At 45.7% G+C, this 243993-nt stretch overlaps 7 protein-coding genes, 3 long non-coding RNA genes and 1 pseudogene across 16 annotated transcripts; 6 read left to right on the forward strand and 5 right to left on the reverse strand.

Annotated features, from left to right (window-relative positions):
• Positions 1–13246: 13246 nt before the first annotated feature.
• On the reverse strand, positions 13247–13644 carry LOC135393397 (uncharacterized). Its single transcript, XR_010422613.1, has 3 exons — positions 13594–13644; positions 13398–13457; positions 13247–13280 (listed from the first exon to the last, which is right to left on the reverse strand). It is a non-coding gene; the product is annotated as an uncharacterized LOC135393397 (long non-coding RNA).
• Positions 13645–14541: 897 nt separating this feature from the next.
• LOC135392546 (THAP domain-containing protein 1-like) lies at positions 14542–16248 on the reverse strand. Its single transcript, XM_064623253.1, has 5 exons — positions 15767–16248; positions 15499–15691; positions 15062–15274; positions 14964–15002; positions 14542–14595 (listed from the first exon to the last, which is right to left on the reverse strand). The coding sequence occupies exons 1-5, from the start codon at positions 15841–15843 to the stop codon at positions 14542–14544; spliced, it is 576 nt and encodes a 191-aa protein (XP_064479323.1). The 5' UTR covers positions 15844–16248.
• Positions 16249–29783: 13535 nt separating this feature from the next.
• On the forward strand, positions 29784–73496 carry LOC135391795 (uncharacterized). 2 transcript variants are annotated; one of them, XM_064622258.1, is made up of 15 exons: positions 29784–29890; positions 50926–50999; positions 56813–56880; positions 59113–59318; positions 59736–59908; positions 60321–60532; positions 60603–60631; positions 60716–60774; positions 60859–60924; positions 61116–61210; positions 62321–62427; positions 64062–64322; positions 67408–67562; positions 68315–68534; positions 72520–73496. In XM_064622258.1, exons 1-15 carry the CDS (start codon positions 29845–29847, stop codon positions 72696–72698), a joined length of 1950 nt encoding a protein of 649 aa, XP_064478328.1. In that variant the 5' UTR covers positions 29784–29844; the 3' UTR covers positions 72699–73496. The 2 variants fall into 2 exon arrangements, with proteins under 2 accessions (XP_064478328.1, XP_064478329.1); XM_064622259.1 differs by lacking the exon at positions 29784–29890 and adding an exon at positions 32797–33025.
• LOC135393398 (uncharacterized) lies at positions 36559–41494 on the forward strand. The gene is made up of 10 exons (XM_064623845.1): positions 36559–37292; positions 37355–37456; positions 37563–37637; positions 37701–37775; positions 37900–37968; positions 38030–38128; positions 38232–38330; positions 38441–38539; positions 38647–38745; positions 40052–41494. Exons 1-10 carry the CDS (start codon positions 37091–37093, stop codon positions 41050–41052), a joined length of 1920 nt encoding a protein of 639 aa, XP_064479915.1. The 5' UTR covers positions 36559–37090; the 3' UTR covers positions 41053–41494.
• Positions 46125–47850, reverse strand: LOC135393399 (uncharacterized). Its single transcript, XR_010422614.1, has 3 exons — positions 47762–47850; positions 47458–47596; positions 46125–46777 (listed from the first exon to the last, which is right to left on the reverse strand). It is a non-coding gene; the product is annotated as an uncharacterized LOC135393399 (long non-coding RNA).
• On the forward strand, positions 52116–124101 carry LOC135391792 (death-associated inhibitor of apoptosis 1-like). 4 transcript variants are annotated; one of them, XM_064622252.1, is made up of 17 exons: positions 52116–53068; positions 99078–99148; positions 102853–102926; positions 105772–105839; positions 108102–108307; positions 109117–109289; positions 110029–110240; positions 110318–110346; positions 110431–110477; positions 110818–110900; positions 112261–112367; positions 113477–113602; positions 114625–114690; positions 120460–120729; positions 121513–121691; positions 122343–122586; positions 123804–124101. In XM_064622252.1, exons 1-17 carry the CDS (start codon positions 53046–53048, stop codon positions 123974–123976), a joined length of 2151 nt encoding a protein of 716 aa, XP_064478322.1. In that variant the 5' UTR covers positions 52116–53045; the 3' UTR covers positions 123977–124101. The 4 variants fall into 4 exon arrangements, with proteins under 4 accessions (XP_064478322.1, XP_064478321.1, XP_064478320.1 ...); XM_064622251.1 differs by having other exon boundaries at positions 52118–53068; positions 105769–105839; XM_064622250.1 differs by lacking the exons at positions 52116–53068; positions 99078–99148 and adding an exon at positions 100494–100821.
• A 14333-nt stretch (positions 124102–138434) lies between these two features.
• LOC135392547 (uncharacterized) lies at positions 138435–139739 on the forward strand (annotated as a pseudogene).
• A 14693-nt stretch (positions 139740–154432) lies between these two features.
• On the forward strand, positions 154433–172655 carry LOC135393400 (proclotting enzyme-like). 2 transcript variants are annotated; one of them, XM_064623847.1, is made up of 8 exons: positions 154433–154480; positions 162460–162534; positions 166930–167259; positions 167895–167971; positions 168081–168199; positions 169464–169744; positions 171666–171811; positions 171994–172655. In XM_064623847.1, exons 2-8 carry the CDS (start codon positions 162465–162467, stop codon positions 172147–172149), a joined length of 1179 nt encoding a protein of 392 aa, XP_064479917.1. In that variant the 5' UTR covers positions 154433–154480; positions 162460–162464; the 3' UTR covers positions 172150–172655. The 2 variants fall into 2 exon arrangements, with proteins under 2 accessions (XP_064479917.1, XP_064479916.1); XM_064623846.1 differs by lacking the exon at positions 154433–154480 and adding an exon at positions 158482–158580.
• Positions 172656–176934: 4279 nt separating this feature from the next.
• On the reverse strand, positions 176935–181777 carry LOC135393401 (uncharacterized). Its single transcript, XM_064623848.1, has 5 exons — positions 181361–181777; positions 180483–180643; positions 180328–180419; positions 179660–179755; positions 176935–177433 (listed from the first exon to the last, which is right to left on the reverse strand). Exons 1-5 carry the CDS (start codon positions 181487–181489, stop codon positions 177204–177206), a joined length of 708 nt encoding a protein of 235 aa, XP_064479918.1. The 5' UTR covers positions 181490–181777; the 3' UTR covers positions 176935–177203.
• A 3065-nt stretch (positions 181778–184842) lies between these two features.
• Positions 184843–224363, reverse strand: LOC135391798 (uncharacterized). Of its 2 annotated transcripts, XM_064622264.1 has the most exons (11): positions 224173–224362; positions 209165–209260; positions 209027–209095; positions 201771–201940; positions 200521–200573; positions 200147–200255; positions 199732–199827; positions 198732–198861; positions 197898–198005; positions 194969–195019; positions 194203–194843 (listed from the first exon to the last, which is right to left on the reverse strand). In XM_064622264.1, the coding sequence occupies exons 1-11, from the start codon at positions 224242–224244 to the stop codon at positions 194751–194753; spliced, it is 1047 nt and encodes a 348-aa protein (XP_064478334.1). In that variant the 5' UTR covers positions 224245–224362; the 3' UTR covers positions 194203–194750. The 2 variants fall into 2 exon arrangements, with proteins under 2 accessions (XP_064478335.1, XP_064478334.1); XM_064622265.1 differs by lacking the exons at positions 194203–194843; positions 194969–195019 and adding an exon at positions 184843–185205 and having other exon boundaries at positions 224173–224363.
• Positions 185117–191461, forward strand: LOC135391799 (uncharacterized). The gene is made up of 3 exons (XR_010422114.1): positions 185117–185227; positions 187957–188052; positions 191125–191461. It is a non-coding gene; the product is annotated as an uncharacterized LOC135391799 (long non-coding RNA).
• Positions 224364–243993: the final 19630 nt, after the last annotated feature.

Here is a 243993-nt window from a genome sequence, read left to right on the forward strand (position 1 = left end):
CCGACAACAGGGAATTGTCTAGACCTTGGGGTTACGACAGTCGTAACGACGGGGCGTTGCCTTACCTCAAGAATGGACAGAATAGTTGTCAAGAACTTTTTTGATGCTGTTTGGTAACTACATAACAATTTCTATTGGTATATAATATGTACCTTTATCACACCATTTTCTCAAAAAGCCCTTGAGTCGTGTGAGGCGCGGTAGGTTGTCCAGAATTCGGAGAAATTTCTTTTGGAGAGCAAACAGAATGTTCAATCTTGACTTTACAGAAGCACCCCACACCAAAAAGCAGTAGCTGTATTGTGAGTAAATTAATGCATAGTAGAGTAATAGAACAACAGACTTCGTCATGTGCGCTCAATATCTGTACAGAAAACAAAATATCTGCCAAGCATTTCAGTGAATGTGGCTGATATGTAGTGCCCAGGAAAGATTTGCGTAATAGAGTTTTCACAGTGTCAGCGAAATCCACAACCGTGTTATTAATAGAGCCTGAAGTTTTAGGGTCAAAACCCGTTTCTTCCCCGAATTTGCACCCCGAATCGTAGGTAGCCTTTTTAGGGTGAAACAGTATTTTTACCCAGCAAATTGTCCTTACCGAAACATCTGTAGGAATGCACACTAGCTTTTTTTGCAGCAAACGCAATTACATCACCATTTGTACCAAACCGGTACAGTTCGTATGAGTAATAGAGCCACATTTCTCCCCGATTTTAGCGTACTGGAAGTTTTTCCACCCGAATTTGCATGAATTTAGAGCACATGTTGATATCCTGATTTTTACGCCCCGAATTGTGAAAAAAATATTCCCCGAAAACCTCAGGCTTTAGTTATTAATTACAAGTGGCACTGTTGCTTCTACGACCTTATTTTTAGCAAAAAATAATAATAACAGCCTTAGTTTCGTTGGCATTTATTCTCAACTGGTTAGCGTCAGCCAAGGATGTTACTTCCTGGAGTACGTGATTTGCATTGTGTACTAGAGTGTCAGGATCATTGTCAGTAAAAAATAGACTGGTGTCATCTGCATAGATTATGAAGTCGACCTCATTTGTTATTAGTCCATTGTCACTTAGACAGATGGAAAAAAGGAGTGGGACCAATAGGCTTCCTTGTGGTACTCCAGACTGTATCTTACGCAGAGTAGATGAGTACCCATTAATGACCACCTTCTGATAACGCACCCCCCCCCCCCCCCCGATTGACCAGATAACGGGGACCATTGAAATCACTGCAGCGTTGGAAACGCATGTACCATCTGTCACAGGTGGGTCGAGTTACGTTGTGAAAAAAAAAATGCATTTGTTAAACGCATGTGTCTCGCACAAAGCCCGTAAACATAGGCGTAGTTCACTGACTTTGCGCAAGACGCGCATCGTGGCCATGTCACGCCCACAAACCGCTAGCAGACAGCTCAGCACAACACATTGCACGACAAGTCAAACTAACCGAAAAAGCTCGCAGCGAACTGTCCGCGTACAGGAAATGCATTCATCTCATGCTCTCGGGATTCACAGGTATAGGGACGGCACGGTTGACCGAAACGACGAACAGAACAAAGCAACGTTCACATTTCACCATATCTTCATCAGGTCCATGAGCACTTGTACCATCGCCGCAATTACAACTTGGGGTGCTCGGCATTCGATATCAATTACGACGAGGAGAGACAGCGAAGGAAAGCTAAAAGCGGATTCACCACCGACGTCTTCGATGCGGGTTTTGCTAAACTTTGTAAACTGCGTCCACGACTGTGTCGTTGCTCATTGCAAGTGATTGCAAGGGCCATACCGACACCTGCGCAATCGCTCTGGTCACCGTTGTCAGCACAACATCCACGCATGACTGCTTGAAGCACAGATAGCGGACAGACCAGACGACGCAAAGCCAGCAGAACATTCAATTTACAACCCCAATACAGCGACGCAGTGCAACAAGTGCAACCCGTAATGAACGCTGTCAGCAGCAGCTTCCATCTTCCGAAAAATATGTCAACTTGACATGCTGTTCGGACACAAAATAACATTCAGAAACGGCTGTGAAAAAATATGAGTTGAGAGAAAATAAAATACACATTCATCGAGATCATCTATCGTTGCTTCAGCCACGACATCTTGCAGTCATTCACAACCGTTGTACCGCTCGCACTCACTTGTACCTGTTACAAGCAAACCGCACTTGGGGTCTGACGCAGTGGAGAGAAGATGCGAGGGAAGCGCCCAGTTATACTGATGGCGGAGGAACTGCGCATGGGAGGTAGAAACGCTGCCGTTGTACCCGCAAGGGTTCAAAATTCTACTTCTTTTTCTTAGACTGTACTCCCCTGATTCGCTACGCTTAATTAGCATCCCTGCACTCTCTCGTTCGCTTAGGTCATACCCCATTTTTCAGTTCGACTGTATATACAAACTAAGTTTGGTTTAGACGTCTGCTAACACGTTGTAATACAGGTCCCCCAAACTCACCTCCGAAAAGCGTGCAACGAAGTAGGCCGCCACTAGATACCCCACTGTTGCCGTTCCGGATCACTTCAGCGCGCTAAGTTTAGCGGCAAAATGTTTTTGTTGTTTCTGCGAATGAATCTAGTCTTTATATGTCCAAATAAAACGCGTATAACAACTTTCTGTGTCGTGTTTCACTTTTTGGTCCCGTTTTTAAACGTGTTGAGCGATCGGAAGGATCTAGTGCACGGCTGCGTGCATCACATAGCGTACCTGTCGTACCAGGCGCCGCAGGCGCAGGCGTCCATTTCTCCTTCGGTGACTTGGCCTAGCTTGGATTGTGCTTCAACTGGATCTTTAGCGCGCTACAATCAAACGCAAGCCAACGTCTGGTAACAATGGGGTATCTAAGGGCGGCCTCCGGCATTGCACGCATCGGGATAGGAACAAATACATGGGAAAATGGCGACCTTGGGGGACCTGTTGTAATATCGACTGTACTAGAAACATGTTGACAGGCTGTTGACATTTGGCTGAGTCCTCTAGTGTTAATAATGCTACTATCATACTATGCTCACAACCCATGATTAGGATGTTTATAAGTTATGTTTTTGACTGTTACTGTGTTTGGTTATGTTGTATGTTGATCATCTTTGATGTTTCGATATTATGATTTGAACTACCCATTTATCTTATCCTATACATTTTATGCGCGTAGGATCCGGCGTATGCGTTCATCGGGAGTGGAAATCTCCATGACGGCAGCTTCCGCGCGATGGTCGCAGTCTATATCGCAGTCGCATAGTCGCATCCTGTGGTTTTGGTCGACATGCAGAGGCGATGTTGGATAGTTGGTTGCCCTAATTTACGTCAATATTCGCCTGGTATCCAATGTCTCATGATTTCCAGTGACGAGACGGACAGCTTTTGATGCCACGAAGCAATCGGACAACCGGAGTGGAAAGACGATGTGGTGCCATCTACTGATTGTGTTTGTAGCGGACATTTGCATGATCGAATTTACGAAGGGTACGGTGAATCTCTTCAACGTGCTGGATAACGAGCTCAGTGTCGTCTGAATCAAGGTGTAGCACCATCACAATACCTGCCCACACGGGGAAAGAATGATCCGCAAAGGTGTGAGTATTTTTCGTGATTGGGGCCAACAAAGGTCTCTCAGTCCGTGTGGTTCAAACGCTATCATAGATTTCAGGATTGCATGAATGGGTTAATTCTCATCTGCGTGACTCTGAACCTTGTCGCCGCTTACCGCACAGAGAGAGTAAAAAAAAAGAAAATAGAAGTTACCGAATCTAGTCTCTAAACTCATGTGGTGCACTGTTGATAAAAGTACACTTCGTTTAGCATGATCTTAGAAACCATATTTCAACAGAATATTTATGTAATATGTTGAACATACGTATCCGTTGCTTTTTCTTTTCTCTTCACTCATCTGCTTTAATGTTTACAGGTGACTTCCTCAGCGGAGCCTGAAACCCCTTAGGTGAGACAGCATGATCATTGTAACCCATTATTCAGAGCAGACAAATGCTGTGCACCCTCTTTCCGGATTCCTCTTTAATGCAGTGTCTTGCCTACCATTCGGGCTCTGTATATTGTTCAAAAGTTTTTTTTTTCTTTTTTGTTATTTGGTTTACAGCGTGCTTTATCATGTGCACAAATATGATATTGAGGGGGACATTTTCTTGTTCACAATTATTATCTTATAATCATTGCTCAGTTAGAATACATCATTTGCATTCACCAGAACTGGAGTTGTGTAGCGTGTTATTTTCTTCTCTCAAATCCGGGCAGCCCATGTGTATGGCAGCTGATGTCTTTCACCGGGGTAACATACCAGGACAACTCCAGCAAGTGCTCTGCAGGTCATCTCTAAATTAAAGGAACCTACCTTTGATGCACTATGTTCTCATGAGATTTTCTTCCTGCTACAACTCTGCGCTTTGTTTCACATTACCAAAAAATAACCCTACCAACCATTATCATACCAGTGGTGTACTGCTGTGTTCAACCAGTGCAACTTGCTCTCGGCATCCTGCAAGGCCGTGCAGCTACTTCAGCCTTTATTTGCTGATAACACTGGTGCCAATACAGTTGTTAGATGACCTGTGTGGACTAGTAAATGGACTGGGAAGTAGTGGACTGTGTAAACTAGAACATATCCTGTGTTCTATTAAAAATAAAAATTATGCATGTATAGCATAATGTGTATATGTAGATGTTAGGTCTTAGCTAAATTACTATTTTAGGCAAATGTCGACATTTCAGCTGTTTGAGCCTGATGCCCTCGTCCTTGACGGACATAAAAGTGTGCCTACACCCTCGGAGGAGACTGCATAGCGAGGGCTCTGTCCCTGTGGCAAATGGAACAGTTCTTTCACAAAGAAAGCAGATTTCCGCCAGAAGACCAACAAGCACTTTACTTGAAATAGTACCAATTACATATCGTTTTTCTAATTGCAAAATATTGGGCATGCTACGTCAGTACTGGGGGTTTTTACTTCTTTCCAGTTACCTCAACTGGTGACTTCAAGCTTACGTAACACAATAATATAACAGTGCAATGAAGCAGGCGAACTGGTGTCGTGAGATTGTGTCCCCCAGTCTTAGGATTGTGGAGGTATTACACAGTATTGGAAACCTGGTTGAACAATAAATTTGTTAAACGACGAACACTTATCAGAAATAAATACGATGAGCAGAATACTCTTACACAATACGCCACACTGAGTTTTTGTAGGCATGGTGGTTGGCAATGCTAAATGTTCAGATTTACGACGTGCTCAACATTGAATACAGAATACGTGACGTCCTCATCAATAAATTCTTGCATGAAACATAATCGTAGGCAAACAAGAAGACCTTCGACGGAAGGAAATACAGCCATCTGTAGAGCAATAAATGCAGAGTAAATAAAAATCACCTGAGGGCACGAAGCTGCTTTGAATAATAACAGTAATGATGACGAAGAACACGAGTTGAAACAAAGTAAAACAAAACATTGACCATTAGACCACCCAGTCAGGGAAATGAACGTGTAGTATATTTCTATTGTTGGGAAAAACTCACGTGACCTTTGACGTCGGGCAAATCGTTGGGCCTCGGTAGAGTATATTTTTGCTTTGTTTTATTTTGTCTCCCTGGGTGACGGGTGACGTAAAGCGACGCTGCCGAGCGTTCTTTTTCCCTTTCCCCTCTGTTCTCTCCCCCCCTTTGGCGGTTCTGGATTTTCGTTCGCATCCAGTGAAATAAATAAAACGCGGAAGCGTTGGCTTTTTCTGTTGCACAAGGTGCTTTTTTTTCGGGATTGGTATTTCCAAATCACACATATGCAGTCTTCTGTATCTGCGCCAGACACAAACTTCACATGAACATTGTTTCTGAAGTTCGAGTAATATGCCGAAGCAACTTCGCATTCACTGTTAACTGATATGTCTCACGTGGAAGATTTCACAGTAGATCAGTAAATTCACTGCACAGGCACACACATTCACAAATCCAGCATGACAGAAAACATGTCCATATCCCTTTGCTGCTTGTGTAGTGTCGCATGTCAAGGCTGACCTGTCACAAAGGAACCTGTGCAGCTGCTAAGTCAAAAGATGATGTTCCAACCACTCAAAGTGGCATATCCATTCTATTGCGTCCATGCAGATGCTTTTCTGAAGCAGATATGAGTTGAGCAGTACCTAGTTGATACCTGAGCACGAAAGACCAGAACAGGGATCAGAAAACGTGAAAACTAAAAATTCTACCGGCCGAAATATTGCGTATATGCCACAGGTGCGGTGCTATGCTATGCTACGCTAAGTGGCAGAATGAAATAGGAACCGACTTACCTGCCATCGAGTGGAAAAACACAGTATTGATCCTTCTTGAATCGTTGTCGCGCCAAGCAAGCGAAGCAGACCTGCCTTCCACATATCTATCACTGAATTTACTTGCAGAAGTATCCAAGAGGATTCAAGTTTTGCACAGTCGGTATCGACGGGCACTAAAAATCATCCAAAGCGGTACCGGCAAAGATGCTTACCGTGCGTCCCTGCTCCCCGCTGCATATTTCGAAACTTTACGGCGAGCTGTTCCGGCACCCCAGACACGGCGGTGCCGGCTTTCCCGCGCAACGAAAAGGTTATAATTTCAAACCGACCAATGAGCGCTCGCATAACAGGGGAGCGGCCGCATGAGCCAATGGGATGCTCTCGGTAAAGAACTCGCGCTTCGACGTAAAAATTTTGACGTTTCATGACGTTTGATGACGCGAAAGGCTCGCAGCGCCTCACTTTAGTCCGCAAAGGAACTCGCGAGTTTCATCCCCTTGACCCAGTCTTTTACGATAATTCGTGCAAACAAATCGAGCAACAAAGGGGACATCTTCCAAATACCACAGTCGCACTTCACAACGCACTTCCTCTGTTGTCAGATTGCCAACACGTAAACATAACTGCAACTGACGTAAATATAACTGCAATGCCAAGCAACCACCAGACACTTTCCATTGGTGACGGCGATACAAACAATACACGTTGCGGTGAATCGCTAGAGGCCCACGTAACTCGTCAGCAAAACTCTCAAAGCCACAGAGGTACTTGAGTTCCTTGTTGTGAACGGCCGCAGAGCAGAGGACGAATACATTCGATGAAAAAGTACAGCTCACATGTCGTACTTGCCAGCTAAACTGTAGCAAACGATTCACACGCAAAAAGCTGTTCATTATAGCTTTGTTTTCCCAAATGCCTCCAACCAAGAAAACGTAATGCTTCAACTTCAACCCTCAGACGCGTCCAGAGACCTTGTGACCTTCTATGTGCGACTGGACTGCGACACTCGGCAGCGGGCTCGCAGCATTACCAGGCTCCAACAGCTCTCCATAGAGCCCATAGTTTGAGATAATTCACACAACGGTGGGCACACGAGCAATGAGATTGCGACGTAGTATAAATTGTGCAATGCCAGTCGGCCAATCAGGAGCCTTAACGTTGGCTGACCTTTCGACCGGTTCTGGCTACCATCGACTTCTATCGGATTGCACGCCTACCGCCGTTACCCGATATTCAAAATAACTGAAGCCTCTTTTGGCTAAAAGAAATATTTATTTAACACAAAGCACTGATTCAAAGATTTGATACATGGGTGCACTGTGAATACAAAGTCCACCGCTTGGGTGACGCACTGTAACTAAATTCGAGCTTGAAGCAAAACGAACACAGCTCTCGAAATCCGACGGGGCCAGCGCTTGTTCTTCACTCTCCAACCGCTCCAACTCACGAAGCATTCCAATTCCGGAGTTGATAGGCTGTTCGTGGGATAATAGTCGTGTCTAGGAACAGCACAACACACGTTGAATCACATCGACGCATGAATAAACCAGCGAACACTTCTACAAACAACACGGAACACAAGAAGACGCCTTGCCGGCCGATTTTATGATGATCATCTTCTTTCGTTGTTTGCAGATCGGAAAAGACGCTTGTGTGGCACGTAGTCGTAATCCTGTCTTGTCAGGCTTCAAAATCCGACGGCAACTCCAACCGCACCAGCCCACGAAGCATTCTAGTTCCGTAGTTGATAGACTGTCCGTGGGATAATAGTCGTGTCCAGGAACAGCACAACACGCGTAGAATCACAAACTGTTCTGCCGATTGACATCATTGACATCACCGAAACACGGAACATAAGAGGACGGACGCCGCGCCGACCGATGCGAGCTATTTCGAAACTGCGGCCGTCGGGACGCTGCACACACATGCGCGCGTACAAATTGCGATTTCAAAACGTTGTCGACTGTTGCACAGCGTGATCTGTAGATGGCACACATGTACCGCCTGTACCTCACAGGGCGGCCCTTCATGCAATCGCCCATACACGAGAGCGTGCCAGTAGGCGCCATCTTGTCGTGTTCACACGTGACTATAAACATGGCGGCGCCCACGAACCGCGACCTGGGTCGATGTAAACATTGTAACGCCGTTCGTTTGTTTTTGTCCGTTTCATTTTATAAGATCATCCAGCCTTGGTTATTACTGTCGCGTGGTAGTAGAAAAATAGGTCTCCAAGTGTAATACAATTAGAAGACAGTGGGATGTCTGAAAAACGAAATAATGCTGTAGGAGAGCTTGTTACTTGTGCCACTTTACTTGTTGGGTAAAACTGTAATTCCTCCATGAAGATCCAAAACGCAGCGCGAGAAGACACGACGGAAGAAGAGAGGACAGGACAGGCGCTAACTCCAACGAACAGTTTAATAACATAAAAACCAGTACGCAGGCGCACAGCCGCCAACCCAGTCACTCCATCTTGGTCCAAAAGCGCAGACGCTCAGACAGACACAATCACTACCGCCTCGACAACATCCTCCTCTCCCCCGATAACAAAGACACAGAAGTTTGGCTCACACACCTACCGCCTCTATCCCCGATAAAAAACGCTTCAGATAACTCCCGCGCACCCTTATCTCTGCTCCTAGATAGCACGACAATCTGACTAAATAGCGGAGTACACTTACATTTGGTAACATGCATAGGCAAATGACGCGTGTCCGCACTAGACAAAGACCTTTCATGCTCTCGCATAGCTTCCGTCGTGTCTTCTCGCGCTGCGTTTTGGATCTTCATGTATAGTCACCAACGTGCCCAACAGCGAGTCCTCTTGTAATTCCTCCATTCACCTCACATTATTTATAAGGCACAATCACTGATAATACATTTGAAGAATTACCGTAGTACCTGAAATGCAGCCTGCGCGCATTGTTTCACGCTAGGTCCGCTGATTTCTGTCACCTCATACTGTGCCTGTAAAGCTGATTTCTCAACAGACTGCTTTGTTTTGCTTGCAAAAGCCGGGCTGAGTATACAACCAAAGGAAGGAGGCAGTGTGACTTCTGCATTTTTGAAACTGACAAAACGTTCTAAGCAATAAATTGCATTCTCACTGTGCTCGAAAATTTTTACCTCCAAATCACCCCGAAAGCAACAAAGCTTGTAGCAGTTTTCAGCATCAGGCACCGAAATCTCACTTTCATGCGCACACACAATCATTCCTCAAGCAGCCTGCCAGCGTTTGTTCCAGTCTATCAGCTGCAGTACTTGCGTTTCTCCTGTAATTATAGCTGTAGGGCTGCTCTCTCCTGTCGTGCTAAGAAATCCTTTTTGCTGACACTGCTTCAGGACTGGGGCAACGTCTGGGTATATTATTGGAATATGAATGCAGATGACAGTATTATGGCCCAATTAGTACACATTTATCATAGGGAACAACAACTTATTAGGGCAAATATAATAACAAATCACAGTGGCATGTACTTTGGCTCCTAAGGCAACTATTGTCCTTTGAACTGGGTAAGCTTAGTGTACATTTGCCGGCATCTAATCTTGTGCAACTCTTCTGTACGTAGTCTGCAAGCGTGATGAATGCGTATGCTTAAGTATTTGTGAGCAATAGATCGTATTAGATGAAAGTAGTGATTTTCAAGTGACGTCTGTTCGAGCATGTGGTCATTACGTATGGAGCTGAACACACCCCTGTCCATCATAGACTCCAGCACTTGTAAGATTAACCTTTGCAGAAGTGTTGCCGATGATATGATGATATGCCCTCCTGGAAAAGAGCTGCACGCAGCAGCTTCTCAGATTTCCTGCAAATGGTGATCACATCATCAGATGGATAGGGAAGTCTGTGAAAGTAATCCTTTTGTTGTATTAGTGAATGGTAGAGGGAAGGTGTACGGACTGTCAGGTGGGAGATGCAGATGTCACATTTCAGATACTCGCATAGGTAGCACACTATACGTCCTGCAATGTACACTATCACTCTTTCACCAAACGTTGATGGCTCCGTTGGGTCTGAGAAGTAGTTATGCTCACGTAGATCCTCCTGTAGAGTCACTTCTTCTGCAGGTATGCTTCTTCCTCTTGATGTCCAGTTAATTATGTCTTCCGATAGGGGCTGTCTAGCGCTGCTGACGTGCAGTATGGAGACATTTTCGAGTGGTAAACAATTTCCTTTTTGAGAGGCTTCCACTTCGGTGTTAATGATCAATCTTTTGTATGCTGCTGCAAACTGCCTTGCAGTAGGATTATTGTTGTATCCTCCGTGCGAACGTACTAAACCAAAGAACAGTTCCAGATGATCTTGACTGACGCGATGTGTTGGGAAGTATGTCACAAGGTTCTTAGAGTGGAGAAAGTCATAGAGCTCGATGGCACTCTTGCAGCATGTGATGAAACCAAGAAACCCAGTTTTCCGGTTAGTCTGCACAAGAAGTGGCCCAGAGTTGCTCCTCCGTAGACTGCAAATCTATGTTGTGGCTATTTGAAACATTGTGCGTGCCCTTTCGATGTTTTCCGGACAGAGCGGCCTCTTCCATGACTTCTGGTGCATATTGACGGAGTTCAACACATCGAACCATTATTGATAACTCTCAGGAACCTCTCAGTTGCCTCCGAGTCCTCAAACCCTGATACACCTAGATCACGACACTCATGTATGGCATCTGCGATGCTCATGCTTAACAGCTCTGCAGCAAGACTGACTTTCATGGGCTGCCGCTGCCACTGAACATGCGCCCTCCTTAGTTTATTTGCGGCATGGAGCCCCTCTTTCTGTTGAAGTGAGTGGAGTGCCTCTATGTAGTCCCATGATATTTCCTTGCCATCTTCATCAATGAAGGACTTGAAGTGAGAAAATGCATTTCGTATTAACTTCAGCATGTGGCAAGCGTCAAGAAATACGCTTATGGGCTCGGCTGTGTCAGGATGGGGAAAGCTGGTCCTTAGATTTTCAAACTGCAGCGAGCATCCTAAGTTATGCAACATTGACAAGTTTGCTGCAGCACCGTCGCAGGTAACAGATACAACCTTCACTCCAACATTGTGCACAAGAGACAAGCCTTGAAGGACAAGGTTACTTCTTTGCTCGCCAGTTATTCCATCTACAAGGAAGTATCCTATCGGCAGCTTCCACTGCTCATGTAACGAAACAAGTAGGATGACAAATGCCTCCTTTGCTACAGCACAAGAATCCTCCGAGGTTGGCCCAACGGTTGCGAAGCCATAAGTCCTTTTCCCATCCCACTCGACATGCCTCCTAATCGCCATCTCATCAACCATAAGACTGCATACAGTTGACAGTGCTTTCTGGTTGTTGTCCGTAACACGCATCTGCAGGGCTAACAGCGCTTCTTTTGAGTACCCTGGCTCACCTTCGACTGACTGGTACCACTTCCGTATCGTACGTGGGTGGGGTAGACACGTGTCAAAGACCTGCCTTACCTAGTTATATGCACGTGTCGAATAGAAATGTAAGGTAAGTGCAAACGCTCGTAACTCTGGGCTGTACTTATGAGGCAAGCTTGTCCCCTCACTTTTTGCTGACTGCCTCATCAGCAAGTCCTTGTTTGCACCGGCAATGTTTTCGAGGCAGCTTGCGTGTTCTTGAAGTAAAATGTTCTGAGATGTGAGATGGCATATCACATGCTGTAGCTTTGCAACTTTCTGCTTGATGCGTCTTTGTGCCTGCTGCAAGGCCTTGATTCGTTTTTTGCTGAGGGTATGCAGGTTGCCTATACGTTTGACTTCCTTTTTGAGGAAGGCCTTTACTGGCGTGTCTTCAGAGGATGTCGCCTGAGACAACAGGTACCAATAACCTCATTAATACTCAGCTGTGAACAATTTAGATAGTACGTGGCAGCCACATGCAAGGCCATGCAGTCATGCACAGGTTGTGCTTCTGGTCAGATACATGTAGGAGCTGCTTGCTCAGAGTTCCTTTACAACACAGCATGATTGCCTGTCTGGTACGGGACCTACTCATATGGTGGCTATTCGAAGAAAGTATGAAGGTCTACAGTTACTGTCCTAACATTATGTTTACTAAAATTAAAAAAAAAACATCTGATGCAGCAGTTAGCCTGCCTATAGTGAGCTGCCAGCTCTCAGCGTATCACTCGTACAGATAAACAGACCTTGGATGTCTCGAATTTAACTGTTTACTATGAGCACTCTTGACGTATTTACCTAGCACTGAATGGAAGCAATCGCACCCTTATATCTTTGTGAATTAGGACCTAGTATCACGAGACACAGTAGCACAACACTGCTCCTTTTTTGACACACTGTGCATATACTCACTAGAGGAGAGATCCACATTGCAGTGGTCACAGTAGATGACAAAAAGTCAGCCATGCAGATCACAGAAGTTTCTCCACGCCATTGCGCTTGATCAAATCCATCTTTATTGATTCAAACAGTACGATTCATTGTGACAAGTATTGGCGTTAGTAATAATCAGCAGCATGCATACCAAGCTGGGAATTCCCTCCATGATATAGAGCACTCTCTGAGCTTTGTAACTATAACTATTAGGCTACTAGTGTTGCCAGCATCGCTGCAGCAGAGACAGATCAGTTTTGTCAGAAAGACTGTCCCTCTTAGTTCACTCAGACTACCCTCATACCCATTGCTAACACCAATAAGTGCTGGCAATAGATAATTTGAGAAATGTTTCCTCGGGCCAGTAACTATACAACAGGCTGCAACTAACGGCACTGCACTGTACTGAAATGTAGACGTGAAAGAGGCAATAATATGTTTAAACTGTATGCTCAAGTCGAATTGGTTTTCCCTTATGCACCTGTACTGTATGAAATAAGGTATTTGAAAGCCTGCTCCTGGAGCATATACTTGAATGGTGCAGTCAGCACCTACAGTGGAATCTTAACGTATTAGTTATGAACATGCAATTCTTTTCCACGTCGAGTATAATTCTTACCAAAGGTTCAGATCTGCTGGTGCTTGGAGTTGAGCCACTGGGGGTTGTGTCCTGGAAAGACGTGGAAATAGCAGTACAAATGTAATACACATGATGTTCAGTATGATCATAACCCCTGTGCGTTAGTTATGTACATCCTAGTCTTTCCACTGAGAGCACAATCCTTACCATGGGGTCAGGCCTGCTAGTGTTCGGAGTCAAGCTTGTGAACAGACAAACGGAAGAGCCCTGAAAAGAAATTAAATTAAGCACACAACCGCGGTGTAAAGTCCCAGTGCTCAGAGGCAAAGAGGAAGGCTACATTTGATTTGCAGTGGAGAGAGAATGAGAGAAGCCCCTAGTGTCAATACTTCCGAAGGCTTACCGTGCGCGACTGTTCAAATCGCCCTGGTGTGTCGGAACTGATACTGCTGGAAGCCTTGGCTGGTGTGGAGCTGGACTGGAAGGAGAGTGCACGCAAGAACCATTATCATTAAAACACTGTTTCATTCAGGGCCCCTTGATAATCAGAACAAGACGAAAACTTCCAAATAAAGATTCAAAAGTCCTGCAGCACTTGTAGATGGAGTTTGGTGCTGTATCGTGGAAAGCATGGGCGGATCCAGGATTATTCGCGGCTGGAATCCCGTATGGACAAATGCCAGGCGCATGCTGGGATTGGTCCATTGAACACCATGTTAAAGCCAAGATATGAGGGGGTAGCGGACAACCTCGGTTTACACCGTGCGGGAGTAGTCTTCGAAGCAGTGACCCAGTGTGCGAAATTTTAATGGAAAATGCGATTGATGGGCATTAAAGTGAACAGTGTTTTTTTTTCATGCGTAGGGCATGTTTAAATCTGTACAAGATCTGTTTGGGGTACCTGTGAGGAAGTGGGTTTTATGTGGTTTTATGGTCGTTGGAAATGCTTTTCAAATATAGTTGCCCGAACTAAATCCTACTGTGTTCTCATGATTTTTGCTCTTCTGTGTGATCGTCATGCCATAGATATATTGCAGGGTGCTGGTATACAGGGTGCATCATTAAGAACTGATCAGAGTGCATCACAGTGAGACTGATAAACGGAAACCGGAGGCTACCTTTGTGGTACTTGGGTTACAAACAGGTGTCACATCAAAAGTAGCACCTGGTTGTAACTCATGTGCAACATAGATACTCTCTGGTTTAGGATTATTCCTCTCTTCATGAAGAGCTCTGATCAGTTTTTAACGTCGCACACTATATACATGTGACATGCAAGCCAGGCACCGAATGTGTAAGTGCATGACAGGCACAATGCATCTGTGGTTCATTTGTTTGTGCTGCTGAGGATTCACATTGAAGTTGTGGTAGGTGGCTTAGTAGTGAAGCCTGAGCTGTTGATTCCCTACACACGATTATGAGTAAGAGCATAACACCTTGGGTCTAACTTCTGTACAGCCTGAAAAACCGAACCATGACACACTTGGAGAAGAGAAAGAGAGGCCAGTGTTTGGGCAACCACTGCCACAGAGCAAGTGGCTCAATTCTGAGTAAGACCTAATGGTCAACTGGGGATGACAATGAATAGGAAGCTTGCTAACCAACTCAAGGACTAGCATGCGATACAGTTCATCTTTCACTCCACTAAGTGTAAGCAAGACTGAGAAATTGATGTATCGTATAAAACAAATAAAAACATGAAGGCAGCACAAACCCATAAAGATTTACTCGTGAAACAAACTGTGCGGTTAATGCTAAAAAAATGATACCTACCACAGCAGACACAAGAGGTGTGCTTGTAGTTCTGTCTACCTGTAACGGCATACTATTGTTCGGCATCACATTTGAAAGGCTTTCAAATATATGCTCACATGGATTCGCTCTGGTGTCTTTGGTTCGAGCAGGCCCACATCCATTGGCTCTTGAGTGTCAGATCCAGACGCCATGCTCACTTCAATCTCCTCCTGTGTGTCAGGCTCAGGCAGGCTCACGTTAATTTGCTCTTGTGTGCCGGGTTCAGGCGTGCACACGCCTATTGGTTCTTGCCCGCTAGGTTCCCGTCTGGCTGGCAAGTCATGCTCCTCCTGAGGTGACAACGAACGAGTTGTATTTACCAGACTTTTAAACACCAAAGACACAAAAGAACTGGTGAACGTATTTTGTGGTCAAAGGGCCTGACCTCGAGCAAATACTTGGCAAATTTGACCGCTAACATGTCCCTTGCATTAATTCCCTTTGTACCCAAGCTCTGGGCCCATAGTGTGGCTATATGCAATTGATTATCGACCATAATTATGGCGAAACGTACCTGGTGAACTTGAACCGACGGATGTGCGACAGGAACGGAACCCTCCCGCAGGCGCACGCGTGTTAGCGACGTTCTGTCGAAGTCCTCGTTCCTGAAGTGTTTTGAGCACACTCGGCTGTACTTCGTTGGCACCCAATCCGGTCTCCCGATCGCATTCACCCATTGCAATCGTAAGGACTCGTCTCGGGGAAAGCTAAAACCGCCGAGAACAAACAAAGGCAACATAATGAGACGAATCGAAACCGAGAGCACAGGGGTATATACTTACTGGTGGTACGTTATGCCAGATTCTTTACTTGCAAACTCTGAACGATTAGCGCAACCGGAATAACAACACACTACCATGGCCTGTCACAGAAGTGGCATGTGTGGCAAGCAAACAGCAATTCAATAGCCAAACACGCGAAGTCAAAGCGGACGTCGAAAGCGGCGAAGCAGATGACACGGATCAGCTGAGACGGAGAAACAAAACATAATAAAGAAAACAAGCCAAGCCGAGATGTGATTGGGCGATAGTTCCGTGACGTTGAACACGACAAGATGGCGATTTTGCGGAAAGCGACCGCTTGGGGGTAGTTACAAAAATGGCGGCTTTCTGGCCCCCCTGTGCTGTACCTAGAGGTGTGCGCCGCCGCGCCGAAGCGCCGCCGCCGGAGGTCGGGGCCTCGCCGTCGCCGCCGTACCAAAACTGTCGGCGCGCCGCCGCCGCCGATGTTGAAAAATCGCCGCGGCTGTGTAATGTGCCCATTTTGATCCACTTTCTAGAAACGAATGTCTCCCATACCTAATATTTTGTTTGTTTTTCTTTCATCTTAGGTTCCAGGCTTCATTTGTGGTGTCTTTAGCAGTGACAAGTTCATCTCCTGATATGCTGTTTATGCTTTAGCGTTTCGTTTCATAGTCGACCCTAGAGGCACACAACTCCAGGAAAACTTGTCATTCAATTCTTGCAAGTTGTTTGCCGGTCATCCACCAACACCATAGCACTGGTCATTATCCATATACAGGGTGTTTTGATTTTATTCGTCACAGAATTTTTGTTTAAAAAATAGCGGGACGAAATATGCCGCTTTTGAGTTGGTCATGCGAATATTATCTCGAAGAAAGTATGTAACTATAAGCTCATAAATTACCTCAAATTCATTAATTCTTTAATTAAGGAATTTCGCGTGAAAACGGGATAGCAGAACGGAAGATACTCATCGTTGAAAACCATTCCATGTTTAAAAAATTCTTAAACGCGCACGTGTGTTGAAATATCCGACGCTGAATGTCGCTATGCAAATGAGCCGAAACAAGAAGTACGCCATTTCCGAGCGCAGAAATGACGTGACTTTCGCGTTATCTGGGTTGGAAAGCGGTCTATCTGACCAACAGATTAGCACCTACACCAATCAACTCGATCGCTCCAAAGCACTTGGTCCTCTCACGTGGATTGCCCGTCGCTCTTTCTGCGCTCGAAAAGTGCGTAGCAAATAGTGCATTTTGTGTGTGCCGGCGAAAAGCACACTGTCAGAGAGGGTGTTTTCAATCGCGGAATTGCGGGGCTTATAATGCGCGCGAAACATGGCAGACTCAGCCCACTCGTTCTGGACAAGTTATACTGTAAAACCCTTTAATTTCGCGAGACCTTAATTTTCGCGAATTTTGCGAATCAAGAAAATTCGACGAACTCGTGGAGTGCGCGAAATTTAGTTGTTGCATGCGAACATATCCCTAATTGATTCGCGAAAATCTAGGGCTGCGAAATTAAATGATTTTACAGTATTTATTCATGATAACTACAGCCTCTGCAAAAATACTGTTCAATGACGTGGTGGGTGCGCCTCATGTCATATCGTTTGCTAACGTTCGCATATTTATATGGTTTCCCAATAAAGAGCCACTGGATCAGTGGACAGAGCTTTCACGCGTCGCCGTCCTGTGAACATTCGATCAGCACTCGCTATAACTGTTACGTGTAGTTGCCATGAAAGGGATGGCTCGTCGTTCTGATTATCTAGCTATGTTGTTTTCTCCAGCGCTTAACGCGCACTTAACGCGCCCAGTCGAAGTTCTTGGGCGACGACCTTCTTGAAGTGCTTTACTTCTCTTCTCCTAATGTTCCTTTGTGTTCGGTTTTCTTTCATAATACTATCCAGTGCTGACGCACTTGTTTGGTGCAAGGTACAGTAAATACTGCCACCGTCGCGTTGACTATGATGGAGAAAATACCCCCGCTCTGAGGTGTTCGTGCGTCCTCGTTGGAGAAGAGAACATATTGACAGCCCACGGGGCGCACGCCGATATGACAGCATCGGCGTGACGCCGCTGACGCCGCCGCCGCCGGGCCTTCAACGTGCTTTACGCCGCCGCTGAAAAAAATGCCCACGGCGCACACCTCTACCTGTACCAAGGGCCCGAAACTCGCCAGTTCGTTTGCGGGATAAAGTGAGGCGCTTCAAGCATTTCACGTCATCGGAAGTCAGAAAACGTCATAAATTGAACGTCATGGACACATCCGGTGGCTAGTGATTACTGATTGGTTCGCATGAGGATGAATTCGTTTTCTGAGCTATGATTGGCCGTTTTCAAATTTGTTCGCGAGCGCTCAAACAGGCGACAGCGCGATGGCTGTGACGGTTGGAACCGGCGTCCACGGAGTCGTCGGCGTCCGTTTCAGACGGCTCGTATTGTGTAGCGGTTGGGTTGGACTACGAGTTCTGATTTTTCTTGTTTAAAAGCGCAAGCTGTATCATGTGAGTGCCCTCGAACAGTCGCAGCTGCCAAAGAAAATGCGTGCGCAACATTTCTGCTCTGCTTCTTGGTGTAGGAACTATTCGAGCGTCCGAACGCCTCGTACCTGATACCCGGTCAACGACTTCCAACAGGTAAGTGATTTGTCATTGCTTGTTGCCTTACAACACCTCGTTCACTTCGTGTATTTTGAATAAGTTGCTTAACAGTTACCGTAAATCGGGACCGGAATACGCTGTGACCGAGACAGTCAGTGTAGCTTTGAAGATACGATGGTAGAATATAATTTCTTTTCGTGAAAAAAATATCATCAAAATGTTATGATTAAATACCCGCTCACGTCGTACTGTATAAAGGTATGATGCTACTTGGTGATTACGCTCGACAAGTTTCGTTCGACGTTGACTGTTCTGTACGTAGCGCTAAAGCCAAGTTTGTCAGGCTATTCGGCCTGAATATATCATTGTGAAGTAGAGCAATAAAAGGTATTTTTTTTATACTAGTCGCTCATCATACCCTATGGCTGCGAGTTTCTCACAGCCCTTCCACCGTTCTTTTTCGCGTTCAATAGCACCTTTATTATTTCTATTTACATTGCAACTTTCACGTGCATAGCTGTCTATCTGATACTAATTTTCATCTTGCAGCCACTGAGCTCCAGTCCCCAGTAACAGACCTTGCCAGAGGCAGTCCGACATTATCACGCTTCTACAAGCAAATTCCGAAGCAATATTAATATCATGTTGTTTTCGTTACCGCAGTCATGTTGTGTACGTCTCGCTTGCATAACCGTATGTCGCACAATAAAATACTTCATGTGAAAAACCATCCAAGGCTTCGTCGTATTTCTGTAACTCACACTGCATTCCGACAAACGCGAACCAGAAAAACAGTGAATTGAAGAGAAAAAAAAAGGGACAAAAGAAAATATAAAAAAAAGGGTGGCTAGTCCTCAGTCATTGGACCAGCTTCGGAGGTCACGTGAGTTTTCAGCTACAATAGATTTCTACTACAGCTTCGCGCCCCTGCCTGTACGCCACAGTCATGTGACGTGGTCTCCCTCTCATGGACTCTCTCCGACAGCAGCAGCGAACTGCGCACCTCTCTGGTGACCGTGTTCCTTGAACCATGTAGACGCACTCTCAGTTATTAAACGTTTCTCACAGTTAGCCGTACACTGAGTGGTTGTGGATTTGTACAACAAGCCATCAATATGGTGTCAGAAGACTGGGTTTTCGCCAAGTGAACAACTGTAAAGAAGAGAACGAACATGGAGACGCTACACTCTAAATCGTTTCACACCTTTAAAGGTGTAAAATAGGTGTATTAACAAAGATCACACCCCTTTCACACCCTAAAGCTCTGTTTTGGAAATTCCTGAGGGTGTAACAATGGTGTACTACACCCTCAGGTGAAATATGGTGATAAGTGTGTCACCTGGGTGTAGGAAGGGAGTATGTTTATTTTCGTTCGCATGAACAAAAGTAAATATATACAACAACAGGGAACGGGAAGTTACATTACAAAAGTGCATGGCGTGTATTTACAACGCGTCTACCACCTAGTAATGAATGCAGATTTGGAAGATCTGTTGAGATAGTGCTTCAATTTCTTAAAACACGTTGCTCCTCATTGCAAGACGACAAATACACGATAGTGCTCATCATTCTCAACTATAGTTAATGTTTGTATGAGAAAAATGGTATCAGAGTTAATAACATATATGCCTGTAATCTCAACGAACACGGGTAAGTCCTCCTCGGAAGATTCTCTGGCAACAACACCGCCAACAGCAAATATGTTATCATTATCAACTACACTTTTCACGTAGACTATACATTCTGCGTGAATATGACGGTCATGAATGTAACTCTGAATTGCTTCTGGGGCATGTTGAAGCAGCATCTGCTTGGAACCATCAGTAGATGTTGCATTTCCGATGAAGGGCTGCGACCACACATACATTTGATAAAATTGATATATTCTTGCTAATGAAAGGGTTATGTTCTTAAAATGTCGAGTTTTTCTAGCAACATCTTTAAAATGCTGGTGTTTCCCTTCAAAACGCATACACCATACAGCTAGGAGAGGACCAAGCATCCTGATGAGTCGCGGATAATGAACAATGTAATGCATTTTACAGGGGTTAGATATTTGTGGGAACAACACTGCAAAGCCTTGAAGAAACGAATAAAAGCAACATTCTAAGTAATGAACATGCATATGGTTGAGGTGCCTGCTCATGAGAAGGTCTACAATTTCACGAAAAGCTATACACAGCTGCCATGCTTCATTGCCATGTACAGCTGCCACGCCATACATGATTTTCTGTATGTCGGCTGTGCATGTTTACACACATATTTAACCGCCTTGATGTACATACATATATGGACCTCTATGTGATTATATGCAATATGCTGGTAATTGTGAATACACAGTTACCAGCATATTGCCACGAACCCAGCAGTTCTATTCGGCGTTACAACCTTTACACCCCAACTGCCACGAGGGAATTAAAATACACCTTAAAAGATGTGCGCCATGAAATTTTCATTTACACCCTTTAAGGTGTAAAACGATTTAGAGTGTACAGCCACCGCCGAAATTCGATCCGACTGGAGACGGTGTGACGTATTGGCGTGCATTCCGGCAAGCCTTTACCCTGTACATGAAAGCAACCGGAGCAGACACAAAAGTCCAAACAGCAAAAGGTAACTATCCTTCTCACAGTTGGCGGACAAGCTCTATTAGATGTGTACAATACCATCCATTTTGGAGCACCCACCGAAGCACTTCCCAAACCACAAGAAGACTATGATGCGGTGATAGGGGAACTAGAAAAGCACTTTGCACCTGCTGAAAACGAAGTTTATGCCCGCTATGTATTCCGATGCAGAATGCAGAAGCAATGTGAACCATTTGAAAGCTTCATCACAGACCTGAAATTGAAGGCACGAGATTGCAACTTCGGTGTCGACCGAAATAAAATGATCAGAGATCAAATTGTGTTTGGCCCATACGAAGAAAAGATCCGGGCTGACATTCTCCGCATGGAAGATCCCACACTTCAGAAGGTGATCAGAACATGTCTTTCCCAAGAAGCTACTATGACACAGCTCAAAGCATTCCGGGAAGGCACTACAGAGACGCTTGAAGATACGGTTCATGGCGTGTGCTACATAAGCAAAAAGGATGGTGACACAAATCAAAAGCAAGAAAGAAAGTGTCAACGACGCGGAACATCACAAGAAAAGAAGGCCTGCCCAGCCTGGAAACAGACATGTAACAAGTGTCATCGCAAAAATCATTTTGCATCACAGTGTCGAAGCAAGAATATTGCAGGGGTTGAGATGGAATCCAGCTCCAGTGAAGAGATTCTGCCTACAAAACGACTCTCCGTGTTGTGTACTTCTGCCTACGCTGTACGCTGGGGTAGGTTTGATGATGATTCGTGGCGTAATAGTCGCCTGACGACTAAGACCATGAACGGCACTCAATGAGCGGTGACTGCCAGAGCGCAGGCTTTATCCCACATAGTTTTTCCTCCTTCCTCTTTTCTTCTTGTTCCTTCGAGAAGGTTAGGTCTGTAGATTAGTTTCTCCAATTGGAGCGTTTCGTTGACGTTACACTTAAATCTGTGGGCAACGTAGTTAAAGAGACTATGGGATATGCCGAACACACATGTAAAATGCTCACTGAAAGCGGTTCTTCCCGGTGGGAGACTATTCCGCTCGAAACGTGAAATTTCCCCTTCGCACCTCTTCTCCCCTTTACTCCCCTCGCTTCTTTACTACTAAGGCGTTCGAGGGTTTGAACTGTTTCTGTAGCCGCCGTAAAACACAGCACAGCACACAAGCACAGAAACACTCAACTAGAATGCTGTTTGGACCTGCCAGCAGCAAGAGTTAATTGCGTTCTCCCACCGTCGACACAGCCGTTTGTACTTCGGAAATAAGAAAAATGTGACACTACACCCAAGCGCGACGGAGTACAGTCATAAATACAGCAGGGCCATTCCAGCCGAAACAAGCCAGGGGTGTAGCTGGACCCTATTAGATTTCGCTGAAAACAATTGCACGCATTCCCTTATGGGTGTGTATGCAGGATATAAACTTTTTTTCTCGGGATCTTGCTTTCTTGAGCAAAGGGGGCCCCTCGAACTTGGCCCAAATATGAAAAAGTGTTGTCCGTTCCGCGCGTCCTTCTGACACATACAGACGACATTTCTGCGCTTTCTTTGTCTGGTGCTAGAGGGGAAGGGTCCATTTAGTTTCCCAAAGAGCACATGGAACGAGAATAAATCCGGTGACGTCGTAAGAGCTCAAGAACGGAGGGCGTTTTGGGCCACGTTTACTATACATTTTTGGCAATATACCATTTTCTCAGGAGCCCGAGATTATTTATACTCATAAACTACTGTATAAACATTATCTTCACATAAAAATTTGAAGCTGACCTGTGTTCATTGCTTAACTATGCAATCGAGAATATCGACCATTCGTAAAAAATGTCACTTTTCAGATAATATTTTCACATACCTTAGGTCGTCTAGGAAGTGAAACAATCGTGCCCTTTGTAGAACAAGTCGTATCCTGTAACATATTGAGAATCTACAGGTGTATTTTTCCTTAAACGAGAAAAAAGATTTTTTTCCCTCAGCATACTCCGCTGCAGCTCATTCGCTAGTTGAGGTCTTCCAGGAGGTAAAATAAATGTGCCTTTGTGGAATATACCCTCTCTCATAACATTTTGAAAGTCTGCATGTGTATTTTTTCATAAGCGAGAAAAAAAAATGTCGTCAGCGCATTCATATACCATCTGTAAGCTACCATTATCACCCTTTGAAGGAAATTCGCCCCCTGTTACCGTGTATTCACACGAGCGACATCCTCACGGAATATTCTAGTGGAAGAAAAAGCGAAAACATTGCTCACAGAGCCGAAGTTCCGTCCCGTGTTATGGTGAGCATTGCACGATGCGGAATATCGCGAGTGGAGTACTGCGCATTTAGCAGACGACACTTAGCAGACGACACCGTCAGCGTGTTTTCCTGTCGTCTGCTACGAAATATCTTGTGGCTGTGTAGCAGGATATTCCCCACGGTTAGCAGTGTACGTGAGGACACGACGTTGAGCGTTCGTGCTCACGTGACAGCTGAAAGCTATGACGCTTTTCGCATCTTCCGCTTCTGGGGGAATGTCGCTCGTGTGAACACACGGTTAGTTCTACCGCGAGTACTCACAGCCGCCTCTTCGTAGCATCTTCGTGGTCGTTTCTGGTTGTCTGACTCATGATTCATGACAATGATACGGTACACACCATTCGCCACTTGTTTATTAAACAATGTCCGAGAAATGTACTACTTCCCTGATGGCACGTCGCAATAGAAAAAGCGAAATTACAATTGCTGCTGTTCCTGCACACCTGCTCAGGTGTTCCTCTGGGTGAAAAAGAGCTTAAGGAGGGAGCATGCGTTGTGGCTCACCGCCGAGACCGTACGGCTGGAGAAGAAATTGCTGAACGTGGAGCACAATGAGGCATGCTCCATCCAGGGCACCAGGGGGTCTGTTACTTTGAGCCTATATCTCCTGTTCAGGTATATGCAGCAGAAACGTCTAATTCCAATGAAACAAAGGCAGTGCGCGTACAGTTTTTTTTTCCTTTTTTTTCCCTTTCTGCTGTGAGAGAAGTGCCCGCGAGACCATAGCAAATGGTTTCCAAAGACTGTTACGTCGCGTTCTGACGTGCTGTTTGTCAATAGCTATGGCAGGCTGGCGCAGTAAGATCCACAGCAAAGACTGGAAGTAAAATGATGATAATGGTACCTCACAGAGCGGATGCAAATGCGTTTACGAAGTTTTTTTCCCATTTAAGAATAAATACGCCAGGAAAATTTTAATATGTTATGGAAATGGTCTGTTCTTGAAATGGTGTGATTTTTTCACTTCCCAGACGACTTCAGGTATGTGAAAACAATCATAAATGAGGACGAATCTGTTACGAAGCAGCGACTGTGAGTGTTAAGTTGGTTGAGCTTGGCAGAACAGCAGAAGGCGAAATTCGTCCGAAAGGTGATAATGGTACTTTACAGACGTGATGCAAGTGCGGTGACGAATCTTTTTTGCTCGCGTAAGAACAAATGCGTCTCTAGGTTTTCAAAATGGGAAACGAGAGGGTCTCTTTTCACAAAAGAGGGTCACAAAGTTATCACTTTTTTACTTCCTAGACGACCTCAACTAACGAATAAGCTGCACCGGAGTGTGGGGAGGGAAAAAATTCTGTTTTCTCGTTTAATGAAGAATACAGCTGCAGATTTTGAATATGTTACAGGAGACGATTTGTTCTACAAGTGGCACGATTTGTTTCACTTCCTAGGCGACGTCATGTATTTGAAAATAGCATCTGAAAAGTGTAATTTTTTGCGAATTGTGGATATTCACGGTCGCAATGAATATAGACCAGCGTCATATTTTTCCGTGAAGCTAATCTCCATACACTATTTTACGAGCATAAATAATCTCGGGATCCTGCGAGAATGGTAACTTGCCGAAAATTAATCGTAAACTTGTGCCAAAACGCGCTTCGTTCTTAAACTCTCACCACGTCACCAGATTCGTTCTCGTTCCATATGCACTTCGGGAAAGTAGATCGACCCTTCTGCTCTAACACCAGGCAAAGAAAGCGCAGAAATGTCGTCTGTATGTGTCAGAGGGACGCGTGGAACGGACAACACTTTTTCATGGTTGGGCTGAGTTCGAGGCGCGCCCAATGCTCAAGAAAACAAAATCTTGAGAAAAAAAAGTTTATATCCTACATACACACCCCGAAAGGAATACACACAATTTTTTTTCAGCAAAATCTAAGCGGGTCGAGCTACACCTCTGGCTGGTTTGGCTGGAATGGCCCAGCAGGGATTTAACACGGTATCGCTTAACACAACGGAAAACATACGAAACGTGCGGCGCATTCCCCGCTGTTTACCACTGTTACTGAGACGCGGGACGTGCGGCGTTGCAAAAAGAAAGAAAGAGGCGTTTTTCTCAGTATTGGTGAGGCACACGACGTTGCAGACTGGCAGCCGAGAGAGCAGGTTTTCTGAAGCCCCTCTTGCGCTCCAGGATTACGAGCAACACCCGCACTTTTTGCGCAAATGTGTGTCCCATAACTTGTAATCCTAATTTCTAGCTCTCCCGCCATCTTTGTTCTCAGGTCTTTCGGTACTCCTTTAATTGGAATGCGGCCTAACTCAAGGAAATAGGGACCGAAAATAGGGAAATGGCACGAGCGCGTGTCATTTTCCTGAAAATGTCGGTAGCGTGCCATTCTCTCCGTTCCACACATGCCACAATTCGTTGTCAGGAAAGCTGGAATTTATTATCGCGAATTCCCGGAATTTTGGCTCAGTGGAATTGCGAGATTTTGGGACATTGAAATATGCCTGGTTCCCGGGATTTCGTTAGTGGAGATGCGAACCCTGGGTGCTACCGTAGCTTGTTACTTGGAGAATATAGGTGCTCCAGCGCGTCTATAATAAATCCGTCGTGAGAGGAAGAACTCCTTCAAACGTCGCAACCTTGCCGTATAGTACAACTGACCGTGGTCCAAAACAGGGCATGTCCGTATAACGAAATTACGGCAGAGATCGTGCGCAGAACGGTGCGAAAACGGTGGTGACGGAACATTTCCCCGATAAGCTCATAAATGGTATCGCACTGCGAGTCTTCTTTTTTTCTCCCGTAATTTTATTTTGTCCGTTTCTGCACCAAACCAAACCCCGAAAAAAAGCCTCTTAGATTTCTGCTTCACAATCTCTATTTCTTTCTTCGTCTTTTGATTCCGTATTAGCGAGTTCAGATTAGCATGGTTAGTGTTATCGTACGAGCGGAGTAGAGACTTGGACAGAGGACAGCAGGATCGGGTGGGGCACAGGGGAGGTGGTTATGCGCCCTTGGCCGGCTTGAAGAAAAACTGTGCCGATACTCGCCTGGATAGTCTGCCAGAAAACCCAGGGAAAGCCTGGGACAGCAAAGCCGGTGCTAGGATTCGAACCCACCACCTCCCAAGTCTTATGCAAAACCTTGGCCACCACCAGTGAGCAGACGCTTTCGCGCGCTCGGCCATGCCACTGGTGTGTCACAATCTTCAACAATGTTCAATCAATATCCCAAGCAGCACAATGTATACTGGAAGTCGAGTGCAATAGGGGTGGACGGTATGCGTCTTATCAATGGTCTTTAGTTTTACGAGTCTGTTCAAGGCCTTCCAGCTACCCGTCCACCACTATACTGCACTCACTTTCAGTACATTGTGCTGCTTGGGATACGGGTATACATAACGCCCCCTGCCACTCTGCCCTCGCAATAGATAACGAAATAACGTTGACATCGCACTGATTGTAAGCCATTTCACATTCCTGTGTTACTGAGATTATCTGACTGATTAGTAGACTGTGTTACTGAAATTATCACTCTGAGACATCAGTTTGCTAGTCATGCTGATGTCATGCTGCTGTCATGCTCTTTGGAGCACAGCCAACAAGGTGACTCCTTTGCCAAGTTTCAGTGCCCGGTACATGAAGACACCGGAGGGCATTAGATGATCGTTGATGACGTCATCGTGAAGTCAATGCACTTTCCAGAACCGATGACAGCGTACATGAGCAAGAATCTTACCTGTTGATTGGGTGTGGGTAGATAAAGTGCTTTCAAAGACACGTTTTAAACGGTCTACTATCACACTCTACTGGTGTTGTACATGGAAATATCCTGAACTTTCTCGCTTTTACAGGATTTGCTGAAAAGTACAAGGATTATATTCTCTTCTTTCGATGACAACACGGCATGCACACTGCAATATCAAAGTACATAACAACACACTGTCATTTCAAATGTCTTGCACAAATATCAATGGAGTTGCCTCAGGACAGGAGCCGCCGATATTTCGAACAGAGACTGTTCTTCTTCTGGTCTCTGTTCGAAATATCGGCGGCTCCTGTCTTAAGGCAACTCCCTTAGTACTTCTCTATCGGTTCGCTGGATTTCTACCCATCTACTTACACAAATACGGATATTTATCATGAAGTTGACGGCTCCATTTTATCTTCTTCTGCCAATCAATCAATCATGTTGACGGCTATAAATAAAACTATATGTACTCCACCTACTCTTTAGGTACCTTTCCCGGTCTCACATGATTGCGGCCACTGTCGAATGTATCACGCCTTACATGACGTCCGATGACATTATCCGACGCCATACACCAAATTCCGAATCAGTGCACGGGGACAAGAATACAAAACATATGTTTATCATTTGTTTTGTGTGTTTATCAAATACTTCTTCGTGTTTCGGGCTACACTCTAAATATCACAACTAATAAGTACCGTGCTGGTACAGCCTACCATTTTTGAACATATTCTCCAGCTTGATATGGAAGAAATACGGTACGTTTGCAAATGTCTAAACGTCAAAAGTCACGATGGCTTTCCTGCAAACTTACAAGAAGGAGGCAGCTGCAGGGCACACTGTTGCGTAGCAGTGGATCCCCGGGAATGTCGGCATCAGCGGTAATGAAGAAAGCATACTGAGCTGCTTTGAGCGCCCATCAGTGCGCAGCTCTTTCCCGTATAGTACTGTCTCCGGGCAACCGTAGATACCTCCGTTCAACCCTCACCGGCTACAGGCTCAATGGTAACACGACGTAGCCTACTGCCTCCTATCTGTTGTAGACCCCACGCGTTCTTTTGAACTTCTTCCGCGACTACCGTGCACTTTCACTGCTCTCCTCCATCGCATGAGGCTGAACGCTGCGTTTACACCTGCCTTTAATCATCCTCTCGGCTCCACCTCGTTGTCCTTAAACCCCTCCTGTGGAGTGCACGGCGACTTCTGCACGTCATCATGGCTCGTGGGCAACATGACCAACAGCGTGCACGCATGCCTATTGGTATGCAACGGATTGACTAAGGGCTGTTCAACGTGGCTAAGATTATCGTGCTGGGTTCGAATGCTGCCCACTAGATCCAAGGCCTTCGTGCTTTTGCGGAGTTCTTGCGCTCCAACGGTCTGGCGACGGGTATATAAAAATGCTCCACCCATCATTACCCCTCATCCGTTCCTAAAAAGCGATGGGGCAGTACCGAGATAACGGCGGTGAATCGCCCACCTCATCATCATCTAACGTATGTGTGTTGCGTAAAAACGCAATCTAAGTCCGGCGAGCTTTCACAACCACCTCGAGACCCCCCAAATGTCTTAGTCACTCAAAACAATACAGCGCAGCAACCAGGACAAGAAGGATCAGACCAGTGCTGGTCTGATGTGTGCCTTTGGGGGGGGGGGAGGTTCTTTGTCGAAGCGCATACTGCGGGAGGGGGACAGGGAAACGCAATGTAAAGTAGCGTTGCTTTTTTTGGAAAGGGGGGGGGGGGCAACCGCCTCCATGGATCGGCCAACACAAAACATCAGACTATCCTGATGCCTGTTTTCGATCGGGTGTGCGTCGCTGATGTCACACCCGAATGGTTTCGCGACACCAGAGTGAGAATAAGACTTTTATGGTGCTACATCGACGTACTCAGACGGCATGAGGTGGTACATCAGGCTTTGTCATGTTACATCAGGTATCCGGATGTTTACATCATACTGCATTGCATACTGCATCATGCATTGGTGAGTACTTTGCTGTTACGATTACAAAGTGCACATTGTTCAGTAAACAGAAACTTCCGGCAGATACGGTGTATGAGTACATACGGTATGACGTACACATCCTTGCACCTTCAGGAGCTGCACTGATAACTAAAGTGACCGTATTGGGACCCCACGACATGATGGGGGAAGGGGGTGCTGTTAGTCAATGAATCTCGCTAATTTTTTAAAATTTATTTTGCTTATACCTTGTGCCGTGCTTATTTTCACGTTTATTACGATAAGGTCTGGTCGTCACCCCTATACGCTGCATTACTGTATCTTTACTGGATAACACGAAAAGCGCAGACGTCCAAAAGTGCAAACAAAAACAAAATAGAATGGATCGCAGTACCAAACGAAACATACCGGCCTCGTTGAATCACTTCATTACGTGTCCACTAACTGCTCCTAATGTTGCACGTATAAACCCAGCCGGGAATGGCCGTGATTGGCGGCATGGTACAAATAACGCAGATGCGTCCCTTCTTTGCTAGAGGTTTTAAACATCCTTCTGTCGTATGCCGAAATTTCGGCGTTGGCTGAAGATTCCTCAGATGGAGAAACATTTATCCACAGAGCCGCCCGCATCGGTAGCACAGTCGACTCGATGAGCTCCACATGGCGGATTCTATCCCGGTCAAGGACGACTGCAATGTAGAGAAGATAAACATTGCTTCCAGCAGCGTGTGTAGGAAATTTCCAGAGCACGTCGAAAGACCCAGGCTGCGGAAATTATCCGCAGTCCCATACCGGAAGTTGCAGCATGTCGCCACACATACAGACTGACTCCGTGCTTTATCGTAGATTAACTCCTGCACTGCCGCGAAAGCCATAGATAACGGCACATCCACGCGATAGAGACTTCCGTTATATATATGCCACGAGTGTGTCGCGGCAAGTAAGAGACGAGGACGACGCTATGAGTGTTGAAGTGTACAAGAGCCGTGCCATTTCGCCTGCATACGGTAAGTACCAAATTAATCGTGTTAGTCTATTGGATCTGTCCAGAGATAAGGAAATACGAGACGGGGACGCAAACTGTGAACAGTAGAGGTGGACATCATATAAACTGAGCTACGTAAAATTCGGGATTTTTAACATTTGCTGAATTCCAAGCTGAATGCACTATGTTCACTTCCCCTGTGATGTTCCTCAACGTTTGCCACATATATTTACCTAAAGGTAAAATTTTGGAAGGCGAACAAATATCCTTCAGCTGCGGGTATATGAGCGGCGAAATTCGGGAAGATTTCCCCCCGACATCTTCATGCGCTCAAACGCAAATTTTAGCCCAGTTGAAGCTGGCCGAAGACTGGCGGTTCCCTCACGTAACATGTCGCTCGGGAATAGAATGCGACAACCAATCAACATGTGGATGTTGGTCATGGAGATTAATAGACTCGAGACCGGAAGGAAACAATTAACTTTTTTTCTTTCTTTCAATCAATCAATCAATCAACTTTTTTTTTTTACCTTTGGATGGTTTTTACGCGTGGACTGCCATTAGAGTTGGGGAATTTCAGTATTAATCACATGATTCCTGTGTAGCCGTGGTTTACCTATAACCCCCCCACTCCCCCGCGCGGAGCGATATGACTGTGTTTCTGCGTATGAAAGACGGTAAAGCGTACAGAACCCAACAAGAACAACTTTATTTGATGATTAAAGGGCCGCTTCGTCGCCAGGGGCGATACCTTACCCCATTACCGGTAGTAATATGAGTGAAGCATCAGTGTCTTCTTCGAAGGCCAGTGGTCTTCGTAGGAAGCTGTTCGCCATTCTTGAGTACATGCATATCTTTGTTCAATAACGTACAGTCGGCAGATATCAGGTGGGTATTCGTATTCCCTGGGCGTCCTCCCATTCTGCATTCCTCAACTTCATCGTGGCCACCAGTGGTCGATGTCCTGTGCTGAACAGCAGAGGCAGCAGCAGTACATTCAGTCATTGTATCAGACACGCGTCGTTCCCCATATGCACACTAGCCTTTACAATCGTTCGAATCCTGTTACCATCTGTGCTGTCTGAGGTATTTCCTATGTTTTCCGAAGACTTTCCAGACGAATGTCGTTCCCAGGTCGAAAACAGTTCCCCTGAAGTCAGCCCAGGACGCTTACTAAGCACCCTGTCCACCACTCCTCTCTCAATCTGTTCACGTCTGTCCCCCGACATCTTCATGTGCTCAAACGCAAATTTTAGCCCAGTTGTAGTTGGCCGAAGACGGGCGGTTCCCTCAGGTAACATGTCGCTCGGGAATAGAATGCGACAACCAATCAAGATGTGGTTGTTGGTCATGGAGATTAATAGACACGAGACCGGAAGGAAATAATTAACTTTTTTTTTTACCTTTGGATGGTTTTTACGCGTGGACTGCCATTAGAGTTGGGGAGTTTCAGTATTAATCACATGATCTCTGTGTGGCCGTCGTTTACCTATCGCCCCCCACTCCCCCGCGCGGAGCACACTTCCTATCAATCTTTTTCGATCTCATGAAGGCCATGCTCGTGTCTGACCAGAGATCGGCAAATACATGCAGAGAATCTTCGTTTAGTAACAAGCAGCAGTGCCAAATGATACCCCTCATGTTTTAACATCCGATGAGATTTCAACAACCAAACAACATCGTTTTCCTGTCTTCATATTGCTTTCCATTGCTTACAAATACCACAGTGAGTGATGGTTTCATTATCAAAAAATTGGGAGGATTTCACAAAGACTGAGGCTATATGTACGACATCGTGCGGTGCAGTTGGAAGTGGCAGTACGCCCGATCAGAGCCCTTTTATAGGCCCTATAAACGGCCCTTCGCACAATGCGACTATCTTGCCATCCCTCGGTAGAAAGGGAAATCGCTTTCCGCGACTTATAGCCATGCGCGTGGCAAAATAAACGCACGAGGAATCGGGTTTTATGCTAGTAACAATGTACCATCTAGCCAGGCAATGGTGCTGCAACAATATCGAAACATGTTGAAACATGTGAAAACATGTGAAACATGTGAAAACATCGTTGAAATACTCAGTTATCGATGTCTCAAGGAGAACACAAACAATGATTGATTGACATTTGAATGCTTAGTTTAGCTTAATGTGTCCCCTCCCCCCCCCCCGTGAAATTGAGAGAGAGAGAGAGGTGGGGAGGAAGCGTAATTACAGTCTCTGGTATGTGCTTACGCGCTTCGTCAAGTGGTGACTTTGCCCAGTTGGAACAATAGCCAGGTAGGAGACAGAGCAGCGCTAGCGTCACTCCTCCAAACTTGAGCCGAACGGGCCTATAAGCTGAAACCACGTAATTCTCTAACGTGAACTCTGCACTGAAGCGATATGACTGTGTTTCTGCTTATGAAAGACGGTAAAGCGTACGGAACCGAACAAGAACAACTTTATTTGATGATGAAAGGGCAGCTTCGTCGCCAGGAGCGATACCCTATACCCCATTGCCGGTAGTAATATGGGTGAAGCATGAAGATCCAAACCACAGCGCGAGAAGACACGACGGAAGAAGAGAGGACAGGACAGGCGCTGACTCCAACGAACAGTTTAATAACACAAAAACCAGTACGCAGGCGCACAGCCGCCAACCCAGTCACCCCACCTTGGTCCAAAAGCGCAGACGCTCAGACAGACACAATCACTATCGACAGGCCCCGGGAGCATGAAAGGTCTTTGTCTAGGTGCACCTACCGCCTCTATCCCCGATAAAAAAACGCTTCAGATAACTCCCGCGCACCCTTATCTCTGCTCCTAGATAGAACGACAATCTGACTAAGTAGCGGAGTACACTTACATTTGGTAACATGCATAGGCAAATGACGCGTGTCCGCACTAGACAAAGACCTTTCATGCTCCCGGGGCCTGTCGATAGTGATTGTGTCTGTCTGAGCGTCTGCGCTTTTGGACCAAGGTGGGGTGACTGGGTTGGCGGCTGTGCGCCTGCGTACTGGTTTTTGTGTTATTAAACTGTTCGTTGGAGTCAGCGCCTGTCCTGTCCTCTCTTCTTCCGTCGTGTCTTCTCGCGCTGTGGTTTAGATCTTCATGTATAGTCACCAACGTGCCCAACAGCGAGTCCTCTTGGGTGAAGCATGAGTGTCTTTTTCGAAGGTCAGTGGTCTTCGTAGCAAGCTGTTGGCCACTCTTGAGTACATGCACATATTTGTTCAATTACGTACAGTCGGCAGATATCAGGTGGGTATGCGTCTTCCCTGGGCGTCCTCCCAATCTGCATTCCTCAACTTCATCATGGCCACCAGTGGTCGATGTCCTGTGCTGAACAGCAGAGGCAGCAGCAGTACATTCAGTCATTCTATTAGTCACGCGTCCTTCCCCATATGCACACTAGCCTTTACAATCGTTCGAATCCTGTCACCGTCTGTGCTGTCTGAGGTTTTCCCTGTGTTTTCCGAAGACTTTCCAGACGAATGTCGTTCCCAGGTCGAAGACACTGTCGAAGACAGTTCCCCCTGAAGTCAGCCCAGGACGCGTACTAAACCCCCTGTCCACCACTCCTCTCTCAATCCTTCCACGTCTGTACGCCGCTCATAGCCACAGTTGCTTCGCGGCGCTAACACGGAATTTAAAAAAAAATAAAAGACAATAAAGACTAGAGACAAATTGGGAAGGTACGCAGCAATTGAAGGCAGTGAACTCATTATGAGAACGCGTTTTCTCCTTTTTTTTATTTATTTCAACTAACTGCGGCTAAGTAGTCTGAGGTAGCTAGTCTGACTTTGTCGTGACTTCAATCCACATTGTTTTCTTCTTCTTCCATGTCACATCACATCGCGCGTTTCCTCTATTTTCTTTCAAGGCTTATCTAACGTTGCTCAATGAACCATTTCCATGTTCGTCTCGCCCCTATAGCGGCGGAATGTCGAATGTCGTAATTTACCCACAAATAAACATGGCAACGTCTTTTAAGACGCGCACCATGCTCGCACGTCGTGTGTGAAAGTAGTAAGGGGGGGGGGGGGATATGTTTATTATACAAAAAAATTAAGAGGCAAAGGTTAGCCACCGCTATGGCGGCTTGCTATTCCCAGGAAAGGGGGGGATATGTTTATTAAGAAAAAGAAAGGAAAGGTCAGCCAGACGAAGGTCGGCTTGCTATTCCAAACAAAAAAGGGAAGGGGAAGGAAAGAAAAGGGAACGAAAAGAAAAATAAGAAAAGGAAAGGGGATATTGCAAGAAGTATGCGGAAGAGTGAAAGCACATTCTAGTGATTACGAATGCAAAGCGTCTTGAAGTCTGGACCTCAAACGTCCACGTAGCCTTTAAAAAGGCTTATGTCCCCCTCCCCCCTCAAAAAAAAAAAAAAAACTAACATGACAACCGTCTGCAGTCGCATACTGGGGAAAAGGTCCATTCCACACAATTTTCTTTTCCAAGCGCCTTACGTTTTTTACGCGAATGAACACAAGTCTCGCACGACGCAAATCATGCACACTGGTGGTGCTGGTAATGGAACTGCTTGCCGTTAGCGGCGACGTTCAGGTGGGCGCCGTGTCGACTATCGCAATAGGGGATCGTGTGTCCAGGACCGACGTCGCAGGGAACTGTGCCGGCAAGTGCACACTGGAACAACCGTTGCAACATACAGTGGACGAATATCGGCACTCTAGAAAAACCCTCCGTCCGTCGATCACGTGAAGGGAACGTTTTCTTTCAAGGCGACGAGAGACGGACGCTAGAGATAAGCTACGCCGATTTCCCGATGTGTTGAAACGGTTGTGATATTCAGAACGAGCACATCCAACTGCCCCCGAAACGCACCTTCGTTTCTCAATTTTGTCTTCCTATTACGAAAATTAATTGATCAAAGAAACCAAAACAAGCCATGGGCGCAGCCATTTTTGTGACGTAGATGGGATAGACCTGCTCCATCTACGTAGATAGAGAATCGTGCGTCTGATTGGATGAAAGCTGAGGCTTTCTCTGACTTCCCTGGCGTCTTCTCCCGTTTGCGAGGAAATCCAGTTATGGCCGCCGGCTACGATGATCGTTTCATCCGAGGTAATCCCGAGAACTATTGAACGATGGAAACAACAACCGCGAACTCACCTCAACATCATTTTCGGCGTGAAATTGTGATTATGTGCTCGAGAACTTCGCAGTTCAACCGTTCAGCTGCCATTCACGTCAACCCGTTTGCTGCTTTTACTACAAGTGCAAGAATGGGAGCGATTGAGCAACAACGTGAGAATTGGTGATCGTTTGAGCATATACCTGCAGGGGACTGGTCTTCAAAGAAAGAAGGCCGTATTTCTGCCCATGCACATCGTGCGATTGCCAGGCTTGTTACACTACATATATTGTGTAGCATCATAGCGCGACTGCAATGAACGACGTAGGAATGTATCGTGACCACTCGAACTGCATTCGTTGAACCATTCCTCGGTTATATGAAAGTGCTTATTAGAGTTGCCCCGCACAAAAAGTGTTGGATGTAGTTTTGTAGTGTGTTGTTTATCTCGTAGAGCGCATCGCGGCATGTAGATCGAGAGCCCTTATACGTATTTTTTGCATGTTTACTTGAGTGTGGGCATTGTTTTATACCACACAGGCCATATTTCATTCATAATAGTTTCGCAAATAAACACGTACGGGTCGATCTCATATTGCTTTTGAGTTAGGCATAGTGCCTTCAGATCAGGGTATGTGTATCCTGTTTGCTGGGCCCAACAGATGTTATTAAGGGTAGTGCAACATTTCCCACTTCTTGAACCATGCTAACATTGCCAGAATAAGGAACATCACACTGTGCTGTGTATTCCACACTCAGTTGTCTCACGACGTAAACACCCAATTATTATATTGGGTACTCCACATGTTCAACCAGTCAGCACTTCCCATTTCCTATTATTTTTAAACATGTGCTTAAAATTGCACAACTGCCACTCAAGTAACTTTGCCACCAAATTAGTCGGTGACAAAAGGTATATGTACTTTATCACAAATTTAATCACCTTGGTGGAAATGGTTGATGGTGTCCTCTGCCTTGTACGGCGCACTTCATAGCAAAATACACAATAGTCCAAATGTTTTCCTTGTCCACAAATGCCCTGTCGAAGCTGAAAGACTCTTATCAAAATGGGGAAGCGGGCTTGCTTGTCCAGAGAAACAAATATGAAACTGCAGTGCTCAACGTAAATAACTGCATGCTCAGCAACTAAGGCTGGTGATGCCGAAGACCTAATATTTCTAGGTTAAAAGGAACAAAGGAGAAAAGACCACTGCAGCGTATTAATGCTGTTTCAAAAGTATAACACCACAAAATTTGTGAGAGTCAGTTGGTGTATTTAGTTATGTTGGTCACCTCCTGCACCAATTTTTAATAAGATTCAAATGTGTTGCTACCAACCAGGACCTAAGCCTGACCTATGAGCTAATAATAATAATAGTATCTATCTATGACCTATATGGACCTTCAACACTAGTTTGGTCTAGGTTTCACACGTGGCTTCTAGTGAAATTCGAAGCTGCTCTGTAGACCTGACAGGAGACTTGCAGAGTAGATAATTTTTTATTTATATTTTCCAAAGAACATGTAAAAAACAATGTGCTGTACCAACTGTATTCAAAGAAATACAAATATACTTTGTTTTAGCTATGTGCATACGAGCAGATTACAGGTGACCGATGACACACAATGGGCATCAAGGCTGAGAACACAAGAATACTACCACTGCAGGCATTGTCCTGAAATTCTAAGTCACCATTTGTCAGAAAGCAATGACCACGCACAGCCTAAGTATCATATTGAGCTCCTTCCATTATTCTTTTTATTGACAGCATGTTGGCTGCCATCCAGTCCATGACAGTGACCCTTATCGTTGAAAGAACGGTTCAACAGCAAGCGAGCTGGTGATAGTGTCCATGATGGCGAGACCTGAAGAGGAGATACAAGAAGGGACATAAACACGCTATGTTGAGACATTGTGTATGTCCCTCCCTATCCCTCGTCTCAGGGTGTTCCGCTATGGACCTGATGATGATGTTTCCTTCGGCAAACTTTACATATTTTTATGTAGAATGGACCATTTCCGACAACGCGAATGCGCATGCTCAGCCTTACGTCCGCCATCTTTGCGTGGAAAACATCGGTATTGTTTACTGCCGGCGCTTGCGTGGTTCTTGATGGCATATGAAATATCTGGCGTGTGACACACGATGCCTGAGAAGTGTTGTGTCATCCGGTGCCGAAACATGAAAGGAATAAGTGTTGGTGTACGATTTTTTCGCTTCCCCCTCGAAAAGCTTCACCGAAAGAAGCGCGATCTGTGGATTGCCGCTATTGGGCGCACGAAGAAGGACGGCACGGTCTGGGAACCGGCAAAAAGCACTCGCGTGTGCGGAGAACACTTTCAGAAAGGTAGGCATATGCGTAAAGGTGAGCCATGTGCTGACTTTAAAAGCTGCTTCGACATGCTTCAGGCGAACCATCGGCTGTACCGTCCGACCCTGACTACGTGCCAAATGTGTTCGGAGTTCCCCAAACATCGTCCTGCGACTTGGAAAATCGTGCCGAAAATGACGGTGAGGCCTTCGGAAGACATTTTTGAGTTACAGTCGTCAACCACACTTGTTTTCAGTTCTGCACAACGGCCGTTTAATGTTTTGTCGTTTGTGCTTCTAAAAACAGGCACGGGAGGAGCTCTGGCGAGAAACGCCCCTGCAAAGCACATGGAAGGGCGCGAAAGACAGCCGTTCGGCCATGGTGAGAGCCCCCCCCCCCCCAAAAAAAAAGTTAGTGTTTCACATGAATATCATTGCATTTCAGTAACAAACCTAGAAGTCAGAGACAGTAGAGAGAACAGAGGCCAGGTGCAGGGCTTTTATCACCATCCTTATGCAAGTATGTATTGATCACCTGATAGCTTTGTCGACATGAAACAACTACCCACAGCATCTGGATTTCCTTGCTGATGGTGGTAGATACTCGTGGTATGTCATTGTGCACAAGTAGCAAACTATTGCAGGGGCGCCTTATAACAGACTCACAATAACACAGCAAACACCACGTCAAAAGGAAAACCTCCGCCAAAATGGTACGTTTTTTGTATTAAATATTACAAACATATTTCTGTTCACTGCATACCTATATTCCAGCCATGGTCACGTCTACTCCACGTGCTCCGCTTGGGCTGCTTTCTGAGTGTGACACACTCTCATCATTTACGTTGTCGCAACAGGACGTATGTGATCAAGGTGAAGTACATACTGAATGCCAATTTTTTTCCACAGTTCATGTAGTCTTGTTAAATATTTCTGTTGCAAACCTATTCTTGTTCACTGCATACACATATTCCAGGCGTGGTCACATCTACTCCACATACCTCATCTGGGCTGCTTTCCAAGTGTTCCATTTTTGAGTCTTCAGCGTTGTCGAAGGAAGACGTATGCGATCGAGGTAAAGTGTGCCATACATATCGATTTCCCATTTTTTCCCCACAGTTCATGTCTTCTAATAAATGTTTCTGATGAATACATGTTCTTGTTCACTGCATACACATATTCCAGATATGGTCACATCCACTCCACATACCTCACCTGGGGTGCTTTCCAAGCGTTCCATGTTTGAGTCTTCAGCGTTGTCGAAGGAAGACGTATGCGATCGAGGTAAAGTGTGCCGTACATATCGATTTCCCATTTTTTCCCCACCGTTCATGTCTTCTAATAAATGTTTCTGATGAATACATGTTCTTCACTTTATACACATATTCCAGATATGGTCACATCCACTCCACATACCTCATCTGGGGTGCTTTCCAAGCGTTCCATTTTTGCGTCATTGACATTGTCGCAGGAGGATGTATGTGATCAAGGTAAAGTGATACATAACTAAATGCCAAAGTTCTTTACTTTGTACCTTTCATTGTGCACCTCTAGCCATAATATGTGTAATTCAAACTTTTCGGCACATTGGTATGACATTTTGGACGGATCAAGTGTGAAGACAAGGCAAGGACACAGCAGATGGTCACACGGCACTCACTACTAACATTCAGTGCAAATACCATGGTCACTCAGTACTCTTTCTGTTTAGAAAACTCCACTCCAACCGAATAGACAAGGTCACTGACGGACAATCTTCTTAGTAGAAAAGCCTGAGCATCTGTCAAATACTGAAGGCGACAGGACAAGACCATATCGGAGCTTGTCTGCATGTATGGTGTTTTATCGATCGCTAAGGGACCATACTTCCCACTCGATGACAATCGTGTCATTTGGGGAGGACACCCCTGTGGAACAGATGATGTTTTTGTAGCACTGCCTGTATTGAGCGAACGCTGAAGCAGTTATTTTATCCTGTTGCAGGCTGCTCATTATTTTTTTAGGTGCGTTTTGGTTCAGCCTCAGAGCAGAAATAGTTAGCACTTGAACCAGTTCAAGATAGTTGTGGTGGTGGTGAAAGGCTCACCGTTGGTGACCTCACTGAGTCACCTAGGATCCATGATGTTTTTTGGGCATCTGGGACATGCTACAGCCATTAAAAGGAGGGGTGTGGACTGTAGCAGAGTCATGATCTGACTTAGTACGACCCCGTTCAGTGAACCTAATTTTTGGTCCATTGACTGAGCATAGATTGCAACTTACGTTGCCATCTTTTTGTCACCTAAGCAACATAGTTAGTTACATTTATACTGACACTTAACTTTACAGTTACAGTTAGCACAGGATTGGCTGTTTCAAGCAAGCATTCCGCCTGAAATCTTTTGCGAATTGGCAGCTGCATATCATCTTGTCTGATAAATAGACAAACATTTGTTCAATTCCAGTTGTTCTTGAACAACAACAAAAATGTAATTCGATCTTCCTCGTACAAAAGAGTTGGAACTACTGAAGGATGTCGTCAGGTGATAACCTCTGTGGGACCGGTTCTGCAGGCGCACCTTGGGGGACTGTGGGGGGATTTTTTGTATTAGTGAGCTGGTTTCATTTCCAGATAAAATGTTGGTAGTGACTGCCGTACGTGTATCCTCCTGCCACGTCCTTGTCTTGTCTTCGCACTTGATACATCCAGGTTAAGTGAGTATTTCGTTCTGTGAGTGCTCATTTCGAAGCATTAAAAGACGACGTATTGCGCCTTGTATAAACATGCTGTGCAGCTAAATTTCCTGCTTCTTGCAGGGGTATCCAGTCATAGCACTGATGACCAACTGTCAAACCCCAAGGAGAAGCCGTCTGCAGCGAAAGAACTAGAGGTGGAGCTCAGGAAGCAGATCGAATACTGGAAATCTGAGTGCGTCAGACTGAGGAGTTGTTTGTTGCGCCTGGATACTGTAGGCGGACATGATTTTCAGCATTACACTGGGCTGCCCTCCCGCGCAGTCTTTGACTGTTTAATGCGACATATTGAAAGTCAGATGAACAAAACATGCAAGGGCCGTTTCTCGGCCATGTCGCATGAAGAGTCATTTTTTATGGTTCTTGTACGACTACGCACTGGAATGCCAGTGAAAGAAATGTCTAGGAATTTTGGAATTTCCATTTCGTCATGCAGCCGTATTTTTTCAAAATGGATTGTTTTTCTGCATAGTGTCCTCAAGGACATAACTAAATTTCCTACCCTCCGGCAGATCCAAAGGCAAATGCCTCATCATTTCATACACTTTCCAAACACCCGTGTTGTTATTGACGCAACTGAGATTCGCATGCAGAGGCCGTCATCACATGATGCACAGAGACAGACATTTTCAAGCTATAAACATGGCAACACTCTCAAAGTTTTGGTATGTGCCACGCCAGACTGTTATGTAACCCATATTTCAGCATCTTGGGGTGGAGCAGCAAGTGATAGACAGATGTTGGCCGAGAGCGGAATATTGGAGCAGCTCGTACCGGGTGACGCAGTCATGGTCGATAAAGGGTTTAAAATAGACGATATTATTCCAGCAGGTGTTACAGTCCACATTCCTCCTTTTAAGGGTGCTAACATGTGCCAGATGTCCAAAAAGAATATCGAAAATACTAGAAAAATAGCAAGTGCGAGGGTGAACATTGAGCGGGTAATTCGCCGTATTAAGGAGTTTCATATATTGGACAATGGATACAAAGTAAATATGGCTGATGTGGCAGACTCTGTCGTAGAAACATGTGGTTACCTCAGCAACTTCAGGCACCCACTGTGATTATACGGTCCACGTGTGGGCATTTGTGAACTATGTTATGCATCAGGTGGTGTACTTTAGTTTTGTTACCGCCTCTATAACATTCCTGAGTTCGGGTTTTACGTTTTTTATAAACCAGGGAAGTAAAAACAGTGAAATCTGACAATCTTGTGTGAAAAAAAAATAGTGCACTTATCACATTTTATGCGAATGTAAGATGCGGAATGTAGCATGCTCTATTTCCGATATCCATGGCTGAATTCGCACTTGTATGAATTTGCACTCATGTATAGTATTTAATCTTTGACAACCCTGTAGATTTTGCGCACATACATTATGATTTTCATCTGCAATAACCTTGATCTTGTGATTATTCTTCGTGCTTTTACTACAACTCAGACATTTTCTATGGTTTTGCACCACTGATGTGAAATGTTTATTAAACCATGGGCCACACCTTCATTGCACTGTATTTGTCTCTGTTTGCAGTGACTTGAGGACTACAGTGTGATGGTCAAATTTCTCTCCGTGTCTTACAAAAAAAGTGTCTGCACAACTAACGAAATTAGTGCCACACTAATGAACATTTAATATTATATGCAATATTCGTGTGACTAGCGGCATGACCAAACGATTTAACCGCTTGTTGGTGGTAGCCAAGGTGATGCTGAAGACTGGGAGATTGGGGGGGGGGGGGGTTCGAATCCTACTACCGGCTGTGCTGTCTAAGGTTTTCCGTGGGTTTACCAAAGACTTTCCAGACGAATGTCGGCATAGTTCCCCCATGAAGTCATCCCAGGATGCATACTAACCCCCCTGTCCCTCTCTTCTTCCTGCTGTCCTCTCTCCATCTGTACACTGCTCATAGCTGCAGTTGCTTCAGAGCCAACACAAACATACTAACTACTAAAACATACTAACGTAAGTTGCTAACACAGAACATACAAACAAAAAGATTGTTCTTAGAATACACTGTACATAGTGGTGAAATGCATAATTCGTGCATTATATGCATAGGTCGGCGCAATCATGACCGCAATGCCTATACTGCCCTATACTGTAAATAGGGTATGTAGCCTGGGCTACAGTCGTAGAGTGGGCTACCACTGCGAACTCTTCGAGTGAGAATCTCTGGCACCACGGCAGTCTTGTAGAAGTACAGAAGTCCTGGGAGCACATACTCGTTCCAAAATGTAGCATTGAAATAAATCCTTTCAATAGCTACACTGCGCGCAGGATCACCATTGTTCGTGAACACCACAAAATCGCACCACGCTGCACCTGTTACAGCAAGCAGTCCCTGTACTTGGTAGTAGTACTCATGCGTTTTCTTCAAAGTCACTTCAGCACCTTCAATTGTGCAGCAAAATTTCTTGTCTGTGCAAGCTTCCTTTGCGGTCATTCCCTTTTTTGATGCAGGACACTTTATTTCAATAATTCCAGTCTCATCCCCATCTACCACAATTCCATCAGGAGACCCTGCGATGAAGGGGTACGTTGTATGGACGTGCAGGCCAGTGCTCGCAACTTTGATGTCTCTGTCATACAGGGCCATCAGTTCAACATACTGTGACAGAGCAATACGCTCCATGACATGGCCGTAAATTCTTGGGTCATTCCCTTTCATGTGCCTTGCCTCCACACCATACAAGGTGCTTCGCACGTAACCATCAGGTTTTCGGCAATGGACTATTGCCTTGAACCTGGAAGCTGTGAGGCGCCCAGCTCTTGCCTTAAACCACTCCTTGTTCTCGGCCTGGCCAATTGTACGCAGTCTTATCTCCTCTCTGGCCTCAGGACTAAGGGGCTTTAATGAGGACATGTAGTCACTGCACTGCTTGAGAAAGTCTGAGTCCCGTAAGCCTTTGCAAGTACTAGCAGGTTCAGCACTTGTTTGTTTATGACCCTCCTCGTCGTCACTGGTGTACCGTAGCCATACTAAGTCTGGGTCTGCCTCCTGCAGTGCTGTCCGAAAATTCTCGACTTCCTCAGTTGTTGGTGGGCCATTGTACATTGCTGTAGTCTTTCGTTTCTTGGGCGATGAAGGGACATTTCTTCCGTTCTGCACCTTCCAGAAGTGAATCTCACTGAGGGGTTTGGCTGGAGCCCTCTGACGTCCTGTAAATTGAACAGTCATGTCAATGACCCATTTTACTATCCTTTCGGAAACATCATTGCTTCTGCAACTTCACTGGCAGTGGTTGTGTGGGACAGCTCTGTTGACTGTACTAAAGCTTATAACTTACCTTGGTATGGCACCACCCATTTGCAGGGAGTGTCAGTACAGGATGGCTTTGACAAGTCCACCATGGCATGTAAAAGTGCAGCAACATGCTGACAGGTTTCACTCAGGCTTTAAATAGAAAGGGTTAACAGTGAGTAGTCTTACTTAGTGGCCATGTTGTTGCTGAACATACATATTAAAGACAAGTATTTGTGACGAGATGTCTGAATGAAATAACACGACTTGATATTCTATTAGGTGCGTCCCATTATTCATTTTATCCTTTCCTTTTTTGATGTAGCTACCCCAGTTAAAAATGTGTGCAATCTCAAGTGGTTTATGAAAGGGTTGCCACTTGAAATCACTTTGTATGTAAGTGGTTTCAAGTAGATATCCGTTCATAAACCACTTGGGATTGCAGACATTTTTCACCTGGGACAGGTTTTCCGGCTACGTTCATGTCTCGTTTTAAGTGTTTCCTACCTCATACATCTATTTTTCTGGCCTAAATCAACCTAGTTTGAAGAGGTGGGCAATCACTCTAATTTGCACGTTGAGTTTTTATGGCACTTCGATTCACATGGTGACAGGACCTGTGGTTTAGACAATGTTTCTCAGTTGGAAAAGGTCTGCGATCCCATGTGGTTTATGAAGCCATTTCCAGTTGATACCACTTTGAACCACTTTGTACCTAAGTGGCTTAAACTGGAAATGGTTTCATAAACCACCTGGGATTGCAGATTTTTCCACCAGGGATGGTGCAACTGAAAACAGTAGCAAAGGTGAATGCTTACAATGATATGCTGACAGACTTAGTTTACACAACTCACCCTGCTGTGCATTCACAATATGCGTGCAGAATCTCCTTGTTGGCCGTGTCCAACATCACGAGCTGCCTGTATATTCCGCTTTTCATTGACGGAACACAGCTGCTTCTCAGGAAACATGTAGCTTCTGCAGCTTTCAGGTATTCCACTTGCCTCACGTATTTTTCCTCTTTAAAGTTCCAGCCCCGTGCCAGCTGTCTATCAAAAATCTGGGCCGTTTCGAAGTATTCCGAAACCATTGCAGCATCAAATATAGCAACACCACGCAAGTCTTTCGACCATCCTTTGGACTTTAAAATATCCCTAAACTCGCCGCAGCTTGCAGACATCCGACGAAACGAACGTAGATTGCCACACGCGATAAAAACTGTAAAAAAGGAAGCTTTTCTTCAGAACTCCCAACGACGCACGAGGAAAATCGCAACAAACGCACGTGGAATGCCCGGAGAAAAACAGGAAAGGAGGAGACTCTCCTCCGCCAACTTTCGAACATCGCGCATGCGCTTTCGGTCTGCCCGCGTGCCTGCTTGTTCTCCTTCACCACACGGCATGAACGTCGCCATTTTTGAATGGAAAACACGGGTACTTTGGCTTTCCGCCGCTAGGGGCGACGCGAATATGGAAATGGTCCATTGTGAAGGTACAGCCAGGTGCTGTTAGCAAATCACACAGTACTTTTCTTGAATCAAGAATCCATAGAAGGTACACAGTCATCTTCAGCATTGCACACATCTATGGGACATGTTAATCACTTTGGAATGTCACAGACATGTCATGGAGGCCGGCACATGATTAGTGGTGCTGAACAGACAACTATTTGTCATAGTTTAGGCATAAAAGCATTTTTGTCACCTGCATGTTGAGACAGATGTATCTCTACATACTTTGCCATGACACAAATATATGAAGCAACAAATGTACCCTCTACTTTATTATGGTTATTAGTCAACACTGCCAAGAATGTGGGAACACGGTCTTGTACCACATACACTCTTCAAAATGACCTTCACACACGACACATTGTAGGTCAACGAGACTCCAGAATGATGTCCTCTCCCTCCCCATTAGCTCAAAACATTTTTCTACAACCTTGCATAAGGGGAAGTTAGTACAAGAAATGCACACATTGCTTTTTTGAGCAAATCAGTATTCAGAGCGTTACCATACTGTGGTAGGCCTGCAGTGCATTACGTGGTACAGCACACACTGTAAAAAATTTCACCGTAGAACATGTCCCCCATTCTAATGACAGTCTTCTCCATTTTTTCAAACTGCCATCTCCCATAGTGCTTTATGGTATGACACAGTATTTCTAAATCTTTACTGTAGTTTACTGGTTGTAGCAGAAAAAAGGAACCACTGTTTCCGATCACAGGACGCGAGCCATAAGTGCAATACGGAAACAGTACATGCTGCTCTCTAGCAGTTGTTCGTGTTTGGAAATGGTATGGTGCATGGAGGGTAAATTCCATGGTTAAAGTATCCAAACGTGAACAACTGTTAGATTACATGATGTAGAATGCTGTATAGTACAGTAAAACCTCCAAAGTCAGACACCTCCCTATCTTGGAAGTAGGATAGGGTTTTCCCTGCAAAGTCGGACAAAACCCTGGCCAAATTACCTCAATATCGGCCCATCTTTGCACCAAAAAGACCCAAAATGAGCCAGTGGCCTTGACTTTTGCCCCTTTTTTCCCCTATACTGGTCTCAGCATTTTGTTGCTTTAGTTTTTAGAGCCCAAAAACAAGTGCTGTCAGTCTACATTGTAATTCTTTATGTGAGCACTTGTCTTCAGTTTGTCTAGAGCCTTTGAACGAGCACTGCACCAAAGCTATGAGAAGTGGGCTGACGCTTCAGAGACAAGTCCTTGCTGCTCGAAAAGCTCCAGAGGTAATGCCATTGAGTAGAATCTAAACGGAATTGAATATACTAAAATCAGTAATAATTATCAGTGAAGAGTGGGTAGAGGTATCACTACCAGGCACCACCACCAGGTACCACTAAGGGCCTTAAATTGAAGAAGGGGGGCATTTCTCACAGCTGTGATCTCTTCCATTTTTTGTTGCTGTCATATTCTGTAACTCGGACACCTCTATAAGTAGGAGACGCTTCGGCTGCACCGCGGGTGTCCAACATAGGAAGGTTTCACTGTAGGTCCATTCTTTTCGCTTCCACCGCTTGCACCAGATCTGAACTGGGTTATTTGCGTGCTGCACTTTCCTGTTGAAAAGAAAGACATTACTAATAAAGTTCCTTTCAGCTGGAAAGTGCAGCTCCGGAAAACCCGTCTTGCGTGGAGTTCAAGGTAGTGCAGTCCAGTGCAAGTGAAAAGAATGCGCTTTGTATTTACGTTCCGTGTCATGTGACCACAAACAATATATGCTTTTGCTCATGCTGCACAGCACAGGCGAATTGAGCTGCATGTGAGGATAATAACATGAAACCCGAGGCGCGGAGGAAAAGGCATGACTTTACGGTCTCTGTGTCAGTTGTTTCATGTTGTAATTGCGTACCACCTGGCCTGTACCTGAGAATAGGTTTGATGCATTGTACACGCACCATAGACATGCAGTAGGTGGTGTGTTGTGATAGTAATGCCACTGCCAATTCAAGAATAATGCTCCAGGTGGATTGTTTCGGTACAATCTTGAACTATGCATACCAAGGGGTAGGGCATCTGCGTGACAGGTTTACCTGGAAGTAAGAATGTATATGTTAGCTGAAGTCATTGAATAATTAACATTATCAATATACTGCTGCAGATGATACAAACAATAGCACACAAGATGCTCCGATATGTTCTGCAGGAATGTCTCTGTACTCACAATATTAGTACAGCAGCTACAGAAAGGCATAAAACAAGTTTTTGTATACATGATACCACTTGAATGCAACAAAAGCTTCTGCTGCACTGCCAGAACACCACGGCAGACAGATTTACCTTACTTCACCTGAGAAAAAGTATGTACTGTTGCACACATGATGCTGTTTGAATGTCTCGAAAAACATAATTTATGACCAAAAGACATCAACTGGGAGATTTCGATTTACCTTACTCAAAACTGAGAAAAAGTATGTGCTGTTGCACACATGAAACTGCTTGAACTGCCCTTGAGCGCTCTGGAAGAACACCTTATTTGTGACCAAAATACAACAGCTGAGCCAACATTGAATTTATACCTTACTCAAAATACACAAGATGTGCTGCCGTGCATATGATACGATGATAGTGCTTAAATGTACTCTGAAAGCGCTGGCACCTCAGGCATGGTTGCTCTAAGTTGGCGAGCAACAGCAAGGGTATACGAACACAAGAAGTCGAGCACAAGTGATGAAATGCACTTGATTAATCAGAAAATGAAATGTCTCAGTACCAGGTGTCACTGTTCCGTCAACAAAAACATATGAACTTTGAAGGGGCGTCTGGTTGGCACTGTTGACAGCCTTCAGCTTGAAACCCAGACGGTGATAGTTGAGACGTGGAGTGCAAGCTTTTCGGTGGTGCCAGAATGCCTGCGAAATCATTTAACAAATAAGGCAATTCCAAATCTGTACTGAGAATACACCCACTGGGGCGTAATCTCTAAAGGATGAAGCAGTAACTGACAGCGTATTTTTCTCTTCTACGTGATGCAATTTGCACCGCATGACTGACTTGTCTAACATTACGCGTCTTACCTTTATCTGCTGCCTAGTCCTGCCCCTGCAATCTCCTGCTGCAGATAAGGTTGGCACAGCATCCCGGACGAGACATCTTCGGCTTCTTGTGAAACAAGTTACGAATTGCTTCCGTAACATTCGTATGAGCCAGATGAACAGATCAAATCGCTGCTTTCGAAGGTGGCACCCAGTCGGAGTTGTAACCGATTGTTGCAGTCAACAGATTTCTCTTTCGCCTTTCGGAAAATTGTGGTTTGAAACATTGGAATTGCATGCTGAAGTGTTCTTGCAGACGGGAGCAAAACGCTCACGCATTCTCGGCACGCAGCACAGAACACGAATCACACCAGGAAAGACTGGGCACTGGCCTAGAAAATGCTTTGCAGTCGCAGGAAGCAAAACTCACGTTCCTCGTGGGTTTAGTGAAGTCCAGAAATATACTGTCTCCCTAATAGCGAACTGTTTATCACTTCCCCAATGTGAATCTGCGCAGCCATGCTCGGCAGAAGAAACTGGCCGGCTTGGCGGAAGAAACCAAGCCAAAAGTCATGCCAAGGCGGAGCGCGGGCAGACCACGAATGTGTCGTCGACACAGGGTTTGCGGGCCACAAGACGGGATGTCAGTGAAACTAAAAATTCACTTTTTCGGAAAACCGCGAGGAGTTTGGGATAACTATTTTGCATACATAATCAGTGTTCCCTTATGAACACATCGTGTGAGTACCATTCCATTCTGTAACACTCGAAAATCGGCGTAGCTGAGCTTTAAGCTTTGAAGAGAACTTCTGAAAGTGGGCCAGCCCAGACATCTCATTCTCTTGTTATTTTGATTGCATCACTGATTATCCTGTCCGATACTTCAGCCACACAATCAGCGTGCGAGCAGCGTGCACAATGTAGAGTGCAATAGGGGTGAACGGGTAGGCGTAAGGCCTTGCAGAGACACGCAATCATAACGTTCTTACCTCCGGATGTCGAAATCTATCCCAGGGTTCAACGGTGACAAACGTTTATCTTTGGCCTCTCGTAGACAACGTGTGCGCCTGAGATAACCCAAGCAGCACAACGTACTGGAAGTCGAGTGCATTAGGGGTGGACGGTATGTGTCTTATCAATGTTCTGTAGTTTCATGAATCTGTTCAAGGCCTTTCGTCTACCCGTCCACCCCTATTGCACTCGACTTTCAGTGCATTTTGCTGCTTGGGAATGTGGCGTCTGCAAATGGGTTCAGATTAAGGTACGCTTGGGGTTGAGCAATTGTCAGGAAGATCGCAGAACATTCACGAACGAACAAGCTCGAATGACTCGAATCTCATTGATATCCCTATGAATTATGCCTTCAAATTATGTGAGATTCGAGCCTGAATCTCACTCGTTAATTTCCCACTCGACAAATAGAAGTCGGGTTCTTCTCTCGAAGGAGAAGAGAAGGTCAAGATAATGACAATTTTCAGGCACGGTGCCCTCAGGCCGTTTCTTTCGGGGTGGGTGGCGGATATTTTTATTATAACAAAGAAAAAAAGGAGGAGAGGTCAGCCAAACGGTATCTCGGGTTGCTATTCCGCTATAAATAAAGAAAAGAAAGTAATTAGGAAATAAAGGATAAACTAATAAGAGGTGAAAGAAGGAGGAGATAGGTTAAAGAAAAACAAGATATAAAAAAAAACCTGGTGGATCCATTGGTGGATCAGAGTTGAAAAGCCTTTTGGAACTCCCCTTCAAAACGGTACACAACCCTTCAACGACCCACACAACACTAACACATTGTCCTTTTGGCCCTTTGGTCCAAGAAGATCATGTTTGTGCTGCGGCATCCCGTAACACGGGATTCCTTTCGTGTCTCTTACGCTTGGCCCCCCACTTGACTAATCGTTGTTGACGCTCTTCGTTATTCTCTGTAGTTCGCTTTCGTCGCCTTGTAGTAGCATCCGCAGGCAAAGGAACCCGTTGGGTTTCCTCTGAATCAGCCTGGCGGCGCCGTCGCGCAGCCTCTGCCTTATTTCGCCGCTGCTCCTCCGCACAGCATTCATAAATCATGGCGCGCCCACGCAGACACGTTTTAACCTGTCGACCAACACATCTGCATTGCCGGCGCGTCGCGTCGAGCTCTCCACGCGCAGTCTTCTCCTCTCCCCTCGCTTCGCCTCTCTCCACTTCCATGGCTACAGACAAACCATGCCGCGAATCTTTCGTAGCGAGCACTCTAATGCTAACGCATTAAAAAGATGAGGGAATGCATTAAGGGTGAGAGGTGAGGGTGGTGCACTGACGAATAAGATGACAAGATTCGGATTGTAAAGAAAACACTGCGATTTTGGCGGGGGGTCTTCAGGCAAGAGCACGTAGCAAATCAGGGACCAACAATTTGTCGTGTACGAAATACCGGTAAATATAGCGATCTGAAAATCGCTATATTCGGGGCCCAGTCTCGAATTCCATGGATGTAAGAAACTAGGGAGAGGGCTATAAACACAGAGGGCCATGGGACTCCTCTAGCGGACACTCCTGGCAATGCCAAGCCCATCTAGTTGCCCAGTCACGTGATTCCCACTTGTTTCGGTGATATGGCGGTCTGCCCGGAGGCTTGGAAGTTTAACAAACCTCATGGGACAGACGCCAGGCAATGTCACGATGACGTACGTGCGCCTTCTAGCAATTGAGTGATCCATTGCTTCTACACTGCGATTGCCTATTTTGTGTTCCAACGGGTACGATAACTTCTAACTCCAAAGAGGTTAGGCAAGCGGAAGCAAGTTATTCGGCCGCTGATCTTCTCCTTATTCAGGTAAGATACGCTACGGGCATGCAGGACGCCATGTTTTATGACGTGTTGCAGTGACGCTTATGGGTTACGTGTGTTGGCAAATAACCGCAATGCCATGCGCTAGTGACAGCACGCCCGCTTGCATTAGGAGAGGCGCTTAGAGCATCTTCTTAGTTTCTTACGTCCATGTCGAATTCAGTCACCGCCAGATATTGGCTTTCTTTTGTTTGTGTGTGTTTCCTAGATCGATTTTCTGGAGGTTCGACGTGCGGTCTCTGGACGGTGCTGGGCTCACGGTTGTTTGACCATTTTTATTTGGACGTTACGTCACGACCTTTACGGCTTCCTCGACGCGATCTTTTTCTTACCATGTGCAAGTATTCGTCCTGATTCCTGACACACAGTCCTTTCCACACAGGTAGGACGATTGACCTAAGGAAGAAGGAAGTTGTGGAAGAGTCCCCTTCTCCTTTCGTTATAGTGGATGTCAAGGTAAGCCAGTGGGGTCTTTAGAAGGAATGTGAAATTCCGTGAACACTCGATTGCATTTTTGCTGAAAACTGTTCCTCTTGCAGAGATGTCATACTCGAGAATTTTTTTCCCGAACAAAGTGCTCCGTTTGCTTGAACGGACTATCGCATCCGTCGTAGTCGATTCCGAAACTGTAGTATACGATTTACTCCGCGTTCATCAGTGATAATAACGCCGACAATCCCACGCGAATTGGTGGCGTTGTTCCTGTGCAGTGTAATGAAACGCAAGGCAGGAGCACACGGCGGATATTGAGAGTATTCCGGAGTTCGCTCTCTGGAAATCGGAGAAAACGCCACTCGGACAAGCGAATCAGTGAGCGCCCTTTGGCGCGGACAAGTCTAATGAGGAAGCTGCTGGAGGGACCTTGGTAGCCTTGGCGACCGACCGGCGGGTGGGAGGCACGGCCTCTGCTGGTCTCGATCTGTGATCGACTTGCGTAATGCTGCTTCTAGTAGGCGTCGGACACGTTCGGAAGCTAGGACGTACCGTAAAGGCGCAGGTATAGTCCGACGTTTTTGGCGTCGCAGTCATCGACAGCCGAAGACAGACACGCTACACCAAGCCACCCGGAAAATATGTCAGACGCACGTCAGCAGTGACCTTTGGCCGTGGCGCATGTACAAACTGTAAGTGCGCATGACTGCACAAGCGCGACTCCGCTGGTCTGGCACTCCAGCGCGGTCGGCGAAAAATAGAACATGTTCTATTCTGCGCGAGTGACGTCCTAGCGCGTTGAATACCGCCGGCTGCGCAGCACTGTTACGTTCGACTATATCTGCGCTTTAACACAGTGTTCCGCGCAACGTAGTCGCGTCGGAACTCGCACTGGTAAGCGAAGGTCGGCGTATTTCCCGAGGTCCTTTCATTTAGTACATTGCGGTGCGAACGCGAATCTGACGACCGCGGTGACAATCGCCTGCGCTGCGCTGCGATTCGTGCCCCTGGCTGATGTCATCACAGTTTTACGCTCGTTGGGGGGATACGTTTATCAAACAGAAAAAAGGAAAAGTTAGCCATCGCTCCTAGGGCTTCTTGACCTGCACAAAGAGTGCGGATCTTTAAAACTCGTTTATTTAATATGTAAGCTGTTTTCGGAAGACAGACTTCGCCAACTTGACTGTAAATCAGTGAGGAACATTACCGTTTCCGTTTTATACACACGTTGCCGGATGTGATATTCCCTTTAACTACGCTCGGTTGAAGTCACCTCTCCTCCGCGTCCCTCCTTCCTCTGGCGATTCTACTCTAATTTCTTACTATTACACGCGTTGTCCTGGATGTCTGTTTTACGCAGGCACTCGGAGAAGCGAATTCATTGGCGCACTTTTTGATGATCGGTGACGTTGCGCGTAACGTAATGGGGCACCAGCCATGGCAGTGTCAAGTTTCTCCGCCTGACACTCCTACCGCTGATCGGCGTGCCGCATCGTCAGGAAAATTAACTTCGTATGCCTTCGGTGCTTGGTATGAATTATTTCCTGAGGAACGTAAAACTTCGGTTGTGTGCTCAGGAAAATCTCTTGTCTAAACACGAAGTATATAATTAAAAGTGCAGCATGGGGAGGGGAGGACATATTTATTAAGAAACAAGAAAGGAAAGGTCAGCCAGACGGAGTTCGGCTTGCTATTCCAAGAAAAGGACAATGGGAAAGAAAACAAAAGGAAAAAGAAGAAAAGAAAATGACAAGCACAAAGGACAAAGGGAAAGAAAAGAACAGGAGAGGAAAAAAGGAGAAAAGGGGAAAGAAAAGTCTAAGATAAAGAGGAAAGAAAAGGAAAAGAAGGAAAGAAAAGCGAAGACAAAGAGAAAAGAAAAGAAAAATATCCTTTAAGAGCGAGTGCAGTAACTGGAAGGAGCTTTAAAAAAATGCATGACCTGTCATCATACCTGGAGGGCTTTCATGAATGCTCTTTTCCCTAGTGGCCATTATATTGGAAAAAGCAATCCAGGTGTGAAAGGCGGAGTTTCGAACGGTGAGGCGGAGATTTTGGCAGAAAACGTCTATGCAGGGCTTTAATTGGGAGCTGTAAGTACATATTCTCTCATACATGCTTTAAGGGTCAAAGGGGAAACTGTACTGTTGACATCGATGCGAGAATGTGTCTTGCGGCGTCAGTTAGTCGAGCTGTAGAACCTGATCCCCCAAAATGACAATAAAAACGTCGCTGATGCTCCTTACAGTACCCCTACGAAGTGAGAATCTCTTTTATTCAGTGTTATCACGATCCCTTGACAGCTATCAAGGGACCGTGGTGTTATAAATGAACCTCGCCGGAAGTCTAGGTACGCAAAACATGTAAGTGCTGTCAGTGGACGTCACGCGTTGCCACGAATTTTCTCAATAACACGCGAAACTTGGTGGTTTCGAAGTCTCCAAGCCTAGGTGACGTCACCGAGGGATTCGGGGTTTGTCTCTAGCAACGAGCCAGCATCTCCGCTCACCGCCCCGCGATGGAAATCTGCGAGCAGCTGTGGTGAGGAGAGGAAAATTGACAGCAATGCTGGAGATGACTGGCAGAATGGATGCCTATGACGTCATACCTCTCAACACTAAAAATTAATTTTATGACACTTACCTGTCCCACAGGCAAAAACTAGTTTGGGAGGACACGGTGCGATAGACGTATTCTCCGATTCCGATGATATGCGATCTGAAGTGCCTAGTGGTCGTTGAAAACGTTGCAATGCTACACTCTTAAACCCGTACCTTTTATTGTAACTTTTAGAAACATGTAACTTCTGTATAGACGTAGATTTCGAGATTTCTTATAGGTTACACCACTGTAACGTATATTTAGAGGTTAAAAGCGACCAAGGTCATGTCTTTACAACACGAATAGAAGTTACATCTCGGAAAAAACAAAAACAGCTTGTTGTAACTTATAAATGTACCCTCTACTCCGACACTGTAACTTCTAAGCGAAATCTCCAACGATAATCTCTTTGTTAGTTTCTTATCGTTTGTTTTCCTTTTGTTTTTCAGCGTAATGCCGCGTTTCAGCCTCCCATTCGAGACGACAGTTGCGAATCTACGCTGTTATTTTTTATCTGTTTCAGCGTCACCTATACGTCAACTACATGTTATCAATGCTGTATGAACACAGATTATAAGTTCGCAGTCTGAAATACTGATAGTATGTTTCTTTCGAAAGGGTGGAAAACAATTGTCAATGCCGCAACCACCAAGATTTTCGATTTCGCTGCGTAGCCGAGCCTGGTCTAGGTCTATCCACACTGAGAGCGGTTTCCTTGAAACGCTTAATGCTCGTCGTCCGTCCGTTAACAAGTGTAATGTGTTTTAATCAGTGGTTTTCCTCGCGTTTATCATAGTATCGTCAGGAACAACGGAAAAGCTAGATGTCGCTAGCAAACAAGTATATTTTCGGTGTTCTCAGGGGAAAGTGTAGTGAGTGCGAAGATTGCAAAGAATATATAACCGAAAACGAACGTCACCACCGCAGCCCTAATTCACACACTTCATACACTGGGTAAGTGTACATTTTGTGCTAGGTACGTGCGTTATTTTGATAGCAACAGCTCTTAGCGCAGGTTTGTTGTGATTAATGCAAGCGTTTTGCGGTCCTGCATATGAACGCCACTTACGCTTGCTACTTTTCTGCTCTTACTTGGTCGCCAAGTCAATACACCGGCGTGCATTTTGCGAGCTGCGGATATATGCATCGAGATATATAATTCGCAGCTTCCTACTTGTTGTATTCTTACGATATTCTAAGACTCAATCGCGGAGTGAACGCCTTCCCGCATTTATGCTGCTTTGTACCTTGTGCTTTGTACGGATTTGAATGGTTCCGTAAATGTTACTCTCATTGCCCAAACTTTTGTTCCCAGGATCCCACATGCAGGTTCACATACCGTCACCAGCGCAATGCAGTACCTCACAAACTCGTCCCAGAGCGCCTCCAACGCTGATAACGCAGTAATGTAGTGTCTCCTGCGTTACTGTACACTCATATTCCTCAAGGTTGTGTGCGTTTTATGTAATACTGTATTGCCATTTGCGCTCGCCTCTGCAACACGAATGCGGAATAAATTTTTTTCTGCTGCAGTTCTCCATTTCGTTGGGTGTGTTCAGCTTAGCAAACATAGGTCAGTTGTTTTGACTCGCTAGCTTCCTCGCACTTTCATGCATTGCTTTTCACTTAGAAGATTCTTTTTCTTTTTTTTTTACTTTTTCCACATACATGGTAAAGCGACCATGGTTTCTCCTCACACCAGAATCGCACTTGTGCACAATGTGTCACCTATCGACAGACTTCTGTTTTTGTTATATACATATGTTCAAGATCTCATTTTCTGGTGGTTCATTGTGGTACCTTAGTGTGTTCTGTAAATGTCTGTCCATATCCCACGCACAGGGTGTTTGTTTTTATTCGCATCACACCAGCGCTCATTTGACAGGTGGGTTATGTTAATTTTCGCAAATACCCCCATCCGTAGTTACAAACATTTCCGACATTTCCTGACGCATGTGTTTGTAACTACGGATCGACTAATTAGCAAAGATTCACATAACCCACCTGCCAAATGAGCGCTAGTCTGTTGCGAATAAAAATGAACATCCTGTATAAAAAGCCGCACGTTGGCGTAACCTTTACGGGCAGGTGTTGGATTGAAGGCCGTAACCTCTAATTAGTGGGTTTCCTTGTAACTTTTATAAAAGGTGTCACTCAGAGGGTACCTGGTAGCTTCTGAAATAGAGGGTAAAATATTGCGATTTTTTACCCTTTACTAAAGGGTACGGAGTTAAGAGTGTAAGCGATTCCTACTTATGTGTAAGTAAATTGTAAGACTTTGCGGTCTCAAAACTGTTTATTTCTGTTCCATTCGATTCTCAATCCCTCTTCCTCCTCCTCTTCCCCGCCCTGCCGGCCCTGAAGGCGCAACTCGTACCACTTCTTTGACATGCCAGAGAGAAACAGTCGCATGTTTTTTATCATGTCATTGTCAGTGGACCAGTGATTGCATTCACACGCATACTCGTAAAATGTTATCCATGCTTCCGGGCTCGTTGTTTGATTGTCAAAAACGTCTGGCTTTATCATCTTGAAGTGAGGGCGAACAGGAGCAGACTGTGAGAGCAGGACCGAATTGAACATTTCCTGACATCGTATGAGTTGCTGACTCTGTGCCTCCACTAACCGAATGAGCGCATCGGTTGCGGAAGGCTGCGCAGCACCCATCAGAGTTGAAGCCTGTGTAGCGACCCTGAGAGCACTTCCGATATGTTCCTCGTAGTCAATGACCCTCATGTTGATCTTCACGGATCCTTCGGTAAGGATCTCCTGCGCCGTTTTCTTGGTTTTTGAAAGCACAAGTTGGCGAAAAGCATCACTGCTCACCGTTCTGGGAAGTTGCACGGCTTCCTCATCCGCCGGCGTACAGCTTGTAAAAAGCAGGTGTCCGGTCGAGTCCGCTTCGGCGTGGAGCTCAACCCACATATTCAGTGTCGGCTGCGCCAATTGTAAGACTTTGCGGTCTCAAAACTGTTTATTTCTGTTCCATTCGATTCTCAATCCCTCTTCCTCCTCCTCTTCCCCGCCCTGCCGGCGCCGCTCACTTACATAAGTATCGAGAGCTTGTGGATGCCCCTGTGAGATTTGGAAAAAGCTCCCCCATCGCCTGGTTCTGCCATTAATCACAGCCCGTTGACATCGCAAGTTGGAGTATTATGGGAAATCCTTGTGTGCAGCAGTCCGGTTTAGTATTCATGGGATGTATTTTAAATTATTCCCTCTCATTTCCTCGGCAGTGTAAGAGACTCACCAGGGACCAGCAGCATCAGGGACGAAGGCAATGTGAACCAACTGCCAGCCAAAAGTAAGAATCTCCACCGTTTAATACACGCACCACATTGTGGTAGGATTCTTCGCAGAACGCTACAGAACATACGTGACTATTACCCCAACTACAGTGGGTCGCTGTGAGCGGCACATTACGCCTACGTGCATTTGTTATTCTTCCTTGCTTAGAGGGGCGTCTTGCCCGTCGTGCTTCAGGTCATATACATACACGTTGTTACAATTAAGATATCTCCGTGGCGTGCCATGAAATGCAGAATGATTAACGACACAAAGCATAAGTGCATTTAGTGCAGTGTCGTTCCCACTACCGAATCCACGAATGTGACATCTCTATTATTATATATGTTTGTTTGTTTTTTGTTTTTGCCAACATCAACATCCCACTAGCGAAAGCGTTTCAAAGAGTGATACTAAACGGTAGACGACTGCGTTTCACCCAGAGTTATTCAGCCTGATCGCTTAATTCATAAAGAAAATGGCATTTTCAGAAAACGAGAAATAGAGGTCATATCAATCATTGCAACAAACAAAGGGGTTTTTGAATAACTTATTAAATTACGAGAAGGAATTACGTGCCATAGCTAATTATTTAGGCCCGAAACTGGGGTATATATGTATGTTCTACAACGCATTGGGGTAGTGGGCCACAACCCGGGTGGCGAATTTCCCCATTCATTATCATCAATTTGTTGTTGTTGTTACAACGAACGTCCTGCTTTCTTCAAAAGAAGAGCTCCACAGGAGCTTTCGCGCATTGAGGTTGCGCAAATTGACGGGGTACTTAACAGCTCGCTGAACAAGTTCAAATTATCATTCGCCATAAAGGACCCCAATCCACAAATTGAAATATGCTATGTAATTCCTTTAGCTCTAGCGAGCGTATTTACCGAAAGTCAATGCTATTCAAGAAGCACAATTCGCTCTAGTATCTGCTTTCCTCCTTGCATTACTTTCGCTACGTCACAGAGCTCCCACTGGTCACAACGTCGCATTCCAGAAACTGGAGCTTAGTGACGCTCCGCGTTCCCTGACCAGTGAGGGGTCCCCGTTGTGTACACTGTGTGTATACTGCACTGGGGGGTGCGTACCGGTTCTGGTAACACCGCGGTGAGGTCTCCAGAACGCACGCTGGGCTTTCGAAATGGCACTGCCACTAGCGGATGTTGATTATCGTTCGCGGAGCACCACAACGCCGAAGATTGCCAACTGGCGACTGAAATGAAAAATTAGTAATAATTGGGTGTAGATTTACAGAAATGAAACATTGCCCACTGTTAATATGGTTTGGACGTGCGAACTTGCCCGTTTGTAATAAACTGCCATAAACATCCTGTATTGTGAATGATTGGACGCAACGTCAAAATGACGTGCAGCCTATTGTCGGCAAGGCACCGAATGAGCACGATAGAGTGCAGAGAATAACTTGTCGGTTTTCCAGCCATTGTGTACTTTTTGCGCCAATCTTTCAGAAAACGTTCACCTTTGGCGACATAGCACAGGGCACCGAAAAATGAGTGCACATTGTCTTCCTGATTTATGTGCTCCTAATACGCACCAAAACATCGTGCAGCCCGGTGTGCTGTAACTGAACGTTGTTAGCAGTCATGTATTGCAGTCGATGTCGCTTTTGAATTGCGCCTAGTTAATTAATTAGGGGGATATGTTTATTATATAAAAAATAGGAGGAAAGGTTAGCCTGCGCTACGGCGGCTTGCTATTCCCAGGAAAGAAAGGGAAAAACAGAAAAAGAAAGATAAAAAAAATTAATTCGATTAGATTAATTACTTCCCGTTTAAAACGCCGACTAGAATGTCGAGTTGTCAATTGGAAAATTTTATATATAGTCTAGCGGAACACCTCGACCCTTAAGGAAACATATTCAGAGTTAGCTAATCAGGCTCAGTTGATTAATAAATTTCAAGAATAACGACTGTCATCTGTGATAATACACGACTGGCAAGAACATTGTTGGTTTCATTGTCGTAGACGCTCCGTCTCCTAGCTCGCGGCATTCCTGTATGAAGGAATTGCGTGGCTTTTTGCACGTTGCCTTGAGTGGTTGACAGTTTGAAGTTTTCTTTACCGAGAGGTTGGACACAAACACAAGCTAAGCAGACGATGTCAGATGCTTGCTTACGAATCATAAACAAACATCTGACATCGTTCATGATACCCATCTGTTGCTATATCGCCGCAAACATGGCAACTCGACTAACCTACGTATTAACTCGAAATTATTCATTTACAGGTGCATACCATCCTTCAGCGTCTCATTTAGTATTCCTGACGACTTCAAGCTCTTGGGAAACGCATACGACTTGTTCCTAGGACTATGCCCTCCGAAGCACCCGAAATTCAAAAATATCGCCACACGTCTAGGAAGCTACCGCAATGCAAGCGGCATTTACCAGAAAAGCAGAGGCCCTTTATCAGAAGCTGGACTGTTTTTCAGCGGTGAGATATGTCTACCTTACAGTGACCTGTACATGTGCGTATCATGCATATTTGTCATCAAAGTGCTGTCATCAAATCAAAGTGTTTTCAAGAAAATAGTTCAATGATATTTTATGTATGAAAATACTTCGTAATTTTTAATTTTTTTTCAAGGGTAATGTGCTGGCTCCCTTGCTTTCGTTACTGGTGTTCTTTGTCCTTCTGCGTGAGATGTTTGAAATACTAGCCATTGTCTGTTTGTTATGTTTTCCATTGATGACTGCCGATAGTTAGCTTGGGTTGTGTATATAATACTGGATCGATACCGTTACCACCGGTATACTAAAACTCGCTATATTGACCTAACTACAAAATCACCGGGAAAGGGGTTAAAAAATCCTTCCCAGTTTCACTCTTTTCTCTGTCCACATATTTCAGGTGACATTGTGACTTGTTTTCACTGTGGTGGTGCTCATGGAGAGTGGAGAGAAGGAAATGACCCACATGTCGAACACAGCCGCTGGTATCCAGAGTGCCTATTCACCCTATTCACATTGGGGAATAATCGGGTGTATTTCATCTGCGGTGAACACCGTAACCATCTGAGCAGGGTAAATGCTCCCTTTTTTTTTTTTTTTTGTCTCGTTCTGGATTCACTTGAGTTTTGAACTGTTTCCAACGCACTACTCTGTATAAAAGTTACATGCGCCAACAAAGTAGACACCCTAATCCATGTTTTCCATGTTTTTTTTTTCTTGCTTAGTTGCTTGTTAATTTCCTTATTTATTTACAATCGATAGATGCCATCTTTCAGTGAAGAGATTTCTAGGAATGCAACAAGATGTGTTGGTTTCACTGGAAACTTGTCGAAACATGTTCATGTCCGTCTTCGACTGTTTCGCGTTGCTTCGACATGTTTCATGAATTCTACGAAATTATTATCTACCGCTTTTTGGTCCCGCCTTTATGAACATCCTCTGTGTACGTACCGGTCCCTAGCTTACTTTTCGCCTCGTTATTTAGCTTGCAGAACGCGGACGTACAGAGACTTCTGTGAAGGCGCTAGTGGACGCTCGCTTTGGCAGTGAAGACATCAGTTTTTATGAGGCTTCAGGAATTAAAGTACAAGTCCTGTACCTCGCAGCATCTTCGCTGAGAGAGGATGCTTCCAAAGGTGACATCGAGGCGAAACTCTCTGAGCTTATCGACTTCAGACTGGAGATTGATTGGAAAACGTATGTGTACACTGCTTGTGCTGGCCCGCACACCCCTGTTACGATACTGAACTCGGATTCATTCTTACAGAATAGCACGTGACAAGCAATGCTCAGATCGTAAGTCAAGGACATTATCCGCCTCCATTAGAAACTCCTGGCATAACGTGTGTATGAATAACGTGATTATTTTTTTGCTCGCAGGCAAGTTGGACATGTCCACGGTATGTGCCCCGCATGTCCTGGATATGTTACAACCTGAGGTAAGTGATGACGCATTTTTTCACGTCACAGTTCATGATATGTAATGTCTACCTTTACTATCGGCGTTACACTGAAATATGCAGGGAAGAAATGAACGCATTCACTTCGAACCTCGTGATCCTCAATGGCATCCTCCCGTCACATTCCTGGTACGTTATTGTCATGGACAACCATTACGGAAGTGCAGAGCGCGACCGAAAATTTACGTTCATACATTGTGGGGGGATGCCACACCTTTAGCCTATACTATTTAGAGCTGCTTTACTACCCATATGTAGATGAAAAACATATATTTATCGGGAACATACGCTCAGTCTGAATTATGTCTCTCATAACGCAGGAGCAGCGAAGGCCCAGCCGCCAGCGTTCCCAACCGTCCGAATCAGCAGATCTGACTGGTTGCTTCGAATATTTAAACCGCTCCAGGTACCCCGAGTAAGTATATAGTAATGTTGGAAAATGTTACGATATGTTAAACACAACACAAGGCACATAATTACAAAGGGTGGAAGATCGTCTAAGAGATCCATTGAGTGATCCACGCGTGCATCGTTCGCAGTGAAAGCAGGTCACCCCATGTAGCGGAGGCACTGTCCTGCTTTTTCCTAATCAGATTTGATGGTAGCCAGCCATAGGGTGACTTCGCCAGTAATCCTGGCGGTTACCGTGGTACAGTGATCTCCCTATGAAGACTACTGAGGGATGCTCGCATGTTTTCTGTGGTGGGTAGTTCTGCTGGTCTACGCAAATTCCAAGAGCAAGAGAGTTAGCACACCCCACGTTCGTATGTGCCACCACCATCTCTCTCTCCTCTTTGCCCCTCCCCTCTTCTCCCTACACTCTTAAAAATGAACTTCACCGCATAGCACGCTCCTAGCCAACCATCATCTCGACTGATATCGTTATCTGCCCTGATTTGTTGGAAACGGGAGGCGTACGCCTTTTTTGCGACACTTATGCTGTTCATAAGTGTCACAAAAAAGGCGTACGCCTCCCGTTTTCAACAAATCAGGGCAGATAACGATATCGGTCGAGATGATGGTTGGCTACGAGCGTGCTATGCGGTGAAGTTCATTTTTAAGAGTGTACTATGGGTGCACCGAGCCGCCCCTCCGGAGCAAGCTGACCTCAGCTTAACCCTACATCACCTCACCCCACCCACGACCACCATGGTTGAGAGCGCTGATCAGGGTGTACACACGTGCACGCACAAAACGAGAAAAGGATGACAAGATGGATTGGCACACCTAGGAGTCCTGGCTAATAGGGTTCACAAACATCATTCCAACGCTCTAAATTCCATCTTTTCCTTATTTTATTTTTGGTGGCTGGGCGTAATATGTTCCTAAATCGAGGTCGAAAAGGCTTGGGTACCCACAAAACGTGGTCGCTGTTGGAAATCGAGGGTTCAGAAGCCGAAGACAAAATACACAGCAAATGTTTCGTTGCGTGGTATACCGTTCACAAAACGGGGGAATCCATAAATCGAGGGTTCACAAACTGAGGGTTGACTGTGTATCGGTTTGGATCAATTATTTCACGCAGGTACGCGGACCCGTCGAAAAGGTTGGCAACATTCGACCACTTCCCGCACACTCCCACGGAGCTCCTGAATCCTGGAAGTATGGCTAACGCTGGATTGTTTTACGTAGGTAAGCCCACACCGGGTCCTGTCTAACCAATTTGTAGCTGTTATTTATTTTCGTTTGCTTAAGGGATAGTAGTTTGTTTGTTTGTTTGTTTTTTCATAATCTCTGTCGTGATCGGTGCGTCGTGTGACCACGGAAGTCTTGCGCTACTGGAGCCGGTACAGTCCGGTACAGTCGTTTTCTGTAATGAAATTGGCCTTTTATCAAGGGGTAGTCAATGTAGACTCGTTTAATCTTGACCTTCCTCATCATGGTTGTACTACGCAGTGCCTTGAATATCGTTCCAATGGCCACAAGGGAAAATGTGGCGAGTTCCCTGAATTAGCTGATAACTGCATCTGTTTCTAACTACACGGTGAAACCAAATGGTTAGATTACAAGAGTACTTTTTTTTTCTTTTTTTTTTTTTTGCTCCTCCACTTTCTGAGCAGCGTTAGGTCTCCTAAAGCAGTTGTGAAACTCGCCTCCATAAGCTTTTCGCCCATAACTTTGCCGCGTTGTACGACAAATATCGTGCACCCAGGCGAGAGAGCAATGGTCGTAGCTAGTGGAGAGCTAACGAGGGAGGTATTTGAATTGCACGCGCTCCAGAATGCCTCACACTCCTTCTTAGGTCCCGAAAGAGAATCAGTGAGATAAACATGATGGAAAGTAATTGTTATGAGGTTGGAACATAGGAAGGGACAAACACAACACAAGCCACCAGCTCCTATGACACACTGGTTAGGATGACGCAGGTTCGAATCCGCGCTCCGACTGCTCTGTCTGGGGTTTTCTTGGGGTTAAACCAAGGATGTACCCCGTTTCCCCGTATTTTTCCCTTTTCGTCTAATAAACATATCCCCCCCCCCCCAAGGATGTACAGAATCAGTGAACTGTTTACGTAAGGCGCTACTGCGTTTCCCGTTCGGTATAGAGGCAGAACGGCGGTGAAGCGGCTGTCTCATCATCCAACGCGTATACATATGTAAACAAAAACACACTATATCGGCATTTGGTTTGCTAGCACTCTCGCAACGACAGACATATCGTCACCTTCAGCTACTCGAAAGCGACGTGGGTTTCTGTGTGGGAGCGTGCGAACTGGACACACATACTGGGGTATACATCAAGAATATAGCGGGGGGGGGGATATATTTATTAGACAAAAGGAAAAAAAACGGGGAAAGGTCAGCCAAACGGGACGTCGGCTTGCTATTCCAGAAATAAGAAATAATAATAAATAAATAAAAAGAAAAGATAAGAATTAAAGAAAGAAAGAAATAATAATAAATAAATAAAAAGAAATAAAGAAAAGAAAAAGAATTAGGAAATACCGAAAAACTAACAAATGATGAAAGGAGGATGAGGTAGATTAAAGACAAAGATGACAAAAAAAAGATGACTAACAAACGGTGAAAGAATGATGTGATGAATCACAGAAGATGACTTTAAAAGGAAAGCATGAGGTTAATGCGTTGAGGGTGAGAGTGGGGCACAGAAGAATGAGATTGCACGTCTGAGTTCACAGGCGAATAGAGAAGAATATAGCGTCCGCTTAGCAACGGGGCGTTGATGGTACCGATAATCGATCGTGTCGAATTTTTGCTTCAATTTTCGTAGTTCATAGGCTTACGTATCTTCCTCGTTTCCTGCAGGAGACGTCACGACAGATTATGTGCCCGTGGTGCCATCCGACCGAACAGCAGACGTAACTGGGCCACAGAACTCGGGAACCGTCCAGCGCCAAGAAGTTAACGGAGCGACATACCAGACTGAGAGGCAAATTATACCACAGAACGAACCAGTACAGCGCATGTACGCAAAGTTGGCAGACAGAGTGGCATATTTTCAATCCTACCAAGAAACTGCAAAGGGAAATACGCAAAAAATGGCGAAGGCGGGCTTCTTCTACACAGGTAACGATCTTATTTCTGTCGAGTTTCATGGAAAATAAACGTGCATGGGCAGAACAAAATGGGTGGAAAACAAACGTGCACGGGTACGGGCAGATTAGAATATTGAAGTCGTCCTGTGAGACAAAGGATACCTTTGTGATCTTTATACCAGCGGAAATTCTCAAGGTGTGGAGACTTCGGCGACAGGTATCTGCATGTCTTTAATCCAGAACTTCTTAGCTCTGTTTAGTTCCTCCGCCGTAAGAGGGCCCGCCTGTTTATGACCCTTCAGATTCTGCACGTAGCGGTGAACCCATGCCGTAACCCTAACGAGTCTGTTTGCTGTGCTGTATCGTTCTGGTGAAACAAAACTCGGGGATGCGGTGACTATATAGTGCCGTATGTAAAATATCGTTTTCTTCCGCCTCTCCTTCAGGGTATGTGACTGGAAGTTCCGTGGCGAATGACCGCGCGAGGCCAGTCTTCTTGATGTTTCAGCCACACAGGGCCACACTACCACAATGCACTGTTTCGTAGTAGGTTCGCCGCGACACCTTGGGTTAGGAGATCAGCCGGATTGCTCTCGCCGGGGCAATGCCTCCACTTTACTGGGTTTCTTCTCGGTAGAGAAAAAGGAAGAAGAGACTAGTTGACGGGGGGGTATTGAAGTAGCTTGCCGTTGTTGGCCACACTCAAGTGGGCATCGTCACGACTATAGCTAAAATAAATAAAGAGGGGGAGAGTGGAGTTGACGATTTCAGAGTGAGGCATAGACAGGATGACCGATACTGATGGGACGAAGGTACACTGTAGATGAGAGGTACTCTAGAGTGGTCGTTCAGCGAGTCCCGTTTCTGGAAGAAAACGCACAAGGTCGCGAGTTTTTGTAAGTCGTTTTGCATAAGAACCTTCGGGGACGAGGACGTCCGTCAGTATGCCAGGCCTCGCGTAGGGAAAGTGAGCTTCCCGCACAGTATGGTATGCGCGGCATTCTGTCAGGATATGTGCGATAGTCTCCGGATGATTACAGTGATCGCAGCTGGAGTTCTTCCTGGAGCCGATCTTGAACATTTGCAAGTTCGTGAACGTAGATCGCGTGCGTAACCGATGGAGCATTGTCTGCATAACACGGGCAAGATCTTTCGTGGGAAGAGAGTGTCGATGATTCTGCGTGATGTCGTGTATGCCAGGATGACGCACTTCAACTAGCCTTCTGACGGCCACGTGCCTGTCCGTGTCAATGACGGCGCATTGCAGCCCATAATTTTTCGCTGATTCTGCGAAGCAGGTTAAGCATTTTCTTTCCCTTGCAGATAGTCTCGTTCACTTGCTTAGACCAGTGTAACGCGCTATCGATAGCGACACCAAGATATTTACATGACGCGCATTTGGGATGGGAGTGTTATTAATGCTGAGGCTAGGGAAATCTTTGCCCACATGTTTTCCATGGGAAATGCAAACCATGCATTTTGACTTCTCTGGCGACGCTTCCAGACCTCTCGCAAGCAGTGCTGCATTGAGCCCATGCAAGGCAATATCAGCTGTGTCACGAACTTTCTCCTTGTTCGTTCATACGATGCGGAGACAGATGTCGTCCGCATAGATGGTGTGATGAAGGGCGTACGGTGTAGGTCGGATTCCTAGGTGTACCCTGGCCATGATTAGGTTGAATAGTATATGTGATAGAACGCTGCCTTGTGGGACTCCTCGCTCAAACTTCGTCATGGAACTAATACACCCGCGGACGGAAACGTCAAACGTTCAGTTGGATAGAAAGTCACAGAGATATCCCAGCAGGCGGCCAGTGACTCGAGCTGCTTCGAGTGCAGCTAGACATGCCGAGTGCGTTACCGAGTCGTACGCCTTCTTCACATCAATGAAGAAAGCGAGAGCAAACTCATTGGACTCCCTCGCTTGCTCCAGGCTAGTAGCCACTTCAGGAATTGCGTCAGACGCGCTCCAGCCCTTCCGTAATGCTGTAATGTGATCTGGGAAACGATTGCCTCGCTCCAGGACCCAAGCGAGCCTGCCTTTTGTGAATCATACGGTCCAATAATTTGCCAACGCACGAGGTTGAAATTTGATGGCCAGCCGATAAGGTATACTATCACTGATTCTTCGGCGCAATAATAGGTTTGCACCTCCCATGGGCTGCTCGGGTCACAGATTTTAGTTAGCGCACTGTTAACTGATTCTTATGATAAGAAATGTGTTCAAGCGTAAGTTATATGTAGATCACAATGGTGTGCTGTGCTTTCCCAAGCCATAACATCATTCTTGGGAAGTGGCCATACGCTCCAATAGTGTGGGACCTGCTCATGGAGTACCAGAAATAATCTACAGTGATATAAGTGATGTTGGTCATGACACCACACACATTCAATGGGTGGAGCCTCGGACACACAAGTATTTGAGGTAACAAACGAATCCGCGGATGAAGTAATGGATAATATATTTCACCTGCCGAGAGCAAATCATCTCGTTACATATTCCAAGCAAAATTTTTCGTTGCCGCCATTGTGATCACCTACACACGTGGAAAACATTTTGAAATAGTAGTAAGCAACGTAGCCAGGAAAACATCTCCGGTTCAGCTTTTTGAGAGATGATGGGGAATGATGGGTAGATGATTTTACCCTTGTTCTCTCCCTCTTCTCTGTGAGACCAGAGTGAACGATATACAAGCAGACAGTCGCCACATGGGATAGACCTGAAGATGAAATCCGAAGTACGATCAATAAATGTCACGACATACTCATACATCTTGGCGCTGGTTTCGTATGAACGTCATGTCACGTACGTAAGGCTGAGTCAGGAAATTGTTCATTTCTACTCCGATTGAGCAACCACAGCTCATAAAAGGCACCAGCAGTGCGACGGCAATGGCTGCCCCCTCGGATTTCTGCTAGGTGATATGCTAGCTGCCATCTCTTCACCGTTTGTGGCAGCCTAACTGTCATCTGCCTACAGTGCTAACGATAAGGAAGAGTAGGGAGTCTCCAACACCATCCCTCGAAGCCGCTGCACTCCAAATCACTCTGCTCCATATAACAAGAAAATCAGATCCTGTTGACAAGGAGTACTAACCGTAGTGGTATTCACGCAGGCATTGAGGACCGTACGACGTGCTTTCAGTGTGGAAACAGCTTATGCAGATGGGACGTTAACGATGACCCACAGGTCGAACACGCCAAGTGGTTCCCGGGCTGCCGGTTGCATAACGAGGACATCATCGATGCTCTGCCTTGGCGTATTGGCGAAGTATGTTGCATTGAAACATTCCATAATTCGGTGACGAATAATCATTTCAGTGTACGACTCAGTACCACTTCAGAGAGTTGTAGTACATCGTACGCTATCGCCTTTGCCTACGTAAGGGATAGCATTGATTGGGCTGCGCACGCCCATAACGGAAAGGGAACTTCGCGCAGTGCGTAACCACCAACGCTATTTGATACGTACGCTATCGCCTTTGCGTACCATGTACTAAAACAATCTCTTGCATCAGGGAGGAAGAGGGTTACGTTCGGGCAGTGATAGGTTTGAGCCGGCAATGGAACATCGCTTCTGCGTCAAACACAAAATTTTTTCATTTGTTCTCCTTTACCCCCTATCCAACTCTTCAAACTAATTTCTCGTGATTAAGACCCTGCTCATTCTGCCAGCGATTCTGCCAGCGCCAAAAGTGATGTAAGACGAGACAGGACATAGCGCTTTGTCCTGTTTCGTCTTGTATCGCTGGCACAATGAAGATATTCATACCAACTAGCTCAGTTTGCTTCTTTCTTACTCACCGCGTTTGGCACACAAAGTTGCTTTTCTCGCGTCTTCGTTATATGTATAGCAACTGACATAATCTTGTCACGCCATATTATTCCATTTATGGTTGAACTGTGGCAGCCGTATGGCAGTAAGAACAGCTAAGGTCGACTTCCTTGAGTCGTCGCCTTCGTCTATTTCCGTTACAGAGTCCAAACATGTTTTTAAGCAACTTCCGCCGGTTCTTCTTACAGGAACAGGAAGCAGAAATGAGCCAGCCTGACGGGTTTATCGCAACGATGATGCCCGATCTGATGTCATCAGATGTTGTTCGTCGTCTGCTATCACAAGGCATTCCAGAGAGACTCATAGAGATGGCGATTGAAACACGGTTAAACAACACTGGGTTGATTGACGTTTTGGACGAACAGGACGTCCGCAGAGCAATACTAGAGGTTTCACCACATGTTCCTCGTGAGTACTGGGTCAATGTCTGGGATGTCAATACGACGCAATGAACAGCTGATTATTTATGGATGCGTTCATTTGTTGTGCTCGAGCTATTTGAGAGCCGAGAGAATGGGTTCTGAGTAGCAAAAATGGCGCGGGGTTGCTCTAGTGACGTCATCTTCGTGACAGAAGCTCTAGAATTCGAGAATTGAACATTGGAGGTGCTCGAGAGTCGACTCCCAGCTACTCTCCTTTCCGTGTCAGTCGCGAGAGTCCATGACCTATGGGGACTCTGGCACGTCACTGCCTCTATAGTTGCACGTCGCGCGAGGTCAATAAACGAACAAAACCTTTACCTGTCGCAGAAGGTGGTCGCTTGATGCAGACATGCCTTGTCGTCATCGTCAGTGACTCTCCACTAGAACTGTGACAGACGTCGAAGCCACCTGTTGAACAGAAGCTGTTGTAGCACCTTTTAAGAAACTTTCGAAACTCGACTTTCGAGTTTCGAAACCTTCGAAACCTTCGAAAACTTTCGAGTTTCGAAACCAGCTATCGGCGATCTACCATGTCACGTAAGCCCTGCATATTAGACATCTTATGTCCACCCTAAAGAACAGATAGGGGAGGGGAACTTTGCCATAGCGACTGTTCTATATCTTGGCCAGTTCGTTCGACCCTGTTTAGACAAAGGCAGCTAATTGCCGCCCGTGACGTCATGACGACGAGCGCAGCCAGTGGGAAGTGCGAGAACTGCCGTACAAATTAGTCGTAGCAGGATAGGCGACTGTGACATAAAACATGTCTGCATGCATGAAGATAACCGTAGTCGTAGTCGCGCCTACGAGCTACAGCCACAGGGAGAACGTAGTCCGCATGTCACAAGTCGGGCATACGGGGATACGGATGGCAGGCGGACGGGGAAGCCAATTAGGTGTACGGTCTACGATTGTACACTGGTGTGCGATTTACGTGTATGCTCTGAAACCATGCCAAGGTGCCCAAAGCAGGACGACCCCCCAAGTGTTCTCGCAGCAGGCTCAGTGCACAAGCAATGTTTTGAAGCACGCGAGCCCACTACATTTGAGTCAGAGGCGTCCTGTGGCCGCCTAAATCAATTTGAGGCCTCTTCAGATTTATTGGCGGAGTTTCCCCTGTAGGAGTTTCCTTGGCCCGTATATATTCTGGTGACGGCTTTTCAGCGTTAAAAAATATCTTTTTTTTTTTAACGACAGCCTTCGCCGTCTCAGCTTTACGCTTTCCTACATGACGCCACTGAGCCGTCAAAAATTGACCGTTTTCTTAACGCCATTCTGGCGTGACGCGTTTTCGCGTGACGGCAATACAACGTTCAAAGCACTCGTGATTTCGACGGCTATACGCCGTCAGGACGTAGCTGGCGTTTACCGGAACCGGCATCGCCGATTCACGGTCTAGCATCGTGACCAGTGGTGGAACCAGTGCTCTGGTGTCTTCCAAGCAACCAGCCAAAGGTATTTGCCACTCGCCTAGAATAGATCAAGCTTAAAGGGGCCGTAAACACGTACAAAAGGTGCACATTTCTTTGTGTTATATTATTGGAACTTAGGCAGTGAAAACTCCTTGCAATTACTAACGCTCAAAAACAAAAGGCGCTTGCATACGGATGAAATATTCACTGCACTCTTTCGCATTTTAGCTCCGCCCCGCGCTCTAACTTTACGTCATTTTGACGTAGCGCTTTCCCCACCAATTACGATTGAGTGTTCCACGTATGATTTTATTTCAAATGCGGAATTGGACTAGATGAACGTGAATCCTCTTCTATTCAAAATCTAAACAGTTGCAGCTTCAAACTGAGAAAGAAATGCGTATAATTTAGGTATCATACGCGCACTACGTTTTCTGGGCACACCACGAGCGCGAATGAATATCCGGGACTACAGTTCCGGAATCTTCGGTAGGTGCGCGATGGAACATCTTCGTCATCTTCGAATGGTTCCGACAACTGGGCTGCCGTACTTTGATTTGAGCCACGCGGCATCGCGTCACCAGCTCGCGTGGTACAGTGGATAGCGTGCTGGCCATGTCACGTCGTGACTGAGAGGAGCCCGGGTTCGAATCGCGTCACGTGATAGCAGCCCAGGTGTTGACGTTTGCACCAGGCGGAGATGTTGATGATGTCATGACGTTAAATTTCGGAACCACGGAGCGCGAAACGTCGTTTCACACAAAGAAACTGAGCGCTCCGACTCACAGCTGATAACGAATTATGTTTATTGGCTGGTAATTTGAAACGTCATGTGCGCAGCTCGGCCCCCCGATTGGACGGCAAAACGCTACGTAGCCATGTGACGTATGCGTTGTGGAGAGAGGCTCGCTGGTTACTCATCTTTGAAAGCAGTTATACGGGTCAATGAGCTGGCACAAGCCGAACGAAATGTATATTTGGGTATTATGAGCTGCGTTCTTTCATGGGGTATCATTATTTCAGAAATGTTTGGTGGCCTGTTTACGGCCCCTTTAAGAGGCAAAGTGCAGAATGGCGCAAAAACGAAACTTAACAATGCAAACTTAATATGTGTATTATATTTATTAGACGCCGTTTTTACATTGCCAGAATGCATGATGTGTTAACGTAGTTATACAGCATGGTTAACGGTTGCACGAACAGTGGAAAGAAGTCACATGGGTCATTTTGCACATGTGGAGCTACAGGCACTAACTATTTCGGACGCTGAAGGAACACAAGGAAAGAATATTACACGTTGACTAACAAAATGACATTTCATCACTTCGTAAAATTTATGAAACTCACCAGAAACACTGTGCTGCTCATTTATAACTGCATGCACCTGGTTCAGCGCTCCTGTGGTTGGATTTGTACTTTACATTTTTAACGGGCAACAATAAACACACGATGAAATAATCACCCTAGGTAAAATAATTGTACCTGTAGTCACTTCAATGCTGATGCCAGCCTCATCCCTCAAGTGAGCTGTAAGTACTTCAGTAAAGGACGGCGTGCCCTAGAAATGCAACATGTCGCACTTAGAACATTTTTAGAAGTCGAAATGCATAGCAGAAGGTCTAGCACATGCTATTAGAGCTGCAGCGCTCGAGACAATTTTCTCGAGATGTACTCTTCGCGAACCGAACCGCTTACCCAAGAGCATGTGCGCTGTCGGGGGATGGCCACTGTAAACGGGGGTTGGCGCATGCAGGAACTGCAGGTTTAGTTTTGACTTTGAGTAGTTATTGTACTTAATATTTGCTGTGTTAATTGTATCTCTCCTGTTACGGCTTGTCAAGGGCCAACAGTATTTATAAAAAAATAATAAAAAAAACACAAGTCAGGGCTGGGGGGTGCCTGCATAAGACAGCAATTCCCGCTGGGCGAATTCCGAACAGTCGCGGTTCCCTTCCCTGCGCTCTCCTCGACTTAAGGTTCCTTAAGGGAAGACCTTAAGAGTTTCCTTAAGGGAAGACCTTAAGAGTTTCCTTAAGGGAAGGGTCCCTTAAGGAAACCCTTAAGGTCCCTGTTAGTGTACTCCATATCCTTCGGTGGTAGCCCGTCACCGCATTTAAATAGATTTTGTACCTACGACACGCAGAAACCCATTTCATTGACAAGCTTCTCTTCTTCTTCGCAATGTTCACCAACCTACGGAAGCTGAAATTGCACTCACCTTCCAAACACGTCGAGACTGCGAGCGTTTTGAACCGCCAAAAGTCAGAACAAACGCAGAGCGCAGGCTGTGCGCATGCCACAACAAGCCAGAGCGCGCCCTGTCCCTCTCTGCACCAAGTTTCGGCGTTAGTTTCAAAGGCGTCACACGCTGACGTCGGTATAGCATCCCATTGCCTGTGGTGATCTGACGCTGAACCGCTGCTCGGCGATGCAGATTTCGACGCTGATATTAAAAATGACGGAGAAAAAAGTAGCCTCACGCGGCTTCTACGCGGCTTCAGATTAAGAGTGTACATTTGTGCTCTACAGTTTGCCATAATATCTCTTTTCTCATTCCAGAAGTTGATAGCCGTGGTCTCAGCATGTGCGTTATGTGTGGGAGAGAAGACAGACGCACGGTTTTTTTTCCCTGCAGGCATTTTGTGGCCTGCAGAGGATGTGCCTCGCATTGCACAGCATGTCCTTCCTGCACCCGTCCGATTACAACCAAAGGGGATGCTTTCTTGACCCCAAGATGATCTTTACGGGCAACTTGTATTTGAGTTTCAGTGGGAAATGAAGAAAAGGACAGATCGAAATCTATGAATGAGTTCTACATCTGAAAACATCGTGGTCAACTAACATTAACTGCTGCACACTGAATGCAAGAAAATTGCACTTTGATTATGTGCCATCTGCTATGCAGATAAATCATGGGCATGTAACTGAATGTGAGAACATCTTATATGAAAGACTATATGAGCGTGAAAGGCTACGCAAAAACGGATAAGGCCTTATGATAGTCTCTGCTGAGCATTCAAAACATTGCAAAAACCTGTACACAATCAAATGCCCGCTCATAACGTATATTGATAACGTGTATTTGTCCTAGCAATGATATTCAGTGATAGAAGAATGATTGTGACTGGTAACAAACTTAGGAACAACAAAAGCGCCGTCCCGAACCGGCACGGCACAGAAATCACGAATCATCACATACTGTTGTCGAGCATTAATCCTTCAAAATCCCAAAGCAACCATGAAACTATTTGTCAACATACGTGCGTACATCTCAGTTGCTAACGCACTAGTCACTTACAAGACAATGAAAACGATCTAGGATAACGCATTAACGTGCAGAAGAAAGACTAGAGAGCATTGATGATCTACAAGTACGCCATGAATAGGTAAATAACGCGTCCTGGAGTAGCGGGTCCTGAGTAGCTGAGACTAAGATTTCCATTTTTTATTTTTGTTTCCCACTCAGTCAGACAATAAATATCAATTGAAACAAACAAACAACAAACTGAATGTACCATAAGGAACCCCCCCCCCCCCCCCAACAAAAAAGAAAAGAAAAGAAGTGGTTGAACCCCGAATATATATTTGGCGTACAAAATAAATGGAATAAATAAAAAATACCCGTTTCAATTGTATTTCAATCAGCAACACAGGACAAAATATATTGAAAACGCTTACCACGCAGCAGGTTGTAGCGTGTCCGCTTCTGCTTTGAGACACGCCGCTCCAACCAGGTGTCATACTCTACGCTGTAGCTGTTGCTTGCTTGCATTTGAAAACAGCGCCGTAATCCTTCCGGTACTACACTACTCTCAGATGACGATCAATGACTTGTAGAACTACAAATCATTGACAAATCATACAAATGGGGCAACAAAAGAAAGGACACGCTGTTGCTGCGCCTGTCGTATAGCGAAGCGTAGTATCAAGGTAGGTGTAAACACATAGCGAAAACCAGCGACAATACCAAATTAGACGTATCGGCACGGCTATTTTCATGCAAGCGATCCAAGGTGTTGGCAGTAGAAGTACAATTCTAAACACAAATATTTACAACATGCGCATTGTATATGATGTGTGTACTAATAGTTTATGCATAATTTCAATGTAGTAAACCCCGTCTCAAAACTCATACGTCTATACGACAGAATCGTGAATAGACATAGCAGAGTGGCCTTCAGTATCTTGCTCCTCTGCGCATGTGTCACAGTATAGGCTTGTTTATCCCTGTACCCGTGCGTTCGAGGCATCGTGATACGCGGTGAGTTCACGTTTTTCTTTTTTTCTTTTTTTTTTGCGCGATGTGCACATCTAGGAGCGGTATAGGCCGAGATTAACATATATGAACATTTCCGGCCCGGGAAAATGTGCTTGTACAGGTAACTGAATTACAGCTACAATTAGTACGCGAATAAATTGGCTAAGTTACAAGTACAATCTCTCCCCACAAATAGTAACTAGTTAGGTTACTCTCCAGAGCGGCGAAAAGACTCTGAAAATTTTTATTCTAGCTGCTTCACTTGTGCAATGTCAACTACTTGTGCAGGTTATGCTTGAACGACAGCTACTACGCGAAGTTTGTCTCTGTAAGAGTGTCCCGCTTTGTTTCAGAGCATCCCTGCGAAAATGCTGAACAGATGCTCAGCCGGTGCGCTCGAAGAGACCAACGCTCCTTCTGTATTGCACTTAGGATCGCTGACCACGGAACAGTCCTTCCTATCATCAGAGATGATTCCGTTTTATATTGTGCAATACCAAAATGAACTTTAATTTGAGTCTCTTCAATACAGTGTAAGCGTTGTAGATCTGTGCGAGTGTACTTGGAGCTTATCCTCTCATAGTGAAGTAGAGACAAACTGAGGGGCTCTTCTCAGTGCGGAAATAGCTGCACGGTTTCTACGTACCCTTTCTTTTGGAGCTACGGGCAGTTGGGTGAACCACAAATGGCAGCCAGCAACGGGTGGCAAAACAACAACATAGATGGATGGATGGATGGATGATGATGATGATGATGATGATGATGTGGGTGGCAAAAGAAAATGCGAAAACCTCGCCATGTTATGGCGAAACAATTACAATTCTGAAACTAACTAGTCGGGGAGAACTTTCCACCACAGTCCATGATAGGCAAGCCTGAGCGATGGGCAAGACACGTAAACAAACACAAACACGAAGGCTCAAAACAAGCAAGACGTTTAATTGATAACAACGAACTTCATGAACATGTAGACGGTGCGAGGGAAGACAGAGGGCAATAGGGAATTGAAGACAAAATGAGTTGAAGGAGGTCAAAGGAGGCGCTTGAAGGCCGGGTGGATACATACAGACGGCACACTAATACAATTGCCCACACCCTGTATGGCCAACGCTTCTCTCGTCTTCTGACCAACGCTTCTATCGCCAACGTCATGCTGGTTTTGAGCCTTCGTGTTTGTGTTTGTTTACGTGTCTTGCCCATCGCTCAGGCTTGCCTATCATGGAATTTATCCACCAGCTAGCCTGCATTTACGCCATTCTGTCAATTTCCACCACAGAAAACGCACGAGCATCCCTCAATAACCTTCATTTTGATGCTCCAAGGGGAAAAGTGGGCACATTGAAACACGGGGTACAGTGAAACAGACAACTTTTCTGGCGCAAGCAGCGCCACCTTTCGACGGCAGCACTGTGCTCCATTCAGAACAATGTCACGGTGCAGCATCGGACGGATCGCCCCAGAGGCAACAAAAAGTGGTTCCTGGCATCAAAAGCAAATTTTCTCTGACTACACTTATTGTCTGTGTGCTCGAGAATGCTTGCACAAGAAGCACCAAAGTTGGGACGTACTTGTAATAACTTGGAATGTAACTTCCCAAACTCTAGTAACTTATGGAGTCTCTCTTAAGGGCAAAATGGTGCTTTACCAGCACCATGCCGCTATGGGGAAAATTGCAATAAGTAATCAACTTGGAAACGGAAAGCTGCTATGCACATAGCAGAGAAAAGACATGGCAAACACTGAGCAGTGCAATGCCTATAGAACGTCCAGGAATAAGCGGCGCACGACTACTGTTGTCGATGCCATGTAATATTACTGTCTGTTGTGACATGAGAAGTATGAACCGTACCAGGAGTGAGTTCAGTATAAGGTTCGCAAAGTCCGGTCACATTGCGATTGCATAGTAACAAAGACCTATACATTCCCTATGATTTCACAACAAATCCCTGAGTGCTTTTCGTTCTTTTTTCTTATTAAACATATCCCCACCCCCTGATTTCTGCGTTATGCTGCGTTATAATTGTTGAAGCACTCTGCCTCCTGCTGCATATTAAAAGGTTTTCGCAATATTCTAATGAAATCTCCGCGTCATTTTTGTTACGCAGTATGCGGAGGAATCAACGGTGCAGCTAGTGCAGTACGCCTATATACGCGCAAGTACGTTTGAAATTATGGCGGTTTTCTAAAAAAATATTTCAACTTGCCCCCCCCCCCCCCTACTCCTTTCCACTACTATAGTAACCGCCAATATGCTTGGCGAAGTTCCCTCGCCTATGTGCCGTAGAAGTGGGTTATATGCAAGGAGTCGTCTTCGTAATGAACTCCTAAATGATATCGCATTGGACGACACTTTCTGCGCACCGTAATTTTCAGTTTGTGGACACTAAACATCGTTTTGTACAACAGTCGACTGCGCTACCGCATGGTAGCGACATTTGAAGCAGTTCTTTCTCTCGCGGCGGTACACCGATGCGCCGGCGATAAACATCGATGGACCACCTAATCTCTAAGTAGCAGTCCACCTCAGCCTACGGAATCGCCGTATATTTACATGCCCCCGAATTTCAGGGTAATACATTGCGGCCTTGGTGGCTCAGTTGGTAGCGTGTTCGTCTCTGATCCGAAGGTTGCGGGTGCGACCCTAGCGGAGGATTCCACCATCTTGGTGGCAGGTCACAAGTTGCTCTGACGCGCCGTCTTCGGCGAGGGACGTTAAATATGGTGTGACGTATGTTCAGATTTCAGCGCACGTTAAAGAACCTCCAGGTGGGCAAAATTAATCCCCAGAATCACGAGTGTGGCGTCTGCATTATCATCTCTGTTCTTCTGTGGACATCGTCTCTGTTTTTTCATCATCTCATCATCTGTTTGTGTAAGTGTACTGGGGTAGCCGGTTCGACTTCGTCGAAACTCACATTCCCATTTTTTTTTTCTTTATCACATCACATCACATGTGACGTCGCTGCTCATCACAGTTATCTCGCGAAGTACAGCCACAAGTATCCTCCTGCGACCCGGTGTATATTTCTGCCAGATTTTCTTGTTATGATGGTGTTCTGAAGCTGAAGGAACCACAAGGGAAAAAAGTGAAGCTCATTTTTTGCGCATTACAGTAATTATTCCACAGATCAACGCTCATTTTCATGGACATTGAACCAAATTACTCCATCATAACCAGGTCCAAAGATGACCTTGCGTTTTTGAAACTAGGGTAGAGTCCCAAAGTGCATCACAATGAACACAAATATTCGGCCTCTTGAATTTTCGAAATGTAACGCAGGTGCAACCCTTTTTTTTTTCTTCCGGAGTGCCTGAGTCATTACTGGGCCTAATTACACACAATTTTGCAGTTCAGGATATATTGAATTGCCGCAAATCATCTACGATCCTTGAGGAGCCACTTCAAAATGATGCGCCATCCGATTGCTCCTCTCCTGGTGGTGTGATGTTATAAGGAAGGAAGGAAGAGGAGTGGGGTCTGGCTGCTCAGACAAGGCGGCAGGTTTCACTCCTTTGTGAAAGGGGAGGGGGAGAAGGGAGAGTAAGAGAGAAAGGATAAAGGGTCAGTAATTAAAAGAACTGAGAAATTAGAAACATAGAAAGAAAGGAATTAGTCCCTCCCTCCCTTTATTCTTACCCTTGCTCAGCTCTACCTCTCAGCCATCCGATGCGTTGACACTTCGCCTTCTGTCTTTTACTTCGTCCGCTATTGTATGTGGCAAACTGTTAAAATAAATGTTCCCGAGTTTTTGAAGAGCTTCCATCGCGTATTGTGCTAGATATGCTCATGGGAATGTGTCACCACCAGCGGGCTGTTGCCCAATTTTTCAATGGGATCTTTTTATTCCGCACAGTGCTCTGCACATCACGTGTCTCGTGCTCGAAACACACCTAGTGTACTGCCATCAAAGCATTGGAAGCGTGACGTCCTGGTCGCCTCCCTTTGCTGCACCTACGCTCACTTTGTAAAATACTGCATGTGAAAATTCATCAGCATGACTTCGGTGCTGCTTGTTGTCCATATACAAAAAACTAACATGCTATGGTGTAGTACATAGTAAGTTCCCACTGAAGGAAATACTAGCTTCTCTCCCTTTCGCAAAAATATCGCACACTACGATCAGCTTCACGGCATGTAACGGCCACGAATTTTCCTAACTGGCACTTGCAAGCACGTTGCGGATTCACGAGGTACACTGAAGCTTTGGTTGAGGTCCTCAACCAGGTGAGTTAACGCAAATACACCACACATTTTGCAAGAAACGCGTGAGTTGAATGCTCTGTACGGCATCTCAAACACCCTACAAGACAGGTAAGTTCGCAGAATTTGTTGCACATGCAAAAATAAAACAAATCCCTTGCTGTCACGAGACCCTTGCTTCGATGCACGAAGCTTGTGAGGGGATCTGAGGGCAGTGGCGTGCCAGGCAAGGAATATCTTTATATAAGCGATGGTAAAGTAGCACAGAGGCCGATATCAGAGCACTCAGTTGACTCCTTTCACACCGTAAAGCAGGCAACATCTACGTATCGCCGAGGGATGCGCGCATTGAAAATCGAAGGGCGCGTGTTGTGCGTTGTTGTTTTTATGGCAAAGCCTTTAAATGCAGGTTTTTGGGTGAATATTGTCAGGTTCTTTTAAGGTTCCAAACTTTTCCGCTCGCTTTGTTTCGGAGCCACATTTGATAGGGGGGGGGGGGGGTCCTCTGCACACTTCCGCATAAACTTCGCGTGGTCCAAATGCCGCTTGTATGAATTGGAAATATGGAACTGGTCTAGCTCCTCCTACAACCCGTAGTCCTGAATAGGCTGTAAAAAGGACAACGAAAATCAGAGATGAGAAGATGTTGATATTCAAAAGGGTATTGGTAACATCCCAGCAACGAACATCTGTTTCCTAAGTCCCGAACATACAGAATCATCCTTGCCTAGCTCCTTTAATCTTCTTTATACCATCTCTCTTCAAACAACCATCATTGCGTGTGGATGACTTTGGTTGGGCTACTCTGATACGCGCGTTTCGGATCGTTTTTTCCTCTGTTTGGTTCATAACAGGTATTACCCAACATTGATTTATGTATAATTTGTCATCCATTGTCCATCCTCCCGTCTCATCCCTAGAATCCTGACATCATGCTGCTGCACAAAAAAGAAAAAAAAAAGAAAGAAGGAAAGCTTTGCAGACATAGTATGTGCGCAATTGGTAGAAGCGGAAGACCAGCTGTCCAGCCCCGGACCAGGCTCCGTAAACTCCATTTGTTGAGTATACGGTCAGAGTAGTTCAGCGCACATTTCAAGCAGTTTTCGTTGAAACATTTATTTGCATAAAGGTGACATCAGGCGCTTTTACAGCACCCTGCTGTGTGTGATCAAGAACCTCCAAGTGCGTATACAACATGTTGTGATAGATGTGAAAGATGTCATCTTTAGTTCACCAGTAAAATATCAATGAGAAAACATACAACGCCCTCGTACAGTTATCACATTATCGCTACTTCAGAGACACGTAAGAGGGAAGCAACGCTTCTTCTGACACTTCCAAATCACACAATATCTTCTTTTTTTATCTTCAGATTTATCTAATCACAGTTGAAGCACACGGGACTCAAGCAAAGTGATGTTTTTTTACAGCCGGAGTTTTAGCTGATTCGATTACAAACAGCTCCAGAAGTATACAGGGTGTCCCACAAAACGTGTCATTGGATTATATATATATAAAAAAAAAACTACGCCACTTAGAATCATGCAGTCAATGGCATTTGTTCTTACTGGGTTTTTGCCACCTCCTGATGTGAATGTCATGTATCGTAAGTTTAATCATGTAAATATTTGCGAACTGAACTCTGAAATTTGCCAAGTAAAGGTCGCTTTTTTACCCCACCAATATGAAGAGCGTGTCAAATTCACTCAAACTGATGATAATTTACATTGATATTCACGAGCTATCCCATCGGAAAAAATAGCCGAATATCATGCTCTCCGGAGCACCGGACCGTAACGCGCGACGACTTTTTGAACGCAAACACGGCGTCTCGCTCGTGGGTGTCATGCTGACTGGGAGGTGGTGGATTCGAATCCTCCCACCGGCTGTGCTGTCTCAGGTTTTCTGAGTTCTGAGGTTTGAGGTTTTCCCTGGGTTTTCTGAAGACTTTCCAGACGAATGTCGGCACAGTTCCCCTTGAAGTCGGCCCAGGACGCATACTAACCCCCTGTCCCTCACTTCTTCCTGCTGTCCTCTCTCCATCTGTCCTAACACGCTCCCCCGTTCATCCCGCTAACACGAAAGTAAAAAAAAAAAAAAAAAGAACGCGATCTCACTCTCAGTCCGACGAAAGGATGTTCCAAACCCAGCCCACAGAGTGATAGTAGAAAAAGTGATAGTTCCAGAGATTGGGAGAGGGAAAGCATTATCCCTGCGGGAGCCGGACGCGATAAGCCATGCCTGTGTTATCTCTTTCTGCGATGTGGGTTTGAGCTGGGTCTCCAACCTCCTTTCGTCGGACTGCGAACGATTGCGCTGAAAAATTCGTAGCGCGCTATCCTCTCTGAGCTCAGTAGAGCATGATGTTCGGCTATTTTTTTCTGATGAGATTGCTCCTGAATATCCCTGTCAATTATAATGAATCTGAGAAAATTAAACACGCACTTCACACTTGTGGTGTAAAAAAGTGACGCAGGACAAAATGGCACCAAGCCGACAGTGGTCCGTCACTGCTGCGCACGCCAGATCCGGAGCTGAATTTTACCATACCTTCAAGAACGCCCAGACACATAGAGACTCTCCTGCATCGTCTACGCCTGAATGTGCCCTATGGTCGCCAGTTTCTTCATAAAGTCGGCAAGGTGGACTCGCCCAACTGTTTACTGTGCGGGGCATTAGAAAACACTGAACATATCACCGTGTATTTTCCAAAATATGCCGCACAAAGAGGCATCTTGAGGCGGACCCTTGGCCATCTCGACAACAGGAACCTCAGCATAGGGAAAGTCTTAGGCGTATGGGACGCTAAGCACAGGGACGCGGCCTTCAATGCTCTTGTCAATTTCATTGTGAAATCTGGACAAGAAACCCTGTACTAGACGGTGCGTGGACATTACTATGATCCTTGAAGTGAACGGCGCGCTCCGTCCTGCGTGGTCGCGGTCGTGACACTCGCCGCGGTGAACTGTTGCGGGTGCACTCGCACCTTCTGTGGTGCGATCGTACCGTTTCTTTTCTTTCTGGGGGGGTTGCAACCTCCCCTTGTTATTTAAACAACCAACAACAACAACACTGAAATTTCAGTACGCAAAGGAAGCTAAGACAGAAAATCACAAAAAGATTAAACAAGAAATGTAGCTGGGGCTGCGTTGTTGGGATGTACGATGTAATGTTGCGATATACGTTGAGGAACAGCCCTTGGGCTGTTGCTCAACGTACATCCGCGTGCACTTCAGCGTGCGTCATGGAGCTCACGAAAATCTGGTTGCTTCAACCTGAAGAGAGAAAAAAAAACGATATTGTGCGATTCGGGGGCATCAGAGGCATCGTAGCTTCTCTCTTACGTGTCTCTGAAGTACCGATAAGCGATAACTGTATGAGGGCATTGTTTGTTTTCTCATTGATATTGTACTGAACACGGTTTCATCACAACAGGTGGTATAGACTCGTGAAGCTTCTTCATCGTATACAGCAGGGTGCAGTAAAAGCGTCTCGATGTCACCTTCATGTGAGGAGATGTTTAAACGAAAATTGTTGGAAGTGTGCGCTGCACTACGGTGACCGTATATACCCAACAAATGGAGTTGTACTTGACTTTTACGGATTCAAGTCTGCTGCTGGACAGTTGGTCCTCCGCTTGATGTACTGCTTGGGATAAAAGATTACGCAACACCACGGTGTCGTACTTCTCAATTCGAGCGACAGCTGTGCAGCAAACAGGAGCGGACACACACACACTGACATGGATAGAATATAGCCGGTCACTCGTTTCTTATTCGATCTCTTCCTGATAGTTAACAGAGGGCCGCTTCGACGAACAAATACGTCAGCCGCCGTGGTGGTGGTGGTGGTGGTGGTGAAAGGGCTTGCCGTTGTCGGCCTCACGTATGTGGGCAACGTCAAGTGGGCGTCAGCCGCCGTGTTCCGTAAACGGTCACCTAAAGCTGCACCAATTGCTCATGTACTATGTCTGAAATGCTCTCTTCTTTCTTTTCTTTTGCGTGCAGAGCAGCAGGGTGTCCGGCTTGACAAAGTGAGACGTGATGATGGACATTGGATGACGAAGGACACATAAACAATGGTTTGTTTTTTTGTGTGTTAATTCCGTGTTAGCGCCGCGAAGCAACTGTGGCTATGAGCGGAGTACAGACATGGCAGATGGAGAGAGGACAGCAGGAAGTAGCGGGGGGTTTGTATTCGTCCTGGGTCAGCTTCAGGGGGAACTGTGCCGACATTCGTATGGAAGGTCTGTGGAAAACCCAGGGAGAACCTCAGACATTACATCCGGTAACGTGATTCGAACCCGCGGAAATACCAGCCACAATGTCACGGTAGTTGGCGCATAAATAAATATTGATTAATACACGTTACCAACCAAAGAGAGGAAAAACGACCTGAAACCGCGTATAGCCAAGTAGCGCAAACAAAAAGTCATCCATACGCAAATATGGCTACGTAAATCAGTTGTCTCAAGGGCGAATCATAAAGGACAAAGGTGGCGAGGCCGGCTCTGTAGTTTGGGGACTTTGGAAACAGATGTTCGTAACTGGGACGTTACCATTACTGTTTGAATATCGAGCATTATTTGTGCATTAGCATTATTAGCGGTATTTGGAGCACGCGAAGTTGACGCGTAACTGTGCAGAGGAACCACCTACGTTGGGGCTCCCAAGTGGAGCTCCCTCAACCAGGCCTGCTGAAAAATTTTGAACCTCAAAGGAACCTGACAATATTCACCCATAAATCTACGTTTAAAAGCATCGGCATAAGAAAAACAAGAAACTACACAAGCTCTTCGATTTTCAATGCGCGCATCCCTCGGCGGTAGGTAGATGATGCCTACTTTACGAGGCGAAAGGAATCAACTTACTGCTCTAATATCGGCCTCTGTGATAGTTTACCATCGCTCATATCACGATATTCCTTGCCTGCGCGCCATTGACCTCAGACCTCATCCCAGGCTCCGCGCATCGAAGCAAGAGTCTCGTGACAGCGAGGGATTTGTTTTATTTTTGCGTGCGCAACAGATTCTGCGAACTTATCTGCCTTGTAGGGTGTTTGAGATGCCGTACAGAGCATTCAACTCACGCGTTTCTTGCAAAATGCGTGGTGTATTTGCGTTAACTCACCTGGTTGAGGGCCTCAACCAAAGCTTCAGTGTATCTCGTGAAGCGTCCTTTACAGGTCGGAAATTTTGAACCAAAATGGAACCTCGAAGAACCCAATATTCGCCAATGAAACTTGCACTAAATGTTTCGCGATGACACAGGCAACGTCCCACTAGAGAACGAATGCAAAGCGGCAACAACGGAGCGTGCTGCATGCGATTTTCTATTCCTAATACATGGCTTCTATGGTAGCAGTATCAGGTGAACCCTGGTTTACGTTTTGTCCCGAATTGCTGGGCATGTCGATTAGCATTATCTGGACAGCAATGCGAAGGTCCGGGAAGACATGCTCACCTCCATAGAAATCAATGAATTCAAGAAGCTCTTTGGGTCACAACACTTTGGTTTCCGCGCTCCTAGAGAAGAACGTTCTGCTATTTATTCGTACAGCTCCTGGCCGTCAACATCGGAGCCCTAACGCTAGCCGAAATACATGTCTACTCTAGAGCCTGTTTCTCGGCACTGTATAGCACATGCGACTAACGAACAAGAAGAAGTCGAAACAGGGCACCTGTGTCATGTAAACGCGAGTCTGTCATGTAAACCTATCGCGAGTCTCTGAACGCGGTCTGTCTGAACGCGGTCTGTCTCTGAACGCGGTCAACAGTTTGCTTCATGATCTTTTCCATTTCTAAATTAGCTGTTAGTGGATCATCTCTCGATTTCTCATCAGATCTCACCGCTTCTTTGACCTTTGACGTCGTTCGACTTGTATATACCACCAGAGAACAACCCCTTCTTGAAGCGACTCACTGACTAGCCGTTCTCTTTCCTCGTGAAAGTAGTCCCTGAGGGCTTTCAGGTCCTATGCAGCATCGGTGAAGTTCACCTTTACATCTTGCGACCTCTTTTGGAGGGGTGCGTATAAGCAGATAATTCCAAAACACAAACAATATAAGAAAGTCGTAACTTAACGTGCTCTTGTGCAGCTGTGGTACATCGCTTCATGTTTCACATGTCTCATGCTGACTGCCTGACATTCCTCGCGGGACATCATCAAGGTACTGCATGATAGATTTCATTGCTTCTCGCCTTGCACTCCACCTGGTTTGGGATTATAACTTAAGAACAACAGGCACGGCCTCTTTTCCCAGCGCTGCGTTCAGCGACAAAAAACAAAACAAAAAACAGAAACAGTCGCAGAGTGCTTTAATTATGCCACAAAAGGTGACGACAGTGGTGTCCTCCTTACCTGCGTGTACACCCACCAGGTTGAGCGAGTGATCGTTACAGTTCACAAATAATACCATCGCTCCCTCTTTGGTGAACACCGCTTCTGTATCTTGCCATTACAGCAACGTTGTCGTAGCACTGCGAGCGATAGTCTTGCAAGGCCATACTGTGCTTCTCTAGTTGTGTCCGAATTACCTCAACCAAGCTCCCGGCATCTTTTGACTTATCAGGATAAATCCAAGGAAGGACTCCCTCGCAGAGTGTGTCTCGTCCTCAAAATCGATGTCCACGTATCGCGCCACTTCTGCAATCTGCTCACGGTATGCTTGACCAGGTGTCGAACATGATGCCATACTACTTGGCTTTACGACAGCGCGTTTGTAAACTCAGGTGAACAGTACTGGTGAGACATAACTACTGGTGGGACATAAGGTGTGGATCCAGGGTGAGCTTCAACATGAGCAAGGTGCTGTTTCATGACAGGGAGAAAAGGGCCACAGTTTCAGAAGACCAAGGAAATTTCCAACATTTGAGTTTTTGGTTGATGCACTCTCTATGTACTCGCAAGGCTGGGTTCTGGGTCTCGAGAAGCTCTATGCAATGAGGGATCCTTGTGTAAATATCACCCACTTCTGTTTTTCTGTCTCCCTATCTGATTGAAGAGCGGTATCTATAAAACCAGCAGCAGCTTCATGGTTCCATGATGCTCCTGGTCCGCGTTTTCGTGTGGTCCACACGAAGCTTCGCACCTCCATCTTTTCTCATGGCGGGGGCTTGGCCAGAAAGGCCATTTGTAAGTGCGCCAAGGCGGGTGCCTGGGGCTTTCCCTGACTACGTAAGGAAGCCTCTGTTCTACTGGAGCCCATGGCATCTGTCCACACCTACCACACCCTAGATACGCCACTGCATATGACTGCGTGTACCCGACTTGCCTATAGCCGTGTTCACCCTAAGAACAACATATCGGGTGCTGAAAGAGACCTTTTTAGTATATTCTCGTACATCTAACTGTGCAAGTAAGCTTTATCGAACATAAATATGATCCAAGGAAAATCACGTACAAAACGGTTCGAACACAATGTTGTACGTCTTCTGGGATAAAAGGGCGCCCACGTAACACCGTTCATAGGTTGAACACGACTATAGAACGGTGCAGTTCTTGTGTTTCTTTCATTTGCTCACTAGGTACTGGGCACTTCATGTAATCTTATCTGCAGTGTTTCGTATTCAACATACCGCAGTTAAAGCGTACTCTTTCAATTCCTCGAGTTTGTGTAGTACACTACATGCTAAAAAGAGAACCTAACCACATAGCACGCTCTTAGCCAACCACTATCCCGCGTGACATCGTCCTTCCCCTTGACTGGTTAAAATCAGGAGGCGTACGCCTTTTTGAGACAGTTACGTTAATTGTCCCAAAAAGGTGTACGCCCCAGTCGGGAGTGATAACTGTGAAGACAGGACACCGCCGGTCAGGATTCACGTAGAGGAACATCTTATCTGCATTTGATGACCCGGACATGTTGGAATGTCCCAGCGGGCAGGTGTTCGTGGCCTCACGCGAGGACGGTGACGGTGCAACTGTCTGGGCAGGCGCAGTGGCACGCGCAAGCAGAGGCACGTCTTCATCGTCGTACATGAGCCGCCACAAACGTATCATTCTGCGTAATGGTTGGCCTACACCGTGCTATGTGTGTACTTTTGTTGTTCCCTCAGAAGTCGGCGCACATTCTCCAGGGCGTCAGTCGTGACGGTGCCCACCTATGTGAGGCAGACGACGGCGAGCCGTTTCACCAGCACCACCACCACCACTTGTTTTTAGAGTGTATAACGTCCCTCACTCTTATTTGGAATTGAATTTATGTCCTGAGAAAGCTATCCTCATGCGTAACACCACACCCAGTAAACCATAAATGTCCCTCGGATGACTGCAAGACATCCTTACCAGGATATGTGGACTACCTGTGGACGTCCACAATCCTCCCGATGATGTCAAAGTGGACATCCTATGGATGTTAAAACAAGCATCCATATCATGTCACTGGGATGTCTTTCAGAGACATGACCTGGTACCTTGTTGGGACGTTTTCTATGTTATGCTAGGTGTATACAGTCGGACCTCGTTTTATGAACCCTCGATATACGAATTCCCTCAACTTACGAACGGCTCCACAGAGAACCAAGCTTTTTCCGTGCATTTTGACCTCGTTTTACGAACCCTCGATATCCGAACTATGAATGGGTTATTAGGGAACAGACCCAAAGTAGCCAAGCCATTCTGAACTCGATATACGAACGAGCGTTATGAACGTACAGAGGACAGGCCAATGGACCGGAGGATAATGAAAGTTCCTCAGTACATGCTGCAGAGGTCAAACATACAATGTCCCAACGCCACTACATTCCACAAACATGATTCATCATTTCCTGAAAGAATAATTCGGCCGTTTACAGCCGAACGGTTGTGAGTTTGGACTATGTCTCCGAGATGGAAACATCTTGCCGTTTCAAGAGAAGGGGTTGAGTCCTGACAGCCGGTGACAAGCGTGATATTTGCCGTTGGAAACAGTCTCATCCGCGCGCGATACGGTACTTTGAGGACCCGGTGGATGAGTCAAGTGTCAGACTTGTGTCATCTCTTCTAAACATGATAGACCCTGCAGAAAGTATGGTGCAAAGCACAATTACGCAGTATTTTGAAAAATAAAACTTATTCAAATCAATTTCCCATGGTTTTATGAGGTATTTGTGCACTGCACACCTCGATTTACGAATACCTCAATTTACGAACGATTTTCTGAGAAACGAAGGGGGTTCGTAAAGCGAGGTGTGACAGTATACTTTGAGCAATATCATGATACAAATATGTGGTTCAGCTTCAACGTTTATTGGTGTACTGACTGAGTACAGTAAGACAGCTTTTCATAAAAATACTCACTAGAATGAATTAAAAGTAAGATAGGAAACTACAATAGTACCACAGCAGCTAGGAGCTTATACATATGCTGGGTTTATAAGCATTTTTAGCAAAATGGAGACAAAAATATACAGGTTGTGTAGAGAACAAGGTTAAGCCACATTGTACTACATAGCATGTAGCCAGAGTAGCAGAGGCGCTGCCGTGGTAACACGTTTATGGGTGTGTTCCCTATTGACGAGTGATATCATGTTTGATGTGATTGGGGACACTGTCTTGATGCTTATGTTAACACGTGGAGCTGAGTTCAGAGTTCGGGCTGATGTTAATACTAGAGCCGCTCTGATGCTGATGCTAACATGAGGGCTGCCTTGATGCTGATGTGGCACAATAGTTGCATTGATGGTGGTTATGACAATCTTGAAAATGCTGCTGTACGGCTAGCAACGGCAAACTATTCACCGCCTCTCCCAGTCGCTGTCTACATGCTTTCTGAAATGTTCTGCGAAGTAAGCCGCTCATGTCCCACGCTCATAACCCGCGCGAAACAGTAGATAGCAGCAAGAAATCACTTTATTCACCACTCACGAGTACGTACCTCTGAAAGCATCCCTATTCATCATCAACACACCGGAGTGCTCGTCTCACGCGGGCACAAAATTCGCAATGATCGAACGATGAACAATAATGAAAAAAAGCACATAGATTCTCACTTTCGGTCGAACTTGTCCTTCTCAAAGCATTTGCAAATCTTGTAATGACGTGCATGCGTCTCCGCCACATTGAACACAATGCTTGCGTCTTTCTTCCTGGTGCACGTTGCGCCATACACACCTAATCTGCAAGAAATAAGAAAACACGATGACAGCATAGCCATGTGCAGTAGGTGTCAAGACATATACACACCGTCTGCACAAAAGTCGCTCACGGTTTCATCTTGCGTTCCATATCCCTGTCGTTGTTCAGACTGCCTGCAAATGGAGTGAAATCTAGACAATGCATGGCACAGCCGAACATACTATTTCACAGTTATATTGATTACACACCTGACACGGCAAAAATCCTGATGGCGAAGAGCGACTTCAGATACAGGGCCGCGTCCTCACTTGACATTTCAAACGAGCCTGACTGGTCTGCTGGGGGTTGGCAGAAACATTTCCCCTTACGGGCTCTTTCTCGGACGGGTTGCTAGAACGACAGCATAAACTGGAAACGACAGTACAAACCCTCTAATGGCTGCGGACTTAGCGGGACAATAATACGCTCGAGATCATGCGTACCACTCGCGGCGATGAGAAACGTCCGTTACAGCCAAAGCGAACCGAACAAAACCAACAAAACTGCGCATGCGCGACATACAGCGCTGGCTGGTGGCATGGTGACAGGCATGGACGCGGGAATTCGTGTTGGCGTGCAGCCAATGCATGCCATCGCGGCCCAAGAAGCAAAAATACCAAACTGTACACAATAATTTTTGTCCATTTAAACTGAAAAATCTTGTATCGTGCACGTGCCTGGTGTCATGCATATATAATTCCACTGAAGTGACACTCACCCCCACCTTAGAACCACATTACGTCCTGTGCAGAATGTCAAAATACAATCCTCAGGATGTCATGCAATTGACAGCCTTTGTGACACTACCTATGGATGTCCTAATGATGTCTAAATTGGACGAGGACGTCTGGACCAGATGAGGACGTCCTTGGGCTTTTTATGGTTGATTGGGCAGTGGTCAGTTCTTTTCTTTTCTGTCGCTTCAGCAGTAGCACCGTGAATTAGCTGTGGCTGTGATCGGTGTAGAGATTTATGCAGATGCAGAGGACACCAGAAAAGAGTGGGAGAGGGGAGAACGCACTGTGCCAATCTCGGGCAGCATTGTGCCGACGTCCGTCTGAGGGCTCTGCTGGAAAAACTAGGGCAAAAACTCTGACAGCGCAAGCAGTTTTAGGGTTCTAACCGACCAACTCCAATTCTTTAGCATGACCTCGGAATCACCAGCAAGGGAGCGGATCCCCTGCACTTAGTAACGCTCTTGGTGGTGGTGGTGAGTAGTAAGTACTGACCACGGTTATCCGGAAACGCACATCTTCGTCTAAACACGATTCATGAATGAATTAGAGCTAATTGGAACCCACCACAGTAATCAGCACCCTCCAGGGGGTCGCCACACTAATTGGGGAGCACCTAACTCGTGTCCAGACCAGTTGTGCATTTCCGGATAGTCGTGGTCATAAAACAGAAAAAAATAGATGGAGATAGAGTGGAGAGAAGGAGTTTAGTTGAAGATCAACGACACCATCTTGAAGAAAGCGGTCCGTAACGGCCACTGACCATCGCCGGGCGACGGAGCACAGAGGCAGGTTGCAAAGCATCGCAGCTATGACCACAAGTTCCGGACATCCTGTGACATCAGCTGTGATGTCATCATGACATGTTTGGGCAGGTTAGGACAGCTCTGGACATGCGAGGAGAAAAATACTCGTAATACAGAGGCTGGGAAAGCAAGAGTAAATATGCTAACCATCAATAGCGAACAGCAAAAAGAATTAGTTACACAACAAATGAGCTCACCACAACAGCAGTCACGGGGAGCGCAGAATGAAGCGACTGCTCCATCCGACAGCCAGGCAGAGAACTGATTCGTAACGGTTATTTCCCCTGTATAAAGTCCCGCAGCTGCTACTTTCTCAACTAATCTCACGACAAAGTTATTGAGAGTCATGCCAGCGCTACTCTCGTTCCCAAGGCAGAAGAAGATAGAAAATGGCGGGGATCCCCGGACAACAGCAACCAGCACCCGACATGAAAATCATAAAAAAAAGGGGGACAAAGTTATCACGTCCGAAAGAATTAGTTACGCAACAAATCATCCCACCACAACAAGAGCACAGAACGATGCGACTGCTCCATCCGACAGCCAGGCACAGAACTGACTCATAATGCTGTTTTCTCTTCTATAAAGTTACGCATCAGCAGCCCCCCAAGCGGTTACTTTCTCAACTAATTTCATGGGAAAATTATTAAGAATCACGCCAGCGCTGCTCTCGTTCCCAAGGCAGAAGAAGATAGAAAATGGCGGGGATGGCTGGACAACAGCAACCAGCGCCCGACATGCACGGGCATGAAAATGACAAACAAAGCGAGGACAAAGTTCGCGAAAGAATTAGTTACACAGCACATCAGTCACGAGGAGCGCAGAATGACACGTCTTTTCCGTCCGACAGCCAGGCGCAGAAGTGAATCGTAATGCTTTTTTACTCCTCTATAAATCATGCATCTGTCCCTCTTGTGGATGATTTGTGAACTAATTTAATTGCAAAATTATTAAGAATTGTTCTAGCACTATTCCCATTCAGGGCAGCACTATCGACATCGTCAAGACAAGAATGTTCCTTGTCAAAAAAGAAAAAATATACAAAGCTAGATGCGTCAACAGAGGAAAGCATGCACGTCGGGGCATGTCAGGAGCGCTGTTACACGAGGGCAAATCGCACGACTGCTGGGCAACAAAGAAAAGCAAACACAGAGAAACACTTGAACAGGGTGAAAAGACACTCACCATCATCGGACACGTACACCACATTCCCTCATTGTAAATCCGCTCGTCACAAAATCCACCTGCATCGTCGAACACCATTCATCAGTGACGAACCACACATCCGCACCCCATCAGAGGCAAACGGAATCGCACCGAAGCTACGTTCTTCCACTAACGGCCATTGCAATTGCTAGGAACCTAATTATCGCGTCAACACCCACCAGTGTCCAAGAGAGAAGTGAATCCTTGCGCCCCCTGCAGGCCTTGCTCATTGGTCGTAATGTCAGCCTATTGTCTCAGGGCTACACTGTTTTTTTCCACTAATGTCCAACCCGTCGCCTCTGGACAAGGTCCACCTGAAACAATAGAGTCGCGGTATGACGTCATCATGCAGCTGCGTGGCTCAAGGACGCGTACGCTCTAGACAGGGGACCTGTTATTTATTGAATCACTATCCCAAGATTATTTCCTTTATTCTACTATTGGAATAGGGAACTATTGCAGAAAAACACCATACGATGAGAAGTGATTATTAAGCATTTCATTCCCAAAGTCTTACTAAATGAGACTTGCAAAAGAACAAAATATCCTAACAACTTCAATGGCTACATACAACGACCTAATCGAGACATGTCCATCCCATCGGAGAGCCAGGCAGCTAACTGAATAATGTCGCTTTGTTCCTCCTGAATAAAGTCACACACCTGTCCCCCTTGCAGTTACTCTCTGAACTAAATGAATCGCAACATTATTAAGAATCATTCTAGCTCTACTCCCATTCAAGGCGGCACTATCGACATCGTCAAGAATGTTTCTTTTCAAAAAGAAAAAAACTACATGTAGAAGGAAAGCATGTCAGAACAGGTCTGGGCATGGCAGCGCATGTTTGTCAGACAACAAGGGGGAAAAAAGCGAAAAGAAACACTTGAACAAAGCAGAGAACCAGCATCAAACTATTTCTAAGCACACGCACTAGTCTTATTCAAAAACACTGCTCATCATAAATCCGTCCAGGGCAATACACACCATTTCTCTATTGCTACAGTTTTTTCCAGTAACGGTCAATGCATTGCTACAGACTGCGTGACGTCATCACATCCTGTCTGAAGAAGAAGAAGACAGCGGCAAAGACAAACACTCCTATAATTTATTGAATCGCAAGGTTATTTCCTTTGTCTGACTCTTAATGATGTTCACTTTTACAATAAAATTCAACAAAAAAAGCACCGTGCATATTAGCGATTTTCACCCCAATGGCTCATCATGGTCATTAGAATCACAACACCAGTAAACTACCACTGCTCTTTTAAAATAATAAGTGAGTCCACTCAACATCATCACCAGGCTTATGTAATACATGACTCTTTCTATGCTCATACATTCGTTGTCTGAGGCTACACCTGCGAGCAAAACGCCGCGAAAGCCTGGGGGCAAAGTTCTATTCGCGCTCGACGGAGGACTAGACAGAAGGCCTTTACGGGAACATGATTGCATTCCCACTGTATAAATGATTATCACATTGCGGTTTAGAAAAACTACTACAAAACTATAATTTTATGAGTCTATTCAAATTCTACTTTCTATGGAAACTATAATTGCCCTGTTACTTGAATCGCTATTAATCAAGCGCTCCAATTTTTTCTCTCTTCTCATTTCAGCCTACTGGGTCCTGTCATGCAGTGAAGCAGACTCACATCCAAAATAATTAATTTACACTGAGTGTGCCCTGCTTAAGGAATTCCTATCCTGCGCTCAGATGCAAGCGTTTCTGCGCGAATACCTATAACAGCTGACTTCTTCAACATACCGAGCTCCTAACAACATCTAACAAACAAGCAGAGAAACCCACTTCTCATGAATTCAGCAGGGTTTGAGCACGCTATCGCTTACCAAAACGGAAAACACACGAAACGTGCGGCGCATTCCCTACTGCTTACCGTTCTGTCGTTCGCACGTGGAACACGTACACGTCATTTTACACCTTCGCCCTCCTGTGTTGCGCAGAAAACCAAACTTTCGTATTCGGATTTCGTTAATGGCCCTTATGAAAATGATTTTCCACTTTCTATACAATTCCAATGGATAATCTATCTCCTCTATCCAGTTCCAAGACACTAGATAGAAAGTGCATTGAGAGTGGATAGGTACTGTATCTGTCATATTCTATAGATTTTCTATACCAACATCGCAAACATAATTCTTTCAATTCTGAATCTGTTCTGTATACATATAAGCGAGTTCATCAATAAGTCTGGATTTTGGGCCACGGTGCAGTAAGACTTCATGCATGTTGTATAGTATTGTTAATTACTCAACTAATAATTAAACAGCATAACTATTAATTGTAATGAGCAGAATTATACTATTTATTAATCATTATTAGGAATATACACTATTTTATCAATTAAATAGCAGAATTTTTAACTGCGATTAAAGCTTATGAATTGTTACTATTGTTTATGGAATAAAGCTGATGATGATAATGATTTGTGTACTTTTTAAATATTTTGTGCAACAAAATAATGTACCCAAATGAACAGTAATGTCGTCATTGTAACAGATATGCAGTTTTCACCCATTGTAGAGCGCATTAATACTGAGTAGGCACCGAGCCGTGCGAATAAAGAAACAGGAGCGTATATACATACACTGATGAAATTGATTTTCCAGTTTATATACAGGACCTATAGAATATCTATCGTGTCAGTGTGAACGTTGTCCATGGGAAGTAGACAGAATCCGTATAGGGTTTAACTGGTAAACTCTATACACTTTCTGTCAACTTTGTGGATGGGAAATAGACAGAATCTGTATAGGGTTTTGACTGGTCAACTGTATACACTTTCTATACAGTATTCAGGAACTAGAATGTATAGACTTTCTATACAGTCTGTAAAGAGCTAATACTAGGCACGGAAGTTCCTACTTATCGACATGTTGTACTAGTTTTTTTTTTCGCATTTGAATAACAAGCAATGCATATTATTTGTGAATGTGTGAACATGGATATAAATGTCAAGAGCAATATTGTGACTTATCACTTCAGGCAACGCGAACATTTATTGTTTGCTTTTTAATATTGCACTTGATACAATGCTGCTTCCATACTGTCAAAGGAAAAGGTGCGTGTGTACAAAATGGGTACCAGTTCTGAAGTAGCAGTTTTGTACCTATATCAACTGTATTTGCCACGTTTGAACCATGTGTAAGGCATAGATCGTGCCAGCTAATTGTAGAATACGGCGCTCCACACACGCGCAACGTGCAGCACCACATTATTTTGTTGTAGAGATTGTGTTGGTTTAGTTCCAGAGTAATTTAAATATGAAACACAGTCTTCAATGCAGTAATATATGAACCAGTCGGATGAAATATTTTTTGTGGCTGTTATTTGCTCCCAAAATAACAATCTATGCGGGCCGTCCTCACCCCTGCGGTCGCATCTCAAGCGCAGTCGACTCCCCATATGGCCAAGCCATTTCGTTGCGTGTTGTGTTAGTACCTGTTTCTTTGCAAACACGTCACAGTATTTCCCTCCTATTTGTGTTTGTTTATTCTTTTTTTGTGTGATTTGGAGTGGGAAAGCATTTTTCTGGTGTAGTGGTGAAATAAATAGAACATTCCTGGTTATCGAGATACACGCATTGGCTAGGTGCAAAGCATGCGTAGCAACAAGTTATCGAAGGTCTAAGCTGCATCTAAATGAGACGAGACTCTTCATATTGCTTACGACGTGTTGTCTATTGTCCTGTCTAGTTTCTATAGAAACTGGTCTCCAAATATTCATTAGAAATAGATCAGGATTAGATAGAGGCTGTATGTAATTCCTTTAGCTATTGCACCTACCCTATTTACAATTTCTGTCAATTTTCTCCATCCACTTTCTGTCCGAAGTGGTGGCCATTTATTGAAAGGAACTACATTAAAAGTAGATAAAGTTGTATATACCTCCAATGGACTTTTAAACCACCCTATCCACAGTTTTCTATGTAACTTCTATAGAACCTAGCTTTTATTTTTCATAAGGGGGAGATGCGATCCCTAGGTGCTACCGTAGCTTGTTACTTGGAGAATATAGGTGCTCCAGCGCGTCTATAATAAATCCGCTGTGAGAGGAAGAACTCCTTCAAACGTCGCAACCTTGCCGTATAGTACAGCTGACCGTGGTACAAAACAGGACATGTCTGTATAACGAAATTACGGCAACGACAGTGCGCAGAACGGTGCGAAAACGGTGGCGACGGAACGTTCCCCCGATAAGCTCATAAATGCTATCGCATTGCAACGATAATCTGCGCGGCTTCTTTTTTTCTCCTGTAATTATGTTGTTTGTTTCTGCACCAAACCAAACCCCGAACAAAAGCCTCTTAGATTTCTGTGTCACAATCTCTATTTCTGTCTTTGTCTTTTGATTACGTATCAGGGAGTTCAGATTAGCGTGATTAGTGTTATCGTACGAGCGGAGTAGAGACTTAGACAGAGGCCAGCAGGATGGGGTGGGGCACAGGGGAGGTGGTTATGCGCCCTTCGCCGACTTGAAGAAAAACTGTGCCGATACTCGCCTGGATAGTCTGCCAGAAAACCCAGGGAAAGCCTGGGACAGCAAAGCCAGTGCTGGGATTCGAACCCACCACCTCCTAAGTCTTATGCACAACCTTGGCCACCACCAGCGAGCAGAGCACGCTCGGCCATGCCGCTGGCGTGTCACAATCTTGAACAATGTTCAAGTGATATCCCAAACAGCATAATATACTGGTAGTCGAGTCCTATAGGGGATGGATGGTATGTGTGTTATCAATGTGCTTTAGTTTCACGAGTGTGTTCAAGGCCTTCCAGCTACACGTCCACCCATATTGCAGTCGACTTTCAGTACATTGTGCTGCTTGGGATACGTACATACGTAACGCCTCGTGCCATTCTGCCCTCGCCGAAAGATAACGAAATGACGTTGATCGCACTGATTGTAAGCGATTTCACATTCCTGTGTTACTGGAATAGTTATTATCACACTGTGACACTAGTTTCCAAGTCATGCTGTTGTCACGTTCTTTGGAGCACGGCCAACAAGGTGACTCCTTTGCCAAGTTTCAGTGCCCGGTACATGAAGATACCGGATGGCATTAGATGACCGTTGATGACGTCATAGTGAAGTCATCGCAGTTTCCAGAACCGATGACAGCGTGCATGAGCAAGAATCTTACCTGTTGATTGGGTGTGGGTAGATAAAGTGCTTTCAAAGACACGTTTTAAATTACTAACTTACTAACACACTCTACTGGTGTTGTATATGGAAAGATCCTGAACTTTCTCGCTTTTACAGGATTTGCTGAAAAGTACAAGGATTATATTCTCTTCTTTCGATGACAACACGGCATGCACACTGCAATATCGAAGTACATAACAACACGCTGTCATTTCAAATGTCTTGCACAAATATGAAGGGAGTTGCCTCAGGACGGGAGCCGCCGATATTTCGAACAGAGACTGTTCTTCTTCTGGTCTCTGTTCGAAATATCGGGGGCTCCTGTCCTAAGGCAACTCCCTTCGTACTTCTCTACCGGTTCGCTGGATTTCTACCCATCTACCTGTACAAATACGGATATTTATCACGAAGTTGACGGCTCCATTTTGTCTTCTTCTGCCAATCAATCAATCATGTTGACGGCTATAAATAAAACTATATGTACTCCACCTACTCTTTAGGCACCTTTCCCATTCTCTCTGATTGCGGCCACTGTCCAATGTATGACGCCTTACATGACGTCGGATGACAGTGTCCGACGCCATACAGCAAATTCAAAATCACTGCACGGGGACAAGAATACCAAAACATATGTTTGTCATTTGACAATACTTCTTCGTGTTTCGGTCTACACTCTAAATATCACAACTAATAAATACCGTGCTGGTACAGCCTTTCATTTTTGAACATATTCTCCAGCTTGATATGGAAGAAACACGGTACGTTTTAGTCAAATGTCATGCCAAGTACGGTCAAGCGAACACTAAGCCTACACGTCGTTGTGGTCCGTATTCCCGTCCGGTCAGAGGTTTGTTCAAAGAATCAACACAAAACAAGAAATGACTTAACAACAGACTTAAAACATCAGACTATCCTGATGCCTGTTTTCGATCGGGTGTGCGTCGCTGATGTCACACCCGAATGGTTTCGCGACACCAGAGTGAGAATAAGACTCTTATAGTGCTACATCGACGTACTCAGACGGCATGAGGTGGTACATCAGGCTTTGTCATGTTACATCAGGTATCCGGATGTTTACATCATACTGCTCTGACGTCGTTTTTTGTACGGGTTAGGAAATGACAAACGAAAATGATTGCAACAAAAGCCGCACCCCTCTTCTCTGCGTGCTTTTGTGCGTTACCTTAGCAATTAGAATTTAGTTACCAAATGCATTGGTGAGTACTTCGCTGTTACGATTCCAGAGTGCACATTGTTCAGTAAACAGAAACTTCCGGCACTTACGGTGTATGAGTACATACGGTATGACGTACATATCCTTGCACCTTCAGGAACTGCACTGATAAGTAAAGTGACCGTATTTGGCCCCATGACATCATGGGGGTAGGGGGTGCTGTTAGTCAATGAATCTCGCTAATTTTTTAAAATTTATTTTGCTTATACCTTGTGCCGTGCTTATTTTCAAGTTTATTACGATAAGGTCTGGTCGTCAGCCCTATGCGCTGTATTACTGTATTTTTACTGAGTAACACGGAAAGCACAGACGTGCAAACAAAAACGGAATAGAATAGATCGCAGTATCAAACGTCAGTGCAGTTAGTCAATGAATCTCGCTAACTTTTTAAAATTTATTTTGCTTATACCTTGTGCCGTGCTTATTTTCATGTTTATTACGATAAGGTCTGGTCGTCATCCCCATACGCTGCATTACTGTATTTTTACTGAATAGCACGAAAAGCGCAGACGTCCAAAAGTGCAAATAAAAACAAAATAGAATGGCTCGCAGTATCAAACGAAACATACCGGCCTCGTTGAATCACTTCATTACGTGTCCACTAACTGCTCCTAATGTTGCACGTATAAACCCAGCCGGGAATGGCCGTGATTGGCGGCATGGTACAAATAACGCAGATGCGTCCCCTCTTTGCGAGAGGTTTTACACATCCTTCTCTCGTATGCCGAAATTTCGGCGTTGGCTGAAGATTCCTCAGATGGAGAAACATTAATCCAAAGAGCCGCGCGCATCGGTAGCACAGTCGACTCGATGAGCTCCAGATCGCGGGTTCTATCATGGTCGAGGACGATTGCAATGTGGAGAAGATAAACATTGCTTCCAGCAGCGTCCCGAGCAGCAAAATGTACTGAAAGTCAAGTGCAATAGGGGTGGACCCCAAGCAGCAAAATGCACTGAAAGTCGAGTGCAATAGGGGTGGGCGGGTAGATGAAAGGCCTTGAACAGATTCATGAAACTAGAGAACACTGATAAGACACATACCGTCCACCCCTAATGCACTCGACTTCCAGTACATTGTGCTGCTTGGGACGGTATGTGTCTTATCAATGTTCTTTAGTTTCAAGAGACTGTTCAAGGCCTTCCACCTACCCGTCCACCCCTATTGCACTCAACTTTCAGTACATTGTGCTGCTTGGGGTGTGTAGGAAATTTCCAGAGCACCTCGAAACATCCCCAGGCTGCGGAGATTATCCGCAGTCCCATACCGGAAGTTGCAGCATGTCGCCACACATACTCGTAGACTGACTCACGTGCCTTATCGTAGATTAACTCCGGCACTCCTGGTGCCGCGCATTACATAGATAATGGCAGTTTCACGCTTCAGCGACTTCCATTATTTACAAGCCGCGAGTGCCTCGCGGACACTGTAAGAGACGAGGACTACGCTATGAGTGCTGAAGTGTACCAGAGCCGTGCCATTTCGCCTGCATACGGTAAGTACCAAATTAATCGTGTTAGTCTATTGGATCTGTCCAGAGATAAGGAAATACGAGACGGGGACGCAAACTGTGAACAGTAGAGGTGGACATCAGATATAAACTGAGCTATGTAAAATTCGGGATTTTTAACATTTGCTGAACTCCATGCTGATTGCAGTATGTTCACTTCCCCTGTGATGTTCCTGAACGTTTGCCACGTATATTTACCGAAAGGTAAAATTTTGGAAGGCGAACAAATATCCTTGGGCTGCGGGTATAGAAGCGGCAAAATCCGTGAACTTTGTTTTTCCCCCGACACCTTCATGTGCTCAAACGCAAATTTTAGCCCAGTTGAAGTTGGCCGAAGACGGGCGGTTCCCTCAGGTAACATGTCGCTCGGGAATAGAATGCGACAACCGATCAACATGTGGTTGATGGTCATAGAGATTAATAGACACGAGACCGGAAGGAAACAATTAACTTTTTTTTTTAACTTTTGGATGGTTTTTACGCATGGACTGCCATTAGAGTTGGGGAGTTTCAGTATTAATCACATGATCTCTGTGTAGCCGTCGTTTACCTATCGCCCCCCACTCCCCCGCGCGGAGCACACTTCCTATCAATCTTTTTCGATCTCATGAAGGCCATGCTCATGTCTGACAGGACATCGGCAAATACACGTAGAGAATCTTTGTTCAGTAACAAGCAGCAGTGCTAAATGATACCCCTCATGTTTTAAGATCCGATCAGATTTCAACAACCAAACAACATCGTTTTCCTGTCTTCATATTACTTTCCATTGCTTACAAATGCCACAGTGAGTGATGGTCTCATTATCATAAAATTGAGAGGATTTCACAAAGACTGAGGCTATATGTACGACGTCTTGCGGCGCAGCTGGAAGTGACAGTACGCGCGATCAGAGCCCTTTTATAGGCCCTATAAACGGCCTTTCGCACAATGCGACTATCTTGCCATCCCTCGGTAGAAAGGGAAATCGCTCCCCCCCCAAAAAAAACAAACAAAAAAAACTAACATGACAGCCGTGTGCAGTCGCATACTCGGGAAAAGGTCCATTCCACGCAATTTTCTTTTCCAAATGCCTTACGTTTTCCACGCGAATGAACACAAGTCCCGCACGACGCAACTGATGCACACTGGTGGTGCCGGTAATGGAACTGCTTGCTGTTAGCGGCCACGCCCAGGCGGGCGCCCTAACGACTATTGCAATAGGGACTTCGCAGGGAACTGCGCCGGCAAGCGCACACTAGAACAACCGTTGCAACATACAGTGACGAATATCGGCGCTCTAGAAAAACCCTCCGTCCGTCGATCACGTGAAGGGAACGTTTTCTCTCAAGGCGGCGAGAGACGGACGCTAGAGATAAGCTTAAGCGTTGGAGAGAACTTCTGAAAGTGGGCCAGCCCAGACATCTCATACTCTTGTTATTCTGGCTGCATCACTGATTATCCTGTCTGATACTTCAGCCACACAAGCAGCACAATGTACGAGAGCAATAGGGATGGACGGTATGTGTCTTCAATGTTCTTTATGTCACGAGTCTGTTCAATGTCTTCCACCTACACGTCCACCCCTATTGCACTCGACTTTTTTCAGTACATTGTGCTGCTTGGGCAATCAAAGCATTCTTACCTCCGGATGTCAAAATCTGTCCCAGGGTTGAACGGTGACAAACGTTTATCTTTGGCCTCTCGTAGATAACCTGTGTGCCTGAGATAATGTGGCGTCTGCAAATGGGTTCAGGTTAAGGTATGCCTGGGGTTGAGCAATTGTCCAGAAGAGCGCGGAACATTCACGAATGAACGGGCTCGAATGACTCGAATCTCATTGATAGGGATGAGATTCGAGCGTGAATCTCACTCGTTAATTTCCCACTCGACAAAGAGAAGGTCAAGATAATGACAATTTTCAGGCACGGTGCCCTCGGGCAGTTTCTTTTGGGGTGGGAGCCGGATATTTTTATTAGAACAAAGAACAAAAGGAGGAAAGGTCAGCCAAACGGTATCTCGGGTTGCTATTCCGCTATAAATAAAGAAAAGAAAAGAAAGTGATTAGGAAATAAAGAATAAACTAATAAGAGGTGAAAAAAACGAGGAGATAGGTTAAAGAAAAACAAGATATCAAAAAAAGCCTGGTGGATCCATTGGTAGATCCGACAGAAATGCGTTAGAATTAAAAGTTGAAAAGCCTTTTGGAACTCCCCTTCAAAACGGTATACAACCCTTCAACGACCCACACAACGCTAACGCATGGTCCTTTTGGCCTTTCGGTCCAAGAAGATCATGATTGTGCTGGGGCATCGCGTAAGACGAGATTCTTTTCGTGTCTCTTCCGCTTGGCCTCCCCCCTTGACTAATCGGTGTTGACGCTCTTCGTTATTCTCTGTAGTTCGCTTTCGTCGCTTTGCAGTAGCATCCGCAGGCAAAGGAGCCTCTTGGGCTTCCTCTGAATCAGCTTGGCGGCACACGCGCAGCCTCAGCCTTATTTCGCCGCTGCTACTCCGCACAGCATTCATAAATCATGGAGCGCCCGCGCAGACACATTTTAACCTGTCGACAACGACATCTGCATTCCCGCGGCGTCGCGTCGAGCTCTCCACGCGCAGTCTTCTCCTCTCCCCTCGCTGCGCCTCTCTCCACTTCCATGGCTACAGACAAACCATGCCGCGAATCTTTCGTAGCGAGGACTCTAATGCTAACGCATTACAAAGATGAGGGGAATGCATTAAGGGTGAGAGGTGAGGGTGGTGCACTGACGAATAAGATGACAAGGTTCGGATTGTAAAGGAAACACTGCGATTTGCGGGGATGGGGGGGGGGGGGGGGCTTCAGGCAAGAGCACGTGGCAAATCAGGGACCAACAATTTGTCGTGTACGGAATACCGCTAAATATAGCGATCTGAAGATCGCTATATTCGGGGCACAGTCTCGAATTCCATGGATGTAAGCAACTAGGGAAAGGGCTATAACCACGGAGGACCGTGGGGCTCCTCTAGTGGACACTCCTGGCAATGCCACGCCCACCAAGATGCCCGGTCACGTGATTCCCACTTGTTTGGGTGCTATGGCGGTCTGCGCGGAGGCTTGGAAGTTTAACAAACCTTATGGGACAGAAGCCAGGCAATGTCACGATGACGTATGTACGCCTTCGAGCAATTTAGTGACGCATTGCTTCTACACTGAGATTGCCTATTTTGTGTTCCAACGGGTACGATAACTTCTAACTCCAAAGGAAAGCGGAAGCAAGTTATTCGGCCGCTGATCATCTCTGTATTCAGGTAAGATACGCCACGGGCATGGAGGGCGCCATGTTTTATGACGTGTTGCAGTGACGTTTATGGGTCACGTGTGTTGGCAAATGACAGCAATGCCACGCGCTGGTCACAGCACGTCCGCTTGCATTGGGAGAGGCGCTTAGGGCATCTTCTTAGTTTCTTACGTCCATCTCGAATTCAGTCACTGCCAGACATTGGCTTCTTTTCTTGTGTGTGTATGTGTGTTTCCTACATCGATTTTTTTTTACTTTTGTAGGGTCGACTTACGGTCTCTGGACGGTGCTGGGCGCCACAATTGTTTGCCCATTTTTTTTTATTTTTTTTATGTTACGTCACGACCTTTACGGCTTCCTCGACGCGATCTTTTTCTTACCATATGCAAGTATTCAACCTGATTCCTGACACACAGTCCTTTCCACACAGGTAAGACGATTGACCAAAGGAAGAACGAAGTTGTGGAAGAGTACCCTTCTCCTCTCGTTATAGAGGATGTCGAGGTAAGCCAGTGGGGCCTTTAATGGACTGTGAAATTCCGTAAACACCCGATTGCGTTTTTACTGAAAACGGTTCCTCGTGTAGAGAATGTCATACTCGAGAATTTTTTTCCCGGACAAAGTGCGTCGTTTGCTTGAACGGACTATCGCATCCGTCGTAGTCGATTCCGAAACTGCAGTATACGATTTACTCCGCGTTCATCAGTGATAATAACGCCGACAATCCCACGCGAATCTGTGGCGTTGTTCCTGTGCAGTGTAATCAAACGCACGGCAGGAGCAGACGGCGGATATTGAGAGTATTCCGGAAATCGCTCTCTGCCTTGGCGACCGACCGCGGGTGGGAGGCACGGCGTCTGCGGATCTCGATCTGTGATCGACTTGCGTAAAGCTGCTTCTAGTAAGCGTCGGACACGTTCGGAAGCTAGGACGTACCGTAAAGGCGCAGGTATAGTCCGACGTTTTTGGCGTCGCAGTCATCGACAGCCGAAGAAAGACACGCTACGCCAAGCCACCCGGAAAATATGTCAGACGCACGTCAGCAGTGACCTGTGGCCGTGGCGCATGTACAAACTGTAAGTGCGCATGACAGCACAAGCGCGACTCCGCTGGTCTGGCACTCCAGCGCGGTCGGCGAAAAATAGAACATGTTCTATTCTGCGCGGGTGACGTCCTAGCGCGTTGAATACCGCCGGCTGCGCAGCACTGATACGTTCGACTATATCTGCGCTTTAACACAGTGTTCCGCGCAACGTAGTCGCGTCGGAACTCGCACTGGTAAGCGAAGGTCGGCGTATTTACCGAGGTCCTTTCATTTAGTATATTGCGGTGCGAACGCGAATCTGACGACCGCGGTGACAATCGCCTGCGCTGCGCTGCAATTCGTGCCCCTGGCTGATGTCATCACAGTTTTACGATCGTTGGGGAGATACGTTTATCAAACAGAAAGAAGAAAAAAGGAAACGTTAGCCATCGCTCCCTGGGACTTCTTTACCTGCACAAAGAGTGCGGATCTTTAAAACTCGCTTATTTAATATGTAAGCTGTTTTCGGAAGACAGACTTCGCCAAGTTGACTGTAAAGCAGTGAGGAACATTACCGTTTCCGTCTTATACAGACGTTTCCGGATATGATATTCCCTTTAACTACGCTCGGTTGAAGTCACCTCTCCTCCGCGTCCCTCCTTCCTCTGGCGATTCTCCTCTCATCTCTTGACTACTACACGCGTTGTCCTGGATGTCTCCTTATGTTTGGTTTACACAAGCACTCGGAGAAGGCGAATTCATTGGCGCACCTTTTGATGATCGGTGACGTCGCGCGTAACGTAATGGGGCACCAGCCATGGCAGTGTCAAGTTTCTACCGCTGATCGGCGTGCAGCATCGTCAGGAAAATTGACTTCGCATGCCCTTCGGTGCTTGGTATAAATTATTTCCTCAGGAACGTAAAAGTTCGGTTGTGTGCTCAGGAAAATCTCTTGTCTAAACACGAAGTATATAATCAAAAATGCAGCATGGGGGGGGGGGGGCATGTTTATTAAGAAAAAAGAAAGGAAAGGTCAGCCAGACGGAGGTCGGCTCGCTATTCCAAGAAAAGGACAATGGCAAAGAAAACAAAAGGAAAAAGAGAAGAAAATGGCAAGCAAAAAGGACAAAGGGGAAGAAAAGAAAAGAAGAGGAAAAAAGGAGAAAAGGGGAAAGAAAAGTCTAAGACAAAGAGAAAAGAAAAGGAAAAGAAGGAAAGAAAAGGGGAAGACAAAGAGAAAATAAAATAAAAATATCCTATAAGAGCGAGTGCAGTAATTGGAAGGAGCTTTAAAAAATGCATGACCTGTCATCATACCTGGAGGGGTTTCATGAATGCTCTTTTCCCTAGTGACCATTATGTTGGAAAAAGCAATCCAGGTGTGAAAGGCGGAGTTTCGAACGGTGAGGCGGAGATTTTGGCAGAAAACGTCTATGCAGGGCTTTAATTGGGAGCTGTAAGTACATATTCTCTCATACATGTTTTAACGGTCAAAGGGGAAACTGTACTGTTGACATTGATGCGAGAATGTGTCTTGCGGCGTCAGTTAGTCGAGCTGTAGAACCTGATCCCCCAAAATGACAACAAAAACGTCGCTGATGCTCCTTACAGTACCCCTACGAAGTGAGAATCTCTTTTACTCATTGTTATCACGGTCCCTTGATAGCTATCAAGGGACCCTGGTGTTATAAATGAACCTCGCCGGAAGACTAGGTACGCAAAACATGTAAGTGCTGTCAGTGGACGTCACGCGTTGCCACGAATTTTCTCAATAACACGCGAAACTTCGTGGTTTCGAAGTCTCCAAGCCTAGGTGACGTCACCGAGAGCTTCGGGGTTTGTCTCTAGCAACGAGCCAGCATCTCCGCTCACCGCCCCGCGATGGAAATCTGCGAGCAGCTGTGGTGAGGAGAGGAAAATTGACAGCAATGCTGAGAGACGAATGGATGCCTATGACGTCATACTTCTCAACACTAAAAATTAATTTTATGATACTTACCTGTCACACAGGGAAAAACTAGTTTGGGAGGACACGGCGCGATCGACGTATACTCCGATTCCGGTAATACGCGATCTGAAGTGCCTAGTGGCCGTTGAAAACGTTGCAATGCCAAGCGATTCCTACTTATGTGTAACATAAGTATCGAGAGATTGTGGATGCCCTGTGGCATTTGGAAAAAAGTTCCCCCATCGCCTGGTTCTGCGATTTAATGACAGCCCGTTGACATCGCACGTTGGAGTATTATGGGAAATCCTTGTGTGCAGCAGTCCTGTTTAATATTCATGGGATGTATTTTAAATTATTCCCTCTCATTTCCTCAGCAGTGTAAGAGACTCACCAGGGACCAGCAGCATCAGGGACGAAGGCAATGTCAACCAAATGCCAGCCAAAAGTAAGAATCTCCACCGTTTAATACACGCACCACATTGTGGTAGGATTCTTCGCAGAACGCTACAGAACATACGTGACTATTACCCCAACTACAGTGGGTCGCTGTGAGCGGCACATTGCGCCTACGTGCATTTGTTATTCTTCCTTGCTTAGAGGGGCGTCTTGCCCGTCGTACTTCAGGTCATATACATACACGTTGTTACAATTAAGATATCTCCGCGGCGTGCCTTGAAATACAGAATGATTAACGACACAAAGCATTTAGTGCAGTGTCGTTCCCACTACCGAATCCACGAATGTGACATCTCTATTATTATATATGTTTTTTTTTTTTGCCAACATCAGCATCAACATCGCACTAGCGAAAGCGTTTCAAAGAGTGATACTAAACGGTAGACGGCTGCGTTTCACTCAGAGTTATTCAGCCTGATCGCTTAATTCATAAACAAAACGGCATTTTCAGAAAACGAGAAATAAATAGAGGTCATATCAATCATTGCAACAAACAAAGGGGTTTTTGAATAACCGATTAAATTACGAGAAGGAATTACGTGCCATAGCTAATTATTTAGGCCCGAAACTGGGGTATACATGTATGTTCTATACAACGCATTGGGGTAGTGGGCCACAACCCGGGTGGCGAATCTCCACATTCATGATCATCAATTTGTCGTTGTTGTTACAACGAACGTCCTGCTTTCTTCAAAAGAAGAGCTCCACAGGAGCTTTCGCGCATTGAGGTTTCGCAAATTGACGGGGTACTTAACAGCTCGCTGAACAAGTTCAAATTATCATTCGCCATAAAGGACCCCAATCCACAAATTGAAATATGCTATGTAATTCCTTTAGCTCTAGCGAGCGTATTTACCGAAAGTCAATGCTATTCAAGAAGCACAATTCGCTCTAGTATCTGCTTTCCTCCTTGCATTACTTTCGCTACGTCACGGAGCTCCCACTGGTCACAACGTCGCATTCCAGAAACTGGAGCTTATTGACGCTCCGGGTTCCCTGGCCAGTGAGGGGTCCCCGTTGTGTACACTGTGTGTATACTGCACTGGGGGGTGCGTACCGGTTCTGGTAACACCGCGGTGAGGTCTCCAGAACGCACGCTGGGCTACGTGCCACTGACGGGTATTGATCACCGTTCGCGTAGCACTATAGCGCCGAAGATTTAGTATTGCCAACTTGCGATTGAAAAGAAACATTAGTAATAATTGGGAGTAGATTTAGAGAAATGGAACATTGCCGACTTTTAATATGGCTTGGACGTGCGAGCTTGTGGGTTTGTAATAAACCGCAATAAACGTCCTGTATTGTGACTGGTTGGTGGGGCGCCGTCAAGATGACGTAGAGCCTATTGTCGGCAATGCATCGAATGAGCACGATAGAGTGCAGAGAATCATTTGTCAGTTTTCCAGCCATTGTGTACTTTTTTGCGCCAATCTGTTGGAAAACTTTCACTGTTGGCGACATAGCACAGGACTCCGCAAAATGAGTGCACCTTGTCTTCCTGATTTATGTGCTCCTAACACGCACCAAGACATTGTGCTGCACGGTGTGCTGTAACTGAACGTTGTTAGCAGTCATGTATTGCAGTCGATGTCGCTTTTGAATGGCGCCTAGTTAATTAATTGGGGGATATGTTTATTATATCAACAATAGGAGGGAAGTGTTAGCCTGCGCTACGGCGGCTTGCTATTCCCAGGAAAGAAAGGGAAAAAAGAGAAAAAAAACAAACTTACTTACTTCCCTAACTACAACTTTACTACACTAATTACTTTTAAACTACAAAATTACTTCCCGTTTATAAAGCCGAGTAGGGTGTCGAGTTGTCAATTAGAAACTCTTAGATATAGCCTTGCGGAACACCTCGACCCTTAAAGAAACATATTCAGAGTTAGCTAATCACGCTGAATTGATCAATAAGTCTATAATATGTGTGATAATACACAACTGGTAAGAACATCGTTCATTTCGTTCGCGTGGGGCACCGTTTCCTATCTTGCGGCATCCTGTACGAAGGAATTACATGGCTTCCTGTATGAAGGGATTACTTGGCTTTTTGCACGTTGCCTTGAGCGGTTGACAGTTTGAAGGTTTCTTTACCAAGAGGTTGGACACAAACACAAGATGATGTCAGATGCTTGCTTACGAATCATAAGCAAACATCTGACATCGTTTATGATACTCATCTGTTGCCATATCGCCGCACACATTGCAACGCGACTAACCTACGTACTAACTCGAAATTATTCATTTACAGGCGCATACAATCCTTCATAGTCTTATTTAGTATTCCTGACGACTTCAAGCTCTTGGGAAACGCATACGACTTGTTCCTAAGACTATGCCCTCCGAAGCACCCGGAATTCAAAAATATCGCCACACGTCTGCGAAGCTACCGGAATGGAAGCGGCGTTCACTGGAAGAGCAGAGGCCCTTTGTCAGTAGCAGGGCTGTTTTTGAGCGGTGAGATGTGTCTGCCTTACAGTGACCTGTACATTTGCGTACACTGCATATTTACAGTGCAGTAAACATGGCGGGACGGATTCAGAGAAGTGAAACGCAACGTGAATGAGGAAGTTTCTTTATGTGCATTGTGGTTGACATTGAGCATGGTTTGCAACTCCTGACACGCGCACTGCGAGTTCCCTGTAGCATGCGGTCCAACAACAGGCCCCTTCGCATACTGTATTCAGTTCTACTTCCGCTAACACGCCAATACCACAAAGAGCACGCTTTCGTCTGATAGCCGGTTTGTCCGCATTTATGATAGGAGCGTAGGCTAGGTGACCAGCATGCTTTCGATGTCACGTCTTGAGATTTATAATACATTGCTGGACTCATTGATACGAAGTTTACAGGTTCAAAAACTGTCGTTCAAACGCGCGGTGAAACCCCCAATCATCATTATTCAAATAAAGAGTACTTGTGTGTTTTTTTTAAACGGCGGCAACCGTAGCACCTCGCTTACCATATACTCCTACCATGTAGCTAAGACACGTAGTGCCGTGCTCATATGGTGGCAGCCTACGGTGTTCCTTCACGGAGAATTGACACCGGCAGCGCTGTGGGCTACCACGTCTACCGCACCCAATCAATAGATAAACTTCCCAGTCGCGCAAGCTGTCATTGGTTTCGGTAGGAACGTTAACTTAACGGCGACGTTACCAACGGTATATTAAAATCGCTATATTGAACTAGTTGCAAAATGAACGGGAAACAGGTTCACAACAATAGTTCCTAATTTCACGCTTTTCTCTGTCCACATACTTCAGGGGACATCGTGCTTTGTTTTCACTGTGGTGGTGCTCATGGAGGGTGGAGTGAGGGAGATGACCCGCATGTCGAACACAGCCGCTGGTATCCAGAGTGCTTCTTCACCAGATTCACATTAGGGGATAATGTGGTCAATTTTATCCGCAGGGAACACCATACGTACCTGAACAGGGTGAATACTTCTTCTTTGTCTTTTTCTGCATGTACTTGAGTTTTGCAGCACGGTAAACATAGAATGGTACGAGTTCGGTTGATGATTTGGGTTTTCCTCGCGCACGAGCGAAGAATGCCATAAATGCACCAAGACAATGGTAAGGAAAGTACTAGTTAAAAGTATAGTGGTTCAGTTTCGTATACGAATCTGGATACGAGACCATATGATGTTGACGTTTAACAACTAAAATAAAATGGTGAGGTTAAATTTATCACACGACAAATTTCCTACTCCCTTAAACAGAATCTCCCCCACCCCCAACCCAGAAAAAAAAACACAAAACACATTACTTTCGCCTGCCATATACGTTGAGGCGATACAGAAGACATAAGAACGAAAAAGCTGTTCGAACGACGAAAAAAACGTACAGAACCAAGCACGCAAGCATAGTAAACACAGTTCACAAGGATAGTAGCACACAGGGATAGTCTCCAATGCACTACTCTGCATAAAAGTTAAATGCGCCAACAAGGTTCACACCACAAGGTTCACACACATGTTTCAGGTAGACACCCTAATCGATGTTTGACTTGAAACTTGTCGAAAGATGGTCATGTCCGTCTTCGTCTGTTTTCTCGTTGCTTCGACATGTTTCATGATTTCTAGGAAATTGTTTTCTACGTTTTTTGGTCCTGCCTTTACGAACATCCTCTGTGCATGTACCGGTCCCTAGCTTACTTTCCGCCATGTTACTTAGCTTGAAGAACGCGGACGCACAGAGACTAAGGGCGCAGTAAAGGCGCTAGTGGACGCTCGCTTTGGCAGTGAAGACATCCGTTTTTATGAGGCTTCAGGAATTAAAGTACAAGTCCTGTACCTCGCAGCATCTTCGCTGAGAGAGGATGCTTCCAAAGATGACATCGAGGCGAAACTCTCTGAGCTTTGCACCTTCAGACTGGAGTGGAGAACGTAAGTGTACACTGCTTGCGTCATGTGTTGGCCCGCACACACCTGTTACGGTCCTGAACCCTGATTCATTCTTACAGAATACCACGTGTCAATCAATGCTCAGATCGTAAGTCAAAGACACTATGCGCTTGCATTAGAAACTCCTAGTGTAAGGTGCGTATGAATGACGTGATTATTTTTTTGCTCGTAGGCACGTTGGCATGTCCGGGGCATGTCCCTGATATGTTACGACCTGAGGTAAGTCATGACAAATGTTTTCACGTCGGGATATGTAACGTGTTACCTTTACTATCGGTGTTACACCGCACGAATAAAGATGCGGGGGAGAAATGAACGCATTCACTTCGAACCACTTGATCCTCATTGACATCCTCCCGTCACATTCCTGGTACATTATTGTAATGGACAACCACGATGGAAGTGCACTGCACGACAAAAAGTTTACGTTCATTCATCTCGGTGGGATGCCAAACATTTAGCCTACTATTTGTAGCTATTTTATTACATATATGTAGATGAACGGCATATATTTATCGTAAACATACGCACAGTGTGAATTATACCTCTCATACTGCAGGACCAGCCAGGACCTTCCCAACCGTTCGAACTAGCAGGTCCGACTGGTGGATTTGGATATTTAAACCGCTCCAGGTACCCTAAGTAAGTATAGCAACGTTAGAAAATGTTATAAAATGAAACACAATTCATAGCACATAATTTTAAGGGTGGAAGGTCGTGTAACAGATCCATTGAGGGATCTACGCTTGTGTTGTTCGCAGTGAATACACTGTGCTGCTTTTCCGTCATGAGATTTGATGGTTGACAGCTATGGGGTGACTTCGCCAATAATCCTGGCAGTTACCGCGCTACAGTGATTCTCTCAATGAAGACTATTGAGGGATGATCGCATGTTTTCTGTGGTGGGTAGTTCTCCTGGGCTACGCAAATCCAAGAGCAAGAGAGTTAGCACACCTCACGTTCTCCTGTGCCACCATCACTTCTCTCTCCTCTTTGACCCTCCCTTCTCCCTATTATGGGTGCACCAAGCCGTCACTCCGGAGCAGGCTGACCTCAGCTTAACCCTACATCACCTCACCCCACCCACCACCACCATGTTTGACAGCGCTGATCAGGGTGTACACACGTGCACGCACAAAATGAGAAAAGGATGACAAGATGGATTGGCACACCTAGGGAGCCTGGCTAATAGGGTTCACAAACACGCAAGAAGAAGCGCGTTGGTTAAGATTGGACAAGATATGGACGCGATCAAACAACAGAAGGGCTCGTGTCCGTCTCTTGGGTTATCATGCTCCCGTTATGTTCGCTATTCCAATCGATTGCTGTTGTGAACGTCTGAAATTATGCGTATAGTCAACCCTCGATTTATGAACAATAATCATTCCCCTCGAAAATGTTCATAAATCGAGATGTGCAGGAAAGAAAAGGACGGAGGAGCGCATTAAACGACGGAACTATGCAGAGGAGTTCATTTTGAGACGTACTACGTAATAGTGTTTTGCACATGACCTTCATTTGTGTCTACTTTGCTGATAAGGGTTGTCAACCTCTGCACACTTCGCCTGTCGTTCTCCTCTTGGAATCTTATAGCAGCATCAATGTGGTCCCGAGCGGATCTACTAGTCGCAGTAGCACTCTTACGCTTACTTTGCTTACTAACTTCGACTTTTTCAGTCCCCCACCCCACCCCTTGGATCCGCCCATGCTCTCTCCTCGAACTCCGCGGACACGCCATGTGCCAAATTCCATCTTTTCCTGTCCTTTTGGTGACCGGGTGTAATATGTTCGTAAACAGAGATCAAAAAGCCATGGATTATCTGCTTCGTTCCCACAAAACGTGTTCACTGTTGGAAATCGAGGGTCCATAAAACGAAGAGAAAATACACGGCAAATGTTTCGTTGCGTGGCATACCGTTCACAAAACGGGGGAATTCATAAATCGAGGGTTCACAAACTGAGGGTTGACTGTACCTCGGTTTTCATCAATCATTTCACGCAGGTACGCGGACCTGTCGAAAAGGTTGGCTACATTCGACCGGTTCCCGCACACTCCCACGGAGCTCCTCAATCCTGGAAGTATGGCTAACTCTGGGCTGTTTTACGCAGGTAAGCCCACACCGGGTACTCTCTAACCAATTTATAGCCGTTATTTATTTTCGTTTGCTTATTTATTTTGATTAAGGGATGGTCGTTGTTTTTTTTCTGTTTTTTTTTTCATAATCTCTGTCATGATCGGCGCGTCGTGTGACCCGCGGAACTCTTGCGCTACCGGAGCCGGTACAGTCCGGTACAGTCGCTTTCTGTAATGGAATTTGCCTTTTATCAAGGGATAGTCAACCTAGACTCGTTTCATCTAACCTTCCTTATGATGGTTGCGCTACGCAGTGCCTTAAATACCGTTCCAATTGCAACAAGGGAACTAGCTAAACTAACTAGCTGACCTAGCTGATAACTGCATCTGCCTCTAACTACACAGTGAAACCAAATGGTTAGATTACAAGAGTTTTTTTTTCTTTTATTTTGCCCTTCCACTTTCTGAGCAGCGTTAGGGCTCCTAAAGTAGTTGTGAAATTCGCCTTCATAAACTTTTCGCCCTTGACTATTGCCGCGTTGTACGACAAATATCGTGCGTCCAGGCGAAAGAGCAATTGTCGTAGCTAGTGGAGAGCTAACGAAGGAGGTATTTGAATTGCACGCGCTCCAGAATGCCTCACACTCCTTCTTAGGTCCCGAAAAAGAATCAGTGAGGTAAACATGATGGAAAGTAATTGTTATGAGGTTGGAACATAGGAAGGGACAAACACAACACAAGCCACCAGCTCCTATGGCACACTGGTTAGGATGACGCGGGTCCGAATCCCCGCACCGGCTGCGCTGTCTGGGGTTTTCTTGAGGTTTTAAGGCGCAATTTCCAGACGAATGTTTGCACAGCTGCCCTTGAAGTAGTCCCAGGACGCGTACTTACTCCCCCTGTCTCCCCTCCTTTCTGCTGTCCTCTCTCCATCTGCCCATGCCTGTACGTCGGTCTAGCCATAGTTGCGTCGCGGCGCTAACACGGAATTTAAAGAAAAAACATCAAAAGCCTCAACTTCACTAAACTGCAACTGCTCAGTGCAGAACACGTAACACTGTAGGGGTCACGAAGGGAGCACATTTCTCTTTAATCTTGCATTCCCGCAATCCTAAACTGACGTTACTTTTTTGCGTCTTTCCAGGGGAAGGCGATAACACAACCTGCTTCCACTGTGGAGGTGGACTCTCGCACTGGGAACCTTTCGACGATCCAGCCAAGGAACACATGAGATGGCACCCAAGCTGCGAATACATCCTGTGGATGCTAAGTGAGTGCACTTTGCCGTTTAAACAAATCCTGTCCTAATTAATTACTAATTAAACAAATCATGATGTGCATAATCAAAAAGCTGTTTACGTAAGATACTATTTCATTTCATGTTCAGTATAGCGCCACAACGGCGGTGAATCGGCTACTTCATCCACATCTAACCCCTGTCTGGCTGTCTGCGTGTCTGTCTGTCTGTGTGCGTGTCTCTCTCTCTCTTATTTAGAGGAGAATGGTTCCGTATCACAGGCACAGGTACATTGTGCTGTCGTGGTGTATCCTCTCATACGTGACATACACTGATGTGGAAACTTCACATGGGCTTCACAAAGAAATGCAGCCTCCACGGTCAAAATACTTATTTGTTAATCCGACGCTGCGTCTAGACAACCTGAGCACGTGTTTCACGGCATGTGTTGCTGGAACTTCGATTGCTTGATACCACCTGGTATCAAAATCTCCCGTCTTTGATATAACCATCGAGGCGCGATATGCTTGACAGGGTGAAGAGAAAATCAATCGCTGAAGTCGTAATAAACATGACGTTCATGTACGGCTTGGGACAAAAGTTTACGGAACACCGGGGTGTCACATTTCTTCATGCGAGCGACACCATTCCAGAAAGCAGGAGCGGACACACATACTGACAGATGGATAGAATAGCCAGTCACCTGTTCTTATTCGATCTCTCCCTTATATCTAGCAGGAAGCTGCTCCAATAAAGAAATACGGCAGTACCCTGTTCCGTAAACTTTTGTCCCAAGCTGTACCTTTAGGAGCTGTCATGTGTGGCCCTCCTCGAACTCTATAGGTGACTGTTCGGAAACTGAGCCAATCATATGAACTTCCACGAAGGAGAAAGACTAAATTCGAAACCGAGGTCAATTATAAGGGAGACCACAAGTCATTAAATCATGTCAGAAATTCGGGTACTACAATGGTGTCAGGAATTTATTTTCATTTTTTTAGGGTATCAATCAAGCCAAACTGAATCGTCAATCAATCTCTTCCCATCAATTTCAGGGCATACGTCGTCCGCACATTTGGGACCACCTGATAACATAAGGCCTATGGGAAGTTGCCCTGGAGGTAAGGCCAATTTCGAGGTGTTACGTTCACGAAGAGAATAGTGTGCGTGGACTCGTAGTGCCAAAGACGTTTAGGAGAAAATATTGAACTCTCGCAGCATATAGAAACGAAGGTGGCGAAGAGGGACATTACAGCTGAGCGGTCATGAGAGAGAGATACGGTAGCCCCAACGTATAACGAACGCTATCTCCTACAAGCTCTCTCTGCCCTGTTGTCAGTACAAGGTCTACACAGTACAATACGTCTTCCTTACGAAGCTTTCTTTCGAAAGCAACCCCAGTGGACTCGAGCAGGCAAGATAAATGACCCTCGGACATGGGGCCCCGAGGAAAAACACGACTTGGATTGGATCGGATTGGCCGCGGTGATGCGGCGTTGAAAGGCCGTGACCTCGTCTGTCGTAGCAGCTTCCTTATATATTTGGACGTTGGGAGAGGGCACCGCTCTCTTATAAGTCGCTTACTCTTCACCCATATTGCTCTCTCTCACAGCTTTTCTTCTCTCGTCCTTCTTAACGATTTCTGTGCTAGAAGACAGCGAGAGAAAACAGATGTGCATCAAATGAAGGCTAAGCTAAGGCTTCTGCCTTCAGTCCACCTGCAATCATAGGTGGGCATTTTGGTGAAACCTCACTCGCCCTCACCCTCACGGCGCTCACCGGCACATGCCCTCACTCGCCCTCACCCTCACCGCCCTCACGGGCACAGGCCCTCACTCGCCCTCACCCTCACGGCCCTCATGGGCACATGCCCTCACTCGCCCTCACGGCCCTCACGGGCACATGCTCTCAGTCGCCCTCACCCTCACGGCCCTCATGGGCACATGCCCTCACTCGCCCTAAACCTCACGGCCCTCACGGGCACATGCCCTCACTCGGCCTCACCCTCACGGCACTCGCAAACGAAAGCCCTCACCCATGAGGGTCTTACCCTCATAAGGTCTCATGCGAGTGCACTCATGAGGTTGTGCCCCTCATGAGACCTCCTGTGAGTGCACTCATGAGGTTCGAGGGGCGCCAGGTCTCTGTGAGTGAGAAAATCACACATATTCAAGATAGGGCAAGCCGCCATCTTGACCCTGGGAGCGAGGCCAACCGGAAGTCGCACGTACGCTAGTAATGAATTGCGCTGTTATTTGCAAATTTCTTAGTGAGGTTACGTCAGGTCAGTACATATTACAGGCGGGGGTGGGGGGTCCGGGGGGTATCACCCCCGCAGTTGTTCGAGACTGTGCTCACTTCCGTCTAAGCCTCGTTCCCAGGGATAGATCTGAGCGTATCCGATCGTAGATCGGAGCGTAGGGATATCTTGAAAATGTGTTCCACCCCTGTGAGTGAAGTTACTGGTGAGGCCTGAGGTGTGTGAGGTCAGTCTGAGGGCATTCAGAAATGAGGTCAAATGGCGCATACCAGACGTGCGCAAATTCAATTATGAAGGCATTGATGATATGGTTCCAGCGACACAACTACCGGCTGTGTGCACTTTAAAGGGCTGGTGTGCATGTTCATACCAATGTTGTCTACGTCTCGCTGGGAACACAGCAAAGCGTCCTGAGCTGACTGATCACTTCGTGATATGGTTCCAGCGACCCAACTACCGCCAGGGTGTACTTTAAGGGGCTGGTGTGCCGGTTTTTAGCAATTTCGCCTACGTCTCGCTGGGAACACAGCAAAGTGTCCTGATCTGACTGATGACTTGGTTATATGGGTCCAGTGACCCAACTACAGGTAGGGTGCACTTTAAAGGGCTGGTGTGCACGTTTTTACCAATTTCGTCTACGTCGCGCTGGGAACACAGCAAAGCCTCCTGAGCTGACTGATTACTTCGTATTACTTCGTGATATGGTTCCAGCGACCCAACTACCGCCAGGGTGCACTTTAAAAGGCTGGTGTGCCCGTTTTTTTGCAATTTCGTCTATGTGGCGCTGGGAACACAGCAAAGCCCAAGACACTTGGCTGTGTTCCCAGCGCGAAGTAGACGAAATTGAGTAGACGAAATTGCTGAAAACGTGCACATCAGCCCTGTAAAGTGCACCCAGCCGGTAGTTGGGTCGCTGGAACCATATCACGAAGTAATCAGTCAGCTCAGGAGGCTTTGCTGTGTTCCCAGCGCGACGTAGACGAAATTGGTAAAAACGTTCACACCAGTCCTTTAAAGTGCACCCTGCCTGTAGTTGGGTCACTGGACCCACTTCACCAAGTCATCAGTGAGATCAGGACACTTTGCTGTGTTCCCAGCACGACATAGACGAAATTGCTAAAAACGTGCACACGAGCCCTATAGAGTGCACCATGCCTGTAGTTGGGTTGCTGGAACCATGTCACTAAGTAATCCGTTAGTCAAGACGCTTTGCACTGTTCCCAGCACGACATAGACGAAATTGCTAAAAACGGGCACACCAGCCCTTAAAAGTGCACACTGCGTGTAGTTGTGTCACTGGAACCATACCACCAAGTAATCAGTCGGCTCAGGGCGCTTTGCTCTGCTCCCAGCGCGACATAGGCGAAATTGCTAAAAACGGGGCACACCAGCCCTGTAAAGTGCACACTGCGTGTAGTTGGGTTGATGGAACCATATCACCAAGTAATCAGTCAGCTCAGTACGCTTGGCTATGTTCCTAGCGCGACGTAGACGAAATTGCTAAAAACGGGCACACCAGCCCTTCAAGGTGCACACTGCGTGTAGTTGGGTCGCTGGAACCATATCACAAACTAATCCGTCAGCTCAGGACGCTTGGCTGTGTTTCCAGCGCGACGTAGACGAAATTGCTAAAAACGGGCACACCAGCCCTTTAAAGTGAACACTGCGTGTAGTTGGGTCGCTGGAACCATATCACAAACTAATCCGTCAGCTCAGGACGCTTGGCTGTGTTTCCAGCGAGACGTAGACGAAATTGCTAAAAACGGGCACACCAGCCTTTTAAAGTGCCCACTGCGTGTAGTTGGGTCGCTGGAACCATACCACCAACTAATCCGTCAGCTCAGGACGCTTGGCTGTGCTCCCAGCGCGACGTAGACGAAATTGCTAAAAACGGGGAACCACACCAGCCCTTTAAAGTGCACCCTGCCGGTAGCTGGATCGCTGGAACCACATCACTAGTGCCTTCACAATTTGCCCACGTCTCGTAAGCGTCATTTGACCTCATTTCTGGATGCACTCATACGGACCTCACACCCCTCAGGCCTCACCAGTGACTTCACTCACACAGACCTGGCGGCCCTCAGACCTCATGAGTGCACTCACAGGAGGTCTAATGAGGGGCAAAACCTCATGAGTGCACTTACAGGAGACTTCGTGAGGGTAAGACCTGATGAGTGCACTCACAGGAGACCTCATGAGGGTAAGAACCTCATGAGTGCACTCACGGATGGCCTGATCGCGGGCTTGCCCTCACTCACCCTCACCTCAAAGGTGTGAGGTGAGGGTGAGGGGCGCCCATGAGGGCCCTCATGAGTGAGTTCGCCCAGCTATGCCTGCAATGCAGAAAGCCTTTTGCAAGTAGTGAGCGAAAACAAACTGGCGTACGTTCGGTAGCGTGATGCGTTCGTTTCCTTCCTTTGATCTGCTTCAGTTTTCTGAGCATGTTTTGAGAGACCTCCGAGATAGTCCCATCGACACATGAACAGCAGCGGTCGTCCTAAACGGTTTTGTACCTGGCCTTCCTTTTTAAAAGATCCAGTTGTGCTACGACGTGTCCTAATCGCTGAGCCATATTCTATCAAGTGATATTTGTATGCTTGTTACCTGAAGCCGACATTCTGTTCAGCTCGTTGCATGGAGTTAGAAGCTAATAAACTGGACCTGTGGGGAAAACAAACAAGCAAAATGCTAAATTAAGACATTGATGTTTGATCAATGTCATCCCATTTGGGGAAACTCCAATACGCCATGAGGAAACGTGAAACTCAAAGGCCCTTGTTGCCAAGTTTTTTTTTCTTTTATTTATTTTATTTTTTTTGTAGACGGTGAGCACAGTCCGCAGTGCTGAGTGTGAGCAGACGCACTGTCCTGACCATTCAGAGGACAAAGCGTCAGATACAAAACCGCATGCCAAAAAGACATGCCTTTAGTAAAATAGGGAATGCAATACATCTTGTGTAATAATATTAACGCAATAAATAAGCTCAAGATTTAACGTGAAGAGGTGCAAACATTGTCAGTGGTCTAACAGCTCACCGGCACTCGCACAGCGAGCATTGGTAACGAAGTTAGTTTCAGTATTCGTATCACTTAATTTGTATCACTTAATGCCGTATATGTTTATTCGCTCGTTGTCGCTCAGAGCGGATATGACGTCGCGGAGCTGGCTCGAAGGCGTTTGAAAATTGGCTCTGATCCGCCCGCTCTGTGTTTAGATATGCGCTCGGCGTCACATCCGAGGCATCTCGCTTCGCTCGAAGCCCAGAGGGCGAGCTCGCAGATCCTTCCAACAATGCCTCTGCTTGAAGATGGCGGCTATTTTGAAATTTTTAACTTGTTGTCATCTATACCGCCTTACTGCCCGAATCAGATTATGGTATCAGTCACCAGTGCCTAACTTTTGTCCCTAGTAAAAAAAGAAAAAAGAAATCGAAAGAGAAGAATAGAAAAATAAATACCAGTGGGAATGATACACATCGAATTAATTTGATGTGACACAGGCTTTCAAGCAGAGTCTGCGTTTGTTCAAACAACATGTGTACAAATGGAATATGTAACGTTCTTCCTAGCGAGAAGGGTGGTGGACAAACGAAAAGAAAAAGAATAAACACAAAACAAGAAAAAATTAAAAGGCGCACAGAAGTGCAACCTTCGAGCATGTAACATGCTTAACTTGTGGCCGCTGTATATCCCCTCGCTGTTCCAACACGAAGCTGCAGCAGTGCGAAGGCGAAGACTCTATAGCAGACTCATCATCTCTTTGGTCAAATGGACATTGACATCGCGAGCTTTTGCGGACGCCGTGAAGAAAGTACGGCATGTCGTTTCTTTATACAGGGTGTGTGCAGAAAAACATGACCCGCATTTAGGCACATAGCTTGTTGCCTACCTAACGAACGAACTTCCGGTGGCGCACGATGGCGCATTCATGCGTGCGAAATCTGCAGAAAAATTGTGGAAGCCATACTCAGCTTAAAAAATAAACGAAACAACGAAAACGTCGGCTTCCGTGCATCAGAATAAGGCAACATGGTGGACAACAGGGTGTATGTGAAAGGGCAACACGGTGGACGTAGGAGAGTTGTGTTCAAGTACCGCTAGGGGAGCTATCGGTGCATAAATCGAAACGATGTCCCACATGGATGCTCATCGGCAGTACCCCTAGCGGTACCTGCACATAACTCTCCTGAGACCGAAATGCACTACCATGCACCGTCATGACCGCCCTATTCTAATGCATGGAAGCCCATGTTTTCGCGCTCTGTTTATTTTTTTTACACTGAGTATGCCTTCCAGGATTTTTTTTTTAGGTTTCGCACGCATAAATACGACGTCGTGCGCCACCGGAAGTTCCTCGGCTAAGTAGACAACGAGTTACATGTAAAAATGCGGGTCATGTTTTTCTGCACACACGTTGTAGTTATGTGCTTGTATTCTCACAACGACGGATATAGTATTGCCTTCTGCCGCTGTCAAGTGGCGTAGAGCCGAGGGTCATCAAGTGGGAACAGGGCATAACAGATATAGAACACAATGTCCAGACATCAGTGGTACCTATAATCAATTTTGCTGAATTTTTGCTACAGTTCTCATAGTTCATACGCTCACCTATCCTCCCCCTTCTCTGCAGCATCCGTCACGACAGATCATGTGACCGTGATGCCGCCAGTGCTGCCCGAACGAACAGCAGACGTAACTAGGCCCCAGAACCCGGGAACCGTCCAGCGCCAAGAAGCTAACGGAGCGACATACCAGACCGAGAGGCACATTATACCACAGAAGGAACCAGCATACCGCCGGTACGCAACGTTGGCAGACAGAGAGGCATCTTTTCAAGGCTACCCAGCGATTGCAAAGAGAAATACGCAAAAAATGGCGAAGGCGGGCTTTTTCTACACAGGTAACAATCTTATTTCTGTCGACTAACCTCTTCCATCACCCTCGGGGAACATGCCTGGAACAGTGCAATGTCATGTCCATCCCCTCCTTTGTCCCGACCATTGGCCCGCCCAGTTAACTGTCACCACAGCCCGTTCCGCTTCTTACAAGATTCGGGCCTTGCGTCCACCCTCTGACCGTGACTTTTCGTGCAATGTTTTGCCTCTGCTGATCTGACTGTTTGCTCCAAACGTATGAAGTTTGTCGTGTATTTGATTTTTTTTATCAAGCTGGCATCAGAATGGCTGACCACTCCTCTTTTCTTGTCTATATCGTAAAAAACACGTATCGTTCATCGTGCCTATGCCTCACTTTGAACTCGTCAACTGTCTTCTCCCCCTTTTTTTCTTTCTTCTCTTTTTTTTTCTATAGTCGTGACGCTGCCCACTTGAGTGGAGTCAACAGCGGCAAGCTACTTCGCCCCCCCCTCCCGTAAAAAAACATAGCCCCTAATAGACGTACTAGATGGGTAGATCCAGCGAGTCGGTAGGGAAGTATGAAGGGAATTTCCTCAGGACGAGAGACGCTCTCGTCCTGGCTCTCGTCCTGAAGCTATTCCCTTCATACCCCCTAAAAAGCTTTCAGACTGCGTTCAACTTCGCCTGCCTAACTGACTGAATACTGTTTCTGCTCTTTACTATATAAAAAAAAGAGAGAGAACAACACCAACAGCTTCGCTCGATTGAATTACAGAAAAATCATATCCTGTTGACAATGGTTGCTAACCGTAGCGATTTTCCTGCAGGGACTGAGGACCGTACGACGTGTTTTCAGTGTGGAAACAGCGTTTGTAGTTGGGATGTTGACGATGACCCATTGGTGGAACATGCCAGATGGTTCCCGGAGTGCCCGTACGTCGAACTCCAGCTTGGTGACCTGGCCATCAACGACGTTACGCAGACGCACCGAAACCTGATTGCGGAAGTACGTTACATTGAATTATTCCACAATCTGTTGACGAATAATTAATTCAAAGTACAATTCACTACCACATTGTATCAGAGAGCCAAATAGTTGTGTTTGTGCATTTATAGAGGTATGTACCTGTGTGAATACGCGCCGGCGCGTTTGAGCCAGCGATGGAAAATCGCTTCCGTGTCAAATGAAAGCAATTTGAATATGTTCATTAATATGAATATGTTCATATGAACTATGCTCATTGTGCAGGCACCAACGGGGGGTGGGGGTGGTGGACATGTTTATCAAGAAAAAGAAAGGAAATGCCAGCCAGACGGAGGTACGCAAGGCGGAATAGGACAAAGCGCTTTGTCCTGTGTCACCTTTCGTCGCTGGCGCTGTCAGAATGTCAAACCGAGTAACAGAGTTTGCTTCTTTGCAAGTCACTGAGTTTGGCACAGAAAGTCGTTTTTCTCGACTGTTCGTTACGTATGCAGGAATCGACATGATGTAGTACCGTCAAATTATTCCATTTATGTATGGACTGTGGTAGCCATATAACAGTAAGAACAACGTCCACGTCCTTGATTCCTTGCTTTCACGCGTCCCCTTCCGTTACACTGTTCGGATATGTTTTGAAGGACTTCTTCTTACCGCAACCACCGATTCTTCTTACAGCAACATGAAGCAGAAATGAGCAAGTCTGACGGGCTAACCGAAATGATGCTGCACCATCTGATGTCAGCGTATGTCGTTCGCCGTCTGCTTTCCCAAGGCATTGACGATTTCCTCATGGACTTGGCGATTCGAACAAGGTTAAACAGCACTGGATTGATTGACGTCTTGGATGAACAAGACGTTCGCAGAGCACTAGCTGATGTCATCTCCCTGCCAAAGAATGGCAGAACATTGGAAGTTCCAAGTGAGTACCAGGACAACTTCTGGGATGTGAATGCGACGTCATGAACAGCAGACTGTTAAGAATCAGTTTGTTTAAACGCCATGCAGTACACTAGTTGTATATGAACGCATTCGTGTATTGGAATCGAGCATCTCGTGAGTCGAGAGAGTCAACTCCTTGTGGGCAAAAAATGCCGCGGCGCGGCTCTCGTGGCGCTCGTGGAAGTGGCTCCCGTTCTAAAATTAGATGACTGCACACTATAGAACTGCTCGAGAGCCGACCCCCAGCGACTCTCCTCTCCACGTGGGTCGCAAGAGTCGATGGCGTACGATGACCTCATACGTAACGACCCGCAGTTCGCGCGAGGTTAATAAACGAACACAACCTATACCTTTCTACCGTACGGTCGCCCGTACGCAGAAGTGGTCTGACGTCATTATCAGTGGCTCGCGACTTCAACTGTGTTAAGCATCGAAGATAGCTGTTCAACAGAAACGGTTGTAGCGCCTTTCACAAAACTTTCGAAACCAACTTTCGTGGTTGTGACCTACCATATGACGTAAATGCTCCACATAATACTTCTTCTGTCCACCATACAGAACAAAAAAGAGGACTCTGCCAATTACAGCGGCTGTTTTACCTAGGCAAGTTTATTCTACGCTGCTTAGACAAGGGCAGCTAATTGACTCGCGTGACGTCACCACGACGAGCGCAGCCAACGGCAAGCGCAAGAACTGCACTAACTTGCAGTCGTAACAGGGTAGGCGAGTGTGACACAAAATATGTCTGCCTAAAAATCACTGTAATCGCAGTGTCCTCTGTTATACTTCAATGCAGCCTAAAAGATATAGCCACACAGAGAATGTAGTCTTCATATTGCGAGTTGAGCGTACGAGAACATGACGGACGCCAGGTCGACGGGGAAGCTGATTACGTGAACGCTTTACGATTGTAGACTCGTGAACGATTTACGTGCATGCTCTAAAAGCGCGCCAATATGCTCTAAGTACGTCTTCTCCGCGACGAGTGCTCTCGCGACATGCTCAGTGCACAAGCAACATCTTGAAGCATCCGAGCGCACTACGTTGGGACTCGAAGGCCTTATGCGGCCGTCTAAGCCAATCAGAGGCATCTTGAGATTAGCTGGCGCAGTTGTCCTGTAGCAGTTAACTTGTTTCGTGTGGATACTTTGTGCTTTACAGTCAGGATTTATATTTGATTTCTCATTATCCTTGTAGAAGCTGATAGCGGTGATCTCAGCAAGTGCGTTATGTGCGGAACGGAAGGCCGACACACCATTTTCTTTCCCTGCAATCACCTTGTAGCCTGCAGAGGATGTGCATCGCATTCCACCGTTTGTCCCTCCTGCACCCGTCCGATTACGAGCAGAAGGGATGTCTTCTTGGCCTGAAGAGGGTATATTAAAGAAAATGGCGGCTGGCACCTGTCAAGAGACGTGTGCAACCTGTTGACAAAGACTTGATCAATAAACCAATCAATTCACCCCATCAAAGTTGGAGACAAGAAACGAAACGAGAAACATCTCGTTGGGTAACTTTATTCCAACTTACAACATGCAGTGCAGTATTCCACCCATTCGCAGGTCCCGTATTAGCGTATATAATGAAGGCAGAAAATGCGTTACGAACAACAGGAACGCACAGTTATCAAATGCATCTAATCATACGATCATCCAATTCTCTACTAGACCTGGAGTAGCTTGTCTCGCGGTGAGCAGGCTCACATCCTCATTTTTTTCTCTCCTACAATTATCATCATCATCATTCGTGAATGACACATCTCGACTCATCTTACCTACTACATGTTCAACTGATGTCTTCCAGAACTTTCATTTTTTGAGATTTGCATGCTGTAGTGTTGTGTCACATGTCTCGTGCCATTGTATTCTTTATGACCGACATATTGGTGTCAGAGTGTACTGCAGTTACGTGCACATCCTGTAGAAACTTGACTTGCTAACCCTATCACACCGTAGAACTTTTGAAGATTGTATTTTCCTGCACAAACTGGTTCACTCTGCCGTCTACACTCTTAAAAAAAAGTAGAATTTTGTACCTCTACGGGTAGAACTGCATTGCTACCACAATTGTACCCATCCGAGTAGAACTGTACGAGTAGAAATGTTTCTACTCGAGGAGGTACAAATGCTAGTAGAAGAGTTGTACTCAGGAGGTCGCTCATTTGTACTCGGTTGGGTGTAAACGTTCGGCTTTGAAGGCAGGGCAGTTGTACTTCTCTGGTCCAACAGATATACGCGGAAGAGTAGAAATGTTGTATGAAAAAGGCACAACAGTCGTACTGCCTTGGTCGAACATTTGTACGGGATGAAGCACAGCACCGTAAAAGGTAGGACAGTTATACTGCTTTGGTCCAGCAGATATGCTTGGAAGAGTACAAATGCTGCATCGCGAAGGTGCAACAGTCGTACAGCTTTGGTCGAACACTTAAACGGGATAAGGTACAAATGTTCTATACCTTAAAGGAGAAACAGTTCGACGCAAAGGAGCCTAAATGTTCTCCCGAGCAGGTGGAACAGTCGTACCCATTCTGGTACATCAGTTCCACAAGCAGGCGTACAAACGTTCTACTGTAGAAGGCAGAACAAGCTTACTGTTTTGGTGAAAGAGTTATACTTGGGTAGTGTAACCATCCTTCGGCGACAGCACATCGGTTGTACTGCAACGGTAAGAAATTTGTATCCAGTACAGCAGAACTCTTTTGGTATGAAGGTTGAACCTGGTGGCTACATGTTTGCTAAATGTAATATATGATCACTACGATATGAACCGTAAAAGCAAACGCATGTATCCATGTCTGCAAACCGCCAAAAAACTTACGAGCAAACCAATGTTGAGTTACATATCAGTCTGATGTTTATAATCTATTATTGACACCTAAGCCCGTTTAGGGCCACTTTTACAAGTGATGTCACCGCTCCTACATTGACTTTCACGAGCGAGCTGATCAACTGGAATGTTGCTGTAGCCATGGGGGGAAACTCCATCTTCACTACCCAGAGCGTCTAAAAGGCTGGGAGCCTGGGAGAGTGTAGGGCTGGGAGAGTGTAAACTCTGACGTCCTCTAAGCACACAGTGAAGGGTCCTCCTTTTAGCAAACTCCATTGGAGAGCAATGGATGGGTAGACGTAACTCTGCTCTCTCTGAGGGAAAAAGGAAGAATTGGTAGCAATACGGGCTGCAAAATTTCGTCAGAAATTGCGTGAACAGATGATACAAGCACGGAATGGAACTGCATTGTGGCGCTGAACTGCCAGTGCTATGGGCGTGCAGTAAGCACGCAGCCACGGGCGCCCCCCGCCCCCTCCTTTGCCGCAGAAACTATTGCAGCGGGAAGGCATTTTCGGGTCAAAATCTACGACTCCCCCCCCCCCCCCTCCGGAAAGCAATCCTGGCGGCACCAGTGCTCGTAGGTCTGACTTCTCATAACCATAGACTTCTGCCACCATCTAGCCCCCGCTTGTAGCTATCTACTCGATATGCATCTTGACAGTATGTACAGTTATGAACAGCAATAACAACAATCTGGAGCAACGTGTGAAAAATGTGTGTTGGACACTTGCACACTACTCCACGCAAAACTAGGATAAAAACGGGAAACCCTCCAGCGGAATCAATTGACCTGACCGTATGCAGCGAGCAAGGGTATATTTAAGGGTGGACGAGCCCCCCATGCACCCATGTAAGAACCTATTTTTTGACGATACCGTACCGCAAAACACAAAGTTTCTTGAACACCGAAGGGTATATATGAGATACATAAAAAACATACCACAAGGCAAATGAATGCTTCACTCCACTCTTTAACAAGTGATGACAAGCACACAATAACACCGTCCAGCAGCAAGCCTGTAACATATAATTCACGCGACCAAGTTAAGCTTCGTGAACATTACGCAGAGACGGATAACAGTCATGCGTTGCCTATGTATAAAACTTAGCAAAAGGGGTGTCATCACATACTATATACGAAGTGATAAAAAATTACATTTAAAGGGAGCAATAAAAGAAAACCCATTGCTACGGTTCTGCTACTTGAATTACAAGCAGGTGCTACGTCAAAAGTAGCACCTCTTTGTAACTTATTTAGCAGAAAAGTAGCACGCGTTTCTCTATTATGGCTGGCTTTAAATATATTTTTTTTATCACTCCGGGTGTAACAGCCGATGTACAGAAGATGTATTAAAATGTGAATTTAGAATGGCGTATTTACTATTTACGTATTTATCGGTCAAATGGTATTGCGCTTACTTTCCGAGGTATCCATCTTGTCAAAATTTTGGAAAAACTGTCTCATGTGTCTTTCCTTTCGCGCATGCATGAGCACCCGTTCCTTGACTTCTTGGAGGCTGTCATAAAGTGCTGTGGCGATGTTTACTCCTGTGAGCCACTCGAACTCCATCATTATCTGAAAATAAAGTGGTGTAAACAAAATGCATTGACCCGTATACATATGACAGTGTCACACACATCTTGTCCGATGCCAAGCAAGCCAATCTCACTGTTGTAATTGTAACACGTGTGCGCTGGGCCAAGATTAACGTACATGATGAGCATCCTTCAGGGCTGGATACATCTGGAAGATCTCGTCTACTGGAGGGCTTTCAGGAACCCATTGTTGACGGTGCTTTGATGTTCTCCTCATGCTGTCCTGTACTATTAGCGCACACGAATCCCTCTTCGCCATTTCCTTTACCATAATGTTGAAGTGACCTTGGATGGCCTCCTCGTCCTCTGCGTCGTTGGAGTTGGCTGTCAATGTCTGTGATTAGAAGCAATTTCCAATATTAATGTCAGAGAGGTGGCAGGGACAGGTATAAGATATGCCGGACCAGCGCAACTGTCCCCGCTACCCGTGACGGTGCCAATGTAGACTGTTATAGAACAGTAAATTCTACCTCTAAGCCCCTGTACACTCGCTTGGGTGCAGGCGGACAAGCTGGCGGTTCCCGATGTGGCCTCTTTTCTCCTGCTGCGGGCGTGATGCCGCTCAGCAACCTCAACTTTTGCCTCTCATATTTTCCTTTTGATATCAAGGCTGCCTTCCATAACCCCTTCAAAAATAAGAGCGCAATGCGAATTCAAAACATGATTCGTCATGTATGGATATAGGAATCAATACGTCAACCAAGAGCAGCCGTCGGGATGACTTACATGTGGCAGACCCAGTGTGTCTCCTAATGCCGGAAATCTTTTCAGTAATTTCCGAGATACGACTTCTTAAAGCCTGCTTCCTGCAACGCTAATTTGAGAACGAGAATCATGCATAGTTTGTAGCTTCCCCATGTCCCACAGAAATTATGCAAAACATACCCATCATATGTGCACATATCCCTATATAGAGGTGTGCTACAAGCCTTGTTCTCTGGGCAAAGTATTGCCCCTGTCTATGAGCTGCGGCGGCTGCTTGAAGGTCGCTCGGCAAACTAGGAAATACATAGTCCTCCGCGGACGGTCGTGCACGCACTGTGCACATGTCAGCCTCCTGCCCAGCAAGTACATCCTGCATTCTGCAAAAAAAAAAAAGAAAGAAAAATCATTCCGTGTCATGTGGGTTCAATCAGCAAGAACTGAATGCTCGTAGCAAACGCGACACGCAATCGGAAACGTGAAAACTAACAAAAATAACGAATCGTAACATAACAAAGATAAATAAATGTTGTAGGGCATGACCAACGCTAGTAGATCCACAACCTCAATTCAGGCGTCTCCTCTTTGTCCACGAGTATGCGGTCCTTGTTGTGGAATGTCGTTGCATCGGTTATTTCGACATGCGTTTGGAAATCGTTGTCGTAAATCTGGTGGAACAAAAAAATAAATAAATAAATAAACGGCTGACACACATGTCTACCTACAATGCCACACATCGACACTAATTGTTGGTAAGGGATTCCTGGAAATGCAATATTCCGACAAGGCAGACACGTGTTGACACGGATGACACTAACCATGCGCCGTTTCGAGCCTATAGTTCTTCTTGTGACGCACCGAGTGCTGCCGATATAGAAACAGTAAGGTCGCAGAGGTTGCAGCCATCCTGCCCGGAGATTAATACCTTGCGGGAATTGTACGACACCAATACCTTAATCGCATTCATTGGGCGGGGGCGGGGATGCCGGCGTTAATGGCGGATACAGACTAGACGGCGTTAAACGTGTGGGCTTGACTAGGATCGACACACTACTAAAGCAAAGCAACACCGGGGTTACACAAATGGTCCCGTCTCTCTCCTCAGGTTCAGGTTCAGGTTCGCCTAATCCATTTTGTATCAGGGCAGGCACCCCAAGGGTACCACAGGCAATATCTTGGCGGCAGCGCCCTACACTAGTCGGAGAGTTGTAGGCGTTTCACTTTTTCAGCGCCTGCGCTCGTTGGCCTGCTGGCTGGTGGTGGCTTTGGCGCTGGCTCCGGTTTTGGATCATCGTCGTCTACGTTGTTGGCCCTCTGGTGGCTCGAAGTTGGTTGTGCGTCGTCCGCATCCTCTTTTTCGCTTGCAGCGTCTTCACTGTCTTGAGAAGTTGGAAGGTCTCTGTTGCCTTGCAAGATTCGGTCTGTATTGGCCTTTCGCAGACGTGTTGCCTGTTCCCACTCGAGAAGATGCCGTTTAGTGGTCGCGATATGTGATTCGCCCTCCTCATTCGCCCCTGTTTGGAAGCCTAAAAGGACCTCAGTCGGGTAGTGGTTTGGGTTCATTGTCTTTTCCAGAGCTGGACAGGATCGCAGGATGTGTTCCAGGTCCTCCTCTTCACCGGTGTCGCAGAGTGTGCATACTAGATTGTCCGAGCTGAAGAGTTCGCTGATCCTCTTTCTTGTTGGGAGGGAGCCTGTCCGTGCTTAAAATAACAGTCAGTCCACTGGCTCTATCCCCTCGGTAGAACTTTTCCGGCGCAAGGGATGTTTTGTTTTCGCCGTATCGTGCCATGCTTTTTCTCCTTCTAACGGAAGAGGTCCAGCGCTGAATTTCCGTTTGGTGTAGTTCCTTTCTGGTTATCCTGGTCCATTCTTTTTGATTGGTTGCGGTGTGTCGTTTCGTTCCTATGCTGTAAATTCGGTCGATTTGGTTAATCATCTTTATCCAACTTGTTTTTACTCCGGTGAACCGGAGGTACCGGAATACGCGAGTGATGTACGCTTGCTCTGGTCCGTGGATTGCTCGTCCCAGGAAGTTGGTCTTCGATCTGGCTTCTCTGAAAGAGTAAGTCGACCAGCCCAGTTCCCCTTCTATGGCGGGGTTCGGTGTAGCGAACGATCCCTGTAGGAGCCACCTTCCGAGCTCTCTCTGTTGTCTCTCCAATTGGTCCATCGCGGTTTTACTGTAAGATATTGCTTCGTTTGCGTACGTTGCTGCTGGCACGGCTGTCGTTTTCCAGTGTAGTCGCCCAATTTCGTATGGGTTGAACGACCGCCGTGCTAAGTGCCACGAGTGTCCTTTCTTTTTGTTCATCTTCCGGAGGAGGTCTTGTTTGTGCTCCAGTAGATAATCTTCTTTACTTTCAATTTGTATTCCCAGGTATGTGCAGGAGGTGGTGTATTTCACTTCTTCATTTTGGAGAAAGAAGCGCGGTTCCGGCGTGTCATCTCCTATCTTCATAATATTTGTTTTTTCACGGCTAAACTTCATGCCTTCTTTCTCTGCTGTTCGAGAGCATCATCCAGAAGGTCTTGGAGGTGGGCTGCGTCGTCCGCGATGAGGACGAGGTCATCCGCAAAAGCGAGGCAGGTTATTGTAGTCTCTTCAAAGTTACCATCCGTCTTCTGTGTTCTGATGTGCACACCCTTTTTGGTGGCATCGAGCTCATTGAGGAGGTCATTTATGTATACGTTAAACAGTGTCGGGGACAAGGGGCAACCTTGCCGTAGTCCTATTTCCTGAGTAATTTCTCTGGAGGTGAAGGGGCCTATGCTGTATCTGCTGTAGGTTTTGCTGTACAGTGTTCTAATTATCGTTGATAGTCCTTCTGAGACGTGTACGGCTTGCATTTTAGGTTGCAGAAGGTCGTGCGGTACGGCGTCGTATGCCTTTTCAAGATCCAAGAAGGCCAGGTAGAAAGGTTTGCGCTGTGCTTGGTAGATTTCTATCAGTTGTGTGAGTATGAAGAGATTATCACTTGTTCTTCTATTAGTTCGGAACCCATTCTGGGCTTCGGAGAGTTTCGCGTCGCACTCGTACTGTAGTCTGCGGCATAGGATTGCAGCGAAGAGTTTGTAAACGTTGGTTTGAATTGCTATTGGTCTATATGAGTTTAGGTTTTCTTTCTGGGTTTGTTCTTGCCCTTATATATTAGCTTTATATCCGCTTCCCTCCATGTTTGTGGTACGCTTCCAGTTGCGATGATACTGTTAAAGAACCCTCTCAAGGCGTCTATTGCTTTGGGTCCAAGGGCTTTTAGAAATTCGTTAGGGATGCCGTCTGGGCCTGTTGCTTTTCCGGGTGTCAGTTTTCTTATACAAATTTCGATCTCCCCAGTAGTGATCTCAGGGACGGGGATGTTTTGTACTTCAGCTGCACTTGCCGTCGCTGTCTGGGCATGCTGTTGCCGTCGCTGCAGAAGAGCTTGTTGTTGGTCAGCATATAATCTTGTCATATACTCTTTGACTTCTTCCAGATCCTCTAAGACGTTGCCCTCCTCGTCGTGTATTTCCCTCACGGTGTCTGGTCGGCTATGCATCTGGATGTAGGTTATGTATTTCCACAGTGCCGCTCCTGTCTTTTTACCGCTTTCTTTAATCTTTTCGCACAGCTGTTCTTGGAATGTGCGTATTTTATTGGCGACCATGGTTTTAATTTTTGCTTTTTGTGCCATATAGGCTCTCTCAGTTTCGGTGCGCTCGCTCACTCGGAGTCGAAAGAAAAAGGGAAAGAAGTGTTTAGGGACACAAAGAACGTGGCTGAATTTGTTGGACCAATAGGGCAGTAAAGAAAACAAGGTCACTCTTTCAACAAAGTTCATCTACGTCGCAAGCAGGTCATTCTCAGAATCCTCCTGTTCCGGGGTGACCCTGGAACGCGAACATAATGGACAGAGTATGCAGGACCACGTGTCATTCTAGAAAACGGGGGGGGGGAAAAGCCTCACTTTCCGCCACACTTATTACTTTTCTTTGTTCATTTCGTTTTGTTGCTTTTTTTCTTCGCTCTTCTTTTTACTAAAGGCAGCACTAGTTCAATATACTGTGCTTCCATTTTGCCTTTTAGAAAAATTAATAATAATAATCGTAATCTTTATTTAGTCAATATTGCCAATGTACAGAAAGCGGTACTGTGAGGGCAAAGCACGCATTACAGGCATTCCGCATTGATTACATGCACTACATGTAATGCATTACAGGCACTGTCAATGTCATGATGACGAAATCTCGAAAAATTCTCACATATAACACACCCAATTAGATGAGGTGGTGTCTACGTTTAGCCTTCTAAAAAACATCAGCAAGGCTACCGCGTGTCCCTTTCTTTTTGTTCCCCTGCGAATATATTCACTAAAAGGACTCTACACAGAAAAGGAAAAGCATAAACAACCGGTACCGCTCAACTGTGGCTCTGCAAGTGAAGGGTAATAGTCAAATTAAAAACACCCACCGTCATCCTCATGGCGGAGTGCATTCAAACGTCTGGTAAAGCGTGCTGAGACTACGAGTTGCCCAATGAACATGACGAACTGTGAACATGTGTTGTTGTTTTCTGAGCGGGGGGGGGGGGGGGGGGGGTAGGGGTTGGAACTGTACGGAGGGGTTTGGGGGTGAGGGTTTATATCGAGTGCTTTTTTTTCTTCTTCAATTCAAAATCCTGCAGAGGTCGAACAATTGCTCACCGCCTCTTTCACCCCACTTATATGTAATTTTATTTCGCGTTTTCCTGTGATGTGATTTTATTTCTGGTTTAATGTTTATGGCGCTCATATACTTGACTTTTTTATGTTCACTGAACTTGGGTGTACCTCGAAATAAAGTAATCGAAATTCCCGTTGCAAGATAAACTACTGTAAATAAATCTGACTATAAAATGCACAGTCGCGTGTTGAGAAACCGCTAACAGCGAACTTAGACTAACCTGGACATAGCAATGGAAACACTAAAGTTGGACGAACCAAATAATAAACTAACCAACGTGCTGTTCAGTCCTCTCCGCCCTGCTAAGCTTGACAGGCGCAAAAATGTGGCTTGCGTTCGCTAAACCAACTTTGAAAGACATAGAAAATTCGTGAATTTTAGTGGTTAAATAGTGAAGTGTTTTTTAAATCTCCCGCGGCTTGTGTCTTGGAAGATCCTGGTGACGCAGGCATGGGCGTACCGAGAGGGGGGCAAGGTGAAAATTCTGCACTCTTTATTCATAAGTCATGATTTTTTTCGCAGATGTCATTATAATATGAACTTGTGAACACCCGCACAGTCCGCAGCGTCCGTCTCGAGGGAAGGAGGTGACGTGGTTGCACGCTTTGCCCCCCTGGAAGCACTTTGCTGCCCCCCCCCTTGGAAAAAAATCCTGTAGGAACGCGCTGTGGACGCAGGTCCTGACAAAGACGCTTCAGGCGTGCATGCAAGTGGACGACCGCTCGCCTCACCCTCTAAACTGGTGGATTTTCTAGATCTATTTGAAGCAACTTAGACAGCTAAAGAAGTTCAGCTAACATAAAAAAGTCAAGCGCCATAAATATAAGTGTGGTGAAAGAGGCGGTGAGTAATTGTCCGGCTCCAATGGTTCAGTGGTGAGCAATTGACCGGCCTCAGCAATTTTTTGGTGAGCAATTGTCGGGTGAGCAACTGTCCGGTGAGCCATTGTCTGCGCCCCGATGCAAGTAAGCAAGGAATTGATGAAATTATAACGCGGAATGGGAATGGCAGTGGAATTGTAAAATATTGTCCAACAGCTTCACCTACGGAGATGAACCCACTTACGGACCACCATGACAATCTGCGGGCGGCAAAAATGTCCCAAGGGCGGATGCAGCACGGTCAGCCGTATGCTTCAAAGCAGCCTGAGTGAATGCTTCTAACCGTAAATATTTGTCTTTTTTTCTATCATCGTTATTTGTTTTTAAACGCATTTTCTTTAAATTCCTTTCTTCAGTGTAGTTGCCAGTCATTGTCATGAGCGCATGTTATACAGGGTGTCTGTTTTTATTGGAAACAGGACACTTCACAAACATAAAGCAATAATGTGAGCAATTGTGGTGAGCAAATGCTGAGCAAAAGTGCAATTGCTCACCGGACAACTGGTCACCATGGTACCGCTGAAGGCGGACAATTACAGGCGGGCTGCATTTGTGCTACAGCACACGAAGCTTTCATTCCTCCGTGCAAAGTGGGCTCACGCGGCCATTCACAGCACATATACTCCTGCGCTCCGCCTGAGTGGATGTTTCGGATTCGGAATCGTTCCAAACGCCGCAGCTTGCCTTCGGTTCCACCAATGGTTCCACCATTGCGTGTCTTGTCTTACCCACGAGAAATTCGATCAAGTGACGAGTTTCGCATTAACTTCCGATGCATAATACGTCTCCTAACTTCGAACTTAAAAACAGAACACTCTAATTCTGTTTCGACCGGGCTAAATGTGCTTTGTCTCGGTCGTGGCCACTGCAAAAGCGATCCAGAAAAGTATACTGCGCGTAAGCGTGTAACAACACACAACTACGATAAAACAGACAGCTACAACTATACGATGTGAACTTTGCACAAAACCAGCCGCTGAGGTGACAGATGATCCGGTTACGACATTTCCAGAAATCTGTACTTCTGTGCCAACAACCCTGACACTCAATATGGCGCGTTCTGTATGTGAGGCGGTCAACATGTTTCGACGGACTGGCTCCAGCCCGTGGTCGTCCTCTGTCACAAGTAGTGCAAGTCTTTAGATGTGATACGAAGCCTCACGAGACCAGTCTAGCTATGGGTATAAATCAGTGCCCGAAATGCTCCTTCGTTTCGCGAAAGCTAATCGCGGTCATAAACCACATTTGGGCCCATCATGCATGGGAAGCCGACTTTGCTGTCACATGTGGTATTGACGGGTGCCCAAATAGGTACAAATGATACGGTGTCTTCAAAAGCCATCTGTATCGTAAGCATCCACATGCGGTGCGAGAACGCGGAAGCAACGTTGGAGGCTGTGATGGGATACGCGAAGTGGAAGAAGGATATGACGCCACCGACACCGTGAATGAAAATAACGACACCGGCACCACAGAAAGCGAGCGAATCGATAATTCTGCTACAGACAATAACAACGTTCAGCAGCCAGAAATTTCATTTGGAAGCTTCTGCAACGACATGAAGAAAACAATATGTATGTTCTTCCCGAATGCCACTGAATTGCACAGCCTGCCTCAGAGCGTAAGCAAAGCGCTGTTTGAACAATTCAAGTTCATGTTGTGCTATGTGATGAAGACATATGCAAAGCAGATAACACAGAAATTGTCAGGCCTTCCAATCCCTGATGATGCACGCTATTATTGCATTGCGACTTCCTCTTGGACACCGATTTGAAGGAATTCAAATTTCCCACCTGCGACAGAAGTATGCAAAGAAACACCTACCATATGTCGCTCCCCAGGAGCAGGTTATTCCCTGCAGTACCACAACGTACCAGTACATACCGCTGGAACCATTGCTGAAGCGCCTTTGCGAATTGCTCGAGGTTGAAGCCAGTTCGAGACTGCACTCCAAGAAGCCCGATGACACCCAAGATGTCCTAAGCAGTTTTATGGATGGCAGATTTTTTGAAGAAAAATGCCAAAGCGTCATCCCTGATGGTAGCCTGTACACAGTCTTTCTACTGCTCTACTCAGATGAAGTAGAAATTGTGAACCCTTTGGGATCAAAACGCGGCAAGCACAAACTGTTATATGTGTATGCTACATTCTTGAATATTCGCCCGAGATACCGCTCCAAGGTGCATTCAATCCATTTGCTGATCCTTAAAAAATATGTTCATGTGCAACAATTTGGACTGTTGTGTCTCGAATGACCGGAAGTGAAAGGTCTGTATTACGTTCCAGACAAGGCAGACGGTGTTCTAAGGACTTTGACCAAGATGGCATGCACTTGGTAAGAACGTGTACCGAGTGGGTTTCTGAACAGTAAAATGAAAACGTCAAACAGTTCCGCTGACGCATTTGAGACAGAAGCGATAGGGTCAGGGTAAAATGCAGTGATGCTGTGAATGATGTGATGAATGATGTGTATGTTACACTGCTTTTGCGGTTGCGTTGTCCCAGTTCCATTACATCGTCCAATTCCTTCATAGCTTCTCAAAGTCACCAATGTCTCGTTTTATGAAACTACAACTATTTGAGTCGAAATACAACAAATGAGGAATAAGATATGTTCGGCTGCGCAACATTTCCCAGCAGGTGCGGTTCATACAGGTCATAAAGGATGAGAACAGGAGGTAACTGAAATCGAAGCCTTGTCGCGTGACGTGTTCCGTTGCCTTACAAAACACGATCTACTAGATTATAACGACCATGACATAGGCACCCCTTCCCAGCGCCACATTTGGAAGCTAGCGGTGGCGCTACTCATCGCGCCCTGTTATTGCTTCCTCAATTTCTGCAATACTTTGTAATTTAGCTTACCTTAGTATTTTTGTACAAGCGTTGGAGATATCCCATGGGAGGTGCTTCTTTGTGAAGTTCATTATCATCGTCATTATAGACGTTTTCAGAAAAGCGGTTTTTGTCGTCTGCTATACGGTAGTCGTATACGTCCGCTTCTGCGCGTTAAAACTTCAAATTCCCATTGTCCAGTCATTATGTAGACCTCGCGGACCGATGGGTAGCGCCCCTAGCGGACCGTGCGGACGGGCTCCTCATAGGGATTGCCGATTGTGGCATGGTCGTTAGAATCAAGTAGGTCTTGGTTCTTGGATAAAAGTATAAAAAGTGAAACTGGAGGTCATTAACGTTCAATACACTAGTATGCCTGACGTAATGGAGACTACTGCAAGAAAGCTTTTACGTTAATAAGCGGTAGTTTCAGTGTCTTTATCTTTTTATTACTTGTGTTGAACGCGCACTTGACAAAGTTTCTACATAGCTCGGTTGCTATCGACCCCATATTATCGTAGCTACCACATACATACTCGCTGCGGCGATTTTTGAAGAAGGGACTCACGACAATCTCTGACGTGGCAACCCCTTATTATTTTTTTTATATGTTATTAATAATTAGAAGGTCACCAAAATAATGTTGGTGCAACGGAGGCAAGAGCTTCAGTTGGAGGACTCCTGTTCAGAACTAATTGATTTATTATGGCTGGCGTAATAGTTTACTTATTGTTGCTGTGTTTAAATCTCTCTTCCTCGTCATTTCTTCGCTCTCAGAGGCAGCAGAGGCTCCACAGCGTCACGTGATTAATTGTGCAAAACTGCAGGACCGTAGACAGATAATTGAGAGCCCGAGCGTAAGAGAAATCGAATACCCATGCAGAGCTTCCCGTTTGGAGTGCTCAGAGTTTATGTGCTTTCTCGTGTACCTCAAAATGCGCGATTAATTATTGTTTGCAGTAACTTAATTAACCTATGGCGGCCTTGCGTGAAAGACATATTACATCTTTCCTGACGTTTTTCTTTTAATGCTCCGCGCATTATTATTCTTATAACTTTAGTTTCATTGAACGACTTCGTCACTGTTTCATATTATATCATTTTTGGAAGGACACGTTAAGAGCTTTTGTGTAATGAGTGAAGTGTTCAGTACTGTTTGATGTGTTTGCTGAATTTTTTGTGTGGCAGAAGTTAGGATAATGAAGTCACTACTCAGTGTTGCAAAAACAAAAACAAAAAAGCATGGATATGGGTTGAAGGAGGTTATGGTTACTTCAACGTCATGATCATATTACACTGGTTTGGTATTATAGAAAAATGCAGGCACTGGAAACGAACGAGCTTTCTTATTGAAGCAGCTTTATGACTACCTGTGGCCGTAAAATGACGTTCTTATCGCGCCTCACGGAACAAGTTACAGATGTTACCTAAGTCACACGGGCACGAAAAATGACATTATTTGCGAACCTCGTGCGACACATCATTTTCTAACGAAAATAAACGCCATGAGTTCGATGCAGCCCACGCACTAAGTAAAATATAAGTTATGCTACTTTAGAAAATGAAGCCTAGTTGAACGTGTTGAAAATGCACGTAATATTCTGAAGTATAATAATATCAGTGGATCTTCATGTGGAGCAGTTCTGATATATTTGAATAACATGGCCACTTAACGTATTTACCAATCAGTGCCGAAGCGACCGAATCCAAAACTATCACTATGGCGGCACCTCAAGTAATTTTACTGACGTCTGTACGCCGTTCATAGCCACAGTTGTTTCGCGGCACTAACTAGAATAATAGTATAAAGTACTTTTGCTATGACGAACTAGCACTGGGAACGGGACAGAGAGAGGAGACGACAGGACAGGTGCTAGACGGCAACACGCCCGGTTTTTCACCTTGATGTACTTTTGCTAATGCCGACGAAAATTTCGAACAACTTGGGATATTGAAGAAAGCTCTAATTTATCGAATCACATTGTGCTGTACCGTAGAAAGTGGTTTGATGCAAACTAAAAGCAGAGTTAAAATAGCAATAAATAACGAAATAAATAAATAATGCTCCGTTATACTTGCGCCAGTAAGGTCAAATCAAATAAAATCAAACTAAAATTTGTGGTGAACTCAGTAAAATAAGTATTTGAATAGATTGAAACACTTATTTTACTGAAAAACAAGCTCTTGGACGGAGTCCGCCCTGTAGTGTATGCTTAGCGTGTTATAGAACGGGGAGTTGGAAACACTGTACTTCAGGATGGCGAATAAACAAGCTAGTGTCTGTTGCTAGTTCCTACGGCTGTCCAAGCTTCATCGCATGTCATCGACCGGACAGTTCAGTACATTGGCGACGAGGATGCTGTCAATCGAGCCCTAATGACCTTCAGTTCCTCACGGGGTTATTATTTTACGACGACAGTGCAAGCAACGACGACAAGGACGACAGACATGGCGGGCATGCTGCCTGTTTTTGCAAGTTTCAATCTCAGTGGCACGGACGCAGAAAACCTCGGTACGGAATGGAAACGCTGGATCAGCAGGTTTGAGAACTTCCTAAATGCATGTGCTATCGCAGACGACGCGAGGAAGAAAGCGCTGCTGCTCCACTACGCTGGGGAAGAGGTATATGATCTATACTGCTCACTGGCCCGACGTCGCGACTGCCACACCTAACGCCAGCAATCTTGCAACTGAAGGTGACGAACAGTCCCCAGCCGCACCAAGCTCAGAATACGAAGCGGCACGCAAGAAATTGGAATCTCATTTCGCCCCGCGTGTGAATACGACATTCGAGGTGTACAAATTTCGCCAAGCACGGCAACTTCAAGATGAATCACTCGATGCCTTTCACGCACGCCTTCGACAGCTATCACGAAACTGCTGTTTTCAAGACGTCGACATGGAAATAAAGAATCAGCTAGTCTTGGCAACGACCTCATCGAAGTTGCGCCGTTATGCCATGCAGTATGAAGTCAATTTAGCGGGCATTCTTAAGCAAGGAAAAATCTTCGAAGACGTCGAACGTGAAGCCTATATTATGGAGCAAGAGCTCACAGCATGTAAGGACGAGACGGCAAACACCATTCGCAGATGGAAACCTCGAAAGCAAACGCCTCAACCTAATGCTTCCAACAACAACTCCAGAGAGAAGTGCTATTTCTGTGGAGGGCCATGGCCGCACAAAGGAGGTCGATCGAGCTGTCCTGCATCGCATAAGACGTGCACAACGTGCGGAAAAGTAGGACACTTCTCAAGCGTCTGCCGTTCTGGTCACGCCAACGCAGTAAATGCGGTGGATGATGATGATGGCTCCGAAGCAGATGAACAAATCTTCATGGCACAAACTCCAACGTCAAAGTCTCCGAAAGTGGTAATCGGCCTCAATGGGAAACCAGTCAAGTTTATCATCGACACCGGTGCATCAGTGTGTGTAATAGGTTCCCAGTGTCTCGACACCCTGGGTCTTGAAGCAAACCTCGAACATACAGCCACCAAAGTTTACGCCTACGCGTCACAAACTCCGTTGCCGGTTGTTGGGAAGGTGTCGGCCTGCCTTTCATACAGGGGAGTACTAGTCAAGATAAACTGATAGTCGTTTCTGGGAAGCATGCACCCTTGCTGAGTTTTCAAGCGGCTTGCTCCCTCGACTTAATACAGGTAACGTACCAGGTGCAACAACCCACAGCAAAACAGGATTTGCAACACCTCTACCCAAGTCTTTTTCATGAAGTTGGATGCCTCAAGGACTTTGAAGTTCAACTCCACATTGACCAGACAGTGCAACCTGTTGCACAGCCGCACAGGCGAATTCCTTTTTCACTGAGAGAACCATTGGAAGACGAGTTGGCGAGACTTCAAGCGCTGGATATTATCGAGAACCCTTCTGGTCCCACACCATGGGTATCTCCAGTGGTATTGGTGCCAAAGCCGCACAACCCAGATGCCATACGAATGTGTGTGGACATGCGATGTGCGAACACAGCTATCCAGAGGGAACGGCATGTCACGCCAACAGTTGATGACATCATCACAGCCTTGAACGGCTCAACATTATTCTCCAAACTAGACCTCAAGGATGGTTACCATCAGCTACAGCTCAGTGAGGACTCTCGGGTCATAACAACCTTCTCCACACACATAGGGCTCTTCCGGTACAAACGTCTGAACTTTGGAATAAATGCAGCAGCAGAAATTTTCCAGAACACAGTGAGGCAAGCCCTGGGGAACATCTCTAATGTGCCAAATATTAGTGACGACATTTTGGTGTATGGAAAAACAGAACAACAACACCATACTGCACTGCACGCCACGCTGAAATGTCTTCAGGCAGCAGGACTGACCCTCAACCCAAATAAGTGCCAGTTCCACCGAAAAGAAATCACGTCCTTTGGGCATGTCTTCTCCAGCACTGGCATCAAACCGGACCCGGCCAAGGTTGACGCCTTTCAGAAGTTGGACCCGCCAAAGAATGCCACTGAAGTACGCAGCTTACTTGGTCTCATCAACTACTGCGGGCGGTTCATCCCGAATCTTGCCAAAAAGACGCAACCACTGAGAAAGCTCACGGAGAAAAATGCTACATGGGTCTGGACTAGTGCTGAGCAGAAGGTGTTTGATAGCCTCAAAGCTAGTATTGCAAGTGCAGCTACTCTGGCCTACTTTGACCCCACGAAGCCTACGGAGCTGGTCGTTGATGCCGCTTCTAATGGTCTTGGTGCCGTACTGACACAGAACACGGCTGGGAAGACTCAGGTCGTCGCGTACGGGAGCCGCACCCTGTCACCCGTTGAATCCAGGTACTCACAGATTGAACGTGAAATGCTGGTGGTCGTATGGGGGATTGAACACTTTCATGTGTACCTCTTTGGTTCACATTTTCGTCTGCTCACCGACCACAAACCACTTGTTAGCATCTTGTCAAACCCTCGTTCCTCCCCATCTGCACGATTGGAGCGCCTCTCTTTGCGTATTCAGCAATACTCCTTCGATGTGGGCCACACCAGCGGACTCAGCAATCCATCCGACTACCTCTGTTGAGGAGTATGTTTGTTTTGTTGCTTCCCATAGCCTGCCCAAGGCCATAACGGCACAACAGATAGCCGAGGAGACGAAGTCGGATCCGCAGCTGCAGCTGGTCATAAAGGCACTACAGCAGAAACATGCACTCTGGAACACAGATGGTTTGAAACCATTCGGAAAAGTTGCAACCGAGCTCACCATTACGAATAATGGGTTGCTTCTACGTGGATCGCGGATTGTTCTTCCTGCCACAGTGTACGACAGAGCCGTGAGACTGGCCCATCGGGGCCACCAGGGCATCATCAAAACAAAACAGCTACTGCGTGCGAAAATATGGTTCCCGGGGATAGATGCGTTGGTCGAGAAAGTGGTAAAAGGCTGCCTAGCCTGCCAGACAACGACCCCAGAATACCATAGGGACCCCCTGGCTGTAAGTCATCAACCCAAGCAGCCATGGAGCTAGCTCTCACTTGACTTTGCAGGGCCAGTTCCTGATGGCAGCTATGTGATGGTGCTGATGGACGATTTCTCCCGGTATCCAGTTGTACAGGTACTACGTACCATCACTTCGGAGACTGTCGTAGGCAAACTAAAGACTGTGTTTGCTCAGTTTGGTATACCCACCGTCTTGAGAACAGACAATGGGCCCCCTTTTCACAGTATACAGTTTGCACCCTTCATGGAAGAATGTGGGATTGTGCATCACAGGGTAACTCCTCTTTGGCCTGAAGCAAACGGGGAAGTGGAGCGCTTCATGCGAACACTGCATAAGTTCATCACAGCAACTGTAATTGAAATAAAAAACTGGAAAACTGAAATGTCAGACTTCCTAATGGCCTACCGATCCACCCCTCACTGCTCCACCGGATTCTCCCCCTATAGAAGCCTGTTTCGGCGAGAGATGCAAACTCTCATCCCCACGTCCAGAATAACTGAGGCGAGTGACGAATGCCACCGAAACAGCCAGGCAAATGATCTGCAATCAAAGCACAACAACAAGAAGTATGCAGATTAACGAAGGCACACGACCTCGCATAAGTTTCAAGTAGGCCAACAAGTTTTATGCAGACAACGACAAAGCAACAAGCTGTCTTCGTACTATAGTCCTAAACCATTTGTGATCACAAAAGTGTCAGGGCCACAGATTAGGGCTCAACGCAAGGGCGAAACCATAGTAAGGAACTCCAGTTTCTTCAAAGACGTGAGTGAGACAATCTGCATGGAACCATTTCCGCAGCAGCTTACTAAGGACACCACAGCATCATTGCCGAGGAGCTTGGGGGACAGACAACCACACGCATTCCCAGGAGACACGTCGGCGAGATGTACCGGCATCACTCCGTTGAGACCAACTTCGCCTGTTGAGACCAATGCAGCAGCACGACGGTACCCGCTACGAAACCGCCACCCACCGGCCCACTTGAAAGACTTTCTCTGAAGCTTGCTGTGATTTTTGAGCAATGAATGTCATCCGGTTTACATTCTTTTTCTTTATCCAAGGGGGATAATGTAGTGTATGCTTAGCGTGTTATAGAACGGGGAGTTGGAAACACTGTACTTCAGGATGGCGAATAAACAAGCTAGTGTCTGTTGCTGGTTCCTACGGCTGTCCAAGCTTCATCGCATGTCATCGACCGGACAGTTCAGTACACGCCCTTCATCGGGTGCCAAATGGCTCGCAGTAAGCACAAAATGGCATTAAGGCAAGAGCCATTACAACTCGCGCGATATATCAATGTATGAAAACAGTAACAATTACTTAATTATTTGAATACCAATATATGTCGAACAGTCAGGTGGCGAAGATTCCCCATTCATCATCGCCAGTGTATTTGTTGTTGTTACGATGAACATTTTAGTACACGTAAGACCGAATGCACACACACTGCAATGCACAATGCACCGAATGCACAACACTGCAAAATCGAAAAAGGTCTCCTGATGCAAGCTTCTGAGTTCTTACCATTTTAGCTAATGCCGACAGCACCAGAGGACACGTGTTTCGCCGAAACACGTGTCCTCTGGTGCTGTCGCATCGTTCGCATCGTTTCTCTACGTGCAGCCATAGAAGCCATCTTAATCTGTAAGTTTGAATTTCAAACACGTCTAGCGTCATTTACTTATTTCTTTCATGGCTTTTCCCCCTCTTTATATATATATATATATATATATATATATATATATATATATATATATACATATAAAACGTATGGATAGCATTGCGATCGCATCCCCGGGCATATGTAGAATCATCGAATCCTTGAAACCATCCACGACTGAAAGATGCCGCACGCAATCACAATATGGCGGGCTAGAATGAATGGTGTGCTGAGCGAAGGATGAAGTCGGGTCCGGACGACGGGCCTGCCGACAGGTGGCTACCATACCGCCATAATCACACAGTACACAAGCGCCGTCATAAATGCTTAACAGCTGAGCACGTGATGAAGCCTGATATCCATGGCGATGGTACGCGGTCTTGAAAGTTTCGGTTTCTATATTCCAAACTCTTGTTGGTAAATGATTTTTTTTAACTGTTCACTTAGTAATCGTGTCATTGCAATTCTACGTTCTTGAACGTCTGTCCCTGTATGTATGTCATATATATCATGACTCTGTAACATATCTCGTTTTACACGCGGAATGAATAATATTCGGTGGCGCTCTTCGCCAGGAAAGCCATGACACTCACCCACGAGCAGAGTCACGCAGCCGCCCGTTCTGCAAGCTATGTTGCTGAAAAGTCAGTTAAGAACGTTCAACAACCGTGCGGCCATAACGTTTCTCGAATGTCCCTCCCCAATGTTGCATGAACATTGCCGAATGTCAACTCCCGTTGGTTCACTTCTGACAATGCTGCGGTAACGTTCTGCCGCGACGTTCCTCAAACCTTGCTCTGCCATGTTGCAGGAAGATTGCCGAATCTCAAGTAACGTTTGTGCACTTCCGATAATGTTGCAGGGACGTTGTCAAATGTTCAGAAATGTGGCCCCACATCGCGCAACATTGGCAACATTGCTGCAACATCGAAGTCACAATATGTGTTACTATAGGGATGATGGCGCTGTATCTTGCAATACACACGAACACCGTCACCGGATATGCTTTCTCCAACAATAATGCCTGCCTGAATGGCGTGAGTAGTTTCATCTCACAGCATAATAGCAAGTAGCACATACATCGTATACTAAAACGGTCACCACGGTTAACCGACCACGATAAAAAAAAAAGAAAAAAAAAACGCTGAAGGGCTAACCTGCTGCAACCGATCAAGCTAGTAGGCAATCTACTTCGCGTGCGCGCTCGACAAATATGAAACAGCATGAAACCGGATTGGCCGTGGCTGTGCAATGACAGATGCCAGCGCAATTAATGCGCTATTACAGCGGAAACCGCGGTTGCGCAATGAGGCGGGTGGGGGTGGGGGAAGGGGATAGCTTGAAGGTGCTGGCGGCGCACGAGTGGGCACGAGTGCGCAATGACAGTGCAATGGAAGCGTATTGTCGTCGAATTATCTACGGTACGGTGGATTACCGGAATAGACGCGCAGAGCTTCATTTTCGTCGCTTGAGGCAACTATACGAGAGCTGGTTGTGCTGGAAGCATGGTCCGTAAACGTACTCGAAATGGTATACAAAGCACAACCTGTTGCTTACCGACATTTTACAGCGATAGCTGTATGAGGGAACTTTTTGTATCAAGGTCGGCGTGGCGTCTCACCTCTTATTCGACGCGAAGTGACGAAGGCGTGACAACGATAGCTGTAGCGTCCACGCGCGACAGTTCGCCGTGTTGCGCGCGTGCGTGCGCCACGTCATGCCACCTATAGATAAGAAGGCCTAAGCACTCTTTCGATAACGTCACAAACCTGCGGCACTATCTCCAACTTGTCTTTTTCTTAGAAAGCGCGTTAAATTCATTACTTTGTTATATTTAAATTTCGCGCGCTCCAAAGCAAATGAGAATCACGGGTGAAGCATTTTACGCGCGTTATGGGGATAACGACAAGTTGAAGATCGGCTGCCAATCATTTTCAATGAGGGAGATTCTTCGATCTTTCGGTGACGTCATATCCATATACTTCCAGTAGACACAGTGCGTGACGTCAACTTTGGCCACGTCGGTCCGAAACCACAGCCAATCGCAAACGTTACAAACATGCCCAAACTCGTTGTTCAGCAACATCTCCGTCAACTCCGAGTTGGTCAATGGAAACTCCGACGGACGTGCATTAGTTTGAAGTACACACGTTAATACGTTAAGTGGTACAGGAAAAGTGTCATGGGAAGGAAAAGAAGGGTACACTCTAGAAGAAAAAAAAAAACGGATAGTAAGCGTCAAAAAACTATCAAATTCTTGATCTTTATTCTATGCGTCATGGGCTTCCACTTAGAGCTTTGACGGATAGTAAAAGTCAAGAATTTGGCCGTTTTTTTGCGGCTATTTTAGACGTAAGCCATTGACTTCTATTTGATGCGTAGAATCTTAATGCTTATATTTCCCCTTATTACGGCCATATACCACTATATTTAGGATAGTATACGTATACTATAGTATACGTATACCGGATAGTATACGTCAACACAGAACGCTGTATAGGCGTAACAGACCACTTTGTCGCTGCGAGGTAAACGACTTTGTACCAGCCTAATAATCAAAACAAATTCCGTGCAAAAAACTGCGAAAATTGAAAGGAACGTACAAAAAGCGACACTCGATTTGCTTCTCAATGTAAATTTATGCATGTACGTACAATGTTCATGTATGCTGTTCATGTATGCTACATTGTACTGTACCGTATGTACAACGTAGTGTACAGTACACTGCTGAAGAAAGTTCGCAGGATACATTGCACAATGTACATGCTGTTCAGGAGCAGGATCTAAGGCAGCTGAGGGTACCGGGGAGCATGGCTAAGAAGAGTGTCTCCTGTTCCTGGGGATGGATTTGCTTCAACACATCATGCTCAGCTATAATCTCCAATAATAATTTGCAATGCAATTACAAAGAAATATTTGGAAACTGAGTCACTAACACAGACGCTTCAACGGCGGGAAACGCATATAAAAAAAAAAAGAGGTAAGAGTCACCTGTACCAAAATGATCTGCTTTTAGGTAGCCATACACAAAGGTATCAGCCCGGTGAATAATGGATGTACCGTTATAAATTTGCAGCGTGGAGATAGCCGGGACAATCACAACTCTGGCCGACGTGCTTGCTGGCCGGCGGCGTGCTTGACCGACTAAATCGTGCCAAGTTGTCTCGTTCGATACCGTTTCTTCACGCCATAGGTTCGGGATGAAATAATTCGGTAAACTTCAGTTAACTCAAGACACCGAGCCCAAAACGTGGCGACTTACATTGGTGTTGGACGATGCATGATTGAGGCCATGAGACGCTACACGCCAAGAAAGTGTCGGTTATCCCAGCAAACGCTTGGCAGTTTGCACACGCCACCGCAAACGTACACGCGCTCTCAGATAGCAGGGCCCGTATAACATTTGAAAAAAAAATATGCGTCAATATAGCCGTAAAGGACTGATATTGCAATGCAAAGCCTGAGTTTCTCCGTCAAAGCGGAATATTATGCGTCAGAATACAAGAGTAAATCGTGTCCCCCGTCCCATTTACGCATAAAACCTTTACGGTTATAGCGGACAAGCTGACGGATGCCATGAATAAAACTCAGCTTGACGGATACGGCGTCAGCCGCTTTGTCGAAATTTACGCTTAGTAAGGGTAAAATATGATGTAAGCGTAAATTTATTAGTTTCGTTTCTGAGAGTAGAACAACACACGCCCTAAGAAATTTCACACAAAAACTACCCTACCATACCCCTACCAACTTATATTACAACCCCTTACCCCTACCAAATTATATTTACCCTAACAACTACCATAAAATCTTACTGAGCCGGGCCACTACCGCCATTTTACGGTGCCAGTGGCATAAATCGACCTAGATCGAGTCACAGCGCTGTGCTACAATAACGTCCCCTGCATACCGCGTCTGGTTCCTGCCGGCGTTTTGCAAGTATACACTCTTAAAAATGAACTTCACCGCATAGCACGCTCCTGGCCAACCATTATCTCGAATGATATCGTTACCTGGCCTGATCTGTAGAAAGCAGGAGGGGTACGCCTTTTTTGTGACATTTATGAACAGCATAACTGTCACAAAAAAGGCGTACGCCTCCCAATTTCAACAAATCAGGGCAGCTAACGATATCATTCGAGATGATGGTTCGCTAGGAGCGCGCTATGCGGTGAAGTTCATTTCTAAGAGTGATATATCAAGCTGCCTGCCCTGCGTTGTAACTTGTAAGGTATAGGCATACTCAAACACTAGAAGTACAAAGTTATGTTCTGCGATACCAGAATAATGTACAGCGTGTGCGCTCTAAAAGTTCAGTCATATTTTTGCTTGTGACGCGATAACTACGTGACGGACAAACTTCCGCTGCCACACAGTGAAGAATTTTGTTCGTAGATTTCCCTGGCATTAATTCTTCACAGCGTGGCAGCGGAAGTTTGTCCGTCAAGTAGTTATCTCGTCACGAGCGGAAATGTGAGTGACCTTTTAGAACGCACACCGTGTATAGATGCTGTTGTACATCCAACATACCGATGTAGATGTGCGTACAAATTGTACGAGCCCTTTTTTGAAGCTCGCTCCTGGCACGGGGGAGTGACTTGCGATCACTCCGTATAATTGATCCTCATTTTCTTTCACGTCAACATTTGGAAAATGAGAAGTTTGAAAAACGATGCAGTACGTGCTCTGCTCAGAATGCACTGCGCCGGTCTAAGTGTTGCCACTTCGTGTTCACGTTGCGGTCAAGATGGCCGCTGAAATACTGTATGCATCCATTGATTCGAACGAATATGCAAACGTTGTTCTGCCTTATGCATGAAGCAGCACATCCGTGAAGGGACTTCATTGTTGTGAATGTCACTGAATGAACTCTGTAGCGATATCCCGTTAGCAAGTTAGAAGTTAGTGTAAGAGCCGAAGGGTGGGTATCAGAGTTGCGGAATGGGGTGTCCCATTCCGTTCCAATTCCATTCCGAGGAATGGAGATCTGCGATAATTACATTCATTTCAATTCCTCGGAATGAAAAGGTATGGTCGCTTCCCACTCCTGGAATGGCTTGGCAACCCAAATCCATTCCGCTAATTCCCTGAATAAAAGAAAAGGACCGGTAACCATACTCTCAAGTCCAGCAGTGCTAGAGGAGATTGACATTACCAAGCGCTGGAAAAGCACAAATACAATGTTATTTCCCTCTTGACCGTGTGCAGGTGCGGTGCAAAGGGTGCGAGGGCAGAAACCTGCACGTTGAAACCAAAACTGCCACCCGGGCACACAGACCATTCCGTTCCCATTCCTAGGACAGTTTCCGCCATTCCATTCCAATTCCATTCCGGGCTCTTATAAATCTGGAATGATTCCGGAATCATTCCAACTCCGGAGTGCCAACTCCGCAACCCTGGCGGGCATTGCATTAGCTTGTACAACACCTCGCTTGACACCATGAACAGAGCCGTTTTGCTTTCGTCGCGTGAATTCAGAAATCCAGTTTGTCATGCTCGTGCTAAACGCAGATGACCGCGTCTTCCATTTATTATGACGCTACCTCGAGGAATGACGTCACTTGTTGACCACTTCTTGACTGGCCTACTGCTCCTCCTGTTGATATTTGTCAGTGTTTGTAGTTCAACCACCACGATAAGTGTCGCAACCCTACTGACAAAACGTTTTGCATACAAATCCGACTGCCGGCTGCCCCGCCCTGACTTTTTTTTTTTCTTGGTGGTGGTGGTGGTAGAGTGATGATATAAGGAAGAAGAGACTCCTTCTTCTTCTTTACAACAGCATAATGTACAGCTGCAAGCAGTGTGTGATGTCTTTTTCTTCGCAGGCGGCTTCTCATCAGAAAGTGCACATCACCGTAAGCAACTATAGATTTCCCCTATACAGGTAACCAGTTCATGTTCAAATGTTTCTTAGTTGCGCTGCACGTTTTTTTTTTCTTCTTTATCTTTTTTCTCCCAGCCTGACAAAGTGGTGCAGGAAGCTGCTCTCCCATGGACACCAGTGACTGCGTCTGCAGGTACGTTCTGCGTACTCTACACGAGAAATAGGTTGAGCAAGAAATATTAACGCATGAATAAAATGACGAATTAGATGTTATTTAAGAACCGTTATACTCAAAATCTAACGAGAACATAATTGAGATCATGGAAATACACAAAACCATCACACCCTTTTCTACATGTGAATCCCCACATTTTTTCCCTGCAGGAAGACGGTACGTCTCTCGGGATTTTATGATTACAGCTGATAAGACATCGTCATGTCCAGACTCCGAAAGTTTAGACGCATTGAGCTATCTTCCGACAGCTTTGACAGATTTCTGCCTTGACTGATTTGACACATTTCTTTCAGAGGTATATGAGACAGTCATTGCACACTCTTACGTATGCCCTTTGACGCCATCTATTACGGTGGTGAAGTAGAATCACATTCCATTCTGGGTCCACTCAGAAGGAGCGGTGTGCCATCACAGTGCAGTGTCCATATTTCTTTGTCTGACTCGCCAGTTCCTTTACTGTGGAATTCAAAGGCCCGCAATACCATAGGCGGAAATGGAAAATGCAAACGAGCATTTTGTGTCCCTGCGTAACTCTTGCGCCTTTACCGGAATTCAGTATCAGGCATTTTCATTCCCATTTCTGTTGTCATTTAGTGAAAAGTGTAGCACGGATTTCCTATACCATATGTGTTCCCTGCTCAGATGTTAATATACTGATTCTTTATACCGCAACAGTTTTAGCGAGACATTTCTCTTTCACTGCAGCTATGAGATTTTGTATCACGAGTCTAGAGCAGCAGTTATTTCTTTGGTAGAGCTAATTATCTTTTTCAGATGCTTCCTGAAAATGAATCTCCTGATCGAATTAAAAGTCAAGAAGAAGAGGCACGGGTTCGGAAAAGTGACCCAAAGAGTGCTCTCCTTCGTGGAATCCAGATAGCGTCATGAAGCGACTACCTGGGTGTTCGGACAGTACCTCCTCTTCTGACAGCTATGTTATTTCCCTTTGCCTATTTGTAGAGTAACCGCTAGAAGCCCAAGAAGAAATTCAGCGTAAATCAAATCTTTTGACATAGTTCACACACAGACTGAACGTACACAGACTATAACCTGCTTGTATTTTGGTATTTTGAAATGGATGCAAACAAAGTTATATCCGCAGGGTTTGTCACATGGAACACAACGTTGAAGCTAACAATGCAAATGTAGACGGGTACAATTTGTTTTATTCTGTCTTAGCGCCGCGAGGCAACTGTGGCTATGAGCGGCGTACAGATGTGGACAGATGGAGAGAGGACAGCAGGAAGGAGTGGGGGACAGGGTGTTAGTACGCGTCGTGGGCCGACTTCAGGGGGAACTGTGCCGACATTCGTCTGGAAAGTCTTCGGAAAACCCAGGGAAAAACTCCGACAGCACAGCCGACGATAGGATTCGAACCCACCACCTGCCAGTGTTCAGCACAACCTTGGCTACCACCAATGACCAGCAAAAGGAACATGCGTATACATGCAGTACCTCTTTAAATCGTTTTACGTCTCACACAGAGCTCTGTAGCGGTCTCTAAGGTTGTATATCATTGGCTGTAGTTTGAGAAAAATAAAGTTGTTTGTCACGCATACGCTGTCATTGCTTCCATTAGTAATTATGTGCCTGCGATGACGTTACGGTCGTACAAATGTATGTCCCGTCTCAGCCATCAATGAAAGGCACGTGGGGGCCTCTCCCATGCAGGAAATTACAGAACTGTTGAGAATATTACGCCACTGCGAGTAATTCGTGCCTAGGTCTGTTATTCAGAGAAAACAGGCACTTCGTAAAATTGACGAGACGAATGTCTCACGTATAGGTATGCTATATAATGATTGTTTTACGGAATCCTGTATTCTACAACGGGGCCCTGGGTTATGTTTTTTCCACTTTTTTCCCCGTTGAAACAAGGGAGACATTTCTTAGTGTGCAGCCGTAACTTTCAACAACAGTTTAATGAACGAGTTAATGCGGAGAGTTAGGCGAGTTGGTACATACTCAAAACGATCTTGTCTGATCCTGTCCTTGTTGTTTCGCTGTATCGTTTTGAGCTAACGAACGAAGCTGAAAGTGCGTGAAATCTCTAAAGTGCCACGGGAACGAAGAAGAAGGGTAGAAGAACACAGGCGCACCTTTCAGCAACTCAACTCAGCAGCTTCGTTCATTAAACTAATGAACGAGGCTGTGGTTTTAAACGCTCCCTCAAAAAGAGCTTACTCATACCCCTGAGACACGGGCACTCTAAAGGACATTCCAGAGGAAGGACAGACCGTGTTTGTGTTTGTCTGTTATTGTCCCTACCTCGTCTCGGGTTTTCAAGTCATGGATCGTCACCACCAGCTCGCTTGCTACCTCACTTTCCTTCCGTTATGCCTCCTACATAATCGTGATTGATCAACGTGAGATCGAGTCTCCCAATTGTGCCAGCATCTGCTTGAGACCGCGTTGATAACACGGTCACCGAAGTAGTTCTCCTCAACTACAGCCCTCCGCAAAGGGAAAGCCTGAAAGTGCACTGCGATGTGTCATACTTACGACAAGAAAACATGCGAATGATATAGTTGTTACTCAAATCCATCTGGGATACATTTGGAGATGAACGATTCTCCCGATTCGCAAGAAGTCTCTGTAGTTCACTTCCCATCAGGGTTGCGGAATGGGATCACCCGTTCCATTCCAATTCCATTCCGAGGGATGGAGAGTTGTGATAGTTACATTCCTTTCAATCCCTCGGAATGAAAATGTATGGCTAATTCCCACTCCTGGAATGGCTTGGCAACCCCATTTTATTCCTTCAATTCCACCAATAAAAGAAATGGGACCGGTAACCGTACTAGCTATAGCCCAGCAGTGCTATAGAGGAGATTGACATTAACCAGCACGGAAAAAGCCCAAAGACAAGGTTATTTCGCCCTTGACCGTGTGGCACCCAGACCATTCCATTCAAATTCCATTCCGCCTGCGAAAAAAAAAAGCATAATTCCATTCCCATTCTATTCCTAGGACAGTTTCCGCTGTTCCATTCAAATTCCATTCCGGGCTCTGATAAATCTGGAATAATTCCGGAATCATTCCAACTCCGGAGTGGCAACTCCGCAACCCTGCTTCGCATTCGTTTTTCCAATCTGCAGAATCGGTCGTTTGGTTCGGGCACGAACGGCTCGCTAAAACTCCCGAATGTTCTAGTGTTCCGATAAAGTACGCATGTAAGTTTTGAAGTTTTACGGGTACTCACGTAATCTGGTGTCCATGCATCTGCCCGGTGTGTATTTTCCACAGGTCGAAGGAGAGTTGTATGCTACCTGGGTATTGCAGGAACAAAATTGAAAGGGATTGAAGAAATCCGCGCCTAAGGGCAACGGCCAGGCGTATTTCTATTTACGAGTGGAGGAGGGGGGTGGTTTGAAACTGAAGTATATGAGCCCCCTGGCCAATGGCAATATGGAACGTCCGTTTGCGAAAACCGTTTGCGACGTCGGGCGCAAACACGTTGTGGGGCACCCCGCTACAATGGGGAGCTCTACAATCCCCCCAGGAACGACATTCAGGATAGACCACTGGCTGTATCTATCGTCCACACTCTTAAGAATGAACTTCACCGCATAGCACGCTCCTAGCCAAGCACCATCTCGAATGATAGCGTTATCTTCTATGATTTGCTGATAACGGGAGGCGTACGCCTTTTTTGTGACAATTATGAACAGCATAAGTGTCACAAAATGGGCTCCTCCCCACGTTTTCAACAAATCAGGGACGAGAACGTTGTCATTCGGAATGTTGGTTGGCTAAGAGCGTGCTATGTGGTGAAACTCATTTTTAAGAGTGCACGCGCAATAAGCGCTACACTCTTAGAAGTGAACTTCACCGCATAGCACGCTCCTAGCCAACCATCATATTGAATGATATCGTTGTCTTCCGTGATTTGTTGAAAACGGGAGGTGTACGGCTTTTTTGTGACAATTATGAACCAGCATAAGTGTCACAAAGAGACGTACGCCTCCCATTTCCAAATGGCTCACGGGCTCTGCCCGGCACGCATTCGTAGACAACTTTCGGGACTTCCCGCCTTCGCCTCATCACAGCCTAATCAGATAGGCGCCGCAATGTCCACGAGGAATGTCATTAAAGCAGCTGTCGCACGATTTCTAAGATCCCGTCGCCATTCTCTGCTGAGAGGAGCTTCTCTATGTCTAGCGGATGGTGGTCCAGCCTTTCCAAGGCGGCTCTGAGGTCATTACTTTGGACACTGTATCTGGAGCATTTAATTAATATGTGTTCAGTGTTCTCCGCTTCGGCACACGTGAGGCAGTTCAGCGAGTTCACATTTTAAATGTTTTCGAGTAGTCGACTTCTGCGGTTTGTAGGAGCCACCATCTCCATATTTATATTTTCAAGCTCTGACCTAATAATCACAGTCGCTTTGCATTCCCTCATTGCTGGGTCAATGCTGTCGCAGCCCATACGCGTCTGGTTGCTTGTCCGCTCGTTGTGCTATACCGTCCATGTTCTGCAGCTTCGCGCCGTGCCCTGCACCCCCTATCTGCAGACGCCGCAAGTACCCTTCGTGGCCGTCCGAGCGACAAAAAAAAAAAAAAAAACCGACTGACGACGCTTGCAACTCACACGGCTGCCGCTTCTGCTTTTTCTTTTTTTATGTGCTCTCCGATTTGCTGCTGCGCCAACCAATGGCGCGCCGACCAAGACCGTCAGGAGCCACGCCCCCTTGACAAAACGTTCCCTCACACAGCAGTATAATATGAAGGCGCTTTCCGTTTTCCTGAATTGCATAAGCCACACTCGCACCACTGCATACTGAAATCATTGCGAGCTATGTCGACGTCTCTCTATTGAGCACCCTCCGGAGACTCATTAGTCATCACTTTCCTTAGTCATCACCGGACGTTAGCCCCCAGAACCTTACTATCCACTACAGTTGAAGAAAATGTAATAAAAATAAAAAGCACACAGACCAGTGGTGTAATCTTGGTGCAATCGACACGTTTCTCGGAACAAGGAAACTCCTAAGACATTGCCGCCTAATTAGAACGTCGACGAACGATGGCAACCTTATAAACTGAAAGCCGCTGGACCCCTGTCATTCAGTCAGTTTCACGGGCAGCGCATGCCTTTCTTTGGGTGTCTGTCATCGGCTGTAACGTACCTGAACCGTAAACTAACGGATACCGGTGAGCTCGGATGCATTTACCTCCTTGGTTATGTAGTAATATTGTTTTGCAGTACGCCGAGCTTATTTTGCAGAATTTATGAAATATCTTGAATACCACCGGGCTTCGCAGTGTAGAGCCGCAGCTTAATAATTTTTAATCGTGTAAAATAAATTTCGAGAAGTAAAGGGATTGCCGTGTCTCCATGTTGTAGCCCATACTCATCCGCCCATTATATCGTATGGTAAGGTAGCCGTCTATTACAGGTTACTGCGATAGGAACTCGATTTAAATAAAAATCAACCAGCATAAAAAATAGAGACATCTACGCTATATCATCATGCATTCATCTATGTTGTTGTTGTTGCTGTTGTTTGCTGTGCTCTGAGTAAAAGCCGAGGTTTTAATCTGCACGCTCATTTTCTCTTCTTTTATTCTTGAGCAGGCAGTCAAGTTTTAGCTCGGGTATTTTACCTGCACTCTTATAAATGAACTTCACCTCGTAACACGCCCTTAGCCAACCATAATCTCGAATGATGTCGTTATATACCCTGATTTGCCGAAAACTGGAGGCGTATGCCTTTGTTGTGACAATTATGAACAACATATGTGTCACAAAAAAGGCATACGCCTCCCGTTTTCAACCAATCAGGGCACATAACGATATCATACGAGATTATGATTGGATAGGAGCGTGCTATGCGGTGAATTTCGCTTTTAAGAAGCTTCAGCGTTACTTAGCAAACATACAAGCTTTTCAGGATAGTCCCCTTGAAAATCTATCATCGCCGTTACGGCTTCTACTGTGTACATACTACCCATCTTAACGGGCAGCCCTCGACGACAGTTGAAACCAACTGCCTTGAAAAACGCGCGTAGCACTAGCAAGCGTGTGATGTGCCAACTTCTAAATGCCGATATGCACGAGGCGTTTTTCCCGCGTTAAAACGCCGCGCACACGCGACGGCCTCCTTGCTCGCGCTGTGAGGGGTCGCGTGCGTTTACGACTACTCGAAACGCCTCTAGAGCCAGCGACCTGGTTTTTATACTTTTCACAGCGCATGCCCCACAACGGGGGACACCTGGACGTAACGAGAATTAATATTTATTTGCCCCGGTAGTCCGATACCGTCATGATGAAAAGTAGTGGTCGGAACGGGGGAACCGCGTGGCAGAGAGAACAGTACTAAATTTAGCACGAATTATCATTGGGCGTACATTATACGGGGTTTCTCAGTTAAATCTCCGGGCTAAATAGTTCGCGAACTGGTGCACTAATCGAAGAACTTTCTTTTTTACAAGTATCTGTCTGATATGACCTACGAGCCGCGCACCGTGTGAATGAGTGTGAGGGGTCCATTATTTAAATAAAAATTCAAATGAGTTTCGTGGAAAGCATAACTTCTAAAGCAGTGCGCCGTCGGCATTAAAATGGGTACTACCCCTTTTGGGATCTTCGGTGGACACATTTTAAAGAAAAATCTGCCACCGAAGCGGGTCGTTTGTTCCAGTAACTATTTGGTTTCGGTTTACAAATTCTTGTAGCGGCTGGTCGCGGTGAGGCCCAAAAGGACGCTCTTCCACTCCGTTATCCACCAACGAATTGCGTGTTCTTGAGCTTCCTTCCCTATGGGGAGTGCTGAAGAAAAAAATGGAAAGCGTGTGATATCAGAGCACTATGTGATTAACTGTGTTTCGTCCGTGCGATCATAACAGAGAAAGGGCGCATATCAGTCAGATAAGCCGGGTTGGGAGTGGCGTAGCCTGTCTGACGCTGTCACTTTTTCTTCAGCACTCCCCGTTGCGAAGTAAGCTAGAAGAACACGTAATTCATTGGTAGATAAGGGAGTGGAGCATCCGTTTGCGCTTCACCGCTACCAGCCGCGGCTAAAATATGTAAACCGAAACCAATTATTTACAGCAACAAATGACCCGCTTCGGTGGCAGATTTTGCTCTAGAAGGTGTCCACTGAAGGTCCCCAAAGGGGTAGTATTGTTTTAATGCCGACAGCGCCCTGCTTTAGAAGTTATGTTTTTCACGAAACTGATTTGAATTTTCATTTAAATAATGAGCCCCTCCCAAACATTCACACGGTGCGCAGCCTGTAAGTGGTATCGGACAGATAGTTGTAAAAAAGAAAGTTCTTCGATTGGTGCACCCGTTCGCGAATTATTTAGCACGGGGATTTAACTGAAACACCCTGGTATCACAGGGAGGAAGAGGGGGAGTTGGTGATAGTTCATGTCGCTACAATGCAGCACTGAGACGGGACGGAGGGCGGTTAAAACAAGGAGACAAACGTATCTGCGCAGATACGTGGCCAGGGCAGATAACGATATCGTTCGAGATGATGGTTGGCTAGGAGCGTGCTATACGGTGAAGTTCATTTTTAAGAGTGTAGCCGACCATCATCCCGAATGACAACGTTCTCGTCTCTGATTTGTTGAAAACGGGAGGCGTAGCCCATTTTGTAGCCGTGCATAATAGATACATAATAAGCTCCGCCTCTCGTTATCAACGAATCATGGGCGAGAACGTTGTCATTCGGGAAGATGGTTGGTTAGGAGAGTGCTATGTGCTGAAGATACGCACCTATCAAGTTCACCTATACAAAAAGTGTCACAGACAACACGTTGAAATCGCCGTTTGGAGCCGACACAGTCGGGGGGCTCGCTTGGTACGGTTCATAGCTCCTTTAAGGCGAAATCAGCTGAATGATATTATTATTTCTACATTTTGTGTGGCTCGTATACCCAGAATAATGTGAGAGAATAGAGAATTTTAGTACATCATACGCCACCGCCTTTACGTACGAAAGAGGTAGCGTTGGGTTCTGCACACTGCGCGAAGCTCTCTTTCTGTTATGGGTGTGCGTTATTCTTTACGTACGTTATTCAACGTTCTTTACGTACAAAATCAACGTTATTCTTTACGTACGTAAAGGCGCTAGCGTAGGGTCTACTAAAACTGGTTGTACCTACTACTGGCTACATCTACTGGCTGTATCTATCGTCCACGCAATGGTACCGTCCACGCAATATGGTATGTGGCTCACGTGTCTGTTCGCCACGCGCACGTAGACAACTTTCGTGTCTTCTCGCCTTCGTATCGTGACAACCTATAATAAGTTAGAGACGGTGCAATGTTTAAAATCCCACGGCAATTCTCCGGGGAGCTTCACTAAGTCTACAGGACAGTTGTCCAGCTTTTCTAAGGCGGCTCTAGGGTCATTACGTTGGACACTGTATCTGGAGCAATTAATTAATATGTGTTCCACTTGGGCACACGTGAGGCAGTTCAGGGAGTTCACCTTTTAAATGTTTTGTAGTAGCGAACTTATGTGGTTTGTAGGAGTCATCATCTCGATATTTTTCTTCTTTAACTGTAATCTAAACGAATCTAATAATCATAGTCGCTTTGCATTCCCTCATACTGTCGTTGTGCAGTCACAGGTTGCCTATAATTGCTATACCGTTCGCGTTCTGCAGCTGCGCGCCGAGCCCTGCACTCCCTATCTGCAGACGCCGTAAGCACCCTTCGTGGACCCCCGTTGCCTGACGACGCTTGCAACTAGACGGCTGCCGCTTCTTCTATTACGTGCACTCTGATTTGCTGTTGCGCCAACCAATCGCGCGCCGAACAAGCCTGTGAGGAGCCACGCCCCCTTGACAAAAAGTTTCCTCACACAGCAATCGCTGTAATAAGAAAGGGAAAGCGCTTTCCATTTTCCTGGATTGCATCACCTAACTCGCGGCACTGCATAATGAAAACATTCCGAGCTATGTTGACGTCTCTCCCATTGAACATCATCCAGACACCCCTTAGTCATCACCGGACGTTACCCCCCAGAATTTTAATGTGCAGTACAGTAAAAGAAATATAATAAATATAAAAAAGCACACAGTCGAGTGGTGTAATCTTTGAGCAATCGACACTTATGGGAAGGAGGAAACTCCTAAGACTTTGCCGCCTTATTGGAACGTCGACAAACGATAGCAACCTTATATATTCAAAGCCGCTGTGCCCATGCCATTCAGTCCGTTTCGAGTACAGCGCAAGCTTTTCTTTGGGTGTCTGTCATCGGCTGTAACGTACCCGAACCGTAGACTAACGGATACCGGTGAGTTCGGATGCTTGTACCTCCTTGGTTATGTAGTAATGTTGTTTTACAGTATGCAGAGCTGTAGAGCTTATTTTTCAGAATTTTTGCAATATTTTGAAAATCAACGGGCAGCTTAATATTTTTTAATCGTGTAAAATGTATTTCGAGAAGCAAAGGGTTTGTCGTGTGTTCCATGTTGTAACCCATACTCATACGCCCATTACATCGTACCGTTTTCGAGTACGCGATTTTCAAGGCAGTTGGTTTCAATGGTTGTCGAAGGCTACCCGTGGAACACTGGTATTACTCAGTTCCTAAGGCCGACACGATGGAAGCAAGATAACATTTATGGAGTTGTTGGCCCCCTTCTTATCTGTAAAAGAACACACGTGATTATTGGTATCCCTGAAAACCGGGAAATAGTGCACTAGGGCAGCCTATAATGGGTGGTTTTCAACTTGAGAGGCGCTACGCACGCTGGGTCTTCGAATTTCCGGTCCGAAATACTCTGAATGGGAGTAAAGCAAAACTTTATAAACTCTTATAAAGCTATATAAACTATATAAACTCATAAAGCTACAACTACACTCTAAAAACAGAGCTTCACCACATAGCACGCTGTGCGCCAAGCATTGCCACGAATGATAGGGTTATCGCTTCTGATTCGAGGAGAGAGGGGGCGTACGCCTTTTTGTGACAATTTGGATATATGGTAATTGCCACAAAAAGGCGTACGCCTCCGTCTCTCCTCGAACCAAAAGCGATAACCCTATCATTCGCGGCCATGATTGGCGCACGATGTGCTATGCGGTGAAGTTCTGTTTTTAGAGTGTACGATGAGTTCGCCTGGGAACGCCTGCCCCCCCAAAGTAGTAAGGTATACTTTAACAAATACTTCGCACGTACTTTTCTTCTGACAAAGATAAGATTTTGTGACACACCGTGCATGTTTCGGTTTCGTTTGGAGTACGCTTTGAAATCACAATCTCTTGCTGTGCGAATTGTTCAGTTACAACGCGGTCAGTTTGAAGCTTCATATAACAATGATAACAACCAACATTTCAGATACGGCGCAACAAAATGTACACGCTGTCATTCACGCAGCAATCTCCTCCATTATGGAGATACTATGCATGTAGTCGTTTCCTTTTAGCTTGGCCGTAAAAGAGCAATGAACACATTCTACGGAGAAGTAACACACATATTTGCGATTCATCACCATCCTCTCATTTTTCCCCAATAGCAATGGGGTAGCATTCTGCTAACTGAGCGGAAGTCATCCCCATATCATCGTCATCATGTGTTTCTCTCTCTCTCTCTCTCTCTCTCTCAGGGCGGGCACTTTAGTTGTGTTAAACTTAATAAGGACAAGAAATCTTGGCCGTCTGAAAATATATTACGGCGCCGCATATAGGATGGCTCAATGCAGAGAGGTCACGCTCTTTCCCTGCGCCAGATGTGATCCATCGTACCCACGGTGCTCCCGTATTGGCTGCCAATACTGGCATGACACCAGCGGGGTGCGGAATGGGATCACCCATTCCAATTCCATTCCGAGGAATGAAGAGTTGTGATAATTCCATTCCTTTGAATTCCTCGGAATGAAAAGGTATGGTCAATTCCCACTCCTGGAATGGCTTGGCAACCCCATTCCTTTACTTTAATCCCACCAATAAAAGAATTTAGACCGATAACCGTACTAGCTAGGATTGACATTACCCAGCACGGATAAAGCACAAAAGCACTTTTTTTTTTTTTTTCTTGAAACCAAACCAAACCATCGCCCTTGACCGTGTGGCACCCAGACCATTACATTCCAATTCCATTCCCAGGACAGTTTCCGCCATTCCATTCCAGTTCCATTCCGGGCTCTGATAAATCTGGAGTGATTCCGGAATCATTCCAACCCCGGAGTGGCAACTCCGCAACCCTGTATGACAGTATACGCTGTAGCAGAATGAGCGGTCCCCTACTGATGGCGCATGGTGGCGCTGCAGTATTTCTCCTTACGCGCAATTCCGTGTCCTTATCTCCAACAGCGTATGTAGTGGGTGGACTAGATTTCTTTTCATTAGTATGTTGAACACGACTATGGAGTAGCTAAAGTTCAATTTTGGATCTTTGGAACAAGCCCATCGGCTAAAGCGGAACTAACATTTGTCCGACAGCCGTGGCGTTATTCACCTGGCTCGTCAGAAATTTCTGTGGTCCGCGCCGAGACCTCAGCTCGGACGATAGATGGCGCCACGGGAACCGTGGGCGTAGAAAATATTATGGCGCCTGTAAGAAAAAAAAAAGAAACTTCAGCAGTCCCGAGGCATATTGCCCCGCACAAAAACCTCGCGTCACAAAACAGAAACCCAACAAAGGATTTGCAGGCGGAAGGTGGGCGTTTGCCCCGTTGTGCAACTTTCAAACTCATTTATTTATATTTTTTACCCTCAGAGCAGTGAGACAATACAGAGGGTAGTGAACATTCAATAATACAATGTTAATATGAGCAGCATACAGAAATATTTGCAAAGTCGACATGAACAAATTGCGCAGATACGTGAAGGTAAAAAAAGAAAAAAAGAAAGGGAATCATTTGGGTACAGGGTACAGGGAGTATCCCAATGAAGACTACTGAGGGATGCTCGCACGTTTTCTGTAGCGGGTAGTCCTCTTGGACTACTATTGGACTACCTAACTATTCGATTGCGCTTAGATAATGAAAGTAAGTGGAGTTCAGGAAAACCGCCGCCTAATTAACAAGTAACTAAAAGCAATAACAAGAAAAAAATATGGTTCACCGCTATCTCACTTTATTTCGTTGCGTTCCACGTGTTCGGTATTATGAAACGTGGTGGCAGAGAAGAAGTTACCCGTATGTGTAGCGGAAGTATTTTTTCCCATTTCCGACTTAAAATGTGGCACAATCGCTGTACTCCGCGCTTGAAAAATGTAGCGAATACGGTAGCGGCTCTCCTAGTAGCGCCGCTATGTACAGGCTGGGTGCTCTAAAAGGTCAGCAGCATTCACGTTTTCGTGCATGCTGCGATACTTCGTTGACCGGCACATCGTTGACGGACATACTTCCGCTGCCTCAGTGTAAAGAATATATGCCAGAGAAACCCACGAAAAAATTGTGAATAATACCAAGCACTGTTTAACAAAATCAATACGATCACGCAAGCTTTCATCTCAATCCATCGGTACGGCACATAGGAAATGCACGAAGACGAAAGTTTGCGTGGTCGTATTTATTATTTTTTTAGTGTTTTTTTTTTGCGCCGTGCATTGCAACTACGATTTTTTCGTTCGTTTCTCTTGCACACATTATTTCCTGTGTGGTAGCGGAAGCCTGTCTCCTAAGTAGAAATAGCGTCACACGCAAAAATTTGACTGACCTTTTATAGCACCCACCCTGTATAAGACGGCTCATAATGAAAGCAATCACATTTCGTTGGGCTGCCCATATAATTTAATCCTCAGTAATTAAGCGTTCACCCACGTGATACTGTAAAAAAAAGCCTGTGTTTGGGCAAAGAAAGAACAGACGACACAGAAGGACTCAAATCCTGTCAAGTTTATGTCTTTCTGTAAAGTACGTTCTTCGCAATTGCCAAAACGCGTTTTTTTTTTTTTTTTTACAGTACGGGGTTCCTTGACCAGCTGGCCCACATTTATGCAATTTTATCAGCTATACGTGACTTTTAAGCAAGCGTCGATTATTCTCTGACGACTATCCTCGTTGCGTAACCCAACGTCAAGGTCCGAAACGGGTGAGAAAGGAATCTACGTTCGCATTCGCGACTCGTGGAACGGCCTTAAAGCACTTGCCCTATCATTACAGACGCACACGTAACCTCGCGCTACTATAAGTATACGATTAACAGAAGCCTCTTATTATTGCAGGTAGTATGTCTCCCATCCTCGTCCTCCTGGCCGTAATTTGGCTTGTGCACGGGAAGGAACTTCACAAAAGGAACTGTGCGTATTCGTAGTCGTATTTGTTACATTTTACTTAATTTTATTGCTCGTTGTCGTAACGTGGAGATAAAAGTGGATCTGTGTGAGCGACGTAATGTTCATGAGGGGAAAGGAACCGTCCTCCGGTTCCCGTGTAGCCTCTGTGATTGTAGTGGAGCAGACGCAGGTCTTAGCAAAAGTGCTTGTATAGCATAGACAGGGAACTGGCTTTGAATGCAGATCAACACAGTATGACAGCGAGCGAGAGGTGATGTTTTATGCGGTACCTGACATACTACTTTTTTTTTTCCTAGCTAGATATCTCAACCTAGAGGTAGATACAACAAATAATCATACAGAATCACTGTTAAGTCAAATTTATACATGAAGGTTCAAATTATGTATTGTCCATTACTGAACTTACCTTTTTCAGCGCAAAGCGGTACACAGCGCTAAGCGCTGTGTTGTGCGTGACGAAATGCATTATTGTGGCACAGAGTGTTGTATAGTGTGATTCCTGCTTGTCAATCTTAGTAGTCTCTATCTCATCGTTCATGTCGAGCTTGCAGTTAAATGATCCGAGCTAATTAATTATTCTCTGATTGATTGTCAGTTAATTAATTGAGGGTTCATAACAATGGCGGAGCCAGAGTGGGGGAGGGGGTTCGAACCCCCAATTCATAGTTTTGATAGTACATTTGGGAGAGAGAAATGTGGGTAAAATCCCCCATCTAGCAATGTCCCCACAAAGCCCCTCCTGAAACATTTTTCTCGCTGCGTCACTGCTTAATAGACTTACGATGGAATACAAGGTGCTTCGCCACAGTGTGAACTGGTCGTATAACGAACAAATTCGTAATTAGTGGTTTCATATTCAGATGGTCGACAGCATATTCATGAAACAACTTACAAGCAACAACAACAACAACAAACAACAACAAAGCAAAACTTTCATAAACATTTTTCTTTATCCTCATGGTAACACAACTTCGTAAGATGAAAAGTTGGAAAAATAAAGGAAAGTAGCGTATTATCCGAGTGTAACGAAACGATAGATCAATGTAGGCTTCTGGAGGGCAAATTATTGACGGTGGCAAAACTTGATGTCTGCTGTCCTTTGCCTCATGTGACCTGTGCGAACAGGGTTTGCGGTTTGGGTAGAAAAGCTCCGTTACGTGCAGCTTTGCGGTGCTTGAGTGTCAGAATAACAAGTGATGTTATTCTATTGGGTCACAGAACATGGCAATAGGAGAAGCAACTTTTCCAGAAATATAAGGCGACCGGACACTCCGAAAAAGTATGCACAATTGGGAACTTTAATTTATAATATTCCACAACGCAGGACAAATACATTCATTATTATGTTCACTATAAAACATTTCGGGCTGGTGATAATCAAAGAGCACATTTGTCCGTTCGTCTTTCAGATATATAAGTTCATATACGTCCGCATTTTTTCCTTGCCCCAGGCATCGTTATCAGCAGATCCAAACCACATCTAACAAAAATATAGGCATAAGTCGACACGTATCACCTCCAACCCGTCCGCCGAGGATTCTTTGTCTCATTCCTACATGATACACCCAGTGCTGTTCGATAAACTAGACGTTTTCGCCGAAAAAAGCAGAGGTACAGTGAGTAGAGGCAGACCAAGTCAACAAGTAATCCACGAAAAAGTCATCGAGCGCCACTGCCAGGGGCACGCACCTCGGTTCGCTCGCGTACCTGAGACAGACAAGTCGCTGTAGGGCACAACGGAGCTCAGGTTTCGGACACTCTGACTCAGCGACGGCGTTAAAAAGCGCGCAGAGTTTCTGCGTGTGCTGCAGTTTACACTGCACATGCGCGCGGAGAATTCGTCTGCTACTGCGATTCCCCGTTCTGCGAATTCAAGAACTCGCAAATGATTGCAGTTCACTTGGAGCCCGCAGACCTAAATATTTAAACAAAAAGTACGAGACGCTTTCCAGAAAATCAGACTTGAGAATGATTGAGACCGTTTTGCGATTTATTTCCAAGTTTTCTCATTTAGTGCGCGAGGACGTTTAATCACAACTCGCAGACGACGGTAGTTCTTCTCCATGGCCACGACCGCTGAAAGCACGTTCGTGATTGGCTACGGCCGTTGAAAACACGATCCTGGTTGGCTGACTCTTAATTGCTACTTCACGTCGACGAGCGCGCAGCCTTTCTGTATCTAGATGGTGTTGGTGAAGGGTGGGGCTGCTGCGCTGGACCTTGGCGTCGCCGTCCCCATGGTTACAAGAAGGGTGCACAGTGTGGCAATAGGAGCGGTGTGCCAGGATGAAGGCCGCGCTGGCTGTGCGCAACACGTTTTGGAAATACGCGTCCGGCGTGATGAGTGGGGCCTCCGGCGCGATGAGTGAGGCCGGAGGAAAGTGCGACTTCCGCGTTGCACTCTACGTGCCAATTTGTCCTTGGAGAATATGCCACTGATAGAATAGAGACCTCGTTGTGTCTGTACCTTTTTTCTGTGTCCCTCGTCTCGCGGTTTCTTCAGTACGGAATACGTCACGCACATTGGAGAGGTGATTGCAGTATCACTGGATGCAGCAGTACAATATATATATATATATATATATATATATATATATATATAGCGTGTTTATAAGTCCCAGACGTCGCTACACGAGCACTGGACAGCTGTTTCGGCCTTACTGGGCCATCATCAGCAATGTTTGCTGATGATGGCCCAGTAAGGCCGAAAGAGCTGTCCATTGCTGGTGTGCGACGTTTGGGACTTATAAACACACGTTCAATGTGCAGCCAAACACAGAGCTTCTGCTACTTTCCTTCCCTATAAATATATACATATATATAAAAGGAAAAAAATAGCCAGAGCTCTTTGGCTGCACGTATAGCATATGTTTGTAACTCAAACGTCGCCATGCCAGTACTGGACAGCTGTTTCGGCCTTGTTGGGCCTCATCAACAGTACGCAGGCAGGCAACGTTTGAGTGGGTGGCGTCAGAAGGTCACGTAACACGTGATTCCTCCCATCAGGGTGAGATAACTCACTCACTGAAAGCCCAGTGCAAAGTCAGTGAAGTATAAAAGGAAGAAAAATAGCCAGAGCTCTTTGGCTGCACGTATAGCGTAACTCAAACGTCGCCATGCCAGTACTGGACAGCTGTTTCGGCCATGTTGGGCCTCATCAACAGTACGCAGGCAGGCAACGTTTGAGTGGATGGCGTCAGAAGGTCACGTAACACGTGATTCCTCCCGTCAGATATATATATATATCACATATATCGTCATATATATATATATATGTATATATATAATCAGGAAAAATGAGAAGACGACAAAGAGCTTACAGGAAAACACAAAGGGGAGTTTATTAACACATATAGGGATAGGGGTCGACGTTTCGGCAGTCAGCGCTGCCTTCGACGGGACTGGGGTTTGGTGACAAGAACAAGCTTTATATATGGGAGAGGGTTATGTACAAGAGAAAGAGAGCAGCGCATGCGCTGCGCTGCTCTCTTTCCCTTGTACATAACCCTCTCCCATATATAAAGCTTGTTCTTGTCACCAAACCCCAGTCCCGTCGAAGGCAGCGCTGACTGCCGAAACGTCGACCCCTATCCCTATATGTGTTAATAAACTCCCCTTTGTGTTTTCCTGTAAGCTCTTTGTCGTCTTCTCATTTTTCCTGATTATTTCATTCTCGTGGTCAACCGCCCTCCTAAGCTTCTAATCTATGTATATATATATATATATATATATATAGGTCAAGGGAAGCACAAAAGATCAAACGGCCACGAAGTTTTACACTTGTGGAAGGAAAAAGACGCGGACAACATATTTTAGTGAAGTTAGAAACACTAGTACCTTTAATGGGCAGAAATTAAAAGTTAGATTAAACAGAAAAAAGGTCGACGTTTCGACAGTGGCGTGCTTTGTACCGACGATGACGTCACATACCAAACCTATTTAAGCAATCTGTAACCGCCTGGGCATATTTCGTCCTGACGAAGACAGTGCCACTGTCGGAACGTCGACCTTTTTTTTTTTCATCTCACTTTTAATTTCTGCCCATTAAATGAACTAGTGTTTCTAACTTCCCTGAACTCTGTTGTCCGCGTCTTTTTCCTTCTACAACTATATATATATATATATATCGATACTTTTTTCCTCATTATATATATATATATATATATATTCCGCGAGGTTGAGCAAAACTGATTTTGCTACAGATATAACATGTAAAACGAAAGGCGATTCTTGAAGGGCCTCGCGAATTTAGTTTTTTACTCTTTTTTTTTGTACATAAACTCCTTGAATGCGACGTTATTCAAAGCGACCTTGATCGTTTGTTCACTCATACATTTATTTGTCATTCGCTCATTTATTCATTCGACCCTAATTCTAATCTCTCGCTTGCTCCCATAGCGTTCGAGTTCGAAGATGACAACGGCTGTCGCACGCCACGCAACGAATCAGGATCCTGCATCCCGTCGTCCGAATGCCCCATACTCAATGGTGTCCAGGACGTTAACTTCTTGCGGAGGTACATATGCGGTTTCTCCAGGAATAAGCCTCTGCTGTGCTGTCCTAAAGTACAACGTCAACCGGACCCGACGGCACGAAGAACGGTACCGACGCGCAGGAGCAGACGCCGTCCTGTTAGGCCAAAGCCACAACCGCCAAGTCCCCAACCTCCGAGGGAAAAGGCAGAAGAAGGGCCACGCATTGCTGGCTATCCAAGCTTCCTTCCTGCAAGTATGTACCGTGCTTACGTCATAGTTCTAAAATCACTCTATTTCTATCCATAATTTCCTGATATGCTTCAGTGGTCCTTTAATGTCTAGTGGACCCCTTCACGAAAATTCCCAGTTGTGTAGAACCCACAGGGATCTCGCAAAAATTCGACTAATTGTGTGATTCTAATTGGGATCACGTCACAGATATATTTATTAGAAGGGAAAGAGAAAGGGGGAGGAAAGCGGACAGCTCAGCAAAACTGTGTGTGGACTTGCTATTCCGCAAGAAAATAATAGGCTTCTAATGTTCAGACCTAGCTATAGTCTAATGGATTGTGCAGGGGATCCCGAATCGACTCGTAAGGTGTGTCTAAATCGTGCCAAGCGCAAGCATTTCAAAACTAGGAATAGTGAACTGCAGGCGTGCCGCTTCTGCAATATAGCATCACGGGCGAGATCCCGTAGTTTCCACTGGTTAACAAAACACTCGTCAAGACCTGGCCTTGTCGTAATGACAAACCGAAGATTGTGTCTGAGCTCAGTTTTCGACAACGTGATGCGATCTTCGCATTTAAGATCATGTTACCAATCTCGGAAGTCTCGAAAAACTGTCGTCAGTGTTCGTAACAGCTATGCCCTTCCTTGCGTCTCCAGACTGCGGCAAAAGCAATATCACGGGGGAACGTGTCGTAGGAGGTCGTGAGGCTGATCCTGGATCTTGGCCATGGATGGTAAGCGAATGACACTGCAGGTCCTCAGTAGACTCGTCCTTGGGACTCGAAACTGGGGGCGGACTCGAAGAAAGTCGAACTAATTTTCTTTACTTTTTCTTTCTCGCAGGCAGCCATTTACATCAACACTGGAGATATCAATTCGGCAGAATGCGGAGGATCACTTGTTACACCCCGCCACATTGTCACGGCCGCTCACTGCGTAGTTCAGGGGTACAGGGCAATCGAGTAAGTCCCAGGCACTATGACAAACACCTTTTGCCGTGCGTGTTTAAATGAGGTCATTAGGAGCATCTGGGCAATTCCCTCAGGAGCACCTCGTCGCGGCATGACTCATCATAACACCGTTCAACAGCAAGCAAGCGGGCAAACTTGTTTTAATGCGTGTTATATGACTTGCTTTTCGAGAACGAAACAAGCAATTGTTCATTTCCGAGTTGCCAAAATTGATTTTGCTTTTTTATTCTAGCTCAGTCGTGCATTTTGTGCTTTGCCAACTTCTTCTATATTCCATGCTCGCAAGTTATACTTATAAGCCAAATTCGCGTGATGCTGTATTGTTTTTTTTTTCTTTTTCAATCTTCGTAAGCTGCTGGAAAAGAATCGCGGTTGCATATTTCTACGGAATCTTGGTACGGGTATTTTGAATTGAAATTAGGTTGTTGTTGGCCTTATCGTGTTACGAGAGTCTTCGAGACGACGTAGCCATGCTGTAGGAGAGCCATAACGTCTTGGTACCCATATCATTTGCGCAAAAACAGCTCGCGTCCATGCTTACACGATGAGAGTGTAATATGGGTTCCCAAATCCATTTTAGGGTCACGTGGTGCAACCCTATCACGTGGTCTACACTACTTGGCAGTAGGTCTAGGAGCGCACCTAATATATGGCAAAGGATTTTGCGTCTTTTAGTTACCATGTTCTAGGAACCGCTATACTATAGACCTTCCAATCAGCTGAATCACAGCCAGCCGAAACATGTTTATATTAACATTCACAAGAACCTTATTATTATTATTATTATTCTGAGCTGACGCACGCGATAAGGAACTAAATGAGGGCAATATTCGCAAGTGTTAAAGGGCCCCTTTTCACTGACTCGACGGCTTCACCGAGGCCCAAAAGCGAGAATTGCCTGTTTAGGCATTTTCGAGCCACTATCGGTGAAAAAGCCACAAAAAAGTCGAGAAAGGCACAAAGGGCACAAGCGATAACTGTTTAAAACGTCCATTTCGACCTGATTCGTGCTTACTGATTCGTGATTCGGTCTTACTTATTTTTCTTTTCAAGTGTTTTGTAGGAGCCGTCACCTGTGTTTTGTAGGAGCCATCATCTCAATATTTTCTTTTCCTAACTCCAACGCCCTTACAGCATTGTGAAGCACTATATTGACGTTTCCCAACAAAAAAGCATTTTCCCGTTTACGTCCTATATACAACGTTCTTCAGCTTCCCTCGTATCATACGACCTAAACGAGGTATGTTTTCTGCAGCCTTCCCCCTTCGCTGTTTACTGCGCGCCTCGGAGACCACAACCTGGTCCGCAGCGACGACATTGCTCAACCCGTCGACGTCCGTGTTGTTGGCATCCAAAGGCACGCGGACTTCGAGCCCCTGACGTTCAAGAACGACATCGCTATCCTGACGCTTGAGAAGCCAGTCACATTCAACGAGTTTATAAGACCCATCTGCTTGCCGTTCGGAGATGACCTCGGTAGTCGAGACTTTTCTGGGTACCATGGCTTCGTAACTGGCTGGGGCACCACATCTTTCAGTAAGTGTATCATTTTTCTTGGAACCTAATGGTCGTCAGCCATCGAAAGCCATGTGATCAGAAAAAAAAAAGAAGAAATCTACAAGAAAGTTAGTACAGAGGACTCCTTGCTCCCGCCCTTGTTTCCGTATGACAAGACTGTAACTCTCCTGCTTCTTACGGTGGTCCACAGAGATGCGCAATATATGCACAGAAAATATTTGATGCAGTGTCTTGTGCATGACACTCGTGATACGTACAGTTGTACTGGCGCTGCCTTCGGCTGCGCATAGCACGCGCTGCACTCCAACTGCCGAACAACCGCGACGAGGCGTTCCTGATAGCGAAGGTTACAGGCGCTCGACATTTCTCATTCTGTCGAAAGTGTCCCGTGGGTTACATCGCCCGGCGTACTTTCTCAGATCACGTGATAGTCGTGCCCCGCAAACGGCACATTCCATACTTCCTACCGTTGTCTCCTATAAAAGGGAACACAGTCAACTAGACTCTAAGGAAAAAAAGGAGTGAGATGGGGAGTAATTGGATCTTCTAGTCCCCTGAATTGCAAACACTCCCTATTTTAGTCACCGAACCCCGAAATTTACTCCCCAGAACTGCAAATAGTTACTGAACTGATGAAAATGGTCTCATGAACGCAGCAACCTACGTAAATATGCGCTCTTCGTGAATTTGATAGAATAAGGCTATACAACTTAGCTGACTTAGCAATTTGCCACACCCAGAGCAGAACAAAATAGTTAGACGTTCTTTCTCGAGAAACTGCGCTGAATGCTTGTCGCAAGATCTTATGTCACTCGGCTAATCACGGTTGACGGTTTAATTGAAGTATTCTCATTCACGCGCATGAATTATGTACTTATGGCTGTGAGAACAGAGCCTGAAAGGCGTGCAGAGCCCACTGTGTGACATTCATTTAGTCCGGAGCATTTACTCCTTAAAAGGCCGAATTTTTGTGGGAATGCATTCGTTCCCTAAAATTACCCCGTTTTTTTAGAGCGTAGACCGCGTGATAATCACGTCTCGGCAGCGTGTCCATTGTGGCGGTAAACACCTAACCATTGAGCATGTATCTGTCAACGAACGGTATCCTGAGAGTTGTACACTCTACCTTAGTATTACTAGCGACTTAATCGTGCGCTTGAGTGATCTCTATACAGAAAACGTGTCGTTGAATTTTAATAAAAACGCTACGCCACTTAGAATCATGCGGTCAACGCCATTTGTCCTTACTAGGTTTTTGCCACCTTCCGATGTGCATGTCATGTAAAATAAGGTCAGTTATGTAAACTTTTGCGAAGTGAACTCGTAAATTTCCCAAGCAAAGGCCATTTACCCCACCAATGTGAAGAACGTGCTGAATTTACCCAAGTTAATTATAATTGACAGGAATATTGATGAGCTATCGTATCGGAAAAAAATAGCCGAAAACCATGCTCTACGGAGCTCTCAGGGGCTAGCGCGCGGCGAATTATCAATTATCAATCAATCAAGTATCATGAATTTGAGTAAATTGGGCACGCTCTTCATGTTGGTGGCGTAAAAAAGTGACCTTTACTTGACAAATTTCCGAGTTCACCTCGCAAAAATTTACATAATTAAATTTAGTTTACACGACATTCACATCAGGAGGTGGCAAAAACCTATTAAGAACAAATGCCGTCGACCGCAGGATTCTAGGTAGGGTAGTTTTTTATTAGAATTCAATTACACGTTTTCTGGGACACCCAGTATGTGTATTATGATGAGATCCTCATATAACAAAACAATAAAGTCAGCAATGATGAGGCTTTCCTTTGGCATTGACGAAACGAAAGGCGCCCCCAGTGGACGTAGTTTTTATACTGCAGCCTCTCACAGCGCTTGCCGAGAATGCGTTCTTAAGCTCTTCCACCTCTTTGATTTTTTCTTTTCTTTTTTTCAGATGGTAAAAGCAGCGACGTCTTGAAAGAGGCCCAAGTGCCTATCTGGGAAGAACCTAAGTGCAAGGAAGCATTCCGGAATGATGTTCCGATCTCCGATGTCTACCTCTGCGCTGGAGACGGAAAAGGGCTCAAAGATTCCTGCAGTGTACGCAAATATTCCCTGCTAGGAATTCTTTCTTTTTAAGGTTCACTATGGCAGAACAACAACAACTTTATTGTGGGAGATTATACTTTGGCCGTATGGGGGAGAACAAGCGGATGGAAACTGTACAGAATGGTACATAACGATATATGCGTTTAACATGCTGTAAACCTCTTTCCCTACAGGGAGACTCAGGAGGCCCCTACGTCCTTCCGCTCAAAGGTCGCTTCTACCTTATGGGCGTGGTGTCTTTCGGCAAGCGTTGCGCCACAGTCGGTTACCCTGGCGTCTATACCAGGGTGACAAAGTTTATGCCCTGGATCATCGAACGCATTCGCTAGTGCAAGTCTCTGTGTGTGTGTGTGTGTGTGTGTGTGTGTGTGTGACAGCTTCAAGACAACGCGAGTTGAAGGAAGTATCCGCCAACGGACACAGACACAACGTCCCAGTGCGCCCTGTGCTGAGAACGACACACAATCTAGGGTTTCCCCGCTCGTAAATAATTTGCTGCGTGTGAAACGCTGTTCCCGCTTTATGCAGGTAGCTTTTAATTTATCGCTTTTTAATTTATAGCTTTTATTTAATTTATTTAGGTAGCTTATCGTTGATTGATATTTATACGTTGCTGCGTTTGATGCAGATATCGTTACAGCACGGTACATGTTACTCCTTTCATTTTCCTTCATTCGGATTCATAATAAGTTAATGCATTCATTTCAGCCTAGAAGGCGATGATTTCATAATGAAGGCACGGTTTCTTCTGATGGCCAGAAACGCAGAAGACCGGCAGTTCTTGCATCTCGATGCTGTTAAGAGGGCCAGGTTAGCAACTGCGAGCCAACGGAGGGTCGAAGCTAGTTCATGTTTCTGTGATATGAAAGTCTGTGAAGTGTTCTTTTGCGTACACATTGTGTACTGTACTGTACATATTTTCGTCATTACTTTCATATTTAAGTAAAGTTTATACAACTTTCAACTTTGCAATTGCTTGAGAAATCCTTCCGCAATCCTAACGAGCATTCGTGATACGTGAAGCGGGCACATGACACAGTCAGTCGCGTTTTTATCCTCTGCCTACCCGTCTCTATCATCGAAGGCCATGCGCAGGATCACGGGTCTTCTCCACGAGAGGACCCTGTTTTTCCGCACAATAGACCGTTTTCACAACGGCCTGTGCGCGTGCGTATGACCTTGAGGCGCCGGAGAAGGTTATCTCCATCTTCACCAGATGGCGCAGTATAGGGACGACAGAAGTGGGAACCAGTGGAGAGATCGCACGAACGGCGCGTCCTCGTCGGTCCAACTGCGGACGGGTTTTTAGCCGAATGTGCTACCCACGTGGATTTGTTTTGGCGCGTGCCAAAAGAGGAGCAGCAAAATAAAGCAGACGGAGATAGCTCCGTGCGCTTTATTGTCCGTCCGCAGCACTTTTACACATTTTTTCCCCGACTATTCCTGTTGCTATACTGTGCATAGTTTTTGTTGGGTCTGCGATTATCAGTAGAGGTGTTCATACTTCTGTAAAAAAAGTAAGGTTGGCATGGCAATATTTCAAAGTTTGATTGAAAAAATAAATTTCCGTCATTAAAAAATCGTCAAAAGCCTTACTAAATGGTGACAAAAGTTTCCAGAAGCTAATTGCCGAAACTCCTACGGTGAGTACATCGCCAGTTAGAACTTTTCATTACTTTAAGTGAAACACCCTGTATGGTATATTACAAACAAAGCAGACCACGTGCGTTCTGCTTTCAATAAATGTGAACATCGCTCAACAAAGGAAAGATTAGAACATGCGTTTTCACCACACAAATGCACCCCACCTTACCCCTGCATCATACCTTTAGAGAACAATATTAGGTCAAAAGGTGCACAAAGTTACATCCGTAAAGACATCCAAAGGAGAATCTTAGGTGTAAAATGGGCGTGATCCTCCTAAATACGTCCGTTTTACACCCATAGAGCTGTAGCGAGATTAAGCGTGCAGTCCAATCTTGTCCGTGTGTTCCTCTTTCTCAGCGTAAACTAGAGTTGGGAACCCGGGATCCCGATGTTCCGATATCCCGGGATCGCGCACAATTTTGCCATCTCAAAATCCCGGGATTTTCTGGCCGAAAATCCCGGGATTTCAAAGGCATCCCCTATGGCTTCAACTTGCAGGTGCTGTGCAGGAGCTGCAGGAGGTAGTTTGATGGAAACCATGGTTGATGGTCCGTTGATTCATTCTTTGAAGCTTCCGTCCACAAAAACTTGCCAGCGCAACGCAAGAGCTTACAGTCGTTGCCGGGGAGGGACCGGCTAGCGCACGGTTTTCTCTCTTTCTTGATCTAGAGGAAGCAGCCGCACCGGCGTCCGACTGTCTGCCGATGCAAGCACAGCGTCCGCGTGTTGTCCACATGGTTGTGTTTACATCACTAGAGACTGGCCGAAGCGTGACAATCTCCGCCGTTCTCTGCTTCGAAGTTGAGCCAAAATGTAATGATAGTAACAGTGTGTGGTACTACTACTTACGTGCAGTAGATGGACAATCGGCGAAATGTAAGAGATGCGATAGAGTGTTAAAGACTTAAAGAAGCAAATCTCTGCCTCCGATCAATTGTTTCGACCAGCGTGGAATCGGAAAGAAGTTTCAGCTCGGCACAAAAGTTCGATCACGGCTTGACGACAGTTCTTTCGACGTTCTGTGTTTCCTGAGGGCATTTTTTTTAGCAACGAGGCAGTGGTGATTGCGACAGAGCTAGGGCTCACGACTGAGGCTTTAAGGTCGCTTTGCTTGTGCGGGAAAGCTTTGTTTGTTGAACCTTAAAAAACACATTGAAAACCAAAGCAGGCATTAAAATTAATACCCCCCCCCCTGTTTTGCAGCCTTAGATAGTGTCTGCCATGTGTAATGACCCCTGGAAATGCGACTATAAAACTCGCTTATGAAAATTCTGGACCCGTCCCGGGATCAGAATTTTGAAATCCCGAAATCCCGGGATCGTGAAAAGCGTAACTTTAGCGTAAACCACTGCGTTTGTAGATGAACTTTCCCTGTACAGTTGAAGAAGCTCCAGTAGTAACAGCATCAGTAGCGACGGACAATGGTTTATCGAGAATCCCAAGCATGGAGGGGTGTTGGGAAAAATTGGGGGAAGGGGTCATCATTATAGTTACGTCATTACAGCTTACACATATCATTACCGACATGTGTCTAAAGCTGATATCGCAAGGGCACGCCCCTGTAGGGGATACATAGGTGAAAACGTTAGAGGAGTGCCACTGAACATTTGGGGGATGTTGGGGGCGTAGGGGGGTCTGGATAAATCACTGATAGTGAGGGACGTTTGCTCTGCGAATTCAAGAAGAGCGAGCAACGCAATCGGCTGGCTCAGTTGATAACAACTGATGCTAGACGATGTGACCCAGGCGTTCGTCAAACTTACCTCAAAACCATCGGCAGAGCGGAGCTGCGACTGATCCGTGTAGTATAGGTTATCGTCAGGCCCAACGCCTATATTGGGGGCATTCAAATAAGAAGAGATTCCGAAGAATCTAATGGGGAGGGGAAGAGAAGTGGGACGAAGAGAGCCCCAGCCCGGTACCGACCAACTAAGGGTATACACCCGATTGCTGGGGGGGCAGACAAATGACACTACCTCCCAGCGAAGCCACGGCCGACGGAGAGACCGCAGCAGGACCGGCGGGGAGGGAAGGCCCCATCAAGCCAGACGCCCATTGATCTGCGAAGATAGCCGCCCTGTTGGTTCAGGTCTGACAAACTCCCATTATGGGTCCTGGGAAATTGCCCTCGCTCTCCCTATAGGATAAGGTGGGGCAAGATGAGACAATTTTTGCTCGACGCCGCTGTCTCAGAGACGCGTTGCCCCACGCGCTTGAAACTTTACCCATAGGTGGCTCTGCATGTCCGCATGTATTGCACGTGGGAATTGTCCGGATTGGTGTTTGCGTTCAAGAGTAGAAAAAAGTCGGTTACTTCTGACTGGAATGTAAAAAACTGCAAAAAAAGGCGCGATTTTCTGTAGCCCTTTTTCATGTCAGCTGTGCAGCAGCTGTCAATGTAAGTCCACATCCTATTTCTTTATTCATTCATCTTGATATATGCAAAATATGGGCACTCTTGGTTATCCGGAATTTAACTGAAAAATTAATGCACCCGATGGTATCCAAACGGGAAAGACGCGACACTTAATGTAATTTAAATTTAATGGAATTTAGAAACTGATAAGTCAACTATTAGGTGGCTTTATATTCCTCAGAGATTTCGTTTTTGCATATGGCTTAGGATTATCCAGCAAATTTTCTTGTGTTCTAGGATATTTCCGGTAAAGTAGAAGCGCGCTCAAAAACGAGCGACCAGCGACACATCAGACTGGCAATGCCTTAATCGTTTGAAAAACAAACGGTGGAGGGAAATATCACCGGGTTCTGTGTGGTTTTATCGCACATCATGTTGGCGGTGGGCTCAAGGGGGCTGCGTAGGTGCTTAAATTGCAAAAAAAAAAACTAATATGTGTAGTTCATTACCACGGCGTGTCTCATCTTGCCCCACGCGCTGTCTAGTCTTTCCCTGAGCGGGGGGATATGTTTAATAGAGTGAAAGAAAAGAGGAGAAAAGAAAAAAAGAAAATGTCAGAGGGATGGCGCTAGATGAGACGATCTGCAGTTTTGAATTTCTTCTTCTGTGTTTATCTTAGAACCAGTTCTGCCCGTTCTGATTTACAGATCAGAAGCTCTAGACCTCTGAGAATGTGCATATGGGTCTGTGTGTTTTTTTAAACACGAAAAAATCTATATTTAATTGCAAATTTCTGTCTCATCTTACTCCACCTTACCCTATCCTTGATTTTCTTTCTCACCTTTCGTCGTATCCCGTTATCATATCGTCCTTCCTGCACGAAATGTGTTTTTTAGGCACCCTTGAGGCAGGCATAGGGGGTGGGAGGAGACAATTTCCCCATCCCCCTCCGTAGACGCCGGCACTGGTTATCGTCAAGCATCGCTTCTTCGCTGTTGCCATCGCAACCGCGATATTTGTCGCCACAGATCTCCGCGGCGTCCAGACACTTATAGGTCGACTAGGCTTACTCGTTGACTCATATCTCCAGGGAGGAACAACGCTCTCAATGTCCGGCTTCAACTCTTTCAGTGTATTCTTTGAAATTACACAAATTTACGCAAATTCTGCTGAAGCATTTCGTGTGAAATGCTCGTTGCGATAATTGTCGGTGATCAACTGGGTAAAAATACTCTCACGGTTCCTAAAACAACAAGTAGTAAATGTCACTGTCTCTTCATGGCTAAGGTATTGGTCGAAGTCATAAAACAGAGTTGGAACCAAGGAGCTTAGAACATTTCACGATAGTCCGGAAGGACGCTACAATCACCTTGAAGGTTTTCACGGGCGACTGTACGTATGTAGCCACTTTTCTTCCATCTCCGAGCCGATGGGGCACATGCAGAGAGAGGGATCATTGTTGTCGCAAGTCAATGTCCTGGGCGGAACCTCGCAGCTTCTTTTGTACGGCTTCTCATTTGGTGTGCATCCGAGTTGCTCGTATTTGATCATACAGGGTGACTCTGGATTGAGCTCTGCAGCGGCGTCATCGGTTGCCCACATTTCGCACGCTGCAAAGTGAGAATACGCATTTGAAATATGGCACTGAATTAGAACGCTAAGCGGAATTGCTGTGCTAAGACTGAATAAACCATTATCCAGTAGTTGTCAGTAGCATTCATAGCCCCTATACACCACACACACACACACACACATACATTGGATGGTGATGGGGTGTGCGATTCACCGCCGCTGAGGCGGTACACTGCCCTATTTCGCGTTGGGGGAGGATGAAGGGATGATGATGGGGCTTTCGAAGAGCCGTCGCCAGACCGGTGGAGCACAAGTACTCCGCCAGAAGACGAAGGCCCTGCGCCTGGTGGGCAGCATTCGACCACGGACCGAGGATCTTCGCTAGGTTGAACGGCCGCTTGTCAATGCGTTGCATAGAGAGTTCCATTAGGGCACGCTCGTGGTCGTATTGCCCACAAGCCAGGATGACGTGGCTGAGGTCGCCGTGCACTCCACAAGTGGGGCAGAGGGAAAACGAGGTGGAGCCGAGACGGTGTTGAAAGGCAGGTGTAAAGGCAACGTTGATCCTCATGCGGTGGAAGAGAGCAGTTAAAGGGCGCGGCAGTCGCGGAGGAAGGACTAGAGAAAGCGTGTGGTCTACATCAGAGAGAAAGGAGTGAGCTATGTCGTGTACCCACTGAGCCTGCATCTTGGGACCGGTGAGAGTCGAGAGGAGGTGTCTTCGGTCGCCCGACGACATCATTATCGGGGAAAAGGCTGCGTGCTGATGGGCGTTCAATGCGGCTCTGTCTGCTTCTTCGTTGCCGCTGATACCGACATGTCCGGGGAACCACTGCAATACTACAGTGTGCCCTACAATTGTCGCCTTTATATAAGCTTGCAGGATGTCAAAGACAACAGGACCGAGGAATCCACGTATCCCCAAGTTGGCCACACACTGGAGCGCGGGTCTTGAGTCTCTAAAGACGACCCAGGACTGAGCTGAACTGGCTGATATTTTTTGCATAGCAAATAGAATGGCGTAAAGCTCGGCACACGTAGACGATGTTCTGTGAGAAAGACGGTGACCACAGGAGACTGACTGAGATGAAATGACAAATGCCGAGGACGATCCACCCCGAGTAGATGACCCGTCAGTGAAAACTGACGTTGACGCCGTGTAGTTGTCGTTCATCATGCCCAGTGTAAGCTGCTTGGCGACACACGGGGCTGTGTCCCTTTTCCTTCCATGCAGGCCAGGAACAGTTAGGCAGGCGACTGGGCTTGACAGAGACCATGGAGGGGCACTGGGAGCCACTGTCTTCACTACGAAACGCAGGACGCTACTGAGACGCTAGTCCGGAAATTATAGCATTGCGAATACTCAGATTCGTTCATTTCTTCATATACTTGCTCGTGCTTTTTTGTCTTCTCTCTCTCTCTGTGTGTGTGTGTGTGTGTGTGTGTGGAAGGACGCTTGTCGATTGTTGTGGGATCCGCTAAAGGCACAGTGACACTTTTTTTTCGTGTCTGTTTGACAGAAGAAATGTTCCGGAGCAGTACCATATCCGGGAAAATATTTCGGGGCGGGGGATGAGGGCCTTTGGGACCTTTACATAAGGAGGGTAGGATTTCACTCGCAAAACCTCCGTCTGGCTACGCGGCTGTTCCAGTAAAAACCCGAGACAAGGGGACAAAAAATCTATCCTCTTTATCTATAAAAATCTCGTTATCAACCGTAGTGTTACGCTCGACAAGAGAACGTGTTTATTATATATATATATATATATATGTTTTTTTTTTTTTTTGCGAGGGAATAACGCCACGACGGCTGTCGGCAAGGGTGTCGTCTGGGGAATATTGACCCTGCTACCGCCGTACGCCGCTGCATACCACGGCGCTCCGGGTCGAATGCTGATCATTGGCCGACGCTCTTTTATGCGAGACGTGTACAATCGCAGCGAAGACGTCGGGATCGCGCGTGTAAGTAGCCAACAAGCGAAGAAGGAACGCCAGAGGAAGAAAGAAGGCGATGGAGAAGAGCGGAGGTGATATCTAACTGCGCGTTGTTAAAAACCAGCGCATGTCAGTAGACAAGCATTTCTGATGTACTAGCGTTCGTCGGCAGGAAGTTGTCGACGAACATCGTTCGTCGTTCGAACGTCGTTCCGTCGTACGTCGAGGGAACCGCTTTCAGCGAACACTTTACACGGTGTCACAATTTTTTTAAAGAAAAATCACTTTTACACATGTCATGCTTGGTAACTGAAAACGTCAGTACTTACTATTCTTTATGTCATAAGGGTATCCGGTAGGCAGGCTGGTAATCTTCATAATCCCACAGCCCTTTCCATCCTGGTAGACTGCTTCGTGTCCGAGTTCTTCACACATGAAACGGAATGTAGGTTTACAAAAATGCTTACTTTGTAGTACTACCTACTACTTACTGCTAGTTCACTAAAGTACAGCTTTACATAATTATTTTAAGATGCTCGTTTACATACTTATACACATGTGGAATATGTCTTGCACATGCAAGGCTGCACCACATTGCGCGCCATTTGGTGTCATTTAGTCTGCGAATGTTTTGTAGAGTGTAACAAAAACAGAAGCAGTCCCAAGAACTTTGCACGCATAAGATAAGTAACCCCGTGTCCGAAGAGCAGAATGACGTACTGCAGCGACATCATCATGGGAGGTCAGTTTGGCACCAAAGCTGACTCCAAGATCACGGACACTAACCCGAGATATTTCAGCACTTGACATGCAGCGAAAGAGAGAAGCATTTGTTTTACGGGTAGAGGAAACAATCTCAGTGTTAGCAGCGTTGACGTTGAGCCGGTTGTAAGTGCACCACGTATACTAGATATGTATTCTACAATTATGTGAGCCGCGCACATCGGTACAAGATAGAGTTTTCCCACGACTTGGGATGGCCAGCCAATTGACTTACCTTCTACATAGTAGTCAACATAGGAAACCGCCATTCGACTCCGGACTCCTTCCTCGTCTAACTCTGCCCTAAGGTACCCTAAAAAGGTGTCGCTGAAGCAACGGCACAGTCACTTCAGACGCTGTCAGCAGCAACATGTGGAAGCGTGAACTTACTATTTTTTCTTCCCAGGGTGATAGTATCCCATTACGCCCAATATTGTGTAGTCGCTCTCGTTTCGATGAATAATTCTCAAGAAGACGCATCTAGAGATCATGCCAACTAAGAATGGGTACCCTACTTGCACTAAATAGTACAGGTCCGACTGCTGCATCCCCTGGAAGCAATGAAAGAGTACGGACTTTAGAGATAGACATACACGCAGGGCCGATAAGAGAAATATACGGGTACCATCTATTTCATGTCTTCATCCTCCCCACCCCCCACCCCGCTGATGTCTTCCAGTGCTAGCAACCGTCGGACCTTGGGTTGGACGAGACTTTGAAGAGGCCCGGGGACTACATTCCCGGCTGTCCTCCTCCTCCCTATCGCCAGCCTGCACCACTAGTCCAACCGGGACCGCGTCATGAACAGCAACCAGTAGTCCATATCAGGGCTAACTGCAGGGAGGTTATTGAAAGTTTGGGAACTATGTTGCAGCTGTAGGGAGTATAGGTTTTAGGGTCAGGGAACTAATATGGGGCGCAACAGCAATCTTTGGGACCGGATGGTGTAATCGATCCTCAGTTTAGTCCTCTTTTACTTATATCTGTCTCACTAACATCTGAAGAATTTTTTAGGTGGTTAGGAAATACAGCAAAAAAATACATTATATATGTTGTTTTACAGTTTCCATATTGGTTATATTGATATGAGTTTCCCGCAACTTCCTCGAAGTTTTGACCAGTGTTTCTACACAAACATGTCACGGATTGCGTTCATTGGCTTACATTTGTGATGCCCGTATGCACGAAAGCAGTCCAGCGGATCCCTTATGTTACACGTATTCGCGGCAAGTACACGTAAAAGTGTGTACCGCGCAAAAGTGACTTACCTCCCAAGCATCCACTGAAGCTCCTGCAGGAACGCTGACGACGATGCAGCACAGAATTGCGCAAACTAAATTGAATGTCATTGCTCTTCTTCGAAATATCTGAGCCCTGCAGAGAGAGTACAGCTTCATAATTTAACGGTAGGTTATCGATGAAAGATCTGAAACATGCGACATCAGGACAAACAGTGGCAACCAATGACGCTATGCTTCGCAGTTTCGGACACACCTGCAGTAAGGTGAGCAACAATCGCGAATATGTATAACAGCTGCGCACAGAAAGTGGACCATTGTTGAGCAATGACTTTTCACATTTTAAAGTTGCACGATAAGTTGGAAGCGTCTGCAGCAGCTGTTGTGCTAGTAGTCACCTACTGTAGTGCTTCTCCTTCATAAACAGCTTGCGACACTTTGTCCCAGGTTATCAATTCAAGTCGATTAGATATACGAAGGACAATTATTTGCGTCATTTTTTTTTTAAATTCCGTGTTAGCGCCCCGAAGCAACTGTGGCTATGAGCGGCGTACAGACGTGGACAGATGAAGAGAGGACAGCAGGAAGGGTGAGAGACAGCGAGGGTTAGTGTGCGTTCTGGGCCTACTTCAAAAGGAACTGTGCCAACATTCGTCTGGAAAGTCTTCGGAAAACACACGGAAAAACTCAGACAGCACAGCCGGTGAGAGGATTCGAACCCGTGTCACCTCCCAATCTCGGCGTGGAAAGCGATCATCTTAACCACTATATTTGTATCATTGTAAGCCTGCATTCTAACCTTTACGGCAAACGGGAAAAAGACGCACACAAAATTAGCACCTCGAATTTCGAATCTCACCCAGCTCTTGCATCACTCAAGACGTCTCAGCCAATCAGGCAGCGCGAGAGAGGCCACGTACTCAGAACTAATAATGGAAATGTCCGTAGCCCTCGACGAAATGTTCGTAGCCCTCGACGTAGTCTCGACGTAGTCTGAGACGTACGTGTGTTTAAGAGTTTCTGTGTCGTCGAGTAAGACACGTAGAAAAATACCCATTCCTTCCTTCCATGTTCTGATATGCGGTACAATGGCAGAACAAGGCGTCACAACAGCTTTAATGTCGGAACAGTGAGTGCAAGCTTCTATACTAGTTGGTAGGACACGTGTTTTGATCTCGCGCTAAACCAACGGCAGAAAAGCCCAAAGAAAGTCAGATATTCTATATCACAGCTCTGTGGCGCGTTTGTCTGAAAGTCGCTAACCGTACCAAAGCATGTACTGCACTAACACAGCGTAAACAATGAAAACAAGCTAATGGCATGATCGTCAAGGAATAATGAACATTCCACAGGTTGTTAACAGTGACAATTACTTTTGGGAAAGTTTCTGTTTCCGTATACCGCCGAAATGGGAACAGGCGAACATCAACGCGGGAATTCCACATAAACCTATGTTTCCCAACCACCCATGTTTCTAGACAGCCACTCTTATTTCACAATCACAACATTCCTCCGTCCGCTTTTCGTGCTCTTCGGGATACCACGTCGGAATGGAACGTCGCGTGGAAGGATAAGAAAACATGGAACATGAGGGAAAGGTGAAGGTCCATCACCACGGGCCTTGGGGCAAGGCCCACCCGCCCACTCTTTCTTATTTTTTTTATTTCTTTAGAAAAAATGATACCGCCCCCTTCCCAACACCACGAAGTAACACATGCAGTCGTCATCTTTTTTTTTCTTCTGTGCTACTGCGTTACCATATACCCGACGCCACCCCCAACTCCCTCCGTGTTACTCGAGAAAAAGGAAGATGACGTCATAGCGGTGTGTAACAACAGTAATTCCCTCTCTAAGATGTACTCTTTCTAGGACAGCAGGGCTGGAAAATGAATCGAGGACTATAAACGAACAGTGTGTATAACTCAACCTTGGAATGTGCGGCATGGTACAGAATCGTTAAAGAAAGTGCATACCGACTGCATCATATAATAACCTTTAGAAACACTGTTGTACCAGGAAGAAGGAGACGAGAAGAGCGAGAGAGAAAAAAAGGTTACTATCTGTTTAGAAGCCCGCTGTAGGGGAATGGCGGTCAAGTTATCTTCCGAACGTTTGAAATTACCCGCTCCGATTCCCAACGAAAAACGTACGTATACACACGAGGATAACACTGTACCCTTTCTAAACAAAGCGGAAGATTTCGAGCGGAGCAGGGTTATTATGCCAGTAAGCGGGAATAAATTGTTACCTGACATTTACAATAAACGAAAATGCAAGAGTTGCTCTTTCAGTTGGACTTCTCACTGCCAATGTCTGACATGATTTTGAGGCACAGCTGTAACAAGTGTTAGCTGAACTTAAGGCAGCACATTTGCTAACGCAGCTGGCGCTAAACCGTCAGGTATGTCTGTTGTTATTCCTGCGTGATAGGTTGAAATTCATGCTTACGGGGTAACGGCAGTCCGCAGCACGTATCCCTATGACGGTGGGCATGGTGTCGTCATGAGCAGGAGGTACCTGAGGAGAACAGCAGCGGCGCTGACGTTGGTGACCATAGCTGTTATGTTCATGAAGAGGTACTTGGAACCGTATGAGCAAACACCGAAGGACTTGTGGGAGGTCAGTGACGTGCATTACTCAACCACATAAGCACTGCGTGGTCTAGCCCTTCTTGGTCTGTCTAGCAAGTGCGGGAGTCGTCGCAAGGGTTCGTGTGTTTGGTAATTTTGGTTTGGTGATATATGGAGGGTGTACGGTGTGATTGGTGGCACCTGTGCAGAGTATACGTACTTGGACGCAGAAACAACTATTAAATAAATTACTAGGCTCGAATAAAAGCGAGCTGGGTAATTCCTGGTAGTATGAGGTTCAGTGTTTTTTTTTCGTTTTTTTTTGTTTTTTTTTGTTGTCGTGTCTCGGCTGATCCGTTTGAAAATCATCTACCACTGCACGAAACACGTTTCACCGGTAACTGAGCCCATGTTTTTAGCATTCCTTTTTTACTTCTATGGGGCGGGTAATGAGTTGTAGCAATGTTTTTCAAGCGAATCCATTTCACGTGTACAGTGCATGTTTAAGTGAATTACCGTTTTCCTGAAGAAATGTTAGGGAAGTATGCGAATGTGAGAAAGCTGGAAGAGGCTACACTGTTTATACATAAACCAACCGAGTCTTTATGCTCACAGAAGAACCGTGAAGCAGCTTCTTCGGTCCTTGGTTTTTTAGGAGGTTGTAAACAGGCCGGCAAACATACACTCATAAAAATGAACTTCACCACATAGCACGCTCATAGCCAACCATCCCCCCGAATGACAACGTTCTCGCCCTAGATTTGTTGAAAACGTGAGGAGGAGCCTATTTTGTGCCGTGCATAATGACACAAAATAGGCTCCTCCTCCCGTTTTCACCAAATCAGGGGCGAGAACGTTGTCATTCGGGATGATGGTTGGCTAGGAGCGTGCTATGTGGTGAAGTTCATTTTTAAGAGTGTATGGGTGTCCAGGAAGTTGCACGTCGCATAGTCGGCTCTACGTTAGCAAACGTTTATCCTGTTAAAATTATCCTTTCAGGTCATGAAGACGCCCAACACCTACTTTTCAATACGACAATCATGGGTATTGATTGACAACGCGCGCTGTTTGTACTTAACCGTGATTAGTAGTGAAGAAGACAGCCATAGCCTTCTAGTTCACCTGGGTGTTTATAGCCCTGGGACGGAGACCTAGTAAGTAAGCGTTACCGGTTCCTGTACGTGTTCTTCACCGACTGTATTTATGTTGATGCATTGATCACGCCATCGTCGTAGCCAACAGCTGGGGGCGGACATGACCGTGGAACGGGACGGTTCCGGTTCTCGCAATATCTTGAAGGCTTCGCTGGAACGATACAACATGGGAGGCAAGTAGAAGCAGCAGCAGTGAAATTAATTTTGAGCGCTTTTTATTAGGTGTGCGATGGTTGCGTAGAAGCATACTTGGGGAAAGGAAATATTCCGTAGGTTAGGTTAGGCTAGGTAAGGTAAGGTCAGCTCTCGTTGCAAAGGCGGAGAACTGAGGGGCACATAAGCAAAGACCGCACATACCGCTTGCTGTGGAGTGTATCGACATTCGCTCGTTGGTAGTGGTCCGACATAAGCAGCACGCCAATATCGGTCCAATATTGGACCCATGTGGGCTGCCAGGATTACCAATATTGGTCCAATATGTGCTGCCTATATTGGCAAGCCCATTTTGCCCATATTCCGCCAATATTTTTGTCATGAGACCAACGGTGAGCCCGCGAAATAATAAAGCATTATCCGGTATAATATCCACCACTGATATTACTTCTCTGCTCTTCTTCCTTTTTTATCTATGCAGTCTACCAAATGTAAGATCTTCTGCGGATCTTATTATGGACCCACGTTGCATAGCGTTGCAAAAACAACAGTGCATTGCCCGAAACTGGTGGTCCAAATTATCCGCAGTCTTACCCTGCGGCAAGTGCAACATGTCGCACACTGGGCAGACAAACCTTACCTGTAACAACACGGTACCCTTATTATTATTATTATTATTATTATTATTATTATTATTATTATTATTATTATTAATATCGCCATAAAAACGAAGAGCAGGTGCTACGCCCTCCTTGATGAAGGACCCAGGCAGTCCTACGGAACTGCCAACAACCCTCAGAAGCATTCACTGCTGGGATCCCAATACTGTATGAACCAAAAAAGTACAACCTGCTTCTAAAGTACAAAGGAAGGAAACACTTTCCTGACGGTGACGGTCATACGACTCAGCAACTCACACTGCCTCAGTAACTTGAAACCACCTAGCATTGCAGAACAGACATCGCTTCTTATCAGACACTGTATTTTTTACTTGGCCTGCCGCAATTCCGTTGCCATTAGAGGAACCAGCGACGTTATAGCCCGAATGAAACGTCCGATCCGAGTGTCGCACATGCTCATTAGTTGTATGGCGCGTGATTTCGCTGTAACGGCAACGCTCTCAGTCGGTTCGACCGATTGGAATCGCGAAGCAAGATGGCGGCTGTTTCCGGCACGTGGAGAGCTGAGTTGTTTAGTTGCAGTGCATAGTCCGATTACCAGTTATGTTGACTATCTCGAGCGATGTGTATCATCTGCGGCAAGTTGTTCGATGTAACGACGTATTGTGTCGGGCATTTCACACGCTTCAACGTCCAATCTTGCCGTGGAGCTTGGAATTTGGTACAAGTATACCAACACGTGTACGTACCATTTTCCACGTTCTCAGTCAATATGGGATGTACACGAATAATATGGGGCTCATATTGCCGACATTTACCCCTTATTCGTTCAAACGTGGCAATATGGAGCACATATTGCCAAGTTTGAACCAATATAGGGGAAATCCCGGCAAAACGGGTCCCATATTGGACCCGTACCGGCAATGCCAAGCCAATATGCGCCAAATATGGTGTGCTGCATGGGGATAGTGAAACCGAAATCCAGGTGGCGGTGCACTCTTAGAAATGAATTTCACCGCATAGCACGCTAACCAACCATAATCTCGAATGATATCATTATCTTCCCTGATTTGTTGAAAACGGTAAGCGTACGCCTTATTTGTGACAATTATGAACCGCATAAGTGTCACAAAAAAGGCGTACGCCTCCCGTTTTCAACAAATCAGGGATGATAGCGATATCATTCGAGATGATGGTTGGCTTGGAGCATGCTATGCGGTGAAGTTCATTTTTAAGAGTGTGGGATCGAATCCTTCCATCAGTTGTGCTGTCTGAGCTTGCCTTTCGGATGTTCTTTTTTCCCTTTTCTTCCTGTTGTTCACACTCCATCTGCCCGTATTTGTACGCCACTGATAGCTGCAGTTGATTCGCGGCACTGACAGCGAATCAGAAAGTAGGAAAGAAAGAAGAAAGGAGACAAAGGCGTGACAAAAACACGAATAGGACATTTATATGGTCAGCCTCATGTTTTATTAACAACATTTATATCCATAGATACCGGCGAACAGGAGCAACGAGGAAAATATTAAGGGCTCTCTCTCATCTCCGTCGGAGAGCTCCGAGAGGACTTCGGTTCAAATTACTTGATGAATATTTTGAATTGCCTAATTATTTTCGAAAATTAACGAAATACAATTTACACAATTTTACTAATTTAGCTCCACATCATACCGTATAGCGACCACACTTTACACAAAACTTCTCAGGTGTCTCCCGCACAGACGCAATTCTACGTAAATAAAGGGAAGGAAAGCTACCACACGCCATGCCCGCACAGTTTCACAGAAGTCGGCCCAGGACGCAAACTAACCCCCCCCCCCCCCCACTCCTTCCAGCTCCCGATCTGTCCACGTCTGTACACCACTTATAGTTGCTTCGCGGCGCTAACACGCAATAAAAAAATAAAAAGAACGAATGTGCTCAGTAGGCTGGGCCGCAGGAAGCGCCCAGCTGTGGGGTGTGCTGTAAACATCCATAGAGCATCACTCCCGTGAGCGATCATAGATCCCGTTTCAATAGATACATCGCTGTTCCTCGAAAACAGGGGTGGCTGACACGAACTTATTTGTCTAGAATTGGTGAAAAAGGTACGCGAATTTTCATTCGATGTTTCTTCTCCCACCATCAAGAACTCAGATACGAAATGGTCTATTACGATGGAAATGGCTGCTTCATTTTGAAAGTCAAAGAAGCCCACATGGCTACCATGAGGAAATTGGTCGGCGGTAAGTAGCCATTATATAGAACGTAATCATCCTATGTTGCTGTGATGCGCTTCGTACAGTGCTCTTCTTTTCTGGAGAGATTCCGACTCGTATCAAGGTACAATTACCGCCGTACTCTTGAACGAGCCTCGACTCGAAACTTGACTCGAGCTGCTCCTCGAGGACGGTTTTGCGCTTCATAAATCGACCTTGACTCGAAACGCTCCTCGAGTGGAGGAATTCCTCCGTGCATTCCTCGAAAATCTCGAGGTAACATCGGTGCTACCTCGAGAACGCTCTTCGACTCGAGTTTGGCTGTTGTCATGGCGGAAGACAGGTCGTTCGCTGCGTCCATCGACTGCGTTTTGTGCCACGATGGCCTTTAACTGGGTGCTGACAACATTACCAATGAGCGACAACGTTCAATAAGGGGCCATCAAACTCCTTTTGACCATTTTGATGATCACGAGTTCCTCATATGGTATACGGTACCGCTTCATGAAGAAAACTGTACGAAGCCTTTTGGATACATTGCACGTTGGTCGAAATAAAGAATTACATTTATTTTTCATGCCATAAGTGTGTTTTAAGCACGATAATTAACATTTTCGAGTGGTCCCGAAAGACGGCTGGGGACGAGACTACAGCTTTATTCGAGGACGGTTTCTCGAGGAGCGCCTTGGCGGAGGAATCCTCGAAGCGGGTTCATGAAACGCATGGGCTCTTCGAGTGGAGCAGCGCCACTTTCCTCCACTCGTTGGAGTCGAGGCGGAGCGTCGAGTCGAGGCTTGTTCAAGAATACGGCGGTTAGAAAGGTGGAAAAAGGGAGACTCTGGCTTTTGTTCAAAATTTTGCTTTTGCATTAGCATACCCGTGTCACGTCGACACTTTAAAATGGCAAACGATTAATCGGCGTTGGGCATAACCTATCCCAATCTAGCCTTCTATAACCGAATAAACTGAACTGGAAGGACACGAGGCGCTGTAACGCGGCCGTACGGAATGGCTGGTGAGAAGTTAATGGAGTCTCCACTAGGTGGGAACACCAGCGATCGTCGCCCTTTTAGGTTTCGTATAGGTTGAGAAAAAAGTTTACGGGTGAGTTCACCGTTTCGGAGGGAGGGGGGGGGGGGGAGAGTGCGCTGTTAGCGACACACAGCGGTAGCTACCACTTTCCAGACACACCCAAGCGACATCGGAACTGTGTGCCGCCAACAGCGCACCCTACCCGTTGCACCCCTCCGAAACGGTGAACTCACCCGCTTCCGCCAGCCGCTATGGTGTCGCACCGAAGAATAAGTACGCCGCTCACATGTTCCGTAAACTCTTGTCCCAACCTGTACTCTCGGAAATAATACACACAAAATAGCTCTCTGTTCAAAGGAACTGAGCCGCTCAACTCATTCCATGAGCCCATTAGAAGAGAATGAGTTATGTTGACGTCACTTAGCGTCGTCACGCAAACCAGTGCCGTGTATGCGAAAGGGAGTCTGGCCATTATTGGGACATGCCTATACCTGAAGTTCCTCCCACTTTTTGGGCTCCCTGGCCAATCACAAGCCGAAATATAGCTCGCTATTAATGCCAGGCTACCCAATGTATATACCTGTACTCACTGGGTGCCAACATTGGGAAACTGCATTGGATTAGATTGAATAGCGTATTCCTTGACGACATACCAACATAATGCATTTTGCGTCCACTTTTATCGGCGTCATCTGGATGGACAGGGACATATCGCGAAGATGCAGAACAGCACAAGTTCTTGCTAGCAGAAGTGATTGGACGGCAGAACAGATTGTTGGAACGGACTGCCGGTATTATATGTTTTTAACTATAAAACAGAACCGGATCGAATAAAGAACAGGAAACGGTTTGTATATGAATAAAAGTCTGCCATCAAATGCAAATTGTTGGCCATCCGTCGCGGTTTTCGTGCCATTTCCTTGCGATCGCTGTCTTTACTAGGCCTAACAAGGACGACGTAAACATCGGCACTGGAGCGTAATTTAAATGTGATTTGCAAGATAATTACAAAAGAATGTACACTTACGGTATAAAATTGAAGTCATTTGTCCAAAACTTTTGTCATGAAATCCTCGCTTCGTCGTTCTAAGCTACGCCGCCATTTTCGGGAAAATTTTAGTGTCATGGCGGCACGCATACGAAACAGTAGCCAACCAAAAACGCTTAGTTTGACTGACCTCGTTTTTTAGGCTCCGCCTAATGGCCAGACTCCCTTTTGCATACACGGTACTGCCGCAAACCGGATGCGAGTGCCATTGGGTGGCTGACTCCAACTGCGCTCCTTACGTCAGCTCGGGGCGCCTCCAGGGTTCCGCAGTTCCAGAGCGTTCTCGTCGTAGTGTTGTTAGAAGACACCGTTCAGCGCGCTCCCGATGGACTGCTGGACATACAGACCTCTCCCTGTTTGTAAACAAATGACGTCCTGGTGTTCGACAGCGCCACCAACTTGGTAGAGTTGAACTACGCTCGAAGATAGGGGCGAACAAGGTCGTGCCCCAAAGTCACGGACTTGAGGGGATTAGGATAGTCCTGAAAGGGACTCTATATTCAGTGTTACTTTTCTTTCACTAGGAGGCAGCGAACAAGTGCCCATTCGTGGAATCCAGCCCTCCCCTTTCGATTTGTTTCGGTTTCAGTCTATCAACACCACGGATAACGTGTCTGTCGTTATTTCATTTCTCCTTTAAACGTACTGCTGCTGTACCTAGAAAGGTAGTAATGGAAAAGGTAACCAGCTGTAAAAACAGGACAAGAGAAGTACCAACAGGCCCAAACATTCACCCTTCTAGAAAGGTAGAAAATTCAGGGAACCGTTAAGGAAATGTTAAGGGAGCAACTCAGAACGAGAAGAACAATAGTCTCTGTTCGAACTATCTGCCGCTCTCGTCCTGAGGCTCCTTCGCACGTATCTGTACCTGCCCTCTGAGTGGACTTCTAGATTATCTCAGTTTCTTCTTGAGGGGATGTTTCTAGTTCATAGGTTTTGCTGGAATGTCTGTAGACGACTTCTAGCAACTGAAAGTAGAGTACTGCTGTACTGACATTGCAAACTGTGACTGCTTCAAGAATGCGAAATATGGGCCACCAAGGAAGCAGCGCCAGGTGTTAACCCATCGTCGCCCTGTGAGGTGCGGTACCAGGAGCTCGGGTGCAGAACGGAGGCGAAGCCCTACGTTTCTTCCTGTAAGGATCCGACGGTACTTTTACATTAGGCTGTACCTTTCGGCCGCTCGTCTTCATTTAGTTCTAGCGCAGAATCTACCCTATTTGCTCCATGTCACAATAAACAATTTTGCCACGGAATATCTTTTGTCTGCTATATAAGAATGCATACACGTGCCATTTGCATGAGGGTGACGGTGACTGTGATGTGATAAAGAAAGGAATGTGGATGTGAGTTTCGACCAAGTCGAACTGGCTACCCCAGTACGCTTACACGCAGAAGGTACAAACAGATGATGAGACGATGAGAAAACAAAGAGATGATGAACAGATGAACAGAGATGATGATGGACTTTAACATGTATGACTCAAAAGTTGCGACTAAGTGAGTGTAAAATGTCGGAATCGCAGGAGGCACACACAGCACGCATTCAGCGAGTCATAGAATGTCTATAAGCCCGAAATCTCGAATCTCGAAAATCTTCAAGTGCCCCCAGTGCCTTGTCGGACGACGGAGGACCTAACAATTTCGCGATGTCGAAGGCTCGGGAGTCCACACGAGAGAGGCTCTCCTCTAATACCCCTTCAGCATCAACTTTTTCCGACACCTGAGAAGGATATGTTCTACGTCCTCAACAACGCCACAGTAACTATACAGTTCGGAAGGTCTCGATTTCCCAGTTTGAAGAGGAGACGTGCGCTGTACGGTACATTGAGCCGCAGCCTATGTAGGCCAGTCGTCGTTTGTCGCGTGAAGGAATGTGGTACTCGAAAGCGTAACTCTGGATCGACCTTGTACAGAAGCGAATCCCGAGAAGATCCTATTAGCCAGGAGGTGCTGCACATTTGTTGCATGAACGTCTTTATTTAATTCATAATTACTGTCACAATACAACAAATATTTGTGTTTTAAACAACCGTGATTTACCATATAGTTTTTCTCGATGTTTAATGTGTAGGCCTTACGAGAACCACATGGAAAAGATGTGTCCATTTCGATGACCAGAGCGGGTAACTTTCCATTCCCCGAATGTGACGCAGGCAGCGACCTATTTGTGACTAGGGAAAGTGGACCACGGCTTGCCGGCATTCTAGAATGCCCCGTGTTCCGAGATGTCAAAACAAGGGAACGTAGGGAATAAAGTCACTAGTCTGGTGGTCAACGAAAGTGAAAGGTCTAGTGAAAGTGGTGGCGGCGGTTCTCCGCTGGGGAGATTCCGAGGTGCGCAAGTCTGTACATTCAATTGATTGACGGTATAGTGGAACGGAAGTTTGAGGATCGACGAAGAAGGGCAAAGACTGTAGAGTCAAGTTATGCAATCAAGTGTGTGAGAGTCTCTGCGTGATGAAATTGAACGACGATTTTTTGTGTACCCACGAAGGAATATAGGAAGAACCTCCACTGATGAAGAACGGCATTTGGCTGCGACCAAGGGCTCCGTAACCACAACAGCTCAGTTTGCTTGAAAAGCGTTGACTGTTTTACATGCCGTGATTTATAGTAGCTTGTGTGACAGAGTTGTCTCGTAGTTCAGATTTGTGGTCTTGGCGTATTGTGATTGTTGCCTGTGTGGCATTCTTATATATGCAGCTGTGATTTTATAAGACCGTGTGTGTATCTGATCAGGTGTAGCAATAGTAAATTTTTGATTTGTTCGTTGTTCAAACCACGAGTCCTCGTTCATCTATACGCCCGCTATCCAACATCCGTTTGATTGGCTGAGTCCGAACTTTTATGTTGCTCACAGGGCTGTATCTCGCACCCGATTGACGTGCTGTGTGACAATTACATTAATGCGAAACATTTATATCTGAGTCTGGATGCGCATGCGATTTATAGTCATGGTAGCATCAGTTCAGCTATGTTGATCATCATATGTATATATATTATTGTGCCCTATAAATTGCAACGGCGGGTTACATGAAGAATTACGATGTAGCGCTACAAAATGGTCACGTCGTATAGTTAAACAGCGAAAAGCCGCGCAGTAAAATGAGTTCGAGTGCAGGGGGTCACGTAACTATACATCTGCTGATGCACACAGCTGAGACACAAACAGTTTATGACAGTTTTTTCTTCGCCAACATCAATACGTCGTCGGATGTTCCACCGCTTAAACCGCGGCACGCTGAATGAATTGAGTCCGTATGAGTGTTTTTCTTAATATTTAATTTGACAAAATACGTTAAAGGCACTAGAGGGCACTACATAGGGGAGGAGGGACACGAACATTGTTATACATTACATTGTTATACGGTATGCTTCCATAAAGGAACTACAATGGAAATAATAGTGGAGAAAACACACTTAATTACAAACATTGAAATAAAAAGTACAGTAATGAAAAAAAGCACTAATACAGTAGTAGACGAAAAAAGTTACACTGGATAATAACAGGTTGAAGTGTCACGATTTGTAATAACATTAATTCGAAAGTGGAGCAACGCAGGCCAAGGTACGCATATGAATCAACACGCTGGAGAATTTGAGGACCAATGTAATATGAATTCCTAAGTGGGTGTAGGCGTGTAAACGACACTACCTTTCATTTATCGATGTTAACCGGTAACAGCTACGTTTCGCGCCAGCAGCTCATTTTATCGAAATCGGATTCGGAGAGCTTGGAAAGTCCGCGATGTGACGAATCGTGCGAGAGATAACGTATCGTCCGCAAATAATCTGATGCGAGATGATATACCTAAGGGGCGAGTCATTGAGAAAATTAAAAAAGCGGAGGGTGCTAATCACAGTACCCTGGGGGATACCCGAGCAACTGCACCATAAGAAGAAGAAGAACGTTTACACCCTTGGACGGCAAATGGCCACTGAGCTTCGCGAATGATCTTCCGAATTCAACAGGATACGTAAATATGTGCTCCTGGTCAATTTGATGCCATAAGGCTGTATAACTTCGCAATTTTCCACACACAGAGAAAGAAACAGTTAAAGCTTCTTTCTTCGCAAACTGTGCCCTACGTATGATCGCAAGATTTGATATTTCATTTTCAATTTCAATTTATTTTTCTTATATCACTCGATCTATCACGGTTGACCGTTTGACTCAAAGTATTTTCTTGCATGCACATCAATTGTGCACCTGGGACTCTTACAACAGAACGTCAAATGCAATCTCCACTCTGTGACATTCATTTACTCCCGAAAGGGACTATTTTTCGTGGCAATGCATTGAGACCCAAAAGGAGCAAAATTACTAATTATTTTTCCTTAGAGTGTGGAGCTAGAGCGGATGATGCGTTGTTAACAGTCACGTACTGCTTATACGATTGCTTTACTGCTGGTTAAGGCGTGTTAGCTTAGGTAAAATCCGAAAATGAGGAACCCTTCATGTACGCTTTGGCGAAATACAAAACCAGCGCGACCATCTGGCGTGCAGGGATGTCATGGCCATGAAGATTGTCATGTGCTATTTCTCGCTAACTGTGTTTCACAGGATTTGGATGTATATAGAGTGCAGCACGCTATAGCGAAAGCCTAGATATTATTCAGGAAACCCATAATTCGCAGAAATTCACCAATCAAAGTCCTCCTTATCGGACTTGAGTATGTACTGCAAGTCAGCCGCTTTTGCCGTGCACCTTCCTCTATAGCAGAGCCTTGCATTCTGCGAGAAAACAATATACGGTGCAGGGTTACACTGGTATTGTCAAAGCCACCAGATCGTACATAGACAATACAGATTTACAGTTCCAGGTATGTATCAGCAAACGGGCATTTGGGGTGACTTACCAGAAAGTCAGTCGAGTTGCTCCAACTAGCACTCCCTGGCAGGTGTAAAGCCTGAAATCCACAAAGGAACAGAGTCCAAGTTCTCATCTATAGGGCTAGCACTTTATCATAGATTAGATTCCAAAGATAACGGGTGTAACAGATTATCTCGGCGAAATTATCGCTATACTCGTCTGCCTGACAATACACCTGCCGATACCACGTGCTGATTGGAAGAGGAACGAACGTAGAACACGTATAATTCGTTTACCACTGTAAGAAAAATATCCGTAATTTTACCGCACAAGTTACTGCAAACCACAGCATACCACAAGTAACTGCAAACTCTGTTGCTGACAAATGTGTCGTAACTGAAATGCTGCATGAAATCCGTTTGGATTGCACACTGCGCAGTTCCAGACTGGGTTTTCGCAGCTTAACATGCCTTTAACGTAACACGCTGTCCTTTCGCTTATGGGAGCTGTGAAGTGTGCACTCCAATTTTTTGGATGACTTCTTTTCGGCAAATATGCCTTTTTTCTTTAGTCTTTATTATTATTATTTCTTACAATGTAGTGTTATATCAGAGGACTAAACGACTTATGAGCTATACAATGAGTATCCACACCCATGAATGTCCATGAATGTCACAATTAGGGCGCATAGGCAGAGTGACTTTATGACTCCATAAGCCAGCAACGACTAAAAAAATGTATTTATTTTGTGCCGTGTCACACAGTCAAGAAACTTCGAAGAAGGGTCGAAGCTTTAGAAGAGCGGCTGCAGCAACTCCTGAACATGCCCTTCCTTAATGTAACTGAGAAGAAGGCGCCTGTTCGGCCAAATAACAAGGGCAACACATGGTCAGTGGAAACAATTAAGCAGACTCAGCAAATCAAATTCAGCTGTGGAACTGCAGATTGCGAAGTGCTGCTCTCGCTTCGGCACCATCTACCGTGTAACTGCATCCTGATCCGACGACTGCAGAACATCACATTCTTGCCTGAGTTTTGCTCCAAGTTGTCAAGACTCTTGAAAGTAAGGGGAACAGCATGAGCGATATTGAAAGAGACAGTGTACTTTTTCTTGACGAGATGAAGGTAACCGAGGGCCTCGATCATGGCCGTTACCAGGATGTCTTCCTCGGAGCTGCAGCAGTGCCACATCAGCCCGAGAAACTTGCTAAGGACGAGCGTTGGTATTCGTGCTTGGAGGTCTGAATAGCAGATGGAAACAAGGTTTAGCGTACCACTTCAGCGGAGCGTCAATTGATGGACAGGTGCCGAAAGATCAGACTTGAAATTATTCGATTGTGCTCAGAGATTGGTTTTGTCTCTTTCGTGAGGCACCGCCAGCCATCCGATACTTGAGAGAAAAAGATGTCGTTCCTGTGGCAGCTGAGACAAGGACGTGGTTCACGGAGCTGACTGCAGATTGCTTCAAGTTTATGGCGTCATGACACACAGGTCTGGCTCTGATCTACGCGAATCCTGACAAGTACGCAATGGCTCTCGACGTCCTCGAGCTGACCAGTAACACCATTCGCGACATGAAGATTCCATTGCAACCCAGCTGAGGTCGGTGTTATTATGTCGACAGAGGCTGTGCTGAAGTTGCACGAAGAGGTCCTGAAGGTACACGGCTACGAGTTCTTTTTAACCGGACGTTTGGGCCAGGACTGCCTGGAGAACTTCTTTTCAGGGGTCAGACTAAAAAAATAATCCTGTACCAACCGCATACGACGTCAAGAGTCATCGTTCGAAGCTTCATCAAATGTGAATAAAGCATCATCAAAACAGGCTTTGATCAATTCTTTTGATCATTCATAATTCGACCCCGTTCCAGAGCGTGCTGTGGCTTTCTCTCATATCCCTTAGGGCCAGTTCGCAAAACCGCCGAAAGGGCACTGGATTTCATAAAAAAGTTAATGATGCTGCTTAAGAATGCTATTCAGCAGTAGATAACATTGGATTCATTTAAGAAGAATGGCGTGATACAGAAGGGACGCGAAACGGAAAGCAGAGAGGAGACTGGTGTATGCTATGAGAGGGACGCTCTTGCATCGGAGTTTAACGGATTTGACTGAATGTGTTTCAAATGTAGGATATACATATGATATGATACACCACCTTGGTTTATTGTGTATACTGGTGGCAGTACAGGAGCTTGTAGCAACATTGCGGTGTGCGTTATGCAGCGGTGCGCATCATACATCGAACATTTTTCAAATTGGGCCCGTTTTTAGGGTTGCCCGTTATACACCGGAAAATACGGTATGTAGATACAAGATGAGTAATTACCTAAATTCTTAAAATTAACTCTCAGAATGGGAGGCAAACCTTGCTGAAAGCGATGCCTTTCGTTGTTCTTTTTCCTTCTTTTTTGTTAACTGAAACGCGCACATGCGTTAAAATATTAATCGACGAATTTGAACACGCTGATGAGCCTAGACGGAAACAGCACCGACCGGGAGAGCAGGGGGCACAGCGCTCATTCCCAGTTAGAGGGTCACGTGCTTTGGAGCGATGAAGATGAATGGTGCGGGTGCTGTTCGGCTGATCAGATCGTGCTGATCAGATAAGCCGAAGAGTCGCGCTCCTGAGGCGCACTGTTTCGGTTTCGGCTCGTTTGCATAGCGAAATTCAGCTATGAATATTTCACAATTATGCTCTTGTTTCAGGATTTTTAAAAGATAGAATGACTTTCAACAAAGAATAGTCTTGCGTTCTGATATCGCGTTTTCGACCGAAATTCCCTAATGAAAGAGTTAATGAATTCTAGGTAACTAGTCATCTTGTAGCTTCATACTAGTTCCAGCGGATGCGGGCATGGCCGTATAACTCAACTGCAAAACGACATCTGTGCTATCATACCTCTCTTAGAAAAAAAAAGTATAGGATAAAAAACAAAAGCCCTGTATATGTATATATGCTATGCTCCTTATGCTCACATGCTTGGACGAGTCACACGGAGTCCCATCTGGAGCGGTGAACACTTCAGTCAAGACGTTGCCTGGTGAGCAGCAACGCAGCTGGCAGTGGTTTAGGTCGTCATCGCTCTGTCAAAGTAGAAGAATGCCTGTCAGGAGCCTTGAGCACAGAATACCCTTTAGTTTCAGCGCGTGTAACGTTAATAAAGGAGTCTCCTGTCACGTTTGCGTTCCGGCTAATACCTGCTCAGCGGAGAGCACATCAACCACCGTGGCAAATACCTGGTAGCTGCTGCTGAGCTCTCCGTACCACAGCTGTCTGCTTGTATATTCTACCAAATGAACAGACTAAAAATTGCATTCTGGATATATTCGTTGCTTGGCTAAATTGTGGCACACGCTTGTATATATCTGCGAATGTGACACTGCCGTCGAGATGCGCCATTTTCGCGTTTGGAAACCAGAAAGAACAGACCAGTAACAGGAAAGATGTTTTGCTGTAAAAAGCCAACGTTATTTCTACAGAATCGCCTATATGACTCTAGCGTATCTGTGATGTTACTAATGTAGCCGGAGATACGTCAGGGCTTCCGTTATCGTTGAAGGTTCCTATTATCACTGTTACTGTGCATACCTGACATACTGCACGCGGAAATTATCCTCTGTATCTAATGCGAATATTTCGTCCGGCTGATATGCGGATCACCAGTTCACCACTCACTAGTCGGCGCACATGTCAGAAGAAGTGGGTTTGATAGCGAGGCATCTTACTGCACACCTATATGTGGAAATTCTGTTGTGCAGGAGAAAGGAAACAACCTATCTGTGTTCATGCTTGACAAGTTTTCTACATACCCCGCAGTAGCTGACGTCTGATCTGCCGTGTAATATAGCTTCACAGAAACTTGCTTCATGGAAAAGCGATCCCGGTGTCAGGAAATATTTCGGATTTTTATGTCGAGAGAGGCAATCCCAATGAATAGTGCTGTAAGTACAACATGTAGGTGGTCAGACAACGAGGTTCAGGTACGTGCACACGCGCACAGCCAGAGGGAAACTACTGTTTAAACTGCAGTAGAGTTCTCTTTTTTCTGTTCTCAAGAATGCATTGGTGTACGTCGACCATTTCTTTTTTTTTTTTTACACACGAATAGAAATCCAGCGAACTCGTAAGGAAGTATGAGCGGAATTGCGTTGGGTCTAGAGGCCCTAATATTTAGAACAGGGACTGTTCTTCTTGTTCTTTCCCAGCCTCTGTTCGAAATATCGGCAGCTTTCGTCCTGAGGCAATTCCCTTCATCTTCTCCTGTAGCGGTTCACGGCATAAAATGCAAGGAGTCTCGAAACAGCGGGTGAAGGTAGATGCCATCTTGTTTTCTTTTCGTTCTTGTGCTTGTCCAATGTGCTGGTCTCACGAACTATGTTGCACTTGCTGCTCGTTCTGCCGCTGTCACGAGTGATCCAGGTCGAACTATAGCGCGGACCCCATAACAAGCGGCAAGCGACGCGCTGCAGAAGTTGTCGTTGTTGCGTCTCGTCACAACAGGCAACGAACTCAGCGACATGCTACAAATATCGACTGGGAGTAGACGCAGAAATATTGAGCCGCGACCCGCGACAAAGCTATTTTGACGCTCGCGTGGCGGCAGTGACGTCGGCTTTGTCGCTACTGGGGTAACGATGTAAGACCATGAAATGTGGTGCCCAATGGCGCCCATGCCATCAGAATGTTGCGCAGTCGTTTATGGTCTCTCACCCTTACGTTTTATTGCCAAGGACATGAATATAAGCAAGCCCTTTGCCAATGGTGGACTCTCCTTTAACAAGCGACACGTTTTTCACACAATCTACTAACCTTAAGTAAGCGATCATGTTGTTTTCGACGCGTAGATCAAATATGCTGTCTTCTTTGTGGCCGCATTCACAGTTGTCTTGTGTATCTGCACCCATCCTAAGGCGTAAAGGAAACAAAAATAGTGATTGAAAACAACGACCAACGTGCGGAAGTCAAAAGCAATGTGTATTTTCAATGCGCTGGAGACTGCAGGAAAAGCGTTAATGAAGAAACTGGAATTATTTTACGGAGCGAAGCGCAAAATTTTGAATTAGATGTGGTGCAGTCTATTTCTTTTTCTTTTTTTTTTTTGAAATCTCGTGTACTGATATGAGATGCAAATTTCGGGTGTTATCGCCAGATTTCGAAGGTCGCATGCGCAATACTTGCAAGTCACAAATACTTGCGCACAATGTCAGGAAACAGTGCTACTTACACCTGTGCCATGTATCTTGCAACACGTTCAGTAGGCTCTTGAACATCTGGGGTAAACGTTACAATCGCAGCACTAGCGTTGGTGCACAGACTCCGAGGCACTGCTATGCCTAAAAAGAGTGAGGAAAATTGCGATCAACGCACGTCTTCCAAGCCCCCGCTGCCAGGGAATCAGAAAAAGAATGCTGACATGGAGTAACGAATCGGCAATTGTATTTTTCTTTTTTCCTTTTTGCATAACAGCAGCGAAATTTGAGAAAATTGCATGTGTTACACATTCCTCGCGTCATTGTTGTCCTAGCATATGTTGAAGAACGCTTGAAAGCGTGAAAGATAAGGGCACTTTTGAGCGTGGAAGGAAAGACGAATGCGTACCCTCAACGACTTTACAGGGAACTTTGTAACCGGGCAATGCACATATCGCTCTCCTGAAATCGAGAAACAAGAAGGGTTACTGAATTTGTACTTAAAGGGTGCTCCGCAACAGAATCAGCACAAAGGTTCTGGTATATCCGTAATCTTTGGGATGTCAGGAACATGTGCAGGATATATCTCGGTCCAAAACTGCGCAGACTTTACTCCAACGAATTTATTACGAAGTGAGCGCTTCGCCTTTGTGAAGCGAGAGGGCGCTGATAGCAACACACTGCTGACATCATCAGGCATCCGGCAAGGGAGAAAGAATGCAGGCTTGGAAGCAGACGACAATACTCTGTGACGTCATGAAATCCTTCTCCGGGCAAACCACCGTGTAGTATGGAGCTGCGTTTCTGCTCTTCGCATTTCCGTTTCCGTTTGCCATTGTCATCAGTTACGAATTAATTACTGGCGCAAAATGGATGCGAATGTTCTATTTTCGTTTTTGTTGCGGCGTGTCCTGCGACGAATGAAATTAGCACCTGCGGAGGAACGACGGGCGCAGGTGATCTGCGGCGCGCTCGCGATGCCTTTCTTCCGCGCACCTTTCAAAAATTGTCAACGCTTGGAAAGAGCGCATCAAAGAATGAGGGCCCGTTCTCACTTGGCGACGCCCGACGCGGCGTCGTGAGTAGGCGGCGGAAGTAGAGGCATTCCCGCCGCCCAGTCAGCGTGCACGATTTTCATGTTCCCACCACAGTAGCATTCCGTCGTCCAAAGCAGACGAAAAATCAGGAGGCGTTGCATCTTTTATTTTTATTTTTGGCTCGACGTCTCCCCTCTCCCGACTCCGGAAATCGGCGTCTATTTCCGCCGCCCGCTCACGACGCCGTGTCGGGATCGTCAAGTGAGAACTGGCGTTGAGGGAACGTTCGATGTAACCTGTTCCCGTAACGGGTGACTCGTGACGTAAAGCGGCGCAGCTTAATAGGCACGAGGGGGACACAAAGCCGCCATTGCTGTAACTATCGTCTTCGAAAAACTGCTACCTTGTCCTGGTCACACGTCATAGGAAAAGGCACAAACAGGAATAACTCGGGCTTGGTCCGGGCCAGACATGGAGTCATTGGGCCGGGCCCGAGCGGGTAAATCAAAGGAAGGTCATGCTCGGACGAGGCCTGGATCTAAGAATGCGACTTGTGCAGTACTCCCCAGCAGCTAGTGCTAAGGCCATGATAACTATGTATCAACACAATGAAAGCACTCACCCCGTTGCAAGCAGGACCACGTGCTTCGTATATGCTCTTGTGCCGGTTTTAGCTTTCTCTTCCTTATGTAAGGCCTCTACGTGCTCTTCGAGGATCTTCAGAGTTTGTTTTCCGTCGAGATATCCATCATTTCGTGGCTTCATGAAGTGTTCCTGTTTTCCTGCCTCAACCTGTTTCCGTTTTTCCCCAAGAAGAAAATGAGAAATGTAAGATCAGCAGGAACTCTCAGGTCTCGTCCAAAAAACTCAGCTAGTATGCTGCACAGAGTATGGCATAAGTGCACGCGACCTGGTGAGTGGCTACTTACTGAACAAGTCTGAGCACAAAAAAAACCAGCCCCCCCCCCCCACAGCTCTCGCAAAATCTGTATCTAAATGAGTGTTACTGCGCAAGCAGTCCGTGCCTCGCGATTGGTCGGACGCCACAGGCGTGTTCGGATTGGTTGCCGGAATTTGAAAACGGGACTTCGCGCTTCCTCGCCTGCGTTCTGCGTACTCTCTCAGCGGTTTCATTTGAAATTTGAACAGTGGACGCCGGGTCGGCCGTGCCTTTCGTTGGGAGGCAAGTGCACTCGCCGTCTTGTCCGCGTATTATGGTGATTTCATCGTGTTGTACTCTTTCTCGATACAAGCATCGGTCTACGAACAGTGAATCGGATTACAAAGTGAAGTGTTGTCGTGAATTCTGGATCAATGAACACGTTCGAGCGCAGTCAGATTTGCATTGCGGTGGCAAGAAAATAGGACTCATGAAGCAGCATCATTTTATGTTTCACGTATAGCAAGCGAGGACATGATGATCAAGAGATTGTGCGCAAGTATGTGACAGTCGTTAGGAATAGGCTGTGTCGATATGCGTGTTTTGCATGTTTGAACTTAGGTGCAGTATGCCAGGAAGCGCTACGCAATGGACTCAGTACGCTCAGTGCATGTAAATGCGTCAACCTGCCGATTGTGTCAGTGTAATGGATCAAATAAATTTCTGTTCATCACAACACTTTTCGCAGTTGTTTTGGAATCACTTTACGGCGTGCATGAGATCTAGTAGACCTAGATGCCAGGGGTAGCCAGTACGGGCTAGTATGGAAAGCAGAAGTCAGCAAGAGCCAGAACCGGTCAGGCTGCGAGCCGGACGGAAACACTTCTGATTGGAAGAACCCAGCCTCATCTGTCAATCTGTCAATCAGGTGGACAGACAAGGCAGGAGGTGAAATTTCACTTCTCCCGCGAGGAAATAGATGGGAGAGAGGGGGATCAGTGCCGTGTATGCCAAAGGGAGTCTGGCCATTAATGGGACCTGCCTATACCTGAGGCTCCACCCACTTTTTGAAGTATCTAGCCAATCACAGGTCGAAATACAGTTGTCTATTGTTACATCCATCCAGTACTTATACCTCACCCTTATTTACTGGGCGCTACCATTTTGGAGAAAATTGATGGATTTGGATTGAAACGGATATCACTGGTAACAGACCAAAACGACGGATTTTGCGCCCACTTTTATCAACGCTATCTGCACGGAGAGAGGCATGTTGGGAAGGCTCAGAAATGCAGACAGGGATGCTGGCAGAAGTGATTGGCCAAGATGGCGGTACAACCGCTTCTTCGTAGCAGACGACAGCCGGTATGAAGTTTTATATCACGTAATGTAAGTACATTGAATCAAAAAGGAGCAAAGATGTATCTATAAATAAAATGCAATTATATAATGCAAAATCGTACGTATAATGGTCGTCCTTCTTGCTATTTTCCTGGTATCACGATCTTAACTAGGCCTAACGTTAGCGACGAAACATCCCATTTTCACGTAAATAATGATGGCGGAGTGAAAGTTGAAGCTGATTTTGCAGATGCGTACATGAGGATATATACTCACAGTATGAAATTAAAGTAGTATGTGAAAATTTTTTATCACGAAATCTCCGCTTCGCCGTTTCAAGCACCATCCTCCATCTTAGAGAAAATTTGGTGTCATGGCAGCCCCCATGGAAAACGGTAACCAATGAAATGCGCCGAAGTTTGACTGACAGGTCGAGCCTCTTTTTTAGGCTCCTCCTAATGGCCAGACTCCCTTTGGCATACACGGCACTGAGGGGGATCAGAGTACTGCGCTACCTGTACGGTGGAGCGGGAAAATCTTGTTGCCACGTGATGTCGTGAGTTGGCGGTCATTGGCTGCTCCGTCCGTTCTCCGTTGTTACCCTCTGTTTACCTGCTGTGGAGCTGTGTGTAGTCCCGCGGGCTGCGCGGCTGCGTGCTACCCCGTCTGCTCAGTGCAGCTGGCAGGGTGGGCTTGCTTTTAGTCGATTACGGAAAACAAAGAACGCCATGCTCCTCACAGTTGGTTATGTGTTGCAAATACAACCATTATACCTTAGGGGTGTCCCATGCATTACTATTGCGAACCTCAAAAACGATCGGAGAATCATTGCTGCGCCATCTTTCGCTAAACGTCCGAAACACGCCTTTTAACCCCGCTCTGTCGTGTGCCGCCACCTGCTTTCACGTGGAGTTTCATCTGCTGTCTTTTTTTACTCCGTGATAAGGGGTCACCATCCAAATTAATTTTTACTGTGGGTTGTGCAATGTGTTGTCATTGCGCAACCAAATTCGCAAAAACAGCCGGAGAAAGAAGCCGCGGTCTGCTGACACGATCCTCGTGTGACGTGGAGAAGTCACTCTGCATTTCATCCTTGTTTTTTTCTTCCCAGCTCACGCGCTGCTTATACCGGCACGAGCCGCGTCGCCCTACGTCACGAGTCACATGTCAGGGGAATAGGCTACGTCACGACGTTCCATCATTCTCCGATACGTTCTTTCGAAAAGTGGTGTATGATTGAAAGGCGTCAGGAGACCACGCGCGCGCCTTTACGTTCTTTCGCACGAACGCATTTTATTCGTTGCAGTACAGGGCGCAGCCAAAAACAGAAAAAAAATTAGGCGTCACCCCAGTGCTCCTTTAAATCATCAGTAAAGTGCACATTGTGCCCGGTTCTCTTTATCTCTCGGCGCAATTTATTGAGGAAAAATATCAGAAACCTATTTGCGTAGTTCTCTTCGTAGCCGTAGTGGTAGGTACAGCTCAACCGGTCACCCTTTTCAAATATGTAGAACCGCTAGTTTTGCGCTACTTCTGAGTGGAGTAGCGCGGTAGCGGTATTCCGTTTGTTTCGGTAGCGTGCGCTACACTAAGTCGGGAGACATGATAACACCACGATGTCGCAAAGGCGAGGTGCTTCAGAAAGACGCTACTGTTATCCCTGCGACATAGTCCCTACGCGCGTTCATGCTACCGAACTTACATCCTTAATGATGTGACATGTGAGTAAAGAGATTCACTGTACTCGTATTCCCGTGTGAAAACGTTCCGTGTGATCACAGAACACATTTTAGTACCCTTTTAATTACTTACTGCTATTTTAATACACTCGCGAGTCTTCCGGTAACGCTCTAGTGTGCTTGACAATTCCTGCACATCTTTCTGTCGTTACCTTGAATGTCGGTTGCATGGAAGCAGCTAATTTCGGGTTGCGAACGCGCACGAACCGGATATTACACTTTGAAATTAAGAGTACCGCCTATAACGCGCAGAAGCTCAGCGAGTCGGTGCTTATGCTCAGAAAACAAAGAAGCATGGGATCGTTACGTGATAATACTTCCTGGTAAATTCATGGCTCCACGCATCAAGTCAATAGACGTCTCCCTGTTTGTAAACAAATGACGTCAGACTGTTCAACAGCATCGCCAATTTCGCAGAGTTGAACTACGCTGGAAGCTAGGGCGAACAACTTCACGCCCGGCAGCCACGGCCTTCAGGGAATTATGATGGTCCCTGAAAGGGACGCGAACTTCATTGCTACTTTTCTTTCAATAGGAGGCAGCGAGCAACTGCCCATTCTTGCAGTCCATCCCTCCCCTCCCAACTTGTTTCGGTTTGAGTCTGTCTATCAACGTCATGATGTCGTTTCTCGGGCAAGGGTCTACTGGCAATTGCGTAAGGTTACAAGACACGCCACAGCTTACTGTGCGCCAATATCTCGGTACGCCGTATGTGTAATTGTCAGACACCCTTGCCCTTGTCAGACGGGCGCACAAAAACTGAGAAAAACGGCGGCGACAAGGCCTTCGCGGTAATACGGAGATAAGGCAGGAACAGTATTCACGGAACTCCGTCATCGTTAAACTGCCTGCTCTCGAACGGATACTGTCGACCGCAGGCACTGTGCTAGCATGAAAACCGGGTGACAACATTATACCGACGCGTCTTCCACACGCATTTATGAGACGACCGCTGGAACGGCAAAGGCACTCTGCGCCTGAAGTATGGCATCGTCCTTGGAATTACGGCCGTTAACTAGCTACGGCCTTTTCTTACGGTCGTTCCCTCTACTGCCTTAAGTTGTGCCGTCTGACTAAAGTATAAGGTTCACATTGTAGCGTTTATGGTTGCATGCAGCGTCCTGCGTTTACGTTCGCTTCATCATGAAATCGGCTGACACAATCATGTCACTAGAACCAGTCTCCATAATAGTTTCCATAGCCGTAGTCGCATTCTCCATAATCGTGCTTTCCTTCAATGAGCTTAGACTGTATCGCGCCCTCTGATGAAAGGAGGAGCAAACACTGTAGCTGTCCTTTCTCGCGCCGTCACAGTGCGCATGTGCAATTTCCTTGGATCCTACTCGGCTTTTGGCAGTTGAGTTACCTCCACTCCTCTCCTAACATTTAATACAAGAGGATTTAGAAGCAAACCGAAACAAAATGAAGTAATTCAACTGCCGTAATTTTTGGGAGTTAACTGTACCTTAATTCAAGAGACGCATTGGCACAAACCACAAGAAGCAATGCAATTCGATAAAATATTTAACACAAAGTCGTACTGGAATTATGGAACGCACAACTCAAAAGGGGTTGGAATTATTTTCCTACAACCAAGGAGCAGAAGAGTACTTAAATTCAAAAAGACGTCGGTGGGAGAGTAATTACAGTGCACATAGCCCAAGGAGAGGGAGTAGTTAAAATAATTATGTGTATGGGCCTAACAGAGCAAAAGAATCGGAGGAGTTCTATAACGATGAACTTCCGTATTGTTTTATTGGGGCTCACAATTTTATACTTCGTGGAGACTTTAACTGCGTAACTGATACTAGAGATACATCATCAGGAAAACATTGCAACGGTAGTGGTGCTAGACACTTGGAGTGGGCAATACAAAAATTCCAATTACAACCAAGATGCGTGGCCAATAGCAGGTGGTGGAGGAACGGGTTTTACCCGCCTCTATAAAAAAAGGGGAAGCAGAATCGACAGAATATATATATATATCAAGTCGAATGGCACAGAAAGTATGAGACGTTAAAACCATCGAAACAATTGACATTTCCGACCAGAGGGGTGTCTTGTTGGAAGTGACAGAAATGGGGTTTCCGGGTTCCTAACGTCCATGAAGAATGAATATAAAGTTGGTCAATCTCCCAGAAGTTGACCAAGAAGTCAAAGACAAAATCCAGAGATGGGCCAAGGATAGTGACCATACTTTTCATTGGTGGGATAAACTTAAAAATGCTGTAAAAAAACTTCCTTAAGGCCTAAGGGACGAAAAAAATGCGCATGAGAAGCGTGCAACGACGCACAAGCTCCAAGACCGCATGCGGCCGTTGCAACAGTTCGGCGTGGGAGTACTCTCCGCTGTGAGTTACACCTCCGCTAAAGATAACCTCGCACTGCTGAGGGAGGAAAGGCTTCGAACTATATGGAGGCGAGGGACAGCCTAGAGAAGGAAGCCTGGTGCTCGCGGAGGCTCCTCTCTAAACATCAGGCTTTAGCGCAACTGCCCATGGAGCCCCTGACAAACAAGAGCAGACGAGTCACCAGGCAAGGTGAAATAGCCATTGTTGCAAGGGACTTCTACGCTAACATGTTTGAGAATGTTCCACGTCTTGTTTTCACGTTTTGTTCACGTCATGTTTCATGTTTGACGTCTGTGTATTTACTGCTGGGACTGTTATACAGGGCACGCCCTCACAGTCCCATTTGTAACTCATTGAAACTCAGAAAGAGTAAATAAAACCTGAAACCTGAAACCTGAGACCAGAATGGACTCACGGCAGGTGATTCCTTCTGTGGGGGAAAGGCAGGAAAAGGCATAGAACTTAGCTGTAAAGAGGTACAGCAGGCCTGAAGAATGGGAAGTCGCTGGGACCCGACGGGTTTCCGGAAGAGTTCTACAAACGGTATTGGGACATCCTGGGCCCCTCTTTGGTGAAGGTGCTTAATGGTGCACTTGAGAAAGGTACATTTCCAGGAACCTTCCTAGAAGGAACGGTCACTCTGCTGTGCAGGGACCGGCAGCGCAAGGAGGAGTTGGGCGCCTTAACGTTGTTAAATTTAGAGTATAAAATATTAGCAAAGGCAGTCAATACAAGGGAATACAAGGAAATATGGAAGAGTGGGTGTCTCTATCACAGGGACCTGCAGTTAAAGGTCGAAGAATCCAAAGGAAAATATGGGAGCTAAGAGATGTTATAGAATGGACAAGCAGAAGGAGAATAATGAGTATTCTCATGACCTTAGACCAACAAAAGGCATTTAACCGACTTAAACACGCATATTTAAGACAAACATTAGAAGGAATTGGGACAGAAAATCCAATAATATACACAATAGGAGCCACGTATGAAAACGCCACGAGTAGGCTGCTCATCGATGGGCAATTGGGCAAGTTGACAAGAGCAAAGGCAAGAGCTGGGCAAGAGCTTTCAGGTCAAACAAGGAGTAAGGCAAGGCTGCCCCTTTTCTCCCCTGCTGTATGTGTTAGCCTTTGATAGGTTATTACGAGAGCTGAACCAGTCTGACGCAGTGAAAGGTGTTGGATTACCTGGGACAGTACAGTGTAAAACCATAGTGGCCTACGCAGATGATCTCAGAATGGTAGTTCAAGGCGAAAAGGAATTCCAGAAAGTTCTGGAAGTAATGGAAGGATATGGAACAATAAGTGGGGCAAAAATAATTAGAGAAAAATCAAAATCGATATACTTAGGTGGGGAGAGGCCGAGGAAAGATCTAGGTCTGAACATTGTGTAACAGACCCAAAATCCTCGGAGTTCTAAAAAATGTATAAAAATCAGCGTTGATTTGTCTGTCCCCTAGTTGTAAGTAAAGCAGTACTCCTGTTGTCAGTGTCCTCGTTGCTGCTTCAAGATGAGCGCATGTTACTAGCTACCCCACTTCACCAGTTTACTGAAAAATGTATCGTACCGTAGTAAAGTTCGTGAGTACAAGTCTTATATATACATTCCGGAATCCACCAGCGTACTTCAGTGTAGCCTGGAAAAATAGCACACATCGTTGAAATGAATCACCAACACTGGGGGTCAAGGGAATATTTGTTCTTACCCCGTTCAGAGCAGCTTCCACATTCACTCTTCCAACTCCTGGAAATGAGCCGTCAATTATGGCGTGTATGGACACATCAAGAGGACGAGGAAGAATCTAAAAGAACGTGATAAATAATAATCGCACGAGAGGACATAGCATTGTTTCTTATTACTGAGAAAAAGTCGTTTACTTCACATTGCACACTGGAATCAGATATTATCAGTTCAGTAACAGTCAGCGCAAACATTTTATGTGTTGTAGCCTTTATTCCACAAGTTCCACAGCTTGCGTTTTGATATTTTCTCGCAAAAGGACCACCTAACAGTGTCTAATTGCTGAGTTGGCTCGCACAGGCACCTTTGCGTAGAGACTGTGAGCAAGGTCAGCATACCGAAATTGTAGTGTTTGATGACTTGTTGAGTACGTCAAAAAGAACCGAGGATTGGCGATACGCAAAACCCAGCGGCCCCTTGTAGCGCTCACGTAAACCTCCGGAATTCCGCCATGTTTAAGGTTCCCTACCCGACCCGAGTAATATACACGACTTACCTACAGATGTTCTATCGCGTGTGATGCCACACACAAGCGCTATTTCACTATGTTATTCGCGTGGCAAGATGTGGAGTTCAAAGGAGAATGCAAGCAAGGAAGAGCGCTTCAGCATTCCTTATTCCATTGGAAACATTGGAGTGTTGTCATTTCGATTTTTGAGAGAGAATTAAGTTATCCTCGTGCAACGGCTGCTCTTTTGTCGCATATCGGATATATTTACACAGTTTAATACAGTCCATTTAAGAACTATTTATTGCACTGCATACAGCAGAAACATTTGGTTAAAATAAAAGCTTAGTACGATTGCAGCAAGTATCGATTTTCAATTATCCTGTTTCTCGACAGTATCGATGTGCTATCGACAGTTTTGCATCACTGCTGCGCGTTCCCCTATGGAAGTTTTCTCTCTTTCTTCTTGAATGTGAACACTGATGGCACCGCAAATTCACAAACAACCCGTCTTGCATTTGGCACGTTTCGGTCAAAATCAGTGTCTCTGAACACATCTTTGCTGTGTAGGCATTGAACTTATCTTTTCTCTTGATGGCTAGCAGTCATGTCTGCCTCAGGGAAGCTGTGGAGGGTGACAGTATAATGCGAACATGAAGTGAGCACGCTAAACAATTGCGGAGTGCACAGTCCGAGGGGCATATCTGAGGTGGTCTGTCTGTCTGATAAACAGTCACAGTACAGTGACAGTTATATGTGAGATGCTCAAATAACGAAAACTCAGATTCACCGCTATACATTCACAGATTCACTTCATATGCGTAACGGTGCGTATCACAGCGGGTTTCACAGTAACAACTGCAATCTTTTATGTCGTACGAGATGTTTCTGACTGCACGTACTAACGAATTCTCAGGTGGTCTGTACTAAACCTTATAAATTGCCCTTGGAATGGGATAACAAATGAGCGCTGCACTAGGCAATTTTGTTGCTTTGTATGTAATTGTGTTTCTCAAAATCGAAATCACCCTCATCAGTGCTTTCAACGCAATAAGGAATACAGGCATTTGAAGCCTTCATACCAGGTTTCCATTCACTTTTGAAACCCTCGTCTCATCACGCAAATAAGATAATGTAACAGCATATGTGTGAAGCATGACACGTGATAGAACTGTTGCACGACAGTCGTGTGCATGGCTCGGGCCAGGTGGGGCGCCTGAGACATGATTGCGGAACCGCCGGTAGGTTTCTGGGAGTGCTACGAGATGGCGCTATGTTTTGCATACCGTCAGAGCCATTCTCCGATCTTTTGCCGCTTCATGAGTGGAGCCTATTTTGACGTAAGAGTCGTCGTTGCGCCGCCCTGAAAGCCTGAATCCGACCAGAATTCGCTTATCAGCCATCTGGTGCGCGGCATTTTGACACTGATGGCAGATGGAAGTCACTGAAAAACTGATTTGTCCCTTCAGATGACGCGCTCTTGGAAGCCGCTCGGGACGTGTGTTACCCTAGCTCAATTGGTAGGGCCCTGAACCGGTAATCCAGAAAATGTGGGTTCGTGCCCTACAGCCTGGCTAACCTTTTCAGTGGCTTCCATCTTTCATCGTTAATTTCTCAGGAACTTGAGGCTTTGTATGTATTCCTCCTTTCTATGCCTTCCAGCCTGAGCACATCAGGTCTCTCATACTTTGATACTGTCTGCCAGCAGGCCGACAGCTTTGTTGTCATACAGAATGCAATCTACAGGAATAACCGGCTTATGACCCACAGCTGCCTGTGAAGGGGGGGGGGGCTTTGTTGCCAAACTGAAAGAGTTCAAGAACGAAGGGGTTTCGAAAGGCCCATTTACGCACGTGTCTTTCCTCCTTGCATCGTAAACTACGATCAGCATCACTATGGCGACGGCGACCGCGTGACGACGGGACAACAATAGAGCACGGCGGGGGAGTTGCTTAGCCGTGACGTCGCGTGACCCGCTTCAAGTTAGGCTCCTCCTAATGGCCAAACTCTCCCTATAAACGGCTCCGCATACCGTTAGGGTGCCAGTGAGCGCGTTATCCTCCTCCGTCGTCATTGACGGGGTGGGGACTTCGTAGTGACGGGTCCGCGGCTGCGCCTCGGGGCAACCGCCATTTTAGGTAACATCTTGCCGCCTTTCGTTCGTTTTGCTCATTCCAGTGTACACTTCTTTTCTTCACAACTTCTCCTCGCTTTCGGAACATTTTTGCAAGAATATAGAGTGCAACAACAAGTTAAAATGGCGGTGTGGAAATGCACATACAATGCCAAGAATTTGTACATGGAATACAAAGTTACGGTGGTTGTACCGGTCCAACAGAACAAAAGTGTGATTTTTTCCAACACAGGTTTGGAACCTCAATATTTTCCAAGCATTTTCTGTAGAACAATCCCGTGTGCTGCCACAGCTCCCGTACAGAAGAAAACAGCTATATTGCCTTCAGAACGAGCAACCAAATCGGACAACAAAAGGTACGGCACGAGAAGGGTCTTAACTTTGAAAGGTTTCACATATGGAGTCTATGCGGTGTAAGTACAGAGAGCCGTTGATGCACGAAGCGGCAGACGTGCACATAAACTGCAACCAGACGATACCTGAGGGCAGGGCCGGTGAGAGATGGGGGCAGCCGGGGATGGAGCCCGGTGGCACGTGACTCCTCAGTGGCCCGCCTGCCCGACCCAAAGCCCAAGGTTGCTAGCAGCAGGAGACGTGAGTGGGCGGCCGAGGCTGAACTCATCCGGAATCATCCCCGGCTCCCGTAATTTCTCTCGCTCGCCCTGCGTGGCGCCACAGCTCTCTCACACACACAAAAGATGCCGCGCATCCTGCCTGCTCAGTGCTGTACTGGAGCTAGTAAACTCAAAAACAGATGGTATAGGGTGCTGCCATTCTCTACGTCACTTATGCAAGAAGCAAGTGCGGCTACAGGTGCATCGCAACGAGCGTATTTCAGGTGAATGTACACGCCTTGAGACACATCCGTGAGCATCTTGCCCGTGGAGATGTGTTCTTCCTTGATGAGGATACAGTTCGTCAGCTGCAGCTCCCATCCAGCAAGGTGACCATAAGGCATGTTATCGAGGTGCTCGATTCTGAGAAAGAAAAAGAACTAAGAGCAGCCCACTGCATTTCGAAGCACCATGATAATAACGGACTTTTTTTTAAATGAACGTCTCAACTGCAGTGCAACTGTTTCGACAAGCACCAATGCAATTCGCTGTTATGTCAAGCATGGAGTTTTCGATGGTGCTGCAACGACGACAGTCTGGCTTTTCCTCGTTGTGTTCGCTTGGTACACTGTAATGTCACACGTTCTGCTTCTGCAGCAGTAAGCCTTCACAAGCCTCAGAGGCGCGTCCAAAACTATTCGGAAGCTGCACCAAGTAATCACAGTTACGCTGATCAAAGTGAACCTCTCTGGATTATGGAAACCATTCCAAGCAGGCATACTCATCTCAACTAATGTGATATTGAAACTGCAAGAGTACCTCTTGAATACATGGGGACATAAAAGTGTACTTGCAGGACGACCCCTACATGATTGTCTGGAAAATCTATTTGATGTTGTTCGGCTAAAAAAGCCAGTGCCGAACACTTCGGACTTGAAGCACGCACTGAAGATCATATGTGCCATCGAATTTCTGAAGACACTAAAGGACACTAGCAAAGAGTTTGACGACAGCGTCTACTTAACTTACCTTCCTCAGGACAACATTAAGGAGGTGCTAGACAACAACGAGTGACGACTTATACCTGAGCCGTGCAAGTGTTCAGTCTACAGCATTGTCAATCATCTGGCCGGTTTCTTGGGAGCAGAGTGCTTTCTCAAAACAAAAGTCTGTGAGACGTGCCGCGAATCTCACTAGTGTCCGTTTCCACTGACTAACATGTACTTTAACGACGTTGAAACTGTTGGGCCCATGGAATATGAATACGACTTACCCAAGTCCTCCGGTGTTAGACGCGACACAAGGATACGAGCAGATTTTCAAAGCAGCATCTGACTCAGTGCTAGATGCGCCAACTTATTCAAAGCAAGCTTATGCACGGTTAAATTCAAAACACCCTTTTAGGTGCGACAGGGGAGTAATTAGGGTGTATCTCTACCCTTGCTCCCTTTTTGCACCCTCACTGGAAGAATTAGTGTGTCTGGAGGGTGTGAAATGGGTGTGAAAAGGGTGTGATAGCTAGGAGAAATTTGCGGTATAGCACTTTTGCAGTCATGGGAGTGAAAAATGTGTAAACAAGCCAAACGTGGTGAGCTCTGCAAGCATATCATGCAGGATATCTTGTGTTCAAACAATGTACAGATGCGCCTCTGTGCTCACGGTCAGAGCATAAAGCTCAGGTACGCCGATTTTCGAACTTTACGGAATGGAATGCTACTCACACGATGTGTTCATAAGGGAACACTGATTACGTGTGCAATATAGTTATCCCAAACTACTCGCGGTTTTTCGAAAAAGTGAATTTTTTGTTTCACTGACATTTCGTCTTGTGGCCCACAAGCCCTGTGTCGACGATATATTCGTGGTCTGCCCGTGCTCCGGCTTGGCATGACATTTGGCTTGGTTTCTTCCGCCAAGCCGGCCGGTTTCTCCTGCCGAGCCGTCTGCTGCGCAGATTGAGATTGGGGATGTGATAAACAGTTCCAGCCAGTATATTTCTGGACTTCACTGAACCCATACACGAGGCACGTGTGTTTTGCTTCCTTCGACTGCAAAGCATTCGTTGGGTCAGTACAAACTTCCTGGTGTGTTTCGTGTTCTGTGCTGCGTGCCGAGAATGCGTGAGCGTTTTGCTCCCGTCTGCAAGAACACTTCAGCATATAGTTCCAATGTTTCAAACCACAACTTTCCGAAAGGCGAAAGAAAAAGCTATTGACTGCAACAGTCGGTTACAACTCCGACTGGGTGTCACCTTCGAAAGCAGCGATTTGATCTGTTCATTCCATCATACGAATGTTACGGAAGCAATGCGCAACTTGTTTCACACGAAGCCGAAGATGTCTCGTCCGGGATGTTGTGCTAACCTTATCTGAAGCAGGAGATTGCAGGGGCAGGGCTAGGCATCAGATAAAGGCAAGACGTGTAATGTTAGACAAGTCAGTCATGCGGTGCAAATGCCATCATATAGAAAATAGATACGCTGTCCGTCAGTTACTGCGTCATCCTTTAGAGATAGGCCCCAGCGAGTGTATTCTCGGTACAGATTTGGAACTGCCTTATTTGTTAAACGATTTCGCAGGCATTCTGGCACCACCGAAAAGCTTGCACTCCACGTCTCAGCTATCACCGTCTGGGTTTCAAGCTGAAGGCTGTCACCAGTGCCAACCAGACGCCCCTTCAAAGTTCATCTGTTTTTGCTGACGGAACAGTGACGCCTGGTACTGAGACATTTCATTTTCTGATGAATCAAGTGCATTGTATCACTTGTGCTCGACTTCTTGTGTTCGTATACCCTTGCTGTTGCTCGCTAGCTGAGAGCAACCATGCATGAGGTGCTTATGTTCTTACTCCAGGCAAAATTGAGAAACGAAGGTGCGTTTCGAGGGCAGTTGTATGTGCTCGTTCTAAATATCACAACCGTTTTAACACATCGGGAAATCGGCGTAGCTGACGTTTAAGTAACGAGTAAGTCTTTTGCCAGATGGTGACTAGTTAAATAGAAATTGTGAGTGACAAAGCTAACAGTGCTGTGAGCGTACGGAGCAGGAGAATAGGAACAGACAGGGACTGACTTCTGGGCAACAGGGTATGCATGCTTGCATCATTCGCTACAAACTGTACTAACTAACAATACTGCTAACGAACAATACAAACTAACTATACTGCTACATACTATAAAGAAGCGCAACGTTGTTGTGCCAACTGCCACCGAGAAAAACTCCAGTGTTATGTGTCAGGAAACATGAACCATTGTTGGTCTGTAGCGTTTTTTTTTTCCTTCACTTGCGACATTTCTAGTCAGTGTATCTAAATATGTTCATTTGAATAAAGCTGTAATTTTTGCATTTTCGTGTCCTTGCAGGGTGACGCTCGAGACAATACACCCTTTTATTGAGGGTGTAATGTCTCCTTGGGGTCTACATTTACACCTAAAAGGGTGTTAGTTATCGAACTTTCCAAAACACCCCATGCCCAAGAATTAGGGACAAAACGTAAAGCAGGCTTCACCTAAAACGCCTCCCATAGAGCCTGTGCATTTTGGAACGAAAAGCGCGTGCTACATATTCTGCTGGCAGCGCTTTGCATTCGTTCTCTAATGGCATGTTGCCTCTGCCAAGACAAAACTTTTGAGCATTTTTTTTGGCATGAATAGTGGCATCTTCAAGGTTCCATTCGGGTTCCAAATTTTGAACATGTAAAGGAGCCTTCAATCGCCGCACGAACGCGTAGCGGCGAAGCCTACGTTCAAGGCCATGCGCAACCACAGGTTTGGGAAATGGCTCGCCGCAGAAGAGGCTACAACAGATAAAGAAGACAAACAAGAAATAACAATAGGAGGAGCATAGATTTGTGTGTTACTTCACGTGGTAATGGTATAGGATATAAAAGGCTAAAACCTTGACAGCTGTTAGGAGAACTAACATCTTTGAGGTTATAAAGAGCAAACGTGTGTACATTATGGCTGTTACGAAGTCTGTTGGTATCTGCTAAACTGTGAGCAATCAAACAAAACATAAAATAAAGGTGTGGTTGGAGTGAACGGCACAACAAAAACAACAATAAATGATGACGATTAGATGGGGTGTTTCACCGCGGGGGTGCGCACCCTACCCCACTGCACGTGGAACATTATGTGAAGATGATGAAGGAAGGATGAAAACACAAGAAAGAACTAAAATGAACGGCAGAAAATAGACCAACGACAGATTAAGACGAGACATGTACTACTTTGCATTGGAAAATGTGATATCTGAGGTTCTACGATGTGCTATAGGGTTGTCAAACCAAGTTTATCGAGGATAGGATAATAATTATAGACACCAATGCGTCGGTCATATGACAATGACTCCAAGGGATCCGATGCTGTTATTCGGTCAATCTCTTATCTTTGTAAATTAGTGAAGCTAATTAAGTATACCATTTCAGTTAGCCATCGAACACTGATGCGACCGGCTAGGAAAGATATCCAAGAGGCCAGCTATGTTAGGCGCCCAAACGGCACGTCCGGGGCTCTCATAAATTTTTAATAACAACTGTGGCACCTAACAAAGGACAACCTGTATATCGTCATGTGTTTTCATACTGACTCCCAGAAGAATTCGAGGCTCGTTCGAGTAGACCGAATGTACAATCGTATTTATGAAATAGCGCACAAAAAAAAAAAAAGGAAACGAAAAAAATGATATGGTTGCAAAATGTGAGACATACAAAAATAAAAGATTTGACTAAAATTGGCGGGCTAAAGTGTGCCTAACGAACCAACATTCAGTTTGCTTATAGAAACAAGGTATTCTGAGGCACGATAGGTCTATAACTTGAGTGAATGTTGGCGTGGATATGTCGCGGTGACGTAGATGGTGTCGTCTAGACGAAAAAAATGCTGGAGGCTTGAAGGCTCGGCAGTGCAGAGAACCTACGGATACGCATGTAAGATGAGAGAAGTAGGACAACCATGCACGCACACGCATGACGCTGAACTATAAAACCGATCTGTATATTCCTAAACTCCGAGTGGCTGAACACACCGTTTGTATAGACTGCCGGTTTCGTTTCTTCCATCTCGCTCGCTCCTTTTTCCTTTTTCTTTTTTTTTTGGGGGGGGGGGCGAGGGGCTTATTAATACCTGAAGACAATTTATGATACAGCTATAGGATGTCAGGCTTCCTCGCGAACGCAGGAGCCTCTATCTAGGGAGGAAAGCGCAATTGTAAAAGGCGGTCACGTGTTCCGTTTGTATTACAACACATTACTCTGCTCTCTTTTGATCACAATAATGCTCGTTGCCTTGTCAATGTCATCTGCATTTTTTAGATACTGTAGATGTCGTTCACCTCGAAACTGCAAAAAAAGTTAAGAAGTCACGACTTCTGTTGTTTGAGTTTCATTTGCGATTTTGTGGCGACTTTCTGTTCTATCTATCAAAGTCTATCAAAATAAGCACAATTTCAGACAACGAAAAAAAAAACGTATCGTGCTACGTTGCTGTCTTTTATTTTCCATACTTAATACAGCTAACGCCGTAGTGGCTCAAATCTATCCCTATTGCAGCCTAATGCCGCGTGCTTTTCGACAGCCGTACTCCTGGCTTTTCTTTTCGTCAGTGGAGAGGGTTCTAGCAGGTTGCTGTCTCATCAGCGTATTTCTTCTGAAGATTTACTATCTTGATCCAGCCGTCGTACATGCTCGCGCTTTCAGCAGACTGCTTGGGACTGTGTTGTTCGCTGTCGCGTCTTTTTCCATTCGATCATCTTTGTTTCTGTAGGTGTGAAGAAAAATTTATTGACTAGTTGATAAGCAACTGCGTGCACCACGTACAAGTCAGTTGTGTAGCATCGATTGCTAGTACGTATGAGTTGAATAAATATGAATGAAGCACGATGAACATTTGATTTACACATAAGAGTTAGTGACGTCTTCATGTTGGGAAAAACTTCGCATGGCTGCATATGCGACTACAATGTCCTCCTTTTAACGTTGAAGCCAAAATAATCGGGGGCACTTCAAACCACGTTACTCAAGCTGTGACGCAACATTTGCCTCAGCTTGCCGTCGTCTGGATCTTTGGACGTCGTTCCCGATTTCCGTTCTTAGCTCACCTCGCGTCATAGAGTCCACATCTAACATGCGTGACACGCGCTGGTTGAGTTCGACACTTAAACGTGGCCTCTTTCCTCTTGGGTGTCACCTTCTTCCCAGTACATGACGTCACGTTTCTGATCTCCTAGCCTGTAGCGCAGATGAATTTTCTTCTATCCTTTAACATATTTTAGCCCATCCCATGCTGCGTCCCATTTGTTTGTTCGCCGATGATGTAGGTTCTCTAAGACACAATTTTCTTTTTTAGTCCTTGGCTAGAAGGCCATCCTAGTCAGCGCTGCTGCATGTGGCTCATCGCGGCGTGATGCGAAAAAACATGTATATACGGGATCACGCTCTACTGTCCGTACCCCTTGCATTTGTTTCCCAGATCTAGAAACATAGTTAGGACGTTTAACGTCTCCTGACGCAGATCTTTCCCTGCAGTATCTTGCTCAATTATTTTACCACACCTCCGAAAAGACCCCATAACTGTGCTAGTTCATCTCTGGTGTCCGAGGACAGGGCTGGGGGCGCAAGGCGTGGTAGATTCTCAAGAAGTAAATCGTCATTCTTCCCGGTTAATGATGTGAATTTAGCAACTTCCGTTTTGCTGTCAGTGAGCAGTCTGACGTTCGCACCAGATCCCTTCATAATCTCTGGCAGCTTTCTCACGGACGTGTAATATATTCCTTGTATATTCCCATACAGATTATCGAATACCCTTTTAGCAATTATTCGTTCTATGGCGTACAGGCAGTCTGAAGACATATAGGAAGGCCCATCTGTTCGTACTCCCGTCGCAGACTCCCAGAATTCTCAGCCGCAGAAAATAGGGGCACAAAAGCTCTTGCATACAGGAACAATAGCAAGAACGCGCGCAGAGCGAATAAGCTATGGCATCATCATTTTGTGTTTTCATCATCTCATCATCGGATTGAACTTTCTGTATTAAGTGTACTGGGGTAGCCAGTTTGACTTCGTCGAAACTCACAGCCCCATTTTTTTCTTTATTCACATCACATCACATCACATGTGGCAACGTCCTAGCATACTTCCTACTCAAGACAAGACCGCAGTGCTATCAGGTCCAGTAGATATCTTGATGAACAAGGAATGATGAAGTACGGAAGGGAAAAAAAAGTCACTAAAATCAAAGAAAACAATAAGTCGGTCGTTACTTTTGTGCACGGGTTTCGTTGATAGCTGCTGTAATCGCCCTCGCCTTTCTGTCTCTCGTGTGGTTAATGCGGAAGTCGTGATGAAGCGGGCAACTCAACAAGATACAGATAAAATAATAATTCCGTGCTTGATGCCCCGGTACGAGTACATCATGAGCCGTGCAGCAGTGGCCGGTCTGCAACCGCTGTAAGAAAAAAAAGAAAAGAAAAAAAAAGAGAGAGAGAGAGAGAGAGAGAAACTTCAGTAGTCGAGTGGCATCGGCGAGTCCCGGAAAAGACGCTGATTATCGCTCTTATCTCTTATCGCTCTTAAAGCATGTACGCAGAAGGTGGACGGTCGTTTTGCTGTGAGACGTACAGACTCATGTATTTATTTCCCCTGGCGGCCATGGAGGCAATACAAACGGGAGGTTAGCATTTCGTAGCATAATGTTAACATAGCAGCATACAACCACATGACAAAAATTGTGCAGATACGTGGAGGTAAATAAACAAGTACATGAAACATTTTGGTCAACTGGAGCAAACAATGACAACACGTACAAAGTGGAAATTTAAAAACGGCAATGCAGCGCAATGGTCATGCCAGCCAGACGCGTGAGCCTTCCTCCTTCATCTCCCCCTCTTCATCCCTTCCCCCAGCAAAGTGCCGCTAGTGTAGGCATGCAGATCGCTCCAATTTCCACGTCACCCCTACACCCGCAATGGTCGCATAAGCATTTCTTAAATTGTTTGGCATCGGTAATGGAATGCATATAAGCTCTTGAATTAACGATCCTCTTAGGTATTATTATGATAATCAATTTCGTGAAACAAACACTCACAAGTTATTATTCGGCCAGTGGAACGCAGACGCAGATGTACGGCAACATGAAAAACTCAGTGCGCCCCCCCCCCCCCATTGTTCTCTATAGAACCCCGCTTCATTGTCCCTGATGTTTTGCACATGAAGATACGAATAAATAGTCGAGCAGCTTCTTGAAAACCTGCTCTGGACATGCAGGACGTAGACACTGCTAATAGAGTGCGCGATCCAAAAGGAAAAGAAACGTCCGTGAGAAAACTGGTGGACGTTATAAAGGAAACTGGCGCGAACGTCAGACTGCTCACTGACAGCAAAACGGAAGTTGCTAAATTCACATCATTAACAGGAAAGGATGTCGATTTACTTCTTGATAATCTACCACGCCTTGGGACTCCAGTCCTTTCCTCAAACACCAGAGATGAACTAGCACAGTTATGGGGTCTTTTCAGAGGTGTGGTAAAAGAATTGAGCAAGATACTGCAGGGAAAGATCTGCGTCAGGAGACGTTAAACGTCCTAACTATGTTTCTAGATCTGGGAAACAAATGCAAGGCGTATGGACAGTAGAGCGTGACCCCGTATATACATGTTTTTTCGCATCACGCCGCGATGAGCCACATGCAGCAGCGCTGACTAGGATGGCCTTCTAGCCAAGGACTAAAAAAGAAAAATTGTGTCTTAGAGAACCTACATCATCGGCGAACAAACAAATGGGACGCAGCATGGGATGGGCTAAAATATGTTAAAGGATAGAAGAAAATTCATCTGCGCTACAGGCTAGGAGATATCAGAAACGTGACGTCATGTACTGGGAAGAAGATGGCATCCAAGAGGAAACAGGCCACGTATAAGTGTCGAACTCAACCAGCGCGTGTCACGCATGTTAGAACGGAAATCGGGAACGACGTCCAAAGATCCAGACGACGGCAAGCTGAGGCAAATGCTGCGTCACAGCTTGAGTAACGTGGTTTGGAGTGCCCCCGATTATTTTGGCTTCAACGTTAAAAGGTGATCGCATTGTGATCGCATATGCAGCCATGCGAAGTTTTTCCCAACATGAAGACGTCACTAACTCTTATGTGTAAATCAAATGTTCATCGTGCTTCATTCGTCTTTATTCAACTCATACGTATTAGCAATCGATGCTACACAACTGACTTTTACGTGGTGCACCCAGTTGCTTATCAACCGGTCAATAAACTTTTCTTCACACCTACAGAAACAAAGATGATCGAATGAAAAAAGACGCGATAGCGAACAACACAGTCCCAAGCAGTCTGCTGAAAGCGCGAGCATGTACGTCTGGATCATGATTGTAAATCTTCAGAAGAACTACGCTGATAAGACAGCACACCTGCTAGAACCCTCTCCACTGACGAAAAGAAAAGCCAGGAGTACGGCTGTCGAAAAGCACGCGGCATTAGGCTGCAATAGGGATAGATTTGAGCCACTACGGCGTTAGCTGTAGTAGTTGACCAAATTTAGCTGTATGGAAAATAAAAGACAGGAAAGCAGAACGATATATTTTCTTTACTTTTCTATTTTTTTTCGTTGTCTGAAATTGTGTTTATTTTGAGAGATTTTGAGAGATGACGACAACAGAAAGTCGCGAGATAATCGCAAACCAAACAAAAACAGCAGAAAGTCGTGATTTCTTAACTTTTTTTGTAGTTTCGAGGTGAACGACATATCTACAGTGTCTAAAAAATGCAGATGACATTGACAAGGCAATGAGCATTATTGTGGTCAAAAGAGAGCAGAGTAATGTGTTGTAATACAAACCGACCACGTGAGAGAGACCTAGAGAGGCTCCTGCGTTAGCGAGCACCCTGACATCCTATAGCTGTATCATAAATTGTCTTCAGGTATTAATAAGACCCCCCCCCCCCCAAAAAAAAAAAAAGGAAAAAGGAGGGAGCGAGAAAGAAGAAACGAAACCGGCAGTCTATACAAACGGTGTGTTCAGCCACTCGGAGTTTCGGAATATATAGATCGGTTTTATAGTTCAGCGTCATGCGCGTGTGTGCATGGTTGTCCTACTTCCCTCCTTTTACATGCGTATCCGTAGGTTCTCTGCACTGCCGAGCCTTCAGCCTTCAGCATTTTTGTACATGTCGTCTTAAGCTGTCGTTGGTCCATTTTCTGCCGTTCATTTTAGTTCTTTCTTGTGTTTTCATCCTTCCTTCATCATCTTCACATAATGTTCCACGTGCAGTGGGGTAGGGTACGCACCTCCGCGGTGAAACACCCCATCTCATCGTCATCATTTATTGTTGTCTTTGTTGTGCCGTTCACTTCGACCACACCTTTATTTTATGTTTAGTTTGATTGCTCACAGTTTAGCAGATGATACCAACAGACTTCGTAACAGCCATAATGTATACACGTTTGCTCTTTATTACAACCTCAACGATGTTAGTTCTCCTAACTGCTGTCAAGTTTTTAGTTGTTTATATCCTATACCCTTACCACGTGAGGTAACACACAAATCTTTGCTCCTCGTATTGTTATTCCTTGTTTGTCTTCTTTATCTGTTGTAGTCTCTTCTGCGGCGAGCCATTTCCCAAACCTGTGGTTGAGCGTGGCCTTGAACGTAGGCTTCGCCGCTACGCGTTCGTGCGGCGATTGAAGGCTCCTTTACAGGTTCAAAATTTGGAACCCGAATGGAACCTTGAAGATGAAACTATTCATGCCCAAAAAATTGCTCAAAAGTTTTCTCCTGGCAGAGGCAAGATGCTATTAGAGAAAAAATGCAAAGCGCTGCCAGCAGAATATGTAGCACGCGCTTTTCGTTCCAGAATACACAGGCTCTATGGGAGACGTTTTAGGTGAAGCCTGCTTTACGTTTTGTCCCTAATTCTTGGGCATGCAAAAGGTGCAATACACTGGACTAAAAACACCCTTTCTGAAGGGTGTATTTTCTTCTTGTGGGTGTTCATTTACACACTAAAGGGTGTTAGTTATCGTATCGCGTGATTAAACCCTAAAGGGTGTTTAGAATTTAAGAATGTAGAGTTTTTCTGAAAAAAGTTTGCTGGCGTTCGTCTGCAAACGTACCTCAAGTGCGCGGACGAAAAGAGTGTACAAAGTTCGTACAGCAGCAAAACCTGTGCGGTTGTCAACCTAACTATGAACCAGATGGGTAGAAATCCAGCAAACCGGTAGAGATGTAGGAAGGGAGTTGCCTCAGGACAGAAGCCGCCGATATTTCGAACAGAGACTGTTCTTCTGGGAACTTCTGGGAACAGAAGAAGAACAGTCTCTGTTCGAAATATCGGCAGCTTCTGTCCTGAGGCAACTCCTTTCCTAACTATGAACCAGTGTTTATAACATAACTATTCCCTGTATTTTGTACATTTTTTGCCTGCTGTGCAGTAGTAGAAAAAGGCCTCGCGAACTGACAGGTGGTGCAACAACACCCTTCCATGATCGTATTTAATGAGGGATCTTGTGTGTACTCCAGTGTGTACAATGTGCTCCGGTATAGGGCAGTGAAGGGAACACCCGCAGGAAGGGGGTCGGGGAACACCCTCAGGGTGGGGAGTCAAGAGGACCCCCTCAGGGACGGGAGACAGAGGAACACCCTTACAAGGGGAGTAGCCTAAACACCCAATGGGAGTGATATGTGTGACGAACGTGAACACCCCCAAGGGAGGTTCCCATACTCCCTTTATTCTGAGAGCGTATTCGAAGCCTTTAAAATACCCCAAGTAGTACTGAGACGCGTAAACGGAATACGAACAACTTTCAAAACGCTCACCTGAACAGATAACTTACCGGACTCCCCTGCACTGAAAATGTATGACACCATGCCAAGAACGCCGCAGCGAGGAACGCCTCTCTGAACATGCTGCCTTCTGCTTGCGTGCGACAATTAATTGTACCGAGGCAGGCTCTGTTCAGAAACGCTGTAGATGAACTGACTGCAGGGAACAACTGACTTATAAGCAAAGTCCCAGAGGGATGGCCTGTTGTATGACCTACTTAACAACTGAAAACAACAACGTGTCATATCTCCCACTTGAAGATAATTGTTCCTCGTAATGTACCATATTTATATGTGTCGCGATATCAGCCTTACGCAAGTACAACACAAGAGCAAACTGTGTTATAAGAATGCGATGTGTCGGGCAATGGAAAGTCTATGATTCCATTCGAACATAATATCTTACCTGTCGAAACCTCCACACGACGAGAGAGTTACATTCACTTTTCATGTGAGTTATGCCGCTCCGGTCGAGTCTCTTCCAAGACACAGGAGTAACAACTGGGACTGGAGTACTTATAAAGGGGGAAAAGGCAGTTTTTTCCGCTTTTTAAGTACACCAGTCCCAGTTGTTACTTCTGTGTTTTGTGTACCTGACAGTCCTTTTTATCGTTCTCTTCCAAGACCGCTGTTTGCAATGTGTGAACAATATGCTTATTTCACTGGTGTCATCACGCACAGTGTTTTAGCGAACATAGAAGGAACAGCATATGTTTTAAATAACGGGGACTCTCGTCCTAGGTCTGTTCTCTCAGCACATGCAAACGTTTGTTTGTATATTTTGGTGCGACCGAACCGGAACAAACCGGAACGCAATCCAAGCAACGCGAAGCCGAACCGAACCCGTATATTTTGCGGTTCGACACCCTGTTCGCAATTACTGTACAACCGTCGTTATGTCCCATGCTACCACGTGTCATTACTTTCACGTTAAAGGGAGACTTCGCAAGGATTCAAAAAAAAAAAAAAAAAAATAGGTGAGCATCATACCGAACACGTACCGCTCCCATGATACCGAATGCAACATTGTCATTCATTTTGTGCGACTAATTAATTCGTAAGCGATGACGATACCAAACCGAAAGGAAAATGCAAAGCGCAGAGCGGTTCGCCCAGAGGAAGTTACGGTGACGTCACCAGGCATTGTTGTCTGCTACGAACGCTACGAGGCTTGCATTCTTCAATGCCGGATGACGTCAGCAGTGCAGCACTTTCAGTGCCCTCTTGCTTCACAGAGGCGAAGCGCTCACTTCGTAATAATTCGTTCTAATAAAATGTGCGCACTTTGGGAACGCCATATTTCGTATGTGTGTTCCTGACACCCCAAGGGTTACTGCTATGTCACAATCTTTGTGGTGGTTTTGTTGCGTTACATATTTATCGCAGTGACGCAACATACGTCACATGCATGTGCATGCAACATAATGGTGGTCTTCAGCTGGTTACTTCCGATCGCCCTAGAACACTTTAGAGCGCTCTCGGGCGACGTTTCATCTTCGACTGGCCGAAACACAGCATTTCTCACTGCATTCGGCTGTTTCATTTGGAGATCTTTCCTCCAAGTCGGAGCACTCTGGATGGCTCTCACCAAGGCCGTCGGAACATTTGCCAAATCTGATTGGGCTCCGGTCACGTGGCTGCGCCAGCTACCGCTGAGTTGTTTTTTTGGTTGCGCCATGCCTGCCATGATATGCATTTTGCGTCGCCGTGAACGCCGGTAAAGAAAATGCGTTTTATTGAGGTCGAGGATAGATAGAGCATTCGTGGAAGTATCTCTCGTGTTTCCTTGACCAGTACTCTCGCCTGAAAGCAAATAGTGATTGTATTGTGTAGACCTCTCGCACAAAATTCTTAAGTGGTAACGCAACTGCCTACAAGTGGGCGTACATGTGGTGACGGAATGCACAATCGCGATTCGGAGAACTGCAGGAGAAAGGATTATTCCGCGAACTCCAGCAATAATTCAATTCATGCACAATAGCAAAAGTTGGTATCGCAAGTTTTATCGGAGCGATGACAGCTTAACGACATGTCAATGTCACGTATCCCGAATACGTCCGCAGGGTAGCCGTCCAGCCGGGCACAACATAACCACACGTGTGTACTGTACTTGATTCCGAATTGTGTCAGGAGGCAGTACAACCTTGACACGTAGTTCTTGTGAACAAATTCCTTGCGAAATATGTTCTGGGAAGGAATGGCCACATATATCGTCTCTACAGTGTCACTAAGTTGTCGGTCCAATCGTTACTGTCCTTAAAGGGACAATGAAATTACCCGAACCTCCTTTTTCTTTTCGTTTTTTGCTGGAAACTGTTCTTCCCGCCGAGAAACTAATATGCCACAATTTTTTGCCGGGCGAAGTCGCTCGGCTCTGTCAGAAGCGCGCGCTTGAAGTGACTCTTCCGTATTCCCCACTGATCTCTATGTATAAAGGCTGGATCGCGCATGGGAGAGGGGCTCGTGGGGGAGAAGCACGCATTCGTGCCGGCATGTTGGGAGACCCTAAAGCGCTGTGTGCGCTCATAGACAACAATGGGAGGCAACAGAGATTGTGAGTATTTATTGCGCTGCAGGCGTTGATAGTTGTTTGTCGTCACACAATTTTGTATGGTGCCCGTATACTGATGTATTCTAACAGTGTTTCACAGGTGTCCTGCCGTTCGATTCTTAATTCCGTTATGTTTTACATTCCGAAAGTAGACCGTCAGTGCAGTACAGCGCTAGGGATTGTACTACAGCACATTTCCCAGCCAATATTTCAATAAGAGACGATGTGAGATTAACATAATCTCTCGTGCTGCGTTCTGGACGAAAATTGTTCCACAAAGAACGGTCCCAGAAAGGATATACCCGCATGGCAGAAAGAAATCGACCCGTAGAATCACAGCCGGTGTCTTAGACAGTCGTATGCGTTTAGTGTGATTTATATCAAGCAAGAAAGAGTCTTTTAGTGAACAACAGTGGTGTCTTCGACGTTATGCCTCGCAAATATGAACACACCGAAGCATCCCAAACAATTACTTCACGCAATTAGATCATGCTTAGGCCAGATAATCTAGGTATTGATGTAAACTTAATCAAGTTACTTAGTAAGTGGTAACACCTCCTTGAGACACAAGACTTATCTCCTTTTGAAGCACAGCACTTTTTTTTTCTTCCTTCATTTGCTCTGATTATTTGCAGGTGAAATTGAATGTCCTTCTCGCGTACTCATACGCTTTTGCTGAATAGGACTGCAGCGTGAATAAAGCTGCGTAGGGACGGGGGCCTGCCATCCACTGCTGACTTAGTTATGCTTGTTATGTGGAGCATGTTGCAAAAAATGCAGCTGCACATCTGAAACTCCAATCATTATCATCGTCATCTAAAAGGGAGTGTGGTAGCACTGCCGGGAAACCAGGCACGATTTCTGAAGATCTTCTATTACTCTTTCCGCAGTTTGCACACTTTTCTTCAGCGTCAGTCTCTCTCATAGGAGTTACTTTGCATTAAGAGTGACTCCCATCTTACATTTTAATGTGCGAGGGCTCTCTTGCACTACACATGTACGGTTTCCAAACTGCAACATGACGATTTGGAGCTTGAAACTGGAGCCCTGGTGTACACTGTCTCTGAAATTATACCAACTGAATCATGTAAAACGTGACGTTTAGTGGAAGATGGCTTTCTTGATTGTGCATTCTGCGTGACAAAGATGTAACACGACATGCTTTTGTAAAGAAGATAAGTGATGTTATGCTCTATGAATAAAGAGAATATACATTTTTCAAGTTCAACATTTATTCTGGCATATACGCATTTCAAGATACAATGAATGTGCAGGGAAGTGACAAAACAATACGTTTATTGTTTTGTGACCTCCCTGCAATGACAATATATATCTCAGTAATGACAATGTACAGGTACATTATCTAAATTTGTTCCACCAAATTTTCATACATGCTGAATTTTAAATTTTTGTTTTGCTGCCTATGTGTTCTTATTACTTATGTTTATTATTATTATTAATATTATTATTACTTTTATTACTTATGCTTATGTGTTCTATATTACAAATTGCTTAATGCGAACAACACTTTGTTAATTTCAAGCTTTTTGCTCCCATCTAAGACATTTCTATCCTGAAGGAACCGCCACTTCGACACCATAAAATATTCAGTAGGTTTCACTCTGGCAGGCCCTGCCACTGCAAATTTCCTGAATTGAAATCCTTCAAACTGTGTCGTAATCTTAAATACGTCAATATTTTTGCAAGTAGTTGACGTGCTGGAGGACACTCCTCCTGCAGCTAAGGCACACAGGCAACTACAGAGAGTTTCAAGAGGCCGAAGGTAAACCTACAGCTGCATGAGTGTGATCAACAGTAGTGCATTCTCAAGAAATAATTTTCATCTTATAGCATATATGTGCATGCCTAGTAACTGAAACAATGATCACAGTTCCACAACAAGTTTTAATTCCTGAGGGTGTATACTGTAGAGGTGGGTTAGATCTACAACAGTTAATACAAGGTATTATATACTACGAATACCTTTAAAAATCTCATGTGACACATGTGCTTTTACCTTTTGGAGGTGCTGCGGCGATCGAAGTTTGTGGGCACTTCTCAGGTTTTGCACCCATTTCTCGCGAATGTCGAGGCAGCTGTGGAGGAGAGAACATTGGTTAGGATGCAACCAGTTAAAAATAAATATGTTGTTTAGTAAAAGCATTGCATAAATGTTTAAAACATCAGCTTAAAGCAGGGTTTACAATCCCGATATCTTTTAAAATTTCAACGTTTCAACGCTCTTCTAAAAAGAATTATAGCTTCATCACCAAGACACAATGCTCATCTTCACTCATCTTCAACGTCTAGCCAAGTAGAGATGGAGGGCACTCTGTTCTACATTATCTCCATACACACCTACGGGAAATGTCTGGCGGATCATCAAGGGCCTAAGCTCCCCGGTTGAACAAGTTAAGCCGTTTGGAGCACTGGTCGTTCATCAGGGCACGACCAAAAAATCTCTTGGGGAAGACTTTTGTAGGCTTTTTATTAGGTCCTCAGACGCGTCATGCACAACACCCCACAGGGACTCGGCAAAGCCGCGTATACGGCGGTTGATTTTACACCGCCAGCTGAAGACCCTTATATGGACAGTGACATCACTATACATGAATTGGAGGCTGCCATCCACCTGTCCAGGAAGCGGTCAGTTCCAGGGCCCGATGGGGTCTCATACAAAGCTATAGCCTCCTTGGGATCGACGTCGCGCACTTTACTTTTGAATTTGATCAACGACTCTTGGAGACGCGGCTTTGTCCCTCCGTCATGGAAGACGTCGCCAGTTGTGCCAGTCCTGAAGCCTTGAAAATCACCTAGAGAGTTGACGTCATTTCGGCCCATCAGTCTTACAAGCTGCTTGTGTAAGACCATGGAAAGGATTATCCTACGCCGAATAGAGTGGTTCTAAGAGTTTCGGCGTCTGCTACCTCTCGAAATGGCAGGTTTCAAAAAGGCTCGGACCTCGATAGACTGCATCACAAACTTGGTCACTCACATTGAAGACGCTAGATTTCGGGGTGAGCCTACAGCAGCTGTTTTCTTGGACATAAAGAGAGCATATGATACGACGAGCTATAGCCGTGTCCTTTACGACCTATACAATTTCAACGTCACTGGCCGGGCTCTTCGCTGGATTGCTGCTTTTCTTAATGGTCGATCTGTTTTCGTGAGAACAGCAAAAGGCGACACGAGTTTACATACATTGTCAGCAGGGGTACCACAGGGGAGCGTACTCAGTCCTTTACTTTTCAATGCTGTCATGGCTGCCCTGCCTCGTCTCTTGCCCAGAGGGGTAGTCTCTACGCAGATGACATCTGCATATGGTCATCGGGAAAGCAGTGGCCTGCTTTACAGCGTCGCCTTCAGACTTCACTTGATCGCGTAGTGCACTTCCTCCTGGAGAGAGGCATGAACCTGTCTTCAGAAAAGACTGTAATGCTGCCTTTTACGCGTCGCCATCTTAAGAGATTTCAACTACAAATTGGTCATCATTAGGTACGTCGTGTACCACATCACCGCTTTCTCGGCGTTACTCTCGACCAGAGTTTGTCATGGGTAGCGGAGGTGCGCTCTCTAAAAGCAAGAACTGTGAGTCGTCTTCATGTTCTTCGTTACTTATGCGGTTTCAGGTGGGGCACATCTCCTCGGGCAATGCTCAGCGTTCACCGATCTCTTATAAGTCAGATGGTTGCTCATCACATTCCCTTGCAACACAACCTCCCTGTTACCACAGAGAAGGTGTTAGAGTCTATCCTAGCAAAGGGCGTCAAACTCTGTCTTGGCCTTCCTCGAGCAACGTCAAACGCTTTAGCCATGGCAGAAGCACGGGAACCACCTGTATCAGCTCTCAGGATGCAAGAAACGTTCCGCGACTACGTGCGGTTGGCAACGCGTCACCACCATCATCCTCAGCTTCAAGCCATTATGAGTCGTCACCACTCTTCTTTTACCCAAGCTATCCAGACACAATGTGGTCTTATTCCGAAACACAAGTCACATGCACTACCAGACATCCCAACATGGGTTCTGCAGCTTCCTGACGTAAGAATTAGTGTGTGGACTCCCGGGAAAGAAGGATATACTGATCCATGTTCTTGGTCAATTCAGTCTTGAGCTACTAAACAGCTCCACAGGCAGGATGCAGATTTTCACGGATGCCTCTGTGACACCATCCGGCTCCTCGTGTGCTTTTGTTATCCCGGAGGCGAATATCGAGAGAGCGGTGCGGCTGTCTCACGTCACCCCTGCAACGGCCGCTGAACTTTATGGAGTCCTCTTGGCACTAAGTTTCATCAACTCACAATCTTCACTTGCTCGCTGGACCATCTATAGCGACTCAAAATGTGCGTTACAGACCCTACCTACCATGTTTGCTACGGGATCTCTGGCGACAGCAGCACAAGATGTCTTACACGCACACCATGCAGCAGTTTTAAAAGGTCATGACATCCAAATGCAGGGGACCTAGCCACTGTGGCATTGCAGGTAACGAGGCTGTGGACGCTGCTGCACGCCGGGCTCTTCAACTAAGGCGCGCCGAGGTGATGCCCATTTATTTCACCAAAGGCGACGTGGGGCGAATGCTGAACAAGTTCAAACAACGAATGTGCAACACCTCCTGGTTAGCAGGATCGGCTCAGGATTCGCGTCTGTACAAGGTCGACCCAGGGTTACGCTTTCGAGTACCGCCTCCCTTTACGCGATAAACGACAACTGTCCTACATAGGCTGCGGCTCAATGTACCGTACAGCGCACGTCTCCTCTTCAAAATCGGAAAGCGAGACTCTCCGAACAGTAGTGAGTGTGGCGTTGTATAGGATGTAGAACACATCCTTCTCAGGTGTCAGAAATACGTTGATGCTCGAAGGGCATTAGAGGCAAGCCTCTCTCGTGTGGACTCCCGAGCCTTCGACATCACGAAACTAGTAGGTCCTCCTTCGTCCGACAAGGCGCTAAGGGCACTTGAAGACTTTTTGCATGCAACCGGGCTTATGGACATCCTATGACACGGTGAATGTGTGATGTGTCCTGTGTGTGCCGCCGGCGATTCCGACACTTTACTCTCACTTGGGCGCAGCTCTTGAACTTTTGAACTACATGCTGAACTCCATTATCATCTCTGTTCGTCTCTGGACATCATCCCTTTGTATTTTCATCATCTCATCGTCTGTTTGAACTTTCTGTATTAAGTAGCCAGTTTGACTTCGTCGAAACTCACATCCCCATTTTTGCTTTATTCACATCACATCACATCACACAATGCTGGGTGGAGGGGCCTGAAGTGATGTGTTCCATGATGTGACCATGTAAAGAGAATGTGCAAAATTGAGAGAGGCTCACCACAGTGCGTGCACTGGGGTGGTTCCTCCCCGTAAAGTAGGAACCCGTGAATGAGGAACATGCTACTTATCTGTAAGATCGATCGCATCAGACGATGACACAGATGATGCTCGATGACACAGACGATCCTCTGGGTAGCCCCCGTGAGGAAACCTGTATTGAGAGACCACGCTGCTACAAATAACACGACAAGCTACAAATTATTATTATCGCAACAAGCTGACAACATAGCTCAGGCACAAAGGCGGTATCCAAGTCACACCACACCACCGTTACGTAGGATTCTTTGTCACAAATCAAACCAAGGCACAAACCAATACCAATACATGAAAAAGGGTGACTATCTTGGTCTTATTACGACGTAATACTGAACTTGTACGCCAAGGTGGTTCAAAGAAATGACTGTGCACTTGCTTCCGTAGAGAACACTTCGTACCGTGCTAGCAATGCATCCAGAAAAGCGCTCGAGTGCTCGCGCATATTGATGACACCACTATCAGTGTAGTGTAACATGTTCTCTCCAGCATATTATGCACTCAAACTGTATTTGACGGTGGGTAAAATGCAAGTGTGTTCGATTGAACCTCGGAAGAGCGATCAAACAACTTGCACCCAGTGCTGGTTTTGGGCAAAAAAAAAAAAAAAAAACACTTCATAATTGTCAAATAAATGTACAGATAGGGCGCCTATTTATTCCTTGATAAAGAATATAACTCACCTGTAGAAATGTCGGCCCTGTATCCTTGCCGGTACGGTTGGTACGACCGTAATTGCAAGAAGTGACCATGATCGCTGCGGCGACTGTTCTGGACACAGTAAGATGGCGGCCGGTTGCCGCACGCTCGCGCTCCCTATCCGCGATCCAGCCTTTTACAATCGAGACCAGTGGTATTCCTCCTCTTCCGCGCGCATTCTCCTGTAGATCGGGTAACTATACCGACTGTGCCCTGTCCCCTTACGTCACCGGTGTTGCGCAATGCCAAGTAATGCTCGCCATAGCCAGCTGTGAGCCCGTTGGCGTTGGCGCCTGCTAGCCGCACCTAGAAAGTCACAAGGTCTCTGGTCGCGTCTGAGGGCTGTAGCATTACGTTTCTCTTCGTTGCAGGCGTTTGGATAACACGCTATAATGAAGAGCTTTTTTGTGTGTGAATCGTTTGTTACAGTTGCGCTGGCAGGTATGACATGTGTACTGTAATTTTTCATCGAATGTAATCGTCTTCTGCTCGGCAGCCGTTCACAACAAGGAACCCAAGTAACGAAGTGGCTATAATTATTTTTGCTGACGAATTACATGGGCCTCTAGCGATTCAGCGCAAAGTTGTATTGGTTGTATCGCTGTCGCCAATGGAAAGTGTCTGGTGGTTGCCTGGCCTTGCAATTATATTTACGTCAGTTGCAGCTATATTTACGTGTTTGCAATCTGACAACAAAGCAAGTATGTGGTGAAGTGCGGCTGTGATATTTGGAAGCTGTCCCTCTATGTTGCTCGATTTGTTTACACGAGTTATCGTAAACGACTGCGTTGTCTAATGTTTTGTTTTACTTTATTTCAACTCGTGTTCTTCGTTATCGTTACTATTATTATTCAGGACAGCTTCGCGCTTTCAAGCGATTCTGATGTGGTCTACAGACGTGCTGGGTGTATTTCCTTCCGTCGAAGGACTTGTTGTTCCCTAAGATTATGTTTCACGCAAGAATTTGTGTTTTATGAGGTATTCACTGTTGAGCACGTCGTAAATCTGAACAGTTAGCATTAACAACAACCATGCCTACAGAAGCTCAACTGCAGGGTATTCTGCACATCGTATTTATTTCTGATAACTGTTTGCTGTTTAACACATTTATCGTTCAACTACGTTTCCAACACTATGGAATACATCCATAACCCCGAGACTGAGGGACACAAACTAACGACACCAGCTCGTCCGCTTCATTGTCACCTTACACCATTATGTTACATGAGCTTGAAGTCACCAGTTGAGGTACCTGAAAAGAAGCAAAATGCCCCAGTAGTCACGTAACCTGCCCTATATTTTGCAATAAAAAAAAACGGGAAGTAATTGCTACCATTTCAAATAAACTGCTCTTTGGTCTTCTAGCGGAAATCTGCCTTCTTTGTAAAAGAGCTGTTCAATTTGCCACTTGGACAGAGTCCTCAGCTGTGCAGGCTTCACGAATAATGTGTGCCCACTTGTATGTGTGTCAAGGATGAGGGCACCAGGCTCATACAGCTGAAATGTCGGCATTTAGCTCAAATAGTACGATAACTAAAATACATAAGACCTAATAACTGAAACATCTACATTTACACGTTATATGCTACACATGCATAATTTTTATGCATATGCAAACACAGGATGTACACTGTCACACAGCTAATCTAACAACTGTATTGGCACCAATGTTACCAGCAAATAAGGGCTGAAGTAGCTGCACAGGCTTAGCAGGATGCCCAGAGCAAGTTCAACTGGTTGAACACAGCAGTACACCACTGGTGCGGTAATGGCTGGTATGGTTATTGTTGGTATTGTAAAACCAAGTGCAGTGTTGTAGCAGGAACAAAATCTCCTGAGGACATACTGCATCAAATGTAGGTTTCTGTATTTTAGAGGTAAACTGGAAGAGCACTGGCTGAAGTTGTACTGGCATGTTACCCTGGTGAAAGACTTCAGCTGCCACACACATGGGCCGCCCTGGTTTGAGAGAAGAACACAATATGCAACTCCAGTTCCGGTGAATGCAAATGGATTAATCTACCTGAGTAATGATTATGTGCACGGAGGTGGTGTGCACGCAGTGGGCATGGAAGTGGCTTGTGTGCAATAATGACTAACGCTCCGCACCTTTTTGTTGTACAGACGGCGACCTGCTACCTGATATCCATCGCTTTCACCGCTGCGCATGTTACCGCTGACCCGGTTACACTGTTTTCGACACAAGCCAATATCAACATTGCTCACACCGATTTGTTCACCTTGGAGCATCCGGCGCTTCCTGCGTCAACGGCATCGAGAGTAGCTTCAGCCTCTGCGAACGGTTTAAACAACGATCCGTGCTACCCCGAGCTTAGTGGGCATGGAAGTGGCTTGTGTGCAGTAATGACTAACGCTCGGCACCTTTTTGTTATGCAGGTTGGTAACCGTTTTTCTTTATATAGAACTAGCAATCGTTATCTAGTGCTGCTCCCATGCCCACAAGTGATATTTGATTTGTTTGTTGAATGTATCAGTGTAATCCGCACGCTACTCTTATGCTCGGATGATATAGGTAGCAATCCTGGACCACCTAAGAGAGTTCTGTAAAATAATGTAATGTGTGTAATCTGTGTAATAATGTAAAATTCTGTAATAATGTAAAATAACTTCAGTTATGTAAATTTTTGCGAATTGAACTCGGAAATTTGCCAAGTAAAGGTCACGTTTTTACCCCACCAATGTGAAGAGCGTGCCGAAGTTACCCAAGTTAATCATAATTGACAGGAATATTGAGGAGCTATCGTATCGAAAAAGATAGCCGAAAACCATGCTCTACGGAGCTCGCAGCACGCCGTCCGCACAGCCCGCACAGTTTCACTGAAGTCAGCCCAGGACGCACACTAACCCCGATCCCCCCCCCCCCCAACTCCTTCCAGCTTCCGATCTGTCCACGTCTGTACGCCACTTATACCCATAGTTGCCTCGCGGCGCTAACACGCAATAAAAAAATGAAAAATGAAAAGAACGAATGTGCTCAGTAGGCTGGGCCGCAGGAAGCGCCCAGCTGTGGGGGGCGCTGTAAACACCCATAGAGCATCATCCCCGTGAGCGATCATAGATCCCGTTTCAATAGATACATCGCTGTTCCTCGAAAACAGAGTGGCTCACACGAACTTATTTGTCTAGAATTGGTGAAGAGGTACACGAATTTTTATTCGATATTTCTCCTCCTACCATCAAGAACTCAGATACGAAATGATCTATTACGATGGAAATGGCTGCTTCATTTTGAAAGTCAAAGAAGCCCACATGTCTACCATGAGGAAATTGGTCGGCGGTAAGTAGCCATTATATAGAACGTAATCATCCTATGTTACTGTGATGCCCTTCGTACAGTGCTCTTCTGGAGAGATTCCGATTCGTATCAAGGTACAATTAGAAAGGTGGAAAAAGGGAGACTCTGGTATTTTTCTCCTCAAAATTTTGCTTTTGCATTAGCATACCCGTGTCACGTCGACACTGTAAAATGGCAAACGATTAATCGTCGTTGGGCGTAACCTATCCCAATCTAGCCTTCTATAACCCAATCAAACTGAACTGGAAGGACACGAGGTGCTGTAACGCGGCCGTACGGAATGGCTGATGAGAAGTTAATTGAGTCTTCACTAGGTGGGAACACCAGCGACCGTCGCCCTTTTAGATTTCGTATAGGTTGAGACAAAAGTTTACGGGCTGCCGCCAACAGCGTACCCTACCCCTTGCACCCCTCCGAAACGGTGAACTCACCCGCTTCCGCCAGCCGCTATGGTGTCGCACCGAAGAAAAAGTACGCCGCTCGCACGTTCCGTAAACTCTTGTCCCAACCTGTACTCTCGGAAATAATACACTCTTAACTCCGTACCCTTTAGTAAAGGGTAAAAAATCGCAATATTTTACCCTCTATTTCAGAAGCTACCAGGTACCCTCTGAGCGACCCCTTTTATAAAAGTTACAAGGAAACCCACTAATTAGAGGTTACGGCCTTCAATCCAGCACCTGCCCGTAAAGGTTACGCCAACGTGCGGCTTTTTATACAGGATGTTCATTTTTATTCGCAACAGAGTAGCGCTCATTTGGCAGGTGGGGTATGTGAATTTTTGCTAATTAGTCGATCCGTAGTTACAAACACATGCGTCAGGAAATGTCGGAAATGTTTGTAACTACGGATGGGTTAATTTGCGAAAATTAACATAACCCATCTGTCAAATGAGCGCTGGTGTGATGCGAATAAAAACAAACACCCTGTGCGTGGGATATCGACAGACATTTACAGAACACACCAAGGTACCAAAATGAACCAGCAGAAAAGGAGATCTTGAACATATGTATATTACAAAAACAGAAGTCTGCCGAGAGGTGACACATTGTGCACAAGTGCGATTCTGATGTGAGGAGAAACCATGGTCGCTTTACCATGTATGTGGAAAAAAGAACTATCTTCTAAGTGAGAAGCAATGCATAAAAGTGCGAGGAAGCTAGCGATTCAAAACAACTGACCTATGTTTGCTAAGCTGAACACACCCAATGAAATGGAGAATTGCAGCAGAAAAAAAATTTATTCCACATTCGTGTTGCAGAGGCGAGCGCAAATGGCAATACAGTATTACATAAAACGCACACAACCTTGAGGAATATGAGTGTACAGTAACGTAGGAGACACTACATTACTGCGTTATCAGCGTTGGAGGCGCTCTGGGACGAGTTTGTGAGGTACTGCATTGCGCTGGTGACGGTATGTGAACCTGCATGTGGGATCCTGGGAACAAAAGTTTGGGCAATGAGAGTAACATTTACGGAACCATTCAAATCCGTACAAAGCACAAGGTACAAATCAGCATAAATGCGGGAAGGCGTTCACTCCGCGATTGAGTCTTAGAATATCGTAAGAATACAACAAGTAGGAAGCTGCGAATTATATATATCTCGATGCATATATCCGCAGCTCGCAAAATGCACGCCGGTGTATTGACTTGGCGACCAAGTAAGAGCAGAAAAGTAGCAAGCGTAAGTGGCGTTCATATGCAGGGCCGCAAAACGCTTGCCATAATCACAACAAACATGCGCTAAGAGCTCTTGCTATCAAAATAACGCACGTACCTTGCACAAAATGTACACTTACCCAGTGTATGAAGTGTGTGAATTAGGGCTGCGGTGGTGACGTTCGTTTTCGGTTATATATTCTTTGCAATCTTCGCACTCACTACACTTTCCCCTCAGAACACCGAAAATATACTTGTTTGCTAGCGACATCTAGCTTTTCCGGTGTTCCTGACGATACTGTGATCAACGCGAGGAAAACCACTGATTAAAACAGATTACACTTGTTAACGGACGGACGACGAGCGTTAAGCGTTTCAAGGAAACCGCTCTCAGTGTGGATAGACCTAGACCAGGCTCGGCTACGCAGCGAAATCGGAAATCTTGGTGGTTGCGGCATTGACAATTGTTTTCCACCCTTTAAAAAGAAACATACTATCTGTATTTCAGACTGCGAACTTATAATCTGTGTTCATACAGCATTGATAACATGTAGTTGACGTATAGGTGACGCTGAAACAGATAAAAAATAACAGCGTAGATTCGCAACTGTCGTCTCGAATGGGAGGCTGAAACGCGGCATTATGCTGAAAAACAAAAGGAAAACAAACGATAAGAAACTAACAAAGAGATTATCGTTGGAGATTTCGCTTAGAAGTTACAGTGTCGGAGTAGAGGGTACATTTATAAGTTACAACAAGATGTTTTTGTTTTTTCCGAGATGTAACTTCTATTCGTGTTGTAAAGACATGACTTTGGTCGCTTTTAACCTCTAAATATACGTTACAGTGGTGTAACCTATAAGAAATCTCGAAATCTACGTCTATACAGAAGTTACATGTTTCTAAAAGTTACAATAAAAGGTACGGGTTTAAGAGTGTACGCACAAAATAGCTCTCTGTTGAAAGCAACTGAGCCGCTCAACTCTTTCCATGAGCCCATTAGAAGAGAATGAGTTATGTTGACGTCACTTAGCGTCGTCACGCAAACCAGTGTCGTGTATGCCAAAGCGAGTCTGGCCATTATTGGGACCTGCCTATACCTGAAGTTCCTCCCACTTTTTGGGCTCCCTGGCCGATCACAAGCCGAAATATAGCTCGCTATTAATCCCAGGCTACCCAAGATATATACCTGTACTCACTGGGTGCCAACATTGGGAAACTGCATTGGATTAGATTGAATAGCGTATTCCCTGACGACATATACCAACATAATGCATTTTGCGTCCACTTTTATCGGCGTCATCTGGATGGACAGGGACATGTCGCGAAGACGCAGAACAGCACAAGTTCTTGCTAGCAGAAGTGGATGGCAGAATAGATTGTTGGAACGGACTACCGGTATTAGACGTTTTTAACTATAAAACATAACCAGGTCGAATAAAGAACGGGAAACGGTTTGTATATGAATAAAAGTCTGCCACCAAATGCAAATTGATGGCAATCCGTCGCGGTTTTCCTGCCATTTCCTTGCGATCGCTGTCTTTCCTAGGCCTAACAAGGACAACGTAAACATCGGCACGTAAACATCGACACTGGAGCGTAATTTAAATGTGATTTGTAAGATAATTACAAAAGAATGTACACTTACGGTATAAAATTGAAGTCATTTGTGAAAAACTTTTGTCATGAAATCTTCGCTTCGTCGTTCGAAGCTACGCCGCCATTTTCGGGAAAATTTTAGTGTCATGGCGGCCCGCATACGAAACAGTAGCCAACCAAAAACGCTTCATTTGATTGGCCTCTTTTTAGACTCTGCCTAATGGCCAGACTCACTTTTGCATACACGGTACTGCTGCAAACCGGATGCGAGTGCCATTGGGTGGCTGACTCCAACTGCGCTCCTTACGCCAGCTCGGGGCGCCTCCAGGGTTCCGCAGTTCCAGAGCGTTCTTGTCAACAGAGTAGTGTTGTGAGAAGAGAGCGTTCAGCGTGCTCCCGATGGACTGCTGGACATATAGACCTCTCCGTGTTTGTAGACAAATGACGTCCTGGTGTTCGACAGCGCCACCAACTTGGTAGAGTTGAACTACGCTCGAAGATTGGGGCGAACAAAGTCGTGCCCCAAAGTCACGGACTTGAGGGGATTAGGATGGTCCCTGGAAGGGACTCTACATTCAGTGTTACTTTTCTTTCACTAGGAGGCAGCGAACAAGTGCCCATTCGTGGAACCCAGCCCTCCCCTTTCGATTTGTTTCGGTTTCAGTCTGTCAACACCACGGATAACGTTTCTGTCGTTATTTCATTGCTCCTTTAAAGGGTCTCTGACCAGAAGCTGGAGAGCCTTTTCTGCAGTGGCTACCGATAGAATACACAAAAGCAACTTCATATACGAAAATTCATGCCTCAACACATCGTAGTTTTCGAAAACTCGAATTTTGAACATCGCGGTTCACGCCGACGCTGGCACACCTAGCGTCAAACCAAGAAAACGTACGCATATATAGAAAACTCATCTGGTCATTCCACCGGGATGACGTCAATCGGCCATGCAATCAGCGCGCAGAATGCCGTCACGTGATCGAGCACTACAACAACAACTTTCAGCAAGAACCAACATTTTTACGCCGATATACTGTTGTCACAATATTTGGAAATAAAAAGTGTGTATATATTTCGAAATCTACGACCTGTTTTATAACTGCGATAATCCAATTAGCGACTTCCGTGGAAAGAGGAGCTACGAGGCTACGAGCTACGACGACTTTCGGGATCCAGCGCGCTATTTCACTGCGTTAGCGTAGTGTGTGTATTTCCAAGTTTTCTTTAGTTATATCTTTTGGAACAACGACCAATTTATCGAGGTATACAGCCCTTACTTCATTTGACGTGCCTCGGTTGTGTCGTCAAAGCGAGATTATTCGGCGTGCATTCAGTTCCGTACGATACTGCGCGTTCAACCGCAGCGGCAGGTATGGTTGGCAGCGGATTTTGCCAATCGTATTTGAAGAATGCAGACTATGAGTCGGACCCCTCAGTTTGAGTACAAAGAACCTCCGCCTACAGCAGTCCGCAGTGCTTTCCTTGAATCTATCTTCCAAGACTGTTGCATCTGGAAGTGACGAGGTTAGTGTCTTCTGTATAATTTATACAGTGATTACTCTCCTTGTGAGAATTACGTTGTGGCATGCAGATGTTAGGAGACCATTTACGCAACAAAGCAAAATACGGATTAAAGAAAATTGAAGTTTACGCACTAAATAAAAAGATTACTGTACAATTCCGAGTGTTGTTGAATGCAGCAATGCCAATTGCAACATTCATGCAGTATAGCAGTATGCAGCCATGCAGTAAGCAACATTCACAGTACGTAAAATGAAGCTGTGTATTCCGCATCTAGATGTAACATTATAATTGTCACAGCAGTGTGCACCAATGTAGTTCATGGCTTCCTTGGACAAGATGTGGAACCAAATGTTGGAAATACAAGGCAGGGATCAGGTACAAGTTTTCTTCTATTTGTTTTCCTTATAATATGCAGCATACTGCACATAGTAAAGAAGGGTTCTGGATTCTAAACCAACGCAGTTGAAATCCTTAGTTTACCCCAAGCTGTACTATTGTTGTCTAATCTGGGGAAACACCACAGAGGGCAACTACGATAAAATTGCAGTGCACAAAAAAAGAAAGAAAGAAAGCCTGGTATACGATAACCATGTCTACAGGTTGTCTACAGGTGCAATGTGCTGGACCCTCGTTGCAAAGAGGCCCACCAGGGGTGCCACTACAATCCATCCATCCAGCCCCTCAGCTCCTTCAACACATGCAAAATACAGTAGACAAAGCGTTCACTTGGAAATCAGATATTTACACAAAATTGCCTTGCAAATTCAGGATCTTTTAGCGCCATCCCAAACACTTGCCATTACGGTATGAAATCTATCACTGTACCACCTTACAAGGTTCCACTGCTACGGACCAACTACAGAAATCAGCAGAAACTGTTCCTCTTCCGACAAATGATTGCAAATGGCCTTCCTGTGTCCAGTTTCAAAACAGAGTTACACAAACTTGTTGAAGTGTTATTAGAGACAGTCCACTCTGTTATGTATTTTTGTGTGTGAGTGTGTGTGAAAATGTGGACAGCTCGGTGCAATTGTGTATTTTATTTATGTGGTTGTGATTTGCTGTATGCTCGTAGTGGTAATATCTCAGTTATCGCATTTATGTGGCTTTTTTTTAACAATGTTAGGGTGATGACTTCGTGGAAGTGGAAGGAACAGGAGAGGAAGACATCTGGCAATGGTCATGACAGAGTTCCGTCAGGTATGGGACCAATTTCTTTTATAAATGTGATATATAGCGTGAAGTTGTTACTAACAAAAAGTTTTTTGTTCCCTTTAAAGGAATCTACAGGTGGTGAGCACGCGTAAGGAATTGACATATCTCAATACAACTTAGACCTGCCTGTTCCACATGAGATGTGTGACTCTACTTACACGCACAAGCTTCTGCAGGTTCGATGCATGTATACTTTGAAACATGAAAGACAGAGTGCTAAAAATATATCTGAGGTGAAAAATTGAGCAGTTCACTGCAGTAATTCTATCGATTTATTTTCAGCATTTTGGGAAAAATATAGTGATGGCAAGATTACCTATGTTGTACTGCCAGACCATCTGCTATTGGAGTTCCATGTCCCAGTTATTATATATAATAGCTGTTTGAGGTTATTACATATTTATTATGCAAGTTTTGTGCCTGTGAGTTCCTGTAAATGTGCTCTGCGGTGATCATACTGGACAGAGAGCTATGTCTGTATAATAACAGTGACTAATGTTCTCCTGACCATAAACCTATTCCTAGGGTACATCTGCAACCTTGGAAGTCACTGGAGAGGCGTGTGCGCTTAGCTCAATTGGTAAGGGCCCTGGATCGGTAATACAGAAGATGTGGGTTCAAGTCCTACTACTGGCTAACCTTTCCAGTGACTGCCTTCTTTCATCATTCATTTCTTAGGCACTTGATGCTTTGTATTTATTTGCCTTTTCTATGTGTTCCAGTCTCAGAACATCAACTGCCATGTTCAAAAGAACTGGAATATGCCTCTGCAATCTGGAACCCATCCCAACATCTCTTAATCGACAAAGTAGAATTTGTACAGAACCGCACGGTTTGTTGCTCGTGATTATCATCCTTTTTCCAGCGTCTCAGCCATTAAAGCCAAACTCTTTCTTACCCCTTTGATTACCAGATGAAAGGTATCAGGCCTGGCGTTCTTTCATAAGTTATATTACAGTCACACTCCTCCCCACCCCACTTACTGTCAATCCCCTCACAAGTTACTTCCAAGACTTGATGACTCGCACAAAGTACTTGCTCCACCTACACAAACAAAAAAATTCCTCTACTCTCCGCACCAGCTGATGGTGTCAAACTGGAATGACGTTCCTGCCCACATAGCATCAGAACAAAATGTATCGTCATTTATTTCCAAGTGCTATGATCGTTTTCAGATCGAGTGAATTTCTTTGTGGTGAGTGAACGAATTTTGTGTACATCATTTTGGTATTTGTCTTTTTTGGATAAAAAACCTCCCGCATTTATGTAAATCCCTTCACAAGGGGCTTTAAGTAAACAAATGAAATGAAGAACTTCGTGATACTTTCATAATTGGAGCATTTTTAATGCATATTTTAAAACAGTGGCTGCTAAAAATGTGTCAGACACCGTTACAAAGGCTGCCGTCTGTATCAGGTGACTCATGATTTTTCCCAGAAGCCCAATAATGTATAACGCTGCATCACATATGCTATGTTGGAGCAATCTCTGCAGACATATTATGAAGATATTATCAGAGTGCCACAATAAACTATATGAACCACATTTCATGTTACATCATCTTTGACTAAAACATGCCTATTTGAGTATTCGAGCAGCCCAAGATACAAAGCTTGGTTCCTCAAGGTCTACATCCTACTCGAACTCGGTGTGCACTTTGCACACAAAAGGAACATTGAGAATTAAAAAATGGCTAGGAAGCAAGCGAACTGGGGTTTTACATCATGCATGGAAGATTGCGGTTTTCGATAGTCAACTTGTGTAGTGAGCACTTCTGGAGGACTGAGAGCAGGAACTGAGGTCACACACAGGGTAACCTGCATAACAGTCTGATTTACTTCCACATAACGATCATTAAAATACTTGAGGTGCCTAAACAATACTATTTGG

The sequence above is a fragment of the Ornithodoros turicata genome, chromosome 4, assembly GCF_037126465.1.
Source record: "Ornithodoros turicata isolate Travis chromosome 4, ASM3712646v1, whole genome shotgun sequence".
NCBI classification, from domain to species: Eukaryota; Metazoa; Arthropoda; class Arachnida; order Ixodida; family Argasidae; genus Ornithodoros; species Ornithodoros turicata.

Excerpts from the sequence above, each read along its gene's own strand:
- LOC135391795 (XM_064622258.1), top strand. The coding sequence starts at position 29,845 with ATGAGTGTTGAAGTGTACAAGAGCCGTGCCATTTCGCCTGCATACG. Across the intron at positions 60,775-60,858 it reads TGGATATGTTACAACCTGAG|GGAAGAAATGAACGCATTCA; the intron begins GTAAGTGATGAC and ends TGAAATATGCAG. Across the intron at positions 64,323-67,407 it reads GGCGGGCTTCTTCTACACAG|GCATTGAGGACCGTACGACG; the intron begins GTAACGATCTTA and ends GTATTCACGCAG.
- LOC135391792 (XM_064622249.1), top strand. The coding sequence starts at position 100,638 with ATGTACGAGAGCAATAGGGATGGACGGTATGTGTCTTCAATGTTCTTT. Across the intron at positions 105,840-108,101 it reads CAACCAAATGCCAGCCAAAA|GCGCATACAATCCTTCATAG; the intron begins GTAAGAATCTCC and ends ATTCATTTACAG. Across the intron at positions 110,241-110,317 it reads TTCAGACTGGAGTGGAGAAC|AATACCACGTGTCAATCAAT; the intron begins GTAAGTGTACAC and ends TCATTCTTACAG.
- LOC135392546 (XM_064623253.1), bottom strand. The coding sequence starts at position 15,843 with ATGGTAGTGTGTTGTTATTCCGGTTGCGCTAATCGTTCAGAGTTTGCA. Across the intron at positions 15,003-15,061 it reads AGACACCAGAGCGAATCCAT|GTAGACAGAACTACAAGCAC; the intron begins GTGAGCATATAT and ends ATGCCGTTACAG. Across the intron at positions 14,596-14,963 it reads CACCTCTTGTGTCTGCTGTG|GGAATCAACAGCTCAGGCTT; the intron begins GTAGGTATCATT and ends AATCGTGTGTAG.
- LOC135393401 (XM_064623848.1), bottom strand. The coding sequence starts at position 181,489 with ATGAAGCTGTACTCTCTCTGCAGGGCTCAGATATTTCGAAGAAGAGCA. Across the intron at positions 180,420-180,482 it reads CACCCTGGGAAGAAAAAATA|CGACACCTTTTTAGGGTACC; the intron begins GTAAGTTCACGC and ends CCGTTGCTTCAG. Across the intron at positions 179,756-180,327 it reads TGTTGACTACTATGTAGAAG|AACTCGGACACGAAGCAGTC; the intron begins GTAAGTCAATTG and ends TCATGTGTGAAG.
- LOC135393400 (XM_064623846.1), top strand. The coding sequence starts at position 158,487 with ATGCCATTCAGTCCGTTTCGAGTACAGCGCAAGCTTTTCTTTGGGTGT. Across the intron at positions 167,260-167,894 it reads TCCAAGCTTCCTTCCTGCAA|ACTGCGGCAAAAGCAATATC; the intron begins GTATGTACCGTG and ends TTGCGTCTCCAG. Across the intron at positions 169,745-171,665 it reads CTGGGGCACCACATCTTTCA|ATGGTAAAAGCAGCGACGTC; the intron begins GTAAGTGTATCA and ends TCTTTTTTTCAG.
- LOC135391798 (XM_064622264.1), bottom strand. The coding sequence starts at position 224,244 with ATGTTCAGAGAGGCGTTCCTCGCTGCGGCGTTCTTGGCATGGTGTCAT. Across the intron at positions 209,096-209,164 it reads TGGAAGCTGCTCTGAACGGG|GCTACACTGAAGTACGCTGG; the intron begins GTAAGAACAAAT and ends CTATTTTTCCAG. Across the intron at positions 194,844-194,968 it reads GCAACTCGACTGACTTTCTG|AATGCAAGGCTCTGCTATAG; the intron begins GTAAGTCACCCC and ends GTTTTCTCGCAG.
- LOC135393398 (XM_064623845.1), top strand. The coding sequence starts at position 37,091 with ATGCCTGAGAAGTGTTGTGTCATCCGGTGCCGAAACATGAAAGGAATA. Across the intron at positions 37,638-37,700 it reads AAGACAGCCGTTCGGCCATG|TAACAAACCTAGAAGTCAGA; the intron begins GTGAGAGCCCCC and ends ATTGCATTTCAG. Across the intron at positions 38,331-38,440 it reads GGAAGACGTATGCGATCGAG|ATATGGTCACATCCACTCCA; the intron begins GTAAAGTGTGCC and ends CACATATTCCAG.